Source organism: Pan troglodytes, chromosome 3 (genome assembly GCF_028858775.2).
Source record: "Pan troglodytes isolate AG18354 chromosome 3, NHGRI_mPanTro3-v2.0_pri, whole genome shotgun sequence".
Taxonomy (NCBI): domain Eukaryota; kingdom Metazoa; phylum Chordata; class Mammalia; order Primates; family Hominidae; genus Pan; species Pan troglodytes.
In genome coordinates this window covers 33,645,748-33,934,105 of record NC_072401.2, presented here as the reverse complement: position 1 = coordinate 33,934,105, position 288,358 = coordinate 33,645,748, and the positions used below count along the sequence as shown (strand labels likewise).

General features: G+C 34.4%; 2 long non-coding RNA genes across 2 annotated transcripts; one reads left to right on the top strand and one right to left on the bottom strand.

Annotated features, from left to right (window-relative positions):
• Positions 1 to 98,893: 98,893 nt before the first annotated feature.
• On the bottom strand, positions 98,894 to 111,010 carry LOC134809873 (uncharacterized). The gene is made up of 3 exons (XR_010156521.1): positions 110,695 to 111,010; positions 103,606 to 103,730; positions 98,894 to 100,934 (listed from the first exon to the last, which is right to left on the bottom strand). It is a non-coding gene; the product is annotated as an uncharacterized LOC134809873 (long non-coding RNA).
• On the top strand, positions 110,764 to 215,140 carry LOC134809872 (uncharacterized). Its single transcript, XR_010156520.1, has 6 exons — positions 110,764 to 110,843; positions 151,537 to 151,779; positions 153,092 to 153,191; positions 193,388 to 193,551; positions 213,713 to 213,935; positions 215,069 to 215,140. It is a non-coding gene; the product is annotated as an uncharacterized LOC134809872 (long non-coding RNA).
• Positions 215,141 to 288,358: the final 73,218 nt, after the last annotated feature.

Genomic DNA, 288,358 nt, shown 5'->3' with positions numbered 1-288,358 from the left:
TTTTAAACGATGAGTTATATCACTAAAGCTGGCTAGAAGGACTATCCAATTATTTGGAGAGGACCCTTGCCCTCACCACAGTCTCAGACCTCTGTGTCCCTGTCTTCTCCAGTCTAGTTTTCCCATCCTGATCTCTCATGTTGTTCAGTGCCTCAGATTTGCTGCTAGCTTCGCTGGCACCTTGAATTAGACAGTTTATCTTCTATGTTATGTATCCTTGGTTCCTGAAGTCTGACTCCATAACAAAAATGGAAAACACGCAAAATAAACCAACTCAAAATAAGCAAACCTATTAAAAAAATGGTCCTAAGGGGAAGTATAAGAAAGAAACTTCATTTCCTAAGTTACTGACATGTTTCTCACCTCCTTTTTGTTTTGGGCCAGGATCTCACTCTGTCGCCCAGGCTGGTGTGCAGTGGTGTGATGTCAGCTCACCGCCACCTCTGCCTCCTGAGTACAAGCCATGCTCCCAGCTCAGCCTCCAGAGTAGCTGGGACTACAGACTCATACCACCATGCCTGGCTAATTTTTGTGTTTTGTGTAAAGATGGGGTTTCACCATGTTGCCCAGGCTGGACTCGAGCTCTTGAGTTCAAGCAATCCGCCTGCTTCAGCCTCCTAAAGTGCTGGGATTCCAGGCATGAGCCACTGCACTCATCCTCCTTTCCTTTTCCTAAAAGAGAATATGGAAGATAGGAAACTATCTTATTTTTCCAATGATCACAGTAAAAAAAAAAATACATTCTCACTTTCCTAAGGGATATTCTGATATCGGCATCTGCAAGTAATTGCACAGAACAGCAAAACAATGCAAGAAAGTAAACAGCATGTGCCAAATTGTGATGCAGATTCTAAATTATGTGAATTAATAAGATAAAGAAATTGCCTTCAACGGCAATGGTCAGGGAAGGCTTTACCTTCAGGAAGAGCTTGAGCTAATCAAAAAATTAGACAATATATGATGATTTACTGAAATGGCAAAAACATTTCAAAAAGGAGAAAGATTACAGTTAATGCAAAGGAAATAAAAGACAATAATTTGAGTGTGTATCAATGTTGAAATAACTAGTAAGTCAGTGACACTGACACTTACATAGAAAATAGAATGAAGGGTCCTTAATCTCCAAATGTCAGCTATTCTGAATTCCATCAATAAATATTTTACTGTTCCAAAATTGCCATATTCTGAAATATTTTGTCACTTAATTAAATTTATGACCTGGAGGAAAATTTTTCAGTTACCCAGAATCTTGTTGCAGTAAAATAAGTACATTAATTTCACATCTTTCCTGGATACAAATATAAGTGTTAACTTTATTTCTTAATAAAGGACCTGCTGATACACTGAATACAGAAATGAAAGAAATAATTACAAGTTGGAATAACTTTTCACTCTTTTCGTCTTAATTGCCAATGGAACAAAAGCAATCTGATAGGTTACTTAATACAAAGTAGACAATGAAGCTGGATTGAAGCATTAGGGTTTCCCTCTCCAATGTACACTTTTTAACTAATGTGAAGTACTGGCTCTATTTTATCTGGTTATATTGACTGTATTTCTGTTACAGTGGGTAGCTAGTCTGATATGAACAAGGCAGGAGAGGGCTACCCCCTCCAACCAAAAGTATCTGGTGACCATCAGGTGATAGTCAAACTGTTGTTAACTGTCTCTCTAAAGTAATAATTGATCACAACCGGTGCCAGGGAAAGGCAGGCTCCTAGTTGATAGAGAACACCTGAAACTGATCAGCAGCTTCCCGATATGATCTCAGGAGATGGGTGAGTGGAGAGGTATGCCTACATGTAAAGCCCCAGTCCAAAGTTCAAACTGTGCGCTTATCTTTCAAGTTGCCCACTTGGCCCTCTTCCAAGTGTACTTTCTTTCTTTTCATCTCTGTTTCTGTTTCAAAGCTTTTTAATACATTTTCACTCTTGCTCTAAAATGTGCCTCGGTCTCTCCTTTTGCCTCATGCCCCTCGGTCAAATTCTTTCTTTTGAGGGGAGAAGAATTGAGGTTACTGCAGGTAAGGGTTCATGACCACTAATATTTTTATAACTGAAGAAAATAGATTTGAAATTGACCACGGTAGCCTTAATGTTTCCCTCAACTTGACTAAACTGTGTAGATAGGCTTCTTCCTACCACTAAGTACCTGATCTCAGTTTTATTATTTACTTTAGAATACTTACAATTGTAGATTTTTTTCTCTGCTCCTTTGAAATGTAAATCTTCTATGACCCAGAAATGTCTTTCTTAAGAACCTTGTAGTCAACCCTTTAAAACACAATCATCTAAGGGGATGGTGCTCCTTTCTTCCAGACTCTGTGGGAAGATAGTGGTCTAACTCTACTTACCTACTGTTAGCAAACAGAGATGAACTAACCACATTGACCAACCTCCCTGCAATGTCCTCTAGTACTTTTTTATTAGTTTACTCAATGTTGCCAGTGTTAAAAAAATTATCTCATCTTTATTTTTTGTTCTCTCAAAGTTCTTTAATCTCTCTCTCCTTTTAGTCTGAAGTAATGTCTTTCTTGCCTGTTACACCTATGAAGTAAATTTTTTCTTTGACAAAAGTCTATTAAGCTGGTGGGTAAGAAGCCTGGAAGTCACTGCTCCATTGTAACAAACAGTAAATGGCTGAACAAACTGAAAAATCATCATCTCTTCTTAGGTTTATCAGAGAAGTGAGGTAACAGGGCAAACTGCTATACCCAAAGTTGAAGAGACAAACAGGCACCTACAGAGTATCCCAACTTAGTGGAACAGAAAGTTATGAGCAGAAGCCACCTTGGGTATCATTCCCAGGATAAGAAAACCTAACTTTAGTTGATGAATTGCTGAAGGCTCAGAATGCACAAGTCTGAAAGTTAAAAACTCTAGAGGACCTAGTCGTAGTTTACACTTTTGTGAGTTTCACCTCCAGGATCTTTACCAAGTCTTATGAATGTCAGGGAAAAATCCTTTCATGCTTCCAGCAGTGAAAGGGAAAGGCACCATTTTTAAATACACCACACCATGCTGTTCCTAACAAGACCTGCCTTTGGGAGAAAACATTTTACAAAAGCAATTTTACCAAAGGTGTTTTATTAGATCCTAATCTAGCTAGGGGAAATGAAATACCTGACTCCAGCTCCCTGTAGCACCCCTGTTCCACCTACAGTGGGGCAATAGGGAAATTGAGAAGCATCTTTTAAGCTTATAGTCCAGGGGCACAGAAGACTGTGACCTAATAATATAACTTTAGAGCACTTCCCTTTCCCACACCTTACCTCTTCATTACTAAAGGCTTATTAACCACAGTTTTTTAAACTCAGATTCATCATATCCTCCATTCAGCAAAAATTAGAAGTCATACTAAGACAAAAAATACACATTGTGAAGAGACAGAGTAAGCATAAGAAGGTTAAATGACTCACATAAGGTAAAATGTTGAAATTATCAAATCAGGAATTTCAAAATACATATCTGATAAGTGTGCTATGAGCTTTAATGAAAAAAGTAAGCAATATGCAAGAAAGAAGTATAATGTAAGCAGAGAGATGAAAATTTTGAGAAAAAAATAAAAAGAAATGATACAGATAAAAAACACTGTAACAGAAATGAAGAATGCCTTTGATGGGCTGATACACTGAACATGGCTGAGGGAAGAATCCCTGAACTTCAAGATGTAACAATACAAAATTCCCAAACTGAAATACAAAGAGAAAACAAGACCTAAAAATTAGAACAAAACATCCAGGTACTATGAGACAACTATAATCAGGAACTATGAGACAACTACAAAATGTATAACATATGCATAACAGGATTACCAGAAAGAAAAGAAAAAGTGAAAGGAACAGAATAAATAATTGAAGCAATTATGATTAAGAATTTCTCCAAATTAATGTCACACACCAAACCACAAATCCAAAATCTCAGAGGACAGCAACCGAGATAAATGCCAAACAAACAAACCTACACCTAGTCATATCATATTCAAATTTCAGAAAATCAAAGATGAAGAAAAAATCTTGAAAGAAGCCAGAAGAGAAAGAAAATAAACCTTACATATATGTGAAAAAAACGATGAAAATTACATCTAACTTCTCAGAAATCAGGCAAGCAAGAAGTTAGTGCAGTGAAATATTTAGTTTTGAGACACACACACACACACACACACAAACAAACAAAACAAAACAAAAAGTAAAACAAAAAAACCTAGAATGCTACACCCTACATAATTATCCTTTAAACATGAAGGAGAAATAAAGACTTTCTCAAACAAACAAAAACACAGGGAATCTGCTGTCAATAGATTGCTTTCCTAGAAATGTTAAAAGTTCTTCAGAGAAGGAAAATAGTACAGATAAGAAATGTCCATCTACATAAAGAAAGGAAGAGCATCAGAGAATTAATATGTGAAGGTAAAATTTTTAAATAGCAATGTTTCACAATGAGTTAGAAACAGTCACTCAAAAGAAGATAATTACCATGAATAGTGCTGCAATAAACATTCATGTACATGTGTCTTTATGATAGAATGATTTGTATTCCTCTGGGAATGTATACCCCAGTGATGGGATTGCTGGCAATTTAAGATATTGCCATACTGCTTTCCACGATGGTTAAACTAATTTACACTCCCACTGATAGTGTATAAGTGTTCCCTTTCTCCACAACCTCACCGGCATCTGTTATTTCTTGACTTTTTAATAGCAGCCATTCTGACTTATGTGAGATGGTGTCTCATTGTGGTTTTGATTTGCCTTTCTCTAATGATAAGTGATACTGATCTTTTTTCACATGGCTAAAGACCCATCAGTGCCAGATTGGATAAAGAAAATGTGGTACATATACACCATGAAATAGTACGCAGTCATAAAAAAGAATAAGATCATGTCTTTTGCACAAACACAGATGGAGCTGGAGGTTATATCCTTAGCAAACTAATGCAGCAAAAGAAAACAAAATACTACATATTCTCACTTATAAATGGGAGCTAAATGATAAGAACTTATGAACACAAAGAGGGAAACAACAGACACTGGGTCTACTTGATGGGGGAAGATGTGTGGAGGGAACGGAGCAGAAAAAATAACTATTGGGTACTTGGGTTTAATACCTGGGTGATGAAATAATATGTACCACAAACTACCATGACACGTGTTTACCTATGAAACAAAGTTTCGCATGTGCCTCCAAACCTAAAATAAAAGTTAAAAAAAGAAGATATTTGTTATGACATATCACTATGTCCTTGGGAGAAATATTGTTGCCAGTTAACTCTTCAACTAGTTTGTCTGTGTTTTTTATTTTAGCCATATAAAAGACAAGACAGGTTTTTAGCATTCCAACTGATTTTTATTTTCTCAGTCTCCTCTTGCCCAAATTCTGACTTCATTATTTTGTGAGACAAAGATCTTCATCATTGTCCATTTTGCTTTGATTAGATGGCTGATTGGACAGGTGGACTAAAGTCAATCTTTAGTATTTTTTCATTGTAAGATTAACTGTTGAGTCATTTGATATGACAATGGGTTCACAGTAGTTTTAAAGATTATGCACAACACATATTTGAGTGGAATAACACAGAAAAATACAAAGGAAAATATTTGGAGTTTACATCTTAACAAATATTTGGAGTTTGGATCTTAACAATCACATAGGCTGCCATCTATATAATTCATGTAACAGACAAACAAGATTTGTTGTAATTTTCAATATGGGAATATTCACTTTTAAATATAATTATGTATTCTACGCATAAGTTGGAATGAAAATCTTCATGTGTACTTCACACATTGAAATTCTAAGTTTGAATGTATATTTATTTTCTAAGAATAAAATGCTACAATAATTAATATGATTACATAGGTGTATAAAGCTCACCAGCTTGTACACTGAGATTTAATGTTTTATTTTTGCTACACCTCAATTAAAAATCTTTTTTAGAAGATAAAGTGTCAGTGAAGATAATTTTCTTCCCTGAGGTTATATAGCATTTTGTTACAAGGATAAGATGCAGCAAAAATTATCATGAAACTAATTGTGAAAATACACTTATCTTTGAAAGTTCTTAACTATTTGTTTACATAAAATAATAACAGAGTTAAGAATATTCAAATATAAGTAAATAACAAAATAGGCCAGGCATGGTGGCTCACACCTGTAATCTCAGCACTTTGGGAGGCCCAGGCAGGTGTATCACCTGAGGTCAGGAGTTCAACACCAGCCTGGCCAATATGGTGAAACCCCATCTCTACCAAAAATACAATAATTAGTCAGGTATGGAAGCGCAAGCCTGTAGGTAGTCCCAGCTACTCAGTAGGCTGAGCAGGAGAATCGCTTGAACCTGGGAGGCAGTGGTTGCAGTAAGCTGAGATCGTGTCATTGTACTCCATCCTGGGCAACAGAACAAGACTCCATCTCAAAATAAATAAATAAATAAAATACATTGGCGGTGTATTACAATTTTAAGAGAAAATGTGAAAGATGGCTAAGTAGTTGAGTTATTATTTGTACCCAGGTTGCCTGACTCTACAGCCTACATGTGAAACCACAAAATTCCATTAAATGAATACAATATCTAATTGCCTGCCTGGTAAACTGTGAATATTTTACACACAGTGAACCTTTTGGAAAAATAGACTTTCCAGTGTTATTGGTATAAGATGGTAGCCCAAATTCATTGGTGGGGTGGTGGGGGCAGTGGGCAAGAATCTTACATCCAATGAACAAACTCTGAAAAGAAAGCTTAATGTTTCTCATAGTTTTTATGGTTCTCAAAAAAGAAAAAAAAAGAGATAACTAAGAGGTGTGATGAGCACCTTTAAATACTCGAAGGTTCCCCAAATACTAATTCAGGGAATGTCATACCCAAGCCTGTAGCTGGCAGATGACAAAACACTACTGCTCCTGTGTAGACACATAATTAAATATAAAAACATAACCACACCATCAGTCTTGGAAAATAATACATATGGTTGCCACATATCACTTAATCACCACATTTTCATCTTCCCAGACTAAGAGTTTAGCCTACATTTACTTGGTTATTAACAAATACATGATAGTTTTGTTTAAAATTTCTTATTTAATTATAAGGCATAAATACATCTTGTGATCAATTGTTTTGACAACAAGCACACAAATGAAAACATGTAGAGAAAAACTGATAGAGGCATGAACTGAAGATTTACAATTAGACAGTTAAAAAGAAACAAGCAAAACTCTTATGTTTCCTATGTAGTTTACACTGAAGGAAAATACGTGGAAGGCAGACAGTTTTAGGCTTTGAGAACTTAATAGGGATCCTGTTTACACTTGGCCTTTTCCAGGAAGCCTTCATCGATTTTCAAGTCTAGAATTACAGACACACATATGTATTTTAAGAGTATATCTTTACTCAGGAGGGTTTTTATTATGTTCACTGCAGTGGTCTGGTTTACATTCAAGTCCCAGAATATAGGAGGTGCTGAACCATTATTTGTTGAATGAATGATTAGATATATTATAGAAAAAATGGATGCCTTCAGTTAATAGGCTATGGTAAATTTCAAAGTTGAATTAAGTAAACTCTTCAATATTATATTTTTAAGGAAAAATTCTAAAGCTTTGGTATGTGCTGATGTGTTTCACTGTTCATTTAAGTGCACATTATAAAAATAAAAAACGAAGGGAATTTCTTCCTGTGTCTTTCCTTTTTTAATTCTAAAGGGGTTTCAACTGATATTTTTCTTCATAGGAATAATATAGCAGTAACATTATTTATATACAATTTAATAGTTATATAAAGAATCATGATTGTGAGGATGTGAGTGCTTTACTGTGTATAAAGTCAATCACAAGTAAGCGATATTTTATTGGTGATAGTGCTACATGCTGTTCAACTAAGTAAACGGTGCAACTCATGAAAAGTTTCAGCTGGTATTATGAAAACTGAAATGTCAGTACTACTGCTCATGAATAGCATACCAAGTACTGAATTTTAACTTAAGTATTATACTTTATTGTATTTTTATAAGCATTCTATATTCTTAAGAGAGTACAAAGGTAAAGTGTTATTTTATCGTAAGTTACAGAAATTACAGATTTTAAATTACAATACAATAAAAATCAGCTTCTTATAAACTTTTAGAATGAATCATAACTTTATATATATGACCTACATGTATGTGTATATATCACATATAAAATAATAATTAGAAAAATCAACATACCAGGCACATATTTCTTAGCACATAATAAATTTATTACTTCATGGAATCCTCAAAATATCAATTATGAGGCACAATTTCTATCTTGGTTTTATCTGCAAAAAAACAAAATACGAAGAGGTTGAACCATCTCCCAAGGTCTCACAACTAAAAAAAAACACAAAAAAAGCAGGATTTAGACACCAACTTTCAGACACAAAAATAAGGCCTGAAATAAGGTAATTTTTCTCAAAATGATTTTGAACATTGAAATCTAGCAATTAATACAGGACTTTTTGTCTTGGAAACCAAAGCAAATTTTGTACAGAAGTTATCATCACCACTATTAAGAATAAGTATGTATTGTAGACCGCCTAGTTGGGATTAGGGATGCATTATAGAGATATACAAAATTATTCTGTATTTCAATAGGTTTATGTTTCATTTCTAGTAACTATGAAAATTATTTCTTCCAAGGAAAACATATGTATGCTAAAAATTTATTTAAAACAATAACCTTACAAACTGAATATTGGTAACCTAAAAACTTGATATAAATGAAGAATTTCAAAGATTCCCCATGACAGACTAACTAAATAAGAATGTTTATTTTAACATGATTCTCAGTTGATTCCTTTATGTATTACAGTTTGAGAAGAGATGAAATAGACCTTGCATTGCATTATATTATAGCATATTTCTATTTTTAGTTACATTGCTATTTTCTAAATAATGATATACCATAAAAGCATTTAGTCATAATTTTCTTCTGCCATAATTCCTTCTTTTTCAACCCCAATCATGGCAAAGATGGTAAAAATACTAATTTTCTCCATGAAATAGCATAGAACTATAATAAATAAAATTTCAGGTCTATGCATGCATCTAGTGTGTAACCGAAATGGGATCTTCCAGATTTTTTTTGGCGGGGGGGACAGGGTTTCACTCTTGTTGCCCAGGCTGGAGTGCAATGGCACGATCTCGACTCACTGCAACCTCCACTTCCCAGGTTCAAACAATTCTCCTGCCTCAGCCTCCTGAGTAGCTGGGACTACAGGCATGTGCCACCATGTCCAGCTACTTTTGTTTGTATTTTTAGTAGAGGTGGGGTTTCACCATTGGGCCTATCTATTCTTGAACCCCTGACCTCAAGTGATCCACCTGCCTCAGCCTCCCAAAGTGCTGGGATTACAGGAATGAGCCTCCGTACCTGGCCCTCAAAATTTTTAGTAATTCTTTTATAGGATCATATACAGTGATGAACTACTCTGACAATCCAGAATATAGTCAACAATTGATATTTATATTTTATATTTGACAAAATTAAAAGAATGTCACCGGTTTTATTTTCACATTAACATGTTAACATTGCCATTGAAACATATTCAGGATAACATCATTCTTATCAGGGTTTAAATATAATACAAAATAAACCTAATGCATTTGACTAGCTACTCTAAAATCCAGATGTTTTTCTCCTGTACTTTGAGCTCTCCACTAAATTGGAGTGACCAGATGATCATAGCCAATACTTCTTTCCCAGATTTTTTTTCTCCTTCTCTTTTCCTCTTTCTACTCTTCCTAAGTATAAGGACACTTAGAAGATTCCATATAAGAGTTCTACGTAAAATTCATTAACTCCGTTGTTTAATTACTTTTCTCATGATGAATTGTTGAGGACAGCAGGATCTCACCTCCAGAATCTAGAATAATCTCTCATTCACCAGAATCATGACTACAGTCTCCATTATAATTAATAATAATAATAATGTGCAGAGTCCTAGCACTGGAATAGAATAGTGCAATTTAGAATAATGAAGTGAAATTAAAGAGATAAGTTGCCAAATTATTAACACTCTGAGTGTATTAATCATAAATCATCAAGGTGAATATGGACAAAGGCACTTGATTGTTCCTTAGGCAAATAATTGCTTTTGGCAGAATGACTACTATTTTTGGATTTGGTCGAATTTCATGTGGACTTATTTATTATTTGATGAAATGCACACCACCCAAAGTAAGATAATTTTGAATAATGAAATTTGTGCTAGATTTCCAAAGCTAATGAAATTGTTTCCTAGACATATTCTCTTTTATTTCCACTGCATTTCCTGGCAAATTAGCCTGTCATTCTAATGCCAAATTTATTTGTCTAGATAGACCTAATGGCATTATAATATTTCTCCTGCTCAGAAGCATACAAGACTCTATTCTCTTCTGAAGTAGAGTCTAGCTTCTTAGTTTACCATTCAAGACTCTGAAGTGTTAATTCATCTAATTCATTTTCTACTTTCAGTCATCAAAATGATTATGCCTCAAATATACGATCTTTTTAGCTGTCCAATTCAAGATCTACACATTTGTTATATACTCCCATATAGTTTTATGCCACATTGAGCTACCAGGCCTATGAAATTTGGTAACATTTTGTTGCATTTATCACTGATCTTACGCTATTTGCTTTAATTTGTGTCAGTACTTGACTGCTCCATGTGGTTGTTTCTTCTCTCAAATTGCTTACAATTCTTTCATAAATACGTATTTTTTATTTACATTAGAGTTTAACAGTATACTAAGCACATAATAGATAAATATTTATAAAAATTTATGTTAACGCCATATAGAGCACTTTTTTTTTTTTTTTTTTTTTTTTTTTGAGACGGAGTCTCGCTCTGTCGCCCAGGCTGGAATGCAGTGGCGCGATCTCTGCTCACTGCAAGCTCCGCCTCCCGGGTTCACGCCATTCTCCTGCTTCAGCCTCCCGAGTAGCTGGGACTACAGGCGCCCGCCACCACGCCCGGCTAATTTTTTGTATTTTTAGTAGAGACGGGGTTTCATCGTGTTAGCCAGAATGGTCTCGATCTCCTGACCTCGTGATCCGCCCGCCTCGGCCTCCCAACGTGCTGGGATTACAGGCGTGAGCCACCGCGGCCGGCCAGAGCACTTTAACATAAACTCATAATATTACTTGATTTATGCATATATGTGAAATAAACTTTATTGTATCCTATTTTGTAGGTAACACATAGGCGCAAGGACATTAAAGAATCCCAAGCTAAAAAATTAAAAGGTGGCTTTTCAAAGAATCAAAAAAAAAGCTAGTTAAATTATCAAAGCTAGTAATTTACAGAGCCAATATTCAAACCTAGTGATTCTAATTTTATGTTTGAGTTCAAAGAGTGCTGCAGCTAATTGTAAGCTATTTACAATAAATATGGTGTATTTCAAAAATAAAAAATTCAAGGATTACATTGTCAAGGTGTGTGTGTGTGTGTGTGTGTGTGTGTGGATGAAGAGGAGATGATTAAAAACATAGACATGTTCATAAACTTAAAAGTGTTAACATTGTTTTAATGTGATTTATGTGTCTCACAAACTAAAAACTTCAGCTTTCAAATGGGTATTACTATTTGAGGTTGACAACAAATTTGTGTAATTTTTGCCCCAACATTTCTAAGAAAATATTGTCACTTTATGTATTTAATATATTTTGTTTTAGTCAGAACATTACTAACTTTACCTTTAAAGGGTAATTTATTTTTGCATTATATTACAAATAGAGCTAATTAATTTCCTATTATGTATTTCCCAATATATATGCCTGATATACAAATATTAATTATAAAATGAGATTCACTTAGCAAGTTATTTTCAGTCTCTTACTCATTGAGTGTTAATTCCAAAATGACATTTTAAAAACGCAATTATCATATGTATAAAAACATTTCAAAACCTTCTTGTAATTTTAGGAAAATGTATACTGCTACACTGAGATAAATATCTGTTAGTAGCCATCATGTTTTCTAGTTACCTGAAAAAAAAAATCGTAATTGTGATTCTTTGACACACCATAACTCTTGTAACAGGCTCCAGAAAAATGCTTTTTGAGACAAACCAACCTGAGAAAACAAATCTTAGAAAAGCCCCAGGTTTTGCAAAAACAATACCTGAGGCTTTTTTGAGAAACCTGCAAGCCTTTCCAAGATTGTTATAAGCTGGCTGCTCACCCAGATGGAACTCAGTTACAACTCGGGCATTGCTACACTCTGATGAAATTGTGACAGCTTTCTCCCAAATTTGACTGTAGAAATATGACAATGAAGTTCAGTGATCAATCGATTAATTATGCAAGGTCCTGTTATCAAGTTCTTCTTCCTGGTTCCCTTTGAAAGAAGGAAGGAGAAACACTAGAATGATCACATTTTAAAAAATATGTATGAGGAAATTGATTCTAAAATCCTTTTTTGGAAAATATGCCATGACAGAAAACTCACTAAAGGACTCTTAATCTGCTTCTAATTAATAGGAAATATTGTCCTTTTAACAGGCTATATACTTGATTCAAGTTTATTCTGGTTATCTTTTCCACAAAGAAAAGACATATGTATATTAACATGATAGAATGTCAAGTCTTTTTTTCTTTAAATACTACACATTTCTCTGCAGCAGGATGTCCCCAGATCAAAGGTTAAAGACAAGAATACACAGGAAAGATATTACAGTGTTCCAAAAAAAAAATACAATTAAAAACCAAGTTCTGCTTTCATAAATGCCTTGGGTCTTGATGGCTTCCAATCTTTATATAGAATATATTTTATTATTGAGGCCTCAAAAGAAATTTTCTAGTAAAAAAGCATAAAAATTAGTGAAATAAATATATATTTTTATTATTGTTTCTAATAGTAATTATTTCCCATAGTAATTTGCCGGCTCTTTAAGTAAAACTCCAGAAACAAGCTTTCTTGTTTTGCTGTTCTGCTTTCTCCCTGGTGGGCACCTTGAGAAGTGAAATTATGTCATATTTCTGTCTCTTATCAATGCAGCACTTGCAGGCCCTTTGCTCACACTGAACACTGCATAGCTATATTCAACATTAGATAAAGACGGGGGAGGATATTGTAAAGCTTGTAAACAATGCTAAAAATAAATTTTATAAGCTCCCAAATAACACTACTGGATTTTAATAACTTTCATATGTTTTATGGGTCTTCTTATTTTGAGATTTACAATTCCATCCTTGAAATCAATATGTACTTGACTACCTCATTCCAAAAAGGATTCAAAATTGGAAAAAAAAAAAAAAAAGTCAATTTACCTGCTTTTCTCAAAGGAGACGAGTTGGTTGAAAAGTGAATAAATCAGTTAGTTTTGATATGATTTTTTATGGTAATCTAAAATTAATCTAGTTAAATTATCACACTCAAGACAATCAGATGTTAGATATCATATGTGCATATTTATTTATAATTTAAAAATGTAATCTTTGGATTATATAGACATTAATACATTACATATCCATAATCAATACATCCATTCAAAAATAACACTTGGTTTACTTGTGTGTTTATTTATTTATGAGAAGTACTATATACTTGGTGTTCCCAGTTTAGTAGTTAAAATGGGTACATAAGTTCAAGTTCTGATATTAAATAATTTGGAGTTAGGGAAAAACATGTTTTCAACTCAGAACCTCATGCAGGTGGCAAAACAATTTATGAATATGTATTACTTTAGACACTGATGTGTAAAACAAACCCCAAACCATTTAAGAGATTTTTAGTATCACCTTTTGAATTTTTACCATTTAAACAATTTGAAAATCCTTAACAAATGAAGCTAAGACATTACTTTTCTCCATTTTAATTTCATTTAGTACATTTAACATATATGTACTTTTAGCAATGTTATGACCTATGAACCAATAATCCAAAACAAAAATTAGGACTCCTACAAAAACCTACATCCAGACACATGCTCTATGCATTCCATCTTCTTGCCTTTGTTAAAAGACTTACTGTATCCATGTGTAATCTTGAAAAATACATGAGGTTTTAAATATTATTATATTAATAAAAAGCCATCTTTTGGTGACTTAATTTTTAATTTAATTGTATATGCTCAAGCTTCCTCCATGTTGTCCCATGCTATGTAGTTCATTTGTTTTCTCTGTTATGTAACATTCTATTGTATAAATATATCACAGTGTTCACATTAGAGAACTCTGGTGTGTTCTGTGATCTGGTTCTGTGAACAGCCATTTACACATCTTCTACTAAACATGTGAAAGAGTATTCATACACATATGCCTAGAATTTGAAGTGCTTGGTTATAAGGTATATGAAGGTTCAACTTAAGCGGTTAATGCCAAAGTCTTTTCCAAAGTGTTTGTACCAATTTGTACCCCACGTAATTTGTAAATCCACATCATTTCCAATGCTTATTATTGACATATTTCATTTTTAATTTATAGGTTTTTCTATCAGTTAAATGATTGGAAAATTGAATCTCCGGTTAATTTTAAACATTTTTCTAATTACTAATAAGGCTGAACATCTAACTTCACATATTTCCTTTTCTGTGAAGGTCTAGCCACAGTTTCCAACATAGGAGAGTGCCTCTGAATTTACGTTTTCTCCATTGGATAGTTGTCATGTTTGCACTGATTTCATCATTAAAATATTATTAAACAGTTTGTTTCAGCCTAAGTGTTGCAACGTTACATAGTTATATGGTATATATAACATATATACATGTGTAATGCTTATATCAATAGAACAATCATTTTAATAAAGCAATATTTTATCTAGAAAACGACTTAATATTCAGTCTTCTATGGATGATTCTCAGTATTGGAACGATACACATAGAGTTCTGGACCTCATTTTGATATCAGGTCATTATACCACATTCATATACGTAACTAACCATTGCACTTCAGAATAACATAAATAATCTATTCAGTATTTAGAAAACAAAGCAGTAATTTCTCTTTCTTATTGTATATTACTTATACATATGCATATGAATTAATGGAGCATTTAGAAAAAATAGATTTGTGAACATTCATATGTACTTTGTTGTATAACACTCCACTGTGTGAATATACCACAGTGTACATATCTACTTTTCTGTGGCTGTACATCTGTACTCATATACACATCAACAAATCATGTTATGTTTTTGCTGTTTATGTTTCTTTACACGATTTAGCAACTGGAGTTCTTAATGTTATTGTTTCTGGAAACTTCACTGTGTCATGAAATGATTGCTGTGATACCTAGAATTGATTGCAGTAATTTTACACAGTCTGTACCACGATGATAAATACAAGTATATAATTTACATTACACTTTCCTCATATTACACTTAACATATTTATTTATGTAATTAAGGACATATATATCACTAGACTAAGAGATATTATCTTAAATGTTAAGATTTTTAAAAACAATTTTACACTATTCTCATAGAGCTTGTAGCTTAATGAGCAATATTGTCAAAATATATTTTTAAAGGATACAATTAAGACTCTCATGCAAATAAACAAGAACACAGGTTATAAGATTTTATTCAACTATATAATGAAGGAAATAGCGAGAGCTTAAAACCAACTCAAAAAGCATTTGAGAAGCTTGAGTATAGCAGGATCAGATTGCTGGGTAAGCTACATCAATGATTATAATACAACAACGTAAAAAAAATTATATATCTGGGATTGCATGTTTTGCTTAATCAAAATAATTTGTCTTTATCCTAGCCAAAAATCTATAAATTAAATGCCCTACCTACCAAGTTGTAAAATGGCCTAGCCAAGACAAAATAAAGTCCGGGATTGCACTGAAAACATGCCTAGTAATGTCTTTTGTCTATTTCCAAATTTCAGATAAATTTTCTAGTAGTAATAAGAGAAAAAGTAATTATAGGCAAGAACATTACCATTAATGTGACCATGATGACAGTCTACCTTTAGTAAATTTTTTTAAGTATAAAAGTTAGACTTATGGCTAAGACTAAGTTTGTGATTGGTTATTAAAAGACAAAATGATGTACAATAGATAAAGCAGCTTAGATGTTAAGAGTGAAAGGGTAGGAGGAAAATTCTATTGTCATAGAAGCAAGCAAATGATGCTGATTATAAATCATAATGTAATAAAAAACACCTCAGCAGATCTTTCTACTTTATTAGGTACAAAAATAAAGTTATATGATATTGTTCAGCTGTACTCTAGAGGTCATTTTAGGATTCAATGCCCTGGACTTCTCTTCCTTTATTCTGAAAGCATCATCTCTTTACCTGTCAAATTTAATAGGCACTACGAAAATACAACTGATTTTATTTGACACAGAAAGCTCTATCACTTCCCTAATATGAGTGATATAAACAAATTAATGTATTACAACAATAACATTTTGAGCAGAAGATTTTTTTTTTGACAGCCTTGCGCTGTCGCCCAGGCTGGAGTGCAGTGGCTCGATCTTGGCTCACTGCAAGCTCTGCCTCCTGGGTTCACGCCATTCTCCCGCCTCAGCCTCCTGGGTAGCTGGGACTACAGGTGCCCACCGCCACGCCTGGCTAATTTTTTGTATTTTTAGTAGAGTCTGGGTTTCACCGTGTTAGCCAGGATGGTCTCGATTTCCTGACCTCGTGATCCGCCCGCCTTGGCCTCCCAAAGTGCTGGGATTGCAGGCGTGAACCACAGCACCCGGCCTGAGCTGAAGATTTTACTGCTTATTTCAAATATGAATTCCTCCTTTATATCATAATGTCTGTAGTTGTTTTGAACATTGGTGTTTTTAGCAAAATGTGTGGCAGAAAATACAGCTGTATATATTTTTAAAATAGCAGATCTCTGTCAGGAATACAATACTACATGAATATTTTTCCTTCAAAACTTCTGAAAGTGAAATGCTGACTAAGTATCCTAAGTCTTTTATGCTTGCAACAGAATTCTGGATATTGGAAACATCTGGCTTTGTAATGGCTTCTGAAAAAAAAAATTCAGATGGATGAACAATTTATTACCTGGCAGTTACAAAATTTTCCCAAAACAGAAGGGCAAATATAAGTGCCTTCTGATAAGCTCACCCACCTCCATTCAAAACATTTCCTTAACTATTCTGTTATTATTTAACTCTGGCATTTGTCCAGCTTGCTACAGGTGTATTTGTAAAATCACCTCTGGGTTTGTGTGTTGGTTTGTTTCCAAGACCTTGTAATTGATTATCTTGTCGTTCTATTTAATGTTAAGTATGTCTTGTAGGTGCCACTGACAGAACTGTTCAAAAAGTCATATATGACTTTGGTAACAGATTAAACGTTATCTTTAATTAAGGAATCTGTGAGAAGAAAATAAAATTTAAAGCTGTAAGATCCTTATATCCTAGACACAGGCAACTTGACATTTGCATTAAAATCCCTTCATTTTGTCTTTTACAGAATAATGCCTTCCCATTATCTTTTAAATTAAACAATGTATAATGTTCATTGAAGAAAAAAATCAGATCTCTGTAAAAGATGTATTTTAAAATATGCTGCAGAATTTTAAGTGTAGACAAAGACACTTGTTGAAGTAGAATAAAACCAGTTCAAAAAACTATGTTTTTGGTTCTCATACAAATCTATCAACAATATAACATATTATTTTATTTTCTTTATATTAATTTAATTTAATTTAATTTTATTTATTTTTATTTTTATTTTTTTTTAAGGCAGGGTCTCACTTTGTCACTCAGGCTGTAGTGCAGTGGTGCAATCCTAGGTCACTGCAGTCTTGAACTCCTGGGCTCAAGTGATGGTCCTCCCATCTCACCCTCTAGATTAGGCACGCTTAGCTAATGGTTTTCTTGTTGTTGCTGTTGTTGGTTTGTTTGGTTTTTGGTTTTGTCTGTAGAGACAGGGTCTTACTATGTTGCCCAGGCTAGGTCTCAAACTCCTGGCCTCAAGGGATCCTCCTGTCTTGGCCTCCCAAAGTGCTCGAATTATAGGCATGAGTCACCATGCCTGGCCTTCATATTCAAATAAATGTCTAATTACTACTGTGAATGTCTCTTTAATGCAGACTTTAAAAATGTGTCTTCTAAAAATTTTCTAAGATTATAGGCTTTGAGCTTGGGATTTCTATTGCTGACAACTCAAAGCATTTCAGCTGATTACATTAAATAAAATATTAGAAAATCATGGAGTCAAGAATTCATGGAATCATTAAATAAAATGTCTCATCATTAGCTAATGTTTGGATTAACATATATGAAACATTTTTATGTATAACCTTACTAAATATGTTTAAATTATACACCTATGTTCACATAGCTATATATATGTGTGTGTGTGTGTGTGTTTATATATACACATATAATTGTGTATAGTTACATATAGTTACGTATGTAATGTAAGGAATTTTTATTTCCTTAAAAACAACTATCTTCACATAACTTTTATACCAAAATATTTTAACTTATCTCATTAGTAAGGATATAAAATTTAAAATGGATGATACAAATTTTTTGTTTCCATTTCTGATGTCTAATGCATAATTTGGTAGCATGTTGTTGGCTGGGCAATTTGGAATTAGTGTTTTTAATTAATAACCTAATTTGCTGTTTAACTTGTGGCAAATCTCTGGAGGTTATAGTTTATGGCATAACTGGAGAAATAAATGAGAAATTAACTAGATAAAATAATCATAAATGATTGAAAAGAAGCCTGAAAGATGAGCCGGCCAATGCTCACATTAAAGTTAACTCTTCTGTCTTGAAAGCAGTGATGGTGTAGAGGAGATATTTATGCGGGGTAGGACAAGGTATAGCCAATTACTACTTTGCATGTCCAGTTAAAAAAATTCTGTATGTGTGATAATATGAGACTCTGGTTTGTCAATATTAATCTGCTAATAATATAATAATTCAGAGAATGAAAAGCTCTACAATCTTTATTTTTTATTTTAAATAGCAACTAGACTTTTTAGCTCATTCTGCAAATGAAATATTATGTTCAGTTTAATAATATTTATATGAATTTAATGTAAGTAACATATGGTCATTTCAGAATAATTAGAAAATACAGAAAAAACATAGAAAAATAAAAAAGTAATATAATTTTGACAGGCACAGTAGATTCATTATCAATAATACTCAAGAGTCTTGCTAAATAAAGATTATTGTATTATTCCTGTATAACATGAGTTGACTGAGGCTCCCGATTTGGGGTTAAGTAAATTGACCATGTAGTGGAATTAGAATGTAATGTAAGGTCTAACTGACTTTAGACTTTTTATTTGTATTATACAAGTTGTTTCTAAACTAATGGATTTCAAAGTCTATTCTTATTTGATTATTATGATCATTAATTTTTGCCAAGGAAATCTTACTTATAAGAGACAGGATAGGGTAGTAAACAAGAACACACTCTCTGAAGCCCAGATTTGAATTTTAGCCCTTTCATGTTTTTACTGTGTGACTTTAAACAGGTTAGTTAACTTGTGTCTCCATTTACTCATCTTTAGCAGTACCCACTTCCCAGAATTCTCTGAAAAGTACAGTGTTAATAACGGTGATGATTTCAGAACACTGTCTAGCACACATATTACATACCCAATAAGAGTTAGCTATAAGGATAGTCACTGTCATTAGCATCATCATTATAATGCTAATTATATCATAGTAATTATTATTACCAGATGGAGGCACAAAGTGACAACATTAAAACAAACAAGGAAAGAAAAAGAATCTGCAAAGTTACCAGCATGTATCATTATGAAAAATAAATTTTAAAACCAGAAGGAAAAATAATATGAGAAAAATAGATTATTTCTTCCCACTAGAAGACTTATGATTCACTTTTGTTTTTAAGGTAGCTACAGATTTCCTTAAATGTAGAAATATTATGAAACACAAAGTAACTTTACATTGTAATATTTTATTTGTTTTCTGGGTGACATGCATTTTACAATGTTACTAGAAGTCGATATTGGGTGTACAATCTTCTGGGGTTTCATTTTCAAAAACATTTTCTGTTGAATACACAGTTTTAGTCTTTATTAACAAATCTTCCTCTGTGTATGTGTGTGTGTGTGTGTGTGTGTGCACATGCATGCATTGTTCTGTTCTGCTTTGCCTTTACTGGAAAAGAAACAGTATTGGGGGCAGCCCAGATGACAAAACCTTATTTGTTTAATATTAATGCTTACTTTGCATTCCAGTTAAGTATCATTGAGTAAAGAGAAACAGCAATACAGTTGTTCTTGAAATCTGTCCTTTAAAAAAAATTAAGACAAGTATGTGTATTAACTCATCTTTGCATTTTAAAGGCATTAATAATTGTATTTGCTTTGCCATATATCTAACATTCTCTTGTAAATAAGCCTATTTAAACTAGCTCAGTGGAAAAACTGCAGTAAAGGGTTGTTGATAGAGGGACACCTTTTCAGCTGTTTCTTCGTGGGTCTTCCATATCTTCACTTCACCCACCACCCTCAGCTATGCTATTTATTTCCTAAGTCCTACCATGTAAAGAAAATCAGAAGTACAGTGAAAGGAGAAAATAGATCGTTCTAGAAAGTGAGGGATTCTATTGTGCCTTAAGGGTTCTTCTTTTCCTCTAAGAATAGAAAATTTTAAAGACCAAAACAGCATGGTACTGGTACCAAAACAGATATATAGACCAATGGAACAGAACAGAGGCCTCAGAAATAACATCACACATCTACAACCATCTGATCTTTGACAAACCTGACAAAAACAAGCAATGGGGAAAGGATTCCCTATTTAATAAATGGTGCTGGGAAAACTGGATAGCCATTTGTAGAAAGCTGAAACTGGATCCCTTCCTTACATTATATACAAAAATTAACTCAAGATGGATTAAGACTTAAATGTAAGACCTAATACCATAAAAACCCTAGAAGAAAACCTAGGCAGTACCATTCAGGACATAGGCATGGGCAAAGACTTCATGACTAAAACACCAAAAGCAATGGCAACAAAAGCCAAAATTAACAAATGGGATCTAATTAAACTAAAGAGCTTCTGCACAGCAAAAGAAACTATCATCAGAGTGAACAGGCAACCTACAGAATGGGAGAAAATCTTTTCAATCTACCCATCTGATAAAGGGCTAATAACCCAAATCTACAAAAAACTTAAACAAATTTATGAGAAAAAAAGAAACAACCCCATCAAAAAGTGGGCAAAGGATATGAACAGATACTTCTCAAAAGAAGACATTTATGCAGCCAACAGACATATGAAAAAATGCTCATCATCACTGGTCATTAGAGAAATGCGAATCAAAACCACAATGATATACCATCTCTCTCCAGTTAGAATGGTGATCATTGGAAATCATCATTCTCAGTAAACTATCTCAAGGACAAAAAACCAAACACCGCATGTTCTCACTCATAGGTGGGAATTGAACAATGAGAACACATGGACACAGGAAGGGGAACATCACACTCTGGGGACTGTTGTGGGGTGGGGGGAGGGGGGAGGGTTAGCATTAGGAGATATACCTAATGCTAAATGATGAGTTAATGGGTGCAGCACACCAGCATGGCACATGTATACATATGTAACTAACTTGCACATTGTGCACATGTACCCTAAAACTTAAAGTATAATAAAAAAAAAGTCAGGAAAAAACAGATGCTGGAGAGGATGTGGAGAAAAAGGCATGTTTTTACACTGTTGGTGGGAGTGTAAATTAGTTAACCATCGTGGAAGACAGTGTGGCAATTCCTCAAGGATCTAGAACTAGAAATACCATTTGACCCAATGATCCCATTACTGGGTATATATCCAAAGGATTATAAATCATGCTACTATAAAGACACATGCACACCTATGTTTATTGTGGCACTATTCACAATAGCAAAGACTTGGAACCAATCCATATGTCCATCAGTGATAGACTGGATTAAGAAAATGTGGCACATATACACCATGGAATACTATGCAGTCACAAAAAAGGATCAGTTTATGTCCCTTGGAGGGACATGGATGAAGATGGAAACCATCATTCTAAGCAAACTATCACAAGGACAGAAAACCAAATACCGCATGTTCTCAGTGGGAGCTGAACAATGAGAACACATGGACACAGGGAGGGGAACTTCACACACCGGGGCCTGTTGGGGGGTGGGGGGAGGGGGGAGGGATAGGATTAGGAGAAATACCTAATGTAAATGACGAGTTGATGGGTGCAGCAAACCAACATAGCACATGTATACCTATGTAACAAATCTGCACATTGTGCACATGTACCCTAGAACTTAAAGTATAATAAAAAAAAAAAGAGTATCATTACAGATCAAAGAAAATGAAACAATTCCCAATCCTATCAAAATATAGTTTTTCTTGAAACCAATTCTTACCATCAAGTCAATTTGCATGTATTTACTAGAAATGTATTCTACATATTATATATATGTTAATATATATATATTTAATAGAAATATATTTTTATGTTTAGAAAAAAATGGGAATTTACTCAAAAGGAGGGAGCTGGATATATGTAATTCCTGCTGTTAGTGCTCATAGCTATTATTTCTGATGACTTAGTTCTATTTCGAAGAGACATGATAATAAAAGTAAGATTTAATTTAAAGTTATTTACAAATTATAAGTAAATGGAATCACTTTTGTGAAGATGACAAAATCAAAAGTTTATTTATTGCAACCTTATGAATAAAGTGCTATTTACATTGTTAATATATTTCCTAATCAAATTTCTAGAAGGAAATAATATAGTCTTAAAAGCCTTGTAATTCTCAGCTTTATATGTAATTATTACACATAAATATGGGTACCTACTAATATTTAAATGTAATATCATTATCAAGATGAATATACAATTAACTATTTCAGGTACAATTGATTAGCCTCAGTCTTCTTGTTTCAATGCAATTGTGCTATTGACTGATAATTAACTAGCTACTCAATTCTTTTTATTTACTTGCTAGTATCTAAATAATTGTCAACAGAATGACTGAACTAGTATTATGTGTCTATACTATTATATTTTAGGTTTTCAAATAACAGTAATTATTTACATCACATCAATTTGAATGTGGGAAAGATTGTGATTATTCAGTTATATGCAAATGCTGAAAGGTATCATTTCTTATATTTTTCATTCAACGTATTTTATTTAATGTTGACTACGGTCTAGGCACACTACTAGGTACTATATTTAAAAAGGCTGAGGATTGGTGTGTCTGTTATGAAATAACAAAATGTTCTGTTGACAATGGTTTACACCATTGAGGTTATTTATATTTTATTTGGTAGGAAGCCCAAGGCTAATAATTTTGTGCTGGTGGCTCAACAATTTATTCAAAGATCTCAGAAAATCTCTTCTTCCTTGTATTAGCATAGTTGCTTTTGTCCTCCTGAGTGAGTATCATCCCAGATTTATAACGTGGATGCTTGGTTAGATTTTCGCATGGAGATATGAAATTTTAAACAAATTTGTCTGTGTCTTAGCAAGAATAAGAAAATTGGGTTCCTGTTGGTTTAAATATAGGATCTGTTATATTAGCTAATTTCGTTCTAAACCAGAAGTATCCAGCATCTTGCCTTCATTTGATATCCATCTAATGAATATTAACTATCCATTTTATCATTTGCGAATAGTGCCGAACTAAATGTGAAAAATATAATGCTGATCCAATAGAAATGGCTCTTTTCATAATGGCAAATAGGAAATCATAACACAGTACAAAAGTAGGCATACCACAATCCATAGAAGCATATAGTAAGATGATTAACAGGTACCACACTTATAATGAGCAATTTAAAAATCATTTACAGAAGAAAGGGATGTCTAATCATAAACCTGAAAATAAATAGAGATTAGTTAGGTTAGACTGAGATTTCTACAAAAAATTCCTAGCAATCATGAAGATAAAGAGAAAAAGAAAATAGGACTTCTTCATTGGAAGAACCTCCATAGTCCCAGGGTTGTGTAGTGGGAATGGGGGTAAGAGGAGAGAGAGAGAGAGAGAGATAAAGAGTATGTGTGTGTCATTTGAGCCATGACTATCTGAGTGGAAAATAGAGAGGGAAGCACTGGCTAAACTTATAGGGTAAGATAAATTGTGCAAAGTGATTTAAGCTTTGTTCTAAAAGTGAGGGAGACCATTGCAAAGGTTTAAGCAGACAAACTAAATGTTTAGCTTTCCATTCTGAGAAGATTCCAGAGGTTCCATAAAGAATTTGGCAATGTATAGGGCATAAAAATGAAAGAATGGTTAATCAGCTATTAAAATAATGATGGTGGACACATTTGTTGAAACAGGTGATGAGGAAGAGAAGCATATAACTAGGACCAAAGAAGATAAGCTCAGTGTTACAGAGATTGATATCACCTATATTGGATACACACAAGAAGTTGAATCTATAGAATCTAAATGAGATGGTTTTAGTTTGAGATTTAGAGTTGAGGATAATGTGTGTATAGAATATAATTGAATTCAAGAGAGTAAATGAGAGAGCTCAGAGAGATGTAGACAGTAAAGAGAGAAAAGAGACTAAATTACAACCTAGAGGGTGGACAATATGTAAGAAGCAGAACCAGTAAACTCATTCATCATCCCTGTTGGCTATAACACTACTAAAATATGGGAAAACACTATCTCTTGTCAAAGTGAAATTGAATGAGCAAGATAAAGTGACGTATTATGAGACAAAATGAGAGTGATTAAGTACTGACCATTCACTGAAACACTTGATCCAATTACTTGCTGTATACAGGGTTAGAGTAACGTTTGGTGTGAGACTATCTACAGTACAACAGCCTATTTCCTAGAACTTCACAGAGATGAACGAAAAGTTTCAATACCTAAAGAAAGTAAAACATGATTGCTATCAGGCATAAAATGGCTGCTGACCAGATGACCTGAGATTCCATAATTTTAAAAGTTATATTTTAAATTAATTTAATTATCTCATTCTGATCCATCAGAGATCAGTTGCCTAAATGTGTAAATTATCTACTTGGTCCTCCCTGACTAAGATAAACTACATCTTATTTTTTTGCTTTATCTTCTTTCTTTTTAAAACATTTATTATTTCGGGCATTGTGCTAAGTCCTCAGGATGAATAGATGGATAATTAATATTCTTGATATTCATGCTTACTCTCCAGCTAAAGAGTCATAAATGTGGATCACTAATTTAAAATGCAATATGATAAATTCCATAATACAGGTATGTAAGATTGCTTCATTACAATAAACTCCTTGATACTATGAATCAACCTATTTATTCATAATTGAAACCTTTGCAATAAGAACAATATCTGTATAGGCACTGAATATTAGCAATATTTTTACGTTCCATCTTGTTTGAGTGAACTCCCATTCACAATTGCTACAAAGAGAATAAAATATCTAGGAATACAACTTACAAGGGATGTGAAGGACCTCTTCAAGAAGAACTACAAACCACTGCTCTAGGAAATAAAAGAGGACACAAACAAATGGAAAAACATTCCATGCTCATGGATAGAAATAATTAGTATTGTGGCCAAAGTAATTTATAGATTCAATGCTATCCCCATCAAGCTACCATTGACTTTCTTCACGGAATTAGAAAAAACTACTTTAAATTTCATATGGAACCAAAAAAGAGCCTGTATAGCCAAGACAATCCTAAGCAAAAAGAACAAAGCTGGAGGCATCACATTACCTGGCTTCAAACTATACTACAAGTCCACAGTAACCAAAGCAGCATGATACTGGTACAAAAACAGATATATAGACCAATGAAACAGTACAGAGGCCTCCGAAATAACACCACACATCTACAACCATCTGATCTTTGACAAACCTGACAAAAACAAGCAATAGGGAAAGGATTCCCTGTTTAAAAAATGGTGTTGGGAAAACTGGCTAGCCATAGGGAGAAAACTGAAACTGGACCCCTTCCTTATACCTTATACAAAAATTAACTCAAGATGGATTAAAGACTTAAACATAATACTTAAAACCATAAAAATCCTTGAAGAAAACCTAGGCAATACCATTCAGGACATAGGCATGGGCAAAAACTTCATAACTAAAACACCAAAAGCAAATGCAACAAAGCCAAAATTGACAAATGGGATCTAATTAAACTAAAGAACTTCTGCACAGCAAAAGAAACTATCATCAGAGTGAACAGGCAACGTACAGAATCGGAGAAAATGTTTGCAGTCAATCAATCTGACAAAGGGCTAATATTCAGAATCTACAAGGAACTTAAACAAATTTATAAGAAAAAACAAACCCATCGAAAAGTAGGTGAAGGATATGAATCCACACGTCTCAAAAGAAGACATTCATGCAGCCAACAAACATATGAAAAAAAAACTCCATCATCACTGGTTATTAGAGAAATGCAAATCAAAACCACAGTAAGATACCATCTCATGTCAGTTAGAATGGCGATCATTAAAAAGTCAGGAAACAACAGATGCTGGAGAGGATGTGGAGAAATAGGATCATTTTACACTGTTAGTGGGAGTGTAAATTAGTTAAACCATTGTGGAAGATAGTTGTGGCAATTCCTCAAGGATCTAGAACCAGGAATACCATTTGACCCAGTAATCCCATTACTGGATATTTAACCAAAGAATTATAAATTATTCTACCATAAAGACACATGCACATGTATGTTTATTGCAGCACTATTCACAATAGCAAAGTCTTGGAACCAACCCAAATGCCTACTGATGATAGACTGGATAAAGAGAATGTGGCACATATACACCATGGAATACTATGCAGCCATAAAAAAGGATGAGTTCATGTCCTTTGCTGGACATGGATGAAGCTGGAAACCATCATTTTCAGCAAACTAACACAGAAAGAGAAAACCAAACACCACATGTTCTCACTCATAAGTGGGCACTGATCAATGAGAACACATGGACACAGGGATGGGAACATCACACACTGGGACCTGTTGGGGAATAGGAAGATGGGGGAGGGATAGCATTAATAGAAATACCTAATGTAGATGATGGGTTGATGGGTGCAGCAAATCAGCATGGCACGTGTATACCTATGTTAACAAACCTGCACGTTCTGCACATGTATCCCAGATACATATAATAAAAAATTAAAAATTAAGTATTTAATTATTTAATTAACTTTAGAAGGATACATGTAACAAGATAGCATAAAACCAAAGTGGACCAACAGAAGAGTGGAAAAAGGAGATACAAAATGAGGTAAGAATAAGGCCAGCTTTTAATACTTCAATTACATTTGACTCCATACTTTACTCTCCATATAAACACATTCATTGTTTCCATGTAAGTGGAATCACATAGGAGATTGAGAATACATTTGCAGAAAGACCAGATATTTCTCATGTGGAGTATTGATAAAGGCACATCAGGAACAAGCAGTTCTACTGACTTTCAACTAGTTGTAGGTGAATGCAGTGGGGTGGATCGTCAAAAGGCTAGAATAAAGAGATGCATTAGAACTAGATTGGAAAGGCCAAACATACTTGGGAAAAAACTGGACATTGTTATGGGCTGACTTGTGTCTCTTCATAATTCAGATGTTAAAGTCCTAACCCACAATAATTAAGAGTGTTACTGTATTTGGAGTTAGAAGTTGTCACAAATTTGTTTAATATAGTTGCTGATTCAGCATCCATTTTTAGGTCTGATATCAATTATTTGAAACCCAGTCCCTGTCACATTTGACTTAGTCAAAACTTTCCCTCTGTGTGCGTGTGTTTATTTTTGCAATATATCTGAGGCGTTTTTTTCCTTATCTCACAGAGCCAAAACCCAACACATCCCTTAGCTTCTATGACAAAATCTAATAATTAACTCCAGAGTCATACAAATAATTTTCTCCCTTAGAGAGTGTTTTTTTTAAACTAGACAATTTACAATACATATGGAAAGCCTAGAGGATAATGCCCATGGACTTTAAAAAAGGCATAGATGGCATAGTTCCATAGTTTCTTACTCATTCTCTCTCTCTCTCTCGTTTCTCTCTGTCTCTGTCTCTCTGTCTCTTCCTCCCCAACCTCTGATTGAGCTCTCTGATGCTTCCCATCAGCCCACATGGACACCCTTATTCTCTTTGTGTGTGTAATTAATATGGTACTTCTGTTTTAAGCTTTTTGGTTTTACCTCTACCTGATCAATACAACCAAACCTAACTCCTCCCATCAGGACTCTTATGACCACTTATAGACTGATAGTCACCCTTGACAGAGATACCACAAGACCAAATTAGAGAAAATCACAACAGAGGTAATGAAGGAAAAATCAGGTTATATCAATAAACCCTAATCCAATCTCCTCTTATAAGAAGTGGAGATCAGGACACAGACAACACACAGACCCAAGAATGAACATGTGAGGACGTAGCAAGAAGGCAGTCATCCACAAGCCAAGAAGAGAGATCTCAGAAGCAACCCAACCTAATCTTGTACTTCTAGCCTCCAGAATGATGAGAAAATAGATTTGTGGTGTTTAAGCTACCTAGGGTGTGGTATTTTATTATGCAGCCCTAGCAAACTAATATAATTCCCAAGACAATGAAGCTGCTGTTTTATGAAGATTAATTACAGAGGCAATATGGAATATGGGCTAGAGTTAAGAGAGATGAGTAAATCTCTCAATGGGCTATAGAGAAAAAAGGAAGTCCTAACCTAAATTTATGACAGCAAGAATGGAAAGGAAAAGTAAGATTCCAAAGATATTGTTGAGGTGTAATTGATTGCCTGAAGAGTTTGATGGGGGATGGGTTTCACTAATCCATAGATTTTTCATAGATGCTAAATTGTAATACTAAGTTGAAAGCATTAGCCAAGATCAGAAATAATTGTTTAAATTCTGCATTATTTATTTGAAAATAGGTTTTTTGTTTTTGTTTTTGTTTTTGTTTTGTTTGTGTGTGTGTGTGTAAGGGAAGGTGGTAATGAGTTTGGTTTTAGATAAATTAGCTTCTGGAATCTTTCAGACTTTTTTTTGAATCCTTTCATTTGAATATGCCATCAGGGTCTTGAGCTTGAGACAATTGTCTCAATTAACATTCTGATAAAGAAAATGGCTGATTAAGATGAAAGATGAGTAATCCATAATCCTGGGGCTGACCCTATAGGGTTAATTGAAAAAATCCACAAATCCTTCTGTCCTCAAAAATGTCTGTGTTCTTTGAATTTTCTCAAAGATTGACTTTCTTACTTCATTCTACAGAAATAATAAAAGTCGACGCCATTATCTCCCCAAGGTTTCTGTTAAAATGCATTGGTCTCCTATGGGCAGACTACGACCAGACTGCTAACTCTCTCACAATCATATTTCATGATAAATTCTGTTAATTTGAAGCTAAGAATACAGGAAAGGATCATATAGAACAATGAGGTTCTCAAAGTTTGTGTGTTGAAAAAAAGAAAAACAAAGAAAAAAAATACTTCCAAGAAGATATTGACTGGCTTGTATCAACAGCAACAAGCCATGCTTTGCTTGACATGAAGGAAGCTCTCTCTCAATAAAGACTTGTTAAAATAATGCAATATCCCTTTGACTTAGAACTTTAAGCACTTAGGCAAAAGAAAATAGATAATTATTTGAAAAGACAATTTTCTAAATCTCTGAGAAAGTATTAGATTAGTTATGCAAGCATAATTATTTTCTCTCCTTGGTAGAAATACAACAGGGTTAGGAATGCATTCCTCTTTAATCCCACTTTCAGATGTTAGTGGCCATAATGCAAAGGCTGCCCCAAGGTCCCAAAAAGTATTTGTGGAGAAAACGGTTTCCATGTTCTTTTTTCCTAAAATCTCTGTGTGTTGATGTTAGTCTTAGGAAATAATATCTTAAATTAGAGCATGTCCCTCAAAATGTTTTATTTTTTCCTTTGTGCTGAGAGAGAAAAATTACTCTTTATAATTTAAAATATAAATGGACATTTAAAAAGCACTGCAAATCTCATTGGTGAATATGCAGAGTAAAAAGTGAATAAGGTAGTTTTATTTTGTTATTCTGTCAGGAACAAATGTAACTCAAGAAGTGTTCTGAGAGAGCTAAGAACAGAGAAAAGATCATTAACTCTGGAGATTCAATGAGTAGTAGTAGAACCTATAACATAATTAAGAGTTTTCAAAGTACTTTTTTTTTTTTTTTTAAATATCGATCTTCTTGGCTGGGTGCAGTGGCTCATGCCTGTAATCCCAGCACTTTGTGAGGCAGAGGTGGGCGGATCACGATGTCAAGAGACTGAGACCATCCTGGCCAACATGGTGAAACCCCGTCTCTACTAAAAATACAAAAATTAGCTGGGCATGGTGGTGCACGGCTATAGTCCCAGCTACTCTGGAGGCTGAGGCAGGAGAATCGCTTGGACTGGGGAGGTGGAGGTTGCAGTGAGCCAAGATTGTGCCACTGCACTCCAGCCTGGAGACAGAGCGAGAATCCGTCTCAAAAAAAAAAAAAAAAAAAGACCTTCTGTGATAAGCATGGAAATATTATGGGAAAAAACTTAAATGAGGTAAAGTTCTCCATCTTTGTTTTGCTTTGTTCTTTTGTCAGTATTTATTTATTGAAGAAATTGAAAAAAGTCAGAGTTGAGAAACTGGAGATTATGTAAAGGAATTAACATCTACTAAAAAGCTTCTTTATCTACCTTGAAGATTTGCAAAAGATGAACCATTTAAGCCAGCCATGAAAACACACACTGCACCATGAGCACAGCTCCTAAAAGGAAATCAAAGGAGGGAAGACTAATGAGAGTAAAGCAGCAGGCAAATGAAAAATGTAATATCTTCCCTGTGCACTCCTTTTTGTACAGTCTTTATTTTAATGGGAAACTGTGGAAAAGGACAAACCTATTTATGGGAGAAAAAAACTTCTACTTAAGAAGTCTAACAAAATCAAAGGGAGAGAAGACAGATAAAGATTACTGCAAGGGGCGACATTAGAAAATGCGTTGAAAGCACAGACTTTGGAAGATCAGTGGTTAGGAAAGTAATTTACGAAGTTGAATTACCACATTCATTATGATTACAGTCATATTATGCTTTCGACTTTATTTTTCCTAATTAAACAACTTTATTATTGAACAGTTTAATTTCCCACAAAAATGGCAATAAAGCTTTCTTCAAATAACTGTTTTCATTCACCAACAATGCAAAAACAATGCCAGAAGTATGGCCAAAAATTATGTATTTTAACAATATTTGAAAATATAGATAATCTAATGAAGCTACCAAGCCATATTGCTGTAAACATATGATAGAGCTTTAAAAACTACTTCAAAATATACAGTTTATGTGATAGATTTTAATGAATGCAAAATATACAATTTTAAAAATAATCTGTATGATAAAACTTATGACAATTGGCAGAGCATTTTGTCTAACTTGACAATGATAATTTCCCCAAATTCAAGAAGAGAATGCTGTCATTTAGTAAGCAAGAATTTCAAACTACCATTTACCACTTATTTCATTATTTAACATAAAATGTTCAAGAACTTTACAAAAATGTTTAAGAATGTACATTCACAATAATTACATAGTCATGACTTTAAAATCAGGTTCTTATTTCATAAATATGAGGTTATCCTTATCGTCAGGTCATTCCAGACACCTATTAAAATTTTATTCTGCTTTATACAAGTCAAAAAATATTGACTCTAATGTTAGGACTCTGGGAGAATAGCTAGATCAGAATATAAACATAAATTTTCAGGTTACTCTAGATTTGTACAGGTTACCAAAGTGAAGAGAGGAAAAATAATATGGCTGCACTAAAACAGTTTAGAAATATGGAAAAGATTGTTCAAACTCAGAGTTAGCTTGTAAAAATGCAAACCACATAAGGCATCCAGGGAAAAATAACCTGGCACATTCAAGGGGCAGGTAAAACTTGTGTTCAGTGCCAAAAGAGACCCAGAGGTGATAATAGAAGGCAATTATATACAAGCTTGCAATGCAACGTTGCAATAGAACTGAATAAGCTATTTTGTGATCCCTAGAAGTAGAAATAATATTCAGAAACATGGATGTGATAATTCTTCCTGTATTCACAACTAAAAAAATTAAATTTCAAACATTTCTATTCAAACAATTTCACTGTATTTTTAGTTTAAATTTATAATTATAATTATTTAAAATTATATTAAAATAGATGTGATAAATTCTAATAGGTCCCTGGAAGTTATGATGCGCATTGAAAAAACATTTATCAGGGCAATGTAAAAAAATTATCAGATTTTATTAGAATAGGTTATAATCTTTTGATTTTTGAAACACAATTTTGGGGAAATTAAGTGTCATACAATAAAAAGTAACTTTACATGAAGCAAATCAAGAGAGGCCTAAACATAAAAAAGACAATAAAATAGGTAGAGTCATGCATTACTTAATGATGTAGGTAGGCTCTGAGAAATACATCCCTAAGCAATTTTGTCATTAAGCCAACGCCAGAGTGTACCTGTAAAAACCTGGATGGTATAGCCTACTATACACCTACGCTATATCGTACAGCTTATTGTTCCTAGTCTACAAATCTCTAGAGCATGTTACTGTACTGAATACTGTAGGCATTGTTACATAATGGTGTTTGAGTATTCAAACATAACTAAACATAGAAAAGATACAGTAAAAATAACAGGAGAAAATATAAAAAATGGTACACTTGTCTAGGGCACTGACCATGAACAGAGCACGCAGGATTAGGTGCTCTGGGTGAGTCAGTGAGTGAGTCGTGAATGAATATGAAGGCCTAGGACATTATAGTACACTACTGTTGACTTGATAAATGCTGTACACTTAGGCTACACTAATCCATATTTTTTTCTCTAATAATAAATTAACTTTATGTTACTATAACTTTTGTGCTTAAGAAAATTTTCAATTTTTAAAAACTTTTTGACTTGTCTTAGAAAGTACATTGTACAGCTATACAAAAATATTTTCTTTCTTAATATCCTTATTCTAAAAGCCTTTTTCTATTTTAACTTACAACTTTTAGAATATCCTTATTCTAAAAGGCTTTTTCTATTTTAACTATTTTTTTACTTTTTAAACTTTTAATTGAAAACTAAGACACACACACACATTAGCCTCAGTCCACACAAGGTCGGGATCATCAATATCACTGTCTTCTACCTTCATGTCTTGTCCCACTGGAAAGTCTTCAGGGGCGTAACACATGGAGCTGTCATCTATGATAAGAATAACTTCTAGAATACGTTCTGAAGGACATGACCTAAGCTGTTTTATAGCTCACGTTACTTTTTAATAATAAGGAGGAGCATACTCTAGTGATAAGAAGCACAGTAAACACATAAACCAGCAGCACAGCCATTTTTTAATCATTATCAAGTAATATGTACTGCACAAAATTTTTCATGCTGTAAACTTTTATAGGTCTGGCAGTACAATAGGTGTGTTTACGCCAGCATCACCACAAATACAAAAATAATCATTGCACTAAGACTTTACAATGGCTGTGATGTCACTAAGCAATGGGGAACTTTTCAGCTCTGTTATAATTTTGTTGTACCACCATTGTTATACATGATCCATTATTGACTGAAATGTCATTATGTAGCACATGACTATAATTCAAATTTAGCCAATACCAGAACTGGTTCTCAAAGATGTAGAATAAAGCTTCCATATAATTTTAGAGAAGGTATTTATGACATTTCTACATTTTCACAGAAGAAAAGTCATTTTTTCCCTTAGGTCATTATTAAAGCTGATTTCATAACTCTTATTTTTGAGTCTTACAAGGACAGTAGAATCTAAAATTAAATTAGAGTCATCCAAAAATGGGTTTTGAAGATTAGGTGTTTCCTGTTTCTTTAGAAGATCAGGTAGTAAATCTACTCTTAGTTCTGCTTTATCATATATTTTAATCCTCTACAGTATGGTACACTCCACATTCCTGGAAGTTTTCATGAATTAAGGTCAGTTGTATCAGTAGGAGATGTTTTCTATGTGGAATGACAAAGTATACTGGGCAAAATTAGACACTCCACATAAATTATTCATTTTTTGATTTCAAAAACCTTAACAATATTCAAACTTCTAGAAAGCATAACACTAAATTTTATAAAATAAAGACAAATAGATAAAAAGTTATCACTATGAGTTTCTCTGGGATTACAAAATGAGAGTATGAAAAGGGAAGTAGAATTATTAGCAAACCAAATTTGGGTTTGTTTTCTCATTCACAACAGAAGTCAAACACCAAAGCACTGGGTTTTTGTAGAGAAAAGGGTTTCTATCCCGGCAGCCAAGCAAGGAGACAGGAGTCAGGTTTAAATTTTTCTTCTCCAAGCTGAGGGTGGGGCAGGTTTTATTGTCAGAGAGTAATAAAGCATGATCTGATTGGACCTTGCAGTGAAGTGATGCTGGGAGGTATGATCTGTCTGGATCCTGCCATGAAGAAACTCTAGGGCTTGATCTGATTGGATCCTAAATCCTCCCATGTGATGTCTACTTCTTAATTCAGTACTTGTTCCTCAGTCCAAGCACTTATGTTCTTCCTGTGGTTCCATGCTTGGTTCATCCAGCAATGCTCAACTTATGTGACTTCAATTTGAAGATCCACGCAAAGCAAAAATCACTAACAATTTTGTGACATGAAAGTTAAACCAGGTCTGTGTGGCTACAGAATCACATAACAAATTTGCATACTGCAAACTTCCATCCAAGGACAATTTAGCATCAAAATAAAATATCACTCTAGAGTTATAAACTTCGGGTAGGCCACAAACCAAATTATAGCTTCAGGGTGAGATGACGCAAAAATTACCCAATCTATGAGGATAAACTTTAGGTAGGCCACAAACCAAATTATAGCTTCAGGGTAAGATTACACAAAAATTACCCAACCTATGAGGGAAGTAGCCTGTAAATTACACTGAGACTTATGATTTCTGAAGGACAGTTTAGTTAATTACCATGGCCATTTAGGGCTTTGAGTAAAACATCACATTCAGATTTCTTTGAAGTTTATCTGCTGAAACACCCTCAAGGCCTGTAAGTGCCGATGTTTACAGGAACACTATATGAAACTGAAGAGAGAGGGTAAGCAGCTCCTTCCTCTGGCCTTCATCATTCCTTCATCATCGTCCACATTTTCTTGGCCTATGTAACCTTTCATTTAAAAAAATACAATTTTTAATAAATTTATTTTCGTGGCCTTTTTATCACTTTAAACTATTTTCCAAAAATAAAATTACTTAGTGTAAGGCACCATGATTTTAGAACTATAAAGTTCTATGAATACCAGTCATTTTATTTGATGGTATGAAGCTTAAGAAAATAAATATGTCTCCTTGAAATTACTATGCATTTTTTTTTTTTTTGGTTAATGACAGGAACTATTTCAACTAGATTTTATTTTTAAATTTGAATTCTTAACAATAGTTTTAGAAAGGTATTTTAATTTTGTTCTCGTTGCCTATTTGTTTCTATTTGTATTGTTTTCTTGAAAACTATATAAACCATCATTGTACATAAAAGACCACTGTAGATGATAGAAAAACAAATAGAGCATGTGAATTATACTTGTAAGAAACCAGGAGAACTGTATAAACAGACCTGTAATTTAGCTACTTGTACCTCTGAAGCAAGCTATTGGAATTAGATAGGAACACCGTCAGAATAACCAATTTACTGTAGGGAAGCATTAGGGCAAAGATGATTCTTACTCCTCTCAAGAACTCATTTTGGTAAAAATTATGTTGTCAAGAGCCAATTGTAAGCTCTTTCAGGTCGGGGATTAACTTTTATTCACTTTTTTAATCCCTAACATCAAAAACCAAACCTAATGCCTGATACATGATAGGAACTCAAAATGAATTTAATCAGTTTGGGAAACTGTATTCATTGAAATTGATTAAATGTTTTATTGCAGCTTTTAACTGCATTTTTTTTTTCAACATCAGCCACATATCACTGTCTATTTAAAACAAATCAGACTGATTTTTAAAACTGTTTATTTTGGATTTTGCATCAGAATACACACATTTTCAAATACGTATTCCTTAAGCGACTTGATAGCGATATTGGTCTATGTCAACATTCAAAAACCAATTAAAACGCATTTACATTTTCTTACTTTATTAAGTGAATTTTTAAATCAAGAATATTTATTGAACACTATGGATGCAGAACATCTCCTTGCACATGGGAATTAGTTACAAAATATTTGGAAACAATTATTTTGTAATTGTTAGGCTAAGGATTATGTAATTTGATAGTTGTGAGAAACATTTATTCTGATTTTCTGAAATAATTGACAACAGGTTTGCTTATTTGTATTGTTGGAAGATTTTTAAAATTGACAATAACAAATTACTACATAATTGAAAGTGACCTCCTTTCACCTTTTTACTGCAATCAGATATACCTGGTTTCTTCCTTCATGGCATTTCAATGTGCATTAACATTGAACATACACCAAAATATGAAGGTTTACAAAAGAATAAAATGCTTAGATTAGGAGAGGAATGAGTGGTCTCGGAGCTAATACAATTTGCCGCATTCTACAGTTTTGCAGCTTACAGTCTGTGAAAGGTTAGTGACCTCGCAAATCTACTGTTCTCTCTGTTCTTCTCACTGGGCTCATGTGAAGTTACTTGGTTCAAGAAAAGGTGCATTTTTGTAATTTATACAAAGAAGGGGGTAGGCTGGAATTGGCCTGAGATTCTGGAAACCAGGTTTTTTTTGTTTTTTTTTTGTTTTTAGGCAAAACCAAGTCTTTAGTGAGTGAGGTCTGCTTCTACTCTATTCTCCTTTTCTCCCCATGTAATGATTTTTTTAGAGGAAGTTTTTATCCTAGATTGAATTCCAGTAATATGGTGAAGTTATTATTTCTCTGTCCCATGCTGAATCCTTACAAAGGGAGAAAAATAAGCGTGTTCTACAAATATCTGTCTCACTGATTGTACAGAAGACTTGTTTTATTAAAATAAGATAACTAAGCATAAAACAACTTTTTCTTTGGCCAGTTCGTAATGTATGACTCCGTAATTTCTGTGTGTCTCTGTTGCAGATTTCATAGTAGGGTAAATCAGTAGGCAAACAATGCTCATTTTTAAATGTTCTCTGTAAAATTCTGAATATCGGAAGTAAGTTCTCCTTCCTCCTTTCCTTCTTACACTAAGTATTACTACAGAAGAAAATTATACAGGGAATTTTATGTATTCATTAATTTGTTGCTCTTCTTAGATTCCCTCTTAATTTCTGCCACATTTTCTGTAAATGAGACTGCCCAGTGTTGGACTTAGACTTATAATTACAGATGACAATAGATCACTAATAACTGATATTGTGTTTTTTTCTCTCCATTTTACATTTTGTAGAGAACCAGCTTATTAATCATGGTGTCTCATCATTTTTACATAAAAAGTCAAAACAATATTGTATTGCATTACTCTTCATTCAATTTATTTATAGGAAGTTAAAAAGATTTGTTAAATAAACTTTGCTGCCAACTAAGATGCACAGTGAGATGTACAAGCACTTCGTAGGTAACTGAATACTATGAATAACACATTATACTGAATAATAATTTAGCATGAAGTAGCCAGTTTTAATGCCAAGAAAATGTGTGCTTATTTTGATAGTAAGCTTACCAAAACACAGAATTGCAACAAGGTAGCTAAGAAGACAGTAAAATAGTTGTCACATATATAATGCAGCATATATGGCTTAATTGGCATAAATTGCTACACACTACAAAATGAATATCTTTATTCATACATTCTGAAAGTAGTTTTTTTGTAACTCACATGCTAGAAATATGACAACAGTTGCTATATATAAGGCATCCTTATGGTGTTCATAAAGACATAGTAATCCAACACCATCTCTACTCTAAATACATTTTTTTCCTAGAATACCTATGTGTTTTTTTCTTGTGGTTCACATGTGTGGCACAATTGGCTCTGCATAAAAATATGCTTACAAATAGCATAGGATTTAAAATGTTCTGAATGAAATGCATTCTAGGTAATATGGTCAGATAATATGCTGCACAGTATCTGTTTCTAAAGGTGAAAATCAATCTATGAGCAGTTTTGTGCTATCCTGCCATTTTTTACTAATTTGGGATTGCTCTAAATTTATACTGAAGTATTAGTGTGTCCTTCATTGGGCTCTTGTCTCATTTGATTTCACTGACAGTTAAAGTAACCAAGTGGTCACTTGGATCTAAGGATTGATATTGACTGCTATTATGTTAACCAGGTAGTTGTGAGATATAGGAAAAATGACTTTTTGAGTCAGGGAAACCTGGCATGGAATTCTTGCTTTGTATCTGATACACACTGTGATGCATTAGGAATAAATTAACTCTTATGAGCCTCAGTTTCTTGAGATAAATACTTGTTCTAAGTATAAAACGTGATGACTCAAGAACTTACAGGAATTACATGCAATCATTATTTCGGATGCTTTCCATCTGGTAAAGTCCTTTATTGTTTATTGAGGAACTGGATTCAAAAAGGTGTAAATTAAGAGCAATGCTTAAAACAAACAAATAAACAAATCCTCTTCACTGTCTTATTAATCCACATCAGTTATCATTCCTTGCTTTAATGAATGCTTAGGCTGATTTATAGCTTTTCTGGTCACTTTAAATATCAGCATTCAGATTCGCTTTTAAGATATCAAGTAGTTCATTATAAAATAAATGCAACGTTACTTTCTTTATAAGTTTAACGATACTGTACTTAGGGTCTACCTCCATCCACAACCATAGAAGTCCAAAATCCTTATTGCCATCCTTCTGTCTAGGATAAAAGTCACTTCACCTGCTTCTTTCCTCAATCATTCAACCTTATGCCAGAGAAAATGGAGGCCACATTCATCCCTTGAACTGCCTTCTGACTTTGATCCCTGGGGATCGTAAAAGGAAGTTGCAGAATGTTTTAATCACTTTAGACCATTTCTTCCTCCCTTAGGATAGCAAAACTCATTACCTAGGTCATAAACAGATAAACGTCTTTGCACGATACACTGTAAACATTCCATGACTAGAGTCTCTTAAACTTGGTAGCTTAATTCTATAATTGATATTCCCAATTATTTATAATAGAAAATATTCTAATTCTTATATTTTAATAGTCACCACCAACCTCATATATATATATATATATATATATATATATATATATATAGTAACTGGTATTTCATAGGTACTGATATGATTCAAAGGAACAATACTTTCAATAACAATATTTTGCTAAAAGTTCTTTTTTTTTTTTTTGAGACTGAGTCTTGCTCTGTTTGTCATCCAGGTTGGAGTGCAATGGCGTGATCTCAGCTCACTGCAACCTCTGCCTCCCAAGTTCCAGCGATTTTTGTACCTCAGCCACCTGAGTAGCTGGGATTACAGGCGCACGCCACCAGGCCTGGCTAATTTTTGTATTTTTGGTAGAGATGGGGTTTCACCATGCTGGCCAGGCTGGTCTCGAACTCCTGACCTCAAGTGATCCACCCACCTTGGCCTCCCAAAGTGCTGGGATTACAGGTATGAGCCACCGCGCCTGGCCCAAAAGTTCTTGATATTCCAGAGAAACTCAGAAAATTTCTCTGCCCTCTCTTTCAAAAAAAGAAAACAGATTTTGGAGTGTATCATCTTTTTCTGTTTTATAATTCATTATTGCTTTGCAATTAAAGTACATTATTCCTTTTCCACCAGCAAATCTGGACCTTTTATGTCCTAAAATTCTCTTGATATTCAATTTCAACTTCCATTGACTTCAATTAAATTCATAGCTGTTTGAATGTCAAATGTCATGTACTTGTTATGAAGAGGAATTGTGGTTTCAAATTCCATGAATTAGACTAATTTGGGCATGTTACTTTACTTTTCTGTGCCTCCGTTTTACCGCTTAAACCAGCAAGTTAAATGGGAATGTTGCAAGGATCACCATCCCCCTTTATGGTGGCATTAATCTCTGCAATTTCCATACCATTCTAGAGAACAGACACCACAGAGTTCAAAAAAGCTGTTGTCTGCAACTTCCCTTGTCAATACCTCTTGAGGGTCTTGGAGAAGGGAGAATACTCTGAGCCCTCCTGGGAGTCATGATTAACAGGCGGCTGATTAGGTTGCTCAAAATAAATTAATTCCAGCATTGTCAACTCTTGAGTCTTTAAACTGCTCTTTCTGTAGCGTGCAAAAGAAGTTCCAACACTTTGACTTTATTGACTAGAGGTTAGCACTGAGTCCACATTTCATTTAGTTAACCTAATAAACTATTAACACCACTCCCAGTAGAACAAAGCAACATGAAGTCCCCAAACCCAGATAAGTGCACCCATGTCAATAAACTTTTCTAATAGAATCTTATCTTTCATTTCCCTTTGTATAACTCCCACTCCCTTGCATGTGTTTCAGGATCTTGCTAAGCTTGATTGGAATATTCTGTTAGTTCTAGTGAACTTAATTTAACACTATGAATGATTGATACCAGCGTTTCTCATTTGATAATTTAGGGTATAAGCCATGGTTTCCCTGTACTTCTCTTTCAAGTTTACACAACTCTTGTTACATGACAGGTGATAGAGGTGCTTAATAAGTCCAATTGTTTCACCAATCCAAGTTTCTTATATAAAAGTGGGTGGTTTTTGAAAAGTGGGTGTGTTGTTGCCTTCACAACATGAAGGTATGGTAGGTCATAGGTTTTGGAGGTTAGCTTCTCTCAGACTCATCTACATTTTCTCAAAGACTCCATCCCGTATCTCAGCTTCCCATATCTTCTTCACAAGTTCCACTGCCATGGCACAGGGGTTGACAAACATTTTCTTTAAAGGGTAAGTTAAGAAATATATTTTTTTTGGACTGTGGACACTACTGTCTTTGTTGAAACAACTCAAGTATGTCAGCTCTGCCACTGTAACACAAGAGCAGCCATAAATATTATGTAAACCAATGTTGTGACTATCTTTAAATAACACTTTATTTATTTTTTTAAAAAAGATAGTAGCCTGAGAGTATTAGCCTGCAAACCCCACCATAGCGTAAGAGACTTGGCAGGATTTAGCCTCAAAGTGGAATTGCAATTTTTCTACTCTAAAAATTAGATAACATGTTGGTCTTCAACTGTATCTGCCTGGTGACTATAGGTGAATAGAAATTCCTTTAAAGCTGCTTTGGAGGTCTTCTGGCTCTCCACACAGGTTGCAATTTGTGTCTTCATAACTTTTCAGTTTTCTTTTTTCCGGTATAAGCTCTCTGGGAATGTCAGAAGAAGCCAAGTCTTTGTATTTATCCATGTTACCATGGCACCTAATTGTCACAACAATTTGAATTTTCATCACCTTACCCTCCTCCTGCATTTATTCTATATTATCTCAGAAATGATTTGAATACTTGTGATGCAACTGTATGCCAGAAAGGACATGTGTCACATTTCCCCCAGCAATGAGATTAGCTCTGTGCTGCTTGAATGTATGAGAAAAACAAGCCAGACTCCTATTTTGATAGTTTGTTCCATAGAGCCAGTTATGATACTAATAACTGTATCAGCCAAGGTTATAGCAGATACCGAACAATACAGGGAAATCAAGACAAGTTTAAGAAGGGTTAATAAAGGAAGTATTTTCAAAGGTGTGGACAATGTGTAGGGAAAACATGTGCTCTTTGGCAAATGTCTTAACTGATTTAAGATGTATTGATTTGTACTATTTGAATTTGAGAAGTCAGCCTGTTTTTTTCCTGATACTCTTGAATCCTTTGGAGCTATATTGTGATTGCTTTCTATATAGTAATTATAGACTGTTTAATGTGCTGGTAGAAATAGTTGTCAAGTAAGAAATATTGGTATCACTCTTTCATAGTATTAAATTAAACTTGGCCTAAAGCTGCCTCCTTACATATTTTAAGTTTGGCCTAACAGTTTCTCCACGCATAGTGAATTGTAACCTCCTCTTGCAGCAATCACGGAGGTTCAGCCAATTACATGCAGCCAACTTTTCAAATCCTGCTTGAATATTTAAAGAGGATTTGTTAATCCTCTTTAAATAAGCAAATCCTCTCTAAATAAGCCAACACCCAGCTCTAACCAAACTAGATGTTTCTGTACCTCACTTTTGTTTTCTGTATGTCAGTTAACTTTTTATGTCCGACCATGTTACAGCCCTGGTGTTGAAGTCACTAGAAACATATTCTTGTCCGGAGTCCTCCCCAATTTGCAAAGTATTCTTTGCTCAGTTAACGTCTGTGAATATTTTTTTTTCTCTAGAGACAGGGTCTTGCTCTGTCACACAGGCTGGAGTGCAGTGGTGTGATCATTGCTTACTGCAGCCTCAAACACCTGGGCTCATGCAATCCTCCCACCTCAGTCTCCTGAGTAGCTAGGACTTCAAGTGCATGCCACCGTGCCGGTTACTTTGTTTATTTATTCATTTATTTTGTAGAGACAGAGCCTTACTATGTTGCCCAGGCTGGGCTGGAACTCCTGCTTTAAGTGATTCTCCTCCCTCAGCCTCCCAAATTGCTGGGATTATGGATGTGAGTCAAGTTACCTGACCCTACATTCTTTTAAATTTAATTTGTCTTAAAATTTTCTTTTAACAATGGAATTTATTCCCAAAATCATTATATACAGTTGGAGTAAATTCAGGTAATATTTGTACATGCTAAATTTGCTCAAAACTCTATGGTAATCAACCCTCCTGGTGAGAAGTGTGGGAGAAAGAGGAATATATAGCATAGACAAACCTCTATTTTTCAATAATTAGACTAAGAAAAATTTAATTTATGGAATAACTTGGAAAATGTATATAAATATTCTTACATATATAATGACTTTAGTTATTCTAGTTAAAATATTCTTGTTAAAATAGTAAGAATTGAAAAACGTGGCTAAAGTCACATGCATATTGAGTGGTAGTTTCTATGCTTGAGCACAGACAGCCTAACCCACAGCCCATAGTTTACTTCAGAGTCTTAGGAATCTGCAATAACTAATTAGAATGATTATTATTAACGTGCTGTCCTGGCTTTGCTTATATGAAAGAATGCTTACAAAGTTCTATTAAAATGACTTATTTTCTTAAGTACGGGACCATTCTCCTTGAAATATTTTATTTGGTCTTTGATTACACATTATTTTTTCCACTCACTAGAATTCAGTTTTAACCTTCAAAGTAACTTAATACTATTTTCTTTTTAACAAATCTTAACTGCTAAAACCTAAGAAGGTTTTGATATATATAGTATTTATTTCTCACATCTGGAATTATTTGTCTTATATTGAATCATATATTTTCATGTTATTTCTTTCGGATTGGCCACCAATAGAAATGTCCAAAGGCTATTTTTCTATGTTCATATGTAATTTAACATTGGTAATTTCTAATTCTATGTCCTATTAGTCAAAATGAAAAGAAATAAAAATGCCCCGAAAAGAAATTATTACAGATCAGGTACCACATATTCTATTAAAGTCACTAAGAATGGAAAATAAAGCTGGTAACAACTAAAAGGGAAACCTTTAGACTTAAGGACACACTTTCAATTAGAAAATGCATTTGGTGGAGGATGTGTAAATATAGCAGGTTTTATCAATGGTTTGAGTGTGATTCTTTCTTCATGTGTTCAAATATTAGAACATTACAAGAGATAATAATATAAATACAATTATTTAAATTCTTCTTAAAATTGAGTAGCTTGTAGAAGTATATTTTTTATGGTAATGCCCCCCCTTTTTTTAAGCTTGTAAGAAAATTTTACTATTGTCTTTGCTCACAGTCATCTTTTCTCTCCTTTCACATGTGTGTTTAGTTCATGCTTCAATTTTCTGCTGTGTAAATTTAATAGATGTAAGGCAGGGTCACATTCTTATTCCCTACTACTAAAGTTACTTCTACACATCTCCCATCTTGCTTTTAGAAGCACCCTGCCTTTTACTATATATCTGGTTGCTATATACACCTAGCTCAATGAGTCTCATTCTTAGGGTCAGAACAGATCCTGCATTTTATGGATGGCCATCAGTGGTGGGGTAATAGCTTTCCCTCCAGGAAGATGTAGTATGCAATCACACATAACCAAGCATTTCTCTTTAGCTGGGCTTGAGAAACTAAATAAAGCAATCATATACAATTTTCAATGGCTATAAGCACTTACACTTTGACAAGAGGTTTTTATGTTTTCTATGCATTTTAATTTGGGAAAAGGGCATTAGAGGCTTTTAATTTTACATCATAATTATTGAACAAAAAGCAAAATGAAACACAAAAGAGTGTAGCTCTTATTCTATGCTGAAAAAAGAAAATTATGGTTAAAAACACTGTTTTTTTTTCTTGCAAGCTGTCCTATAAAAACTAGCAAGACTTAAAAGGTCATATATGTAAATAACATTTCCCAGAATTTGCTTAAGTCAATCTGCTTATGGTCTGATAAATCCTAATTATTTTCTTCGCTCAGATGCACGTTAAAGTGAAAAATTCCCTCATTTTATGATTCTCTGGTATCTCATTTATCCTTACATTTATATCATTTCTATAAGGCTTTGATTTTAGCCTAAATGTAGAAGAATATGAAATTCAGTAAAACAAGCAAACAATGATTTTTAAAAAAACTGTATTGTACTTGTGAAACTAAAATTATTTTTATAAAGTATTTACAATGGCAAGTCATAATAACATGGGTATAAATAGAACACTAATCTAGTAAATAAGACTGCAAGTGTCACAGAAAGTTTCTGGACGGAATCCAATTGATTTTAAAGAATAGACAGAATTTTGCTGTGCAAAGACAGAACAAGGCATTCTAGACAGGACATCTTGAATGTCCATGAGACATCATGATATGTTTAGAAAGCAAATCATTTTACGTGTCTTGATAAGAAGTGCTGTGGTAGAAACTCTAGTTGTCTACCAAGTATTAATTTCCTTTCTCTATTTGTTTATCAATGCTTTCTTTCTCTCTTAATCACTAGAATATCCGGTTGTTCTTTGTATTTCCATAAGACCATATAACTAAGATTTGACCAAAGATATGCAGGTTGAGATGAGTTTTCATGCAAATTAAGCATGGGGCACAATTTTCTTTGCCTCTTCCTCAGTCTTGCTGCCTGGGATACAGGTGACTGGATTTTGTATGTATGTATGAGAAATAAACTGATATCTGCTCTAAAAATTAGAAGCTAAACATAATTTTGACTGATACAAACTGCATATAGAAAGTAGTAGAAAGACCTGTTAAGTAAAATCATATGATGAGTTTTCTTATGTGTTCAAAATTTTTAAAAATATTTTCTGAATATTAGGGCATCACTAAGTACTTTTAAACAAAGAGATATTATGGCTAAATTTAAATTTTATAAATATTATATAGTAATAAGTGAAATGCATTACAGTATGATCATACTAGAAATAGGAAAACACATTTAAAAGCTAGTAAAGTAACCTACATATATCCTTAGGTCTTTACTTGATTGGCTAGTATCATTCATCAAGATAAGTAATGAGGAGAAAGGTAAAGATTACAAAACATAATGAGTTCAGCTTTGGGTATTTTGACAGCGACCATCTATGGGATACTCAAGAACAGCTATACAATTCTTCCCAATTCCAAAAGAAAATTCTGTAGAATTAGTAGTCAACAAACTCTGTATGAAAAGATATCAGTAAAGTGACTAAGTATTTGACCTATTTGCTGAAAAGTCAAGCCAAACTTTTCTCCACAAACCAGAGAACTATTGATGATAGATTAAATTTTATAAAACAAAATAAGTTAAATAAACCCCTTCTTATCTCACTAGCAGAGACGCACTAGAGCTAAAGTTCCCACTGCCTCCTTTAACTTACTAATTTTAAAGAATGGATCACTGTAATGTGGACGTGGGAAACATTGAAGATGTTTTCCTACTTAGCCCGTAGTTCTATCCTGTAACTAAACTAACCTGTAAGAAAACAGTGTTCTCTTATGAGATCATTCTTAAACTCTTTATAACCTTCAGAAAGTGTGTGGAGAGTCTGAAAAGAATATTAAATATGAAAGGAATCCTGTGATAGCATAGATTAGTCCAATAATAAACTTTTAAGCTAATGACTCTTAGAGTACAATTTAATAATTTAGTAAATGACTCAATTCCTATTCCTACAGACCTCTGAGATATAAATTTCAATTCAGTATTTCTCTGGCACACTAAAAGTAAAATGCGTATGAAATTCGATGTTAATTTCTTATTCTAAAAGACTTTGCAATAGACCAATTCACTTATCTTCCTCTTCTGTGCCATTTATTTCAATTGAATAAATACAATATATTCTTCCCTGTTTTGATTGAATAAGTGAGACAGAATATGCCTTTGTAATTCTTGCATTCATCATAAGAATGAGTGTTTGTAGAAGAGACAAAAGAGAATCAATGCATTTATTTCTAAATTAACGGGTATATATTCTGGGTTTTTTTAAAAACAAGGATGGGGGCTAATTAGTCATACAATAATTATTCCTAAAGTATAAGTATTATAGCTAATTTAAATTTGTGTTTGTATTTATTTTGAAATGTGAATATGGTCACTGATCATCTACCTCACATTTATAAAAATATCCTGTGCAGAAATTTTAATATATATTATATAAACCCATAAAATAAAATATTATAAAGCCACTAAAATTATTATATAAATGCTAGCATATTTAATATCAGGAAAGCATGTTAACATTTTTTAACATGCATAAAAAACGTATACATAACAATGTCAGCAGAATCAATTGCTTTTCAAAAAATACATACTTAATGCATATATACTTAAATTCAAATGTAAGTGTTTTCTGCACAGTTTTTATTATCTAATTTTTGAGTACCTGTACTTTCTTCTATGAAGATATGTCACTTATGATACAAACTAAATTCACTTAGAAAACTGGACAAGACAAGGATGCCATCTCTCACCACTCATATAGTATTGGAAGTTCTGGCCAGGGTAATCAGGCAAGAGAAAGAAATAAAGAGTATTCAAATAGGAGGAGAGGAAATCAAATTGTCTCTGTTTGCAGATGACAAGATTGTATATTTAGAAACCATCGTTCTCAGCAAACTAACACAGGAACAGAAAACCAAACACCGCATGTTCTCACTCATAAGTGGGAGTTGAACAATGAGAACATATGGACACAGGAAGGGGAGCATCACACACAGGGGCCTGTCGGGGGGGTAGGGGGCCAGGGGAAGGAGAATATTAGGAGAAATGCCTAATGTAGATGATGAGTTGATGGGTACAGTATACCACCATGGCATGTGTATACCTATGTAACAAACCTGCACATTCTGCACATGTATTCCAGAACTTAAAGTATAATAAAAAGAAAGAACAAAGAAAATTAAAACCCATGCAATAGATTTTTAAAACATACACTAGAAAATAAAATAAAACAAAACTGCTGAAAGCTCTGCTTCCAAAATACTTGAAGGAAATTTATTCAGATATAATCTAGTTGATAGGAAACATCAGGGAAAAAGATATAGCTTTTGTTATCCTAGGACAAGCCATAGTAACCTTTGCAGTGATATAACACTTAGACCTACCTATCTACAATGTCAACATAGCTCAATTGATGTCTTAAATATTCAGATGCATTTTCATATAACTCAACACATTTTGACTAAAGTTAATTTCAATAAAATGACAACTTATATCTGCATTGAAGTAATTAATTTTTAGATTAATTGTGAAGTGTCTTTCATGTGAGTCTAACTGTGTCATTCCAGTTTGTTTGTTTGTTTTGGCTTTTTTTTTTTTCTTTCGATGGGGTGTGGAATTGGAAGCTAGAGAAAAGTCGCAGCGGGCTATTAAGCATCTTCTACTTAGAAACCATGTTTTAGTTATCAATTGTTGCATAAGACATTACTCAAGACTTAGTGTCTTAAAACAGCAATGTGTTACTATCATTCATAATTCTCTGGACGGCTGGGTGGACTGTGACTCTGGTCTTAGCTAAGTGGATTTTGCTTGGAGTCTCTCTTCAGCAGTTGTAATTAGTTGTTAGATATGACTGCTGTCATGCGAAGCTTTCACTGTGCGGGAAGGCCAAGGAAACTTACTTACCTGGCTGATGCTGGCTTTCAAATGCCTGCTCAGCTGCGGTTGTCACCTGGAGACCCTGTGCGTAATTTTTCCGTGTGGCTTGAGCTTCTCAGAACATGGTAGTTGTGTTTCTGTTTGTTTCCCAGAACTGGAAATTCCAAGTAATGGAGGCAAGAAGCCACAAGCATTCTATGATCCAACTTCAGTAGTGTTGCATTCTCATCTGCACTGCAATCTCTTTGTTAGATAGGCCAGCTGTTTCAAAGTGAAAAGAGATTACACAAGGGGGAGAAAACCAGGAGTGGATTATTGGTGAAGAAGGCAGGAAGAAAGGTGGCATTTTTGAAGAATACCTTTCACAGTCAGAAAATTCATAAGCCATTGAAATTGTCATTGACCAATGCCACTTTAAAAGGAATACTACTTTTAATAAAAATAAAACTCAATACTAAGAGGAGCTGCAAAGTGAATTGTTTCCTCAAAATGTTTTTAGCCCTGCCTATATTCCTTAGTGCCAATTCTTCCTTACTATTTCTATTTTCTTTTCTGCTTTCTTCCTATATTTATTTTAATTTAATATATGTTTTAATAATCAAATACTATGATGAAAAGTAAAGCATCTAGCATGGTTCCTGAGAGATAAGTTGGGTTTGGTTTGGTTTGATTTGGTTTATGTTTATGTGAAGCAAATACGTCCACTATAGTCACTATCAGTGTAAAACAACCATGTATTGGATGAGTGTTGGGGATGTTTAAGTCCCACATGCAATATATTTCAAATGTCTGCTTTATATTTAAATATTTCTATTTAAGTATTTTCATATTTCTACTTAAATATATAGTAGACATTTGAAAAATATTGCATGTGGGACTTAAGCATTCAAATTTTTCTACCAGAATTTTCTCCTCTTTTCAAGTATAATAATTAGTCATTTTCATGATTTGACAAGATTAATTGTTTCTCTTTCTTGATCCTGCCACTTGCCTTCTGGGATTTATTGCCTTTTTGGTTTGCTTTTGAAAACTCTGGCCACCCATTCCCATTCCAAATATTTGCCCTTCTTATATTCGTTCCTTAAACATAAATATTCTGTGGTTTTTTGTTAGTGACAAATAATAACTGGAGGAAATATTTATGATATAGCAGGACACAAAAGACACCAAGGTAAGTTAGTATAGTAGAAGTAAATTCATCAGTATGTGCAAGAGAAACATATAGTTTAATCAGATTTGAATGAGAGTGACAAAGACACTTTCATGAAGACATAATCAGGAGAAAAGTATGTAGAAACAAGGAATGGATTTTATTATTGAATTAAAAAAAAAGTGAGGACAGCCAAGAACTTAGCAGTGATTATAACGAGTAAACATGCCTTGACAACAGAACCACTGCTTGATGCTAGTAATATTATGGTAATGGAAACCTAGGTAAATGAAGTAAATAGCAAAGAAGAAATGGTTAGTCCTTGCTTGGGGAGTGGTCGTGGAGAAATTTGGAAGGATTTTCTGCTAAAAATCGTGTAGGAAGAATGCGACTACAAAAGAATAAACTTGAGACTGGCTGTGTAGGAAGAATGTGACTACTAAAGAATAAACTTCAGACTAGTTATTACAGAAAGAAAAAGACCTCCTATCCTCCCACCCACTCAAGGACAACTCACCTTTTCATTCTGGGTCAGTGCTAAGTAATACATCATGCACTTGTATTCATCCATGCTGCTGCCTTGGCTTGTTAAACAGGCATCAATACTTGGAAAGAAAGCCTAGATTCCAAAGGCCAAAAATAGGAAAAATATGTATCCTCGTCTCCTGGTGCTCTGTGTTGGAGCTCAGAGTAATGTAGGTTGTTGTTGCTTATGTTGTTCTTCTCTCACTATACTCGCCTTGTAGGACTGTCCTTCTACAGAATGGAATGTAGACAGAGTCTCAAGAATTTGACACAGCAAGCAGGAGAATGTGTGAGCATGTGTCTGTGGGACTCTGGTAAATAGAAGATTTTGCTAAGCTGAAAAATAGCATCCATCATGAACATCTGGGCAGTAGTTTCTAGAAAAACTCACGGATTTCTAAAATTGTAGATCAATTCATGTTTTATTCTTTAATAGAGTTACTTCTAAAAAGTGGAGTGGATAATCTTTTAATGTCTCAAATGATCCTTGGAGGTAGATAATCCAAATGATGAAATGCAAAAAGTTATTTTAGAGGAGGAAAAAAAAGAATAATCCCAGAAGGCTAAAATTCAGGAGAGAAGGCTCCTTATTAAATGTCTGGCTCTAACAATGGCTAGAAGAAAAAGGTAGACACTAACAAGTCAGTATAAGGGGGTCCCTCTGTAAGATTTTGCAAGTGTGAAGACAGAGGGTTGGAACATAAAAACAGGTATGCCAGAAAGGTAAATTTTACCTGTTCTCTAAAGGCAATGTAGAAACCTAAATGTCAGAATCTCTGATAGGTTGTTGAGATCCTGCCTTCTACCTTTGTAGCCAATTATTTTTGACTGAGGAGGCTACAAAAGTCCAGCTGGGGAAATGGTCTATCTCTTTTATGAAGGACTCTGACTTCATGAAAAATAAAGACAGATCTGACAAAAAAAAAAAAAAAAGGAGCCAGCAATAAAGCGACTCCACAAGCTAAAAATAAATAAATGTCAAAAAGGAAGACATGGAAAACATGACAGAGGTGTTTTAAAAATAGCCTATCTTATTATTGACTTTCCTTGAGAAAGCTAAAGAAGAGAATGATTCCAAGGAAGTGTTTTACTGTGAGAATTCTGTTTCAAGATGTGTATATAATAAATACTTTGTGGTATGTGAAAGAGAGTTGACCTTAAGCACTGATTTTTGTAAGAGTAGTACAAATTATTTTGGTTAAAGTTAGTATTGAGACATTAAAGAGTTTTCTTAAACAACAGTGTGGTATTTCCATTGGTTAACGATAATTTCCTTCAAACAATTTGTCTTGAAACAGATGTGTGTCATTACGCCTGGCTTAATGAAACTCTTGTACAATATTGGGACGAGATGTGTGAGAATATAAAAAGTGTGCATTTCTGCATTTCCAGAACCATTCTTAATTTCCGGATACTAGAATTGCAATGGAAACCTAGAATGTAATGTAAAAAAATAATTTTTTTAAAAAAGAAAATGATATTCTTGCCTGTGATATAAGTGGAGGAGGCTGAACAGTTTGGCCCTTAGCTTTCTAAACCTTGCAGATAAACAAACAGTATGCTTATTTATATACAAACACACACATGCACACAAATGTGTCTATTCAACTGTGCATGCATGCATGCATGTATGTTTGGATAATTTTGGTATCTTGGCTATGTCCATAGTGTGTTTGGTTTCTGAGCTGGGATATGAAACAGGTAGGGTGCTGGAGCAGTATTTACAAAATTCTCTTGAGCAAAATGCTAAAGACAGAAAAGCATATTTTCAAGTAGAGACATTAAATAAAAAAACGGCAAAATGAAAATTCATTATATTGAAATGAAAGATATTAAAGCCAAGGTTAGAGGTGTCAGAAGCTTTGGTACAAGACTTGGGAAAGGAGCTGCTCTGGTAAAGATCATAGGGATGTCTGGTTTACAGTCTGGCTTTAAACCCTTGACCTCAGGTGGGTATGACAAGCAGCATGCCGAAATGTAAGAACTAACTGAAAAGATGAGGAAACAAATTAGGCACAACTGAGTGAAATTAAGTTGTCCACACCTCACTCCGAAGCAGAAGCGGGATCCACAGAAGGGACAGGAAGGAGGGAAACTCAGATGAAAAATTTCTCAGAATGCAGATCCTCGGAAAAGGGTAGCAGGCTGAGCTCTACCCAAGAGACTGATGATATGACAGAAGTATCCTGGCATCCTCATTCTGGGAGACTAGTAGAATGGATGATACAATGGCTTGGGGATGAGGATTAGCTAGAAGCTTTTGGTAGGGGTGTTTCCCTTACCTGAAGATAGCTAGCAACATGGGATTGTGTTACCAACCCCAGGGAAGTTAATCTGAAGTAGTTGAATTCTTAGCGATCACTTGGTTGCAGAGGAGACACCTTAAAAAAATGACATGCAGTCAAGAATTCTTTAATTATTCAAGTCTGGGGGGGAAGCCTATTTGGTGAACATGGTAATAGATTAGAAATGACATGCTGAGATATGAAAATCTGAACAGATTCCAAGTGTTGTGTAAATATATTGTTTTTAGTCCAGCTACTAGAATAATAAATACATTCAGATTTCAAGAGCCTACTTTATTTACCTCCTTTCTCTATGTTTTTTTTTCATCAAGAGAATTAAGAGATTAAGTAGACAGTAAGTGTTGGATATGTTTGCAAAAATTATAATAATAATTTGGATTTTTCCAAATGACCCAAAAAGTTTGTGTGACTAATTGGTAACACTATAGAAATTCTAGGCTGAGTATCAGAAACTTCTGGAATGAGAGACCTGATGTAAAAAATTATGATATTTGATTGAAGTCACATTTCAATGTCCTTTTACATTGATATTAGTAGATTGAGTATTGAATAATAGAGTTAATATGAACACTCATGATGATAGGCTCAGAAATGAGGCTATGCTTCAAATGACTAAGATTAAGACGATGAAAAGTAACAATGCTGAAAAGAGAAGAAGAATGCTTCCTAATTGCTGGTATTGAGAATTTTGTGAGAAGGAAACAACAAAAAATTAATCTCAAATAGCAACATATTTATAAAAGAAAATAAAAACATTTAAAAACAAAATATTTCCTTATCCCCATGCCTAAGCATACATTTTGGTCTTAAGTCTGTGCTTAAATATACTAATTTGCAGTTTGAATAGTATGAAGTTTCCATTGTAAGGGGGAATATGTCTTTTTAGGTACATTTCTAAGTTTTATTTTATTATAATCATTACTTAAAATATCTTTACAGAATATTTCAAATGAAGTGATCTATACTACATACCCTAAATACAGGTACAATGGCATGCTAACACAGACACACACACAAATCCCATATGATAATTGCCTGTTGATTCCTTTGGTTGAATCAGGAACAAGATAATTTATAGTTTGCATGGATTCTCCCTTGAATTTTTTTTCAAAAGTTAAGAAATATGAACAGCATGAAAGAAAGATATTCAGAACCCAGTGAGAACTTAGTTGTAGCTGTAAATATTGTAGTGAACTTAGAATGTACTTATAGCATATAAATGCAACCATTTAAAATGTGAGGCAAGGACCGTAAGATATTTAGAAATGCCATTTTATTCATTTTTTGTTTGTTTTGCAACATTACCTTAGAGACAAGTAAGTTTATATAGCTTATTCCATGATGCTGGATTTATAAAAAACAAATTTCCTATGATCTCAATAATAAATACATTTACTGATGCTATGGGAGATATCAGATTGTTCATGTTTAAACAATTGATTATTTTTTGACATACGGAAATAGTTCATAGACCCAGAGCAACTTAACTTTAATAACTCAAATAGCATCCTTTTTCTTGATCATAGAGATTTCTAGAAATAATGACTTTATAGTGAATCAAAATTAAAGCTATATTTTAGTCGAATTATTTTTGCTAGTTTTTAAATGCAGAATAACAACACAAAGAGAAAATCTTGTCAGTTTTTCTGATTTAATGTAAAATGCTATGTGAATCAGAGGTAAAGTACAATGACTATACTCATTAACTTACAACAAACATATAACTTACTGTAATTTATTTAAAAAATATAAAAGCCTCATTTTTCTAAATAATACTCTATTTCAGTGTCATTAGTCATCAAGATTTATTTACCATCTTTTTATTATTTGAATATAAGCAGCCATCCTGAATGTTGCATGCGTTCTGAATTATAAACTATTCATCTAGGGTTTCAGTGTACCTCACTGAAAAAAAGAAAGAAGCATAAACATTTTTTTTCTGGCACATGGAGTAAGTAATGTTATTCACTTTATAAATGAAATGAGCTACTTCTTGATTGAGCATTAAGTTGGTAAATAAAACTGTATAGAAGAGTGATGATTTACAGATGTTATGCAAAGTTTAGAAGTAACGGATGAAGTGAGGGGAATGCAAAATTCCACATCCTATTGTTCTGTATATTGCCAAGAAACAACTATTTAAAAAGTTCTTCCTTGTACATGTTGATCTGCCTTGACTGTGATTAATAGTGATAATAATAATATATAATTATAGAGCATTAACTATGTTAGATATTTACTAAGCATTTTACATATATTAATTCATTTAATCCTGGCAACCACTCCATGTCTTGTTATCTCCAAATTATAGATAAAGAAACTAGATATAGAGAATTAGATAATAGACCGAGTTAGAATGGAGATCATTATTGCAAAAACAAACCAAAACACAAACTGGAACTTTAAATCTTCATAAGTATAAAATAAATATGGTCCTTGGACGAGTTAGAGGAATTCTTCCCTTGTGATCAATAGAAAAAGTTGATGAAGTCATTTTCTAAAATAACATAAATAAGGAAGCTGCAGCAGATTCCCTCTGGGAGAAGTTTGTCTTCATATTTACCACAACCTGCCGAGAACTGTTCTGTTGTAAAGCTTGGGGCAAACTAATTCCACTATGACTTATGTTGCTGCTATTTTGACTCACATCACAATATGTAAGCACTTGAGTTTTTCATCCTCTACTATATTCTAAGTGTTTTACTACTTTGCACTTCCTTTCTCCTAGTCAATCCATCCTCTGTTCCCAACTTTCTCAAAATTTCTACTGTGCAATTCTAGAAGGCCAAAGTATGGCTGAAACATAAATTCTGTTTTGCAAGATACAAAGTAAAAATATTTTGCAACTACTCAGGTATCACATTATCAGATCAAAATTTGCCCAGGACAAAATTGAATAGATAATGAAGACATTATTCAATATTGTTAAAATGGGAGAGAGGGCAGAACTCATTCCAAACTCAACTACACTAAAACAGAAGGAAAGGGTATTTGAACAGTTAGGGTGAGCTAGTGGAAAAGTACTGAAGAACATTAAAAGGGAGGTTGATCAATGAGATGTGTTGAGCATGTTGAGTTACTCCCCAGTATGTAAATGTTTTTCTTTGTAATTAAGTCATCTGTGTTTGCTAATATGCACCCGTGGAAGTTAGGTGCCTACCCTCTCACAGTGACTGAGAAATAGAGGTATTATCTTCTTTGATGGTTACATTTCAAAGGGACAGCTTCCAGGTTCTTGAGAAGGACAATACAAGGTTGTTTAAGTAGTACACAAGGATTTTATGAAGATCTAAATCTCAAAGAGGCAGAAGAATTTATCACTGCAAGTTTTCTGAAGTAGAAGTTCTAATAAAAGGAAGGTAAGACCTATTGGCAGAAAGAAACCTATCTAAAGTTTAATTCAGCCGAGGGAAACACAAAGGCCCTTGGGTCAGCACCCTCTCTCAGCCTGTTATGTCTTAAGTACAATCAGAGTTTTCTGTGAAGACAGGGAATGTACCAGGTTTTCATTGATTTCTTTCTCCATTCCCTGCATCCTGAAAACCTTCTCAAGCCAATCAGTTGGGACAGTCATAGAGATGACCTTAATTTAATTTTTTTTAGTTTTTATTATCTTGCTCCACTTCTTAAGATGATAGTGCTTTATTGTCTGTGAATGTGTATCAACTATTGTTTTTTATATTTTATCCTCTTTGGAGGGAAGTAAGCAGTTTTCTGTTTCACTGTGTTATTATTACTCCCTCTTGACCCAAATCAGAATCCCTCATTTATTTAAATATTTTCTATATTACTGTTACTTTCTACTACCACTGTGCTAAGACATTATAAATAATATAAACATATTTAAAATATTTTTAATTTGATAAAATAAAATATTTTCAATATTGATTTTATTTATTAATGGTACAGATCTTTTTCCTACCTCAAAATGAACATTTAAAAATATTCTAAATTTTTTTTTTAATCTTAGTTTTATTTTAGTTTGGTAAGGACACTACACATGCAATCCACCTTCTTCACAAAATTTTTAAGTGTACAGTTCCATATTATTGACTAGAGGTAAAATGTTGTACAATATATCTCTAGAGCTTATTCATATTTGCTTTTTAATTGCCTTACTGATTATGATGGTTTCACATACTTATTAGCATGAGCGACAGCATTAAGCATAGAGAAAGTAAATCAAATTTTTAGGAAGATATATATGTATTTGTACCTTTATCTTTAGATGATTTTTTTGTTAGATCCAATTATTCAATTGCTTTTAGCCCAAAATATTGCTTCCTATTGGCAGCTTGTACTAATAGTAGATAGACTATCTCCGCCATTTTCTTACAAGTTGATTGTATGTATCACTTCAGTGTTAACTTTATCAGAGCTTCTGAACTTGACTATGCAGTCAGTGAACTCCCCAACTCTAGTAGGTACAATTTTCACAGAGTCTAAACCATATGTAGTGACCTTTGCTTAAAAATCTTAAATGAGTTTAGCATATATTATACATCTATATTTTCCAAGCTCTACCTGCTGAGAGGGTCTAGAAGCAATGACACCATAGTAGCACAACAAATACATCCAACACCACACCCAAGTCTTGGTTTCTAACACTACTCTCAAATAAAGGAGCCTGGGATAATGCCTGATTCGAGGATTGGGGCAGGGAATATGCAAGATGAATCTGGAGCATGTTATGATGTCAGAAAGCAAGCAAGTGTGCTAAAAACAACAACGTTTATTAATGGGGGTATGACAAAGGGGGCAACTATGAAAGTTTCTAATTGTCAAAGCTGGAACAATTTAAACAACAAAACAAAGAAAGAAGGATTGAATTAAAACAGAAGTATGAAGTAAATATTCATGTGTTCATAATGATATAAATTATAAAATACATAAGTAATTGGTAAAAATAGACAACTCTCCCATGAAAAAGAATCTCAAATACTTTATGTAGCTAATTCCCCATTAAGGTGATAGAACATAACTTTCCTTGAAGATAAATCTGCCGTTCAAGCTTCTGGACCAGCAGCAAAGGAACTAAGCAATACCATATAAGGCCCCTTAAAATACTAATTCAGAGGAAGAGCGATTTGCTAAACACAGCAGGATTATATTCTCTCAGATCTGTAGCAGAAATTGTACCCACAGAAAACACCAACAGCTTCACCCTAAGAGACACAAGTGGAAGCTAGAAGCCAGTATATGATAAACCAATGGCATAAAGGCCAGACCCACAGACGAGCCAAGATAACATTATATCTTTTGTATGATGCTTCAAATGGGGCAGATTGAGTGATTTGACATTTGCCATGATTCAGGCTTCATTACCTACCTTGACTTCCTGGGCAGTTAAATGAAAGAAATGTCATGTGGGGACAGATAGTACAGCTACTCTGTTACCAAATTAGTATTTTGACTTGAAATTACAGATACCTATGTAAAGCACTCATACTTAGAATTCTGAAACTCAGTTTTAAGGAAATTTCTGAGGTAGAACACATTTTTATTTACTTGTATAACGCCAATGAGATTGAAAACACAATGGGTAGTAGTAGGTTTTATTATTTTTAAATTCTGTTCAGCTCTAGAGGGCCATAAACAAAGTTGTTCTAGTTCATGTTGACCGGTCCAAAGCTGAAAATTGCCTGAGATTTCTTACAAATACATCAACAATCTATATTCAATACCCAAACTGAATATTTACCAGTGTTACTCTATACACAAAATGAGCTCTAATTTCAAGCAGTGATGTGCAGAATGTAATTATAAAGTCTTGTCCTTTGTGCTCTAACATTGATTCCTTTCTTTGTTTTTTTTTGTTTGTTTGTTTGTTTTTTCTTTTAGGTTTTCAGGGTTTATTTCATATTTATGTAGATGTATGCCTTTCAATTTCTATTTATAGTTTCTATTTATTTTCTATCTTTTGCTGTCCCTTGAATTCCTACACATTTATTATAGAATAAAAACTTTTATCTCTTCTAAAAAAAGAATGAGAAGTGAGGGACAATTGTCAGGTAATTTTTAGGAAAATGCCATCTAATCTTTTCCTAGCCATCTTGTGATATAATCTGAAAGTAGAAATGTTAACAGATGTCGTGACTCATGTCTAGTTTTGAATGTTCACCAACTTGTGAGCTAGATAATTACAATGAAGTTTGAAATGACTGAGGCATATAACATATATTTCAATTTAATGCCAGTTTTTAATGGCAAAAATTTGGTTCCACTGAAACTCCATAATGCTACAGAGAGCTACTACTTTTTCCAGGAAGTAGGTAAACAGCTAAAAGATATTTCTTTCTTTTTTTTTTTTTTTAGTAGAGACAGGGTTTCACCATCTTGGCCAGGCTGGTCTTGAACTCTTGACCTCGTGACCCACCCGCCTCGGTCTCCCAAAGTGCTGGGATTACAGGCATGAGCCACTGCATGCGGCCAGGAAGATATTTCTTAATTGTAATTAAGATGTAGATGCATGCTGAAAAACAGCAAAAAAAAATAATAATAAAGCAACAAAGTTCATATTAGCTAAGAAGACTATATATGTCAGAGAATACTACATTTCAATCTTAATGTTTCTTTGACACTTTGTATTTCTTTTAGCGTGTTCCTTCCAGGTGACTGTAGTTGGCAGGAAGAAGGGAATAGTTTAATCAGTATTTTTCACTACTGTATTAATAAATAATTTTGTTAAAACCCACTCTCTGACTCCATACCCCTACTTCCTGAGCATTACAGTGCTATGAAAACATAAGTGATTGGTTTTTTATTAGAGTGTTTCCAATAGGTTATGGTGTCTCAGCATATGAATGTCTTCCTTAATGAATGAGTCTTTTTATCTAAAGGGAGGATGCTAATTCACACCATATTTCTCTCTAAACCCAAGCGGCATGTATTAGAACTGAAGTGCTTATTGATTTAAATTTCATTGCCTGTTTATTATAAAATATAAAGTAGTCTTGGCATTGTTTTTGAAATATTGATGAAATAGAATAACGTAGGCATGAAAAAACTAACATTATTGAAGTGCTATAATAAAATTTAATGTCACCTTAATGAACAAGATGAATTAGAAAGAGTGACCACATGGCTTTCACACACCTGTGCTCATCAGCATGTGCATATAAGGGGAGCTGCCAATACTTCAAAATAATTATTTTATAGGAAGAAAAAAAGTTAGGTATCCATCTATCAGGGATAATGCTATTGTTTAAAATGTGTGTGCATGTGTGTGTTGCTTTTTTTTTTATTTTAGGAGGGAGAAAATATCTCTTTATAATGGCCTTTTGGGAAAAAATAATTTTAGAATTAGCAATTTTTTTGTAAAAGTCATATGTTATGATAAACTTTAATACCTGATATATAGAATATTTAACAGCTGGACTATCTAAAAGCTTTGTAAATTAAAGTAATTCCATATATGTGAAGTACAAACATGTATTCCAGATTAAGTCCAGATTATATGTCTCACTGAGGTTTTAGTTCACCTCCTAACAACAACATGCACCCTCCATATTATTATTTTCTACTGCCTTTCTTAATTTTCCCCCTCATTTATTTTACCATTTTTAACATTTTATTAATACTATTGTTTTTAATTTAAGACGTTGAAGAGAATCAGTCGTCATTATAATTCAGTGGCTTCGATACACTAAACCTAGTCTCTCATTCCAAGTAACCAGCCAAGTGTGACAGCTCTCCTTTTCAAACCTTGGATAGTCTACGTGAGAGCAATCATATGTGTCAGTTGGAAATCTCACCTCACAGCTATTGAACAGATGGATTTTAAGGGTATAGCTCCTTGAAGCATCTTGACAAGACAATCTAGTTTGGTTGTTAAGAAACCAGTGTCGATGTCTGAGCATGCCTGCATGGTTTTCTTCAAGAACCCAACAAGGCTTTTGAAATTCACTCAAATGTTTAAAGAACCCATACTATTTAAATTCCCTTTTACGTGTTTAGTAGTTTTCTGTTGCTGAGTAACAAATTACCTCATATTTAGCAGTTTAAAGTAACACAAATTTATTATCTCAACTTCTGTGGTTAAGAATTTGGCGCATTTAATTTCAATCTTCGGCTAGGAGTCTCACCAGGGTAAAATCAAGGGGTTGACTGATTATCCTCATCTGGAAGCTAATCTGGAGAAAGGCCTACTTCTAAACTCTTCCAGGTCGCTAGTATAATTCATTTCCTGTGGTCATAAGAGGTCCTGTTGTTTGGCTAGGTGCTGGCCACGGATCATTCTTAGCTCTCAGAGGCTGATCTAAAGTCCTTGTTACTTGATCTTCTCTATCTCAGCAATAGAAAATGTCCTTCTCAAACATGAAATATCTTTGACTTTTCCTTCTGTGACCAGGCCTTTCTGTTTTTAAAAGGTCTGTGTGATTAGGTCATGCCCACCAGCTAAATTCCTTATCTTTAAGCCTACTGTGCCATATTACATAACCATGGGAGCAAAATTCATCATATTCATAGTCATGAGAATTATATAAAGCCTGTATCAGAGGGGTTGAGAATCTTGGGGACATCTTAGAATTCTGCCTTCAATATTTGTAGATCAATGATCTCTATGAAAAGGAGTTCAGTTTTAACTTATTTGTATTACTTTATAGAAGGGACCTAACACACACACACACACACACACACACGAAACACAAATTATGCAACTGATGAAACTGATGAAGAATGTAATCCTGTAACACCAGTGCCATTGAACCAACACTTCACAATATAGGAATGTGTACACACACACAAATACACACATGTGTGCACACAAAAACATACACACACACACCTCAGAGATATTAACAATATTTTTTAATGTCTTGGTGTTCAGGTTTATATCAATGTGAATTCTCAGTATGCATCAGCATAAAAATGAAAAAAAAATAGATTCAACATGTTATCTATACTTTTCATTAAAAAGTTATAATTTAACTACTTTTGTTAAATGAGAATTAACTGTTAACAAGGAAGTATTTCATAGTATAAAATATTTCATCCTTGGATTTCAGATCCAATTCAGTTGAATTCCTCCTATGGCCTAGGCCAAGTTTCTTTCTTTCTTTTTTATGAGACAGTCTCAATCTGTCGCCCAGGCTGGAATACAGTGGTGTGATCTTGGCTCACTGTAACCTCCGCCTTCTGGATTCAAGCCATTCTTCTGTCTCAGCCTCCCAAGTAGCTGCGATTACAGACATGCACCACCACACCCGGCTAATTTTTGCATTTTTAGTAGAGGAGGGGTTTCACCATATTGCCCAGACTGGTCTCGAACTCCTGACCTCAGGTGAACCATCTGCCTCAGCCTCCCAAAGTGCTGGGATTACAGGTGTGAGCCACCGTGGCTGGCTGGCCAAGTTTCATACTCTCTCAAAGACTGGCTTTACTTATGTATAAATCTGGGACAATCAAATTATATTGAGATATCAAAATAATGCATATAAATCATTTAACAGAATGCTTATATGGTAGGCAGAATTTTTAAGATGTCTCCTATCACTTCTGTCCACTCTTGTGTGATTTCCTGCCCTTGAGTGTGGGGGACTTCTTGATGATAGAATACATCTGACTTGATTATGTTAAATTATATAGCAAAGAGATTTCTCAGATGTAATAAAAGTATATCTGGAAAATACTGTTGAGGAAAAGCTGAGTGTTGGGAAAAAAGCTGAGGCAGGGCTTGTATGTCTGAGATAATGTAAAAGAGTCTTGGAACATGTCCAGGGGCCAGGGTCTAAAACCCTTCATGGCCTTTGGAACACCAAGCTCCGTGCCAAAGGGTGGAAGGCTGCCCTGCCACACCACAATCTAAGTCCAGGGCATAAAACCTCTAGCGGCTTGGACGAAATCCAGGGCTCAGGGCATAAAGCCCCTCATGGCCTCTGGAATGTGTCTAGCCTTGCTAGCTCCTTGCTTCTAGCACTCCCAGGCTCATAGATCGATTGTATCTTAAACTAGAAGAACATATTTCTCATTATCTCAAGTAGCAGAACATGTTCCATATGCTTCAAAGAAAATGCTAAACCATCACAGCTGTAGATCATGTGCTTGATACAGCACTTTCTTTCAACCCCCACAGACTCATCACCTGCTTCTTTGTTTGATCACCAATAAATAGTGTGGGCTTCCAGATCTCGGGGCCTTCGCAGCTTCCATACTAGTGTTGGCCCCCTGGTCCCATTTTATGCACTCTTAACTTGTCTTGTCTCATTCCTTTGACTCTACTGGACTTCATAGCCCCCACAGCCTGGTGTTGGGTCTGATCACCCCAACAAAATACCTTGATTCATATACCTGAGTTCATGTACCAAGAATTCAACCCAATCCAATCAGTTAAGTTAATGAAGGTGAAGAATATCTATGTGAGCCTGACCAACTTAGGAGAGGCATTAAAATCACTGCCCTTTCAAGTGTCAGGGATATACAAAGTATAAGAGGGTATAAGGAAGGGGTTATATTTCAAGGACATTTTACTTGCCTCTGGAAGCTGAGAATAAGCTCTGTATCAAAGCCAGCAAGTGAACAGTAACCTCAGCTGTACTATAACTGCAAACCACTGAATTCTGCCAGTAATAATGTCAACTAGAAAAAGGATCACAAGCTCCAGAAAGACACACAATTTGGCTGATATTTGGATTTCACCCTTTTAAGACCTTGAGGATAGGACCAAGTCATAAGTGACTGAACTTTTGACCTTCAGACTGTTAGTTAATACACAGGTATTGTATCAAACTACTCAGTTTGTACTAATGTGTTATAAGGCAATAGAAAGTCAATATTTTTTAGCTCATATCATGCATATGGTAAATTAATGTTATTATTACCAATGTCTTCCAAATTAATAATGCTATTTGAACTGGTTAGAAATTTTTAGAAAACATTGCATTTTTTGTTTTTAAGTCAAAATCATTCTAAAAAATACCTGCCATAAGTTTTGCATTATACTCACAGAGCGGGCAAAGCAACAGAGCAATAATCAACATGTTCATAACGAGCTATGAAATCTATTAACTCATTATGAAAGCTCTTTGATTTTAATTAGCTTCACAGAGTTTTGAGACCTAAAGTACCAGTAATTTTGAGATTATGTTATGAAATTGTTAAAGAAGAAGGAAGAGGAGGAGTAGAGGAGGTGGAGAAGAGGGAGAGGAGGGGGAAAGGCAGGAGAAATGGGAAAATGGAGAAAAAGGAGAAGCTAACAGTCTTGTCACAGCCACAGACACCTCCAGGGAAAGAAGAGGTAAACCAAGAAATAGATTATGTTGAAAAACACAAAGTAATTGAATTGGACTTACATGGCTTGAAAAGTGACTTCATAATATGATCTTTGGAAACTCATAACAAGGTCCTGTTTAAAATCCTTCAATGTTTCCCCATAGAGAACTCCCAGTGTTCCTAACATCTGATTTTGGATGCATTTCTATCTTCAGCTATTAGTTCCTTCCATAAAGGCTCTGTCAAACCAAAAAACTCTTCTTGATTATCTAAAAAGTATATATAACTATACCTCTCTAAAGCCTTTTACTCTTTCTTGAATACACTTTAAACACCTACTTAATAATACAAAAATCTCCAACTCTGCTGTCATCTTTTTTAAGTTCTCTACAGATTCTAAAGCCTGCCTTACTATTACACTATTATTACTATTTGAGTTTTAGGGCTCACCCTAGTGAATCTTAACTATTTGCAACTTTGTCTGTGTCCCCTTGTAAGAATTTGCTTGCACTTTTATTGCTTAGTGTAGTGTTTGCCATGTACATAAAGTCGTTAATAAATCTTCACGGAATTCATAAGGAAGGTTGAGACAATTTACCATGCCTGTGAAATGGCCATGGAATGCCATGCTGTGTAGACTCTACACAGAAACTTTCTCAAAGAAGGTGATAGACAAGCATAACAAAATGCTTCTCTACTTCAAACCTCATTCTCCCCAAAAGATAGACGATATGTTTTGTTTTCTGATATTTTCCTTTGCCCCAGTTTTAATACAATACTAATTCTGTCGTAATAATGGAGACAGGGAAGTTATCTATTTTTACTTTAGATAAAAGGACAAGTTATTTGATTATATTTATTTTTTCATAGTATGAATTTTATCTGAGTTTCAGTTTTTTTCATTTCATAGAAGTCTGCTGCAATTTAAAGTTCACGGAAAGATAAGAAACTGCATCAGGAAAGGCACAGAATGTTATCATACAATAACTAATTGAGGCTCAAGTCTTGTAAAGGCCTTATGCTACCAGTAAAACAGTGAGACTGTGAGAAATAACAAGTACCACAAACTATTAATACCTAACATGTATATAGTACTTTAAAACTTACACATGATGCTGTCATTGTCAAAGAGACTCAGAAATGACAGGAAGAATATCTGATATTTTGTACCAACCCAGCCTCTGTTACTTTGAGTCTCAGCGTTCTGATATGTAAAATGAAAGGAATAGCTACAGGATTTTGACATTTTGCAGCAAGAAAATTACGTGAGTCTAAAACTTTCTACATCTGAACATGTAGACACTGAGAAACTTTATACAAACAGCAAATCCATAATTCAGATGTTTTTCTTCGCTTCCCTTTAGGTCAGTGCTTTCTGGTCCCTCATTCTACCAGGTCTTATTCTTCCTAATTCATCAGTCTTGCTTCTTTAGGTGAAGTCATCACCCCACTCCACCCCTGTGAGGACAGCATTGCCTCTGCTAGTAATATAGCCTCACTTTGGAACAACATTCACACTGTCTTTTCTGAGCACAGGAGTTTATGTTCTGAAAGCCAGTCAGGCAAGAGGTGGTTAAATTGATCAATATAGACAATTCTGTTAGAGCTACCTCTGTTTTCAATTAGAAAGGGTTAAGAATTTTGCTTAGTATATCGTTATATATTTGATGCCTATCTATATATCTTACCAGGTTAACTCTGTCTACTCTACATTTTCAACCAATAGGCTCCTCAAATATCAAAATAGATATGGATATAGAGATGGATAAATAACAAAGCAGTAATTGTCTTTAAAACTTTATAAAATTTGTTCATAGACAATTTCAGCTATTGGAGCCAGTTCTCAGAAATGAGCTCAATTCTTAATTTTGAGTAAGTTAGGGATTACTTAGTGAATGCAATTAGTTGGAACTTATTTTTATATTAACTTGTTCCTCTTAGTGGAATAGTAATAGTTTGTCAGTCTAACTACTTATTTGAGAAAGACTGCTTTGTTTAGTGCTTTACATACAACAGGTGCTTACATAATATATGCTTATAGTTAGTTTATGTCCAAACCACCAAGAAAAGGAACACACCTAGTTAACATACTATGTGCAAGCATTGGCAGCACTGTTTTAAAACCTACTGTTTGAGCAGATGATTGATTTGTGCCTAATTAAAAACAATTTAAGACTAGTTGCTCTGAGCAATTAACTTCACTGAAGCTTATCTTCATGGAGAAAAAATATTTTTCTTTTTTTCCAACAGGGTACATAAAAGGAAGTTTTCTAAAACAGAAACTATGTTTACTGTCTTATGTCATACCACATTATTTTACTAACCCCACAAAGAATATAATGGAATCTGTTTATTCAGAAATTATATAATGCAATGATCTCTCGGGTCAAGCTTTAAGCATTCAATAATAATAATATTTTGTTTTCATGTCTATTCAATCATTTTACCAATTCTTACATTGATCCTTCAAAATCGGTGAGCAAAATAAAAGTTATCTCTATAATTATAAATATTTATTAAAAACACACTAAAAATTGTAAATTTTAAAACTGAAAGGAACTTTAGGAAACCATTAAGAGAGTTATATAGTTTATGCATTTAAGTAGATAGTCATTGCTATGATAAAAAGAGTTGCCAGGGAATTAGTATTGAGAAACAAAATTTTAGTTCTTTTAATACAGTGATTAAGAGCCCAAGGTGAGAGCAACTAGAAGTTTGAAAAATAATTTAATCAATTTAGCAACCTTCACAGGAATCATTTTCTATATTGATTACAATTGTAGTTGAGAACATAGTGTTAAAAGAAAAACTTAATTAAACAGGGCTTCACTGAGCAAAGAAAGCTTTGAGAATTAGGAAGCTCTCAAACCGGAATAGGTTCAGAGTGATTTGGGGGCTGTCACATGGCCGCAAAACATTTATGGACAGAAAAGGGAAGTGAGATACAGAAATAGCTGAATTGGTCACAAGTCAGTTTTTGGCGTCTTTGAATGTGGTTTTAACAGTTGGCTGTCTGCGACTGGCTGAAACTCAGCTGCTGTGATTGGCTGAGATGTGGCTATTTGTAACAAGAGTAGATTACAGTCCGTTTACACATTCAGTTAGGTTAGAGTTCACTATGTATGAGGAAATCTTTAGGCTAAACTTAAAAATATGTAAGGAGTCAGCTTTAGGCTAAAATATTGAGAGTTTGACCAAAACTTTAAGCATTGTTGTCTTTATGTCACCATGATAAATGGACTTACTTGGTCTTAAACTCCACTGGAAAATAGCAGAACAGTGGGTTTTGTAAGGTGGGAACAATGGAAAAAAGGAAACCTGATTGATTACTTCAGGTAACTGTTTTGTAAGGATTAGAGCAGAGGGGATTTCTCTATTACACACTAATCTATTGTTTTCAGGTGAAAAAAAATTAACTGTTTTGGGAGCTATCTGCTTCCTTAAAGTTTCAGTTTACTTATGTAGCATATAGTATTAGTGTCTCATTTTGGCTTGATCTGTGGACCTAGTGCATGAGTTCAATCCAAGAAAATTGCCTCCCATTATTTTGTTTAACAATTCCCAGTTTTGGCACTACTCCCAGTTACCTCATTTTGGGTTTCTGGTCTCCATCATTTTGGGTTTTGGTCTTACTTTGTCGTTTATAGGTTAGAGTGTCCTCATGATTACTTATTTCTTTGAATTTTTGTCATTTCAGTTGAAAAGAGACCATTTGGCATTCTCTGCATGGCTGCATGTGAACATTAAAAACTTTTGAAAGAATAAAGCACAGCAGGGAGACTACTATTATAACTCTCAGGAGGATAATACCAATAGTTGGGAGTTTACTCTATAGCCAGGGTCCCCATGAACCAAACCAACTAAAATAAAGAATTATCATCCAGATGAAGAGTGTATTTGTTTTAACTGAGCAGCCCGTTTGTTAATCCCTTGCCACTGAGTCTCTGTGATACATGATGTATTCATCCACGTGCAAAAGAAGTGTCAGCAACTGCACTGATTACTCCCTATTCAACCAGTAAAACAATTCTATTATCTAGCTCAACTTTAGCAAGAAAACTTAAAGAAGTCTGTTGTGAACGATAATCTTTGCAATAGAATCTGCTACACTGCCTATTACAAGGGATACATTTCTAATCATTGCCTCATTTGCATTTACTCCAAGTCATAAAAAAGGGACCTAATAAATGATGCCCATCCAGAAGGGTAAAGGCCTCCTTGCAACATTCTCTCTATTCTATGATGGAGGTTAAGAGGAGTGAATACATATTCTGTTTCTGACTATGGAGAAACAAAGGTACCATTAAAATTCCTAGCCCACGTTGAACATTTATATTCCATCCATCAAGGCCTAAGGCTTCCCCTGTATAAAATTGTCTGTGAAATCCTCCACAAATAAAAATATACCCCATGGGTACACAAAAGGCCCCCTTTTCAGTTCTATAATTCATAGAATCATAAATAAGAAAGCAAAATTAAGAGAGAGAAGAGTTTCATGATGGCAGAAAAATCTTATCCTCGATCGTAGGAAAGCTGTTCATGTCTAAGACACTGCTTCTGGGGAGAAACTTGTCGATTAGCTTTACTTTAAGGTTTCTAATACATGCACAATTTCAAGAGTCTGAAGGGGCCCTACTGAGTTGTGAGATTACAGGACCAAGGTTTGAGGTTCCAAAATTTTGCTGCATTGTGGTGGCAAGTGCAGTTTTTTCTGATGGTTTACATAAAACCAAATGTCTGGGTTATAGATCCTGAAGGGTTTGATTGTCTTCGGTTGGTGGATCATGAAAGCTTCCTTTACCTAGTGAAAATACACTTTAATGTAATACATTAAAATCTTGCAACATGTAGTCATATCTGAAAGATACGTGAGGTTTTAATATTGGGGATAATTCTAGTGACAATTTTATAAGGGGTAAATTATATTTTCCAGTGGAAGTAAATCTGATTGTAATCAATCTGCAATACTTTTGACTGATGCAATCCAGTTGATTCAGTTACCTTTGTCTAATGTAATTGAATCTATAATACTCTATTTAATTGTTTTGCAATGAGTCTAGTGAAACAAGTACCTCCATCACTAAAGATTTCTTCAGGCATGCTCCATGAAGGAAAGATATTTCCTAATAACCTTTTACCCACTGTAATAGCACCAGACTTTTTGCATAAAAACACTTCTAGACAACCAGAAACCATTGAAATTGGCAGTTAAATAAAATCAAATATTCAAATAGTCCTTCAGGCGTTTAGCTGACCAAACATTGATCATTGGATCGATTGTGGTGACTGTTCTAAATTTATAAAAACGGTTTTTGACCAATGATTGACATTTGTTCATCTACAAATATATGATTGAATTAGGTAATATACTGGATTATTTTATCTCTGTTATGATGAGTCATGGAGCACAGAGATATTTATAATGGGAGCTTTAAAAACAGGATGAAAAAGAAAAGAACACAGGAAGGAGCAGAGCAGGGGGCCATATAGGTTCTCCATGAATTGATGCTTAAAATTAAATATTATCTGTTTAAATACCAATTTGGTTTCTCAAATTCAGGTGCATAGTAGTGTTTATTAAGTGGGTTATCATAGGATCATAGGTAATTTGACTTGGACCACGCAGTTTACACAAATTGCATATCTTAACAATTTTAATACTGGATAATTTAGCACGAAACTCTGGCAAGGTTTTTTCTTGGTATGCAATTAGTTCTTATCCTGCTGGGTTAGCCATTGTATAAACCAGTCCATCTCTACGTTAGAGTTCTGGGAATTCTCACCCAGTCCAAATGATATAATCCAAATTTTGTTAAAAATCTCCTTTCGAGAGTGATTGTCAGGGTCCTATCTATTCTTTTCATGAACATCCTTGAAGACACAAGAGTTTAGGATTATAATTTCTTCCAAAGAGAGAGAGAATGCATCAAAATTAAACAATTAACAGTGTTCAGGACTTAATATGATTATGGTTAAAGATGCAACTGACAAGAACATTTGGATTACAATGATTTAGAATAATAACCATAATTATGACTGATAACATATATCATGATGTATCAAAATTTTAGGACTCTCATATAATTTTGAAACATATAGTAATAACAAATCCATTAAAATATAACTCAAAGAATATTAAATATTATATTATATTTGACAATTCTTCCCATATCATTTAGCATATCATGTAAGACTGTTTATCTCTCTTTTGGATGCTGCAATGGTCCTCTTTAGTCCTCCAAAGTTAAAGTCCTCCTACATTAGTTTGAGGTCAAAAAAGATTTAACCTTGAATTTGAAATTGACTTGGAGAAGCTGGTCAAATATGTCAAAGATTTTAAACACTTAATCAAAATAGGATCACACACAAGTCACTATAAAATAATAACCATTCATTTTGCCAAAGTGATAATTATAAAATTTTAATTTTTAAGACGCCAATATTTTATTTTATAGAGAATAAACTCAGTTTTCCAAACAATCCAAGACCTAATAAAAACAGCATTGGACAGAATTTTTGTCTCATTCACACCTCTGTCAGTCTTTTTTTTTTCTAAAAGTTTGATTTTAATGAAAAGGTGAACAAAAATATTTTAGTATGACTTATGACTACTACATGAAAATTTTGTTTAAAAGAGAAAACCAAATTTTATGTTTGTATTAGTGTATTATCAATACTAAAGCTAATTTTAATAAAACTTTATAAACAAACTTATCCAACCCCAGTTAGCTTTTTATCACACATTATTTCCATAAATCTTTTATAATCTCTTACATTTTTTCCATCCTCTTTTCTCACAAAAATAACTTAGCCTTATTGGTTTTTTTTATTTAATCAATTTGAAATAATCTTTGTATTAGTTCATTTTCACACTGTTATAAAGAAATATCCAAGACTGGGTAATTTATAAAAGAAAAACGTTTAATTGACTCACAGTTCTGCATGGCTAGGGAGGCTTCAGGACACTTACAATGGTGGAAGGGGAAGTAAACGTCCTCCTTCACGTGGCAGCAAGAGAGAGAAGTGCCAAGCAAAGGGGGAAATTCCCTTATAAAACCATCAGATCTCATAAGAACTCATTCACTTTCATGAGAACAGCATGGGGATAACTGCCTCCATGATTCAATTACCTCTCATCAGGTCCCACCCATGATACATGGGGATTATGGAAACTACAATTCAAGATGAGATTTAGGTGGGGACAAAGAGACAAACCATTTATTCCAACTCAGTCCCCTCTCAAGTCTCAAGTCCTCACATTTCAAAATGCATTAATGCCTTTCCAATAGTCCCCCAAAGTCTACCTCATTCCAGCATTAACTCAAAAGCCCATGTCTAAAGTCTCACCTTAGACAAGGTAAGTACCTTCTGCCTATGAGCCTGTAAAATCAAAGGCAGGTTAGTTACCTCCTAGATACAATGAGGGTGCAGGCACTGGGTAAATACACCAGTTCCAAATATAGAAATTAGCCAAAACGAAGAGGCTACAGGCCTCATACAAGTCCAAAATCCAATAGGGCAATAATTAAAACTTAAATTTTCTAAACGATCTCCTTTGACTCCATGTCTCACATCAGGTCATGCTGATGCAAGATGTGGGCACCCACAGCTTTGGACAGCTCCACCCTTTTGCTTTGCAGGGTAGAGCCCCCCTCCCATCTGCTTTCATAGACTGCACTGAGTGTCTGCAGCTTTTCCAGGTGCAGGGCAGAAGCTGTTGGTGGATCTACAATTCTGGGGTCTGGATGATGCTGGCCCTCTTCTCACAGCTCCACTAGGCAGTGCCCTAGTTGGGGGACTCCGTTTGGAGGCTCTAACCTCACATTTCCCTTCTGCATTGCCCTAGCAGAGGTTCTCCATGAGGGCTCTGCCCCTGCAGCAAACTTCTGCCTGAACATCCAGGCATTTCCATACATCCTCTGAAATCTAGGTAGAGTTTCCCACCTATGTACCCACACGCCCAACACCACGTGTAAGTTGTCAAGGATTGGGGCTTGTATCATCTGAAGCAATGATCTGAGCTGTAGGTTGGCCACTTTTAGCCATGGCTGAGACATAGGGCACCAAGTTGCAAGATTGCCCAAAGCAAGGCCCTGAACATGGCCCATGAAACAATTTTACTGTCCTAGGCCTTTAGGCCTGTGGTGGGAGGGGCTGCCACAAAGGTCTCTGACATGCTCTGGAGACATTTTCCCCATTTTCTCAGTGATTAACATTTGACTCCTGTTTACTTATGCAAATTTCTGCAGTGGGCTTGAATTTATCCCTAGAAAATGGGTTTTTCTTTTCTATTATAACATCAGGCTGCAAATTTTCCAAACTTTTATGCTTTGTCATTTCTTGAACACTTTGCTGTTTAGAAATTTCTTCTGCCAGATACCCTATGTCATCTCCCTCAAGTTCAAAGACCACAGATCTCTAGGGAAGGGGCAAAATGCCACCAGTCTCTTTGCTAAAGCATAGCAAATATCACCTTTATTTCAGTTCCCAATAAGTTCCTCATCTCCATCTGAGACCACTTCAGGCTGGACTTTATTATCCATATCACTATCAGCATTTTTGTCAAAGCCATTTAAGAAGTCTCTAGGAAGTTTTAAACTTTCCCACATCTTTCTGTGTTCTTCTGAGTTCTCCAAACTGTTCTAGCCTCAGGCTATTACCCAGTTCCAAAATAGCTTCCATGTTTTGGGGCATCATTGTATCAGCACCCTACTCTCTGTGGCACAAATTTACTATATTAGTTCCTTTTCATGCTGCTGTGAAGGTATACCTGAGACTGGGTAATTTATAAAGGAAAGGTGTTTAATTGACTCACAGTTCTGAATGCCTGGGTGGCCTCAGGACACTTGCAATTATGGCAGAAGGGGAAGCAAACATGTTCTTGTTCACATGGTGGCAGGAGAGAGAAATGCTGAGCAAAAAGTGAAAAGCCCCTTATAAAACCATCAGATCTTGTGAGAACTCACTCACTATCACAAGAACAGCATGGGGATAACCAACCTCATGATTCAATTACCTCCTACTGGGTCCTTCCCACAATACAAGGGGATTATGAAAACTACAATTCAAGATGAGATTTGGTTCAGGACACAGAGCCAAACCATATAAAACTTTAAATAACTTTTATACTACATGAAATTATTTTTTCTCAACAAACACACATTTTCATGCCTTTAAAACTTTCCTTGTCAAAAATATACCTTGCTTTCCTCATACACTCTGTATATAGAATTGTTTCTCTTATATTCACTAGTTTTAATTACTTATATCAACTACAATTTTTACTTTTAATAACCCTAATTATCAGTGAAAAAATCTAGAAAATATATGATTTAAATGGTTTTATATTAATATTTAAGGTTGAAAATTATTTCATATCATTCAGAAATGTTTTCTCAATTTTTTGTTTATTAACAGATATAAATATATGTAGCTTTTTATACTATATAAAATGTCAAAGCATAAAAACTTAAATGTATATCTAATAATGTTTCAGTATCTTAACTTGCTTAGAAATGACTGATATTTTATGATTATTTATTACTTAATTAAATATAATGACTTATTTCATTTTATTTATTTAAAATAACTAAAAATAATTTTTTACAATAACACAACTATCATCTCTACTGTCTTCTTTTATTCTCCAGGGTTCCCAATTGTCCATATGACAGGATAACTCTGAAGGACAGAGCTTGTCTGGATTCAGAATTGACATAGCAGATATAAAGCTTAGGACAGAGGCTAGAGCTGTGAAGATGATGCCTGGAGGATACAAACCTTCCCACCTGGTCAGAAGGTACACTCAGGCTAGGGAAAACAGGACTTTGCCTTGCAGCTGGTGGCACATATGCTGAGGACATGCATGTGCCTCCAGGCCTCACCATGGCCACCTATCTAGAGGCTCAAAACCAAAGACACTAATCTCACAGTAAGGTGTGGGCAAGATGTTAGGGGAACCCAGTAGCCAGCACTTACAACTTTAGCTTACAGACAAATCAAGCATGTATCAAAAATATTACAGGAGCTGCAGTTTTATGACCCCAAAATATGTTTTAGGATAGCATAAACCAGTCTGACCATTAGGCCCAGGCAAAAAATGTCTAAATTATATTTAATACTGGCAATCTTGAAGACATTTCTATTTTATTTTACCTACAATTTTTAAATTAGCTTTATTTACCAAATAATATCTGAAATCACATAGAACTACCATATACACATAACACATAAACATACTGACATACAGACACAGATAGAAATAGATCTTATAGCTTTCAATCAGATTGTGTGTTTTTTGCCAAATTCCAAATAGCTTTTCTTTTCCACATTCAGACTATCAATTTTTAAATTACCTGTTTATTTTCTTAAGCAATTGTTAATTAGTAAATCATAAATTATCACTTCTAAATGGACAACTCTTAGGTGAAACAAGATGGAAAATTTATATGTCAAAAACACACAGCTAGAACTTTGTGCCTAAATAGTATATCAGTTTTACCCAAACAAGGAAAGGAGGTAAAGACCCAGTTAAGACAAGATGTCCTGAAAAAGCACCTTAAACTTAAATAAGACTTGTTATGTAAATTTAAACCAATGATAAGAGTTTCTAAGTGACTCAGTCTTCCCTCTCCTCCAGGTTCATAGAGGCAGACACCCTTACAAAGGGAGATTTCTTTTCTAGATGTAAATTTCTTTTACAAAAGAGTTTCAAAATATCTATCTAAGTCACAAAAATTTACTGAGTTCAGAGTGGAGACCCTTAAGGAAAAGGGCAAAGAAAACATTTTCTATGTCTGGACTCAGCATGAGTAGCTCCGAGAAAGAAGTGAGCCTACTTTACCTGAGGGCCTATCTCTTATAAACACTTTATCCTGCTTTTTTTTAACCTTTAGAGGGGAATGATAACTAAGCCAAAAGTTTAGCAGATTCCATTTTTCTTTGCAACTGGTTGCTTAAGTTTTTTGTTTTCCTTTTATAAAGTCTTTTAAAAGGGAGTTTCAGGCTTTTTAGAAGCTTCAACCAGCATCCCTGGATTAGCCTAATTCAGGAGATCTCATCTTGAAATGCATGTCTTAAAGTGCAACACTGCTCATATGGAATGTCCCACTGTAATTTTAAATTATCTATAGTAAAATTTTGCATTTTTTGTAAGCATTTGCTGCTTCTGGGGCCTAATACTTATACATATAAATGTAGGCATATCTGCAAGGTTGATTACTCAGTTCTTCAGAAATTAAGAATCTCATTTTGACATCAAAACTTGGATTTGGCTCTTAGATCCCTTTGAGCAACTTAGTCAATGATTTTTTCCTACCTAAGTACAGAACAAGAAGCAAAATGGATAAAACACAAAAATTCCCATGAATTTCTGAAAGCAAGAGCTTTCACTCCCTGCAATATTGCCATTTACTGCCATTTTTTTTTTCTGACCCAGTCAGACATTCAAACTTCTAGCTAGACCCAATCCAGTTAACTATTAGATTCAATATGGTCCTGGACCCAGTGTGGTTTCTGTCCTGATTTCTGAATTCACTTCAAAAAATATTTGCTCAAACAATTTCAGATAGCTTAAAACACAAATCTGTGGAGCTTTACATATTTAATTAAGTTAAATATTTTGAGATGAGGAAATTAACCTGAATTATCTGGTTGGCCCTGATTCCAATTACATGTGTCCTCATAAGAAAAAAGCATTTGACAAGATCCATCATGCTTTCATGATTAAAACCCTCAGCAAAATCAGCATACAAGGGACTTACCTCAATGTAATAAAAGTCATCTATGACAAACCCCCAGTCAATATAATACTGAATGGGAAAAAGTTGAAAGAAATCCCCCTGGGAACTAAAACAAGACAAGATGCCAACTCTTGCCACTTCTATTCAACAAAGTACTAGAAGTCCTAGCCAGAAAATTCAGACAAGAGAAATAAATAAAGGGCATCTGAATCAATAAAGAGGAAATCTAACTGTCACTGTTTGCTGATGATATGATTGTATACCCTGATTGAAAACCCTGCAGACTCCTCCAAAATGCTCATAGAACTGATAAATGAATTCAGCAAAATTTCAGAGTACAGTATTAATGTATACACATCAGTAGCTCTCCTATACACCACCAGTGACCAAGCTGAGAATCAAATAAATAACTCCACCCCTTTTACAATAGCTCCAAAAAATAAAATATGTAGGAATATACCTAACCAAGGAGGTGAAAGACCTCTACAAGGAAAACTACAAAATACTGCTGAAAGAAATGTTAGATGGCACAAACAATTGGAAACATATGCCATGCTCATAGATAGGTAGAATCAATATTGTGAAAATGACCATACTGCCAAAAGCAATCTACAAATTCAATGCAAATCCCATCAAAATACCACCATCATTCTTTGGAGAACTAGAAAAACAATCCCAAAATTCATATGGAACCAAAAAAGAGCTGGCATAGCCAAAGCAAGACTAGGCAAAAAGAACAAATCTGGAGACATCACAAAACCTGATTTCAAACTATACTGTAAAGCCATAGTCACCAAAACAGCATGGTACTGGTACAAAAATAGGCATACAAACCAATGGGACAGAATAGAGAACCCACAAATAGAGCCAAATACCAATAGCCAACTAATCTTTGACAAAGCAAGCAAAACCATAAAGTGGGGAAAGGACACACTATTCAACAAATGGTGTTGGGATAATTGACAAGCCACATGTAGGAGAATGAAACTGAATCCTCACCTCTCACGTTATACAAAAATCAACTTAAGATGGATCAAGGTCTTAAATATAAGACCTGAAATTATAAAACTTCTACAAGATAACATCAGAAACACCCTTCTAGACATTGGCTTAGTCAAGGATTTCATGACCAAGAACCCAAAAGCAAACGTGATAAAACCAAAGATAAATAGGTGGGATTTAATTAAACTAAAGAGCTTTTGCATGGCAAAAGGAACAGTTAGCAGAGTAAACAGATAACCCACAGAGTGGGAGAAAATCTTCACAATCTATACATCTGACAAAGGACTAATACTCAGAATCTACAATAAATTCAAATTAGCATGAAAAAAGCAAACAATCCCATCAAAAAATGGGCCAAGGACATGAATAGACAATTCTCAGAAGAAGATACACAAATGGCCAACAAACATTTGAAAAAAATGCTCAACATCACTAATGATCAGGAAAATGCAAATCAAAACCACAATGTAATACCACCTTACTCCTGCAAGAACGGCCATAGACAGAACATCAAATAATAATAAATATTGGTGGGGATGCAGTGAAAAGGGAACACTTCTACACTGCTGGTGGAAATGTGAACTAATACAACCACTATAGACAACAGTGTGGAGACTCCTTAAAAAACTAAAGTAGAACTACTTTTTGATCTAGCAATCCCACTACTGGGTATCTACCCAGAGGAAAAGTAATCACTTTATAAAAAAGATACTTGCACACACATTTATAGCAGCACAATTCACAATTGCAAAAATGTGGAACCAACCCAAATGCCCACCAATCAATGAGTAGACAAAGAAACTGTGGCATATATACATATATATATATACACACACACACACACACACACACGTACATAATGGAAAACTATTCGGCCATATAAAGGAATGAAGTAATGGCGTTTGCAGCAACCTGGATGTGATTGAAGACTATTATTCTAAGTGGGGTAACTCAGGAATGGAAAATCAAACATTGTATGTTCTCATTCATAAATGGGAGCTAAGCTATGAGGATGAAAAGACATAAGAATGACGTAATTGACTTTGGGGATTCGGGCAGAAAGGGTGGGAGAGGGTTGAGGGATAAAAGACTACAAATTTGGTTCAGTGTATACTGCTCAGGTGATGGGTGCACCAAAATCTCACACATCACCACTAAAGAACTTACTCATGTAACCAAATACCATCTGTTCTGCAAAGACTTATGGGAGTAATTTTTTTTAAAATTGATTTTAAAAATAAGAAAAAGCATCAGGCATTTAACCTAACTTTTCTCTACTAACTAGATCTCAAATCGTTGATGATGGAAAGTTTCTCTTTATGAAAGTATTCTAATAACTAAAAAACGAAGGCAATAAAAATATCACCATTTTGCAAACCCCTGATGAAATAACGAATCTAGGCAATGGTTGTCAATAGTCATGAATCCTCCAAAAATAGAGAGACAAACAACATTACCTGACTCAGGTGAGAAATACACTCCACCACCTATGAAGCAGTTTTGTCCCAAAATAGTAATATCTGATTACTATTTGGGACTATTTTTGTCCCAAAATAGTAATGTCTGATTACTATTTACAGGAAATTAAAAAAAGAACACATTAAATCATCCATTAAATAAAAAGCATTACAACAAGTGGTAGCCTGCTTTTTAAAAATTTAATTATGATGACCAAATACTTCTTGATAAATGAACAAAACATTTCTTCGTATTCTCTTTGTGATTATCTTCATCTTAACAAATGAAGAAAGTCAATCATGTATAAGCAAGTTTATGGATGAATTTATTGTGTTAAGAAAGCAAAATGTACAGCTTCATACAGGTCAGGAGTTGCCTGTCTCAGAAATATTTTCTTTCCTAGTGTTATCAAATTTTCGTTCACTTGGAAAACTACAGCACAGCTGAACCAAGAAGTAGCTGGTCACTGCTTCTAAAAAGATAGCTTTAGAAGTTAGTAAGCAAAGGAGAAGCTTGATGCAGTTGAGTGACCTCAGAGGAGACAGATCACTGTGAGGAGCCCACCCTCAACTGAACTGGCAAGCCAGCTGTTCTCAAAGTGCTCCAAGACACATTGGGGGTTCTCAAGCAACTTTCAGGATGTCTATGACATCACAAAAATCATAATAATAATGCAAACAGGTCACTCACAACTTTCATAGGCTGACATTAAGCACTGATGATGATAAAAGCAAGGGTGTTGAAAATTGCTGGCACCTTAGCACAAATCAAGGCACTGGCACCACCGGTATAGGTCATCATTACCACTGTGAACTCACAGTGGAAAAAAAAAAAAAGGATGGTTTCATATAGGAATATCCTTGATGAAACAGTGAACATTAGCAATTGCATGAAAGCTTGACCCCTGAGTTCATGAGTTCACATGAAGGAGTTGTGCAGCATACTGATGTATGATGGTTGCCTCAAGGAAAAGAATCTATGCTAACTGTTTGATCAGCAAGCTGAACTAGCAGCTTCTTTGTTCTCATAGAATATCCTTTTTACATGAAATAACAATTGAAAGACAAAGTATTAGTATTGAAAGTTGGGCATTTGGCAGACATTTTCTCAAAAACAAAATGAACCTGTTATATCAAAAAAAAATCACTGACATATTTGTTGATGGTGATAAAAGTCAAGCCTTCAAGCAAAAATATAGACACTTGGAAAAATTGTATCTGCCACTAAGAGCATGACAGCCTTCCCAATATGCACACAGCTAATAAGAAGGTAGTGTGTACTTAAATTTGTTGAGGGTACATCTTATGTTAAGTGTCCTTAACATACACGAAATAAAAATAAAAATAAAACACAAGGACACAAGGAAACTTTGGAGGTGATGGACGTGTTTATCACCTGGATTGTGGTGGTGGTGGTGGTAACAGGAGTGTATACATTTGTCCAAACTCACCAAATTATATATAATGATTATATGCAGGTTTTTGCATACCAATTATATCTCAATAGAGCTAGAGGGAAAGAAGACTTCTAATGAGATTACTGCTGATTTTAACAACCGTATTTTTTTGATGGTAATATAAAATGTTCTAACATTTAATTCCATGAACCAATATTTTCCATATCATGTATGAGCAGGAAAGATCCAAATGGAAAGCTAGACCAATGAATTTAAATACAATAAAGTGAGAAAAGTTTACTGATATGGTTTCAGATTGCAGAATGCAAACAAACTTTATGAAACTACCACTTGCAGAGATTTGGTGTAGTATCAAAGGGAATATCCACAATTATCTGAAAAGACTGTTAAAACACTCCTCCCTTTTCCGACTGCAAAAAACGGGTAAATTAAAAGGCAACTAGACATAGACAGAGAGGAAAAAACAAAAAAACAAAAAAACAACAGTGGTGTTAAGTTAGAGTAACAAGAGATGTGGCCACAAGCCAAAGGATGCCAATAATGTACAGATGCAGAAAGTCACAGGGAACATAGTCCCCCTAGAGTTTTCAGAGGGAGTGGAGCTGCCCATACCTTGGTTATAGAACTTTGGCCTCCAGAACTGTGAGAGAATAAATTTTATTGTCTTAAGCCACCTAGTTTGTGGTAGTTTGTTACAGCATTATAGGAAACTAATGTGGATTCCTTTTGGCAGACTTTTATTGCTTTTAGGGTAAAGTTTGCAATGATTAACCAACAGCTGTATGGAGCCCTGCTTGATGCGTCCATTACTACCTCCTTCAGTCCCACCTTATCTCACCTTCTGCATTTCAGTCTCTTTCTTGTTAAGTTCTAGCCACATTGGTATTCTCTTGTTTTCCTAAATCTACCAAGCTCCACTATTCTATGGAAATTTTCACTGTTTTCACTTCTTTCTTCCCAATATGATTTTTTCATTTCTTCTCTTCAAGTAGTTTTTTCATGATGGTTTTCATTTCCTTGTCTTACTCTTCATCCCTGTACATATTTCAATGCATTATGTTATGACAATGTAGTAAGGTCAAATGTATTTGATAATAAAGAAGTGAGGAAAACCTAACAACTATTAAATATATTGTCTTTTCTGCATGAAGAAAAAAATGAGGCAGTCAAATATTTGGAAAGGAAAAGGGAAGAGAAAATAGTTGTTTTTTCCGTGTACCTAATTTGTTGCCAGGTGTTCTTATTTCTGAGTAGGCATGAAGTACTAGTATTTAGGGAAAGAGAGTAGAGTTGTTGGTGTGGTGATATAGACATTTTGGGGACAGGTTGCTGGGAAAGAAAGGAGGAGACTAGAAAGAATCCAAACACCGGGAGTCCAAAGCAGATGAAATGGCCCATAAGTAGGGTTTTTGTTGGGGAGAGAAAGAATAAGTAACAATAATGCCAAGATATAGGATGTTTGTTTTTTTTTACAATTGACAAAAAATAACTGTTTATATATATATTTATATACACACACACACACACACACACACACACACACACATACATACATAGAGAGGAAAAAAAAAACAGTGGTGTTAAGTTAGAGTAACGAGAGATGTAGCCACAAGCCACTATATATATACACACACACACGTTACAATGTGATATTGTCAAATATGTATACATTGTAGAAAGATTCAACTAAGCCAATTAACAAATTCAACACTTCACCTACTTACACTTTTTAGTGAGAATGTTTAAAATCTTCTCTTTTTCTAATTTTGAAGTATACATTATTATTAACTAAATTCACCATGCTGGGTGATGAAATAGATAAGTGAATCTTCTATTTCTTTTCTAACTGAAACTTTGTACCCTTTGACAAACATTTACCCTTTCTCCATCAACCTCCCTCAATCCCCAGCCTCTGGTGGCTACCATTCTATTCTCTTTTTCTACGAGATCAACGTTTTTAGATTGCATATATAAATGAAATCACTCAGTATATGTCTTTCTTTGCCTGGATTATTTCACTTAGCATAATGTTCTCAAGTTCATCCATACTGTCACAAACGACAGAATTTTTTAAGGCTGTATAGTATTACATTGTGTATATATAACACAGTTTCTGTGTATATAACGCATTTTCTGTATTCATTCATTCATTGATGGACACTTAGGTTGCTTCCATATCTTGGTTATGGTGAGGATTGCTGTGTATGATGTTGAGTGCTGAAAATTTGAACTAGATCTTACTTCTCCCAAGTGTCCATCTAGGCTTTATGCTAGGGGAAATTTCATATTATCTTAATGCATCAATTAACTATCTTGATTTCATTTTAGCAAGAACTTCGCTCTATTTTACAAGAATCAATGGTGGCACACTACTCATTAAAACTTTTATTTGTCAAAACTACAAGTCTTCCTTCTGCTCTGTGAGGATATCTCCTAGAATGTCCTTCAGAATAAACATGAAATGAAAGAAAACTTCTGGATAATCAAGATAGTTGAGGAAATTATCTGTATCTGTACTTAAATGGCATTGAACTAAAAAAAAAAGAGCAACCTATTTTTTGGCAGTGTTATAGTGTGTTCACACTGTAACCTTGCTATTGTATAATTTTACTGGATATTATTTCTTAAAAATTAGTAAAATGAATTGAAAAAAGTCCTTGTATGACCATGTATCAGTTTTATAGTAAAGGCTATATAAGCCAGTAAATTGCTAGAGCAAATGTTCCAACTATGATATTACAGAGATGAGTGGCTTCAAAAGAAATTTGAAATATAAACTTAATTCTTAATGATGTCAAGCTTAGAAATATTCCAGACTTGTCAATTAACTCACTAAAAGGCAAACAGGTAATAAAAAATTAAATTATATGTATGTAAAGCAAGACATTAACTCAGTTCAACCACAGATGTTTATTTACTATCAACTATATATCAAACATTAGACATTAACAATATTAATGAATAAGGCATGGACTCTGCTCAGGGTTTTATATGGATACAATCAAGGAGGTAGATATTTGGAGGCTTAGTTAGGGGAAGTATCAACTTTAAAGCTTATTCAGGTTGGCCAAATTCATTTTCTTGAGATTTATTACGGAAGGACCTGGATTTTTGCTGGTCTTCAACTGGAGGCCATATTCAGTTGCTTGAGATTGCCCAAAGTCTAGGTAGGACATGTATTTTCTCCATCGACTATTTACAACATGAATGTTTCATTCAATTCCAGAAGGATACTTTCTTTGTTCCCATGGAAGAACTTGGCCAGCTATTTTATTAGATCAGGTTCAACCAGCATAATGTCTCTTTTGATTTAACTCAAAGTCAAACTGTTTAAGGACTGCAATTACATCATCAACTTTTTTTTATGTTTACCATGTAACATAACCCAGTCACAGGAGTGACATCAATCATATGCATACCTGTCTTACATAGACTCAAGAGGATGGGAATATGCAGGATGGGTATACCAGTAGATAGTAATCTTGTGAACCATGTGGGAATTCTGCCTACTGCGACATTTTTGGCAATATTTAAAATAGCTCTGTGAGAGTTCTGGTTTGACAATTCTGTCATTTGTGTGATCTCTGGGTCTGTTTTTATCTAACTTTATATTTTTCAATAATTATATTTTTCTCTTTCTTCAAATATCGCTTAATTCTTTATCATATGCTTACTAATATGGGTGCAATATTGTTGAGTTTCTGGATTTTTCTTTCTTGAAATACTGTTAACTTTTTTCTGGCAATCAGTTAATTTGCTAGATGATACCCTTTATATTTGCCAGGTTTGTTTTAGGACTTTATTACAGTGAGTTTAGAGAAGATCTTAATCTAAAATAAGAGTATTTCTATCCATAAGTTATGATGTTCCTGAGGTTCCAGCTGATTTCCTGTGAGTTTGTTTCCTCTGGCTTATTGCATGGCCAATATTTCTAAGCATTATCCAAAGTCCAGAATCACCACTGGGCTCATAGTCCCTGCTATGGTCTGAATTTTGTGAACCTCCAAAGTCATGTGTTGAAACCTAATTACCAATGTAATGGCATTAGGAGGTGTGGCCCTTGAAAAGTGATTAGATCATATTGGTGGAGCTCTCGTGCATGGAATTTGTGGATCCTTAAGACATATTAGACGTAGGATAAAACATTTAAAGAAGACCAGAGACAAAAAGGATAGAAAAGAATGAAGGGTGGATAACCCAAAATGAAAATTTAGAGAATCTTGGGTAAATAACTTGAATTATATTATGATTAGTTTCTTCCTTTAATACGTACATTCAAAACATGACAAAGGGACCTCATATTCTAGAAAAGCTCATGGATACATTCAGTGTTTTCCAGTGCCTACCATATATTTTTCCAGGTTTTTAAACTTCTTTTATAACAAAGTATGTTGGTCTAATAATAGCTACTCATACATAGATAAACTGGGAAATTCCTGCAACACTACTTTTAACATTTATTTTTCTGTAAATTTAGTAGACTGAATTTTAAGTAAAGATTATTTGTACATTAGAGCAATAAGGACCTAAAGTATAAGAAAGGAGAAATATTAAAATAAATTTTTTTAAATAATAAAGCATGTGAACCATAACAGAATAGAGTAGGTATAGCTATAGTAACATAAAAGAAAAGTCTAGGCAATAGGTATTACTAAAAGTAAAGGAACATAATAAAAAAACTAAAACTCTATCCTATATTATAAATGTAGCACTTTTCTCCATTTTATGGATATAATGCAAATCCAGTCAAAACCACTTGTGCATGTGTGCCCAATTGTGTGCATAAATTGAGAGGCTGATTTTAAAATATACTTGAAAATCAATAACCACAAAGATAATTTTAAGTTAGAAAAAAATTGTTTGATGGTTTACATAACCACACTTCAAGAATTATTATAAAACTACAGTAATCAATGCAGGATGGAAGTGGAGCAAAGGTGGACACATATATGAATAAAGGAGACGATCAAGAAAACTCTTAGTCAAAAAAAAAACCCTCAGGTACATGAGGTCACTTGATTTATAAAAAGGGGTCACTGAAACTTTGAAACAGATTTATTTTAATGGTTCGTTTGCATTTGTGTATTTTTGTTAAAAAGTAAACCTTCACCTTCCCTCATACTATAAATACACAAAATTATATTGCAGATGGATCATAGTAATAAAGATTCCAGAGGGTGTTTCCTTGTACTTTATTAATAAAGACACTATTGAGAGAATTAAAAGCAAGCTACAAGGTAGGATAATCATTTCAATACTTATATCTGACAAATGATTCGTATATGAACCCGAACATACAATAAATAAGTAGGCAATCCGGTGTAATTTGACTGATACCATTCAACAGGCAGCAGTAAGTAAAAGGAGTATCTAATTGCAGTGAGGAGTATCTAATTGCAGTGTGTATATGAAAATGCTGTCACCAGGAAAAACTAAGCTTAAACTTCAGAAAGTTACAAGATTAAACAATTAATCTCCCTAATGACTAAAATGAAAATACTGATAATACCAAGGACTGGCAAGAGAGTGAGGCAGCTGGAACTCTCATATGCTGCTGGTGAGAAAATCACTTTGGAGTCCTCCTTGACATGATTTACTGGAGCTGAACCAATAGTTCAATGACTCAGCATTTTTACTCCTAAGTATATGAGCAGTAGAAATGCACATATATGTTCGTCAAGGTCTCTTCAGTACATATGCAGTGAAAATGAGTGCATATATTTCCCACACGAACAGGAAGTTAATAGAAAGCACATACAAATACTAAAAAACTGGAAAAAACTCAAGTGTATGCCCATCAAAAATAGAAAAAATAAATATAATATGTAGTAGAATATTAACCCACACAGAAAAAAAAAACTACCATTATACACAACGGCATGGATAAGTATTAAGGATAAACTGTTGTGCCAACAGAAGCAGACAAACCATCATACACCTAATAATTCATTTCTACAATGTTCAAAAACAGGTAATGTAATCTACAGAGATAGAAATCGATGTTCATCTTGGGGGATTAATAATTAGGATGGTGCTTAAGAGACTTCTGGATGTTGCTAATGTGCCTCATCTTTGTCTAAGTGGTGATTAAGTTTACGTGCTTACTTTTTAAAAAGTTTTATTTTATTTGTAATAGTCACATAATTATACATATTTAGCATGTATAATTACATAATTATCAAATCAAGGTAATTAGCATATTTTTCACTCTAAACATGTATTTGTAGGGATAAAATTCAAAATCCTCTATTCTAGCTATCTTGAAATATGCATCATCATTAACTATAGTCACCCTACTATGTAATAGAACACCAGAACTTAATCTTCCTAATTCTAACTTTGTACCCATTGACGAAATTCTCCTCATTCTTTCTCCCTTCTACCATCCACTGGCTCTGATAACCACTATTCCAGGGGTCTCCAACCCCCAGGCCACAGACCTATACCAGTCTATGGCCTGTTAGGAATCAGGCTGCACAGCAGGAAGTGAGCAAAGCTGCATCTGCATTTACAGCCACTCCCCATCACTCACATTATTTCCTGAGCTCCAGCTCCTTTCGGATCAGCCATAGCATTAGATTTTCATAGAAGCACAAACCCTATTGTGAGCTGTGCATGCAAGGGGTCTAGGATGCATGATCCTTATGAGAATCTAAAGCCTGATGATCTGTCACTGTCTCCTATCACCCCCATATGGGACAGTCTAGTTGCACGAAAACAAGCATAGGGTTCTAACTGATTCTACCTTGTGATGAGTTGTATAATTATTTCATTATATATTGCAGTGTAATAATAATAGAAATAAATTGCATAATAAATGTAATGTGCTTGAATAATCCCAAAACCATCCCTACTCCACCCTAGTCTGTGGAAAAATTGTCTTCCACAAAACTGGCCCCAGATGCCAAAAAGGTTGGAGACCTCTACAGTATTCTAATTTCTATTTCTATAAGATCAACTTCTTTAGAGTCCACATACAAATGAGATCATGAGGTGTTTGGCATTCTGTCCCTGCCTCATTTCACTTAACATAATGTCCTCTAGGTTCATTCATGTCGCCGCAAATTATAGGATTTTCAGGCTGTCTTCTAATTGAACAGTATTCCATTGTGTGATTTTATGTGTGTGTGTATATCACATTTTAAAAATCCATTCATCCGTAAATAGGTGCTTCAATATACTAGTTTTATTACATATATATATATGTATATATAAAAGAATGAAATTGCTGGCTCATATGTGAGTTTATACCACAGAAACAAAAGGATCATATGAGACTATTATAAACAGCTGCATGACAACAAATGGAAAAACCTAGAAGAAATGTATAAATTCCAGGACACATACAACTTACCAAGATTGAATCATAAAGAAACAGAATACCTAAACAGATCAATAACAAGTAAGAAAATTGAAGTAATAGTTACGTTTTTTCAAGTCTCTCATCAAAGAAAAACCTAGGGCCTGATGGCTTCACCTTTGTTTTCTGCCAAATATTTTAAAAAAATAATACCAATTCTACTCAAACTATTCCAAAAAATTAAAGAGGACAGAATAGTTCCAAAGTTATCCTACAAAGCCTGATACCAAAACCAGACAAGGACACAGCAAAAAGGAAAACTACATGCTAATATCCCTGATGAACATGGAAGCCAAAATTGTCAACAAAATACTCACAAACTGAATTCAATGGCAAATTAAAAAAATTATTCACCATGATCAAGTGAGATTTATCCCAGGGATGGAAGGATGGTACAACACACACACATCAATAAATGTGATATATCAAATTAACAGAATGAAAATGAAAAAGAAAAAGTGTATGATCATTTCAACAGACACCAAAAAAGCATTTGATAAAATTCAATAGACCCTCATGATAAATACTATCAGCAAATTGGGTATATAATAAACATACCTAAACACAATAAAGACCATTTATTCCAAACCCACAGCCTACATCACATTGAAGAGGAAATATTGAAAGCTTTTTCTCTATGATCTGGAACAAGACAAGAATACTCACTTTTTCCACTTTTATTCAACATAGTGCTGGAATTCTAGCCAGAGCAATTAGACAAGAGAAAGAAATAAAGGATGTCCAAATTGGAAAAGAAGGAAGTCAAGTTGTTCCTGTTTGCAGAGAACATGATTTTATATATATATATAGAAAACTCTAAAGACTCCACCAGAAACCTATTAAAAATCAATGTAGTAAAGTTGCAGGATACAAAACCAACACAAAAAAATCAATAACATTTCTATACACCAATAGTAAATTTATATGCTTACTTTTAAAGTATTTGTCCTTAACACAGGTAAATTTTAATGTATATATTCATAAAAATAATTTTATATAACTTAAATATATATTTATATTCATCTAACCAAATATTTTTAAGCATTGTGTAGTACATTGTATCATATAATTTTAAAAAGCATTATGTAGTATACAAAACCAAAAGGAAATTATAATGATAAGAATAGTGAATAAAATTATACAGCTCCCTTCCAAAAATAATAATAAAACATGCCACAATAAAAAACACACTAATGTACACATGCATTTGAATACCATTCTTCCCAGTCCTGAAGACAATATTAATCAAGGTGATGGGGAGTTCCAAAATTTACGATCGGATATGCAGGGCTGTTTTTTTTCTCTAGATCACTGGTTTAAATGTTCCTGATATGCTAATAAAGAAAGTTCATTAACTTCCAATAGCTGTTTGGTGTTTTATGTAAAATGAAATGATGGCCTCAGCTGACACCACTAAAAGCCATGTCTATAATTTACATTACAAGAATAACTTTCCAGCCTACCTCTTCAGAGGCCAAAGATAAAAATAGCATTAAGATAGCAGAACTCTTTGCTTTTAACTGCTCTTCTATACCTGATGTATTATATAATGTAGCAGGATGATGCTATAAAGCTAGTGGTTGTTTAAATAATCATTTATACCTATCTGACCATTTCTATTTCAGGCAGGTAATCTTTTCTTTTTATCAGGTTCATTTTTATTAATATAAACCAATACCGAAGGACGGAAAGCTATGATTCTATATGCCATTATATACCAAATTTTCAGCAGTTGTCAAGGCGTATCAGTTCTCTCTCCTTCTTCATGTCTCCACGTAGAGGGACTTCTTTTAGTGTAACAAGTGGGCTTTGATCTGTTCTGCCTTCCACCCCAGGAAGAAAAGACTAATTTATTAAATTGTAACATACGGCTCAGCAACTTCTGTGCCTATATTTTATGCCCTGGGGCCAGCAGAGAAGATACATCTTTGTTTTGTTGCTCCAAACTGTAGTAAGTTTACATGACAGGCTCTGCCTTTGTGGGAAGATTTGAGGGAGTAATTTAGCTGGAGGGCAAATAAATAAGCCCATCTGGAAGCCCCTAAGCCATATTCTCCATGCACCTTTATCAATAGTAAATATATTTTGATCTCCACCTGCCTGACTCCTGTATGTTTTTCATAACTGTTCCTATTTGTTTGAGTAGAAAAAGTATGTCCTTTTGGAGCCCCTAAATCAAAAATATTATGAAATATTATAATTTAGGGGCCTAATTTTTCTTAGTGCTACTTTTCAATGTATTTGAGGATTTAGCCTCAACACAACTATGCTGATTGAATGGAAGGCATTAAGAACCCAAAGTGTGAGCAAAAATTATGCTTGAAATTTCTCATTGCAACATAAAAGACCACCTGAAAATTGTGCAATTCAGGCCAATCTCTGTACTTTCAGTACATTAAGTAGCCCTAGTTTGAACTACCGTTTCTCTCTTGATGATGGTAAGGACCTTGTGTAGAAGATGCTCGGGCTGAATTTTTCTGACCCTGAAAGTTTACCTCTGTCTGCCTTGCATACCCTGTAGGAGAAATTAGCTTAAGCTTAAATGTATTGTGACCAAGATGAATAGAGTAAAAGAAATCCTTTCATAGGTGCCAAATTGAATAAATTTAATGGAGAATTACAGAATAAATAATATCCAAAAGTGTAATAGGCTGTTATTTTTTATTCCCTTCCAAACTTAGTTTTACCTAATCCTAGGGAAAATGTACGAGTTTTTAAAAAACTCTACGTATCCTGATACAGTTTATTCATAAAATCAAGCACTATTTCAAGAGTGTTTTCACTGCGGAAACGATTATAAAGTAGCCTCTCTTCTAGTATTTTATAAAACTCTCAACTGCTGCTATTCAAATTACCTAGCTAATTAGGTCTTCAATGAAAAGGTGTGTAAACACAGTCATTTTTAACCTTAAAAATAATTTCTAACTCCCCTGGGTGCTGTTAAAAATACAGCTAATAAAAAAATTGCTTAAGCTGTGTGAGGATAATGCAGTTAATCAGAGATCTCTAAAAAAACTTCTAGATAGAAGCACTGAACTGTGCAAGCTAATGTGAAAATATTGTAATCCCAATGCATTTGAACAGGGAATTTAGTTCTTTAACTTAAAAGTAGGTAAGTGGTACTTGTATCATTACATTAGTCACATTAATCATCACATTTTCATACGGAGAAATATAGTTAAGCACAGCAGCTGGTTAAGTTGTTAGGGATAATGACTTGCATAACATTCTAAGAATGTGAAATAGTTTTTCTATTAAAAAATTAAGGTGACTTCTATGTATCAACCATGCTCCTCAGAAAAAGCCTGGAAAACAAAAATTCACAGTGGATTCACCCTGCTTCTCCTTCCCTTCCTCAAGTACATCACCATGCCATTGTAGAAAGACACCAGGTCATCCTTCCCAGGAGCCAATCATTTAAAATAGCCCTGCAGATTGATCCCTTAACTTTAACATATAAGTTACCACTTTGAAAGAAAAATCTACGTGACTGTTACCTTTTGCTCAGGATATTCTGATTGCTGTAGAAATGACTATCTTCACGTTCTAGAATTTTTATATCGGGAATAATTGGAGGTATGGTGAGCATAATATAACAAAATTAACCTATTATACAAAGGTTTTCAAACTTTTGGAGTTTCATAAGTAGTCTTCGTTTCAATAAAAATTAATAATAATAATAGTAAGCTTTGGAGATTTTCTAAATGCTGAAACGAGTTGATGAGTGTTTTAATCTATGTTTTCTAGCTTTAATGTGATCAAAGAATTGGCTGAAAAACACTAGAAATGACCTCAGAAAGGTTCAAGAACCCAGAGAGTCCTGGCATGGAAACCGCAGAAAGGTAGAACACAGCATGTATTTTTAACACCCTGCTGGACTCAGATACTCCTACCAATAGCAGGCAAAGCCAATAGCCCTAGAAAACCTCCTGCTGAAATGACATCTCCACCTCAGTTGAAATCCAAGCACTTCCTGTGAATCAGTATCTTCTTTCAAAAATCGGAGTCTGAGTAGGAGTATGAGATTTGCTGAGCCTTCATCAGAAGCATGCCAATATCCACTCAATATAGGGATCTCCCCAAATAGATGGTCTGCAGGCGCAGATATCAGAAACAAATTCTAAATCAAAGATCATGTATGCATTTTAAATATTAAGATGTTACACCAACTCTTTATGATTAGAACCTCTCTCTGTATATATATATTTGAGATGGAGTCTAGCTCTGTTGCTCATGCTGGAGTTCAGTGGCACAATCTAAGCTCACTGCAACCTCCATCTCCTGGGTTCAAGCAATTCTTCTACTTCAGCCTCCCGAGTAGCTGGGATTATAGGCACCTGCCAACATGCTCAGCTAGTTTTTGCATTTTTAGTAGAGTTAGGGTTTCACCGTGTTGGCTAGGCTGGTCTCGAACTCCTGACCTCAGGCAATCCGCCTGGCTCAGCCTCCCAAAGTGCTGGGATTACAGGTGTGAGCCACAGCACCTGGCCAGAACTTATAATTTGAATCATTTTCATAGGACTTGAGTATCAGAATATATCTGAATAAGCAGAAGAGGAGATGGCCAGTTTAGATGTCAAATAAGTAGGGAGGTTCTAGGAAGGGGAGAAGAGTAAAGTGTCAGTTTCGACTGGGTGTGGTCGCTCATGCTTGTAATCCTAGCACTTTGGGAGGCTGAGGCTCAAGGATTGTTTTAGCGCAGGGGTTCGAGATTAAAGGCTGCACAACATAGGAAGACCCTATCTCTACAAAAAATAAAATAAATTAGCTGGGCATGGTGGCATGTTCTTGTAGTCCCAGCTACTCAGGATGCTGAGGGGGGAGTATCACTTGAGCACCAGAGATCAAGGTTGCCCTAAGCCGTGGTAGCACCACTGAACTCCAATGTGAGCAACAGAGTGAGACCCTACCTCAAAATAATAATAATAATAATAATAATAATAATAATATAATAAATGTGTCCTTTCCTGAGAAGTTAGAAGTATTACAGTGAAAAAAAGCAGCTGAAGCACATTTTCCCTCATTCACATTGATCTTAGATCTTACCACTAGTTTCTCTCTAAACAGGAAAATCTTCCAGGCCAAATCTGCTTTGCTGAGAGATGTACTGTAGCTAACTGCCTAGCTTATTGTGCCTGCTCAGCTAACGAGTTAAATTGAAGGTAGATGCTGGAGTAGCAGGGAAAGTATAAAAGGGAGTTTCTTCCTGTGTTTGATGTAGCTATGATTATGTATGATGTGGTAACTTAATTGTATTAATGCCCTCATTCTTCTCTTATCCCTCTAACATCTTGGAATCTCAAAGCAACTTCATAATCTGGCTTGGCCATGTGACTTTAGCTAATGAGATGCTAACAACCTTAATGAAAAGAGAGACTTGAAAAGGTATTTTTATGTTTTTGTTCATTCTCTTGCTTTTCTGCTGTCACTACTTGCCCAGCCTAGACAACTGGCAAATGAGAGACAACGTGAACCAGTCCCCCACATTACCCCTGGAAACAGTCAGCTGACTACCAGGCCTGTGAGTAAGTCCAACTGACATAAAAAGAACCACCCCCAAGCCCAGCCTATACATCCTCCATTAGACTCTTGGGTTAAAGAAAGACTTATTTTTTTTAAATCATTGAGATTTGGGGATGCTTGTAATACAGCTTTGATATGCAAGAGATAGCTGATACAATGGAATTTAAGCAATAGTGCCAATATGTTTTGTAGCATAAACTAAGAATTATCAATCATTGATGAGTACCAGAATGACCTGGAAAGTATTTTGTTGTTGTTGTTGTTTTATCTATTGATTTAGAGGAAAAGCTTTTAAAAATATACTCAGACCCCTTTCTGACCTCAAATCACTTGTTCTAGAAACGAGGTACATATTTTGTGTAAGTGTCTCAGCTTACCCAAAATATGGAGGCCCACTGATTTAAATATACTCTTGTTTCAACAATTGGAAGGGAATATCTCTAGAATGTTTACACATTTTATCACTATTTTAATCTGCCAAGAAAGAGAGTTACCCCAGGCCATAATTTATTATTCTAATCTGTGGATACTGGTCATGCAGGATGTACCCTGAAAAGTCAGATGATCACAATGGGCTTAAGATACTTTTCTTGGAAAAATGCCACCCAGCAACACACTGAGCAATCATTTCCATCTTCTTGATAAAGATGCAAAGGAAATATGGAGGCATTTAGCCTGGTCCACAAGACTACCACAGGAGTTCCCTTTCTGCACAAACAAGTGAGTAAACCAAAGCCCAAGCAACCTGTCTGCAGGCCAGAAAGTTATCATCTTTACTGCCAATGTTCCTAGTCCTCAAATATGATAATAGCGTTCTACCTCATCTGTTTCTTTTCCTGCTGTTCCACTTGCTGGGGGTGGAGCGGCGGCGGGGGGGAGGTCATCCCATGACTGGTTCCTTTTAATTTTCCTGAACTCACAGTGGCTTCCCTGACATTTCTATGAAGAAATCCCTGCCCCCATTCTCTCTCACCACCACCACTATACATCTCTGTATTCCAAAGTATTTGAAGTAACTTTATTGTTTTTGTTTCCTTCATAGCTATTAGCATTGATATGGTGATTATATTTGTAGTATACCACTTATCATAAAATCAAGCATTTAGCATTTATGGGATACATACGTGTGTGTGTGTGTGTGTGTGTATTGAAATCCTGGAAAAGCCTGTTTTATTTATTATTAGTTAACAAGTTTTATTATCACAAGTCTTTTATTATCAGTCAGATCATCAGAAACTGGAATATCAAAGCCAAGTAGATTTGCCTGAACCCATCAGTGAAATTCGTGTTTCCCTTGTGCCACATATCCTTAATTATTTTTGTATGAACTATGCTTAATTCAATAGAAAAAAAAGTTTTGGGTATCCAGTAAGATGAATCAGGAGTGAAAATGATGAAGATATGCCCAAGAGTCCAAGACATACCACTTAATGGCTCTAGTCATAACTGAATATATTGTGATTTGAAGTACACATTGAAGGCAGAATGTGGTGATGGTCAGTGGCACCATAGTCACTTCCAGAAAACCTAGGTACTCCTTCTGACCCTGATGCTAGCCATCTGTGTATTTATGGAAAAATCATTTAACTTTATTTTCCTCATCTGCAAGATAATAGGAGAACTAGTTGATCTCAAATTAGTTCATATCCTGTTAATGCTTTCTCCAGCATTCGGTCTTGGACCCTTGCAGTTAATTTTTCATTGGTCCTGATAATAGTGCTTTCCTTTAGTGAAAGTGGCAGCAGGAGGTGGCAGAAAGGGCATGGGTTTTAAAGTCAAACAGATTTGTGTTTGAATTCCAGCTTTGCCCTTCCTGGCTGTGGGCTCTTGGCCAATTTTCTTATCCTTGCCAAGTTTTAGTTCACTCAACAGTAAAATGATGATAGTAATGTCTTTCTCATAGAGTTCTGATGATAGATGAAATGACACGGAAAATGCTTGAAAACATTATATTCGGTCCTTGATAAATGCTAATTTCTTTTTCTCTGGCTCTTTTGGTATCTTTCTGAAGTCCCACTCTGTTTCCTTCAGTGCTTTTTCTTTCTCTACCCACTCCTACATACAAATATTTCCCCAGTTCAGTTTTATACTCTTTTCCAGAGATAAGTTCTTCTGAAATCTTCCGCTATTACTGTGCTGAATGCGTTTAAGTAAATATTGCATGGCAAAACTCTCATTTGGACTATAATCACAAAATTTAACTGTGCTCTATTAACAACCATATAGCTATCCTACTCATTCTTTAAATCCATGACAGACAACATGAAACTCCATAAACCTGCTCTTGTTCTTGTCTTTCCTATTTTAGTTTCATGTTGCCACCATCCTGCCCAGAATTGAAACTTCGGAGTAATCATTAACTCTTTTATACTTCTCTTCCCCTATATGTAATAAATTACCATTGACTTTTCTAGGGCCATACTGTTACTTATTTAATCCTCTTCCCTTCCATTTGCAGTACTGATCTCATTCTATTCATTAATCACAACACCTTCAACTATAACTTATGAGGAATCAAACACAAACCAGCTGAAATCCAACTCAAAACAGAAAAAAAAATATTTTTTAATTCCATAAATTAATGTAAAAAATAATTTTAAGTTCTGGATTTTGCTTCAGGTAATCATGAATCTAGAAACCCAAAATGATCACTAAGACTCCCTTTGCATTTCCCTTTTTTGCTTTCCTCTTCCTGATTTAATTCATCAGCAGTGTTTCTCTATATGGTAGCAAAGATCTTAGCAGCAGCACTAGGAACATATGAAATGTATAACGAAGATTCCAAAGAATAAGAGTCACTCAAAATAATTTTAATAAATTCCCCAAAGAGATTCTGATTGCCGTTCTATTTCTCATTTTTGCTTCTATCCTACACAATAAAAAACAATACATTGTGGCAAAAAAAGAAAAAGTCTACTTTACCAGAATCACAAAAGTCTACTCTACCAGAGTCACAAAAAGTATGCCAAAGAAGAGTCTTAATTAGTTCATGTACCTCCAAATTTTTGCCACTCTAATCCATTCTCCCTGTGGAGGAGTGAGTTAGTCCAGGAGTGTTTCTCTATGAGAGGTCCTTCCACATGAAAATGGAAGTATTACAGAGAATGAAACATCCTTCCTCCAAAAAAATGACTTACTAAACCTGATACCATTTCTGAAATTCCTCCCTTGAAAATCATTTGATGGCTCCCAGATTTCAGCTGAAGGAAAATTTTTAAACACGCTTAATTGTGTTCATGTCATCTGCTCAACCAACAAATGTTTTTCAAATGCTCTTGAGTGACAAGCATTGTTTTAGACACTGAGGATAAAGAATGACAAGGTAAATGAAACTGTTGCCCTGATGGAACTCACACTTGATGGACTAATCTGACTTTACCACTTCTTATACTTTTCCATGAAGATTTCTATCAGTCCTCTGATATTGCACTCAATATTTATTCTCTCAATCTGTTTGGGGGCTCTATGTCTTTGATGATATCATTCTTTCAAAATCTCTGTCTCTTACCACATTATCTGTTAAAATATGTCTTTATGTATTTATTTATTTATTTTTGAGATGGAGTTTCACTCTGTTGCCCAGGCTGGAGTACAGTGGCTGAACTCAGCTCACTGCAACCTCCACCTCCCAGGTTCAAGAAATTCTCTTGCCTCAGCCTCCCCAGCAGCTGGAACTACAGGTGCACACCGCCACACCCGGCTATGTTTTTTGTTTTGTTTTGTTTTTGTTTTTTTTTTTTGTTTTGTTTTAGTAGAGATGGGGTTTCACCATATTTGCTGGGCTGGTCTCGAACTCCTGGCCTCAAGCATTTCTCGTGCCTTGGCTTCCCAAAATGCTGAGATTACAGGTGTGAGCCACCATGCCTGGTCAAAATATATATTATCTAGCTTTTATTGTATAACATAAACTTCAAAATCTTGGTGTCTTATTGCAAGAAACATTTATATTTTTTATTCTTGAGTTTGGATGAGTTGTGGTTCAGCTGGATTTTCCACTAGGCTAAAGGTCGGGTTCAGAATTGCCTCACTTGTCTCATATGGTGACTTAATGGGCGTGCTTCTCTCATGGTGATGGCAGAAGTCCAAGGGACCAAACACTGTCATATCTGTTTATATAATGCCTACTGGCATTCCAATGACCACAGAAAAGCATATAACCAAGCTCAATATCATTGGGGCAGGTAAATATACACTATGTGCTCTAGAGGGAGGTACTGCCAAGTCAAATGTTAAAGGATGTGGATATACAATTACATCATAGAGAAGAGAGTGATAAATTGGAAAAAACAATAAACTTCACCATGAAATCCAATACATTCTTCAAGACCTAGCTAAATACAAATTTCCTTTTGCAAATATTTTCAATCCTCCAGTCAGAAAATATCTTCTCTCTCCAAAGCACTTTGAACTTTAATGAGTGCTCTATACTTCTGCAAGGTATTATAATTAATTGCTCACAAGTTGTACCTTGAAGGGCAGAAGTTTATTTATTTTGTACCTACTACAATGCCTAGAAGATTTTTTACCTATAACATGTGCATAACTTTAGCATAGTAGTCAATAAAACTTTGTGATCAAGCGCTCCAGCTATGGAAATCGACTGTCACAATGAAACCAAGATCCACACTTAGGAGTTGAGAATCCTTAAACAAGAAGAGCACCATCTCATCTCCTAGCATGTTAAGAAGACATGTAAAGCATGTAAAGCACTGCCTAGCATATAGGAAAAGCATAAGGACATATACTTATCATTACATTTTTCTGGCCTCACAAATGATTGCCAATTTTCACTCACCTCTAAAATCCTAAATTAGCTGAGCTTCTATTAGTGCAATGAAAAAATTATCTTTCCTCTATGGATTGCTGCTTATTGACATTTTTCATAAAAGCTGATATCAAGTATTATCCGTCAGTGATAAATATTATTACACAACTACATGGAACTTTCAAAAGTGTATCTATTTTTTTATGATTACTTGTTCTTACCTTCAACTATACTTTGCACTCTGAAACAGATAGGGTAGGGTTAAAGTGACCTAAAAAAAGTTCTTGGATAGAGAAACTAGGTCTGAACTGGATCAACAAATGATACATTTGACCTCAAACATTTGTACTGTAAACTCCTAGGAGAAACAGTCTTTTGATTGCCTTATCTTAGATGTAGATGCTTAATCTTTCTTTATGTCAATAACTAGAGGTCAGGTATAAACATTTGGACTTATGAAAAACTATACAAGTGCAAAGTGAACTTATGAATATGCTGAGTTTCTAAACTGATAATAGTTCCCAGCAATATCTATTTGGAAGATTTATATCAGAATGAAATTTTCAAAACTTAAATGCATTCTCTAAAAAAACTGAGAAAAACATTGTTTACTTTATCCAAAGTATTGGTTCAGAATTATCTTAAATGTACCATGTTATTTTTAGGTAAATACTATTATTTTATTTCTGGGAGTACGGTATAAAATTTGCTTTCTTTTTATGAATAAACAGAACTCATTATTTAGTCTGTTTTGAAGTAACACAAATGATTATGAGATGTTGTTCCAGATACAGAACTTGTTTTCCACATTTCCTATAACTAGTCTAAAAATATAATATGTTCCGAAGCCTTCTAAAGTCAATATGCTAAGTGTCTTTCTTTGTTCTTTCATTTAAATTCTAGCTAGAAAGTCTTTTTAGTAAACTTGCTATAACTGCAATTTTAGGTGTAAAATATTCATGCAACTGAAAATGAAACACATATTATTAATAAACCTGCATGTGTAGGCCACATTTGCATAACTTGATTTAAAATAAAGAACTGTCATCTAATTGGTATTCTTAATGAACAATAAAACCAATGCAGGAGTCAAAAAAGGGATGTGTGTGGAGGGTTGGGTGGATATAAAAGCTAGGTAAAAATAGATATGAACCCTTCAGATCCTTTAATAATGCATAATTGCCTTTTTAAAATTGCATATTAAATCTATAGAGATAAGCCATTAGTGATTTTGTGTTTGTGTGTGTGGTTTGTACATGTCACACTCAGCATGTCCAAACCTTTGTTTCCTTTTCTTTTTTTTTTCTTTATTTTTACAATATTGCTCTTTATTTCTGCAGAAGCTTGAGATTTGGGGAATGGTGGTGAACTGATTTGAAAACCTTGGGTGTGGTGACCAGAAAGAAGAGACAATAATAATACAATCTCTGAGAACTGAGTGGGGTTTGATTCACCTCCTTGCCAGAAACCCTAGTAATTGAGATGCAGGGAAGATGAGAAGGTGACAGGTACAGCGGCTGCTTTAACTGCCTGGATAGTCTACTAGGTAATGCTTTCAGATAAGGCAAACCAGAATTCACTCATAGGTGATGGCATTAAAATAAAACAGTTAACACTTCTGAGTTTCCACTGTGTAATTAAACATTGAGTATCCATGCCATATACCATTTAATCACTAAAACAAAACTATTATGGAATATGCTACCCTGCCCAGAAAAATTCACATGTTGGAGCTCTGACCCCCAGTGTGACTTTAGTTGGAGATAAGACCTTTAAGGAGGTAATTGAGGTTAAATTAGGTCATAAAGGTGGGACTCTAACCCAATAGGACTGGGGTCCTCATAAAAAGAGAGACACCAGGAGTGCATGCACACAGAAACAGCTGTGGAAGGATATATTACGTTGGTGTAAACATAATTGTGCTTTTTGCCATTACTTTTAATGGGAAAATATGCAATTATGTTTGCATCAAACTAATAGTAAGAAGGCAGCCACCCGCAAGCCAGGAAGAGAGGCCTCACTAGAAACCAACCCTGCTAGCACCTTGATCGTGGACTTCCAGAATCCAGAGCTTTGAAAAAATAGGTTTTGGTTGCTTGAGCCACCAAGTCTGTGATATTCTACGATGTTATACTGAACTGACTAATAACAGCGTCAACAGAATGCTACTATCACTCACATTTTTCAATCAGGGAAACTGAGCCTCTGAGAAATGAAGTAATTTTGTTCATATTCAGGAGATGACAAGGCATATATAGAACCTAGGTTATTTTAATTTAATGATCATGATTTCATTTGCTTTGGAAGTCTGCCTATTATGGGTAGATATGTGCAGTAGTACACTGTCACTGTTTATCATTTATAACATAAATTGGTTAACTTTATGCTCTTGAAAAAAGGTTTTTGTCATTACATAAAAATCAGACAAATCAGAAAGTAAATCCAACCTTCTTTTTTAACCCTAGATATAGTATGCTTTATTTAGTCACCGATTTAATACTGTCATTTGACATATCAATGAGACTTATAATGAACAAGCTGCTTATTGTTGGTAATGTACTTTTCAAATAGTGGGTCCTGGATTCATAGTTTCTAAGTGGTTATGTGAAACAGCTTCAAAAAGCTCTTAATATTCTGTCAAATATTTATTCAATTGGAAATATTTGAGTTTCAATGAGTAGTAATTTATTCCATTTATATTCTGCATGTGCTCATTTTAAACAAGAGTTAATTAGGTATTTCAGAAGATGTAGGAATATGAGCCCTTGAGAAAACGATGGCAAATGAAAGTGCCTTGCAGCAACTACATCTTTTTTTGCCCAATTCAAGATTAATAAAATGGAGCACTATATCAATGAGGAAATTTATCAATAATGTGAAATCATTAAGTGAGAGGTATGGGCACACATACTAGGAAAGGATTTTGGGATACTTGTTTTCTGTTTTCCAGTGTTCATGTTTTATATAAAACCAGCAGAGTAAATTCAGAAATACCTAGGAATATGTAAGAAACATCCCATTATTTTGCTATCAAGTGCTGTGCACAGAAATTTAATAATACTTCCAATTGGCACAAAATCAGTTATTAATGACATACAGTATCTTCCACACATGTGACATTACAGAGACAAATTTCAGGCAACCCCACATAGGTTCCTTGAAGCTAAAGTCACCATTTCTGTATCCTAGACATTTATAAACTCTCCTTTCTTAAGACCATCGAATTCAGATGTCATCTTTTTCAGATTTTGCATCACTTACTTTACTTTTTTGAGTTTTCTCTTTCATTAAAGTTGGCGGCAGATAGACTACTGTATTTACCCACACTCCTTTTTAGGAGTTCTATATTAAATATAACAGATAATTAGAAAATACAGGCAAAAAATAAACACTGTGAAATTAAAAGAAATTCCTAAACCTTCACAACGTTGTTGAATTAACAAATCCTTATTTTTGTTGCTATCTTACTTCTTAAAATCAGGGGTCCACAGCCCCTGGGCCACAGACCAGTACTAGTCCATGGCCCGTTAGGAACCAAGCCACACAGCAAGCAGTGAACAGTAGGCAAGCCAGTGAAGCTTCATCTGTATTTACAGCCCCTCCTCATCGCTCACATTACTGCCTGAGCTCCAGCTCCCGTCAGATCAACTGCAGCATTGGATTCTCACAGGAGTGCAAACTCTATTGTGAACTGCACATGCGAGGGATCTATGTCATGCACTCCTTATGATAATCTAATACCTGATGATCTGTCACTGTGTCCCATCAACCCCAGATGGGAGCATCTAGTTGCAGGAAAACAAGCTCAGGGTACCCACCGACTCTGAATTATATTCAGTTGTATAATTATAGTAATAATAATAGAAATACAGTGTACAATAAATGTAATGTGCTTGAATCATCCGGAAACCATCTCCCCACACCGGGTCCATGGAAAAATTGTCTTCTATGAAACTGGTCCCTGGTGCCAAAAAGGTTGGGGGCTGCTGCTTTAAATGACAAGGAAGCCCAATGTCTGGTTACTTCCCTTTTTAACGTTTAAAAATATAAGTACTTCATGTCCTTGCATAGACATTTACTTTTCTGTATTATCAAGCAGTAGCATCAAAATCACTATTTCATTTTTCTAAAATGCTATGATTCAAACATGACAGGGTTGATTTTACAATGTATTAAGGTTTTAGGGGCAAAACCAGTTTTCAGAAGCTTGGAAGCAGGCTGGGAGACGATAAGGTGTTACAGCTTTAGTCTATGCTCTGTTCATACATGGAATTCAGACGTGTCTCTATATGTCTGGCAGCCTGATCCAGAAGTCGACTGTAATAAACCCCTGAGGAGCATCCTGGGAGAGGGCTCATCATAACGGAAGAGTCAGGCAGTCAAGCGTGGCTTAGTGAAAAAGCTTTCATTATCAGTCCAGAGAAGCAATTCTGAGTACAGCATGATGTTCATCACTAATATTTGTCTTTGAGGCTAACCACCCATGAACCCTTGTGTCCTATTATGGAAAGAGAAGCACACATGAATAATAAAATAGGCTGTTATTCAATTAGCACTCTGTATGATGCTGTGACATCAGCTACTTTGATACATGTCTGTAAATGGCAGAATAAAAGTTTGTCCCCTATTGTGTGGATAACACAATGTGTATTAAGTGCTGAAAGTACTCAGGAGAACCCTACGACTTCAGACCACCTCACAGACTTTGACCCATCTATAGGAGTAAGATTTAGTGGAAGATAGTATTATTCAGAAGTAGTGTATCCAGAATGTCTCTACAGATGGATACAGCTATAGAATAGACATAGATTATAGAATAATAGAAACAGCTATAGAATAGAAACAGGTCAATCAATGGATGGATAGATAGATGATAGATAGATAGATAGATAGATAGATAGATAGATAGATAGATAAACTGTTGTTTCTGTTTTTTTCAGGAGAATCTTGACTTAAGGCAATTTGTTGGATATGGTAAGCAGGATAATAGCCTACCACAGACATCTACATCCTAAATCCTAGAACCTGTAAATATGACAAAAGGGGCTTTGCAGCTATTAGTAGGTTAAGAATCTTGAGGTGAGCAGATGATTCTGTATGAATCAGATAGGCCCAACGAAATCACAGGGTTTTCTTTTTTTATAATTGAAGAAGGAGGCAGGAGAATTACAGTCGGAGAGGAAGGTGTACCAAAGGGCAGTAGAGGTTGCTGTGATGTAATTGCTGACTGATGGCCATGAACCAAGGAATGTGGATAACCTTTAGGAACTGAAAAAGGCAAAGAAACAGATTCTTAGCTACAGACTCTAGAAAGAATGCAGTCCTGCTGACACCTTGATTTCAGCCCAGTGAATTTCACTTCACTTCTGACCTCCAGAACCATCAAATAATAAATGTTTGCTGTCTTAAGCCACCACATTTTGGTAGTTTGTTAGCTCAGCAAGTGAAAACTAATACACTAGAAATACTGCAGTGGCAGATGAGGACAAGATCTTGCAAAAGGAAATGGAAATAGAAAGAAAGGAGAGAAGGAAAGGAAGGAAGGAGAGAAGAAGAAAGGAAGCAAGGAAGGTAGGAAGAAAGAAGAGAAGGAAGGGTAGGAGGGTAGGAAGGCAGGCAAGCATGTAAATGAGAATGATATGAGGCAAGAAGGATGAGTGAGAAGAGAAGATAGGACAAAAGAAGCCCAAGATAGACACATGACTAGAGATGTTTACCTTAGAGTTGTAGGCTTTGAGCTTCATAGAAGTTGAGCTATTGTCCTATGAGTTCAATGTGCTTATAGCTCTCACTACTTTCTCTGAGCATTATAATCCTGAATCCCCTGGGATACTCAGTGAGAACTAAATATGTTTCATTTTCCACTCTTGCTTCCTAGCCTAAAATATATATTAGAACTTGATTGTGGTGAGTATTTCAAAATGTATACCTACGTTAAAACATGAAATTGTACACCTTAAATATACTATGTATATTTTACTACGTAATTTTTACTATGTAATTTTTACTATGTAATTATACCTCAATAAACCTGAAAAACATTATTACTTTATCTCATTATTCTTCCAGCAGTCAACAAATTTTAAAAGAACAAAAAACAATTCTTTCTTGCTTTAAAGTATACTGCATTATTTGTGTAATAATTTTCTCCTGTAGATAAGTCAGGAATTTCCCCAAATTTAAACAAAATAATAACAGACAGTTTTAATGTTTTAATATGCAAAATCCTACATTTAATAAACAAAATGCATTTTTTCTTTTGTGTTTAATATCTGAGACATTTCATTATGCTACAGATTGTTCAAACTTGCACTGTCTTTGCTACAGTTATTTAGCAATTTTGAAATCTTTTCAACTCTATAAAATGTGTCTGAGGAATAGCTTTTCATCAGTTTAGTAATGATCCCTATATTTTCCAACTCTTCATTTTTATGCTATTTTTTCTGTTTATATATTTAAGACAAAGTGGTTCAATAAATTTCATTACATTGTCATATAAAACTAAGACAAGACCTCTGCTATCTAATGCTCTTGAAAATTGATTTAAGTCAAGGACTGGAATTCAGAATGGTGCCACAGTTTTGAACAATATTTTCAAAGATTTCTTCAAGGTGAGAGGGTGAGAGTGTATGGAAGTACAGTGAGTAGCATGTTGGAGCGAAAGCAAATGAGATTATGTTATCAGAGCTGAATGATAGCAGAATGATATCTATTACAATACTTTTCTTGTGAAGAGCTGACTATTTTGCGGTCTTTACACATTATTCCAGCAAGCAGTTTTAGCCCTGTGGCTCTATGGGCAGAGAAAATAATTGGCAAGGAAGACACCATTTTCTCATTCTTAAAGAAGATATCCTGTTCCCAAACGGAATTGCCTTCTGTTTCTCTTCTTCTATTGACTACTATGAAAACATCACATTGGAAAAAATTGGTGCCATCAGATCTTACGTTTGTAAGATCTGATTACAAATGTAAGGGTTGTCTCTTCCTTCCATGAACATGTAGACTTGCAATTAGTGTTGATCAGTTTCCAGGACATGATAAAATTGTGCTTTCCAACCTTTTTGGAAGCTAAATATGACTGTGTGTCTTGCTGAGGCAAATGAATATGTATGAAAGTAGTTATATTACTTCTAAGAAGAAGCTTTAAGAGCGAGCAAGTGACTTACCATGTCCACCCTTTCTGTATAAGTGATACTGAAGCATGTATCAAGATGGAGGACCACTGGAAACTCATTTTGGACACAGTAACTTAAATGAGGACTCCTTATTACAGCAGCATATATTAGTATATCTGAATAGAAGCATAACATAAATTCAGATAGCATTATGTTTCTCTTTTCAAAATTCAAGATATAATACCGTGGGAGACAATTCTTCATGATGTCTCATGTTTTTGCATGTTTGTGAGCAGAGGCACTGATTTGTCTTTGTTCTAGATTGTCTTTTCAAGGTTATTTGTATAGGATAGCCTTGGAAGACAGAAATAGTTCTCCTTTCGGGCAAAAGGGCAGATCTGCTAAATAACCTACTGCAAAAGAATCAGGTTCTGTAACACTGCAATTAATCAGTTGTGAAGCAAAAACATTGCATGTGCAGTATCAAGTAGACACCTCTGCGTTATTCTCGTGGGACCTGGAGAAAGAGGATGGGACCAAGGCAAACACGATACTCATAAGCTTATGGTGCTCTAATAAAGTTATTGTCTCTGTAAGTTCTGCCTCTTCGTCCAGTAACCATGGCTAACTTGTTAGTGTAGAAGTAATCTAAAATCTCAGATCCTTCAAAGTTTCTTGACATGATACTGGAAGATTTTCAAAAAGTGAGAATATAAACAAAAATCCAATTTCATCATGTTAATGCAAGGATAAAAGATGATAAGAACAAATTTGAAATAGGAGATAGTTTTGTACAAAGAAGTTAGCATATAATCCTCATAAAGCTTAGAAGTTTGCAAGTATACAGCAGAGTGCATTACACATAGCAGGTGTTCAGTGAATATATGGCTTGAATTAAGTGACTCAATTTTATTACTTTAATAATAGAATTTTAGTCTTATTGAGCAATTTATGATTGCATATAATTATTGTTTTGGATTTGTAGAAATGACAGTAAATCACAATGATTATTTGCCTAATGATGGTAAAAGGAAAAGCCTACAGTAAAAAAACAAAAAGTATATACATATTTATATATTTATATCAACTTTACTATACTCATTTATATATCTCTAAATCTTTTAGCACATGACACATTGATAAATTATTAATGATTAAAATTATTACGATTATTAAAACACATGGAAAGCCATCAGAGTGAAAGAATGGTTTCAAGCTAATGTCCAAAAATTTAATGAGTATAAATAGTAATAAAAAATTAATAAATATGATTGCATTAATAAAGGTGGAATTTATAAAGCCCCTTTAAAATTGCATAAATATTCGCATATATTATACAACATATTATTCACATCAAACTTGTGAATTATAATCAGTGCTGTAGTACCTATCAGAAAGTATACAAATAAAGGCTCTGCTACTCAAAAAAAAAATTTATATTTCAGATGCAGTGGTTTATGCCTGTAATCCCAGCACTTTGGGAGGCTGAGGCAGGGGGATTGCTTTGAGCCAAGGAGTTCAAGACCAGCCTGGGCAACAGACAGAAGCCAGATCTCTAACTAAAATTTTCAAAAAGAAAAAAGGTAATAATTAGCACTATACTAATTACTCAGGACTCCCTAAGTCGTAGCCCACCGATCTTTATGCTATACATTAATCTCTGCATATCTATGAGATTTGTCACACAGATGCCTTGTATAATTGCACCACTATCATAAATGAGTCTATGAAATATCACCTTAGATCAAGATGATCCATAATTAAATTCTGAATAATTGAGAAATGTTTTCTTTACCAACGACATTAAAATGTGTTTCCAAACAAATAAAATGCTAAGATATTCAGGAAGAATGTTCAGCATTCAGACACTCAATTATTTTATATTTAATAAATGGAACTTTTGTTCCTGGGGATGGTGGAGAGGACACAAAACAAAATAGAGGATTTCACAATATGCCCAAGATTATTGGTTATTGAAAACGAATGGTTCAAACTGCTCACTTTGTTGGGCAGTTATGATCAACAGAGAAGCTTACTGGAGACAGAAATATGTTTTAGGTTTAATATGAATTGAAAAACTCATATAATTTCAATACTCTTCAAAACACAAGTAACCCACCAAAGGACAAATGTGAAACATATGCAAGTAAAATAGACTATGTGAGTTGCACTAGACAATTTTTTCAACTCTAAACCCAACTTAAATATCATCTTCCTCTTCAAAAAATGAAGGGTAGAAAATGTCCATGCAATATAATGTGTAGTCTCTGCATTATTTCTCAACTCAGTGCACCTAAGCCTCTATATGTGTAACTGGTTTCCAATTTAGTAACATAATGAAATTCATAGAATTTACATCTCATTTATTTTGAAACTTTGCCCATAAATGATTTTGTATACAAAGATGCAAATCCCCCCCCAAGTTTAATGCAGAGATTGAGATTATTGTAAGAATTTTGCTATCAGATATGGTTTTTTCTGTTGTTACTTTGCATGCTAAAACTCAGTCATGTCATGTAGATAAAGCTAGTAACTATTTTCATTTTATTTCAAAGGTTAGAACATTCCAAAGATAATTTATGTGAATTGGCAAATGTTCTGAGGCTTAGTTATCCTGTAGAGTGACTGAGGTGTTATCAAAGACATTTTTGGTTTTTCATTGGCTTTAGCATTTTCCTTCTGTGCTTTCTTGTAGGAAGCAATTTTAACCCTATTTGCTTGTCAGTTTTAGAGGCTATTCATATATCTGTAAGTAAAGATGAAAATCAATACATTTAATAGTACTCTTGGCCTTTACAATTTGAAAATGACAGAACTGCACTGAGATGGAGATTGCAGAGTTGCTGAATTATTAAAGCTAAATTGAACATTCAAGCTAAAAGTATCATTATTCCAAATCATAATAATTAAATTATTTGTAATTGTTTTCAGCCAAACTACAACTTCACAAGAAACCTTCCTTCTTCCTTCCTTCCATTTTACAAGTTAGAATAACATATATTATTAGAGTCTCATGCAAATTTAATATAAATTTTGAAGTTTTATTACTTACACAAATAGTGGTATATTTCAGTGATTTTATCCTTGGAGTTTGAGGAAGAATGGACTTGTAAAACCACAGGGGAATGATATTCTCTTTTGGGGCTTATCTGGAAATGTTGAACACTCAAAGCAATGATAGAGGTAGGAGGCAGAGAAATTCTAGGCAGACAGGGGCGGGTCCCCAGTGAAAGCCCACCTTCAAGCCAAAGTAGCATGAAACCCACAGCCCAAAGTGAGAACTTCCATTCCTGTTTGCCCACTCTCTCCCTCTTGGTTCTTTCTGAAGACCCCAGACTCTGTCAGTACAGAGGAGAGATGGCTTGACTTCAGAGGAGAGATGCCCAGACTTTGGGGAAAAGAGATGGCTTGACTTTGGGGAAGAGATAGCCAGACATAGGGGAGAAGACCACCTGACTTCAGGAAAGACTACCTGCCCTTCCTGTCCCCTTTCCAGCTCCCCTCTCTGCTGAGAGCCATTTCCACTGCTCAGTAAAATTATCTGCCTTCACCATCCTTCAAGTGTCCTTGTGACCTCATTCTCCTTGGATGCCTGACAAGAGCTTGGTACCCACTGAGTGCAGGTACCCAAAAAGGCTGTCACACTACCCCTTTGCCATTGCCAGTGGAGGGCAGTTGCCCCACGTGATGAGGTAAGGAGCCAACTGAGCTGTTAACACATAGCCATCAACAGACAGAGGAGCTAAGAGAGGACTGTAACACTCCCTCTGGGGTTCCAGGGTCACAGGCATCCTCACCTGGCACTGCCATGGGCCCTGCATGGAGCTCGCTCCCACCAGTGTCCAGAGTGGCTGGCTGGATCCCACACTTGCTCACTCACACCTGGTCTGGCCGTGGGCCCCACACATAGCTTGCTCCCACCAGTGCCCGGAGTGGCTGGCTGGGTCCTGCCCTTGCTTGCTCATGTGATCCTTCCTGCAAGGAGCTGAGTGCGGTGGGCTGAGTAAACATTCACCCTTGTCGTGAGTCTGACAAAGGAGCTGAGAAAAATCCTACATTAGCAATATTTGGAAAAAAAAAACTTATAAAGCAAAGAGCTTTTATCTATGCATTTTCCTATATTGTTTTATATGCATTGTGACTTCCTGATGTTCAATTTTACTGATTCCCATTTTTTTTTCAGCCACTGGAAAATTACTCACTATGCCATTGGCTACATTGCCCAAGTGCTTGCTGATATTTACTTACCCCTTTCACTACTACGGGACAGTGACCTGCACATTCTTAAGGATTTGTATCATGCACCATTTCATGTGAAGTTCTGTCCAACTGACATAATTCCTGTATCATTTAAAAGTAATCTATGTCAACAACTAAAAATACATCATTTGGTATTTTTTTTCACATTCTATAGCTCCATATTGACCTGTCCACATATATACATGTAACATATCACAGATAACTCACCCACACTCTCACATATACATTGTCTCTATTAGACTTCTATTCTTTCACACATAATAGAAAGTGCAGGTAATAGTGACTACTCACAGATGTTTTATTTTTTTATCAAATAACAAGACTTTTGGGTATTGGGAGTTCAGAGTGGATGCACAGCTCAAACATATAAATGCCAGGGTTTTCCAGTTTCTCTTGCCATTTTATTCACTGTCAGTCCCAAGATGGCCACTGAGCAAGGTCAGTAAAGCAAAAGCAAAACTTTCTGAGAAATACAGTATTTCTGCTGACATCTCCTTTGTCATAAAATGTGTCATGTGTCATTGCTGAGGATATGGAAAGTTTACCTCTTACAAAAAGTTTCTGATAAAAATTATTCAGGTATGTGGACCATAATAACAAAACAAACAGTTCTTTCTCTCTACCCATCCCCTTTCCAACAAACACAGGAAAAGACAACAAAACAAAAACACCACCATCACAAAACATGATATCTATAAAAGAGAGGTAGGCAAACAGCAGATCTAATCCAAAGACAAGAAATGGCATAGTGACAGCTAATTAGCAGGATCGAGGTGAAGCAGTCTAATTCGGATAAAGAGGAAATGAATTCATTGAAAGATGTCTTTAAGAAAAGTAAAACAAAATGTTTTATTAAATTTTTTTTGAAAAAGAAAAAACTCTATAAGAGAAGAAACAATCTTCTAATTAGACAGAAAGATAGAAAAGGCAATTAAAAATGTAAGGTGAACAACAAGCTGGGAAATTCAGTTAGCGTTAAGCTAAAGCATTATGCAATTTTGTGCAATTCAAAAATGTAACACAAAGATTTTTTTCTAAAAAACAAAGCTAAGCTGAACCTATGCTCTTCAGGACTTAGAGAAAAATAGTAAGAATCAATATATTCCCAAAATATATCTACAGATTATTTTGTCTTATATAATTATTTTAAATGTTTTAACAAATGTTTGTTTATTTATTTTTTCTTTTGCGACAGGGTCTTGCTCTCTCACCCAGTCTGGAGTGTAGTGGCGCTATCATGGCTCACTGCAGCCTCAACCTCCAGGGCTGAAGCAATCCTCCCATCTCAGCCTCCCAAGTATCTGGGACTACAGGTGAGTGCCACCATGCAAGGCTAAATTTTTTTTAATTTTTAGAGAGAGAGGGGTGTCTTGCTACATTGCTACATTGCTATACTCCCCTCTGCCTCCCAAAGTGCTTGAATTACAGAGATGAGCTATGCCTGGCTTGTGTTTTGCATCTGACCACTTTTAGAAAGAAGATATTTTTCTGGAGGCTACTGTTTCTAAAAATAAAATTCCCTTATCTGTGAGTTGAGTTTGGGCAGTCATTTTACAAAACGACTTCGATTATATAAAGTTCCTTTTAAAATTAGCACAAACAGATGTTGCAATTTGGGTTAACTATGTAAGTTAAATGAGCAAATATCCTTTACCCTGATATTTGACATGTTGGTACATACACTAAACAAATTATTGGAAGTATAGAACGGTGCAAAAAGGTCTTTAGAGGATTGCTGTCATAACAAAATATGTAAAACATTTGCACTGACTAGTATTATAATATGGATAAACAACATGCACATTTGTATATCATAATACTACTAAGGCAGTGAAAATCAGTTCACTGACCACTACACTTATCAACATAGATGAATTTTCAAATAATTTAAGCCAAATGGAAGTCACAGAAGAACAGACACAACATATGTCAATATATAAAATCAAGTAAAACTAATAGGCTCTTTCATGACACAGAGTCATGAAAACCGTCACAAAACTGAAGAGAAAAACCAAAATAGAATTCAGCATAGTAATTATATTGGCAGAAAAGAAGAGGATAGAAAATTGTATAGATGATTTTTAGTGTATTGCTTCAAAACAATAGGAAATAGTTCATAATCTTATTTGATTCAGCAGAAAATAAAAAAGAAATCTATTTCTTTTAGGGTGAGGATGGCTCAAATCCCAATTAAGGGATTGTCTTTAGAGCTTGCCCTAATGGTATAATAGTACACACACATACACACACACAAGAACACACACCTCATATTATACACATACACACATATATTACATTTAAATAAAATGTATTTTCAATAAATGATGTGATTCATGGATTTAACATAATTTTATGCAAATAATTCATAAATTATCTTGGAACAACTTATTAAATAACCATATAAAATTATATTTTCCAAATGCTAAACATCATATTTATGGATTATTCAGGGTTATATTAGCATCAGTTTACTTGTTGACTCTATTAGACATTTCATAGTCCCTGAAATATTGCAGCTTTATAATATATTAAAAGCTATGTTTGCAACTATGAATTGCTCTATTATTTTTTTCAATATTTTTAAAGGTTGTCTTGCTTGTTTTTAAAAATAGCCCATTGTTGTTTTCTTGTTATTTGTTGCTGTTGTTGTTGCTTTTGTATTTGTTTTTGGCAGGGATTTAATTCAGCTGAACTTGAGATATAATTTGTCAAGATCAAAAAATATAACCATTTTTTTTTTGGCAAATATTTTCAGTCTTGTGCCAGACATATTAAAATGATGTCAGGCCGCCATATCTAATTCCCCACCCCCACCCCCGCATTAACTGAAGCCCCTCTTACAATATCGTAAATTACTTTTCTTCAAAGAATGATGCTTACCAGTTACATTTGGTATAATGTCATTGTTAGCGCGGGAACGGGAGAAAAAACGGACGGAGGCGGCTCTACAGCAACACAGGTTTACCGAACAAACACCCGCGGAGGGGTACACCAACTAGCGCCAGAGCCCGCCCCCGCTTCCAGACTGGGTAAGTTTAGGTCCGGGTGGGAGAGATCTGGGCTTGTTGTGAAGTGGGGTGGGCAGGGTGGTTAGCTGTTGCTAAGTGAGGAATTTCCTGAGATCAGGCTGTTGGGCTTAGGACTTGCCTGGCAGGATGTTTCTCACAGCCTGAGCCCTAGGGGAATTTTCCACTCTGACCTGGGTTTGCAAAATGGCGGGGGTTTACAAAATGGTGCAGCTTGGGCTAAGAGTCATCATATCCTCAGACCAGATAGTGAAACATCCGTTTAATGCAGCATGAAATAATATGTCCAAATAAAAGCCATTATAATTGTATATGAAAATTCTACATTTATCTATGATATGAAAAGGCGTTCACAAAGAATATTGACCAATAAGGAGAAGAGCTAGGGTGAAATTTATAATAATCATGGTAATAGGAATAACATTTTGTGAATGTATTATCTTCTAGGTCCTTGCAATTTCTTTCACCACTAATTATCCTCGTAACAATTTTATGAATATGAAACTATTACTCTTCCCTTTGATATATGGGAAATATAAAACTTAGACAATATAATTTGTCAAGGTTTTGGGACAATATTTAGAAGAATGGCCCCCATGGTGAATGTTTCGTATCAAGTCCTACTATTCTTTAATTTGGTTCAATAGTCATGTGACTCCAATAGTGTTTTAAATCTCCTGGGGGGCTCACCTTCCTTCTCAATGAAACCGAGTGAATAGAAGTTTCTTCCAAACAGCTTATTGTGGGTCTAAATAGTATAATGTCTGTCGAATTTTAGCTCCATGACTCATATTCAGAAAGCACTTATTAAATGTAAAACTCCATATGGCCTTAAGTATGATAAAATTTTTACTCATGTTTTTCGTTTTTGTCCCTATCTTGTGAACAAGTATGCTCAATGGTTTCTCCTAGTGTAAATGTGATATTTTATCTTACCTCTTTTTACTGATTATATCTTTTGATAGTCTTTTATGAGTTTTAATTCTTATATTCTAACATTAAATCTCCCTTTATTCTTTCTCATTATCTTCTCGTATCTTATTTCATGCAATTCAGATATTAATTCTCAGAAGATTTCAAAGTAAAGGCTTTCCAAAACTTAGTTCCTACAATTGTGGCTTATTTATTTTTAAGTAAGTTCTCTCTTTGCATTTAAATGCCTCTTTCTACTTAATTGAATGATTCCAGTGCAATCCAACACTTGTGTTTCCCAGTAAACAAGATGTTTGTAACACCCTTCACATTCTACAGGAATGCAATTATTAGTCACTTCTCAGTTTTTAAGCTCGATATCTACTTGATCAACCAACTTCCAGCCAATTTTCTGGTATCTAGGTTCAATCAATAATACTTTAATAATATTTACTATAATGTTACCTGTTCATATGTAATTCAAAATGAAATTAAAGTCCACTGTGTGGCATATATTGAATGTGTTAGGAAAAGAGAGATGAGACTAAGCTACTTTATTGTATATGCAAGTTTATTCTCTTTTATATGTTACAAACTTTGTTTGGAAGCATGATATCACTTTTTTAGTTAAGGATGCAGTGCAACTATCAATTACCTTGGACTGTATATAATCTGTGTTTAACATAATGTTATTTTAATCACAATACAAAAAATTAAAAAGAATAAATGCCATTCTAAACAATTCACATTAATTTTTTCAAATATATTTGAATAACCTTGGTCTGGTTTTCTTTCTCTCCATACTTAGTTTCCAGACTGTACTTAACCAAAACCAAATTTTTAAAGATCATAATGAAGGAGATTTATATTTAAAATACAAATGGCTAACATGTATGTGACATGTCGGCATTTTCATGACAAGCCCTCACTTGTTAGAACTGAGCAAATTGTAACCCCTGGGCTCTTGTTTTTTGCATAATATACTTTTATATGTGTATATGTATATATATGTCATTATATATAATGATGTTTTATGTTGAAATATTTATGTAACAATTATTTAGAGCCTACTATGTGATATGAATTGTACAAGGTATTTAGAAAAACAGATGGATAACACATAGCACCTCCAGAAGTCATAGCCTGATACAGAAAACAAATTTGAAAAAATAAACTACAATATAGTAAAGTATGATGTTATAAAAGAAGCACATAGTGCAATAGCATAAAGAAGACAAAAATTAACAACGTTTTGAAAAAGAGAAGGGATTTCACAGGCTACAGAATGTGATATCAAATTATGAGAATAATTTTAAAGTTCAATTGGTGTTTTCTAGTATAAACAACAAGGAGGGGCGAGCTGGTAATTTAATTATTCCTTAGGCAATCAAGAATGGATTCTGATCATTTTCTCCCTGCTTTATTTATTTATTTATTTATTTAACTCGGTTTTGGACTGCTCACATTTGTTGACTAGAAGGTGTAAATTTTGGCTTTTCATTTATGTCTATACAATAATACAATAATAGCTTTTAAAATAAAGAAAACATTTATAGGTAAATCTGATTTTGTTTTCATATGGTTTCAAACAAGTTGCAGAATGGTTTTCACTGAATTAATGAATCATTTTTAAATGTGGATATAGGAACAAATTAAATCCAACAATATGTTTAAAATATTGTTTAATCAGAATACATCTTTTCATTTATTATAAACATGTATAAGATGTTTCAGGATTTGAGGGCTAATCAAGGAAAAAGATAAGACCATGTGTGTGCAGTAGCACACACAAGCTTTATGGGACAGTGCTTTGACAAGCTGATTTGCAGGGGAGTCCCTCACAGCTGGTCTATTCAGAGGCTATGGGGTGGGGGCAAATACTCAGAAGAGGAGTTGAGTGAGCGGACTCCAGGGTGAAGAAGATTAGAGAGGAGGCTTATAGGTTTAAGTGATGTCACTCAGTAGCATGGTGGGGAGTCTCAGGGTCAGAGGGGCAATGACATTGTCAGAAGGGCAATGACAGCTTGGAATCTTTATATAGCCCTGAGCTTATTTATTCCCATCAGATTTTGGTTGAGGTTACATAAGGTATTCAAAACAAGTAGGGTCTAAATGGCTAAAAGTCTTCTTTTTTTGGTCTATTTTTAAAGTGCCTTAATGTATAAAATGTTGAATTTGGCAGTGGTGGGTTTTTAGTTACGGATCTCAGTCTGCAATGAAGAAGTAAGTATCCCAGGGCCACAAAGAGGCAATTTTGACTCACTTATATATCAGAATGCAAAACAAAATAATATTGAAATAACTGGAAATATCAGTTAAAATTGGCACAATAATGGGGCAAATTAAGATCATCCTACTGTTAAATGTAAATCTCAGAGATTAGCAGCTTCTAGTAATAAATTCAACTAACCACAGCTTTGAAAAATCCCATTAAGATAATAAATGTTTAATTAACATTATAATCTTAATATATAGATTAAGTTTCACATCGGCATTCCAGAATATATTTTGTCAAATCTTTGTATTCAGTGAAAACATCTGGTATTAATAGTACAAAAAATGTATATTTGATTTCTGTTATCAACTTATAAATAGGTATAGGTCATATCCATTTTCTTATAGTAGAGCTACTATTATAAAAATATTCATATATTAGATGTAAAAATTATGTTTTGATGACAAATTAAAGTACATAGTCAACCTCTAATGCATCAGAGCCAAGAGAAAATAATTTCTTAATCCATGTATTACATTTTTAAAACATAAATGGAAATCTCCCCATTTTATCTTTTTACACAGACATTTAAATATCTCTAATTTGAACATTTTGACAGTAAATGTTTGTAGCAAATTACTCTCAATGAAATTGAGAAAGTGCTAATTTAAATCATCCCGAACAACTGTCCTTTAAGCAGGAGAAGAAAGATAAAGAATAAGGGAAATGAGTTTCAATCCACCACAATTATTTATCTATTCTTTATTGAGTGAGGGTCCATTTGAAAATAGACCCCCTATATATTCCGCTTCCTATAATAACAAATAATATTCATTAATATGTATCACGTCATTCAATTTTTCAGAGATAAATCTGAATCTGTGTTTCTATTGCTATGAGAAAAATTCTCATTAAAAATTTTTTTCAGGCTGGGCATGGTGGCTTATGCCCATAATCCCAGCACTTTGGGAAGTCGAGGTGGGAGGATTGCTTGAGCCCTGGAGTTCAAGACCAGCCTGGGCAACATAGCAAGAATCCATCTCAATTTAAAACAAAAAGTTCTTTATATGGCTTTATTTCAGATCACTCCTCTGGTTGTCTCAACATCCAGAGACTTTAGATTTCTATACTCTGGAGTCTTACTGTGTTTGAGCTATGTCTATGGTCATCATTAACACATTCTATGCAAGACTGCTTAGATCTCTGGAAACAGGCAGGTGTAGCCAATATGACTGGATATGACTGTCCACTTGATGGTTTACTGAGAAAAACAAAACAGAACAACACAACAGGTCCACCCTCCTGTTAGGAATCACAAACATCTGCCTCCTACCCATTTTTAGCTCCTGAAACTTCAGGCTTTCACATCCTATATCAAAAGACAACCACTGTCCATGATTGCATATATAACAAATTAATCCTACCTGAGTCTTGGGATAAGCAATGTTTATATGCCTGGTCTCTCACTTTCTGCTGCACTAGCCTTCCCCATGGATGGTATAAGGACCAGAATTGAGGTTTGAACAAAGGGACCCAAAGATGGAAGATGCCCCAACTCAATGACACATACTTTCTCTGTTGGAAAGATGAAATAATTTGTACCAGGTCATTACTGTATCATACAGATTAGCCTCTAATTAACTGTGGGTTTTATTTATATTCTTGAATTGAGGACAAATGGGGCCAGAAAAAAGTGTCAGCAAAGAGATGCCATATTAGAACCTCATGAATGAGGAGTACCCCATGTTAAGATGTCAAGTCTTCCTAAAATGATCTACTGATTCACCATGAAACAACTCAAAACCTCAGCAGGGCTCTTAATAGTAACTGACAATGTAATTCTATAATTTATATAGAAATGAAAAGACCAACCGATATAATTTTTTTTAAAAAATAAAATATACGAACTAATACTAATTGATTTTGATACAGAGTAGTCTAGAAATAATCACACATATACAAGGTCAATTAGTTTTTTAAGAAGCAGTAAACAATTTAATGGGAAATAAACGTTTTTTTCAATAAATGATAGTGGCAGCCTGGGAAACATAGTGAGACCCTACCTCTAGAAAAATTAATTTTAAAAAACAGCTGGGTATGGCGATGCATGCCTGAAGTCCCAGCTACTTGGGAGGCTAAAGAGGGAAGATTACTTCAGCCCAGGAATTCTAAGTTCTACTGAGCTATGATCATGCCTCTGCACTTCAGCCTGGGAGTCAGAGAAAGACCTGTCTCATAAATAGATAAATAAATAAATAAATAAATAAATAAATAAATAAATAAATAGTTATGCAACAATCACATATAAAAAATGAAAAGAAAATGCACCTCGATTCTTACCTTACGACAAAAGCAAAAGATCAATTTGAGATGGACCTAACCATAAAATCTCAACTATAAAGCTTCTAAAAAAGGCACTCTTTGTCACTTTAAATTGTCAAATGTATCTCAGAAAAAACACAAAAGTCACTAGGCATAAGCGAAAAAGTTTATTAATCAGACATTATAAAAGTAAAAAAATCTCTTTTTCAAAAGACAGCTTTTAGAATCTGAATATTTTAAAAATTTAGAAATATTTCTTTCACAACTGACAGTGGGAGAAACAGTTCCAAACATTTATAGTTGACAAAGTTATTTCAAATACATATATAAAGAAAGCCTCTAACTCAATAATAAAAAGACAAATGATTTCACCAAAAAAGGGACAAAAGACTTGAAAAGGCACTTCACAATAGAAGATAATATTTGAAAAGTGCTCAATATCAATAGTCATTAAATACATAGATATTAATTTCACTGTGTGATATCACATACCTAGTAGAATTGATCAAATGAAATACTTGAAATCCTGAATATTCCCCAGGATATAGAGCAACCAGGATTCCTACCTTTTGCTTATGGGAATTAATGGTGAAATCATTTTGAAAAATACTCTGGCTATTTCTAATAAATTAAAACATGCCCCACCTTATGACCCAGGAATCCATTTACCCATCCACTATTCATGTATCCTTTGCACTAGACAAAAGTGTCTAGAAAAATTCTTATGCATGATGATTCACAGCGGCACTAGTCATAATAGGTAAAAACAGGAAGCGACACAAATATCTAGCAGTAAATAAATATACAAAATGCAATACAAAAAGGAACATATTACTTATGCACAGAACAAAATGGATGAATCTCAAAAATATATTATGCTGGGTGAAGGAAGCTTGGCATGAGAGGACATATTGCATGATTTCCATGAAGTTCTGGAATGAACAAAATTAATCTATGGTGATAGAAATCAGAATAATGTTCGCTTCTAGTAGACACTATGATTGGCAAAAAAGGGGCATCAAGATAACTTTCTGGGTACACAAAAGTATTCTATAACCTGGTAGGACTACGGATTAAATACGTGTACGTGTTGTTAAAATTCTTCAAACTATCTAATACAGCCCTGTGCCTTTCAACATAATTAGATTATGAAAGGTCCATATTTCAATAACTTTAGTAAATAAAAAGCAAACCACATGCAAAATGATTTTGAATGAATTCCTAAAATACATGCAAAGTGTACAAACATATGCATATATCATATACATTAGCATCAATTCAAAACAATCCATAATATAGAATGAACTTCAATGAATTCACAGTTCAGGAATCCTTTACTACTTAGACATTTTCATATTAGCTGTTATGTTCTGCTTTTAGTGGATATTATTGCTACTTTTTATGGTACACACTGAATACAAGAGACAGATATACTGGTGGACTTTTCTGTTACAATGTTTTCTTCAAATTTTCAATTGCAGATATTATACACATATTTACTGAAAAGTTAATATAGTATTTTTAAAAGTTGGAAATGAATCTGGAATAGAGTTTCATGTCATGTTGAAAGTAGGTTAGTCTACTAATGTTGTCTTCAGTAATTTATTTGTAAGTCTGTGACAAATCTGTCTTTTTTGATAGTCTATGCTATTAGTCTCTTGGGAGTTTCTGAAGCTTGCCCCCTTTCCTGATTTCTCCAAACCGCTTACTTTTTGTGTCAAGCTTTTCATGCATTACACATGCATTAGACTCAGAGTAACTTTTACTTAATTTTTTATTATATATTTCTTCATCAATACAAAGGCAGTTATAAAATTCAAACTAATGCAAATATTAAAATCTTTAAATATATCACTGATGTTTTCACTTAATATTAAGTATAACAATATGGTTTATAGTATGGAGGGCTTAATCTGTGCCAGAAACACTTCCATGTCCTTTACATGTATTATTTTACCAAATATTCTTAGCAAGCACTTGAGGGTGAAACTAATACTATTCCCCTTTAGGACTGGGAAGCCCAAAGAGATTAAAATAATTTGCCCAAGTCACGCAGCTAGAAGTGACAAATTTAAAATGCAGACTCACGCAGTGGGACTCCAGGACCCATCAACTATTCATTTGTATGCCATCATCTCCATAACTGCTTGTGTTATCAAAATATTTACATCAATACAGTATAATATTGTATTTTCAAAGGAAATAAAATTAAAGCACACCTGGCACCTTATCTAGGCATCAGCAATACAAGTAAAGGAAATCAAACCTGTAGTCTAGGTGAAATATTAAACAGTTCAGAATTGGGGGAAACAAATCAAAACATAACAAAACTGTCTTTCTTCTGACATCATGCCCAGGCATAGGCTCCAGAATTCTATCCCAGATTTTATTTGTTAAGCAAATCAAAAATGAGGTTGGGGGCGTAGGCAAAATTCATTTAAACAATTAAGGATAAGATAGTTTCTTGGAAGGATGGCATCTGTGTTATGTTGAGGAGACAAAGACAGATACTGCAATGGCACTGCATTTTCCAAGGCTGGGCAAATATGTGAATTTGGTCCTCAGTAAAAAGTCACCAATTTAAAATCAAAATAAGTTAATGTCCTCCCCCTCTTAGAAAATAGGAATGTTTAATTTCAATATATACATACTTTTTCTTCTTCTTTGTAACTTTTATTTTAGGGTCAGGGACATGCTCAGGTTTGTTATATAGGTAAACTACATGTCACAGGCATTTGGTGTACAGATTATTTTGTCACTAGGGTAATAAGCATAGTACCTGATAGGTACTTTTTTTAATTCTGTTTTTCCTCCAACCCTCTACCCTCCACCCTCAAGTAGGCCCCAGTATCTGTTCTTCCTTTCTTTGTGTCCATCTGTACTCAATGTTTAGTTCTCACTTATAAATGAGTATATGTGGTATTTTTTTTCTGTTCCTGTATTAGTTCCTTAGAATAATGTCCTCAAGCTCCATCAACGTTGTTGCAAAGAACATAATCTTGTTCTTTCTTATGGCTGCATAGTATTCCATGATGTATATGCAACACATACCTGTTTGCATGCTTTGTAAATGGGATAACTTATCCCCATCTAACTCACCTCACTTGATGCTGTACATTTTTAATTGATTTAATAAATCATGTGAGTAGAGCATTTTAACTCGCTCTGCAAACCTTTCAGTTCCATGACTTCTGGGGTCACTCTTCCTCCAAGAGTATACTTGGAGACTACCATTCTATTAAAGTAAATTTCCATGTGACAATTTTATTAATGTTGCTAATTACACATTAAATGCTTTATGAATGAAAAAACAAACTTGTCTTCCTGTGATAATGCTCACTAGGCCATTAAATGTTATAATTTTGAAGGACTAGACTTGGTAATGTTTTACTGACTATTATAATCTTCAGTGGTTAGGATTATTGGACTATGGTTTTCTTTTTTGTTGTAATACTCTTCTCTGGGTTTGGTATGATGGAAATTCTAGCCTCATATGATGATTTAGAAAATTTTTCCTCTTAGTTCTCTCTTCTGAAAGGGCTAGTAACACTGGCATTATATCTTTTTAATATGCTCACATTTTCACTAGTGAAAGATTAGGCCTAACATTTTCTTAGGAAGGTTTTGCATTATTGTTTTAATTTCCTCTTAATGATATAGGTAATTCAGATTTTCCATTTCTTATTGTCTTCAGTTCTGGTAATTGATAACTTTCAAAGGATTTGTTGATTTATCCAAAAACTTTAAGCAAATGGCATAATACTGTTTATAATATACTCCTTTATGCTCTTTTAAAGATATTTTCCCATTTTTAAACACCAATACTATTAATTTAAATTTTTATTTTCTTTTCAAGGGAAAGTCTCACTTTGTCGTCCAGGCTGGAGTGCAGTGGCATAAACACGGCTAACTGCAGCCTCAACCTCCTGATGCTCAAGTGATCCCCCACCTCAGCATCCTCAGTTCCTGTAGCTGGGACTACAGGAACACGCCATCATGCCTGGAAAACTTTGTACTTTTTGTAGAGATGAGGTTTCTTCATGTTGCCCAGGCTGGTCTAATGCTGTCGGTTGCGATGTTGAAATCCCCACTTTTGTTGTGTGGCTGTAAAAGATTTCTTTTTTTTTTTTTTAAACTGCAGCACATGATAATTGTAATTTATTGATGGTGTTAATTATTTTTTACTGTTTTATCATCTTGTATGCATTTTTATTTATTTTTTATTTTTTTATTATTGTACTTTAAGTTCTAGGGTACCTGTGCACAACATGCAGGTTTGTTACATATGTATACATGTGCCATGTTGGTGTGCTGCACCCATTAACTCATCATTTACATTAGGTATATCTCCAGATGCTATCCCTCCCCCCTCCCCTCACCCCATGACAGGCCCTGGTGTGTGATGTTCCCCTTCCTGTGTCCAAGTGTTCTCATTGTTCAGTTCCCACCTATAAGTGAGAACATGTGGTGTTTGGTTTTCTGTCCTTGCGATAGTTTGCTGAGAATGATGGTTTCCAGCTTCATCCATGTCCCTACAAAGGATATGAACTCATCCTTTTTTAATGGCTGCATAGTATTCCATGGTGTATATGTGCCACATTTTCTTAATGCAGTCTATCATTGATGGACATTTGGGTTGGTTCCAAGTCTTTGCTATTGTGAATAGTGCAGCAATGAACATACATGTGCATGTGTCTTTATAGCAGCATGATTTATAATCCTTTGGGTATATACCCAGTAATGGGATGGCTGGGTCAAATGGTATTTCTAGTTCTAGATCCCTGAGGAATCGCCACACTGACTTCCACAATGGTTGAACTAGTTTACAGTCCCACCAACAGTGTCAAAGTGTTCCTATTACTCCACATCCTCTCCAGCACCTGTTGTTTCCTGACTTTTTAATGATTGCCATTCTAATTGGTGTGAGATGGTATCTCATTGTGGTTTTGATTTGCATTTCTCTGATGGCCAGTGATGATGAGCATTTTTTCATGTGTCTGTTGGCTGCATAAATGTCTTCTTTTGAGAAGTGTCTGTTCATATCCTTTGCCCACTTTTTGATGGGGTTGTTTGTTTTTTTCTTGTAAATTTGTTTGAGTTCTTTGTAGATTCTGGATATTAGCCCTTTGTCAGATGAGTAGATTGCAAACATTTTCTCCCATTTTGTAGGTTGCCTGTTCACTCTGATGGTAGTTTCTTTTGCTGTGCAGAAACTCTTTAGTTTAATTAGATCCCATTTGTCAGTTTTGGCTTTTGTTGCCATTGCTTTTGGAGTTTTAGACATGAAGTCCTTGCCCATGCCTATTGCCTAGGTTTTCTTCTAGGGTTTTTATGGTTTTAGGTCTAACATTTAAGTCATTAATCCATCTTGAATTATTTTTTGTATAAGGTGTAAGGAAGGGATCCAGTTTCAGCTTTGACAAACCTGACAAAAACAAGAAATGGGGAAAGGATTCCCTATTTAATAAATGGTGCTGGGAAAAGTGGCTGTAAAAGATTTCATAGGTCTAGAAGTACTTGTTTTATGAATCTGTGTGCTTCAATGTGGGGTGCATGTAGATTTAAGTGAATAAAGTCTTGTTCAATTGAAGCTTTTACCATTATGTAATGCCCTTCTTGTCCCTTTCTGCTGTTGTTTGTTTAGAGTCTGTTTTATCTGATATAAGAATAAACCACTCCTTCTGTTTTGTTTTCTGTTTCTAGGATACATATTTAACCCTTCACTTTGAGCCTATAGATATCATAACATGTGAAATGGGTCTCTTGCAGACAACAGCTGGATGGATCTCAATTTTTTTTTTTGTCCAACTTCCAACTCTGTACTTTTTAAATGAGGCATTTAGACCATTTACATTAAAGGTTAATATTGATATGTGAAGTTTCGAGCCTATCATTATTTTGTTACCTGGTTGCCTTGTAGTTTCTATTTTGTGGTTGCCTCCTAGGGTCTGTTGGCGATTTACTTAAGTGTGTTTTTGTGGTAGTAGGTATCTTTCTTTCATTTCCTTGTTTAGAACTTCCTTAAGAATTTCTGGTAAGGCAGTTCTGGCCGGGTGGGGTGGCTCAAGCCTGTAATCCCAGTAGTTTGGGAGGCCGAGGCGGGCGGATCACGAGGTCAGGAGATTGAGACCATCCTGGCTAACACGGTGAAACCCTGTCTGTACTAAAAATACAAAAAATTAGCTGGGCGTGGTGGCAGGTGCCTGTAGTCCCAGCTACTCAGGAGGCTGAGGCAGGAGAATGGCGTGAAGCTGGGAGGTGGAGCTTGCAGTGAGCCGAGATCGCGCTACTGCACTCCAGCCTGGACAATAGAGCAAGACTGCATCTCAAAAAAAAAAAAAAAAAAATGTCTTGTAAGGCAGTTCTAATGGTAACTAATTCCCTTAGTGCTTGCCTGTCTAGAAAATATTTCATTTCTTCTTTACTCAAGAAGCATAGTTTGGCGGGATATGAAATTCTTGGTTGAATTATTTTTCTATAAGAATGCTGAAACTAGGCCCCCAATCTCTCCTGGCTTATAAGTTTTCTGCTTAGAAATGTGCTATTAGCATGATTAGGGTCCCTTTTTATGTGATCTGACTTTTTTCTCTAGCTGCTTTTAAGGTTTTTTTTTTTTTTTTTTTTTTGCCAGATTCCAGATTCTTGCTCTGTTGCCCAGGATAGAGTGCAGTGATGCGACCTCAGTTCAGTGCAACCTCCACCTCCCGGTTCAAGTAATTCTTGTGTCTCAGCCTCCCAAATAGCTGGGACTACAGGTGCCTGCCACCATGCATGACTAATTTTTGTAGTTTTAGTAGAGATGGTGTTTCACCATGTTGGCCAGGCCGTTATCAAATTCCTGGCCTTGAATGCCTGCCTCGGCCTCCCAAAGTGCTGGGATTACAGATGTGAGCCACCACAGCAGGCCAAGATTTTTTTTTACTGTTGACTTTGGACAGTCTGATGACTATATATCTTGGTGATGTTCGCTTTGCAAAGTATCTCACAGGTGTCCTCTGGATTTCTTGTAACTAACTGGATGTCTACCTCTCTAATGACATTTGGGAAATTTTCTTGAATACTTTACAGGTTGTTGAGTTTTTCTCCTTCTTTTCTAAGAATGCCAGTAATTAATAGGTTGAGTTGCTTTACATATTGCCATATTTCTTGAAGACTTTAGTTTTTATAAATATTTTTATTTATTTTTGTCTGACTAGGTTAGTTTGAAAAACTTGCCTTAAGCTCTCAAATTCTTCTGCTTGAAATAGTATACTGATAAAGTTATTGCAATTTGTTTTGTGTTGTATTTTGTACTTATAATATATTTTGAATTTTCTTAAGTCAGTTTTTCAATTCCAGAAGCTCTGATTTATTTCTTTTAAAGATGCTTATCTCTTTCTTCATTTCTTGGGTTGCTTTACAAATTCCTTTGTGTTGATGTTTAACATTATCTTACATCTTGTCAACTTCCTTGCAGTCCATGCACTGAATTTTTTTAACTGCCATTTCTGAATTTCCATTTTGGTTAGAGACCATTGCTAGAGAGCTAACATGAGCTTTGATCATGTTACTATATTCAGATTATTCATGGTGCCTGAATTCTTGCCCTGGTTTCTTTTCATCCAGAGACAATGACAATTCTAATTTTTGTAATTATTTTCACAGGTAGAATTTTTTTCTTTTTCTTTCTTTACCTATGTTATTACTTTTTTCCTTTGCTTTTCCCTCCTTCCCCCCACCATGTTGTGTAAGACTTTAGAGAATGTTGGGTAGGAACTTTTGGTTTTGTTTCTAATTCCCTATTCACTTCTTTTAGCATATTTCATACTGAGCAGTGCAGTTTGATCAACAAGCTGGTAGATGGTGCTTCTGGGTAAAAAAAAAAAAAAAAAAAAAAAAAGCAGCTGTATCCAAAGTGGCTAGATATATACTAGCTCCTTGTTTACTGGCAAAAGCTCTCTGTTGCCTCAGGAAATGGGTTGATCCACAGAGTGCACAGTGGTCTGAGCTTCCTGCTCAGCCTCTTTGGGTGCCAAGATGGCAAGGATCCGTTTAGGCAGGCCCATCTACATGTTTCCCCATAGGAGGCACAAGCTTCAGCACTGAGGAAGAATTCAGACATGTACTTAGGCATGAAGCTGGGAAACCAACTCAGCCCCAAGTTCTCTGCATGAAGAGGAGGTTGGGCTAAACTACAATTCCAAGTAGGTGGATGCTCCAGATGCCTGGACATATGCCTGGGTATAGGGCAGACAGGGCTCTATTTTACCATGGTCTCCGCACAGGGAGGGTGAGGTAACTTAGGCTGCTGATCCAAGTGAGTAGGTCTTGTGAATTCCTGGAGATTTGCCTAGGTGTGGAGCAGAGAACACCCTGCACTGCAATCTGTGCCCAGGAAGGATGGGTTGGCCCAAGCTTCTGGCCCAGGCAAATGAGTGCTCCTAATGCCTGGAGATATTTCTAGGTGTGGAGAGAGAGGGCTCCACTTCATCATGGTCTCTGCACAAGAAGAGTGGGTGATTCAAGTTTCTGACCCAGGCAAGTGGATGTTCCAAATGCCTGGACATTTACCTGGACACTGAACAGAGAGGGCCCCTCTGCAACCAGATCCCCGCACTGGAAGGGTGGGGCAACTCAGGCTACTAATTTCAGTGAGAGGGACTCCAAATGCCTGGAAAATATGCCACACTACACCATGGTCGGTGTACAAGAAAGGTGGAGTGGTTCAGGCTGCTGATCCAGGTGAGTATGTGCCTGGAAATCTGCCTGAGCATGGAGTGGAGAGGTCTCCAGTTTATATGGTTTGTTTTCTCATTGTCTTGATAGCATCAGAACAAAAGTTTTTAATTTTAATTAAGTTCAGCTTATCAATTATTTTCTTCACGGATCCTGCCTTTGGTGTTGGAGCTAAGAAGTCACTGACAAACTCAAGGTCATCTAGATTTTCTCCTATGTTATCTTCTCACACTTTTATAGCTTTGCATTTTACACTTAGATTTATATTTTATTTTGAGTTAAGTTATGTGAAGGGTGATAAGGTCTATGTCTAGATTTATTTGTGTGTGTGTGAACGTCCAATTTTTCTGGCACCATCTGATGAACAAGCTATCTTTTGTCTATATTATTGCCTTTGCTATTTTGTCAAACATCAATTGACTATATTTGTGTGGTTATATTTCAGGACTCTCTATAGTACTCCATTGAACTATTTGTCTGTTCTTTCACTGATACCACACTGTCTTAATTACCGTAGTTTTATAGTAAGTCTTGACGTCATGTAATGTCAGCATTCTGACTTTGTTCTTCCCTTTCCATATCATGTTGGGCATTCTAGACCCTTTGCCTCCTCAAATAAAATTAAGAATCAGTTTTTCAATATCCATCTTATAGTTTGCAGAGATTTGCATTGGGATTGCCCTGAATCTATACATCAAGTTGGAAAGAACAAACTTCTTGAAATTATTGAGTCTTCCTATCCATAAACATGAAATATTATTTTGTTCTTAGAATTCTTTTATCATGCTGTTTTAGTGCTTTCCATATAGCCATTGTATATATTTTGTTAGGTGTATATGTAAGTATTTTATTTTGGGGGTGGTAATGTAAATGATATTGTGATTATAATTTTGAATTAAACTTGTTTGTTGCTGGCATTAGTTGCTTTCTTTTTGCCCCATTTATTCTTTGTCATAGTCTGCAGTATCACAGTCTTAAATAATACCCCACTGTATCAATCCTTTTTCATGCTGCTGATAAAGACATACCTGAGCCTGGGGGGAAAAAAAGAGGTTTAATTGGACTTACAGTTCCACATGCCTGGGGTGGCCTCAGAAACATGGCAGGAGGCAAAAGACATATCTTACATGATGGCGGCAAGAGAAAATGAGGAAGAAGGAAAAGTGCAAACTCCTGATAAACCCATCAGATCTCATGAGACTTATTCACTATCATGGGAATAGCACAGGAAAGACTGGCCCACATGATTCAATCACCTCCCCCGGCTCCCTCCCACAACAAATGGGAATGCTGGGAGATACAATTCAAATTGAGATTTGAGTGGGGGCACGGCCAAAGCATGTCAACCTCTTAAAATATAGTATATGACATACACCACTTAAAATATACTATATACAATATATATTTTAAAATTCTTTTACATATTCTTTATGTTATTGATGTCATTCATTTTACTTTTATATAATAAACTCAACACTTTATGCTTTATGCTTAGACTCTAAACTTTATGCTTTAGACATAAATGACTTTTAAATTTAACCTAAGTTTTACCATTTCTGATAACTTTTGTTTATATAGACAGAAAGTTTTATCTAGCACTATATTATTCTTTCTGAAGAAATTCTTTTAACATTTCTTGTACTACATGTCTGCTGAAAATAAATTCTGTCAGGTTTGATTCTCTAAGTAAAGTGCTTATTTTACTTTTTTTTTTAAAAAATTTACTGGCTATAAAATCCTTAACTTACAGACTTTTTATTTCAAAACTTTAAAAACATTATTCCATCGTCTTCTGGTTTGTGCCTTTGTTGACAAAAAAAAAATGTACTGTAATTCTTATCTTTGTTCCTTAGGATACGATGTTCCCCCTTCCCTTGGGATGTCTCCAAGTTTCCTTTTTCAGCTATAAAAAGATAATGTCTAGATGTTTTTATTTTTTAGTTGAATGCTTATTGTTACATGTTTCTTTTTATTTGTTTTTCTTTATTCCTCTTGGGCTTGCTGAGCTTCTTGGTTATGTAGTCTGCTGACTTTCATTAATTTTAGAAAAATTACTGGCCATTAAATATTTTTCCTGCATTGTTTTATCATCTTTCTAAATCTAGGATCTCCAATTACACATATAAGAGGACTTCATAAAACTCATGGAAAATGGGGTTACAAGCTAAAAATATAAAATATAAACTTTCTTTCCCAACATAAGCTTCATCAAGTGTAAAACATTTTTCTAAGTGATGATGTGAGTAATTTAGTCCATTCCCAACGAAAAAAAATCCTCTTTAAGGATATTTTAAGATTTAAAGAAATGAAAAGAAGTCAGAAGAAACCAAATTAGAAATATAAGATGAATGCCTAATAATTTCCCATCAAAACTCTTGTAAAATTGCCCTTGTTTGATGAGAGTAATGAGCAGAAGCATTAGCATGGTGAAGGACTCTGGTGACGCTTTCCTAGGCATTTTTCTGCTACAGCTTTGACCAACTTTCTCAAAACACTAAAAATAAATAGATGTTATGTTCTTTTGCTCCCCAGAAAGTTAACTAGCAAAAGGCCTTGAGTATCCCCAAAAATTGTTGCATGAGCTTCGCTCTTGACTCGTCTGCTTTTGCTTTGACTGGACCAGTTCTTCCTCTTAGTAGCCATTGATTTGATTATGCTCTGTCTTCAGGATCATACTAGTAAGGACATGTTTTATCTCTTGTTACAATTCTTTAAATAAATGTTTCAGGATCATGATCCTTCTTGTTTAAAATTTCCATTGAAAGCTCTTCTCTTGTTTGCAGCTGATCTGGGCACCATGGTTTTGGCAACCATTGAGTGGAAATTTCGCTCAACTTTAATTTTTCAGCCAGAATTGTGTCAGCTGAGCCAGTTTAGATTTCCATGATGTTGGTTACTGTTTTTGCTGTTAACTATTTATCCTCTTCAACTAGGACACAAACAATGTGAATTTTTCCTCAAAAATTGATATAGATGGTCTATTGGTATGGGACTCATCTTCAACATTATCTCATATCTTCTTAAAATGAGTTATCCATTTGTAAACTGCTGGTTTCTATGAATTATTTTCCTCATAAAGTCTCTGCAAAGCATCAACAATTTCACTACTCTTTCACCCACACTTCACCATAAATTTGATGTTATGTTTCCTTCAATTTTAGCAGAATTCATGTTGCTCTGGTAGGGCCTCTTTTTAAACTGGTGTCTTATCCTTCTTAATGCCTCAAACTAGATCTTGTTCAGGCATGTTACAACAAATTAGTACAAGCTTGTTTGGTGTAAAATAATATTTAAATCCACACACAGTTTTGTCGTAATACACACTTCCTATACATTTTTGAAGACCCCTTAGATGTTATAGCATTGATTGTTTTATATCTTGTATTATGTACGTATTTTTTCAAAATTTTGTCTTTGTTTCTGTTTTGACAATTTATTTTACCTGTCTTCAAGTTCACAAATTCTACTCTCAACTCTACCTGGTCTGCTTATTTATTTTTTAAGGAATTCTTTTATCTGATATTAGGTTTCTTTATTTTTTAGTATTTCCATTTGGCTCCTTTTTATATATAAATGAGAAGGAAACATATTGGGTACCTCACTGAATCATAGCTACACAGAGTCTGACTCCATAGACAATTGAAACTAGATGCTTTCTGGAAATCTACTTAGCACAAACAAGTGGAGGTTCTTATCAGAGTTATTTTTAGGATGGATCGATTTCTACCCTCTTTACCTTATGTTGTTGTGATTACTATTAAGGTTGCAAGTACATAGACTAAGGTTGGCTTTGCCTGATTCATGTGGTCACTTTTGCTAGTTCCAAGGCCTTACCACATATTTATGGAAAGTTTGACAAAATAGAAAATGAAAAAAGTGTGACTATGTCAATAAAAATTTGAGGTTCTTTATAGGAAGAGATTTCCTGGCAATTTTTTTTTCTCTAATCTCTTCCAGATAAAATCTTTCTTATTCTTTATAGTCTATTTGACTACTGAGTTTTCTATGTAAGTTTCTCTGGCCTATACTATCAAAGTAATTAATTTATTGCCTTCTATTTTCCAAGAAGACCCTCTATATAAGAGTGCTACAGCAAACTTCACATTGTATTATAATTACTTACTTTTTTGTATACTTCAGCATTACTAGATTTTGCAGTTTCAGTATTAAGTCCTCTCCATTTTATTTAGTTAACTTTGAAATACAAAGCCTAAATGAATGAATAACTAATTGAATGAATAACTTAGTGAATGTATTACAGAAAGGACATGAATTTCTCTTGGACCGAGGCAAATGCAGAGCAACACATCTCAGAAGGAAAGTTCCACATTGTGCATACACACATGCTTACCCAGATTACTATGGACATTTCATTTATTGTTTGGAAGATTAAGGCTCTTAAAGAGCCACAAGCAGTATTTAATCTTTAATTTACAGTAAAACACAGGCTTATTCCTCCTGAGTTTTAATTTACACAGTTATTCTAAGATCATACTGTTTATTATCCCTTCAAGATGAAAATAATTGGTCCTGATTTGGAAAATGGCCTATAATAATGAAATCAATGCTAGTTGCAATGTAACTTTCAAGCACTACAGAATGAGAATACCCTAATCTTTAAACAAAAATAAGGCAGTCGTGTGGCTTTGTATTTCAAAGGGAGTGACATGTCTGGCAAATTCACCAACACATATGTGGGTCCAAAATAGATTAAAAAATACTTGTCATGTCTCCTACGTGTATAAAAACTTGTTAATTCCATAAGGAATAAACTTTTATTCAAAACTAAACTGAAATTTTAAAATGAAAACTTTAAAGCTCTCTCTGATTCCAAATGGACTAAGGATGCTAAAGATTAAATTATCATTTCAAAAGCACACAAAACAAAGGATAAGAGCGCTTTAGGACTACAACCCAAGTTGCATAGTAAAAGCATGACCAAAGCAGCTTTTCTGTAGCCTTTCCTTTCAGGGTCCATGGAGACTTCTCTTAATTTCTCTTGTATATTGTGTGGTGTTGCTTCTGTGTCTTTGTCTATGTCTTTGCTTCTCACCTTTCTTTACTTTCTTTGTTTCTTTTTTATATCTATCTATTTATATTTTGAGAGTGAGAGAGAGAGAAAGTCAGGGTCATGAACTTTGTCAGATCCTTGGACATGTTTACCTAATACAATAGAAAAATACTCATGACTTATTTTTTTGTCTTTGTTAAGAGCCTTTAAGTGCTTAAACCTCCTTCATCTTTTCTCTAATGTCTTAAATTCTTGATTTAAAAATAAACATCAAAATGAATTAAAGATGCAACAGAGTGAGATAGAAATCAGCATGATCTTTTCTATAAACATGGTAGTATTTTATCTTTCCAAATAAAGCAGAAGAAATAAATGCAGAGCCAAAAGCTAGATTCATTTTTTTATTCTCTTTAATTAAATTATTAAATTAATTTCCATCAACAATCAATTACTGTGTGTCCCCTTGATATACAAAGTGCTATGCTAGTATTTGGTTTGGGTAATTGAAAAATTCAGGTGTGACTTTAATCACAGAGATAGGCTTAGTTTTGATTTTATTTAATTGCCAGGGGTTGGGGGTAAATGGCAGTGAGAGATTTATTATCAAGGGTTTATTCTACTGCCCCACCTTTAATCTACCTCAAATAATACTAAATTACATTCAGGTTGCTCTTTAGTTCCTAAACTTGAGAGACATATCCAGTTATTTCTACACCATAGCTATCTGGAATTCCCCTTTAGGGAGGAATGGACTTAAAGATTTTGTCCCTAAATTGAGCATTGATTTAAGGGGAAAGTGTGCTGTACACTTTTATTTCCTTTCATGGCAACAGTGATTGGCTGTGGTGAGTTCTGGTTGTAATCTCATTGCCTCATAGAGGTAAAACAAGGTCAATAAGCAGGTTTCTGTCTTTTTCAACTAGTAAATGAAATAAGAAAGGAGTACGATTTTTGTAAAATGATTTCCCAAAAGGCCTTTGTAAATACTGCACATTGTGATTGTTGCAATGATGTGAAATTTATCTTTTTGAGAAAGCTATACCCAGCTGTTTGTTTGATTTAATTGAGAATAATTAAAAATCACAATTTCTTACTTTCCTCTGTGAGCTTTAATATGAGGAAGAATAATGAAATCGTGCTTAATTTTAAGTGTGCTTGAAACTTTTAAAATGGATTTTGATTGGCTCACTAAAAACAGTATTCCGGGAGATATAAGGAATGGTATCTACTCTCAGCAAGCATATCATTTTGTAGGACAGCAGAGATACATACCCAAATATGCCAAACACTGATGTGTTAAGCATGTAAAGAATAGTGCATATAAATTGCTATACAAGTTAAGAGAAGTGACAGATCATGTCATTGTAGTAAGCATGAGCACTTCAGGAGTTGGCTGATTTTACTAGCATCTTGAAAGATAAAACTACTTGTAGTTAATAAAATGCAGTGAGCAAATGGATGGATTTAGAAAAACATAAGGATTTGAAAAAGGTAAATGTTTCAATAAAGCTCACGTATAGTGTTTACCGGACAAATAGTGGGAGATAAGGCTGGGGGAAAAAAAGTTAAAGCCAGACCGTAAGTGTCTTGAATGTCCAATACATAAATTTATTTAACCCTCTTGACAAAGTTAAACCATTGAAATTTTAGTGACACACGTAGCTGATTTCAGAAAAATACTGCAATAAGACTACTTTGTGCAGGACCTAGGAGACCCTGGGCAGGACCCTAGTGACCTAGGAGATGAAATGAGATAATATAAGTTTTGTTCCAATAGGGACAGAAGCAATTTCTCCCTCTCTCTCTCTCTTTAATGTTCACATACTGCTTTATTTCAAGTTGATTTATTGTTCATTTGATACTCAGTTTATCGTATCATAATTGTTTCTGCACATTGGTCTCCAGAATAAACAGAATTTCTAGTGAGCGGAGATTATGCCTCGCACTTCCATATCTTTAGACTAGAGAAATGCTATGCCCAGAGTATGTAGATATCCAATCAAGGAATAACTGTCGGGAAAGGAGAACAAAAAAATTGAAAAGTAGACATGCAGGTTTTGAGTGGCTCTGAAAATAGTGATGTTATTAACAGAGCAAGTGACAATAGAAGAGCCTGGCTTAAGATGGACAGAGGTTGAGCCTGGTTTTAAACACATTATGGTAGAAATATTGATGGAATATTTTTATCAGAAGTGGCCAGAAGGCAAGTGGGAATTATTAACAGTTGGATTATATTCTAGGTAAAAAAGGCGTGAATTGATGTTCCAAGATTAAGCCAAAATAAGAAAAAATAGGGGGTCGATAAGGTTAAGAAGTAATAATGGTAATCCCTGCCTACAATGGTTTCTGCAGATATTTGGAAAGTTGAGTCTTTCAATTCTGTAATAATCTGATGAATATTCTAAGGATAACTTGATAACTAGTAAGCCAGAAACAATTTTCTACATAATGAATAAAACAGTCTTGTGAAAAAAGACAGAACCATAGAAAGGATAGAATCACAGAAACCCAGAGATAATGAAACCAAGAACCATAGAAGTAAAGTTTTTGCCCCAAATTAGCTAAAATGGTACATTTTAAACATAGATTCGGTTTGTTTCCCAGTCCTTTCACTCTTCAGCAGCTGCATTTTTAAACATTTACAGTTTTTTTTCTTTTGGTAATTATATTCATATTTTACAATATCAGTTGCTAATAGAAAATGGATGCAAACCTGATTTACTATTCTTGCTTTATTTTATGTGTTAGTTGTTTTCCATTCCTGTACGGTTTCCAGATTTTCTCTTTGACTTTGAAGTTTGAGAATTTTATGCTTGTTTTGGTATGGACCTTTCTTTAATAACTGGGGAATGCTTAGGATGTTGCCAGACATGCAAATACCTTCTCAACTGAAATGTTTGCCATACACACACACATGCATGCATATGTGTAAGTACATATATGTGTGTGTGTTAATGTGCATATTGTATATACACAGCAAACACTGCAGTTGAGAAGGTGTTTGCATATATACACAAACATGCATATACATATACATTTAAGTAGATTGTATTAATCTGGTAATCAATAAATATTTACTAAACAATTAAAATCAGCTTAATGTGATGGGATAGAGCAATGAATAAACCAGAAAACATGCTTTCCTTTATTTATTTATTTATTTTTGAGACGGGGTCTTGCTCTGTCACCCAGGCTGGAGTGCAGTGGCGCCATCTCAGCTCACTGCAAGCTCCGCCTCCTGGGTTCACGCCATTCTCCTGCCTCAGCCTCCTGAGTAGCTGGGACTACAGGCACCCACCGCCACGCCTGGCTAATTTTTTGTATTTTTAGTAGAGACGGGGTTTCACCGTGTTAGCCAGGATGGTCTCCATCTCCTGACCTCGTGATCCGCCAGCCTCGGCCTCCCAAAGTGCTGGGATTACAGGTGTGAGCCACCGCGCCCGGCGCTTTCCTTTATTAAGCTTACAGTTTCAGGAGAATAGGAAAGGGCAGGAAAAAAAAACAAAATTTATTTGATAGAAAATATATTAAAATGTGTTCGATTCTGTGGAGCAATGTAATTGAAAGTGCTAAGTGGAGAATGCAGAATGAGGAACCTTGTTCACTAAAGAACTCGCTAAGAAATTGATAATGGCAGTGAAAGAGGGAGAGATACTCATGCAGTGAAGTTAAGTAAAAAGTCTGTGTATCAGAAGCATTTGTTTAGAACCCAGAAGATAGGAGGGTTGCTTTGTAGAAAATTTTGTAATAGATATAACCAGAGACTATAATTTGAAGGATATTGTAGCCCACAGCAAGGATATATTGTCTTTTGCTAGACAGGATCAAGGAGCAAATGGAGGGTTTGGAGCAGAGAAACAATGAGCTATGACTTTTTTTAATGTTTTGTATTTTTAATGTTTTATGTTTTTTTAATGTTTTATGATTATTTTGAAAGCAGAAGATGCTGAAATGGTAAACATTTTTACAAGACTATTCAGATTAACATTGAGGATAGGCTGACTCAAGGTCTAAGATTGGTGGAAGCTGAGGGATTAGCTTGGATGCAATTGCAATCCCCGAGGCAATTGACGCTGGTGGCTTGGACTACAGTGTTAATGAAGGAGGTGAAGAGAGATGTTGGGATTTGGGATAAAATAATGTTCGAGAAAAGAGAATTTGATGAGACTGTCTGCATGTGGCAAGGTAAACAGAAGAGTTAAAGAAGACATCAGGGTTTTTGGCCTGACAACTAGAAAGATAGATACAGTTACTGTTAACAGAAGCTTCTTAAGTTCCATTAGCAAAAACCTTTTTTTCATTTAGTGTCTAACTAAAATAAATTTGTCCATATCTCCTATATTCTGATGGTCTCTGTTCATTTCTTGTTTATTATTTTGATCTTATATTCTTTCACTATCATCTGGAGCAGAAATAATTGTATTAACTCATTTTACATTTTTGCTGGAAGGTCCACAAATTGTCTTCAAAATTTAATAAATTCATACATAGATGATAATCTGCCCCTAAAAAAACCAAATAAAAGACATCTCAAATGTATTTACTATTTTTTCAAGTAAGTTAAATATTAAAATCAATACTACCTGTACTACACTAAGAAAGATTAACATATGGCCGCAACAAATGCATTTCTTTCATGTTAGTCATACTTGGATTCAAATCTTGTTTTCTCTCTAATAATTGCAGAACTCTGCAAAGTATAGTATAATTTTACAGCATGTGTTTTCTTATATGTAAAGTGGGAAATATAAATCTATGTCATAGATTGTTTGAAATTTAAAGTAAATATTACAAGGGTAATACTTGGCAAGGCTTGATATCTAGTAAGGGTTCCATAAGTTTTTAATGATGCCATTATTTAGCCATGATTAAGAACTAATGAATTCTAGGGTCAGAAGCTCTAACCTAAGATACTATTTCTCTTTCTTCTCCTTTCAACTAATAGAAGATAAAGCAATTATACTTTTTATTCTGTTTTACATCAATATCTAATGGGGCTCAAACATATAAAGATAGGGAATATTGGTTTGAATGGCTTCATCTCATAATTAATGCTTGGAACTTTTACACTGAAATTTTTGTGAAAGTTTCACCAGGCAGTCACCACACCAATCCTTGAGCATCTATCTGAAATGATGTCTGATGGAGTAAAAATATTTAGTGAACACCACTATGTGACAAATAACTGGTAACACTTAAATTAATATAAGAATTACTTATTAAGTCTTTGTGTCATGATGCATGTAGCTCTTTTTTAATGAAAGATTCATCTAAAGCTCTTCAAAGATTTTCTCTACACATACAGAATAAACTAATAATTGCCACGTTTATACATTGTGTTTAGATGATTTTGAGTATGTGATATGTTCCAGGTTGTGGCTCTTGACATTTACATACATTCAAAACATTTCACAATTAGTACAGCACAGACCTCAGCAAATAAGGAAAGAAAGGATTTGTATACAGCCCGAATCCACAAGATTGTGCAGAAACTGAATATCAGCACTCATAAAACTCTCACCTGATCTTCACACGGGGTAGATATAACCAGCATTTTCCTACTTTACTAATAGGAAAATACAGAGGGCAAGTAACTTACTCAACAGCAGAAAATCAGGAAGTATAAAATCTGAAATTTGAACCCATGTCTATCCAACCATGAGTTGTTTTATTTTGGCCTTCAAACCACTGCCTCTGCAGGTGACTTGCCCTCAAAATTAATTAAAACTTGTTTACCCAATGTAGACTTAAGTCTTTACACTTGAAAAAATACTGCTTAACTGTTGTAAAGTGCAAATAAGAGGATGGGATCTATGGAAACTTCATCTACTAAATGTAAGATGCTGAATATGTTCTCAGCATGATGTGATTATGCTAATCATTTTAATAAGCCTCAGTGCATTCTAACACACACAAGGCAAATAAGAACTTTGTCTTGTTACCAAAGATATGTAATAACTTAGTTAATGAAGGATTAAAAATGAATCAGTAAGAAATTATGACTCTCTAAATCATATTATTAAGAAACAAAATATTTCCCAGCATCAACACAATTCATAAAAAAAATTGCACAAACGTAATGAGGATTTTACCTTTCAGGAAAAGGTAGAAATGGAGAAGGTGACATGATGCAGAATATACTCACTTAAGGCTATAAAATATAAATGCATGATACAAAACTTTAAAGACACATCATTTCTGTCAAAAACATCAGCACTATACTTCAAAATTCCATCACAAAGAACCCAGCTTTTATTGCAAAGCCTGGAAACATATACTGGAGATGTGTGCAATTTGAATTTCTATGTAAGCAGATGAAATTCAAGTTCACAAAGCCCATGTTTTTCATAGAGATAGGCCCTGGGAGCACTATTTCTTTTAGGTTATTCTCCTTGGACAGCGCTAACATTCTGGTAGGAGGTATTGTTTAACATGAAACATTTTGCACTGCTGTTAGTGGTTTCTGGGGTACCCAGTGGCCCCAGTTGGTGCGTAGGCTATATTCGTAGTTTAAATAGTTCTCTTGACTTCTGGTGATTTCTGTCAAACTGGAAATCCCAGCAGGAACAAAAATGACATTGACAGCCATGGGGTGGCCTGAATTGCATTTCACCTTCTAGAATTTTCACTCTTTCAATAAAGTGTACCATCGAGAGGGTTGGGAGGACTGTCAGGTCACAGATACACCACAAATGAAAAATGACATTAGTTTTGCTTTTTATATAACAGGGTCTGATGTGGAGCTTAGTTAAAGTCATTCAGAGTCTTGGATAAAATTTGAGAAATAAAGCAAATTTATTGTTATGTTTCAAAAATCTATTTGCCATACAGTTGAATTTCAGGAGTAAGAGATGCTACACCAACATTTTCCAATAAATCTAATAACATCTTGTGATACAGAGCCTTGTCACCCATAGTGGAACCTGTGAGCTGCCTGGCAGGCTCTCATTTCTAAGAACTGTTCTCTTCACAGATAGAGTTATTGGGCAGCTCCACCAAGCAATTTTCTTGATATATTAATACTGATATATTAATATTCCTTAACATATACTCTTGAGTGGTAGTGGTTAGGTGATTATGACCTAGGAAAGTCCCATCAGTCCCTTTTTCAGGGATTTAGAATTGAGAATAAAAATATTAAATCATTTTCTCTTGAGTGATTGGAACAGCAATATTAAAGCTTGGGAATAGTGGCTTGAAGAAATTCCATCTTGAATTTGGGAAAGAAAGCAATGGAAACATTGATTTAGAAAGAGACAAAGATAAAACAGACATGCAGAAAGGAGCAGAGCGGGAGGTAAAATTTATTGGCTTCTATACCCAGCTTTAATCCATAGTTGAGCCCCATTTTTTTTTCTGAAAAATGTCTCCTTTGTCTCTGTGACAAGGTTTTTTTTTGTTTGTTTTGTTGTTGTTGTTGTTGTTGTTATTCTTTTCTGTTTTCCCTAAGCCAATGCAAGGTGTTGATGGAATCAAAAGAGTTCTCACTAATATTATCTACTCATGGAAATAAAGTGTTTCTAGTCATGCCCTTCAGGCAGAAAGCATACATTAAGCAAATACCTTATGATAATGGAGAATTTGGATATAAAAAGCAACGTATTAAATTTTATGTCAGATAATCAGAGTAGCAGGTTAGAAAGATGTAGGTTTTAAATTCAAAAACATTATTCTGACTTGAATCCTAAAAGTAGTCTTGAGTAAGTTTTTGAGACTTTCTTCATCTTCGCTTCTCATAGGTCCGATTTATGGTTTTGTAGTAACACAGAAGCTCATATTCAGAAGGGGCTCATGCTTGGAGTTTAACATTTGCTTTTGTCTTGAAAATCTTAATAATTTTATCTTTCAATTTATATTATGTAAGTGAAGTTCAAGGGACAATGGAGCATGCACTGAGAGCTTGGAGCCTCAGCTTATATGACCCTGCTTCCTGCTGTCCCCAACCTCCGCAAGATGAGTTCTGGGTATGCCCACTTCCCACCTTCTGGCACCCTTGGCTCCCCTCAGACTTCCTCTCCCCACACGCTCTTTGCAACTGCAGCTTCTTACCACCCAGGGCTGCTAGTGGATTCCATCAATATTACCCCATCACTTTCTGCCCGTGGTGAGAGCCTAGATGCTGGTCAGATGCATGCCTCCTGGACCCTCAAGATGGGGCCAGACAGCTATTCTTATGTTGGAATGAAGCGTCACAGGACAGTATATTTGGCAGGTGTCTGTGGGAGTTTCTTACCCACTCCTGATCCAGGTACTGAGCATGTCGTGGTGCAGAGGTTGTGATTCTTGGGATTCGCCTGTCCACAGTGCACCACAGCAGTGGGCCACTAAAAAGAGAGATTGGCTTCCCTGACATTTTGCTATTTTTATCTGGGCTCCTGCAAATTATGCAGCTAGCCTAGGTATGGCGTAGAATAAGACTCTCATATTGATTCCACACTAGAATTTCGCCTTTTCAGGCTTGTCTGATGGGGAGAATGCTACAGTCTATAAGAGTTAATTTACATGTAGGTATTTTCATGAAAGGAAAACAAAAGTCATAATTGGAAAGAATAAAGAAATATCGAAGAGAAGAAAGCATGCTATCTGTCTCCTCTAGATCACCCTCCATAGCTTCCTAACTGGTTTTCCACCATTTGCATTGCAGGGTAGTGACCAGTTATCCTCAGCAGGGAACAGCCGCCTCTAATTTTGTCCATTGTGCTGTACAGTCATTTTTATTAAATAAAATGTTAAGAAACACCATGAAAATTCAAGAAATGGAGGATTTTATAACTAACTCATATTATGGGAAACTTAAGGTGAATTAAAACTGAATGCACACCATGTCAGCAAATATACTACATAGCAAGTGTTTGGTATGTAGGAGTTATTACTTAAATTTTTTGATATAAAAATGGCAGATGAAAATCAATTGCAGCCAGGCGCAGTGGCTCATGCCTGTAATCCCAGCTACTTGGAAGGTTGAGGCAGGATAATTGCTTGAACTTGGGAGGCGGAGGTTGGAGTGAGCCGAGATCGCACCACTGCACTCCAGCCTGGGGAACAGAACGAGACTCCGTCAAAAAAAAAAAAAAAAGAAAAGAAAAGAAAAGAAAACCAATTGCATGGTGTTATACTTCTGTCCAGACCAGGTAAACATACAGAAGTCCTATCATACATAAGCTGGTTCTTGATTTTCTACAAGAACGGAAGGAATGAGTAACTTGATATAGTTACAAATCACAGATGTTCAAGAATTCATTTTGGTCAATAATTTCAATCCCTTTCTATCAGTTCTTGCTAACATAAAAAGCAACATTGACTGATTTAATTTTTATATCTTCTAATTGTACCTTATCACCTGGGAGTAAAGGTGCTAACAGTGAAATAGCCAAAACAGGAAATAAATAAGATAATTATAGAGTTGACTTCTTATAAACTTGTAATCCACATATTACATAAAACCAACCAGGATCTATACACAGAAATAAAATTTTAAACATTGGGTACATGTAAAATTCTAGTCAGATTTTAAATAAGAGTCTTTGAATTTGGTGTTATTCAGTTGACTTAACACAACCGAATGAATCAAATGTTTTATAGTTGTTTACATTAAATAGGATTTACATGTGAATTAGAGTCTATATGAAGCATTAAAACTTTTCAAACGTCTAATTTTGCAAGTAGATTCCTATTGTAATTATACAGTCATCTCTCTTAACTCTGTAAACCTTGTTATTAATGGCACAACAAATGAAATTGATTTAATAAGTTCAAAGTTAAGGATTTGAAATTCTAATGCAGACCTAACTATAGCCGAATTTTGTAGGGTTACATATGTTTACATGAATGCACAAATGATAGCTTGATGTAGCAAGAAGCCATTGTTGAGTCTGCTGAGTGCCTATCTTTTTATCCAGGAGAAAACCAAGGAGAAAAGACGTCAAGTTACTAGTTCAGAATTTTACAATAAATAATAGAGCCAGGTATAAATAACGAAGATTAACTGGTATCTAAACTGGGCAGCTGCTTCTAAAATCAAACTAACATTTGCTGTTGCTTAGAATTAAAAAGTAAACTAATTTACATGTCTGTAATTTACCTCTTGAACTACTAAATTATATTACCACTTTCCATAAGTCATAGTGTATTAAAATTCAAAAGTTGAAGGAAACGGAGGACCTCATGTAATGAGAGCATGAAAAACTCAATTGTTTGCTTAAAGGCTGGCTAGATATTGAAACTAAACCACTTCCCCACAAAACTAATATTTTATTTCCCTTTGCATTTTGTAAATATGGAAATGCCATTCTGTTAACTTTTAACTGTGAATACAATAAACCATTCCAGTGGTCTTATTAGAACAGAACTATGAGAGAAGCCTAATAGGTATTGGAAACCCCATTTGATGTCATCATTGCAGAGCCAACGTTCTGATTAATATTCATTGGTTTTGTCTGAAATTGAAAGAGTATGATGTTTACCAACATATAATGGTGTTTATTCATTACATTGATATTTATTATGAGTTTTCACAATTTGAAATAATAACCACAAAAACAACCCAAATGGATTTCTGATTGTGCATTGTTTATAGCATCTGTAGAAAATATGTTGGCATGGCACTCACAACTAACATGCTTTATTTAAAATTAAAGGGAAAATAGTGCTAATTATAAACATTGTCTATAATAGAGCTTTGTAGTTTACATAATTACATTTTGTAAAGAAAGGAGGCAAGCTTGGTCTGACTTCATTTTTCCATTAGAAAGGATCTGATGGTCTTCTCCCATGGCACCAGCTGCACAGTTCTTTGCATGAGATCAGTGTGCTTCATATCAATAGCCTGTAGAGAGAGTTTACTTTCTAAGAGCTGCCTCTTGCAAATGTGCCAGGGGAGGATAATTTTGTACTCTCTAATAACATGCAGAGGGCTAGTCTGGTCCAGAAATTTTGCTTCACAAGCTATGCCTCTACCAGCATTGCCACTGGAAATCCCAGTCTCAAATAAAAATGTATTTTTTTTAACCAAACACTTACTAAGAAGCATTTTCCAAACTAAATAAGTATAAATAAGAAGGTGGGAATAATTAAATAAGTTTTTCTATGATTTTTAATCTAATTCTTTCCTCTCATTTTTACATGTAGAAAAAGTATTAAAAGATGAAAATTGATGTACAGTGATACAAAAATTAAAATGACCTAGCTAAACACATTCTATTTAAATTTTCAAGGTTGTCAGTGAGAAAAGCTAAAAGAAGCATTCCAAGTAATGAAAGGATATGTCTTTTTCTCAAATTAATGTAAATCAGCATATTGGAAATAGAATGAATTTTTCAAATGTTTAACAAAAAATTAATACAATAAAGAAAAATTCACCGAGTTTACTTTGGTAACAGAATATGTGTGTAAAGATCTTCTGGTGCTGTTTTGATACCTTAGACTGTGTCTCTTTTTGCAGGCAAATTGACCTGCATGCCTTAGATAATATTCATCTCCATATCTTCAGCAGCTAGAATGGCAGTGTACTGAAAAATATGGACTATTATAATTATGATAATTTTATAGCATATTTTATGAGGCAGACAAATTCTAGGCACCTCTCTGCTATTGAATTAACTGTGCAACCTTGGATAAGGTAATACATATTTTGGATCTTTTGTTTCCACGTCTGTAAACTGAGGAGAGGGCTGGTAATTACCAACAAGTAAATTTGCCATAGTGTAACATAATAGCTAATGAAAACCTCTGATGACATTTTTTACTCAATAACTTTAGTGATTAATTATATATGAAATGCCAATGATAGAAAATAAAGGCAAAGGCAAATAAAGAACATAAAAGCACTTCATGATATATGATATAATTTAGACTTGTTCTATGTATCACTTGTTAAAAAATATGACAAGAATGCAAAAGCAAAATAACATCAGTAGCCTTTAAAGCTTAGAGTAGAAGAATTCTGCAATACCAAGCTATTTAGGAATATAATGTTAATCCTTTCTTCAGGGATTAAAAAACAAAACTAATAAGGTAAATATCTTACTACTCCTTGTTGAAAATTTTAAATTACTTCATAATGTAACCTGCTCCAGCAGACATTTAATTATTATTAAATGCTAGCAGCACATATGTGCTGGTGATATTTTCCTACTGCTAAGAATCTTCATCTTTTTATATGCCTGAAAATATTTTTTGGAGCCAAAATTCCTCTTGGAAGTTTTCCCTGTTTATAATCTTTATTGACTAGTCACAGGCTGAGAAATGAAGCTTGTATAAAGAATGACTGTTCTTATTTTAATATATTTTCTTAAGACAAATGTTGAAGAGCAGAAGAAGATGAGACTTTCACTGAATTAAACTGAAATGTAAATACATCACTGTTTCATATCCTGAAAAATAAGGAAGACTAAGCTGCATTAGGATGATTGATAACAAAGGAAATACTGGAATGTAACATAAATCAAATAATTTGCATTATTCAGGGCTAAGAAATAAATAGCTCAGTATAACTATTATGCCCAGTACCAAATAAAATTTAAACCATTACTACAGAAACAGTTTATATCATCTTAATACTCGATTAAATGTAGTTCTATTTATTGAGCACACATATAAGCTAGGTCCTCTAAATGTCCAGGTTTCAAAGATGAGTAAATCGTGAACCAGAATTTACAGTCTAAGAGAAAACTCATTGCTCATAAGTATCTAATTTCAATGTTACATGATAAAGAATGTATCTATGCTATTGCTCCTCAACAAAGTGCTGTGTCTTCTACAAAATGACTTGTTTCTATCTACTTATAACATCTCATTGGGCTTTGTCATTTTCTTCCACACCCAAGGTTTCTGGATTTAGGGATTTGGGTGGAATCTAATTGAAGATGAGTAAAATATGTTACTTTAGCACATTGAATACTCACCCTAGTCATTAATTCAAGAATGGACCTTTATCCACACTCAGCCAATTGGTATCTCTATGATGACTCTACTGTCTGATGGCAGATGTATGCTTAATTACTATAAGTGTCCATGTTTCCAGCTGTGTAGGAAATGCTATACAGGATAATGTTATTATAATATTTTGTTTTATGGGCTGGAGTGGCAGCCCTTTGGGAGGCCAGCTGGGAGGATCTTTGAGCCAGGAGTTAGAGATCAGCTTAGGCAACATAGTGAGACTCTGTTTTTACAAAAAATTAAAAAAAATTAGCTATGCATTGTGGCATGCATCTGTGGTCGCAGCCACTTGAGATGCTGAGGTGGGAGAATCACTTGAGCTCAGGAGGCAGAAGCTGCAGTGAACTGTGCTTACACCACCGCACTCCAAGCTCAGTGGCAGAGCAAGAACCTGTCTCAAACAAACAAACAAACAAAAAAAGAACCAAAAAAAAATATTTTGTTTTGTGCCTAGTTTTGCCCCTGCCTTTCCCATATTTTAAAATTTGAAATAATAACTATTTTTTTCTTAAGCCAAGCTGAGTTGCATTCTTAACATTTGCTACCAAGATGGTCATTCATACATTTATTTTTCTTCCTTGCATGAATTTCACATATAATTAAAACCTATGTTAAACACACAAGGAAGAAGTTTTCTAAAGGTACTACATAAGTCTGATTCTTCATTTATACTAGAGAGAGAAGAAAACTCTTAGATTATAGAAACAGAAAATTTATTCAAAATAAATATAGAATTTCTTCAGAGATGTTCATTCTTCTTAAAATATTTCACTAAGGAGAGTTAAATCAGGTAATAGGAATTCCTACGTGTTTTAGTTGAACATTTATACCCATTAGTATGATTTTCTAGTAGATTAAGAAAGAATTCAGGCTGGGTGCAGTAGCTCACGCCTGTAATCCCAGGACTTGGGGAGGCCGAGGCGGGAGGATCACAAGGTCAGGAGTTCAAGACCAGCCTGGCCAACATAGTGAAACCCCGTCTCTACTAAAAATACAAAAATTAGCCGGGCATGGTGGTGCGTGCCTGTAGTCCCAGCTACTTGGGAGGCTGAGGCAGAAGAATTGCTTAAACCCAGGAGGTGGAAGCAGTGAGCCGAGATCACGCCACTGCACCCCAGCTTGGGCAACAGGGTGAGACTTTGTCTCAAAAAAAAAGGGGGAGAGAGAATTCATGTTAATGGGGGTTCCCTACAGCAAAGAGCTATCCTAGTGAGTTTTCCAAGATTAGGCATAATGACAACAGCCCCAGTTCTATTTGGAGAAAGAGTTCAGCATCCTCTGTGGTACAACATGATCATACAGACCACTACGGGAGACTGTAAGAAACAAACTCCTGGGATAGACTGACTGCAAGTTCTAGAGCTTAAAGAAGATCCAGAGAGGACACGGGAATTCCATTCCCTCAAAAAGATTTAGTCTTAATTCTAAACTCTGTATGAACAAAATGAACACTTAACAACCTAACTTAAATAACTCATAAAAAGTGCCAGATTTTACACCTGGCAAAAAAAATGAAAGATTGACAAAGCTATTTTTAATGTAAGCAACAGTTGTCTAAAGGAGTTCTATGGATCTTCACTCTGTGTGCTTGTTTTATAAAATCTAGAATTTGTTTCTTAAACCCATCTTAGCGTTTCAAAAGTTCTGTAATGGAAATTAATTTGGGAATTAAATTAAATGTGCTAAAACATTTTGGAGATGAGCTCTTTAACTTTTTCTGCCTGACAATTCTAATTTTATGAATACCTTAGGATCTAATTGATTTTGCCATACCTCTATGTTTGTATATTTTTTAGGGTTATAATGGACTAGGATTAACATAGTTTTACACTGACCTTTACTGAAAAAGTTACTTATGTTTATTTTAAATTAGATTATCATAATTGCAATTTCAAGACAAAAATGGCATACTCAACTTACCAAAATCAGTGTCCACCTGCTACAATTGTAAATTAGTTGGGTGACCCCAGGCAATGGATGCTTTCTGAGCTCTAGAGTCCTCTATGTAAATAGGAAACAAATAGATTTTCTCTATCACAGACTATATGTGAATTAAATATGCCACATAATTATCCTGAGGTCTAGCACATATTAAGCTTCCAAAATATTATTATTTTTGCACTTATTATAATTTTTGTGTTAGTATTTTTAATCAGAATAATATATTCTCATTTTATTTTCTACTCTATACTCAATACATCAAACTTTCATATATTTAAATATAATTTTCAGGTTAAAAATATAAAAATATGATAAAGTAGGTTTAAGAATATCTGAGAAAAAATATGTGATAAATTTTATTATGCTAGTATTAAATATTTGACAAGTCCCGTTAGTATTCAAACATATAGATAAAACAAAAACTAAAGGATACCTTTTGTTTGCACATTCACAGCAAATAAGGAGATGTTGGAAATCACTTGGTTATCACTTGTTAAAAATAAATTTTGCACAATACTTGGTATGGTTATAAGTAGTGCTATTTAAAAAAAAGTTGTGGCTATTACCATATTGTAACATCATTTTAAAACTAATGAAATCTAGTATAAAATAAATGTTTCAGCTCTCAATATAAATTAAAGAGGTTAAAGTTCTCAAACACTTTCAAACAGAATTGAAGTGAGAAACAAAATGGATTTAAGGTACCATTCGAAATTCTCATATTGTACTTTAGCAGAAGGTACATTTTATGTAAAGAAATAATATCTCATAGGTGGGAATTGAACAATGAGAACCCTTGGACACAGGGTGGGGAACACCACACACCGGGGCCTGTCGTCGGGTTGGGGGAGGGGGGATGGATAGCATTAGGAGATATGCCTGATGTAAATGATGAGTTAATGGGTGCAGCACACCAACATGGCACATGTATACATATGTAACAAACCTGCACATTGTGCACATGTACCCTAGAACTTAACGTATAATAATTTTAAAAAAAAGAAATAATATCCAAATGTCCCCAATAAGTCCCTCTTTTAGGGAAAAACTGACTATTATATATTGATATAAAAGAGAAAAATTGGTCACACTGTTAACACTTGAGTCCTGTTTTGGTTTTAAAATTACTCTGGAATTTTGGAAATCATTTGAATTCAGAACATGTACATACAAGCAGAGCATATAAAGACACTAACCATTCAGAACATTAGCCAACTGGAAGCAATGGTTAAGGCCACCAGTACATTCCAGCTGAATATCAGTCCTGCTCATAAGTGAAATATAAACATATTTCTCATGAAAACAATCACAGAAATATTCCTCTTAAATTTTAATTAGCCATGTTCTTAGTTTGCTAATACTTAAACTGTCTGATGTTAATATTTTGGAGGTTTTAATTAACAAGTACAATAGGTTGTGCTTAATGGCATAATGAGGTATAACGTGATTTTATGGTTCTATGTTAATACCCAAATATTAACTGACAGCCATATATTTATATAAAAATTAAATATCTGTTCCAGTCAAATAATACCACATTGATTTCATTAGCATTCATAAGGTTTCACAGCTGGAATGTAAATGGTACTTTTTCCCATTATAACACAAGTTTTTTAGTTGTTATAATTGGATATATTATTTTACCTTCCAATAATATCGATAAATAGGCTTATTTCTAAATAAACACATTTTCAAGAGCAGGTCAAGAGGAAATGATTTTATGTAAAATTGCAAAAAGAAATTAATACTTATTGGTAATTTAATATGGCCCAGGCACTTCACCTGGATTATCTCATTTAATCTTCTCAATTAAAATATATAGTACATATGATTATTATTATTCTTTTACAGAGAGATATATGTGAGTATAGAGAAGTGCCATAGTTAAACAAAGAGAGAGCCAGTATCTGAATCCCAGGAAATCTTTTTCCTAACCCTGTGCTTTTAACTTCTGTGTCTTTCTGCTTTCCAAATAAGTGTTCTTATATTTGGTTTTAATCTGAAATTGAGTGTTACTTCCATCTGATATCCTGTATTGTGCTGTATTTTATCATTGCCCAATAAATGCTGTAATAATTGTGTTTAAATACCAGTCTTAATACGTGATGATCACCCCATAAGTAATGTTTTTTTCTTCTCTCATTTGTAACGTTCTGCTCTACATTGTGATAATTTATGTATGTGTTTTATGTCCTTGGAAAATATTATAATCTCAATTTATGTGTTCATTCATTCACTCAACAAATGTTAATTGAGCATCTACTCTGTGCCTTGCACTGTTCTAGTTGCTGGGGACACAGCAGTGAAACAAAATAAGTCTGTCCCGAAGCAGCTGATACTCTAGTTGGGACAGCAAGACAATACAAAATTAGTATAGACTGTATAAGATGATGATAAGGGCTAGGGAGAAAAATGAAGCCGGTAGGGGGAATTAGATAGTCCGTTTTAGAGAGTGTTGTTTTATTTAGTTTAGTCCAGTCCTGGAGAATCTGTTGATAAGGAACATTTCAGTGAGGAGTTTAAGTTAGGGATGGAGGCCTGCAGACCTCAGGGAAGGGAGAGTTCCAGCCAGGGGGAACAGCAAGCAGAAAGACAAAGAGAGTAAATATATTAGGGTGGTACAAAAGTAATTGCGGTTTTTGCCATTACTTTCAATGGTAAGCACCGCAATAACTTTTGCACCAACTTAGTAGCTTTATCCCTTGTACCTAATCGTGTGTTTCACATAAAGGTATTAGAACTATAAATAAAAGGGATGACAGGACATAAGTGTCCCTTTTCTGGTTCTAGCAGGTTTCTCCTAGCCTTTATCTTACAGGTTTCTATGATCAGAAGTCATCGTAATAGAAAATTCACCATTTTAGGCCTGGAAAATTTAGTCTGTTCTGCAGGCTCTGCGTTATACTAGTTCTGTGGCCTTAAGCAAGTTAATTTAACCTTTCTGAGCTTTTCTCTAAGGAAAGAGGGTGTGGACATCTGTTCCTGCCTTCAGACATTCATACAGATGGACTCCAGGCCATGCTTTTAAATTCGACTGCTTATTTCAATCACTGGGGGAGTGATTTTTTTTTTCTGTAAGCGTCCTAATTACTGTCAGTTTCTAAAATGGGAACTAGGACACCTGAGCAGTTATTGCAAAGCTGGAGACTGAGCATCTTTTTTTCTATCATTGGGTAAGCATGTCCCTGAGTTTGTAAAAGAAGGTTGAGAAAGGTTTCTATGGGACCGTGTGGGATGCTGGAAACATTTAGCCAGACTGAACTGCATTCTAACCAATGTCTCACACATTAGAAGGGTAAGAAGATGGCTGAGACAATAGAAAAGAGAGCTATGGGAAGGAAGTGACTGGGATCACACCAACAATTGGTGTGTGTTTCCTGTGGGCCACTGTGAAATCTGCAGAACAGGGTGTTTTGCTTACTGCATAACATGAAATCGAAACAAATCTTTCTCACTCCCTATTTTCCTATGTGAAGGCAGATCTGCTATCACAATACTCCTTCTTTCTTTCTACCCTTTCATCATTCCAGCCCTGGGAAACAATTTTTACTTAATACGACAATGATTTTGGACTTTAAAGAAAAATGTCTTCTTGGAAATGTGCTGCCTACAGGAAGCACAGATTGTCTTATCCATGCTCTGTGTTTTGTAAGGGCAGGGCCTGCCCCCGAGGAGGCTACATTCATAGCAGAGAGATATGTAAAATAAAATTTAATTTTGTCTTTTACTTGGAATTGACATTTAAATCACTGAAATGAGATTTTTTTTTGACTTGAAGTGACCGGGGAAATCTCAGAGTGCTCAGATAAGTTATGAAAGCTGGTGCATTCAAGCCTGGTTTGGGGTGGGGAGTAGGGTGGGTACTATTTTTCCACCCTCCTTTCAAGTGGTGGAAAAATAGTACTCACCCTTCTCCTCACCCTAAACCAGGCTTGAATGCACAAGGGTAGCAGAGGGTGAAGTTGTTATCTGTTGCATCCTATCGATTTTTCTTTTTAAACACATTAGTTACAGTACATTTTACTATCATATTTCACATGATTAAATGTAAAGAGTAGAAAAGAAGAGAGCCAGAATAGATTTAAATAATGGAAAAATAAAATCAGTGTTAATGGTTCAGTAAAATGTGGACTAAATTGTCTACAGAGACTAAATTGAAATTTAGGGCCTGCATTCATTAGACAGATCATATAGGTATTTTCATTGAACAGAATCAGAGTGACAGCCTCCATTTTGTTTTAGTCTTACAGACAAGTATGCCTTCACAGTTTAATACAAAGTATGCAAGAGGATAAAAGGGGTCACATGTACACCACGCTCTGCATCTACACTCAGGGTGTCATTTGTTAAACAGATACCTTGAATTGCTTCACCTCCATATACATTAGGTTTTTTTAAGTGTAAAATGAGGATAATAATGTCATCTGCTATATATGGTAATTGAGAAAAAATAAGCTCTATAAGAAACTTTGGATGTAAAGTGTTTATTAATACAATTATACTCTTGCTGTGCCTATTAAATTATTGATTGAAAGACACACATTTATACTTCTTTCTACTTAAGCTTATGTTTTCTGTTTTCTACTTCCTTCTACTTAAGCTTATGCTTTGTGGTATAGAGTAAATGATCACTAAACCTCTCACTTCAAATCTTATGATAGTGTTTTTCTATCAGCATGTGTTTATAGTAAATCTGCGTGAAAAATAAAAGCCAATGAATAAAGAGTTTTAAAGATGACCTATCAATAAGCCAATATGTACCAAACAAAATATAAGAATAGGTTATAACAATTATTGTCAGTCTTTAATTCATATGTAAGAGTAAAATGACATTTTAGAATAAAGTTGGGAAAATAGTTGCATGTGATTTGAATTTATGTTTAAAATCTGAAAAAATAAATTGGTGAAATGCTGTAGTTTAAAGACACTCTTATAATAAAAGCAGGTGCTTTTCTAGAAAGGTATATTGAAACAAGTATGTATATATGGTGTGTTTTAAGAATAAATTGTCTAAGGAAAATATTTGATAAAGATGTTTTCAAAGTTGTGATTTGAGATAGAATATAATTAAGATTAAAGCCTTGATAGTTTACAAGATAACAATGTGCCATACCTTATCAAAGGAATTATCAAAGGTTTCTAATATCCTGTGGGAAAAAGGGGAGTCCTATGAAAGAACCACCTAGACCATGAAAAGAAGTTAATGTTGTCCACTATAAATAATTCAGACAAATTTAGCAACCTAAGAGAAACAAAACAAATGTGTATCTTTCTGCTAAGTTAGTTATTGAGTACACGTAGAGCTTTATGGTCTAATAAGAGAAAAATAATAAATTTTCTTTGTTAGTAGAAAGTCAAGAAAATGGAGGGTAGAGAGCCTGAAGGTAGGGGATTTCTACTGGATGAGTGATTAGTTTTTGTTATGATCAGTTCCTGCTCTGCTACAAAGTCAGAGGCAGAATATAATCTACATTTTTGGTTGCCTACTCAACAACCATTTTCCCTTGAGTCTTTCTTAATATCTTGGACAAGCACCCACTGTTCTTCCACTCATCTGTATGCCTTAGGGAAAGCTGACTCCATTCTCTGGCCCCAACCCTAATCCTTATTTTTCCTACATATATTATCTCAACTGTCAAGCCTTATGCTGTGTGTTGGCCCTGTCACTTAGCTGATAATGATGGACCGCAGGCATTCTGAATCTAGAGTCCATGCTCTTTACCACTATGCTATTACTGCCACTATCATAAGAGACCACCCACATATGTACCATATGGCAGTAGGAAAAACTTAGAAGACACTGGAAATATTCACATACCCCCAATTATTATAACATGAGCAAAAAAACCCAACTATTTTTAAATTCATTTTATTAGAAACTACAGCTCAGTGCTTAATAGATAGTAATATTATTTTTGTTATTATTTTGATTAAAGATATATCTATCAGAGGACATTAGCCATTTTTAAAATCCATTTTCAGAGCCAACTCTAAGAAAAACTGTAAAATAGGTGAAGTGGTGTCATTGCTTTTCTTTTTCCTTGCTCTTGTTTCCAAAGTTCATGTCCTCAGCAGCTTACTCTCAATTAACTGGAGCCCACATGCTGCCTTTTACCAGTCAGACTTCTAGAGCTGAAATGCCTCCAAACGGTCATTTTCTAAACTTTCTCTCCACTAAAAGGAATTTTGTGCTTCCTATATCAGAGTGTTATAACCAGCATAATGACAGGAATCACATAGCTCAGCTGTAGTCATTGGTTAACGTTCTGGCCCATTTATTTATTCATTTAATCAGAAAATATTTGTTTAATAATTGCCATATGCCATGGACAGTGAGACAGATATAGAAATTGTGCCATCCCTCAAGAAACTATTTTACTTATTGAGTATATGTAATCACATATGAAAGTAAATAATTTGCACTAACTAACCTTTGGTAAAGGTGTCCCTAAAAAAGTACAGGTAAAATTCTGTGGAATGTCAAAGAAAGAGATTACTTTTTCTGTTAGTTCTTAGACATTTTAACAGGGGTCTTAATAAAACAGAAGGGCAGATCTTTAATTTTCAGTCCTCATGATTGATTGCTTGGGTTTATTTACATTATTTCTTTTTGTTTTGCTTTTCATCACATTTAACAATGCCAGTTAGAAGGCCATCATCTTCATGCAAGACTTGAGGATGAAGGAACCTACTTAAGGCTTTTAAGAGGACAAGAGACAGCACTCTTCTGTCTCCTAACCACTGTCTCTGACAGTTGCCTACCAATGACACACTCCCCTGTGTGGTGATTATGGATGTCAGGCTGAGAATGGAAGCAGAAACTCAAGCCTTCTGCTAATCTAAACTATGTGTAAAAAACACATCTTATTATAAGATCTTGACTTTTCGTAAGTACTTTACTTATTGTCTTTTATAAATATACAGGACCTTAAAAACAACTCTTCCAGATTTAATTGTCTTTGAGACTTTCACCATTTCTGATCTTAATCAGTATCTTCAATAAAATAAATAAAGTGTATCTATACAACATCTTTGAAAGAAGGTTTTCAGCAATAGCAGTCTCATATAAAGGACTACATTCTGAGATGGCTGTGTATACATGTAGTTGTTTTCAAAAAAATGATAGTTTACATCACATTTTTACTTTGTTGTCAATAAAATAAATATCTTAGTTTTATTTTTTATTGCTTACTTAATGAAGAAAAATGCTTGATCTGAAAAACCAACAGGAAGGTTGGCTGGAAAAAGCTTAAAATATTTTCTATGAAACGTATTTGTTCTCAAAAGTATATCAATTTTGACAGGTAGAAGGCAGCCCTCACATTTGGCTTGGAGGTGATTGTGAGTATAAAAAAAGAAAACCAGCCTGCTTTCTGTCTAATGGTCTTAATCAGCAGCTGGCTAAAACCTCTAAACTATACGTTTTCCAAGCAAAGATTACAGAGTAAAGAACCTTAATCCCCTAACCACATCCAGATTCTCATGAATTAATTCATTAGTTCATAAATAAATTACATCCTCAACCCTCAGCCTAAACTAATGTGCAGTCATTTATTTTCATCCCCTTTGGGTGTCTGAGTGTTGGTTCAGATTTCTTTAATTACTAATCAGCTACATCAACAAGAAACACATTATATTATATTCAGAGGAAATAGAAATGAAGGGAACCTCTAAAGGCTAGACAGGTATTTTCTTTGTAAGATGTTCGTCTCTCTCTCTCTCTCTGTCTCTCGCGCTCTCACTCTTTTGATTTCTCTCTTGTTCTCTGTCACTCTCTTTGGACAGGGATTATCTTTGCTATCAGCAGTGGGAACACTTGAGACAGTACAACTATAACTTAAAATATCCATACAATCAACTCCCAAGGACATTTCAGAATTTGTAGCATAAAACTGTTAACCACCCAAAAGGGAGTAAATTCTAAAGGCACTGGGCCACACACTGCTGTCCCAGGGGAATAAAAATGAGATGTCTCATGGTTGGTTTTCTGTTTGGTTCTACTAACCCAAATAATAATTAATTAATTATTGATTATTTTATAGTCATGTTTACTTCTTCAATAGCAACTTATCCAGATGGCACTGCTGTGTTTGAAGAACAATAATAAACTTGCCACATAAGAGATACTTTTAGTTTAGTAAATCAAATTGTTCTACTCCTTTTAACAATACTAGGCTTGCCATTTCCATTATTTTACAGGATTTCTCTTATTCACCATATCTTCAGTGCCCAGCATTATTCCTGGAATATTCAATAAGATCTGTTTGCAGTGAACGATTGTTTGGATGAATCATTGTATGTAAGTACACAAATTGATTACTATATATGTATATATATGCACACACACACACACACATACACACACACACAGAGAGAGAGAGGAGAGAGAGACTTTATTAAGCACCTAATATGTGTCAAAACCCAAGTTAGAAAATTGCATATTTATAGGTCTTGATCTATCCAAGAAACTATCAATTAGTGTTTTTACTGCTATTTTAAAGAATGGAGATATAGGATCTGAAATATGACTTGCTTAAGATGAAATAGCAAATAGGTAGCAGAATTAGGATTTAAACTTAAATTTTCTAAAATTTAAGAAATTCTAAAATAGTATGTTTGTTAAAATTTCAACAGATCAATTAATAAAAGTCAACTTCTAAACTATATTGAAGATATCATTGAATTTATTTTGTCTGTCGATGGCGATTGATATCTTTTTTTTTTTTTTTTTTTTTTTTTGAGACAGAATCTTGCTCTGTTACCCAGGCTGGAGTGTAGTGGCTTGATCATGGCTTACTGGAGCCTTGAACCCCTGGGCTGAAGTAATGCTCCCACCTTAGCCTTCTGCATAGCTGGGACCACTGATTTTAAAGTTACTTTAAAGTTTTTTGTAGAGACAGGGTTTTGCTATGTTTTCCCTGGCTGGTTTCAAACTCCTGGGCTCAAACAATGCTCCTGCCTCGACCTCCCAAAGTGCTGGGATTACTGGCATAAGCCACTGCGTCTGGCCTTGACATCTCTTTAGTTAGATCATGATGTTACTACTATAGGATTGTTTCCATCATATTAACCAGATAAATAGAATTCCCTGTATTTTATTATTAAAAAGAAAACAAATTTATTAATGTATTAGCAGAAAGTAACCAGCCTCGCATAAAAAACCAAACCAAACCTTTGTTCTCTTAATTATAACCAATAATGAAATAATCCTATACTTCATTTAAAGTCACCATTTCCTTTTAAATTTCCTTTTTTTGCATACATACAGGTAATTCAACAGTAAAGATTATAGACTCAAATTAGCTATCTCCAAATAAATTATTTTTATTTTGAGATTAACACATGAAATGGAAAACAGATATTTCCTAGAAATTTTCAGAAATATTCCACCAAAGAAAAGTTAAGAATTTTACCAATTGAACATCTCAGTTATGAGTAAATGGACAGAAATGTGTCAAACTCAAAAGAGTGCAGTGAATGCCACCTGTATATGATTTTTCCAATCAGGGCTACTCAAAAAGATTGGTCTAGAACTGTCTGTTATTGGTACCCGAGGAGATAGAAAATTTGAGCCAGACTGTAAATCAACTTTTGGCAGTAAACACACCTCACTAACTAGTTTCACTGACTTTTTGGAGGGGGGGGGCAGAAAGGGAATAATGTGACTTTCTTGATGAAGAAAGCATTGGTTGATTTATATTTCTGGCACAAGTTTCTTATCTCCTGGTGGACTAGTAACAAACTGTTCACAGACTTGCACCAATGTGTGAACCACACGTTTGAGTAGCTCTCAATGGGTCTAAATTAATTACATACTGAAATAAAATCTTCACAGGGAATCATGTACACTATGTCCCCATGTTGTATTTGGCGTATTTTTTTTTCTCTCTCTCTCCAACTGTTAAATGTAGAAAAGGGGGAACTGGCACATAAGGCAATGTCTTAAAGTTCTCTTCATGTAAAAAGAGAGCAGTTTTACTAGAATACTGACAATACTGTAAGTGGTACATATGTTTATTGTTCCATTTTTAATGTTTAATGTCTCTGGGAGTGTATCATTCAGTTTATATTACTTTAATAAAGTGTTAAGGTGAAAAAATTAAAAATAAAATCATACTAAAATTCGGAAATAAGTGTTTTAGATACTACTTTTAGTATCTAAAGATCATGTTTGGAGGAACAGATACTCAAGTGACATGTATATCATTACCTGACATCACCATTCACCTATGTAGCAAATAGAATGACATACATATGGGCTTAGGGGAGAGGCTCTCAAATTTAATGGGCATAAGTATCACTAAGGGAGACTGTTCTTCACATTTCACTCTAGGGAGATCTGATGGATTCGTTCTGAAATAACAACACTGCTTACTCTGCAATTTTCAAAAAGCTTCCCAAGATACTATCATACAAGTAGTCAGAGGTGAACATTTTGCTGTGTATGTTTTAAAGGAACATGCACTCAACTAGTAAAAAAGTAGTTTCCGCAATGGAACTTATACTTCCTTAAAGAAGCTGGTTTGACTAGAATCACAGAGCATAAAGAACTAGCAGTTTGTGTTCCCCAGGCCAAGTTAAACGCACACACACATAGCTCTCTAACTTAGTTCTGCTAGCAACCATTCTGCCAAATCTTGAATAATAAACTAGAAGCTGACATTGCAGAAACTCGATACGGGCACACATCAGTGGATACAAACGTCCAATGTCAATGTAAGCACTCTGAGTTCTCACAGCAAAACACTTCTCATTCTTTAAAGGGGTCTTTTCCAAGCAATGCCTTAACCGAGCCCCTCCCCACAACCAACTGCAATTTCCATCCAGGACGTGATCTTTTCTATTTCTTTCATAATCTGAAAGTGTCTTGTTCATATATTGTTTCCTTGTTTAATGTCTGTTTCTCCTCACTAGAAAGTTCTGTTCCTAAGGGTAGAGACCACATGGTTCTCATGCAGTGCTACAATCCTAGGGAATAAATCTGCACTGAGTTTCATACACATAATCTGTAGATATATATTATATGTGGAATGAATGAGTGAATGTTTTAAGGAATATTCTATGATGACGAGTCCAGATATTCCACTTAAATACATTTTCCAAAATATTAAAATATTATTTGTGTAAATGAGTTGTGTTTTCAATTTCGATTTTTTTATCGTCTGCTATTTCTATCATCTGCTTAAATCAGAATATCAAAATACTTTCGAAAAACACCATCCACTAGGTTTCAGACATTTTATAACAATTTTACATATCAAAGAAAAGTACCAAATAAACTTTTCTTAGCATAAAGTACCAAATACACTTTTCTTAGCTAATTAAGCCAGGTTTTTTACATTATTTTTGGCAATTTACCTTTTCTTTCCTCTTAAAATCCTTAAAATACTAAAGATGCGTTGTTGTCAAGCATATATTTGAGGAGTTGCTGGCTCAAGTGTTTTTTCTCTATATTCCATGATGTCACTCCTATTATGATTGTGATGGGTAAATTAAATATGTGTGTGTGTGTATATATATATATATATATATATATATGATTTTACATTGTGTTTTATACTCAGTTTTTCTGAATCACTTTTATAACAGGAAATTAGGAGTACTGGTTTATAACTGGACAGCAGCATTTGGTTAGGGGAGGAAGACATTTGCATTCATCTATAGGTTAATGGGCTGACTATTGGTGAACGTGGGTGAGAGGGATTGTTTCTATTTTCTGTAAACAAAAAGAGCATGTATCTATTTTTAAAGATTTACTTTCGTAAAAACAGACTGCATTATTTTCCTATACTTTTGATTATTTTAACAGTTATGTCTTATAATTGAAACCATCAAAACATGACCTCTGGCATTAATGTTCTCATAAAATTACTTCTCTGCTTTAAAGAATCACACTTGTAAAAGTGAGTTATTAAGAGGTGTTCCCGTAATTCAGCAAGAATTTTTGTTGTTATTTTGTAGGAAGACAATGTTGCTTTATGTTAAAGAATTTCTCTTTACACTAGGACATGACAGCAACTGACTAGCTAAAATACTGTGCTTTATATTACTGCAATTGAAAGAGAATTTGTGACAGTACCTTCTTTTTTCTTTCAGTGCTGGTACATAATTGGAAAGAAACAATTGTTCTTTAGTAGTTCTCTATATAATGTAATACATTTGTCATTTCTTATTAGCTCTTCAGATTTCTATTATTTACAATCCCTTTGAGACATAATAAAAAAGTTTTCACACAAAGCTCATTATTTCTAATTAATCCCATAACAAGACTTCAGGATAGCCATGCAATGAGACTCTTTCCTGAAACAATAGTGTTTTATTCTCCATTTCATTTTGTAAATTGTACTTTTGAGGTATTAGTACAATTTGCTTAATACACATTCTCTGTTGCTTTAAATGCAACCAGGCTAGCAAACACAATATATGACAAATTTTTCTCATCTGTAAGAGTATAACATTTTCTTTTAAATTATAAATAATGTAATCAAATTAGTTTGAAAATAAAGCCTTTCAGATATATAAGCAAAACACAAAAAACTTAATTCTTTCTAAAAATTAAATTTATATTGTATGACTACGGATTCCCCTGTAATTACACTGTATTATTACAATAAAAGAAAATATCCTCTTTGACACAAATTATAATTAGTTTAAAAGAAGCCGAGATTATTTGCAGCTCTATCCCCTATTTGTAATAATGTCATTGTTAATTTTTTTAAGAATCTTTTCCTCCTGGCTCTTTTTGAGATCTGCTAAATTTTAGAAATTTAAAGTCAAATAATTAGTAGAAGAGAATACTCAGGGAAAAGCTACTTCATGTAAAATGAGATAAGATTATAATTTAATATCTAGGACCCCGTTTAAAATAGAATTTACAAGGGAAAACTGTCATTTAAATATTTTTAAAACATAGTCAAGATTATATATATCATACAGAATGAATCTGCATGAGTTTCATTTGATTTTTTTTTGTTTTGAGACGGAGTTTTGCTCTTGTCGCTCAGGCTGGAGTGCAGTGTCGCAATCTTGGCTCACTGCAACCTCCACCTCCCAGGTTCAAGTGATTCTCCTGCCTCCACCTCCCGAATAGCTGGGATTACAGGCGCGTGCCACCACACCCAGCTAATTTTTGTATTTTTAGTAGAGACACGGTTTTGCCATGTTGGCCAGGCTAGTCTTAAAACTCCTGACCACAGGCCATCTGCCTCCTTTGGCCTCTCAAAGTGCTGGGATTACAGGCATGAGCCACCATGCCTGGCTGATTTCTTTTTAAAGAAAACAAATTAGCTAACGTTTATATATGTAGTCTATAATAATCACATTAATAGCAATATTTATAGTGTGAGAAAAAAAGGCTGTCAGAAAATTCTGACTGCTTTGACTGAAATCTATTACCCAGTGTATAAAAATTGCATCGTGACCTAATTCACAACATGGTTGTGGAGATTAAATAAAAGGCACTTTATATTTCTAACTTTGTTTTTTCATTCTTTACAAGAAAGACCTTTTGGGTCTCCATTGGAAATTGGTAATTCATTTCCTCTTTTCCACTAAATCATAAAATACTTGCTGAGGTTCTACTAGGATGTAGTGGATGTCTCTTCTGTTTTCTAGAGACAACATTTTGATTCCTTCTAGCATTTCTTGGGACCCCTGGTCTTTGAAAACCCTATCAATCTCTCCTCTTTCCAGAAAAATTTTCCCCTTGACAATATCCTTCTTAAAGAATGCTCAGGAGATCTAGAGACGACATTACAGTTCTTTAGCCTGTCACAGAGCATATGCAGCCGGCTTTGATACAGTTATTGCTGGGTTTAAGTTTTTGTTTAAAACATCGATTGAAAGGATAATGTGACCATGTATAGTTTGTCTTTGTGTAGATGTGTAATATGTAATGATCTTTCCCATCATTATTGTAGAAAGTGTTTTACTAACCATTGCTATCAAAAGCAGGAATGACGTATAATGACAAAGATGCTCTCCTTGACCCAAATTTAGTAAAACTCCTGTAAGACCTCTTCTCTCCCTTAGCCTTCAGTGTCCATCCCTTTTGGGTCTGCGTCTTCTATTTTTAACAGAAATTCTGCTAAGATGGTTTAGAGAGAACCCCCACATACCCATACACCTTCATATCTAAACATGTTTGACATCTGGTCAAATACTTCATCCCTCAGGTGATATAGAAACACCATGGGTTGCCTTCAGTGAGAATCCTGTTAGGTCAGGTTAGCAAGAATTCTCCCTTTTAAGACATCTTAAATGATTAAGATGTCTACTCTTAATCATTTGCCATCCACCAACCCCCATGCCCACCATCTCCTGGTCCTTGGCTATAAAAGCCTACTTGTTCTTGTCATATTTGGAAATAAGCCAAGTTCTATTCTGAGGTCTCTCTTTCCCATATTTCAATAGTTCCTGGGAAAAAAAATCTACTTTTATCACTTTAGCTATTACCTGGCTCTGGTCTTCTTTAATGACAGGAAAAAAAAAAAAAAAAAAGCCTTGCTTAACCAAAATGAAAAAAAAAGTTCTTAGCTTCAGTTCTTTACTGACCCAGGTAAGAGAATATTACCTAATGGTCTCAAATATGGTATAATTTTAATTCTCAGGGTTATTTTTGATTGGATTTTGCCTATGTCAATTTCTGAAAATGTGTTTGTATATTTTCTGAGCCTTGCAAATCAACACAATGATAAAAAATGGAATATTACATCTGTCTTTTAAAAAGTCTGACCCTGTTGAGAAGTTTAAATAATAGTACAATCACAATGACAAAAGGCATAATGGAGTTTGTTGACATCTAATATCCTTATAATATCCAGATAATTTGCTAACTGCCCTAATGTGCTCATGGTTATGCTATGCTAGACAGTTTTAGGACAAAAATTAAATGAACCCTTTCTTTGCACTGAGGAGTTTATGCATTAAAAATACCACTATTATATTGCTAATTAAAGAAAATAGTCAAAGTAGTCATTTATTTGTACTAACACAAACTAAATTCCCTCAAAGCTAAATTATGCCTTGGTATTTGATATTGCATAGCTCCCTGTATTTCTTCTTCTTAGCATTCATCACAGTTTGGAAAAATATATGAATGTATTTCGTTATTTACTTACTCAACAGGCTTTGTTCTCTACCACATAAAGATGTAAACCTGCAAAGGGCAGAGGTGCTGTCATTCATTCTTGATTTTGTAGGCAAACCTCTAACACCTAGCACTGTATCTAGCACACAGTAGGCATTCAATCAATATTTGCTCAATAGATAAATGAATAAATCTACTGGATCTATAAAGATCTCTGTAAGAATAAAAACTTCCTTTAATTTGTTTAATAAGATTTAGAAGTCAAAGGAAATTGTGTTCTTTGACCTTGGAAGCATCACTGAAAAATCAGCTCACAAAGGCATATTGATAAGAGAAAAGGCATCTAGTTTTATCAATGTGCTTGGGGGAGAATCACAGAGTGATTGCCCAATATCCCAATGGGGTCCAAATAGCTATATAGCCTTATTACAGAGGAGAGGGTGGAAATGGGGAATATAGGTAATTCTGTTGATGGGCAATAAATGATTACTAGGCAGACTGAATAGACCATTAGAAAACAGAGATTAATGTGTAAATGGTTTTTTTGGGTGAGAAACTACGTGAGTCGGAGAGATGGACTTTGTCCAGTCTTGGATATGTTTGGGTGTGGTTACATTTTTGGTCTTTTCTGCAGTGAATAATGAGTTATCAGGAATGAGAAGAAAAAACAATTGTTCTCCTTGGTGGCTCCATCTGATCTTCATGTAGGAAGGGGAAAAGTCTCTTCCATCTTTTGTTAACCTGTAAGGTAAAATATTTACTATACCAAGGAGCCACATTTTGGGTTAAAGTTCCCTATGCTCCTTCAAAGGTATGCACAGTAACTGACACTGGATTTGCAACACAGTTTAATTTAAAAAAAAAAGAAAAGAAAAGAAAAAGAAGGAAAGGAAGATGAGTTAAGTAGAGAGAAAACAAAACTGAGGGAAAGAGATAGAAAGGTAAATAGGAAGAAATGAAATAATGAAATAATAAAACTGGAGAAAATCTTAAATGTATATGTTTTCATCAGGTTTTATGGGGAATTATATATAAATCATCTCCAAAATACATAATCTATATATTTCTATGTAACAGAATATGAGGTACTAAAATTTAGCTCTAATTTGATAAAATGAAAATAATGAAAATTACAAAATTATATTTGTAACTGCCAAATATTTACTCTTACAAATAAGCCTATAGCCAAGAAAAATGAGACTAAAAGCAATCGGGTGATATTCCTGGAAGCATTCATTTAGTAAATGGTGAGCTGGGGCTAACAGTCATGTTTCTTAGATAATATGTCTTTCTTTATAACCAACAATATTTATAAGTGGCCTGTTAAATTTTATATTTTATCTTCCATTTGGGAGGGCATAAAATATTATTTGTTAGAGGTAAAATATCTACAAATGAAAGTTTATCATTTTGTTAGTGGTGGCTGGTAATCGAGTTATTGGTGGCAAATACAGATGGGTCTGTAGCAACCTCAATTCTTGCTTATTCAGAAAAAAGAATTTGACTGAGGGGCATAAGGCAGGAGAAGAGACTGAGGCAAGTTTTAGAGCAGGATTGAAAGTTTATTTCAAAGCTTTAGAGCAGAAATGAAAAGAAGGAAAGTACATTTGGAAGAGGCCCGTGTGGTAACTTGAAGAACAAGTGCAGGGTCTTACCTTTTGACTTGGGGTTTTGTATGTTGCTGTACTTCTGGTATCTTGCATGCCTTTTCCCTTGGTCTTCTTATGGATGTGCTGCCCACATGCACAGTGGCCTGCAAGCGCTTGGGTGAGCATGCACAATGTATTTACTGGAGTTGTATGCATGCTCACCTGAGGTGTTCTTCCCTTTACCAGTGGTATGTACCCAGATGGTCATATACCAGTTAAACTTCACAATTTTGCCTCTTAGGGCACATATGTGAGCCCACCCACCCAACTCCTGGAATTTTAGTGGGAAGCTGCTAATCCCCAGTTTCAGGTGTTTCATCTATTGGGAGATTGACTTTCCCTGGGACTGGCTGCAGCTTATTTTTTTTTTAGAGAGACATTAACGACTGCCTGACCATCACCTGATGGTCGTCTGACATTCCTGTTGTGGGGGGTTGGGAGGTGTGAGGGGAACCCTCTCCTGCTCTGCTTATGGCTGACTAGCTTTCTGCTATATCAATTTCTTATGTAAACTTGGAGCTTAACATTTCATAGTAATTAAATAATTATTTTACTAAATATTAATTGAGCATATATTATGTGTTATCAACGTATGTGATATCACCATATATCACTGAATTTAAGAATGTAATGACTATAGGAAATACTATTATTTAGTTTAATTCTAGTAGAGTAAATTTAAAATTAAATTTTAATGTATGCTTTCTTATCAAGTATAATATGCATGCCTATGATGGAACAACATTAAAAAATGTAATTTTGAATCAATAAAATACAGTATTATTGTCATTTATTTTTACACCAATGAAACCGTTATATAAACATACTCCCACCTTACTATTATCACTTAAAGATAGAGTATGCATCTATCTCTGTGGACAGAGGGATGATTTTGAATAGAATGGGAGGCAGATTTACCCTGAGCAGTTTCCAGGGTAAAGGTCCCCAAAATATTTTCCTATCACATTTCTCCCCCTTTTCTTTGTAAAAATTTTTGGAGAAAGCATTTTGGAAAAAAATAAGTCTCTGGTCTCAGGTTTCATCTGATCTCTCATGGCTAGGACAGGTATTCCTAGAAGGATACATCCTGAAAACTCATTTTTAGCAGGTTGTGGAGTCTCATGTCCTATGAAGAGAAAATGGGGGAGTAAGGGAGAAAAACAACAATAAACAAAAGAACAATCTTGGAAAAATCGATATAGGACACATTATTCTGAAGTCCATATGTTAGTAGGCAGGTATGAAAGTGGCTTATATACGTAAATTGGTTGCTGTTATTTTCTTCTGAAGTTTAAGTTGTATGGCTTCAGTTCACAGGGCATTAGGGAAGCACAGCTTAGTTTTAGTCCAATTTAGGAAAAAAAGAAAAAAAAAACCCATTATTTTGAAGGCTGGTAACCAAGAAAAGTTGAAATTCAGTTCAAACTGTAGAAGACAATAAAAATTGAAAACTTCAGGCAAGATTAGAATCTAACAGCAGATGTAGTACAGTTTTGAAACATATTTTTTCTGTCTCCAGTTTCCCATTATTACTAAAGACAAATAATGGTAGGACTGGTTTGGTTTATTATATGTGGTCTAAGTATTTGTATATGTGCAGCAAGAATAATTATTTTTACATAGGCTTTTAAATTGGCTTTGATGGAACTTGTTCCATAGGAGGAATCTCAGATAAGACTTGTTGAAACTGAGCCCAGCTATGAATTTGTGTCATTAAATACCTATGAGTTTGGTGAATTTCCTCTCCTCTTGAAGCTCCAAAATAAATATGAGGAATCTGAGCCTGTCAAAAAAGTGAAATTCTTCACTTACCACAGGTCAGAAACCCTGTATATGGACTATGTACACAAAATATGAGGCCAATTTTTCCAAGGGCTTTATTGGCTCCATAAGTCAAGTTTGGTTCCTTAAAGGAAAGCACACCATTCCAGTCAAAGCCTTGGTAAAATAACCAGTTTCTCCAATGTTGCCCTGTTACAAATAAAAACAAATTCCTATTGCACTTATGCAAATAACTGTATTGCCATAAGTTAAAAATATTCACAAATAGTTTCTAAATTCTGGAGAAATCAGGTAGAGAGAAACAAATATACTCCAAATTTTGTTCATAGGAGTATACTGAATTCTTAAAAATTGTCAATAGCTCAAAAGAAAAGCTTTTAGACTCTGAAAAAGCAAAGCAAAGGATCAGCAAACATTTTAAGCAAAAAATCAAAAAGATTAGTTCAGCTCATGCTGTTAATTCCTGTTCTGCTTGATACTCATGAGCATTTCAACTCTTCATGAGTCCTGAAAGTTTTCCTCTGTTCTTACGTCACAATCACCAAAGTTGTCAGAAGCTTGCATTCAAGAGCACCTGTTAGAGTTTTACCACCTTCTAAAGAGAATCAAAACAAAACAATTGTCCATGAATGACAAAAGTTTTAGGGCAGCCATAGTCAAAGACAAAATTGTCAAGGAAATTTGTCACCTCTATAGCACACAATAAATTTAACATAACAATTATGATTATTACTGATTATGTATACTAAGTTATATCAGAATAACAGGAATTTCCCATAATTTTGGAACACATACCAATAACATATTTACACAAACACAGCCCAAAGAAAACCCAACACCATTTGATATTTGACAATGCTTCCTCTAAAATTTTTGTACCAAATAAGTCATTTCTTTTTATTTTAGGAAACTTAATATCTTAAAGGATTAATTAGGTCAGAAAAAGACATAATTTATAATTTGATTTTGGAAAGTTTATCAAATATCAAAGGTTTTAAACACTTGATATTACAAAATAGGATCACAGGTCATTGTAAAATAAGTCATTCATTTAACCCAAACGATAACTCAAAGATTTCCAAAAAAGGCAAAAATCTTTATTCTTTGAGAGAGGAGACTTAATTTTCCAAATAATAAGTGCTAATAAAAACAACATGAAGCCAATTAAATTTGTTTTTCAAAATTTTATAAAGAATCTATAAAATGTTAATATTGACCATGCCTTTTATAACATTTATAACCTTTATTAAGGAATTAGTTAATACTTTAGGAAAACCTTGTTAATCTAACACAGAGGCCCATATGCTGGCCTTGCATCAGTTTGCCTTTGACATTAATGATTAATTTATAGGGAAATCAAACTTATTTTATCTTTCAAAATTGGCCTTTACCATGTTACACACCCACCTCTTTCACTATAGTCCCTGTGCCTTGAGGAATTGAATAGCTTGAACTTCTTGCCCTGTGTCTCAGAAACAGTTATTATGATTGGCATCTTCTGTGGGGCTTGAAGATGAGTCTTTAATTGATGTCAGTGTTTAAGATTTATCAGGACTTGTTCTCCTTTTTAGATGCAGTAGTTAGAGCCCTGTAACTCAATGTCACAATGACTTTAAAGGCACATACAGGAAGATGCATGGATGTAATAACTTTATTTTTTAATAAAATTACCTGGATTTTTTTCCTAGCCAAACCAAAATCTATTCATAATATGACAACTTGATCATATTAAAGCTTTTGAGTTTTATTTTTAAATATAAATCCTCTCATTGTGACTTACACCAACCACTCATGACATGCTTCGACTTTCTGATTTGTCCTGCACATCCCTCCTTCTTAAACAACCAGTCATTTTATTTTAGGTCTAAATATTTTATGCAAGATTCTTTCCCTATAAAATTATTTCATTTTCAGCTTTCTTATTACTAAAAAAAAACCTCTTTATTTTTGTAACATCCTTTATATCTCTTTATTTTCTGGTTCATTTTACCTGGTTTAGTACATAAGCTTTAAATAAGCTTTGAATTAGACAAAACATGTTCACTTTTTTTTTTAAGAACACACTTTTCTTCTGGCAAGAATTTTTCCCACAATATATTTATTGAAAAATACCCAAATAACGAAATATCTATTATTTAATCTAATATAACTTTATATTCTAAATTATGACCAGTTTGTCTACAAGTATTTGTCCCATTACATTTACCTAATTATTTTATTTTTATTGTTTACTTAGGTTATTTATGAAAAGTGTGGTAGTCTTGATTTAAAATTATGAAACCACCATTGCAAAATTATAACTGAGAAAGTGAAAAATGATTTGACCTAAATGACTCCATCTTGCTCTTAATCTCCAAGCTGTCCTTATTCATTTCTGGGCATAGGCTGAACTAACTTTGGAAGTAACTTACTTTATAGTTTAGTTTGAAGCAACGACTATAACAGTCCTTTCCCAAAACAAACCTCCTTATTGCCTGTGGGCTAAACTGCCTAAGCCACAAGATTACAAGTTATGGTAATCTTACTAAATCTAAGATGAAGCTATTTTCTTTAAACCTATATCAATGTCTTATTTATTATAAATTACACAAGCAAAGATCATTCTGTATTGGGCTGGGTTTATAGTTTTGTAAACACTGTGCCAAATTTTGACACCTTATAGTATTTGGCAGGGATAAGTATAAAATAGTTTGATTAATAAACGCAAACAAAAATGTATGCCAGCAATTCTTAAGACATTTCTAATATTACTTTACCAATAATTTTAAAGGTAGCTTATTTATTAAAGATTTGACTTAAGTTACATAAACTTGAAAAAGCATTGACTAGTCTTTTCTCTTTTAGTATCTGATTTAAGTGCTTTTATCTTTTAAGCCAATTACAGCTGTTTTATATATTTTTAGTAGTGAAATATAGTGTACACAACATACAAATACATAGACGTATTAGGCATGCCAATAGGAGTACATTTTGTAGATTCATAAAAACCTTTTTTAAATTTTCTTATCTTCCACTTTCAGATTCTTGATAATCTGTTTTATAACCCTGGGCAGTTGTTAGCTAAATAGTCTTAAATTTGCATATTATAGGAAGAAACTCAGGTGGAAGTCAAATAGCAAAATTTACATATAAGCTGCAGAGAGAAAAAAATTTGATTATATAAATTATAAAGTCCTTTAAAATATAAACACACACACATACACATACATACACACAAATATCCGACAGCTTTTACTTCAGAACTTTTAGCCATGAGATAAATACAAGTTTACCAGATTGCAAAAAGAACTTGTTGAATCTAAATAGTGGTTTTTATCTTAATAGAAAGATAGCAGCGGATTTAGAGCAGGCAGAACAGAAAAAAATAGAGCAAAAGAGGACTTAGGAACTCTATAGTTTGCAGGTTTAACTTAAGGCTCTTTTTCCTTAATGTAAATGTGCACAAAGACGATATTATTTATATTTTCCATAAATTTTGGCAAGTAGAGGTGCCATTAAACCTATGGAGTGCTCCAAAGGGGGTCATTCTCCTTGTCTTCTCCACATCTTAGATATTTGTTTCTGCTTTTTTTTTTTTTTTTCTTAAAATGAGGAACTGAACTGTGGTCTAGGGTTTTTGTGTGGTGAATCGCTATGTGCTGTTTGTGGGCAGGACTCCACAGTATGTCACCATTGAGTCATTTCCACCCTTTTACTTGCCTCAGTTTTTCTCTCCAGAGGTCTATGACCTCAGAGAGGGCTCAAAACACTGGGTGATTGATCAGACCTTATATGTGTTTCCTGGACAAGCCATTCTTAAATTAATTTTTTGTTGTGGATTTCCCTGCAGGGCTGCTGCATGTTGTGGGGTGTCAACTCGACACACACTCCCACGAGACCCCGGTCACCCAGGGGTGCCTTTTGGCTGATAGAAGCAAAATGACCTTTCTTTTGGGAGCTGAGAAAACCCAGCTTTTCATTAACATATAAAAACAACATTTCAGTTCCTTATTTAAATGCACACAAACAAACCAAATTAAGATTAAATTTGGGATTAAAAGCAATAGAGAAGATCCTTTAGACTGCACCTTTGAACTAGAATTAGGATCATTAAACAACAACTTCAGATGAGAACAAACAACAAAAAAACCCCAACAATATGATCACTGAGCACTCTAATGGTAAGAAGAAATTAAGACCACCTGGTTGTTAATCTTAACTGTAGGCAAGACAAACCCCAATTCAATTACTTACCTAGGGATGCATCTCAAGCTGACGACTGCTCTCTACCATCCTAGAAGCAAAAAACAAACAACAAAAAAAACAAATCTCATTTTCCCTGTTGGAAGAGAGCTCAGACTCCATAAAGGTGTTACCTACCTTCCATCATCATGGAAGCCAGACAAGCTTGGCTTCATTGAGTTGGAAGCAAGTAAAACTCCAAAAAAAAAAAAAAAAAAAAAAAAAAAAAAAAGAGGAGTTATGCAACAAAAAAAGCTTTAAATCTGGACCAAATTTTGGGAGATCAGGGATTCTCTGGAGGGAGTGCTCCCAGACCTCAGCAATTTTTCCTATTGGTTTGAGTGATAAAGTTAGCTCATGTTGGTACCAAGCACCAATAGGAGATTTGTCAAAAGTCAGGAGCATCTCCGCTCAGAATCCCTCCGTGATTACCAAAATGTGAAACCAGAAAATCTGAGACAGGTCTCAGTCAATTTGGAAAGTTTATTTTGCCAAGGCTGAGGACATGCCTGTGACACAGTCTCAGGATATGTGCCCAAGATGGTCGGGGCACAGCTTGGTTTCATACATTTTATAGAGACATGAGACATCAATTAATATATGTAAATAGTACATTAGTTCCATCCAGATAGGCGGGGAAAACTCAAAGCAAGGCTCCCAATCCTGCTCCCCAAGGGGGCTTCCAGGTAAGTGAAATACAAATGAATTGCATTTTTTGAGTTTCTGATATGTCTTTCCAAAAGAGGCAATCACAATATGCATCTATCTCTGCGAGCAGAGGAATGATTTTGAATAGAGTGGGAGGCAGATTTGTCTTAAGTAGGTCCCAGCTTGAAGGGGCCCAAGATATTTTCCTTTCACAATAGAAACTCCAAAATGAAAGAAAACCTAAGAGAATGAAGGCAGAAGAATCGACAAAACCCCACAGTTAAAAACGATAGAGTATAGAGTCAAAATTCTGTTGACTTAAAATTCAACAGGTCATTTTAAAATTAAAAGAGGCAGAATCTTGTAATACACAATGCTTTTGATATCTGTAACACTACTACTAATACAAAACAGTAGGCTATAGTTTGGTAAACTTTTCACTGCTCTATTTCTTGGTGTGAGAGTTCTTCTCATAGAAAGAGCAAATAATGCTGAAATTAACTAATGAGTTTATTAAAGTTTGCATTTTATGTGTACTAGATAACATAGGATATTATATGAAAGGCAGCAAACTACAAAAACTTTCTGTCCCTTGCTTTTTTCAGGTAATATAATTGGGATCAACATAGATCAGTTTTGTTTTCCTTTGTAATGACTGAATAATATACCATTTTATAAATGTCTCATAATCTATAGGAGTTTGACCATATAGGTTATTTCTGGTTTTATGCTCTTTAAAACTTTTCAATGAATACTCTTGTGCATGCATTAGTCCACAAATTTACAAGCAATATATGCATGTATATATACAATTTTTGTTTCTATAAGTATATAAATATATATAATACATATTATATATTTAAATACATCATATGTTTATCACAAATATGTAAATATATTACATAAATAATATATAATAGAGTGATATATACACACACATATATATATATATATTACTAAAAATGGGTGAAAGACTATGTGTATTTTACATTTTAACTGTGTTGTCTTTTCCCAGAGATTGGCCGATTTATACTCCTATTATTCACATATTGAGAATTGTCTGTTTTTTCCTCTCCGTTTCTGGAACACCACTTTCTTCCTCAGCACATACATTTACTCCCAAACTAACTGCTATCTATTCAAGCTTAAAACAACTTTTCTTGGATGCCCTATCAATTCAATCTTTCCTGGTGGATTGCAGAACATCAGGAAGTATTATAATTTCTTATTTATTTCCTGTGCTTATAAATGTGCAATGATTTTTCTATTTAATTTAATTCAAAACTCAAAACCATTACTATGGCCTCTGTCTAGTTCTCTAAAATCTTCTGTCAATCTCCCCACCAATCACTATAATAAAACCACATTTGTTTGCTATCAGTTTCTGTTATATTCTCTCTTTTTTGTAATTTTTTTTACAACTCACTATTTTCTCATAAACTGATTTCTTTAACAGGAATACTTTGCTCCTCATTTCTCAACTTGTAGACTCCTTGCCATCCTTCACATAATTAGGTAAATATCCACCCACCCACTCCCCCTTTTGTTTTCAAATCGACTTGTACTGATTTTGTCTTAGTTTAGGTTTTCTTCCATAGTAGAAATTGAGTCAAGAACCTGGATTCATTTAGTTGATTTTGGATATGATTCCAGAAAACAGAAGCAGAGAAACAGGCAAAGTAAGAGAAAAGAGAAACACAATAAAATACACATTTTATTAATATACATTAACAATCATTCAACCAGAATTCAGTCTATTAGCAAATCTGAGAAACCGTGTGAGATAAATCTTGGATTCATTCCATTAAAGGGCTTGGAGGGTGGAGTATATATTCAATAACTTCCATCCTTCATTGTCGGAGGGAAATTCCATATTTAAGGATTTTATCTGAATGCAACTGTACAAAATAATATGGTGCTGGAAAATACTTCCAGACAGTAAATAAGAGAAACACAGGTCTTGAAAAGGAAAGGAGACAGTGCCAGAAACATACTTAATGTACAGGAATGTTTAAGTACAGCTATAGGTAAACACAGACAAGCATATAAAATATTGGGTGGAGTATGAATAGGATCTGTTACAGTTTACCCCTTGAACTACGCTGAACTAACCACATGTGCTCCACAGGATGTTCATGAAAAAAAAAACCAAACTCTTTAAAATACTTTAAAGGGGTTTAGTTTGAGTCAATATAAATTACCATAGCCCAGGGAAACACACTCAAGGAGTGAGAAAGGGTGCCCAAGGTGGTTAGATTACAATTTGGTTTTATACATTTTAGAGAGGCAGGAGTTATAGGCAAAGGCATAAATCAATGCTTGGAAGATATACACTGGTTCAGCTGGAAAGGGCATGATATCAGGAAGCAGGGGCTGATAGGATATAGGTGAATTCAGAGATTCTTAATTTGCAATTGGTTAAAGGAGTAAGTCCCTATCTACAACTAGGAGTCAGCAGAGAGGAATGTTTCAGTTAAGTATGCAATCTTAGAGTCAGTCAAAACAACCTGTTTAGCAAAATTGATGCCCTGCAGGCATGATGTAATCTTTACTTTGGATAGCCTTAGGTCTTGTTTATAATTTTGTACCTTATTGCAACAAATCGTCTTTTGTCAGTTTTTGTTTTTGTTTTTGTTTTTATTTCTTTTTCTTTGAGACTGAATCTCCCTCCATCGCCCAGGCTGGAGTGCAGTGGCACAATTTCGGCTCATGAAACCTCTGCCTCCTGGGTTCAAGAGATTCTCCTGCCTCAGTCTTCTGAGTATCTGGGATTACAGCTGTGTGCCACCACACTCAGCTAATTTTGTGTGTGTGTGTATTTTTTTTTTTTTTTTTTTTACTAGAGACAGGTTTCATCATTTTGGCCAGGTTGGTCTTGAACTTTTGACCTCAAGGGATCCACTCGCCTCGGCCTCCCAATGTAGTGGGATTACAGGCGTGAGCCACCATGCCCGGCCAATCAGAAACTTTTAAAACTACCTTCAAACTAATTTTTGCAATGTTCAATAGGTAAAAGTTATGATATTCTTATAAGACATCTCCCAGGAAAAAGTAGTACATTAAAAACATAATAGCAAATGGACTGATGCAAAGTTGCAATTAGGAGAGAGAATATAAGGCAAAGCTGTAATGAAATACACATTTCCAAACCTCCCATCCCCTTCTAACAGCATGCAATTTAGGGCAAACTTCTGATTCTTTAGAACCTCCTCCAAATCACCCACCAAAAACTTCAGTACTTTACCAGGTTCTTGCTAACACCCTCTTTTCAGGATACCATATTTCCCCATGTTGTGTGTTCTTTCTTGCTGCCAGAGGTGATACACACAATTTGTTTAACAAGAGGACTGTTCCCGGTAGTCTTTGCCTATTATAACATTGACATTTTAATAGTAGATCCATGTTCTGTGATTAAAAGCTTTCTCAATATTAAGTGAAAACCAGAGAAAAATTTAAGTTAATATTAATCAGTCTTGATGCTTATTATCTTACATGTATTCTCTCATTTATTAACTCATGGAACTTTTTTTTTAATTGAGCCGTTACCGTGTTCCAGGATTTTAAGGAAATTGTGTGTGTGTGTGTGTGTGTGTGTGTGTTGTATATATATTATATAAAAAATATATATATATATGTTTTATGTGTCTCCACTACTAGAACATTAGCACAGTAGCACAATAGTGACCACTTACTTTGCTAGTCATACCACAGGTGGTGTTGGATACCAGTAACTGCAACATCTCGCCAGTCTCAATCTCAAGAGTAGTTTCACATCCTCAGCAACTATTTTTCTGGATGATCTCTTCTAGTATCCTGATTTCTGTAAGTGTCTTCCTTTATCAGGATTTATAATCCATTGATGCCGCTAGTTTTTCAGTCAGTCAGTAGCTTCACTTCACTATCTCACTTCCGTCTTTGCACATCATAAATCTCATCTGTCATTTTCATCTCAAATTCCATTTCCCTATGTCCTTTCATTTTATTCATTTAGGAAAACAACCTCACAGTTACTATTATCCTACTCTCTTTGGCACTAGCTCAATGTGGCTGTAGAGAAAAAGAAAACAAACATGCAGACTGTTTCCAAGTAAATTAGTGACCAATAATTCTAAAGCTCTTAATGTTTCTGTTCATCCTACATTTTGTTGTCTATCACTATCCCCCTCTCTTATAATATTTGTTTGTTTCTAAAATCTAAATCTCTTCTAAAATCTTCAACACTATTTCCACTAACCTTACTCTCAGTAGATGTCTTGCTTCCTAATTCACTGATAAAATAGAAAGAAAAAAAAAGCATGACAACAAATTCCAAAAGCTACCACAACCATATCTAACACTTACTTGATCTCTGTCTGTGTACTTTGACTTCCCTTATTACAATGGATGGACTGTCTGGATTTTGTTCAAAGGTCAAACACTCTACTAGTTCATTAGATGCCATCCATTCTTGCAGTTAAAGAAATTACTCCAGTAGTTTCCCTTTTCATCAACTTTTTCCTTTCACTAAATCAATCCTTTCAACATTTAAGAACTTTTTAAATTTATGCAACCTCAAGAACAAAACCAAACAAAACATTTCCTGACTCCACTTGCAGCTCTCCCTTCCTCTTCATTTCTCTACTGTAAAACTCTCAAAATATTCTTCTACAATGGTTGTCTCTATTTTTGCTGTCTTCCATTCTGTTATGAACACATACCACGCAGAGTCTTCTCTCTGATTGCTTCAATGTATCTTACTTCATTGAGCTTATCATTACTTCTATATTGCTAGATCCAATGGAAATCACTTTGTAAAACACTTTAAAAAAACAGGGCATTCCAGACTTCAAATTTACTGGATTTTCTTGTCTTATTATCTGTTCATTCTGAGTATTTTTTGTGTGTGCATTTCACAAATTCAACTTTGGACGTTAGACTGTTCTATGACTTAGTCTTGGAAACTTTTTCTTATCATCACTCACTCCCATGTTCTACTCACGGCCTTATATTCTTTAAATACCCATAATTTCATATAATTTTATCTCTATGCAGGAAATTTCTTCTTTATGACATACAAAATTACTATTAAGACAATGTATTTTCCTGATTATCTAACAGTTACCTCAAACTTAGTAAGTTATAAATGAATTGCTAACATTACCTCAAAAAAAGTGCAGTCATGTAACTAGCAAAAGAGCTAATATCATAAAAAAGTTACTATCAATTATGGTGGTGGCACGGGCCTGTAATCCCAGCTACTGGGGAGGCTGAGGCAGGAGAATTGCTTGAACCTGGGAGGCGGAGGTTGCAGTGAGCTGAGATCGCACCATTTCATTCCAGCTTGGGAGACTAAGTGAGACTCCGTCTCAAAAAAAAAAGAAGTTTCTAATTCAAAACGTATGCCTTGAAGTAAAGTTTACAGGTTCTTCTCTTATCTGCATGTACGGTGTTAATATGAATATTTATATGTGTGTTGCATGTCAGGTATGTATGCAAGTACATTTTAATTTTTTATTGTGGCATACCTCACTTGTCCAATTAAAATTTATGCCTATTGAATCTGATCAATTTTGTGCCCATGAACTACAGTAAAATTAATCCATTAGCAAATAAATCAGTTTAAATAATTCATATATGAAGCCTTCATCTGATTACTGATTTACTCTGTAATTCACTGGTTTGACCAAATTATATTTGGTTTTATTTAAAAGGCTAAAAATATATCCTCAAATTAATGACTTTTCTGAATATCTCACAATTGTGTTAACTCTTGGTTGTGAAGATATACACTAATTTTCATTTTTAAAGAAAAAACTTATTTCTATCAATATTCACTTGAAATAACTTTCACAATATTGTCTTCCACAGAGTGACTAATACTGTCTCTTGGGTGCAAGGATGTGTATCAAATTGTCTTCCCTTAACTTTCATCATATCTTCTCCTCTGGTTCTTAACAATTATATTACTTTAGCTCCTGTTAATTTTCTTTATCATATATACGTGTGTGTATGTATGTATGTATATTTACATAGCATCTTATATATCTATATGTGTGTGTATTTAAATATATACATACATACACATAAATATATATATAGATGCTATGTAAATTATCTATGGCCTTAGAAAAATTAATGCCTAACTGTAACATATTAATTTTCAATAATAGATTTCAAGAAAAACTACCTGGGGTTTACACTCCTCTCTATGATATTAAGTAATTTATCTCAAATATATATATTTTCACTCACTGGGGGAAGAAGGTTTACAATAGAGTGAAGAATACAAATCAAAAATATAAATGTATAGGTTAGTTCATATTTTTTGTGAAATATGCTGGTATCAGAATTATATTGCTTTCCATATGCCCTCTTTGTCTTCCTCTTTCTCTGCATTAGCCACTACCTCTAGCCATGTAGTGGTTTCTAGCTTGCTGTCATGAACAATATCAAACAATTCGTGGAAAAAAATTACAGCAAGACAAAAACAAATTAATGTAGAATTGTCTTCTCTTCATATAAAGTCTATTTATTTCAGTATAAAATCTTCCATAAAAGAAAGATTCATAACCCATTGGAGAAAGAGAGGAAGAAAGGAAGGAAGGGAGGGAGGGAGGAAGTCAGGGAGGGAAAGGAAAGGAAAGAGATTTATAATCCATTGGATAGAGGGAGGGAGGGAGGGAAGGAAAGAGAGAGGCAGGGAGGGAGGCAGAGAAAAGGAAAGAGAAGACATACCCTTGCTTAGTAACTTGAGAAAATCCACAAACCTAATATTCCTTTAGGTAAAAAAAAGTTATCATTATTAGCAGTTTAATGACAAATGCTATCTGAAAAGTAGCAGAGAAATCAGCATTTGGTACTTGTCTCATTAGCAGAATATCAGTGAATATAAAGTCAAAACATTTTGTTATCCCTAGAAAACGTCTTTAGATTCTCATATTTTGTAGCTTTTGTAACACTGTCAACACTAGAAGAGTTTGTTGATATTTAGTCTTTACTTAGGACTCTGTTATTCTGATGTGGCTAAATAATGTATAGGTAACAAATACATTTACAAACTATATAGTCATAAAAGGTAAATCAAAACTTGTCTTTAAAAAGTTTTGATTTTTTATATATAAAAAGCTTTTTAAATATAAAAAGCTAAATATTTATTTTATGTAATTTCATTTTGTATACATACTATAAGAGGAATACAGTCATTTGTTGCTTAATGACAGGCATAAGGTCTGAGAAATGCATTGTTAGGTGATGTCATTGTCATGTGAACATCATAGAGTACTTAGACAAACTGAGATAGTGTAGCCCGCTACTTACACACCTAGACTATATGGTATTGTCTATTGCTCCTATCTTATAAACCTGTACAGTATGTTCCTGTACTGAATACTGTAGCCAATTATAACACAGTAGTAAATATTTAAATATTTGTGTATCTAAACATAGAAAAGATACAGTAGAATTGTGTGTTATAAACTTATGGGACCACAGTGGTATATGTGATTCATTAGTGACCAAAATGTTACGTGACACACTACTATATATAGTAAAAAAAAAAAAATTGTTGCTAATATTTTAAATTTTAAAATTCTTTGTTTAAAATGAAGATTTATTTCAGATTAAAAAGCTAATCAGTCTTCTGGTCATTATTTAGTGAGTACTTTTATGCACAGATTAATATTTTGTAACATTAATTTTAATTATTATATCTCATTTAGTTTATTTCCCCTCAATCTAACTTTTTATTTTTTCATCATTTTAAAATAATGATTTTAAAATCATTTAAAAATGATTTTAAAGATGAAATTTCTAAAACTTATTAATATTTGTATAGGAAAAACTTCCTTATTAAGATTATTGTGCTTTCTAAATTTTCAGTCATTCTCACTATCTAACACATATTGGGAATTCATTTATGTAGTTTAAAATTTTTGGTCTGAGAATATTTGTTTTGCATTAATATTTGCAAAGTTATCTTTGGTATGTTTGTCCATTTTATTGCCCCCAAATATAGTTTTAAGTCAGTTTATTATTTTTGCATATAGGTATTATATTTCTTATAAAATGTTTCTGCATTTTATTTTTTGTTGTTGTAGGTTTTGATGTAAGTTAGCTCACTTGCCTCTATCATATTTTCTAAATGGTAATTGTATGGACAATTACTAATTTTAATTTTTAATTCTTCTGTGTGTATATATTTATGGGGTACATGAGATATTTTTATATAGGCATATAGTGTATAATAATCACATCAGGGTAATACGTTATGCATCACCTCAAGCATTTATCATTTCTCTGTGTTATGAACTTTCCAATACAGTCGGTTATTTTTAAATGTACCATAAATTATTGTTCACTGTAGTCATCCTGTTGTGCTATCAAATACTAGATCTTATTTATCTAACTGTATTTCTGCACCCATTAACCATCCCCACCTCCTCACCACCACTACTCATCCTAGCCTCTCCTAACCATTAATATACTCCCTATCTCCATGAGTTTAATTGTTTTAATTGTTAGCTTCCACAAATGCATGACAGTATATGAAGTTTGACTTTATGTGCCCGGTTTATTTTACTTAACATAATGTTCTCCAGTTCTATTCATAATGTTGCAAATAACAGGATCTTTTTCTTTTTATGGCTGAGTAGTACTCCATTTTGTATATGTACCACATTTTATTTTTCCATTCACCTGTTAGTGGACACTTACTTTGATTCCAAATCTTGGCTACTGTGAATAATGCTACAATGAACGTGAGAGTGCAGATACTTCTTTGGTAAATTAATTTCCTTTCCTTTGGGTATATACGTAGGGGTGGGATTGCTGAATCATATGGTAGTTCTCTTTTCAGTTTTTTGAGGAACCTCTAAACTGTCCTCCATAGTGGTTGTACTAATTTGAATTCCCACCAACCGTGTAAAAAGTTCCCTTTTTTACACATCCTTGCCAACATTTGTTATTACCTGTCTTTTGGATAAAGCCATTTTGACTGACTTAAGATGACATATCATTGTATTTTTGACTTGGATTTCCCTTATGAACAATGATGTAGAGCACCTTTTTATATGCCTGGATGCCATTTGTATGTTTTCTGTGAGAAATATCTATTCGGATCTTCAGATCTTTTGCTTTTGCTCCTTTTTTTTTTTTTTTTTTTTTTTTGCCGAGCTAGCTGAGGTTTTATTTTGGACAGAAAAAAATAAAAGAAGAAGCAATTGAATTGTTTTGTAGCTGGAGGCCTGGGCAAGGGGGGTCCCCAGGCAGTAATGCCCCGCAGGTGGGCTGAGGGCTAGGGTTGAGCCTCAGGTGGGACTCCTGTTCCCTGTGCTCTCTTGCACAGCGGCCTCCCTCCCGGGGTTTGGGGAAGCTGCAGGAGGGGCAGGCTGGGAGGAACTGCCACAGCTGTTGACTTGGGCAGGACGTCAGGGGACTCGGACACCAGCTTCCTGTCGCGGATCTAGATCTTCTTCACAACCACAGCCCTGGTGGAGCTGGTGCGGCTGAAAGAGCTGGAGCCCATGCTAGAGCCAAAGCTGGAGCCTAGGCCGTACGTAGTTTAATTGGGTTGTTTGATTTATTCCTATAGAGTTATTGGAACTCCTTATATATTCTGGTTATTAATCCCTTGTCAGATCGGTAGTTTACAAATATTTTTACCCATTCTGCGGGTTGTCTCTTCCCCAGAGAATATTTTTCTGTAGATTGTTTCTTTTGCTGTAGAGCAGGAACTTTTAACTTCAAGTAATCCCTTTTGTCCATTTTTGCTTTGGCTGCCTATCCTTTTGGGGTATTACTCAAGAAATCTCTGCCTAGAATGATGTCCTGGAGAGTTTTCCCAATATTTTATTTTAGTAGTTTTATAACTTGAGGTCTTAGATGTAAGTCTTTAATTCATTTTTATTTGATTTTTGGTGAGAGATAGGGATCAAGTTTCATTCTTCTGCATATGGATATCCAGTTTTCCCGGCACCATTTATTGAAGAGACTCTTTTTTCCCCAATGCATGTTCCTTTGCCAAAGATGAATTCACTGTATATATATGGACTTGTTTCTGGGTTCTCCATTCGGTTCCATTGGTCTATTTGTTTTTATGCCAGCACCATGCTGTTTTGGTTACTATAACTCTGTAGTATAATCTGAAGCCAGGTAATGTGATTCCTCCAGTTTCATTCTTTTTGCTGAGGAGGCTTTTGCTAGTCTGGCTCTTCTGTGGTTCCATATAAATTTTAGGATTTGTTTTTCTATTTCTATGAAGAATGTCATTGGTATTTTGATGGAGATTAGAGTGAATATGTAGATTGCTTTGGGTAGCATAGACATTTTAACAATATTGATTCTTCCATTCCATGAATATAGAATATCATTTCATTTTTTGGTGTCTTCCATTTATTTCATCAATGCTTTATACTTTTTATTGAAGAGATCTTCTACTTTCTTAGTTAAGTTTATTCCTAAGTAGTGTATTTTATTTGTAGCTATTGTGAATGAAATTACTTTCTTGATTTCTTTTTCAGATTGTGTGCTATTGGCATACAGAAATGCTACTAATTCTTGTATGTTGATTTTGTATACTGCAACTTTACTGAGTTTATTAGTTCTAATAGTTTTTGGTGGAGTCTTTAGGTTTTTCCCAATATGAGATTATATCTTCTGTAAACTAGGATAATTTGAGTTATTCCTTTCTTATGTGGATGCTCCTTACTTCTTTCTCTTGTTTGATTGCTCTAGCTAGGACTTCAAGTACTATGTTGAATAACAATGTTGAAAGTAGGCATCCTTGTTTTGTTCCACATCTTACAGAACATGCTTTCAGTTTTTTTCCATTCAGTATGATACTAGCTGTGAGTCTGTCATAGTGGCTTTTATTGTGTTGAGCTATGCTTCTTCTATACATGGTTGTTTGAGGGTTATTTTTTATCAAAGAACAATGTTAAATTTTATTAAATGATAGCATATTATTTAATTTCCATATGCTTGTATAGTGTGCAAAATTTATCTTATTATTGGTTTCTAGTTTAATTCCATTGTCATCAGAGAAGATACTTAATATAATTTTATTTTTAAAAAATTATTTCTAAGAATTACTTTGTGGTCTAACATATGGCCTATTCTAAGAATAATCCATGTGCCGAGGAGAAGAACGTGTATTCTGCAGCTATTGGGTAAAATGTTTGGTAAACATCTATTAAGTTCATTTAATCTATAGTACAGCATAAGCCCAATGTTTCTCTCTTGATTTTCTGTCTCAACGATCCACCCAATGCTGAATGTAGGATGTTGAAGTCTCTAGCTATTATTGAATTGGGGTCCGTCTCTCTCTTTCATTCTAATAATATTTGCTTTATATACATGAGTGTTCCAGTTTTGGGCGCATATATGTTTACAATTATTATATCCTCTTGCTGACTTGGCCCCTTTATCATTCTATAAAAATCTTCTTTGTCTCTTTTTATAGTTTTTGTCTTGAAATCTATTTTGTCTAATATAAGTATGGCTACTCTTGCTTTCTTTTAGTTTCCATGGGCAAGGATTATCTTTTTCCATTCTTTTATTTTTAGTCTGTGCGTCTTTATTGATAAAGTGTGTTTTGGAAGGCAACAGGTCAATGGGACTTGTTTTTCACCTTTCAGCCACTCCGTCTTTTGATTAGAGAGTTTAGCCCATTTCCATCCAATGTTAGTGGTAAGGACAAAATTACTACTGTTATTTTGCTATTTGTTTTGTGGTTGTTTGTTCTAATTCCTTGCTTTTTTGTTTTTTTGCATCTCTTTTAGGTTTTTTGATTTGAGGTTACCATAAGTCTTGCAAATAACATCTTAAAACTCATTATTTTAAACTGATGACAACTTGACTCTGATTGCACAAAGAAACAAGCAAAAATAAAGAACTTTACACTTTAAATTCCACACTTTTATATTTTTTATTTCTATTTATATCTTACTATACTGTCTATGTCTTGAAAAGTTATTATTTTTGAGAAATTCGTCTTAGCATTTCTACTCAAGATATGAGTAATTTACCCACCGCAATTAAAGTGTTATAATATTCTGTATTTGTGCCCTTATTATTACCAGTGAGTTTTGTACCTTCAGATGACTTCTTGCTTCTTATTAGCATTCTTTTCTTTCAGATTGAATAACTCTCATTAGCATTTCTTGTAGGACATGTCTGATGTTGGCAAAACCCCTCAGCTTTTGTTTGTCTGAAAAACTCTTTATTTATCCTTCATGTGTGAAGAATATTTACACTGTATATAATATTCTAGCATAAAATCTTTTTCTTTCATCATTTTAAATATGTCATGCCACTCTCCTGGCCAGTAAAGTGTTCACTCAGAAGTCAGCTAACATACTTATTAAAGCTTTGTCTATGTTGGGTTTTTTCTTTTGCTGCTTTTAGGATTCTTTCTTTATCCTTGACCCTTCAGAGTTTGATTATTAAATCCTTGATGTGGTCTTATTAAGTTTAAAGCTGCTTGGTGTTCTGTAACTTCCTTGTATTTGAATATTGATACCTTTCTCCAGGTTTAGAAAGCTCTCTGTTATTAACTTGTTGAATAGATTTTCTATCCTGATCTCCCTCTACTTACTCTTTTAAGACAATATCTCTTAGACTTGCTGTTTGGAAGCTATTTTCTAGATCTTGTAGGCATGCTTTATTCTGTTTTCTTTTGTCTTCTCTGCCCATTTATTTTCAAATAGTCTGTCTTCAGGCTCAGTAATTCTTGCTTTCAGTTGATCTATTCTACTGTTGAGTGACTCTGATGCATTCTTCAGTTTGTCAATTGCACTTTTTTGGCTCCAGAATTTCTGCTTGATTGTTCAAAATTACTTTAATATTCTTATTAAATTTATCTGATAGAATTCTCAATTCCTTTTTGGTTTTATCTTGTATTTCACTGGGCTTCCTCAAAAAAGATAAACTGAATTATCTATCTGAAAGGTCGCATATCTCTGTCACTCTAGGATTGGTCACTGGTGCTTTATTTGGTTTGTTTGGTGAGGTCATGCTTTCATGGATGGTATTGATGCTTGTGGATGTTCATCAATGTCCAGGTATTGAAGAGCTAGATATTTATTCTAATCTTTGCGGTCTGGTCTTATTTGTTCCTGTCCTTCTTGAGAAAGCTTTCCAAGTATTCAAAGGGAATTGAGTGTTATGATCTGTCTTTGGTCACTGCAGCTGTATCTGCATTAGATGGCACCCCAAGACAAATAATGGCATGACTCTTGCAGACTCAGAGAAGTATTGCCTTGGTAATCCTCAGTAAGATCCAGGAGAATTTCCTGGATTAACAGGTGGATTCTGATGTTCTCTTCCTACTTTCAAACAGTCTCTCTCTCCATGCTGATGATGCCTGGAGTTGGGGGAGGAGTGACACAAACACTCCTATGGTCGCCAACACTGGGAATGTGCTAGTTTACACCTAAATCTGGCACAGTACTGTGTCTTGACCAAGTCTTTTAGAAATTATTTCCTGACCCATCTGCTGTTTATTCAAGTCTCAAGGGCTCTTCAGTAGGCAAATGATGAATCCTGCCTGGCCTCTGTCTTTCTCTTCAGGGCAGCAGGTTCCCTTCTGGCCTAGAGTAGGTCTAGAAATGCCATTTGGGAGCCAGGACCTGGAACTGGGGACTTTAGGAGGCTGCTTGTTGCTTTATTTTACTGCAGCTGAGCTGGTGCTAAAGTTGCAAGGCAACTTTTTACTTTTCCCTTTCCTTTCCTCATGCAGAAGTCTCTTCCCATGGCTACCACCATCTCAGGGCCATGAGGACTACTGCCTGGACACTGTTGACTTTTCTTCAAAGCCAAGGGCTCTTTAGTCAGCAGATGATGAATGCTGCCAGGACCGGCTCTTTCCCTTCAGGGCATCAAGTTCTCCTCTGGCCTAAAGTGGGTATAAAAATGTCATGCAAGAGCTAGTGCCTGGAATGGGGGATTCAGGACTCTGCTGGGTGCTTTATTTTATTGTGTCTGAGCTAGTATCCAAATTGCAAGACAAAGTCCTCTTTACTCTCCTTCCTCCTTTCCTCAAGCAGAAGGATTCTCTCCTGGTGCCCTCAGCTGCACTGTCTGGAGTTAGAAGAGGGGTGACAAGCATTCATTTGGCTACCCTAGCTGCTGTTTCACTGGGTTACAGGTACCCAAGTCCACTGGCTCCAAGCCCAGCACAGCACCAGCACTAGTCCTGGAATTGCAGTCCTGTGGTCTAGACAGCTTCTTAAGTTTATTTAGGACTCCAGAGTACTTTAGCCCATGGTGGTAGGGCTAGTCATAACTCAGACTCTCACTACTGATATGGACAATTCTCCTCTGGCTAGGACTGGTCTAAATGCTCCTTCCATTGGTCACCAGCTGAATTGTACCCTGTGTTGCTTCTGACTGTGACAGGGCAGCACTGAGTTCTAAAATGCAAAATTTTCACAATCATTGCACTTTCCCTCCCCTAAACACACAGAAAATGTTCTCCACACCACATGACACTGCTGGGGGATGGGGCAGGGGTGATGCAGGCAATTCAAGACTCTTTCCTACCCCTTCAGTGCCTCTTTCCTTGATATAATGTTAAACCTGGGTACTGTGATTGCTCACCTGATGTTTTGTTCTTTTCAAGGTGCTTCCCTGTGTGGATAGTTGTTCAATTTGGTGTTCTTATGGGGGATTATCACTGGAGGGTTCTATTCAACCATCTGGCTACCTCCCTCCTGACAACCAGTTACTAATTTTTAATATTCAGCATATAACACTTCACTAAATTCTGTTATAAGTACAAATAATTGTTTTGAATCATCTGTACAATACAATATTTGCTTAATAACTGCATTATCAATATGTCCAAAACTTCTAGGACAAGAAAAATAATTTATTTTTAAAAAATTGCTATGAACCAAAAGGTTATTGATGTTTTTACAGTCTCAATTCATAAAAATGACTTAATTATGCAGGAGAATATTAGCAATTTTTTCAGATTTTCAAATTAGCATAGGTTTCAACATATATATATGTTGAAAAGTTATATGTTGAAACTTAATATGGGGTATATTTTAACATTGTATAGTATGTATATGGTGTGTGTATAGCTGTTATACATAGTATATATGTAATGTGTGTATGTGTGTGTGTGTGTATATATAGTGTTAAAATATACCCCATATCTCTTCTATTTTCTTCAGTCCTTTTTTAGTTTCCAGGATATATGCCTTTTCTTTAATATTATTTTAAATTCACATAATTATTTTTATATTTTCTCATGTTCCAGTGTTATTTTTTGATGAAAATCTTATATATTTAAGATGTAAATGCAATAATTTGATATACATGCACATTATGAAATGATTATCACGATAAAGTTAATTAGCATCACCTAACATGGTTAATAACCTTTGTATGTGTGTGTGCTGAGAACACTTAGGATTTACTCTCTTAGGTAATTTCAGGTATCCAATACAGTATTATTAACCATAGTCACCAGGCTCCACATTAAATCCCCTGATCTTAAGTATCCTGAACAACTGAATTTTTGTACCCTTAATAAAAATCTCCCCATTTTCTCTACCCCCAACCACCATTATATTCATTGCTTCTATGAAGCTGACTTTCTATGTTCCATGCATAAGTCAGATTATATAGTATTATAGCATTTTTTTGTATGTCTGACTTACATTACTTAGCATAGAGTTCTCCAGTTGCATCCATGTTGTCTCATATGGCAAAATTATCCTCTTTATGGCGGAATAACTGTAATTACACATACACACACACACACACACACACACACACCCCACACACCCCCCACCCCCCACATTTCCTTTATCTATTCATTGGTTGATGAACACTTAGGTTGTTGTCCTATATTGGCTATTGTGAATAATGCTGCAATAAACATGCAGGTTCAGATGTCTTTTTGAGGTACTGATTTTATTTCCACTGGATATATGCCCAGAAAATAAGATTGTTGGATATGATAGTTTTATTTTAATTGTTTTAGGAAACTTTATACTGTTTTCCGCAATGACTGTTTCAATTTACATTCCCACCAACAGTCTATAAATATTGCCTTTTCTCCATAGCCTTGCCAACACTTGTTATCTCTGAACTTCTTGATTAATAGTCACCCTAACAGGTGTAAGATGTTATCTCATTGTGGTTTTAATTTGCATTTCTTTTATGATTTTTGAGCACTTTTCATATACCTGTTGGCTATTTGTGTGTCTTCCTTGGAAAAATGTCTATTCAGTCCTTTTACCTATTTTTAAGTGAAATATTTTGTGTTGTGTTGTGTTTTTTTTAACTACTGAAATGTAAGTGTTCCTTAAATATTTTAGATATTAACCATTTATCAGAAAATGGTTTGTAAAGATTTTCAACCATTCTATAGGTTGCCTTTTCACTCTCTTGATCGCTTCTTTTGAAGAAGCTCTTTAGTCTGATGTAGTTGCACTTGTCTATTTTTTGTCGTTGTTGTTGTTTGTTCTATTGGTGTTGCCTCCAAGAAAGTATTTTGAAGATGAATGTCATGAAGATTTTGACCTGTGTTTTCTCCTAGGAGTTTCACACTTTCAGGTCTTATGTTTAGGTTATTAATCTGTTTTAAATTGATTTTTGTGCATGGTGTAAAATAGTGTTCAATTTCATCGCTTTGCATATGGATATCTGGCTTTTCCTACATCAATTATGGATAATCTATCTTTTTTCAGTTGTATATTCTTCATTCTTGGCACCATTTAAAAAAAATGGTTGAATATATACGCTTGGGTTTATTTCTGGGCTTTCTATTCTATTCCATTTGTCTATGTGTCTATATTCATGCCAGTATCATACTGTTGTAAATACTATTGCATTATAATATAGTTCAAAATCAGTAAGTTTGATGTCTCTACCTTTGTTCTTTTTTGCTCTTTTTGCTTAATTGCTTGGTTAGTCAGGATCTTTTGTGGTTCCATAGAAATGCTGGGGTTGTTTTTTTCTATTTCTTGAAACATGTCATTAGAATTTTGATAGGAATGGCACTGAATTTGTAAATCACTTTGGGTAGCATGAACATTAGAACAATATTCTTCCAACTCTTAGACATCTGGGTCTGCCTCCAGAAGCATGGACAGACATGTCTCTCATTAGTTTCTTGGTTATTCAGGACTGCTCCCAAACAGCAGCTGAGAGGGTCTGGGGACAGGTAGAGGCCACTTCAGTGTCCACAGTCAGGACCCAAGCTGATGAGTAGATGACCCTGTTACCTGAGACGTGGGTGGGTATGGTTCTTCCCAAGCACCTTGGGAGATGTTGGTGTTGGAACCAAGGCCAAAGGAGCTGTAGTTGAGTTGACAAAAGGAGGAGGCTATTTCTGGATCTGTATTCAGGACCACAGTCATCATGCCTGACACCTGGGCAGGGAACCTATCTTCTCAAAATGGCTCTCATCATTCTTGGGTCAACTGGAGTTTCACAATTTCCTATCTGGATCCCAAAGTTCCACAAAGGCACTTTTGTCCATGGATGGCTACCAGTTATTGATGCTACAGGAGGGATGTGTGGGGGAACTCCTATTTCTTTATTTTGTTGCTGTCACCTCTCCTCTAATCTGTTTTTATTTTTATAGCTAGTTGAAGGGCTTGCTTTTTATTTTTGACTTTTGTTTTCATTACTCCTCCCTTCTTTTTTTATTAATTTCAAAAATAATTTTATAAACTCAAGGATAAATGCTAATTAATAAACTTTCCTTCTTACAAATGAAATATTTCAGGTTATAGATTTTTCTAGTGAGGCACATCTTCGTATTTAGATTTTGTATACATTCCAAATACTGTTTTATTTTACTTAGTTTCTTGCTTGAGCCAATGCATTTAAAAACTTTTTAGAAAATTTTCATGTTTGAGGGTTTCTAATTTAATTTGTATTATTAATTTTTAGGTATATTATATCGGAGTAAAAATATAACATAACAGCCTGGGCAACATGGCAAAGCCCTGGCTCTATGAAAAACACAAAAATTAGCCAGTCATGGTGGTGTGCGTCTGTAGTTCCAGCTACTCAGGGCTGAGGCAGGAGGATCACCTGAGCCTGGGGAAGTCTAGGCTGCAGTGTGCCATGATTGCACCACTGTACTCCAGTCTGGGTGACAGAGCAAGACCCCCCCAACGCTTCTCTATGAACACACACAGACACACACACATACACACACATACACACATGTATATATATATAAAATAAATACATCTTATGATTTTAGACATTCATTAAAATTGTTTCTATATTGTGTTATTTTAATCACTATTAATTAATAGAAGTACAGTATTTGGTACTTTCCTTGGAGATCTGAAAGAAGATATGCATTCCATTTGTAGCTTATAAAATCGGTATTAATATTATATGTCTATATATATAGACATATAATATATATAATATTATATGTCTATATATATATATATATATACATATATATATCTTTTGAAATAGCTAAAGAACTCCAGAGCTTTAAGCTCTAGAAAAATGGAATGGACAGATTAGAGATGAATTTGTATCTGCCAAAGTAGTGATATATTCAGATATCAGCCAAATAAGTGTACAAATTTAAGATACAAGTTTTCTTTTCAAATTTTCCAGTTTAATTTTGTCACTAGTAATTAAATTTGACTTTCACTAGGGTAAAAAACTGTGATTAATTGACATACTTCAAAATTACTACTTGATTCTCTAATTATTTAATAAAAGCATTCTGTCTTAAGAATTCAAATCAAGGATGTAAGAGAAAAACTCACATAAGCCTGTTTTCTGTTGCCGAGTAATATGTGAACTGTAGTCCAAAGCAAAGTAAGATGTATGGAAGAAGGGAGATTGGCAAGTGACATTTTCCTCCATGAATTTTGCATTCTCACTTCACTCTTTGTTACCCCCTGAGCTAGAATCCCAATATGAGGCTTGTCACAATCTGTATCTGTCACCTCAGGTGAATGAACAACTTTCCAATATGTTCCTGACAGCAGGGCTTCAACCACGTGGGAGGATCTGGGAACAGCTCCTTGATTGGCACTTCAAATATCCCTCATCAGCTCCATCATGGCTTGAATTCTGCTGAAGAACGCAGGTGTTCCAAGTTGGAGTATGTTAACTATTTCTGTATTTATTTTAATTTTGAAAAAAAAGTAAGAGAAATAGTTTATTCTAAAGCCTATAATGTAAGTTTGAAATGGATGAAGTATATTTTATTGCAATCCTATTTCATAATTTACTCGTACCCTTCCTATAGATATACTCTGTCTAATATTTACAGGCAAGATATTTAAAGATAAATGACACAAACTTTTAGGCTTATACATGTTTATTAAATAGACCTATATTTGATATAGCTTAAAAAATTAGACTTAGAACACAGAAGATCAGATTGTTTGGGAAGATTTGCTTTATTTTCTTTCTCTTATGGTCCTGAATATTAATATTAAATAGCTATGGCAGTGGGCAACTTTCAGTTACCTAAGCAGTGAATATTTATTTTAAAATACAAATTAAGTTGTATAATATTACACAGGAATTAAAATGCCTTACTCCTGAATCACTTTATTAATTTATGTTGATTCTTTAATATCTGGATTAACATATTTCTTGTAATAAATAATGAATAAACTGAAAAGTGTGTATATACTTAGGTACTATAAGAATTGCAAATGAAATACAATGACAAAGAGTGTTGGTGGGAGTTGAATAACCTTAAAACAGCATTCACACTGTCTTAATATATTTTCTCATTTAAGATTTGTTTAAGGTTGACTTATAAAAGTACCATAAATGATGTACACTGTCTCTAAATTTACCTTCAAGTACATTTTTCAAGAATTTAATATGAAGTTCTCTTCATATTGTACATAAAGACCTGTTTATTTTCAAATCCTTTTAGGAAACCATTGTTCCTAACAATGAATATGTACACATAATTCTGACCTGCTTTGTTTTGATATTTATATAAGATTGTTTAACAGCATAACATTTACGGGAAAAGGAGCATATTTTAATAGGCTAGTCTGCATCCACTTTAGAATTGGAAGGTGGCTACCATTTATGGGAAAAGAAGTATATTTCAATAGGCTATTCTGCATTAGCTTTAGAATTGGAAGGTGGCTACCTTTTGTCATAATAAAACAAAGTTGCTTTGTATTAATAGGTCAGGTTGGAGGCATACCTAAACAACTTAGAAACAAAACGCATACTGAGAACCTTCACATATTTAATCACATAATTATTATTTTAAAGTATTATAGAGCAGGAAAAAAGAGATTTAGCAAGTGCTTGCTTCTTTTATGCTATTTCAAACTTGGTAAATTGAAAGGAGGTTTAGATTCAAGATATTTGTTTTCTTTAATCCTTCAAGGACATTTTTTTCTGTTATTTTTTCTGACATTATTCTTAAGCCAACATAACATTCTGTGTTTAAATTGCTACAACATCATGGATGTTACCTTTAGAATTAAAGAATTAATATTGTTAATACCACAGATGAGCATTCTAACAGGATGTGCCACTTTAAAGAAGGTCCTCAAAAAACTGAGGCTGCACCTTGTATTGTGACTGATCACAATAGTGCTGCCCTCATTTAACGAACAGGGATGTCCCTGGAGTCTTGACAATAGCTTATAGGATGTTTCAAGGTTGCCTGAGATAAGTTCTGCAAACAAGGAGTAATAGGTAATTGGGCAAGTTGTGGACAATGGCAGCTGAAGAGAAGTAAAAGAACTGGCAGCTTTGAACCCATGAGCTGATTTTAGTGGCAAACAACAAAAGGAAAAGGATTTCCTACTGGGACTTAAAAGATGCCAAAATAGTCTACACACATATCAACGGAAAGCACAGTACAGTATCTTCTTGCTTTAAACTGGTGAAATAAAATGAAAGTGAAGTAGATGTTTCAATCTCCTGGACTTCTACTGTATTTTCATTTGGAAAGACTTCAAGTTACATCATAAAAGCAAAAACAAAGAGGATAAATGGAAGGCACTAAAACACTTTCTTTATTGGCCATATTCACTTCATTTTGACATGAGTCTCCTACTCTTTTCTTTGTCGTACTTGGAATAGTATTTTATTTTAACAGCCTAATAATACTGATGTCTGACCTGCTTTATGTTTTTGGCTATACAATTATCTTTTTTTGTGGAAGAGCTGGTAAATAATTTTTTTAAATAATAAGAAAATGTTGATATACATTTCTGAAGTGAGAAAGAAAGGAAAGAGGAAAAGAGACAGAAAGGAAGGAAGCAGAAGAATCTCATTTTTGAAGGAAAAAGAAACAAGTCTCATGTATTTTTGGAGCACTGTATTGGAGATGAGAATTCTGAATATAATCAAGGAAAAATACATATTAAAAAACGCTTATATATATGATGAGAACGGTTAAGATTAGCCCTCTTTCTAACCAATTTTATGTTGGTTTTATAAATATATATATATATATACATATATATATATATATATTTTTTTTTTTTTTTTTTGAGACGGAGTCTCGCTCTGTCACCCAGCCTGGAGTACAGTGGCATGATCTCGGCTTACTGCAAGCTCTGCCTCCCGGGTTCACGCCATTCTCCTGCCTCAGCCTCCCGAGTAGCTGGGACTACAGGCGCCTGCCACCATGCCTGGCTAATTTTTTTGTATTTTTAATAGAAACGGGGTTTCACCATGTTAGCCAGGATGGTCTCGATCTCCTGACCTCCTAATCTGCCCGCCTCGGCCTCCCAAAGTGCTGGGATTACAGGCGTGAGCCACCGCGCCCGGCCTAAAATATTTTTATATATATTTTAATTGCATATATGTGCTATTCTAGTAGTTATAATGATTATAAATTTAAGGATGAGGCAATATATAGTCCATATATCATATTTTATATAATCAAATATACAAATTTGTATAGATCAAATACATACATATTTATCTATAAAGGAAACTAGGAAAAAATTTATCTGCTTTGGGTTCAAAGCTATTTCTTGAGAGAGTGATCACAAATAGTCATAACAAATGTGTTTCTTAACATCTCTATCAAGGGTGATTTTGTGGTCAGCTAGACATCATGGGTCATTTCTTCTGTGATATATAGGAATAAGTCAAATTCAAAGTTGCTTTCTATAAAATATACTAGGTTAGATCGCCAGCCTCCCTTAAAATGAAATGTAGTGTTCAAGAAATAGTATATGAGATTAACCTCCTGCATTGCTAATAGTATAACTTCGACAACATAACCTAGCATCGTGGTGACTGATTTTTAAAATTCGTAATATTATAATAATTTCTACACTATAAGATTATAAAGAGTACGTGTAACAAAATGGGTAATTGCTTTAGAATTAGGAGGTGTTCTGCCAAACTTAATTAGTAGAAGTTATCCAAATGAAGAAAATTGTAAACTGTTTGCTTCTGGGAAAATGGAAAAAAAAAAAAGCAGTTTAACATTTCTGGATTCTCTCAGAAAGACAGAGAATGGAGGAGAATATGACTGGTTAAGCAGGTATTAGTAATGATATAAAGAGTCTTCCATACCATGTTAAAAAGCTCAACATTGCTCTGGGGTGGTGTGTAGGCATTGCATGCTTACAAGGGTGAGGCAACATGGGCAGATTTGTATCTTAGATAATTATTGAGGAGGGAGACACAAATTCTTAGAAAGCTGTTAAAATAATCACATTGAGACCTAATGAGAACCTGCGTTAATGAGGTTCTAGTAGGGATGACAGTGGTGAATAGATTGAAACAATTCTCAAAATACAAACTGGAAAGTACTTGTTAATATTTCAAATATAGAGAGCAAAAATACAGAAATAACATTCAACATTGTTATAGTTATCTTGGATTAGTCAAGGTGTGGAGCCCACTCATGACTTTTAGATAAATGCCTTTTTTTTAAAACATTTTACCACATCTTTTATTATTTCTTATAGACAATTCACCTGGCTTAACGTAAAAGAAAAATTAGTGCCAGGAATTCCAGACCAATTTACTTCTGCATAAATCAGACATTAAATCTATTCTAGCTGGAAAAAACTATAATTTTATGGTGTGTATATTACTAAAAGTTTTCTGTGTTTTCTATGTATTTGTGTATACTTCTTTCCACTTAATTAAACATAAGATGATCTAGGTGGGAAAGAACATGAGCACTTGGGTTTGATACCAGACTCCAAGCAGTGCCACTTAGTGATTAAGTATGACATCTAGAATCAAACAAACATGCTTCTGGAGAGATTAGCATCCATTCTTTAAACCACTGACTTTCTAGCTTTACCTTACAGCCAGGAATGTCAATCACTCATTAGTTTGATTCCATGTCATTTTTATTTTACAGCTTTCTCTTCTATCCATGGATTTGTGAGTAGAGTGACTTGGAACCAGTTAGCGTATTTGAAGATTCTCTTCACCTTGTATTACACTTCCCTAGGTTGTTTATCTTCTAGGCTTCCTTTGTCATTTGCTGTCAAGATTGTAACTTAAGGTTTTAAGGAATGACCTTCTTGGGTGTGGAGCCTACATTTTGTACTCCAAACCATGTTTACCAAGGAACTCTTCAGTGGGATATTGGCAGTGGCAAATAACATGCAATAATATTAAAGAGGTATTCAGGAATCCCATTTATCAGTGACACTTGTGAATACAGCTCCCTCAAAAACCACTTAGAAAGGAAGCATCACTAGTCCAAAGTAGAATTCAGCCTTTTCAGAATAAAATTCCATAAAACTGTATCACCCTTTTAAATATAATATTATGCTTAACAGTAAAGCTCACCAATATCCTTAACAATTCTATTTTAATTAACAGTTATATAATGTTTTACACTTTGTAACTATTTTTGGCCTAAGTTTACCTTATTTTATCATTGAATAGTATTTTAGTTGTCAGATATTGGCTCTACTGTTCAAGTATGTCAGAATTATACTTGCTTCTGCTACTTAGAATACTGGTTGTTTAATGTTGTTAAGCACCAGTTTCCACAACTTTGAAACGAGAACTTGAAAATGCCTAAAAGGGTAAGAATTAAATGAAGCAAGACATGTAAAGAACTTAACACAATATTGCAAATACAGTAAGTACTCAATCAAAAGATGGGTATTACTACTTAAGCAATATAGGTAACCAAGATGGTCATATTCAAGGTATAAAACACGATGCTTTCATATGCACATACATTGTGAAATGATTATTACAATTGAGCTAACATATCCATCACTTCACATAAAACATATCCATCACTTCACATAATAACCTGTGTGTGTGTTGACAGTGCTTAAGATCTATTCTCTTAGCAATTTTTAAGTGTACATTATAATTAATAAACTATAGTCACCATGCTACACATTAGGTCTATAAAATTTATTTATACTGTAAGTGTGTAACCTTTGACCAACATCTTTCCATTTCCCTCACCTCTCGACCTCTGGTCACCACCATTCTACTCTCTGTTTGTATGAGTTCAACTCTTTTAGATTCCACAGACAAGTGCAATGATACAGTATTTGTCTGTCCACATCTGGCTTATTTTACTTAGCATAATGTCTTCCAAGTTAAACCATGTTTTCATAAATAGCAAGATTTCCTTATTTGTGTGTGTGAATAATATTCCACAACACTGATTTTATCTATTGAGTGTTTTTGACACCTTTGCCAAACATTAGTTTACTGTGCATGTGTGGTTTTATTTCTGGATTTTCTATTTTTTCTATTTGCCTATGTGTCTGTTTTCTGCCAATAACATAATGTTTTGATTACTATCATTTTGTAATATAATTTGAAATCAGGAAGTTTGATGCCTCTGATTTGGTTCTTCTGGTTCAACATTGCTTAGATAGTAAAGGTGGTTTTATATGAATTCGGTGTTTTAAAAAAAATTCTATCAAACTGTTATTGGAATTTTGGTAGAGATTGCATTGAATCTGTAGATCACTTTGGGTAGTATAAACATTTGAACAATATCAGTTCTCCCAATCCATGAACACAGGATATTTTTCCATTTATTTATATCTTCTTCAATGGCTTTTACCAATGTCTTACAGTTTTTAGCATACAGATATTTCACCTCCTTGGTGGAATTTATTCCTAAGTATGTTATTCTTTTTAGACTGTAAATGGGATTGATTTCTTTCTTTATTTTTATTGTAGTTTCCTGTTAGTGTATGGAAATACAGCTGATTTTCTATATTGATTTTGTATCCTGATACATTACTTATGCCCACTTTCATCACTCCTATTCAACCTAGAACTGGAAGTGCTTGTCAGAGGAATGAGTGAAGAGAAAAAATGGCATCCAAATTGAGAAAGAGAAGGTAAAATTATACTTATTTGCTGATAATATGCTCTTACATCTAGAAAACCCTAATCAACCTAAGTATGCATCAAGAGAGGACTGGATAAAGAGATATAGTCAATATATACACAGAATGCTACTCAGCCACACACACACACACAAAATAAAATCTTGTCTCTTGCAGCAACATGGATGAAACTAGAGGCCATTATCCTAAGTAAAATAACTCATAAACAGAAAGTCAAATGCTGCATGCTCTCACTTATAAATGGGAGCTAAATAATGAGTACACATTGACATAATATACAGTCAAATAATAGACATTGGAAACTCCAAGAGGTGGAAAGGTCAGAAGGGAATGAGAGTTTAAAAATTACCTATTGTTTACAATGTTCATTATTCAGATGATGGATAAACTAAAAGCCTAGACTTTACCACTATGTGATGTATGCATGTAAGAAGCCTGTGTTTGTACCCCCCAAATATATAAAAATTTTAAAAAAATCGGTGATGATATGCCTCAGTTTTTGTTTATCTGGAGAAATGTTTCTTTCTCCTTGCTTTTCAAAAGTAAGCTTTACCAGGCAAAGTATTGTTGGTTGACAGTTTTTTTATATACTTTTTTCATTAGCACTTTGATTATATCATCCCACTCTCTTCTACCTTCAAAGGTTCTGCTAAGAAATCTACTGATAGATTTTGGAAATTTTCTGCATGTAAAGAACTTATTTTCTTTTGATGCTACAAGTTATTTATTTACCTTCAATATTTGGTGTTTGAGCATAATATATCTTCGTGAAGTCTTCTTTGGGTTAAATCTCATTGAAGATCTATGAGCTTCATGTACCTGGACCTGCATAATTTTTTTCCAGATTTAGGAAGATTTCAGCCATGACTTCTTTGTATAAGCTTTCTTACTCTTTCTTTATTCTCCTGAAAATCCTAAAATACAGATGTTACTGCTCATGATATCATCCAATAAATCCACAGGATTTCTTTATTTTTTTCACTATTTTTATCTTGTTCTTCTCTGACTAAATTTCAAATGAGGCTGGGTGCAGTGGCTCATGCCTGTAATCCCAGCACTTTGGGAGGCTGAGGCAGAAGAATCACTTGAACACAGGAGGAGGAGGCTACAGTGAGCCAAGATTGCACCACTGCACTCCAGCCTGGGCACCAGAGTGAGACCCCATCTCAATAACAATAATAATAATAAATAATAATAATAATAATTTCAAATGATTTGTCTTTGGGTTTGCTTATTCTTTCTTCTGTGTGACCAAGTCTGCTAGTGAGGCCTTCTTTTGCATTTTTTAGTTCAGTCATTGGATTCTTCAGCTCTAAAATTTATTTTGTTCTTTCGTTATTTTTCAATTTTTTGGTTAAAGTTTTAATTTTGTGCTTGTATAGTTGTCCTAATGTCCTTAAATTATGTATCTGTTTTCTTTTATAGTTCACCGAGTTACCTTAGAACAAATATTTTGAGACATTTTTTGGAAAATTTGTGGATCTCCATGTTTTTTATTTGGTAACTGCAAGTTTATTGTTTTTCTTTGGTGGTATCATTTTCCTGATTCTTCATGATCCTTGTCACCTTGCATAAGTGGCTTCACATTTGAAGAAACAGTAATCTCTTCCAGATTATGTGGAATAGCTTTGGTGTGAAAAGACTTTCAACTGTGGGAAGTGGAAGGAAGATAAGGGGATGCTGAAACATGCTATGGCATCGGATACCAAGTACAAGGACATGTGCGGCTTTAGTTCTGCGGTTCACAGCATCTTTTAAACTCGGGAAGCTGGGATCTGCAACACTGGAATCTGGGTAGCCCATGGTTTCAAGAGCTTCAGGAATTCTACAGTGGGTATATGGTCTGTTGGGATCTTCAGCAGTACTTCCAGATTCTGCAGTAAGGGATCAAAATCATTAGCAATGTGGACCTGAGCTAATGATGCGTGTGCTTAGATGTGGGGGCTGGCTGCAGATGCTGTGCTTCTCTATAGGGATTATAGTTGGTACTGTGCCTGTATGTGGCTGAAGGAGCTAGGTGAAAGGACAAGTACAGTGGTTCAGGCCAGCGACAGGATTAGGGGCTGGCTCCCTGTACATGTGCAGCTGCAGATCCCAGGGCTGGCAATGTGCATGTGCACAGCTCTATTGCCTTTTGCAGGTTCCCAAGAAGCAGTGAGGATTGACATTTTAGGTTTGGGTTGGCTGCATGCACACACAGCTGCGGGATCCACCATGGATGCATGTTTTGCAATGGGACCTGGGGCCAATGGCTGAGGCCTGGGCTGTGTTTGGGCATTCAGATACAGTAGCTGCATTGGGTCCCAGGACAGTTCCAGAGATCAGGATGTTAGCGAGGCAGTGGCTCAGGCACCTGTAGTCTGCAAAGGTGAAAAACTATGGCCCTGGAGATAAAGGATACAGGTGTCCTCTGTAGAGCAGGCCACTGGGTACCATGGTGGCTTCTGCCACATGGCTGATACTAATAGTGCCACACTTCTTTGTTTCTTGCTGTTTCCAGATGTGTCAGCTATATCAGTTTCCTTAGTGAGCTGGGTAGGATACCAGCAAAGGAGACCCTCTGGGCAATGACCCTAAGTCTGAAGAAGCTGGTTATTCATCCCGCTTTTCTTTTTCCTATGAAGGAAAACTAGTGAGACAAGGATTTCCGTCTTTTTGTTAGCAATGTCTTCCTGGGGGATGGGATGATACAAGCAAAATGAGTGTGTCTTTTTTCACCATTTTGGTGCAGTTATTCTTTTTTTCCTCTACTATGTGGTTGTACCTTCTTAAATTGACTTCTGAGCTCTACCAGGTTATAGTCACTCAGGGATGTCTGTCCAGTTATTGTGTTTTGGTGGGAAGACAAATGCTGGAATCTTTTGCTTCACAGCCTGGTTGATGATACTCCCCCAATTATTGTTATTATTGCTATTGTTACAATTTTTACAAATTGGTACATAAGTTTACAATTACTAGTCAGAGACTCGACCATACAGGCACATAATATATTTAAATGAATAAATACATGAATTGAAGACATATCAGGTTGTGTTAAACATAGTTATCCCTGAAACACAGCACAATCTAGCATATGCAATTTTTCCTTTGCCTCCTCCAAACATTTACAACCTGGCTAAAAGTCTAGCATCTGCTGTCAGAAAACTGAGTCACAGAACAATCTGCTGCCTTGTTCAAACTTACCAGCATTTTAAGTGTCATGACTGGGATTTAAGCCAGGCTGTCTGCCTTAGGGTACCAGGCATTGGAACACTTACCTGTATTACGTTTCTAAGTATTATGATTAAACTTTATTTATTTAGCATCAAGAAGCAGGGAAAATAAATATAAACTGGATTAGTGGTTACCAGACTAAAAACAGAGTAGATTATAGGCATATAAATAAAGGCTTTTAAACCCTTCTATAAGAAATTGATTACTTTCTACAGAATAAAATGTTTCCTATGCTTCCAGTGTAGCTTAAGTGGGCACTCAGCAAACAGAGGTAAAAATTAGGTGCTTAAAATGAAATTCTTTAAAAAACACATTAATTTGTCACTAAAGTTTTTTCAGATTTATTCTTGGGGTGGGGATAAAAGACATTGAATGCCATGTATTTCATCTCATCCCAATACCTCACCAGGACAAATGCAGGATATTACATTGAAAGATACATGCCTGGAATTTAAACAGGCACTTAATTTGTGCGATAAACGTTGATAAAATGTCCTAGACACTGTGCTGAGGACTGAGGATACTGAGATGAATGAGACCGTGTCCTACCTTTTAAATAATTCACCTTCCAAGGTGGAGAAATGCATGTAAAAAAGCATATCAAAGTATCTTTAAATTTACATCATAAGTGGCAACCTTAGCAGCCTAGGAGAGTTGCGAAGACTTCACAGCGGGAAGTATCTTTGAGTTTTGTTTTAATGAGTGTAAACGATTTCACTATCCAAAAATATGGATGAAAAAAGCATTTTAAGCGTGGGAATAGCATATGTACAGTGACAGAGAAACTGGCACTATCTCAGAGACTATTGTAATTTAGAGAAAATACGGGAAAAAGTTGAAAATATAATGGTAAATAATATAACTTTATATATATATATATTCCAATAAATATGTTTTATAACTATATCAAAGGTGAAGCTTTGATATAATGCAAAGAAATATGAGAGATAATAAGACACTTTTTTCAAACATTATAAACTGCACAGCCATTTTGATTTTCATTAAAAGAGATCTTATAAACCTCCCTCTCTCATTTTTAATGGTAAAGTTTGATTACACTTTTAAATAACCATTTTGATTCCTTATTGTATGTTTATCTGACATATATTTGATCCTTTAGCGAATACTTCCCTAATAAATTGAAATTATATTCCAGGGAAATGTGAATTTTTACCTTTTTCAAGCTCATATAATAGACATTGCTTTCTTGCTAGCATGATTTGAACAGCACAGCTTGGGACCAATTAGTAACTTGAGATTTTGAATCTCTCATTTTGGATTCATACTGCAACCCTGTAATCATGAAAACTCAAAATATAATGAAAATAGCAATGCATTTGATATCAGTTAAACTCAGCTATAGTTATCAGAGTAATCACCATTTTCAACTTAAGAATCTTTACACATTTTAACTTCATAGTTCTAATTACCTCTCAAATCAATATATTACTTTACTTAATGTGTAAGGGTCACAATAACCATGCAGACTGTATTAGGTTCCTATGGCTGTTGTAAGAAAAAAAAATTGCTGTAACAATGTAATGACTTTCAACAACAAAATTTTATTATCTTGCAATTTTAGAGGCCAGAAATCCAGAACCAGTCTTACTAACTAAAATCAAATTATTGGCCTGAATATATCCTTCTAGAGACTCTCAGGGATACTCTACTTCATTGTCTTTTGGATCTTCTGGAAACTTCCTGTATTCCTTGACTTGTGACCCCCTTTTATGTTCAAAGCCAGTGGTGTGTCAAGTCCTTCCCACATTGCCTCACTCTGACCTTATTTGCCTCCCTCTTTTCCTTTTAAGGGTCCTTTTGATAACACTGAATTTGTATCAAATTTATTTTAGTTCCCTGGTGGATTACCCCAGATAATCCCTTTGAGATCAGCTGAATAGCAACCTTAATTACATCTGTAACCTTAATTCTGTCTTGCCATATAAAGTAACATATGCATAATTTCTAGAGAACAGGTCAAGCATTTCGAGGAGGCCATTATTTTACCTACTCCACAGAATAAGAATTTTTAAAAAGTAATTTCAAATCTATGGTTTTAAAAGGGCAAATTATGAGGATCAATGAAGAAAAACAAGCATATTTTAGTAAAAGTGTTTATGTGTTAGTTGCTCCAATATTTTGATGGCCACTTTACACTGCTTTAAGTTTTTTTTACAATTGGAATCGGTAGTTACATTTAATTTAATTTCTCAAATAAAAATTTAAATTAATTTTTTGCAGGTTTCCCTTGAAAATACATTCTTATACATTCTTCAGTTTTAATGGAACATGGTTATTATGCCTCAGGGAAGAAAGGTTTACAAAGTGTTGATTAACAGTCTCAATTGTCAAAACTTCCAATTCAACTCTAAGGAATACAATTTAAAAGAATATCTTCTAATGAGGCGTGCAGTTGGGGAAGGAAGAGAGAAGAGGGGGACGGAGAGTGAAAAGGAAGAGGCACATTTTCCTAAAATTAAGAATTTCATATTTTGCCTGGTGAGTCACTGATTTTAAAAGAAGGAAAAGAAAGACTTATAGAAGAAAAAAAGAAAGGAAGGAATGTAAAGAGGAAAGGAGGTAAGAGGGAAGGAAGAAGATTGACAGTATCAATACTATGCAGTCTCAGTCATCCACTATTTTCAGCCCATTTTTCAGGTAAAGGATGTGTGATCTTTTAAATTTCTCACATTCAGAAGCCACAGATGCCTGTGAAGCTCTTTATTCTTTAATGGCTATCCCGTTTCTCTAGCTCTCTGTTCTATTTTGTTTCGCTGTGTTTTTCATCTGTACTCTGAAGTCCCTGAGGCCTTGGCTATTAGTATGCATTGAATGTATTTCTACTTATATTAGTTTTTCCTGGATGAGTGTGTCACCCAAGATGGTACTCCCTTACCATTATATTCTTGGTATTGCTTTTTTTTCTCTGCTGCTATCTGCCGCCCTTGCCTGTTGTTGCTTTTCACCCCATCTATCATCACTTCTGACTGTTACGGCCACTTCTGCTGTTGCAGCCTCTGCCTGCTATAGCTCCCCTGCCTGATTGCCGTAATCCCAATTTTCTTTCTATATTTATTCTATGTTGGTCCACTTTACACCCAGTCTGGACTGACTAATGTAACCACACTTTCATTTGTTGACTAAACCATCTTTCTGTAATATTTAACTCTTATAAATGCTATTTATTCTTCCATTCATCAAATATTAACAGACTGCTTATACTTCAATATTAAAATCAGTATTATTATTACTTTAGGGCAATGAAAACTAAACAATAGATAATTGCTATGCCCAAGAAGTTTATAATTTAGCTGCAGAGATGACAATAACTAAAATAAAAAGCCAGGCTGGGTGCAGCGGGTCACACCTGTAATCCCAGCACTTTGGGAGGCTGAGGCAGGTGGATTGCCTGAGGTCAGCAGTTCGAGACCAGCCTGGCCAACATGGCGAAACCCCCCCCTCTACTTAAAAAAAAAAAAAAATGAGCCGGGCGCAGCGACTCATGCTTGTAATCCCAGCACTTTGGGAGGCCGAGGCAGGTGGATCACCTGACGTGAGGAGTTCGAGACCTGCCTGGCCGACATAGTGAAACCCCGTTTCTACTGAAAATACAAAAATTAGCCGGACATGGTGGCGGGCACCAAGAATCCTAGCTACTCGGGGGGTTGAGGCAGGAGAATTGCTGGAACCCGGGAGGCGGAGGTTGCAGTGAGCCAAGATTGGGCCATTGCACTCCAGCCTGGCGACAAGAGCAAAACTCCATCTCAAAAAAAAAAAAAAAGCAACAGAGAATGAATATGAGGTGTTATCAAATGCCAAATGGTAGTTTTATGGTAAAGTATTAAGGATTGGTTTGTGGAGGTAATTCTATCCAATATGTCCCTAAGTTGCAAGTATTGGCACTGTTAAAAATTCAAAGTTCTAGGTCTTGGACTGAAAACATATAGTAAGTACAAGAAGTTTTTCATTTTTAGATGACATTTGGTAATAGAAGTCAAAGCTAGACTTAAAAAAATTTAGTCAGACTGTTTAATCCATGTTTATTTATTATCAGCCTTATCTATGCCCTACTTCAAGTATCTTAGAAAGCATCTACACAGCAAGGAACGCCTCAAAGAGTCAGACACATTGGCTTATCAGGGTTTTCTGAATAAGCTCTTGGAAGTCTTCAGTGGACAGACAAAGCTAAATAGATTTAATTTTAAGTAGCATTTTAGGATAGCACTCTAGGATGTGAGACAGATATTTCCTTAAATATATTAGCAAAAAAAACCTTTATTTCTAAGAATTGTTTTTATAACTGTTGTATTAGTATGTTTTCATGCTGCTGATAAAGACATACCCAAGGCTGAGTAATTTATAAAGAAAAAAGATGTTTAATGGACTCAGAGTTCCATGTGGCTGGGGAGGCCTCACAATCATGATGGAAAGTGAATAGCATGTCTTTCATGGCTGCAGGTAAGACAGAATGAGAGCCAAGTGAAAAGGGAAACCTCTTACCAAACCATCAGATCTCGTGAAACTCATTCACTACCAAGAGAACAGTATGGGGGAAACTGCCCCCATGATTCAATTACCTCCCACTAAGTCTCTCCCACAACACATGGGAATTCTGGGAGCTACAATTCAAGATGAAATTTGGGTGGGGACACAACCAAACCATATCAACTGTATAAACACACGCTTTATGCTTGTAAAATTTAGAGCTTACGATAGTAGTCTATGATTAGTAAAATACCCATATGTAGGCAGAAATGTATGACATCTGCATACAAATCAGGTAGATATTCTTTCTGAGACAGTAAACTAACAAAATGAGGCCTGAATCAATGAACTAAAAAAGCTTTGATAGTTCCACACTGAAAATAATTGGATTTTATTTTTCTAGAGCAAGGCACAATTTTAATGAATATGGTTGACCTTCTTCTAATCCAACCGACTTCTTTTTTTTCAGAATGCAGTACATTTCTGAGCTATTGTAAATTTCTACACATGAAAAAAGTAGTTGTTTAAACATAAACTGCAGTCAACAAATGCATTTGGACAACTCATAAATTGTAATTCATAAATTGTTGCATCTTTATAACTATGACAACAAAAGCTAGACTTTTAATGTATTGTAGAATACATGAGAGCAAAATTTTAAAATAAATAGTTGTAATTCCATAAACCAAAAGTTTATACTAGAACTCCTGTCATTTTAGCTGTACCTTATATATTTTGTTTATTTAAAACCCTATGGAAAGCCATTTCTCTTTTTACCCCCCATAAAGCTAAAGATATATTCCATTAAACTATGCCCTTTCACAAGGCTTGTCTTTTTAGTGATAATTTGTAGTATTAATATGCACTTAAATCAAAATATTCAATAGAACTTTACTGTATCAGAGAAATTATCTTTACTGAAAAGAAATAAAACATAAAAAATAAAATTTTTGATTTTTATAAGGTCACAAAATTTCAAGTTGTAAAAGATAAAATTCTCCATTTTTTAAAGTTAGCACTTTAGAGTCATAATGTAAGCTGTATCCATTAAAGGTTAATCAAAATTTTAAATTAAATTAAAAAACATAAATGAGGTATCACCTCATTTCATTCATCTCACCTTGAATGTTAATACCCTTCATTAAATCAGAAAAGTGTTTAGTCAGAAAATTTATTTTATCAGTGGCTTTGCTTCCACACTAAAATTAAATTTCATTTGGTATGGCATTGAAGATGTGATTACCAACTTCATTGATCTACTGGACCAGTTGGGTGTTCGTGGGCTGCTGTAGAATAGATTTGGAAGCTTGTTGCAAAGTCCTTGATGTGAGTCTTCCCGTATAGAATGAACTATTTTAGACAAACACATGAATAGACCTATCAGGGATAGCTGAGCCCAGTCCGTAGGAAAGAATCTGGGCAGAATCCACTCTGTTTCTTGGTGGCATGCACTTCTTCATTAGGGGCAGCACTCATAATTCAAAAGCAAACTTACAGAAATCTCCAGGAAAAAAAAATTAAAAAGTTTGTTCATGAAGAGTGATCTGTGATCTCACAGCTAAATTCTAGATATGACTTGAGTGATCCTAAATATCACATTCTGAATAAGACAAATGTTTTTAGCACACACATCTATGATTATATCTGTTGCAGTTCATAAAGATGCAAGGAAAAGCACCTTCAGCCATAAATGGTTTTATTAAGAAAGGACTCTGCCTTTGCACCTCTGGGGGAGAGTGAGTGGGAGGAACAAGGTAAACTTTCTATTCATGTATTATGTCAAGTGCCCCATTAAGAAATGATCCACTCCTACAGGGAGGAAAGAGGACAAAAGAGTACTGGTCCATTACCTTGCTTTAGCTTGACCCTCATTACACTCAAATAAATATTCATGAATTCCCCGAGATATTAGGTTATAGGTAGAAAAAGGAAGATATCTGGAATAATAAATGGTAGTGCTTAAACTTAGAGAAAAAAAAAAGTCCTGCAAATTTTTCATCTGTATTTATAGTTTGTTATTAGCAAGCATTTCTTACAAGAAAAATTAGAAAATAAACACATTTATTAAAAATATGAATTCATTATTTTAATACAGTTTTTAAAAAGGATACAGGGGTCAGTGATTGCCATTAGGTTCCATTTTAGCATACTGAATATTTAGTAGAAAACAACATATTGGAAGCAGCATTTATTTGTTAACATAGAAAAATAACAAAAATAGGTATCTGATCCGTTTAGTAAATTCAGCTTTAAACCCCACAGTACATAAAACCATCACATTTCAATTCTGTATTGTTAACAGCTTCTTATCAGCTTTGCCACACACCAAAATGAAAATAACATGTGGGGTTTTTTTTCTAGGTATATCTGATGCATTAACAGTTTTTACAAAAAGTAGTATAATTAGACATTTTAATTATAAATATAAATAAATGATATAACAAAAAACTCCATATGCCATTGTAAGTATAAATTTACATATATATTCACATGCATATATTTTCCCTTGGAATTTTGATGATGGAATACATTTATCCAGAAGGTTGACTTTATCTCACCCATAATATTTGAAATAAAAAATAAGAATAAAATAGAGATAATGTAATTTGTATTTATTTCTTCAGTGTTCATCTGCAGGTGGAATAATTCAATCCTATTATTTTAGCAATGTATTTACTCATTCAGTGAACTACATAATTTATTCATTTAGAAAAGCAACACCAAGACATGCAATCCAAAATTTGTAGAATTTTGTTTCAACCAATGGGTTTTTCTGGATGTAGCAGAGGGGAAAAGCCATGTTTTGAGAAAAAGCTAGATGTTTGAGAAAAGAAAAAAAAATACTTCTCATCCTCTGATAATGGTGTTTGTATTCTTGCTATCTTTCTTTTCTTTCTGTTCCCTTTTATGGTAATGTGGAACTTTTTGATTTGGAGAGCAAAAGTATCTAAAATGGAAATGCGCTAGCTTTTTTTTTTTATTTTTACCATAATTGTGATCTTAATGCCACCATAGTTTTCTTAATGATTGAATTGAAAAATAAAACAATGATAAATCCATAAAACACCAAAAAATGGAGTCATCTAGGTGATTCTGTTACACTTGACTGTAAATTATAAATAGTCCTTCAAGAAAAAAAAGTTTAATTTGATATTTGCATGGTAATTTTGCAGGTAAGAAATTAAACTTTCAATGTAAGAGGTTTTATTTTATTTTTTGATAGCTTTCTTTTTTTAATCCAACTTTTATTTTAAGTTCTGGGGTACATGTGCAGGATATGCACGTTTGTTACATAGGTAAACATGTGCCATGGTGGTTTGCTGCACAGATCAACCCATCACCTAGGTATTAAGCAGAGCTTTTATTACCTATTCTTCCTGATGCTCTCCTTCTCCCTTCTCTCCCCCAACAGGCCCCAGTGTGTGTTGTTCCCCACCATGTGTCCATGTGTTCTCATCATTCAGCTCCTACATATAAGTGAGAACATTCAGTGTTTGGTTTCCTGTTCCTGCCTTAGTTTGCTGAGAATAACGGCTTCCACCTCCATCCATGTCCCTACAAAGGACATGATCTCATTCTTTTTTGTGGCTGCATAGTATTCCATGGTGTATATGCACCACATTTTCTTTATTCAGTCTATCATTGATGGGCATTTGGATTGATTCCATGTCTTTGCTATTGTGAATAGTGTTGCAATGAACAGCATACGCGTGCATCTTTGTAATGGAATGATTTATATTCCTTTGGATATATACCCAGTAATGGTGTTGCTGGGTCAAATGGTATTTCTTCTTCAAGATCTTTGAGAAATCACCACTGTCTTCCACAATGCTTGGACTAATTTACACTCCCACCAACAGTGTAAAAGTGTTCCTTTTTCTCTGCAACCACGCCAGCATCTGTTGTTTCTTGACGTTTTAATAATCTCCGTTCTGACTGGTGTGAGATGTATCTCATTGTGTTTTTTATTTGCATTTCTCTAATGATGAGTGATGTTGAGTTTTTTTTTATATGCTTCTTGGCTGCATAAATATTTTCTTTTGAGAACCGTCTGTTTATGTCCTTTGACCACTTTTTAATGGGGTTGTTTGTTTTCTTCTTGTAAATTTGTAGACTTTCTATATTAGACCTTAGTAAGATGAATAAATTGCAAAATTCTTATCCCATTCTATAGGCTGTCTGTTCACTCTGATGATAGGTTCTTTTGCTGTGCAGAAACTCTAGTTTAATTAGATCCCATTTGTCAATTTTGGCTTTTGTTGCAATCGTTTTTGGCATTTTAGTCATGAAGTCTTTGTCCATGCCTATGTCCTAAATGATATTGCCTAGGTTTTCTTCTAGGGTTTTTATGGTTTCGGGTTTTACATTTAATTCTTTGATTCCTTTTTAAGTTAATTTTTGTATAAGGTGTAAGGAAGGTGTCAGGAAGGTGTCCAGTACCAATTTTCTGCATTTAGTAGCCAATTCTCCCAACACCGTTTATTAAATATGAAATAATTTCTCCATTTCTTTTTTTAGGTTTGTTGATCAGATGGTTGTAGGTGTACAGTCTTATTTCTGAGTTCTCTATTATGTTCTATTGGTTTGTCTGTTTTTGTACCAGTACCATGCTGTTTTGATTACTGTAGCCTTGTATAGTTTGAAGTTGCGTAGTGTGATGCCTCCAGTTTTGCTCTTTTTGCTTAGGATTGTGTTGGCTAGTCGGGCCCTTTTTTGGTTCCATAAGAATTTTAAAATAGTTTTTTCTAATTCTGTGAAGAACGTCAATGGTAGTTTAATGGGAATAGCAATGAATCTATAAATTACTTTGAGCAGTATGTCCATTGCCACAGTATTGATTTTTCCTATCCATGAACATGGAATGTTTTTCCATTTGTTTGTGTCCTCTCTGATTTATTGGAGCAGTGGTTTGTAGTTCTCCTTGAAGAGGTCCTTCACTTTCCTTGTTAGCTATATTCCTAGGTATTTTATTATCTTTGTAGCAATTGTGAATGGGAGTTTATTCATGATTTGGCTCTCTGCTTGCTTGTTGGTGATGTGTAGGAATGCTAGTGATTTTTGCACACTAATTTTTTATGCTGAGACTGTTGAAGCTGCTTATCAGCTTAAGGAGCTTTTGGGCTGAGACAATGGGGTTTTATAGGAACATATCATCTGCCAACAAAGATTATTTGACTTCCTCTCTTCCTATTTGAATACCCTTTATTTCTTTTTCTTGCCTGATTGCCATGGATAGAATTTCCAGTACTATGCTGAATAGGAGTGGTGAGAGACGGCATCCTTGTCTTGTGCCGGTTTTCAAAAGGAATGAGTCCAAATTTTTCTCATTTGGTATGATATTGGCTGTGGGTTTGTCATATATGGTTCTTATTATTTTGAGGTATGTTCATTCAATACCTAGTTTATTGTAAGTTTTTAACATAAGGGATTTTAAATTTTGTCCCAGGCCCTTTCAGCATCTATTGAGATAATCATGTTTTTTTTTCAGTAGTTCTGTTTATGTGATAAATTACATTTATTGATTTGCTATGTTGAACCATCCTTGCATCCCAGGGATGAAGCCGACTTGATCATGATGGATAAGCTTTTTGAAGTGCTGCTGGATTTGGTGTGCCAGTATTTTATTGACGATTTTCGCATCGATGTTCATCAGGGATACTGACCTGAAGTTTTCTTTTTTTCTTGTATCTCTGACAGATTTTGGTATCAGGATGATGCTGGCCTCATAAAATGAGTTAGAGAGGAGTTCCTCCTTTTCAATTGTTTGGAATAGTTTCAGTAGAAATGTTACCAACTCCTCTTTGTACTTCTGGTAGAATTTAGCTGTAAATCTGTCTAGTCCTGGGCTTTTTTGGTTGGTAGCTATTTATTACTGCTTCAATTTCAGAACTCATTATTAGCCTATTCAGGGATTCCATTTCCTCCTGATTCAGTCTTGGGTTGCTGTATACCTCCAGGAATGCATCCATTTCTGCTAGATTTTCTAGTTTATGCACACAGGGCTGTTTATAGTATTCTCCAATAGTTGTTTGTATTTCTGTAGGTCAGTGATGATATCCTTCTTATCATTTCCGATTGTGTCTATTTGATTCTTCTCTCTTTTCTTCTTTATTAGTCCAGCTGGTGGTCTATTTTATCAATTATTTAAAAAAACTGCTTCTAAATTTTTTGATTTTTGAAGGGTTTTTCATGTCTCTATCTTCTTCAGTTCTACTGTGATCTAGGCTATTCCTTGTCTTCTGCTAGCTTTGGGGTTTGTTTGCTCTTGATTCTGTAGTTCTTTTAGTTGTAATGTTAGGTTGTTGATTAGAGACCTTTCCAGCTTTTTGATGTGGGCATTTAGTACTATAAATTTCCTTCATTTATAGAATAAGAAATTTTAAAAGGACAATTCAGTAAATGAAAGTAAATATGTAATCTGCTAGATTTCCATTCTGGTAGACAAAATGTAATTTTTCATACTTTAAGGAGAAAGTCAAGATTAGATTATATGGATATATTTTTATTGTATTTATGAATAAAAGAAACATGAACACAATTGATTTAGAATATAATTTGATAAATTGGCCAGATAGAAAATATTCATTCACTTATTCTCTCATTTATTAATTACTTATACAAAATAGTGGAAGTGGTAACACTTTTTACAAGTGTGGGCTTCAAAATCTTCAAATCCAGGCTCTGTGTTTTGGTAGTTTGTGCTGTTGGCAAGTATCTTAACTTCTCTATTTCTGTTTCCATATGTAAAACATTAAAATACTAGAAATTTCCTCATAGATGTTATGTGAATTTAATGAAATATTTTCATAAAGAGTTAGATGTGTGCATTTATATAAATGCTTAACAAACCAATTATTTCAATAAATATTTATGGTATCTTGTATCTTAATCTTGCTTTATTTTTCTTCTTATCAATCAAGATATCAAATCAGGTTTATTATCTTACTGTTTTAGATTTCTTTATTTATATGTTGTGACAGATACATTTATTCATTTGTTTTTGTCCATCTTTTCCAAGATAATACAAATTCTCAAAGGGAAAGAATTTAAAATTTAAATTATTTTATACATGTGTTCAACATTTGCATTTTCAAATACAGGAAACTTCAGTGTCTTTTGCACATTATTAAAATTAGGGTCTTGATGTTTTATGTATTAATAAATAAATTATAAAATTTCATATTTAGAGGTTTTAACTCATTGTACTATAGTGTTGAAAAGGCTTTTCCCTTTTTTCTTTTAACATTATTTTAAGTTTTTAATTAATAGATTTTTAAAATAGTTTTCAGTTTACAAAATAATCGAGTGAGAAGAACAGTTCTAATCACAGTTTTTTAGCATACAAAAGTTTTGCATATTTAGTCTGGCATTAATTTAATACCTTCATTAATTTAATTTAAGAAATTATTCTGTGTCACATAGTGATTTAATCATTGTTGATAGAGCTCTATTCAGAAAGGGCAAGACACTTGGCCTCATAGAGATTACATTCTAGTGTGGGAGTACAAAAAATAAATTAATAGCAAATAGAAAAAAAATGTATGATAGTGTTAGGTGCTATGAAGAATAAACAGCATGAAGTAATAGCCCCTGCAGTATGTATTTGTTGAGGACAGACGTTACTTTACGTAGGGTAATTTATCTTTGAGGACACACTATTTGAAGAACACTGGGAAGAACCAGGCAGAGTAATGCAAAAGCAAAAGATGTTAGCTAAGAATAAGCTTGGCAAGCGCAAGGAATTCAATGGGAGACTGGTGTAATTGAAGACGTGAGTGAGTGGGTGGAGGTCACATAAAATGAGTCAGGAGAAAGGCAGGGAGGCAGCACAACAAGGGCTTTATATGCCATGGAAAGAAGCTGAAGGTTATTCTCTTCAATTCTAGATAAATTTTAGGGCTGCTTTACAGAGGCAGTTCAGTGTGGAAGCGTGTGGGTGTAAATCTTGCCTTGCCACTCTCTGTGTGACTTTGTTAATGAATGCTAAAGTCATAAATTATTCATCTTTTTCAGATTCTTCATTTAAAAATGAGGGAGGGCCATAAGTTAAGATTAATATGAAGATTAATGTATTATTATAGCCAAGAAAACAGAACAGTACATGGCCCATACTATATGCTTAATAATTGTTAGCATATATTATATTTTAAAGTATAATCTTGCTGCTGAAAGATGAATGGGGTAAGCTTTTAGATAACTGAAAATAATTTAGGAGGCTGCTACTGAAGTCCAGGTGTAGACTACTTTTTGCGTGGTGGTAAAAAAGATATAGAGAAATTGCCCGATCAGCAATAGGCTTTAGAGGTAAAATCAATAGGATTTATTAAGAAATGGAAATATGGGGTTAGGAAATTAGACTACCAATGTTGTCCTACATTTTTTCTTTTTTGCATTTTTACTATTTACAGTCTTTTTTTCATCTGGAACCTAAATGAGTAGTTATTTATATTTATTTGTTTGATATTTTATAATGAAATTTATTTTAGATATGTACACAGATATGAACCTGGTTTTTCAGTCACTTGTCAAGCATTGTTTATTAAATATTCTAATATATTTTTCATTTTCTTCATTATGTCTTCAATTATGCATATTCTTGGCTCCTATTTCAAGATATAAATCAGCTCTCTATTCTGGAAACAAGGCCACAATTGGTTAGGTATTGAAATGTTAATATAGGCCTTAATTTCTACTAACGCAAGTTTTAACATAGCCTTTCCACTCCCAAAGTTTGTTAGCTTTTCTTTCTTATTGACCTTTTCATTTAAAATTTTAAAAATAATTTGCATTTGATAATCATTTTATTAAGCATATATGTTTATTTGAAAAGGAAATGATATCTTTATAACATCCAATAGCCAGAGATGATGTAGAATTATCTCCACATTTACTCAGTATATATTTTTTATTTCTCAAGAAAAGTAATATATGTATGTTATTATATACACATTTGTAATATTTCAGATACAACGTAAGTAACATGAAGAATATCCTGCCTGCATATTACTTGGAAAATATCTTTACATTTTTACAGTCTGCAGGAATATGATTTTATTTATTCAGTTAAAAAAATCATAATGTATTGTCATAAATATATTTAAAAAAATTTTTTTAAACAAAAATATTATAGTGTACATCCCCCTTGTTTCCCTCAGCACTCCAAATTTTTAAAAAAATTACATGACCTCAAATAATTATACATTAATATCATAATATTAATATTGAAATTATATATCACATAGGTGTAACCTCTTTGTTGTTGCTCTTGTTAATGCATTGATCAGTCTGTACTGAATAATCTTAAATAGTATCAGTAATATTGTGCATGAGTGTCCACAAAATCAACATTTAATATTCTACTGACAACCAGCTTGAGATAGATAGATTATCTTCAACATATAAAGAAAGTATCTTTCTTTTCTTTCTTTATAATGTCAGGAATTTAAAAGATACTTTTCTGCTACTAAAATAGTACTTATTCCAGACACTAAAATAGCTGTTAACCTCCTCCAAAGTGGTAGATGCGTTGCTAACCAAATGAGGTTTACAGACATAGGATTATAGATGAAGTGAGAAATTGGCCAAGTGTTAATCAACTGAAAGACAAGTGGAGTAATTAAGCAGTAATAGTTTATGAGCATTACAAATGAAAACAGAAATTGTCATTGCTCAAGAATATCGCTGAGAAATTTCCTCATAGTTTCCTTAAAGCCTGATTTAATTTTATTTGTTGTCAAATTGGGTTGGGAATAAAATGTATTTCTGTTCAATATCTATATTACTGTGAATTTTAAATGGTAATTCTGCTTCTTTGTATTCTGAAAAAATTAGGACTATTGTGGACTCAGTTGCTCCCTCCAAACTTCGTATGCTGAAGTCCTAACTTCTAGTATGTCAGAATGTCACTATATTCGAATTTAGGGACTCTAAAGAGGTAATTAAGCTAAAATGAGGTAATTAGAATGGGCCCTAATCCAATCTGACTCATATCATTATATCATGGAAGAGGAGATTAAGGCAGAGAGAGAAACATCAGGAGATGTGCACACACAGAGGAGAGGCCATGTGAGGATACAAGTGAGAAGGCCGCCATCTTTAAGCCAAGGAGAGAGACTTCAGAAGAAACAAAACCTGTCAGCACCATGTTTTTGGACTTCTGGCCTTGAGAATTGTGAGAAAATGAATTTCTGTTTTTTAAGCCATCCAGTCTGTGGCATTTTGTTACAGCATTGCTAGCAAATTAAGAAGAAGGTCTAGAAACGTCAGTTTGTCACAGTGTGGGGAATGTCTTGGATTCAAATCAAGATATATCATAGCCCAATGGCATCAACACAATATACACCTGAGACACTAAAATTAATTTTCTATCATAATGTTAGTTTCTCTTACTTGTGTTTAAAAAATGTGCAATGTTTTCTTTCAAAATATTGACTTGGCATATCTACAATGAAATTATATTGCAACTATTACATGAGTTTTCACTCTGAGAAAATTTGGAAATTCATATTTTTAAGCGAAAATATGACATTTATCTTGGAAACGTTGACCTTTTCAAACCTAAACAAGTTTTTCTCAGTAACAAAACAGATTCTTCCCTGGGGAAAAAAAAAACATGCTTCTTTTGATCTCATGAAATATTCAAAGCGATAATGAAGCATGTTTTGCTTTCCTGTAAACCTGTTAAGATATTATTTCTCTGAGTTTGACAGTGGTGAAAATTTTATCACACTGCATGAAACGTGTTATTTTGATACATCGACACCATTTCAAATCTTATCCTTGCACATTCAAATTTGTGACAAAGAATATTTTTGTATGAATTTCACAGACAATTTCCATGGGATTTTTTTTAAAGTATTAGTTTCAGATGCTGAATGGCTTTTACACTGTTAATTGGTAAGGACACACTGATTAAAGCATTGATGATGGATTAATATCACATTATAATTTAAAGGCAAACCTGTAATGTAATTTCTGACATGGATATCCAGATAAACTGGAAAAGAGATCTTTGGAATTAGAGTAATTAACAATCTTATTTTCCAACTCTATTTACAGAATGCTCACAAAAGTAAATATGGGCTCATGATTTTAATACAAAGAAACAGTGTTTACAAAAATTTATCACCATGAATCAAAGCACCAAGAATGTAATCTTATTGACTTTCTTTTGTTCTCCTTTCATTATCTTGTTTATATATATAGTGATATTTCTACTTCAGAAATGTAAGATTAAGTATGTGGTAGAAATGAGGTGAGAGAAAGACCTCCCCATGCAAAAAATGAAATAGTAACAAATAATAGAATGTCCTTATTTCGAATTTTACCTTTTCTATATTTGTGATCACGCATCTAATCGATTTCCAAGTTTGAGCTTTCTTATCTCATTGTTATTATTGCATACTAATTCCCATTGCCACTATCACAGTTATATCAAATTACCTTTATTTTTCAATAGAATTCAGCAATTACATTCAAACTCATCTTCTAGGTTTCACTTTCACCTCCTTCCATCAAATACACTCTAAAAAATAAAATTATGTCATTGCATATTTTCCTTAAAATATTTTCTTAAAATATTTTAATGTATCCTAATGACCTCATGATAAAATACTTAACATTTGAATTACTCAATGCCTACTCTCGTCATTAAAATTATTCTACCATTCCATCTTTTCCTTGGTTTTTAAATTTTTCTTTGTTTCTGACATATTGAACTTCTCCTCTGCTCTGGTGGTTTGCAAAGAACTGTCGCATGCTTCCCATTACATATGCCTGCTATCAAATATCTTCCTACAAGCTGTTATTTTAATAAATGAAGAAATATTGCTGCCCAATGCCATTAGTATGATTTTTTAACTCGTTTTTAAAGATTTGACTTTAACATTGTTTCTTCATGAAGAATTATTGAATAGTTTATGGCTTCTCAACCAAAATTAACTATTCATTTCTCCGAATTCCTGTAAAATTTTATATCACTAAAGTAATGTATCCTATTCTACCTGCTTTTATACTACATGTGTATATTGGCTCAAAAAGTAACCAACTTAAGAGAATTGTTTTAAGATGTTTGTATAGCTTCTTAGGATTTAGTGTCTTTTATAGTACCACAATGAAAATAATTTTTTAATTGAATTGAATAAATATTAATTCATACAGTAATGTCACAATGTATACATAAATGCAAACATGCACACATACATATTTTTCTTGATCAAAACCTTTTGATAGAGATCAAATGTGGGTGTGTGTGTATATATATGTGTGTGTGTGTATATATATATATATATATTCCCCTTATGTCTGCTATAAAGTATGTGATATTTTATTGCTTTCTTCTTTTTGTTTCATAGTATTTAGATGACTAAAACATAACTGTGTTAAAACAATGTGAATTAATGTGTCAATGTGTGTAGTTATATATTAATCATGCAAAGCCTGTTGTATAATATAGGTACTCTGCTACATTTTACATATCTGCTTTTTGAGGAATAAATACCAGAAAGAAGTGGCCTACATAAATCCAAATGGCTTTAGACATTTCAAGTACTGGAAAACAAGATTATAACTATTTACGAAGAAATGGAACATCCTTGCTGAAATCATCCTGCAACAAGTTGTGCTTTCATTTATAATTGAAAACACCAAACTCTAATGCTTGAAAATAAAATCTAATAGTAAGTTTGAACTTTTACTTTCCAAAGATCTCTCAGTGCTACACAGGTTTTGGTGACAGAAGGAAGACAGATACTTTTAGGCACATCCTCCCTCAGGCCCATTTCTAGCTTTCCTGCTCTTTTATCTTGATAATCTACCTGAGTAATTTTAGCAAAGCCTGATTAAGCAGGGCTTTCCATCAGTTTAATATGGTGTCTGTTAATGAAGGTTGAGAACAATTATGGGGCTGTGATTAACACCCTTTGACCTTTACTGAGAAATAGGGATGTTTAAATCCATGAAGCATATAGGCCTTTTGTACATGAAAATTGCCCCTAAGCAATGCATTTTGGTGACAAGGCAGAAAAATGTGAGCAGAATAAAATCCCTTTGTATTTATTTCTTGTGGAATAGGTGAATTGAAGAATATAAAGCTGTTCTTGAAATGACTGTCAGAAGAAATCCTTGAGTTAAGAACATTTAAGTACCCAAATGATTAACTTGAGTCTCGTTCAAGCATAACCCCCAAACCCAAACAGAATCCTTTTGTTAATATAACTGAATCATAGGAAATTAAATAGGCTCAAGTAGAATTTTAGTGGACTGAATTTATCTAGATTATTTCAAAAATGTGAAGTGTTGGAGAAATTACTTTATAACAATTGGGCACTTGACATCAACCTTAAAAATTACTTTTGGGAGTCCAACTAGTAAATTTTTATCTTCTTTTGTCTTAGGTTGATGGTTATAAGCACTTATTAATACCCTCCAGACACGTTTTGTGCTTACCTGGAAAATTAGTCATATCGCTGTTATGAAATTCTGTATAATAATTTTAATGGATGAAAAAAGATACCTCAAATCTAATTTCACTCATCTCTGGGTATCAGTGGGGGATTTGCTCCAAAGCCCCACACCATTGGATACCAAAGTTCACAGATACTCAAGTATCTTATATAAAATGGTGTAATATTTGCATATAACCTAAATACACCCTCTTGTATATGTAAATCATCTCTAGATTGCTTATAATACCTAATACAATGTAAATGTTATGTAAATTATGGTTGTACCATATTTCTTAGGAAATATTTTTAAGTCTGTATATGTTCAGTACATACAACCATCTATTTTTTTGTTCTGCAAATTTTAGATCTGTAGTGGGTTGAATCCATGGATGAAGAACCCATCAATATGGAGGACTGACTGTAGCTTTCTTGCTGGTAATCTTAAATCATTCTTGATATTAAAATAAATTAACTTTTATATGAAAATTCCCAAGGGAAACATTGTCTGTCATAGGTGTTTTGTACAATATAAGGCATGCATATGGGTTTTTCAAAAATAAGACATGCTGGTTAATTTACTATTTGTGTTAATTAAGAACTACCATTGCTATACTAAGGCAATAACTTTTTAAGTTTTTGACAAATCCTAGGAAACACTGCAGAATTTTGCTATATTTCAGCTTCAGCAACCTAGTTTTTAATATTTTTTAATTTAGTCTAATACTAGAAGTTCAAATGATTTTTTAATGGTGGTTTGAGGTTACTTACAGTTTGGTTACAAATTAATTTCCTGTTAGTATGCAAATTGAGTATATTATACATTACTATTCTGGTGATGGCAACAGAGTTCCCAGAGAAATACAAACATTGTATGTTTTTGGTGGCATACATACAAAACAAAAAGCATAAATTTTCTACTAAGATCTGAAGTACCTTAAATAATGTTCTAATATCTAATTAGCTATGAAGAAGCCATTGAAAACTATTATGTACTAATAGTAAAAAGTATACATTTTTCTCTATGTTTTTTCACTTCTGCGAGCTCTTTCAGATTAGTATAGTGTGAGTGCTATAACATATTTCTAATGCATAATGGTCATTAAATATAAATAATGTATTAATTATCAGGGGTTGATTTAATGTTTTCAAGGTTTTGAAGTTAAGATTCTGCACCTCTCTAAATACATGTATTATATAATAATTTAATTTCTTTTGAGGCTCCTGTCTGGTTTGCTTAACAGGCAATCACATTTTACTGCGTTGTGCATTAACTAGGCCCAACAACTTCATTTACAATGCTTTGTTTCATTTTGTTTTAATGCTTACTTTAGCCCTGCCTACCTTACCCAGGAGCCCCTTCATAATTAGAAAAGCTCATTATCTTTGGGGCACATTTTAAGCTTCAAATTGTTGACTTATGATTGACCACAAATCATAGCAGAATAACTTTTATATAACTTCTCCATTAATGACCCGTGTTTCAATTTTTAAATTCAGTGGTCCATTGAAATGAGAAATCTTAAGGTAATATACAGATAAATTCTATTCTATAGAAAGCTACATGATCTTATTAGAGAAAGAAATGAACTTGATCAAAGATGTGGATTGCAGCTTCAGGTCCTCTACTTGATAAGTACCTTGATAATTCTGGTTATCAGGTTTGTCATCTATGGAAATAGAAATACAAATCCTTAGGATATTATTGGTCACTAGTCCACTTAGCACATGATACATTATCATGTTGACCAGGTCATAGTTTATAAATATTATAAATTAAACTACTTTTCATTTTCTGGAGTGATCTAACTTATACAATTATACAAAGTAGTGTCAACACTATGGACTTAGAAAAAGTCAAAGACAATGTTTTCAAAACATCAAAGTTTAGAGGTAAAATTTAACTGGAAAGTCTTAAGGGGGATATATCATTTACATCTTCATGTACACGAAGGGCTATTTTGTCAGCATTCATGTGATAAATTATTTTAAACAACGGGGTGATAGGACTGCAGTTAAAAGTGAAACTCACTACTAGATTTAAACTCCAACAGAAAGAATTGATAGTAAATATTAAATATTAATAAAGTTATATTTGACAATATAATAAAATGGTTAGTATTCTAAATGGATAAAACAATAAATTACTATTTTGGTTATAAATAATGTATTTTGATTTACAAATATAGTGATTATTACCTTGTCTTTTGAGGTCCTGGCCATTAGTGCTTCTTTCTGACAATTTATTTATCGTTGCTATGTTTCTTGGGCAAATCTTCCTTAGTTTGTCTCCTCTAGTTTAGGTTCCATTTACTTTCTATTCCTGTGAATATGTAGAGAAGCAGATATAATGTCTTCTGATGAAATATTTCAAATCATACTATTATACTATTTGTCCTTGGTAATAATCTAAATTGCTACTCTTCTTGACTCCATTGTCTTAATATACAGTCTTCTTTTAATTTGCACAGTTATACATCAGTCTACACATGCTATGTCTTTTTTTTTTTTGACAGAGTCTCACTCTGTCATCCAGGCTGGAGGGCAGTGGCATGACCTGGGCTCACTGCAAGCTCTGCCTCCCAAGTTGCATGCCATTCTCCTGCCTCAGCCTCCCGAGTAGCTGTGACTACAGGCGCCCACCACCACACCTGGCTAATTTTTTGTTATTTTTTAGTAGAGACAGGGATTCACTGTGTTAGCCAGGATGGTCTTGATCTCCTGACCTCGTGATCCACGCACCTCGGCCTCCCAAATTGCTGGGATTACAGGCGTGAGCCACCGTGCCTGGCCTACACATGCTATGTCTTTAAAAATTTTTGTTGACTCGAATTCACTAAAAACTTACTTTTGGTTAAGCATATTGATATGTTTTTATATTTTATAAGTGCTAAACAAATTTTCATAATTCTTTTAAAATTAAATACTGCAAGATAACTTAATTGAAAGACTATAACTACAATCAAATATGATGATACAAGATCAAGAATATATAGAAACAAAGTCACAAAAATGTGTTTGCTTATTAAATTTAGTTTTCATCATTGAAACACAGCAAGTAGAGAATACATTTCTATAGTTTTTCATCTTAAGGAAATTACCTCTATAAATATTAGAAATAATTGACTGGAAGTTTGGCATAATGAAGAGTAGTCTTCACTTAATATGTATAATTTGGAGGAAAGTCTTCGGTGAAGCCTTTCTTGACAATAAAATTGAACAGGCCATTTACACTTCACATATAAATTTAGTTTAGAAACTTACTTACTGGAATATTTCACAATACTATCAAAACTGCAACATTCATTAAAGTGTGTTTTTTTAAAATTTGTTTTATTTTCATTTTTTTTTTTTGTGAAAGCAAATAAGTGGAGCACTATTCCCTGGTGAAAGTGTACCAGATTTTTACCACCAAGCTATACCTACTGACAACCCTGCAGTCATTAAAGGCTAGGAAAGCTTTCAGTGACTGATCTGTGAAGTATTAGGGTCCCTGCCATTTTTCCATTTCTGTAGTTAGGAATAATCAACTTTGTTTCTGATCTAAAATGTCACTTATTTTCTTTTTAGTATAACCAACTTCGACTTCTGAAACTAATTGATATATCTGTAACAAAGCAAAAATAAAAGTTTTTTTACACCATCATCTATGTTGAAAATTGCTAAGTATGCCATGATGCTATAATATTTTTAAAAATCTGAAACAAAAGTTTAAATATCTTGTCTTGTAGAAATAAATGCATGGTCTTTTATGAAGCTGATTTATGAACCATATTCAAAATATGCCATGCATACCTTCAAATAATAATCAGTTAAATTTTAGCTATTTTCCTTCAATGTACCAGATGAGTGTCAATTTGAAAGTGGGGAGAAAAGCTACTCAGTGATATATGAAAAGGAGTAAATACTAACTGTATTAGATAGCATTTACCAAGAACAAACTACCCTAAAATTTGGTGGGTTTGAATTACAAATACTCTATACTTATTTCTCATTTCTATAGTTAGGCAATTTGGGGCTAGTTTTTAGCTTCAGCTGCTCCTCAAGTTATCATCTAACGAGCCTGACCAACATGGCGAAACCCCACCTCTACTAAAAATACAAAAGATAGCCAGGCATGGTGGCGGGCGCCTGTAATCACAGTTACTCAGGAGGCTGAGGCAGGAGAATCTGTTGATCCCTGGGAGGCAGAAGTTGCAGTGAGCCAAGATCTCGCCATTGCACTGCAGCCTGGGTGACAAGAATGAAACTCCGTGTCAACAACTACAATAACAACAACAAATATATATATATATATAATCTAGTCTCACTAATGCATTTGCCACCAGATAGTAGTCAACAAGATGGTTGGGATGTATGCTGCTCATATGGTGGACTTACCAAGATTTCACTTTATGCTTAATGTAAGATTTCCGAGATTATCAAAATAGTAAGCTCTAATGCACAGGCAGTTTGCAAGCCTCTGCTTACAACATTTGCTAAGGATCTATTGTACAAAGCAAATAAGATGGCCAAGCCCAGATTCACAAATAAATAAATAGACTCGATGGGAGAGCTAGAATACGACATTACAAAGGGGAAGATACCTGGTAGGAAAAAAATTGGTAACATTTTGTATCTATACTAACAAAAATACCAAGATAGCACCACATTAGAAGAGAATATAAAGAATAATATACTCTTCAGGAAAATATGTATTCTGAATTATGGCATACTATATAAAATTGTTAATTCTTTTTGGCTACTCGACATTTGAAATTTCAAACTACCTTGTCTTCATTTATGTCACCTTTTTAAAAGCTAAAAACTTCAATTCGGCCGGGCACAGTGACTCACGCCTGTAATCCCAGCACTTTGGGAGGTCGAGGCGGGCAGATCACGAGGTCAGGAGATCGAGACCATCTTGGCTAACATGGTGAAACCCCGCCTTTAGTAAAAATACAAAAAACTAGCCAGACGTGGTGGCAGGCGCCTGTAATACCAGCTACTCGGGAGGCTGAGGCGGGAGAATTGAGATTGGCGTGAACCCTGGAGGCGGAGCTTGCAGTGAGCCGAGATCGCGCCACTGCACTCCAGCCTGGGCGACAGAGCGAGACTCCATCTCAAAAACAAAACAAAACAAAACAAACACAAACAAAAACAAACAAACAATAACACATCGATTCATTGACTTATTTTCTGAGCTTCCCTTGTAGCAGCTAGACTGTGGACACGTGATCTTGGCTTTACCAGTCAGAAATACCTGCCTTCTCAATTTAAAGCTAGTGATACAAAGCAAAATATACAGACCAGAAGGAAAAACAAAATTACACAGTAGCAAGTGCAGCCACTGCAACCAATTTCAAGGAGAAACATTGATGAGAATTCCAATGGCAGTTCCCTATGCACAGTGTCATCAGCGTGATTGCAGCACTTCACAGATCCAACGAAGTGGTAGGATTTGGATGAAATATTCCAGACTACATAGTTTCTGTGTCAGATTTTCTGGTCTTTCTGAAATGTCTACAATCCATCCAATATCTGTCAATACATTTCTGCTTAAATTACTCAGTCTTGATTGCTTGCAGCTAAAATACTAAACAATACACATGACGGAATACTTACACAAATTAAGCACTAATTGCAAAAAGTCTTTATACAATCATTTTTTAAAACATTTAGGTTTTCATTGAAATATATTCAGATAAATTCTTATTTGAAAATAAAAAGACGCTAAAAATCATGTTTGTATATCATATCAGCTATATATCTACAATGATGTCAGGTCCACATGCTAGCACTGAATAAAAAAGATTGTAAACAGTACACATATTAGATGATCCATTTAAAGATAATTAATTATTGATTCTGTCAATTTAGTTGTTATAAGCAAATATTGAGCAAATCTTAACAAAGGTATCTTCATTTCATAATTTAAGAAACTATAACTCATTGTGTTTAATGAAAATCCTCTCTACATCCAAGAATTTCTTTGTCTAGGTTTTCTTATTATTCAGATTTTCACTCAAATGTTTTCTCCTGGCTGGGTTACAGTGGCTCTTGCCTAAAGTGCTAGCTACTCTGGAGGATCGCTTGAGCTCAGGAGTTCAAGGCTGCAATGAGCTATGGTTGTGTCACTGCACTCCAACCTGGGGAACAGAACAAGACCCTGCCTCTATTAAAAAATTATCAAGTAAAATGCTTTCTCCTCAGAAAGGGCTTTCATAACATTTCTTTGTAAAATAAAAAGTAGATTTGTTTTTCCATCAAATTATTTCTATTCCTTAGCCTGTTACATTATCTACACAGCATTCTACAAGGCAATATAACATAAATTATAGTTTTGTCCACATGAAACAAATTGGAAAACAAAAAATCCATTTAAACAGTGGGGAAAAGGTCTGAGTAGGCACCTCACCAAAGACAATATACAAATAGCAAATAATCATATGAAAAGATGTTCGACATCATATTTTATTAGGCTATTGTAAATTAAACTTATGAGATCCCTTTCAGAATAGCTAAAATACCCCTTGCCCAATATGACAACACCAAACGTTCCAAAAATGTAGAACAACTCTCCTTTATTGCTAGTGGGAATGCAAAATGATAGAACCACTTTACAAGACAGGTTGAAAGCTTCTTATGTAATGAAACATAGTCTACTTATATAATCCAGCAATTGTGCTCCTTGGAGTTTGTCCAAATGTGTTGGTAAAAGCCTACACATGAATGTTTATAGCAGCCTATCCATAATTGACAAAAGCTGGAAGCAATCAACATGCCCTTCAACAGATGAATGGGTAAACAAATGGTGATACATCTGTATAATGAGTTATTATTCAGGGATAAAAAGTGAGCTATCAAGCCATGTAAAGACATGAAGGAACCTTAAATGCACATTATTTGGTGGAAGAAGCCACTCTTTCAAGGCTGCACACTATATGATTCCACCCTTATAACATTCTGGAAAAGGCAAAATTATAGAGGTAGCAGAAAGATCAGTGGTTTCAAGATGGAAGGGAGGAGAAATGAATAGATGGAGCACAGGGAATATTGAGGGTAGAAAAATTATTTTACAATATTTTAATAGTAGATATATGACCTTGTATAATACATTTGTCAAAACACACAAAACTGTAAAATGCAAAGACTGATCTCAAAAGTAATGTATGGTGAACTTTAGTTAATATTCTATAGCTAATAATAATATCTTAATACAGTTTCAATTATGTCGAAAGGGTCACACTAATGCAAGATGTTAATAATAGGGGAAATAGTGAATAAAAAAGAGAGCGAGTATGTAGGAACTATTTGTTCTATATGGTCAATTTTCTGTGAAACTAAATCTAAGCAAATGAAGTCTATTAATTAAAAAAAATAGCCTGCCTTGAACTCCACTATATGTTTATGCCTCAGTTTCCTCATCTGAAAAATATGAATGAAAATATTTCTTACATGACAGTGTAATTGTGAAATCCAACTAGAGTAACAGATGTAAAAAATATAGAAAAATGTCTGTCACATAATAAATGCCTAATACAACTTAGCATTTACTATAGCATCCTCATTGAAAATTCCCTCTCCTATTTTTTTAAACTGCATCCTAGGTAATCTGAAAATCCACTGGTGCAGGAATATTTTCTATCCTGTTCGCAGTCAAAATAAAATGATTTTGAAGAGTGACTGACATATAGTAGGAATCAATAAATATTTGTTAAGTGAATAAAAGACTCAAGTGCAGTGTTATTATTACTTGTTTAATAATGAAAAAGGAGCTACTACTTTGCTAGTGAAATTAGTCTTGAAACTAATTTCTTCTTTTGAATTGAATATAAATTAAAGGTCTTAAAATATTTAACATTGAAATATTACTGTTCGTTTAATACTATAAATTCTGCGTGCTTCCCTAAATTACATTTTAAATGTGCAAATCTCCCCCTCCCTGCCCAATTATAGTGCTCAGCTAATCTATTATTCTGTTACTATGGTTTCATAAACTGTTTTGGGATTAGTTAACCAGGAAGTTTCTGTTCTCACCTTTCTTAGGAATTTTTGTCAAGAAAAGCCATCAACTTTTATTAGTCATGCTGCATGTGAAGAATTATTAAAATGCTTTATAGATAAAAGTCCCTTAATATATAAGAACTTTCTTTGCTAAATTCTGTTTTGCAGCCTGGAATACTGATGTATGGATTTGGAACTTAACTCCAGTACTCGCTGGCTATGAGATCTCAGGCTGCTCCTCAGAATTTTTAGCCATAAAGTAGCGATAGTAATAGTATCAAATTCACAGGATAAAAGTGAAGATTAGGTTATCTAACAGATACATACATCACATAGGACAGGATCTGGTACAGAGTAAACATTCGATTAATGCAAAAAACTATTTAAAAAACACTTTATCTATCTATCTATCTATCCATATATATATATCATACAGTAACAACTTACTCATTCTAGTGTTTGAGAAAAAAACACATTTGAAGATGTAATTATAATTACTTGGCAAAGCGGATATTAACGCCTTTGTTTTCATTCTGAAGCCTTGCTATGGCAGTTCCTTGTTCAATTCTTTGGCCTTTAATTGTTAATTTATCCCCAGCTAGCAATCTCAGATACTTTTTCTATTAATCCTACTTTTATTGTGTAAGAACACATGCAGATGAATAACAATTTATCACAACTGTCAATAGAACCAACATGAGTGCTCACAATTCTGGTAGAGAGCATAGCCCAGGTAAGGTGGCATTATTTATAACAGAGTAAAAGATACATCTAATGGATTGCTTTACAAACAGAAGTCATCAAAGGAGAGCCTTCTGGTGACATTCAGCATAAGAGACACCATGTTCTAGAAAGTTTTTCCTGACACTAATGCAAGGATTTATATCGAAGATATTTCTACATGAGAATCAGACATCAGAAAATGTCAGCTCTACACACAATTGTGCAATTAATGAGCTAAATTAGGGTTGACGTAAACATACCTGTTGTGCTCTGTTGAGAAAAAATAGTATGTGTGGATTCGTTTTTGAGAAATTAAAGTCATAAAGACTTAGAAGGTTACAAATTTGTCCTAAAAATTTCAAACTGAGGTATTGCCTGTTTAGCCTGAAAGTACTATATATTGAAACAAAAGAAAAACCAGAACCAGAAAACTACTCATAAAAATTGAACCAAAATGAACAGAACCTAATTTAGACTAAGAACAAGACAAGACATATAATAACCGTGACATAATTAGCCAATTACTGAGTTGAGTGAATAGAAACTTAATTGCAGAGCCATATTGCATGCTGCTTTCTGGATGTATTCACTTTGAGACCACTTTACTTTCTCTCTGGTCTTCACGTAGAAACACCCTCAAGTATTTCTAAGAAGACATTCCTGAGATAAAATAAAATAAAATAAAGTAAAATAAAATAAAATAACTTCAAACAATATTTGAAGTGGTAAGTTGCAATTCCAATTTGTAAACCACACATTTCTTATTTATGTTTTAATAGCCACACCTCCAAGATGTACTTCTCAAATTATGAATATATGAATTTTGAAAAATTATTAACATATAAAATGCTGTATAAGATAAAGGGAAAAGACTAAAATTAAAAGAACAATTTCTGCTCTAGATTGGTTTTCTCATTGGAGCAATTGAAACCATCATCAGAAATCAGAAATAAAAATAATAATAATCTCCTTGGTATGTTTCTCTTGTTTCTTTCTGCATTATTACTTACCTTGTCTTGGCACTATGAGTGTCAAGAACTGGATTATGGCCCTAAAAATAGCAAAGTAAGTAAAGCTATTTTGCCTTCCAAGTTCAAGACAAACTTGGTTATGTCATAGAAACACACACAAGCAAATGTTCCAAACATAAATTTAGAATTTGGGGGATGTATGTCTATAGAAATAATTCATATTATCTGTTAATATTCATAAGAATCAGCTACATCATATATGAAATCTTGTTATATATTTATTTATTTTTATATTTCTTCCCACACACAATAGTTATGAAATCCGTGAGGTTAGAGATTTACATACAGCTCAACTGCTCAGTATTACTTACTGGAAGAATAAGAAAACGAGCATTAACAGAGCTCGAAAAACTGAAACACTGAGTAACAGATTCATTGGGTAAAACCATGGACTGCATTGATCTCATATTAATATATCTACTGTATTATTCATTGCTCAATAGACTCTCAACTAATAAAATTGTTATATTTTCAATACAGATTATGATAATGAATATAGAAGAATCTGTATTTGATGTCACTGAGTATTTATTTGGCAATCATTATTGCTTAATATATGTCAAGAATTGTTACAAATGATTTATATAATCTCCACAAGAACCTACTAATATAGCCATATTATTATCATTCACATTTTACAGATAAGAAAATGGAGATATCAGAGGTCTAGGAAACATTCCTAATGTCACCAAGCTAAAACGTGTTGAGGTTAGAATCCAAACTCCTGAAGTCTAATTCAAAACTGTACCTTTTCAAACACTCTATGTTGTCCCTGAATCTTTTCACTGCTGAATTATCTTTTTATAATGGTAAATAAACAAAATATTTTGTACTTTGTTATTCTTTCTAAACTCTAAAACAATCTTTCTGTGCATTTGTATTTATTGTAGTTTATAAAGTAAACGATTATTTCAAAATGGAGTGTCTAGTTAAAGAGACAGGATAGATATATGAAAATGAAACAATACAATATCAATAACAATGTATCCTCTTATGTATTAATATTTTCAACTATTCACTCATATCTAACAAATATTTTAATATTTATTGTGTGCTATACTTGTACAAGACATTGGGTGTGCATCAGTGAATGAGAGAGATGTTGTACATGAGTTCCAAAAAGCTCATAGTTTATGAGAAAAAGGCAAACCTGTATAAAATAGTTATGGGAGTGTGATGAAGCTTTAGCATAACATGGATACCATGAAAGCACTGAAAATGTGTCCAGGCTCTTTACATCATAACTTAGAGAAAACTGATTAAGGGGAAATATATACAGTGGAGGGTATTTGCTTTGAAAATGATGACAATATAATGAAACACAATACAAATAAAATTACTTTAGACATCAGTTTTTATTTTATGAATTTTTAAGTTCAACATGTTGCTTCTTAAAGTATGTTCCACAGAGATCACTGGCATCAGAATTGTCTAGAGTATTCATTAATAATGTATATTCATGGTTTGCTCCCTAGAGTTGTTGATTAGTAACACCGGAAGTGGATGTAGGCAATCTGTGTTTTATTAGACTCCACAAATTATTACTTTACAATCTGAAATTTAAGGAACACAGAATTAAACTTTAGCTATGCTTAATACTTAGCATAGCCAAATATTAAGGTGTTTAAAACCTTAATATATTTTAATAATTTGGTGCAGTTTGTAGAGTTTTGTTTAATTATGTTGAAAACAAAATTTTTGAATTACAATATCAATGCATGCATTTTACAAAAGCAAATAATTGATAAAACACAAAAATACAAACACCTATGAAGACCCCTAACATTTTCTCCGTTAGTCATTAATCCTTGCCAAATGATTAGAGAACATCTCTTTCTCTCTCTCTCTCTCTCTCTGTGTGTGTGTGTGTGTGTGTGTGTGTGTGTGTCTCATGGGTGTGTGTGAGAAAGAAAGAGAGAGATAGAATTTATATTTATTTTTTATCATCCCCTGAAGCGTAATAAAAACTGTTCTTCTCCAGTTTTGGTAATTTTTATATGCTTTACCAATTTCACCAATGAAAACATTCATCAAAGAGCTTCAATTTGCTTTTTAAATTAAAATATACTTAAATATATTTTCATGTATTTATTGACCAATTTTATTCTCCTTTTTATTGCCTCATTTTAGTACTTTCTTTACTTTCCTAAGGAATCTCTGCTTTTTTATCAATGTATCATCTATGGTAGTTGGATTTTCAATGTTTGATTTCTTTTTTGTGACTTTTTTATGTGTGTAGATACATTTTTCTTTTAAAAAATATGACTACATTTCCTCTAATTACATGAGCTACACCTTCTACTGTGCAGAGCTGTTGATGAGCAACAGGTGACCAGGCAGAAATTATGTTCTCAGCACACCTTTGAATCAAAGTCAGGGAGGTGGGGATAATGAGTTCAAACATGTAGTGTGAGTAGAATGAATGCGGGTCTTTTTCAGGTCTGCGTATTTAAGAAGCTGGTGGGCCTTTATCACTCTCTGCTGCCTCAACGGCCGGCTGAATACTGAGGACTATGATGACCCAGAAAAGTCTCTAGCCCCAAGAGAATAGGAAGGAGGTTGAGGCTCTGAATCACAGCATGGTAGCCTACCCACCATGCTAGCAATAAACTTTTACTCTGTGAAGCCACTGAATACTTTATGATTGTTATTTACAGAAGCTAGTATTAACCTAACTGATAAAAGGGTTTTAAAGTTTTATTTGCTTCCATTTCATTTATGGCTCCTGGTGGTTTCTATGCCGTTTGTAAAAGTGCCTTTCCTATTCCTGAGTTAGAAACACATTTCTCCTTGTAGTGTTTTAAACTGCCACGTTTTACATTTAAATAGTTAATCCCTCTGGTATCTGTCTATAGGTGTAATTGTTAAAGAAGTAAAATTGGTTTCCTATTTTTTACATTCTTTTTTTTTAATTACTAAACAGCCAATTATAAATGTTACTAAATAAAGGTGAAATAGTTTCCTCACTACCTTGAGATGTCTTCTTTACCATCAGCCAAAATCTTACATACATGACTTTATTTATTTTTGTTATACCCTCCTCATTGATTGGCAAGCCAATTCCTAGGTAAATATACATTTTTAATTATGTGACTTCACAATATTTTAAAATATCTGGTAGCTTGTTACTATTCTTTATTTTCAGAATTTTTATAGCTAACTTCATATTTTTATTTTTCAGATAGATATGAGAATTATATTTTAATTAAAAATTTGTTACATATACAGGTCAAGTTAGAGAAAACAGGTATCTTAAAGATCATCCTCTTCCATCTTTGTTCATCGAATAGTCATCTTTTCATCTGTCAGTATGTTTAGGTAAACATATTTCCAATTATAATGGTTTAGTTATTTTTCATGTTAAAAAGTGTTTGTTCTTCTATATTTTTAAATTAGCCATTATCTTAATATATGATATAAGTTACTTATATATAGAAATATCTACATGAATCGTATGATATTCAACTCTTTGTTTGCAAGTATTAGATGATTTTCCTGAGTCTTAAATAACTTAATAACTACTTACATATAATACATATGTTTCAAAAATATTATTTCATGTAATGTCATGGTTAATTATAATGTGCAAAGATAGACCAATATAAATATAACATGTAATTTACTGTAAACACTCTTGTCTTCATCTTGTTTTTGGTAAGAATGCTTCTAATGCATTCTCATATATCACCATGGAAGCCTGATGTAAATTCTGGCTTCAGAGTCTCCTTGCAAAATAATTTAATAATTTCTGAAAAAATTCAAACTTTAATAAAACTATCGCCTATTATTTATAAAATATTATATAACATAACTACTTTTTAGATGTACTTTAAATGTTATAGGATAATAATAATGTGTTTGATATTCTTGTCTCTTGACAGCTTTCCTGAGTTTATTATAATGTCTTCAATTATAAATTACTTAATAATATATGTTGAAAAGTCTTTAAAAGGCTTAATATGATTTTTGAAATTGTCCCATGGGGGCTATTGCAGTGCAATTGTCCATTAGAAAAAGCAAGTTAGGTGTCAGCTATTGTGTTTTTCTATTGTGTCAGTGAAGAGATTATAGAGGATTTTATATCCTCCAGGCTACCTTACAATAGGCATCTCTTATGGTCAGAGACAGGTTTGTGACTGTAAATAATGATTTTGACAATGATGGTAATACATATCAACCAACATCAGATTTGAGTACATATCTGCTATTTCCTTTGGGCATACATGCAAGATGTTAACTGAAATGAACATATTTACAAGTAAAACACTACAGTACTCTGAACACAATTAAGCACATATACATATGGTTCAGTGTATAAAGAATATTTGTTATGAAAGGAAGAAGGCAACTTGAGGGTTTGAGAGAACTTAATCTCCCCAAGACATGAATTAGGAGTGGCAGATATCTTCAACTCTAGGTTCATAACCTAAGGACAGACAGCTGTTTGGGCATTTGCTCTTGGAACTCCAGCCCTCAGTAAACACATTTGATGTTCATTCATGGTCTTTTGGTTGTGAATACTCAACCATCTGTTAGTATGGCATGGTGCCTGTTTACAAGTTGGTAAGCCTGTTCCGCTAGGAAATGGGTGCCAAGTAAGCGTTTGGTTGGGTAGCTCTGTAAGTCTTGTGCTGCAGTTGCTATAACTAGGCTATCCTCCGTGACAAGTATATCTTATTTGTATGGAAAGGTTTATTTTTGTTTCATTTTGTTTACTCTCAGAAGCCTATTTTGTATGTTAACCTTATCTATTGATTTCTTTAAGATAAAGGATATATATTTAGCATAGCATGGCATGGAAACTTATTTCTTTCTATAGATGCTATTCATGTATTGTAACATTGTAGAGAAACAATAGACTACTATTTTTTAAAAGAACTATTGTCTGTGCATTGAGTAATTTTCCCAGTACAGTTTTGCCGTTTTATACTATTTTAGTTTTATATTGTTATTAATTTATAGACTCCTATCCAATATGTTAGAGCTGCATCTATTCTCTAGCAACATTTTAGAACCACCTTTGACTAAGTACATACGTTTAGGTGTTGATTTAAAGAGAAAAATAAAGTAAAACCATATGTTGGTGTAGAATACAATAAAAATAATAGTGAACTCAGTAGTTTCTGTGCTATACTTGAGAGATGATAATGATATAAACAAAATATATTTAATAATTTTCACTTACTTAATTTTTCCTTGTGGCCTTTCAGTTAATTTAGAAAATAGTTTTCTGTAAGAAATACAATTCTCAGGTTTCTAATGTTATAATAACTATGAGGAAGGCATTTCATAAAATGCAGCTGTAATAGTTTTTGTTTAGTCAAAATACAAATTCACAACAAAGGATGACTATTTAAAAACATCCAGTATGGTATTTAAAGTACATGTTATGATCATAAATGTACCTCCTGATTTAGAAATTCATGGTAAAATTGAAAGGAAAGTGATACTACCACTGGTTGGCACAGACTTCATGAGTCAGAAATTATAAAATGAGTGAAGTAGGATCTATCAGAGGCAGTAGAGCAATGCAATGAGCCCATACTAACGTTTTAGATCCAGATGCCATCTGTTAGCAATATCCCTTTGATGAGAAATAAATGAAAATGGACTATGATCCCAACAGCCCACACATTCTACCAGTTTTCTAGAGTTGCTGAAGATTCCAAATACATGTTTGCCAAATTTCCAGGCAAAAATATTTGTTATGATTAGCAAGATTCTGACATAAAATCTCTACATATTACCTTACTGGGTGAAATGGGATTTGTAAGGCATGAGCATTTCATGTCTCTAGTCTTGAGATAGTCCCAAGCAATCAGCTAGTTTGATGATTTACCTAAGTGTAGCCTAATTTATTTTTACTACTGTTTGATAACTGGGAGGCTTCTCCTGCAAATAATTTTTTACATTTTCCTACAAAGAGCAGCGATCTAAAAAGACATCAAATATGGCTTAAGAAAAATCCAGCACAGAGTAGTCCTATTAAATGCCTCTTTACTTCTTAGAAACTCCTTAGTCTAGTATGTGCAATATGTTTTTTCTTAATAACATTTTCTTTCTGACTCCTTTAAAAACTTTTCCACTTCTTGAAATAAAGTAAAATCAGAATAAAATCTTTAGTTCTTCCTAAAATTAGAGACACAATTAGTGAAATATCCAGAGGGTATTATCCTACAGTTGAAGTCTCTTAGCAAATGAAAACTCATATACACTGAAGAAGGACAATAGAGAGATGTCATCAGTGTGAGGAGACAGAAGTGTCAGGGCATGTGTCACAGAAGTTTACATAGGAAATTGGATATAAATAATTGAAATGGTGGTGATAACTCAGAAAGATATTATTTTCAAAAACATATTCATGCAAAAAGGTCATGCTGACGCAACTGTGAGTAGAGTGGGTTCAGGTACACAAAATTAAAATAGAAATTAGTGTTTATGGCGTTGAAAGAGACTACAGAAATGTAAATGTTTATGTAGGTATTCAGTGGAATGATTCCCAACTCATTTTTCTCTTTTTATATTTTTTGCAATATCTCCAAGAATTTCTTACACCTGTCTTGCAAACTCAAGGCACAGTAATTAATTGGGATTTTTTTCACCTTGTATTATTTATTTGCTGATTCTTTTACTTATTTATCCCTTCCATTGATCTCATGTCTGATTCAAGAAATTGGCTGGAGTTGGAGGAAGGATTTGTACAAAGATCAATGAGACACAAAAGAGATATTTTTAATATGTAGAGGACAACAAACCAGTCAGCTTGCTAGGGCTTCCCTAACAAAATACCACAAACTGGATGGCTTACACAACGTGAATTTATTGTCTCACGATCAGCAAGTCAGAATCAAGATAAAGGTATTGGCAGGGTTGGTTCCTTTTGGGGGCTGTGAGTAAGAAATCTGTCCCATGCTTCTTTTCTACCTTCTTCTTGTTACTTGCTCTACGTCTTTGGTGTTCTTTGTCATATGCTTCAATATCCTAATTTCTTCCTTCATTTTCACATGGTGTTTCTCCTGTGTGCATGTATATGCTCCAATTTCTCTGTTTTATGAGGACACCAGTCTGGATTACGAGTCTGCCCTACTCCAGTGTCACCGCATCTTAGCTAATTAGATCTAGGTAAATCTAATTCATCTTTTTGAAAAAAATAAGTAATCATTGAAATATTTGAAAGGAAGAAGTCAAAATAATCAGAAAGTTTATGCAATACTAGAGGAAAAGGAAAATTGGTATGGTTCCTTTTAGATTGAAAATAAATATAATTTGTAATAATCAGTAATATTTATAGTCATATTCATATTCATGCAGATACTTTTTATTTTGGCATAATGCAAATATCGCCTTGGGTAAGGCAATTCATGTTCATTCTCCAAGTGCCCAAGTAGCATTACTCCTCTTATTGTCCTGGAGTAACTCTGAAAAAGAAAACGGGTGGGACTAGTCTCAGTCACTGGGAAAATTTATTGGCCATATAGTATCTACTACTCTTTGGAAATTAATAGAATTCCAATGCAAATTGTATTACATTAGAGACATTTGCCAAAAATTATATGAGCTCCAGTATTCTACGTTCTTCCTAATTTTGACCCTCACTCATCACCAAGAACAAAGCAAAACATAACTAAAGTGGTAGGCGTACAGCCTTTGATGCTTATTAGATCTGAGGGCTGCACTTTTTTTTTAACATTTTTGGACAGACTCTTTAGCACCGATGCCTACATAAAGGAATATTGTCTGCTTTCTTAACTGAGAAAGATGAGAAACAATGTACATCCTCTAAATAAGGATTTGCAGCAATGAAGAGAGGAAGATGAAAATTCTTAGAGTTAGCTAGTCATGAAGAATGGCATAGGTGCACAATTAAAAGTTTTCTGCACCTCAGAGTTTCCTCAAATTCAGTCTGAATACTAGGTTTTTTTTGGTTTATATTATGACCCAGTAACATCAACCTTCTACAAACGTATGTATCAATTATTATGCGTTCTTATATAGCATATAATCTTTATCATATATATATTTATTGCGTTCACTTCAATTTGATGTTTTCCTTTTGTTTATTTGTATTGCTTTGCTTTTGATAGTTAGGGAAACTTCATATAACAGAGATTTCAAAAGGATATGATAATTAAATTTTAAATACAAAGAAAATAAAAATATAAGCAAAATACTTACAATAGCTAGTATTTGCTAGAGGATAACCAGATATTAGAGAAAAGCCTATAATTGATGAGAACAATGGATATGTCAAACATATAATTGGAAAATAATATCTATAAGAATAATTTCCCCCAAAATAATATTAATTATTTTGTGTATACTTGCAATGTATACATATCAAGTGCTTACTTTATGAAGGAATTTTAACTGCATTCTAGAGATATAGTGATGATGAAAGCAAACAAAACCCTTGCTTTCATGAAACTGTAGGCCTAGCAATAATGACAACCTTAAAAAAATTGCTATATTATTTAAATGCCAACATGACATGAACAATGAAATAAGGTGAGCATCTATAAGAATATTGAACTTAGGTGATACTAGCGAAGTGATTTTAAGTATAAACCTCACTAGGAAGTAGGAAAAGTTGAGTTGATACAGAGGAAGAAATAGGTGCAATGTTTTGGGGACAAAAAATATTTTTAAAAATGTAAGAAATAAAGGACAATACAGCGGAAGACTGAGATAGTGCTAAAAGTGTAAAAACACAAGTCATGAAGAATTTATGTGTGGCAGAATGTATTATTTGCTCAGAGTTCATAATTTCCTCTCTTCCTTTGTTGTTATTCAATGTGAGTGGGGTAAAATTGTTGCCACTAAGCATGGCTGTGTGACTTAGTTTAATCAATCTAATATACACGAGGTGAGAGAGAGAAAGTTCTGATTCCAAGGTTTTGCTTTGTTTTGTTTTTTTGGGACAGAGTTTTGTTCTTGTCGCCTAGGCTGGAATGCAATGGCACAATCTCGTCTCACCGCAATCTCCTCTTCCCAGGTTCAAGCGATTCTCCTCCCTCAGCCTCCCGAGTAGCTGGGATTACAGGTGCCTGCCACCATGCCTGGCTAATTTTTTTTGTATTTTTAGTAGAGACGGGGTTTCACCATGCTGGTCAGGCTAGTCTTGAACTCCTGACCTCAGGTGATCCACTTGCCTCAGCCTCCCAAAGTGCTGGGATTACAGGTGTGAACCACCATGCCTGGCCCTGATTCCAAGTTTTAAGAGGCCCCTGTTGAGCTTCTGATGCCTGTTTGTAATGACAAACACATAGCCATGGCTTCTTCAGCTCAGAGCTAGGGTGAAGACTCCTGGATCTAATGCTGATCAGAGCACAGCCTAGCAGATAAGGACAGCCAAAAGAAACCAAACTACTACCAACCTACAAACCCATGAGAATAAAATTGATGATTATTGTTGGAAGCCACAGAGATTGGTGGTTGTTTACTATGCAACAGTGTAGTTTCTGGCTATTTGTGTTTTATTTTTTATATCTTATAGTCTATTAACATATCTCAGGATTATTAACAAAATCTTTGGATTGTTGAATCATGTTAAACTTAACATGTTTAATTACCTTAAATTCTCTTACCTCTACCTTAAATTCTCTTACCTAAAAATTGCCATCTTTATTATTTTGAGTCTCTCAAACAATCCAAGAATATAGTTGGTCTTTTCATTTATTCAAGTTTCCTTTTGAGCAATTTGGTAGTAATTTATTTATTTTTCATACTGTTATTATTCCTTTTATAAAGTATGTTCCTTAGTATTTAATCTTTAATCATGTTTTTGTTATTGTATTTGGTATTTATATAAAACTCTTTAGTGAAACGTGGATCAAAAGCAGAAAAAAGTTGATTAATACAGATTTGTGTATATGACTTTATTTCTTCTAGCTGTAATTTTATCTTTTTAGAGTTATGAGTAAAGTCTGATTATCTAAATAGTTTGGGGAATTATTTGTACAGCTATGAAGTAGTTGCAGGTTCAAATGAATAAACATGAATAATCTGTTCTCATAATATAAGTGAAAATGTAATTAAACAATGCTATTTAGAAAAGTTTTTGGTGGATTCAGAGATACATTGATTAATTTAATAAAAATGCTGAACGCATTTATGTATTATGTGTACATGTGCAAAATAGTATACATTTTTAAAAAGTAACTCATCAGTTATTATTAAGAGCCAGGCAAATTTTTATACCTCTTACTAGATGTATTACCATATTCAGTTAAACCTCATTTCCCTTTCAGGCTTTTGGCTGCCTGTGGCTACCTCCTCATTTTGTAGCACATTGGATTATCTTGGCTGCCTTACTGTGGGTGCTAAGCCCCTTGCATGACTTCTCTGGGGTCCACTATGATGGAAACCACAGCATAGTCAATGCTCAGTTCCTACTCAACAAGTCTCATTAGGTTGCTGGCTTGCATCATTTCTAAATGCAAATAAAATAGCATCAGAGAATCCTGTATTCTTAGGCTTCTGTCAGAAGGACTAGTTGATATGTACTAGAAATATGAGGAAGTTAACACTTCATGAGATAAACATTGGCCAATGATAAACAGAAAAAGGAAAAAATTTGCAGAAAAAAATTATCTTCTTCCCTCCCTCTGATGGACTATTTCATGGCCCAGTGCTTCCATATGGCCTGTTCAGAATGCCCTATATGATCTAGACACTAGTTATCTTTTCATTTGAAGTAACATATCACCTTGTATTCGCATGCACTTTTACTCTGCATCACATCCAATTTCCCTTACTTGCTGCCTGGGGATTACAAGGTTGATTAAAGCATTGTCGTGTGAGTTATGCAGCAGACTTTTGTTATTTTTCTTAGTGAACCAAGGCTAAAACATCTATGAATTTTCAAATTCTTCTCATTAGTAAAAAGATAGTTTTATGCATAAAAGCTATTCTTTTATCATAACTCGTAGAACAATTAGATAATTAGAGGCATATTAAAAGCCTAACAGTGACAAATATTTTAACTATTTTTTGGTCTATATGTTGAGATTTTTCTCATCATTAAATTTATTATACATAAATTTAGAAATAATGTAATGAGGAAATTAGGTAATGTTAGTGAAACAAGCTAAACAGAGAATTGTTTATACATTGATTTCAAAATGTAAACAAAATTTGGTAGTTATAATTTGGTGAAGATATGCACAAATATTAGATTATTTTCTTATATGAAAGATGTTTATTATTTATATCTTTCTTGCTCTTGTAATCCACACAAAGCAAATTTTATTTGTAATATATTCAGTAATAATTCTCTAATTTATCAGAATCTAAACCAAACTTGCATTTGTCTAGTTATGTCATATGAGAAATATGTATGTGGTAAACACTTTGAAATTATTTTCTGAAAGTTTTGGGTAAAATTCTTAACATTGCATAAAAATGCAAAGTAATACAATGTTATAGAGGCATGAAAACAGCTTTGTTCTATAAACTGGAACAAGCCTTCAAGGCTCAGAAACCAGGCATTTTTACTATGATTAAGAATATGAACCAATTCATAAAATGCAACTAACTCTAAAGTCATAAACATTAATCTTCAAAATGAAAGCCCGAAGTACACCAAAGTAGGAATAAATATGTAAAAATATAAAGTATAAAATTCTAAATAAAGTTTAATTATATTGTATACAGCTGCTTATATATTATTCTATATAATTTTTCATAGAAATATTAGTATTCCTTAATTTTAATGTTAAACAAAATGTAATTTATTAATTATAACATAAATTTCAAAACTTATTAAGTTCAAAAATATAATTCTTATTATAGTAAATGTAATGTCAATACTTAGCACCATATTATTCTACAGCAAAGGTTTCTGATACTCTCTCCTCTGTAATTATTCTGTATATATAATTCCAGATGTTCTGACTGTGTGACATAAATTATATAAAGGAAGCATTGACAAGATGGTTACTTTCAACTCTAAAATATGAATATTATTAAGTGCTTTTCTTAGACACTCCAAACTTTTTTATTAGATCATGCTCCATACTTTTACTGGTAGATTTCTCAGTAGATGATAAACATTGTCATGATTGGTATGCTTAAATGTTCCTGTAGGGATTATGTGCGATCAAAATCTTCACAATGTGTGATTTACTGAAAATAACCTTTTGTTTTGGAGTGGAAACTGTTACTTCCAAGATTTTCTAGGTTTTGTACAGCCGAAGAGTTTTATCGCATGACTTATTTTTCTTTCCTTCACTTGAACAATGACCACTTATAATAAGGATTCCTATTCAACACACTGATGGCCACATCTAAAAACATAGAAGCCAATCAGTCAAAAAATACAAAATTTTAAATTACCAAATATCACATTATCATCTGTGCTTTCCTTTCTCTCTCTGTCTGTCGCTCACTTGCTCTCTCTCTCTGTCTCATAAGCATAAAGACTGAAATCCTCAATTACTCACCTCTGTGCTTCAAGGCAATTGTTGAAGAGCAAATATTCGTCTAGGCGCGGTGGCTCACGCCTGGCCTGTAATCCCAACACTTTGGGAAGCCGAGACGGGCGGATCACGAGGTCAGGAGATCGAGACCATCCTGGCTAACACGGTGAAACCTCGTCTCTAGTAAAAATACAAAAAATTAGCCGGGCGAGGTAGTGGGCGCCTGTAGTCCCAGCTACTCCGGAGGCTGAGGCAGGAGAATAGCGTGAACCCTGGAGGCTGAGTTTGCAGTGAGCCGAGATTGCGCCACTGCACTCCAGCCTGGACGACAGAGCGAGCCTTCTCTTAAAAAAAAAAGGAGCAAATATTCAAACACATGATAGATAGATGGCGGACTAGATACAGGTAGAATATGGTCCTTCACTAAGAGGAACAAGAATAGTAAGTAGGTACTCACATTTCAAACAGATCTGCTAGGATTCACAAGAGAAATGACAGGATGCACCAGAAGTAAGTAAAGAGAGTGTTTGAGGCAGCTTACTTGGCAAGAGACTGGCTGAGACCAGCGAAAGGCTCCTGCATGTGGGACATTAAGAGAGAAACCCTCATGGTTCCACAGTTCAAAATGGACTTTTACGATCAGCTATGGGAGATAATCTCAAACCACCAGGGCCTCTGGCCTGACATACGAAGTTACACTGAGACATTGCTCCAGTAAGGAAACCCACACGGAATCCCACAGGCATCCAAGCCTCAAGCAGTTTCAGCTGGGTGTTATTTTGAAAGCCTAGATACTGGGGATCTACAGACATGGCTGCTGCTGCTGCACTGATCCAAGCAGGGAGAAAAAACACCGGCACACCCATGAAACCCTGGGAGGGTCCCCATCACCCTGCTGCAGGCTGCAGTTGAGACTGAATCATGAGAGGACCACACTCCCCACAGCTTTTTCCCCAGGCTGCTAGCCTGAGAGGATCCCTGCCCTCTCTGTTCTCAGGCCCAAGGCACCATTTTGAGAGTTTAATGCTGGGTTGTGTCCTGCCTCCAGACTGAGTTCTGGCTGATGCAGCTGCAGCTGCTGCTTAGTTGAGGAGGGACAAGGAAAGAAGCCTCTCTGACACGTATCTGGGACAATACCCAACCCCCTGTTATGGGCTGCCATGAGAACAAAACTCAAGTAGACCGCACTAGGCACAGCTTCTTGCTCATGCTCCTAGCCTGAGGCGGTCCTAACCACCTTGGTCACGGCCCACAGCTGGCATCATTTTGAGAATTTAATTCTGGGCTATGCCTCATCCTTGTGCCAAGTTTGAGGTGATGCAAGCTGAAGTCGCCACCCAGATTAGGGACGACCAAGGGAGGGACAAGCTCTTCTAAGCATATTTTGGATAATACCCACCTCCCTTATACAGGAGGTTGTAGGACTGAGGACTAGCTGACCCAACTCATCACAGCTACCAGCAACAGCAACATCTTCACCTTGGACGTGTTGCTCCACCACCGTTAGCGCTTCAGCTCTCTTCAGGGAACCCACCTACATATATGACTCATGAATTTTACTAGTAGCTTCCAAGCAAGCCACCTGGAGGCCCAAGAAACAGCCCTCTTGGATCTACTCATTTGCAAATCAGCATAATCTGCTCTGGGGCCTAACAACAGGCACACTCAGGCCACTGTTGTCACCACTGTGTTCTGAAAACAATCTCAGATGGTGCCCAAGTTCTCAGCAAAATTTAACCACAGCCTAAACTAATAACTGCACCTTAAGCCACCAAGGAAATCACACATACCACTGAACCTGGGTACTGCTGAAGAGGTCATACAAAAGTCACAACTCTGCAGGCAACAAAAATCAAAGCCAAGCTATCTTACTCAAACAACAAAATAGAAGTCTTGTAAGGAAAATATTGTCCTCTACAAAATCATTTTCAAAAAATAAAAATAAGAAACTGCTATACCAGATACACAGGTATCAATGGAAGGACATGGGAATTATAAAAAAGCAGGAAGATATGACACTACCAAAAGACTACAACAATTCCCCAGCAAAAAATCCTAAGAACAAAAATTCCTCTAAATGCCATATAAAGAATTTGAAATACTGGTTTTAAAGAAGCTCAAAGAGATGCAAGAAAAATCTGAAAACCAATATAAAAAAATAAGAAAATCGATTCAAGATATAAACAAGAAATATAGCAAAGATATCTTTAAAAACAAAAACTATGCAGAAATCCTGAAACTAAAAATTTAATGAAGAAAATACAAAATGCGTTCTAAAGCTTTAATAATGATCTAGACCAAGCAGAAGTAAAAAAAAATCTCAGAATTTGAAGACAGGTCTTTTTAATTAATCCAATCAAACAAATATAAGGAAAAAGAAATAAAAAATGAACAAAGATGTTGAGAAGTCTGGAAGTACATAAAGTGACTGAACTTATAAATGATGAATATTCTTGAGGTGGAAGAGATATCGACATTTAGAAATCTTATTTAGGATAATAATCAATAAAAACTTCCCAAGTCTAGCAAGAGAGTTAAGCATTTAGTTATAGGTGGCCCTGCAATCACCAGGAAATGTATTGCAAAAAGGACTTCACTATAGCATATTATATTAAGAATGTCTAAAGTCAAGGTGAAAAGAATAATTTTAAAATTTGCAAGAGGAAAGCATCTTACATTTATAAAGAATATCCCATCAGACTAACAGCAGACATTTCAGCAGAAACCTTACTAGCCAAAAGAGATGGCATTTTCAAAGTCCTAAAATAAAAAATCTTTTAGCCAAGAATTTTAGTCCAAGTCCTGCCAGAATAACCTGCATAAATGAAGAAGAAATAAAGTCTTTCCAAGACAAGCAAATGCAGAGGGAACTTGTCATCACTAGACTGGCACTACAAGAAATGCTCAAAGGAGCCTTAACATAAAAACAAAAGGTTGATATTCACCATTAAAAAAACACACACAAAAATATAAAACTCACAGGCCTTATAATACAATCACACAGAAGAGAAGTAGAAGGGAATCAAATGACAATACAACAGAATTTCATCAAACGACAAAGTCAAAATGACAGAAAAAAGAAACAAAAATTTGCAAAACTACTGAAAACATTAGCCTTATAAAAGGAACAAACCCACACATATCAATATTAGCCTTGAATGTAATTGGATTAAATGCTCCACTAAAAACACAATTGAAATAATAAATTTAAAAAACTTGATTCCACTATACTGCTGCTCGCTTACAAGAAAATCACCTTAACCATAAAGACACATTTAGAGGGAAAGTAAAAGAGTGGAAAAATATATTCCATGCAAATGGAAATTATAAATGAGAATAAATGGCTATATGTATATCACATAAAACAGACTGTACACTAATAACAGCAAAAAAAAGAAGACTAAGGTAATTATATAATGATGAAGGGATCAGTTCATCAAGGAGGTATAACTATCCTAAACATATATTTGCAGTCAACATCAGAGCACACAAATTTACAAAACAAACCATACTAGCAGTAAAGAAATAGCTAGGCTGCAATACAATAATAGTGGTGGACTTCAACTCCCTACTCACAGCACTAGGCAGATCATTGAGAAAGAAAATCAGTAAAGAAACATTTAACAAAAATTGGACTTCAGACTAAATGGACTTAGAAATTTAAAGAACATAATATTCTACAACTAGATACCATATATTCTTTTCAGTAGCACATAGAACATTCTCCAAAATAGACCACATGTTAACCACAAAACAAGTCTTAATATATTTTACAAAATTAAAATCATATCAAGTATCTTCTCAGACCACAGTGGAATAAAACTAGAATTCAATAGCAAGAGGAAATTCAAGAACAACACAAATACATGAAAATTAAACACCATGTTCCTGAATGATCACTGGGTGAATAAAAAAATTAAAATGGAAATTTAATTTTTTTTGAAATGCAGAATAATGAGAAAAACAGCAGAACAAACCCTACATACAGCAAAAGCAAGGTTAAGAGAGAAGTTTATAGTATTTAATACTTACATTAAAAAAAAGATCGTAAATTAACAACCTAGCATCACACCTTGAGAAACTAGAAAAATAACAACAAACCAAACCCAAAGTTAGCAGCAGAAAAGAAGTAACAAATATCAGAATAGAACAAAATGCAATAGAGCCACCCTTCCCCCCAAAAAAAATACAAAAAAAAATGAAACTAAATGTTGATTCTTTGAAAAGATAAACAAAATATATAAACCACTAGCTAGATTGAGCAAGAAAAGAAAAGAGACGATCAAAATAAGCAAAATCAGAAATGGAAAAGTGGTATTACAACTGATACCACAGAAATACAAAAAAAATCAGAAACTATTATGAACTATGTGCTCACAACTAGAAAACTTAGAGGAAATGAACAAATTTCTAGAAAAATAAAACCTCCTGAGATTGAATCAGGAAGAAATCAAACTCCTGAATAGACCAATAATGAGAAGTATAATTGAATCAATAATGAAAATATCTCCCAAGGAAAAAAGTCTCAGGGCTAGATGGATTCACATCCAATTTCTACCAAAATACAAAGAAGGGCTAACACCAATTCTTCTGAAATTATTCCAAAAAAAAAAAAAAATCCGGAGGAAGGAACTCTCTCTACTCTTTCTACCAGGCAAGTATCACCCTGACACCAAAACCTGACAAGGAAACAACAACAAAAAAGAAAACTACAGACCAGTATCCCAGCTGAACATAGATGAAAAAAATACTAAACGAAATATTAGCAAATCAAATCCAACAGTACATCAACAAGATAATACACCATGATCAAGTGGGATCTATCCAAGAGATGCAAGGGTGGTTCAACATACACAAATCAATAACTGTGATACATGACATAATCAGAATTGAGGACAAAATCCATATGATTACCTCAATAGATACAGAAAAAGTGTTCAATAAAATTCAGCACCTCTTCCTGATACAGAATTCTCGACAAACTAGCCATTGAAGGAACATACCTTAACATAATAAAGGCTATATACAGAAATCCACAACCAACATCATACTTAATTGGGAATGCTTGAAAGCATTTCCTCTAAGAGCTGGAATGAAACCAGGGTGTCCACTTTACCACTCTTTAACATAATACTGGAAGTCCTTGCTGCAGCAAATAGGCAAGAGAGGAAAATAAAAGGAATCTAAATTGAAAAAAGAGGATGTCAAATTATTTCGTTCATAGATGATATGACTTTATATCTATAAAGCTCTAAAAACTCTACAAAGAAACCTTCAGATTTGATAAATACATGTTGTAAAGTTTCAGGATGGATGCAAAACTAATGTACAGAAATCAGTGGCATTTCTCTACACCAAGAATTATTTAACCAAAGACCAAATAAAGAAAGTAATCCCATTTACAATAGATACGAAAAATATAAAATACTTAGATACTTAGCCTAGGAAAAGACAAATATCTACAAGGAAAACTAAACAATACTCAAAAAAGAAATTGTAGATGACAAAAACAAATGGAAAAAGCTCCTATGCCTATAGATCAGAATAATTAACATCATTAAAATGAAAATACGGCCCAAAGCAGTTTACAAGTTTAATGCAATCACTATCAAAATACCAACCTCATTTTTCACATCTTAGAAAAAATAATTTTCAAGTTCATATAAAACCAAAAAAGAGCCTGAATACCCAAAGAAATCCTAAGCAAAAAGAAGAAAGCTGGAGACTTCACATTGTCTGACTTCAAATTATACTACAAGGCTATAGTATCCAAAACAACATGATACTTTTATAAAAATAGACACATGGATTAATGCAGAAGAATAGAGAAACTGGAAATAAGACCACATACTTTCAGCCTACTGATCTTTGAGAAAAGTGTGAAGAACATACACTAAGGAAAGACACACTTTTCAATAAATGGTGCTGGGAACATTGGATTGCCATATGCAGAGGAATGAAACTGGACATGTATCTCTCATCATATACAAAAACAACTCAAGAGTGATTAAAGATTTGAATGTAAGACCTAAAATTATAAAAATACTAGAAGCTAACCTAGGAAACCTGTTTTAGACATTGGTCTTGGCAAAGAATTTATGGCTAAGACCTCAAAAGCACATGAAACAAAAATAGATAAATAGAACTTAAACTAAAAAGCTTCTGCACAGCAAAAGAAATAATCACCAGAGTGAATAGTCAACCTGTGAAATGAGAGAAAGTATTTCCACACTATGCATCTGAAAGGGGACTAATATCCAGAATTTATATTTAAAAAATCAAACAACAAAAACCCCCAAATCATTTTATTAAAAAGTGTGTTAACATAAATGGACATTTTCCAAAAGAAGACAAACAACTGACTGAAAAGTATATGAAAAAAATGTTGAACATCACTAATAATCAGAGAAATGTAAATTAAAACCACAATGAGATAGCATCATCACCAATCAAATCGCTACTATTAAAAAAGACAAAAAATAAAGGTTGGAGAGGGTATGGATAAAAAGAAACACTTATACACTATGAAAGGGAAGGTAAATTAATGAAACCTCCTGGAATACAGTATGAAGATTTTGCAAACAAGTAAAAATAGAATTACTGTATGATCCAGCAATCCTAGTAATGAGTATCTACCTAAAGGAAAATAAATCATTATATCAAGATCCCTCATCACGTTTATTGCAGCATTATTCACAATAGCAAAAACATGGAATCAACCTAACTGACCATCAATGGAGGACTGAATTTTTAAAAAATGTGGTATATATACATGTTTATAGCCATAGGAAGAATTTAGCCATAAGACTATTAAGCCATAAAAATAATCAAATCATATCTTTTGCAAAACCTGGCTGAACTGGAGGCCATTGTCTTCAGTGAAACAACTTGGTCACAGAAAAGCAAATACTGCATGGTCTCACTCATAAGTGAAAGCCAAATAACGTGTACACATGGAAGCTGAGTGTGAAATGATGGACAACGGGAACTCTGAAGTGTGGAGGAGTGGGTGTGGTGTGAATGATGGGAGGTTGCTTGGTGACTACAATATGCCTTGCTCCTGTAATGGATATACTAGAGGCCTTGACTTTACAATAGAGCAATTTACCAATGTAGCAAATTTGCTATTGTACCCCATGAATATATACAAATTTTTAAAAAATTAAATCAAATCGATTCTTTAAAATAATATCAACTTAAATTTTATATTCAAGGGGTATATGTGCAGCTTTGTGACATGGGTACATAGTGTGATGTTGAGGTTTGGAGTACAATTAAGATTTTTTTCTTTAGCTTTGACCTTGGACAGTCTGGTGAAGGTGATATTTGTTTTACATAGTAACATGCAAGTATTCTCTGGATTTCTTGTATCTGGATATCTACATTTCTTGCAAGATTAGGATAATTTTCTTAAATTATTCCCTCAAATATATTTTTTAGGTTGTTTACTTTTTCACATTCTGTCTCAGGAATGCCAATAATTCATGTTTGCTCACTTTATAAAATCCCGTATTTTGAAGACTTTCTTCATTCTTTTCTCTTTATTTTTGTCTGACTTTGTTAGTTTGAAAGAGCAATATTCAAGCTTTAAAATTCTTCCTTCAGCTCAGTCAAGTCTACTGATAACTTTTTCAATTGTATTTTGAAATTCATTAAGTAAATGTTTTAAATGCTGAAGGCGTGATTGATTTCTTTTAAAGATGTTTATCTCTTCCTTCATTTCCTGAATTGCTTTAGAAGTTTCTTTGTGTTTATTTTCATCCTTGTCCTGGATTTCACTGACCTTTCTTTCTCCATACTTTGAATTCTTTATCTGTCATTTCTGAGTTTACATTTTTATTAGGGACCATTACTGGAGAGTGTGATTATTTGGTTTGCCACTACTTTCAGATTTTTCAAGGTGCTGAAATACCGCTGGTTCCTTCTCATCTGGAGACTCTGGCACTTCTAATTCTTGTTATATTTCATATGGGAGAATTTTTTTCTTTTTCTTTCTTTCCCTGTAATAATAATCTTATTATTATCATATTTCTTTCCCTTTCTATGTTCCTCCCTCCCTAGGGGGTTTGACTGTAGAGAATAATGGCTAGAGTCTTTGGACTTGGCTTCTCTAGCCTTATGCACTTCTGTCAGCAGGTTTCACATTGGACTGTCTGATTCAATCTATAAACAGGTAGATGGCCCTTATGGGTAAGATCCAGCTGCAGCCAACATGATTAGATATATACTTGATTCTCGTTTACTGGGAAAAGCTCTCATTGCCTCAGGCAATGGACTGATCCACCAAGTGCACAGTGGTCTAAGCTCCCTACTTAGCCCTAGGGGAGTAAGAGGCAAGATGGACAGAGCTGGACATGGGTATGGATGCCTACAGTTCCTCTTATGGCAGGCACATGCACAAGTACCAAGGGAATATCCAGTGGGTGGCCACCAAGCACCCAGCAGTATGCCTATGCATGGATCTGGGAAACTTCTTTGACCCCAAGTTCTCTTCATGGGGAGGTGGAGCAGCCTAAACTCCTAATTCAGGATAGTGTGCGCTCCAGATTCCTGGAGATCTGCCTGGCTGCAGATTGGAGAAGGTCCTGCTCCACTATGACTTCTGCACAGGAAGGGTGGGTCAGTGCAGGCTCTTGATTCAGGAGAATGTATACTCGGAATGCTTGGATATCTGCCTGAGAATTGAGTGATGAAGGCCCAACTGTGCTGTAATCTCTGCATAGGAAGGGTGGGGTAGCCTAGGGTGCTGGTCTAGGCAAGCAGTTTCTCCAAATGCCTGGCGATATGCTTGGTTGTGGAGCAGGGAGGGTACCACTGCACCATGATCTATGCCCTGGAAGGATGGGACAGCTCAGGCTGCTGAACCAGATGAGTGGGTTCCTGGAGATCTGCCTGGGCATGAAATGGAAGAGACCTGCTTGTATCAGGATGTCTGCACAGGAAGGGCAAAGTGACTCAGGCCTCTAGTTCATCCAAGCAGGTGCTCTGAATGGCTCAAGATCTGCTTGTCTTGTAGTCGTAAGGGCTGCAGTCTACCATGATCTATGCACAGGAAGGTTGGGGAAGATCAGGCTCTTCCAGGTGAGGGGATTCTCTGAATGCCTGTAGATTGACCTGGGCATGGAGCCAACAGGGCCCTGCTGTGCCATGATCTCAAGGGTACAGGGAGTAGCTTGAGACACCCAGCAATGACACATACAGACAGCTTTTACGTTGCCCAGCTGGCCTTGGATGCACATCTCACCACTAAGGAGAAACTGCAGCTACCCTCCAGCCTCAGTTCTGAATGGGGAAAAGCACAATTTAAGCACTTACTGCTGAGGTGCCTTCCACCATTCTGGCCAAGAAGGCCCCTATCCTGCTCCAGAACAAGTGGTCCAATCTCTGGCCCAAGCCTGAAATGCCTGCATGCCATGCTGTCAGGTCATCAAAGAATGACTGACTTTGCATGCACCTGAATTGCAAATGGTGTCCTGCTCTTGGTCTCTGGTCTTGGAAAATGCCTGCAGCTTTTCCCTCTTTGTCTTTACCTCTCAGTATCCCTAAGCCTCTCCCCAAGTTAGTGCCAGGGCTTGGGAGAAATAAAATGTTCTTCCTCAGCCTGGATTTTTCAGATCCCAAGTGGAAAGGTAAATCACAGAGAGAGGCTCTCTGCTTCTCTTACATATGAGTCCTTCACTCAGTTTTATTAGCCAGACACAATCAAGGAAGCTGTTTGCCCACATGCTCCACCCTAGGATCAGGGATGTCCGTAATGATTCTGGTGGATTCCCATTTTCCCTCTTGAAATAAAGCTCACAGGTTGATCTTTCTGCAGTATCTTGCTATTTCCAGGTGACTCAGGCACACTCAAAGCCTTTTATCTATCATCTTGGAAAAACTAAGTTTTTAAAAAACAAATATTGAGGAAAAATAACAGTTCTATCTACTATCCCTGCAAGAATTCTATTTCAGTTCTGTAACTGGACCCAAAGCATAAATTAAGGGATTTAAGTTTTCTGCTTCTGTGAAAAGTAATAGCAGTGTTGTGAGGATTTTTTAAGTGACAAGAATAAGAAAAGAATAAAAATGAGTCAACTTAATTGCATTTATTTGTCACATATCAAAATTTTTGACAATCTGGACCTAATAGGCCTGTGCACTAAAACTTTATATATGATTAGTATTATTACCACTTTATAAAGGCCTTAATATTTTCAAAATGCATTCACAGTCATATCCCACCAAATCATATATCGTACATCAATAATCCACAAATTCCTATGGATTACTTTGTGATCTAACACTTCTGAATTAAAGTCATAAAATACCTCTAAGATGACTTACAGTAAAGGTTTCCTGCATACTTTCTTATTTGCTACCTTATACGATACATTCTTTGCGAAGAGAAACTATATTTTGTTTTTGCCTATGTTAGAGCCAGAGCTTTGTTCTTTGTAAATAACCAGTAGTTTGTAACCAGAGAAATGAATGAATTAACCACTTAAAAGACTATGAGTAAATGAGCCAGCAATCAGGTAAATATGATGAAGTGGGAGAAATTCAATGTCCATATTATGGGAGATTGCCTACCAAAGCAAGAAAATCAAATAATGGTAATGTGTAAGATTAAGAAATATAAAGACATCTTTACATATTTTGGATTTTTTAAGGTAAAAAAATGCACAGCAGAGCATGGTTGACCAATAAGCAAATATTATCTTCCTTTCAAATTAGTCTAAAACGAATTCTGCTGAAGATGAATTCAGGATATAAGTGGATGCAATAATAGTAAGTAACTCACATATGTATGAACTTTATCATTTGAAAAATACTTTATCAAATCTTAAATTGAGTATATGCGTATTCTTATCCAAAAGTGTGTCTGGGGCTCCTGGCAGACCTCAAAGGGAAGCCAAGTCAATGAAATTTTTGCCCATGTTCTTAAAGCAAATAAAACAACTCATTATCTAAATCAAATGCTAATTTCAAGTAGAAATTATATAAAGGACGTTGTGCAACAAAACAGACTCTGAAGTTTATTTCTAACATTCACATTAAAGTTGATTTTTCTTATGCTTTCATAGGAACTTTGCGCTTTTTACATTAACTGAAGTAAGATAAAACTATACCTGTTTTGAGAAAAAAACAAAGGCTTGTATTTCCATAGGCATATTAATATTCCAGACTCACAGATATTTTCTTTCTTTACTTGTAAAGAAACAGCCTCTCTCTGTTTTCATTCAAAAACCTCAATTATTATTTTGCCCCCTGTCTCTGAAAGATAGAAAGCCTGTACCTTTCTTTCTTGTCTTCACTACTTCAGACAGTGACTTCTAGTGAGGTTAGGTGACTTACTAGGGATTACAAAAAAGGTCAAAATTAGAGCAAGAATTTCTGGTCACCCATCTTTCACTTTCTCTTTCAGCCTGAACTCTCACCCACATAGAAAAAAAAAAAAAAACAGATGCGGTACAAATTCTATCTGATCCCCAAATTTACTTTATAACAGCAGGAGCTATGGGACAAAAATCATTATGGCGTCCTTAAGGAAACTGAAGGTCTATCATAGAAAGCAGAATTCAGCAGCGAAAAAGATCAACTAAATTAACCATTTTTAACAAAACGCCAGTATATCAATTTGTATTGCATTTCTGTAGATGTCTCCAGGATTCCTTACATTTGGTAATTAACTGTGAGAATATTTGATCAAAATGTACCAAAAGAAGTTAATCTCTTTAGTTATAATTTATCATAGAATTAGATAGTCACCGTGTCTTTTCAGGTTATAATTACCTATGTTTGTTTAATGAGGTTTGTTTTCTTTCAGATGGTGTATTGATTGATATTCAGAATAGGATAATTTGATTCTACTCTCCCACGTTTATGTTCCCATAAGTAAGAAAGTAAATTTAATCTTTTTCAGTTCGCAATTAATATCAGAAATAATAAATAATAAAACATAAATACAGAAAAAAAGTCAAATGCCTAACAACCACAGAATCTTCCTTCTTTAGATTGTAAAATGACTTCTGTAAGAGCTAGTTGCTGCCTTGTTTCTACTTCCAAAAGTTTACTCATATACATCAAACTGAATATTCATGAAATGGCTTCCCAGTTAATTGTACATGTGTGGGATTCCTGGCTTTGGACAATAATATATAGATGATTACAAGAGACAGACTGGTTTCTATGATTGTGGAAACACCTGTCCTTTTTAGCCATCCTTTTCTCAGAATGTTTGTGCTACTTCAGAAAGGGTTAATTTTTAAAATAATTCTACTGATTATATTACTATTACTGCATTATTGACAATCATAAAGGAGTTAAGGTAAGATTTATCAGTCCAAAATAGTTAATTAGTGTAGTTGAGTTACTGATTAAAGTCAATGACTAACCAACAATAAATATATCTTGTCAAATAAATGGGCAATTTCCCCCTCTTACTTATCAACTGCATTTGAAATAACTGACTGCTCTTTCTTTCCCTGAACACAATGTTCTCTGCAATGTCGTAAGAGCCTGACTTATTCCTAGTCACTCTCTATTTCCTGAGTTCCAGAGTAGTATAGCCAATAGTCAATGTATACTATTGAGATGTCTACAAGCATCTCAAGATTTCAGTTGTTGATTCCCCAACCACCACACACACAACTACTTTACCCTCAGATTGGCTTCACTTGATAAAGCCAAGAATCTAAGAGTAACTTTATTTCATTCTTTTCCTTTACATTTCTTATCCAATGTGTAAGTTCTGCTGGCTCAGTGTCCAAAATATATTCTGATTCAGAGCTCTTATTCTCTTCAATGTTACAACCCTATCCAAGTTACCATTAGCTCTCACCTGAACTCTATACTGCAAGTCTCTATACTGAACAACTTGACTCCACTCCTGCCCTACACGATTCAACTTCACAAAATAAAATAAATCCTATGTTCACTGTTCAAATATTTAAAATCCAATGGTTTCATAGCAATTGTGAATAAAATTGAAGTCATCACATCATAGAAGGTCTTTCACTAACTAATCCTCATCCTCTCTAAAGTATGGCTCAATGGGCCTTTTTCTGTCTTTAAAAATGACCAAGCACATTTTTATGTGATAGCCTTTGCAATTTATATTTCTATTTCTTGGAAAGCTTCCACACATCTTCCCATGTCTTTGCACATGTGCATTTTTCTCATTGTTTTCGTCTCAACTCAAATATCAAGAAATCTTTTTCTGATAATCTACCTAGAACAGACTTCAAATATTCTCTGTCATATTGCCGTATTTTACATAATTAAGAAGACTTACCATTTGTAGGTGTTTGGTGAGGGTGGTGGGAAAAATTGTAGAAAGATGCAAATCTTCTTGGAAAGCTTTGGAAAAGGATTTCGTTGAAGGCAGTCAGATTCTCTTATCTGGTGCCTGAAAGCTTAGGTTAGATAACAAAGGGATGTAAAGAAACTAATCTGGATAAGTTAGTTTACTTAGGCCTCGGAACCTGGCCTTTAATCATCCGCACAGAGGACTGATCTCTCCAGGGCGGCGGGGTGGGGGGTGTGGGGGGTGGGTAACTCACAAGTGTGTTGACTTTGTCATTAAATCTGTTCTAAATAAATGCTCACAGCGCCAGCTGGTCAGGGCCATGGCTGCTGATTCTTTACAGCACCATCCTTACGATCTGTAAGCAGCCCGGGCCCCTAGCCCGCTCTTTCACTGGTTACCTGTGTCTGAGTGCATTCCCTCATCTGTCATTCGGCCAGGGTCTGTGGGTTGGACCTGGCAACCATTAATTTTTTTGGATTATATTTAGAGAAGCTGTAGATTTATAGGAAAATTGAGAAGATTCCTTTACATACATAGCCTCCTCCATTATTAACATTCCCCTCTATAGTGGTACATTTGTTACAAATGTTGAACCTACATGGACACATCATAATAACCTAAGGTCCATAGTTTATATTACGGTTCACTCTTGGTGTTATACATTGTATGGGTCTGAATGTATAATGACATGTATCTATCATTATAGTACCATAAAGAATTTCAATTCCCTCAAAAAATCATATTTGTGTCTATGTTTTTGGGTTTTTTTTAAGAATTAAATGTTTCACCACTATTTTCCTAGGTCCTGAAAGAGTATATATAAATATATATTGACTGAATAAATAGAAAAAGTTACTATAAATACATTTTAAAAATTATGTTCCAAGATTACTCCCATAGTCATCTACTGACCTAGCATGCTTCAATGCTGCATTGCTTATTACACTGGAGTAAACAAAAAATTTCTAAGCATCTGTTCCATAAGTCACTCTGTTCTCAGGATAGCAGTTGACCAATAAAAAACAGCTGGAGGAGACACCTTTAGCAGTCCCAAGGCAAATCTGTTTCTATTTCATTAACCCCAAGAGGTTTAAATCAGCCCAAGGACATGCCTAAACACTCAGTTTCAAGAATTTCTGCTCACTCCAAAGTATCAAGTTCTGAAAGAGTAACTGAAGTCACTCAGTATAATCTAGATTTGGATGGAGTATTTTAATTAAAAGAACTTTGATTTCCAGACCCAAAAGTTTCTGGCACAAAGAAAAATAGAATGGTAAGTTTACAATTGTGTTTTTTTTAATTTCATATAATTCTTGAAGAAGGAATATTATTAGTTTACTTGGAGGAGAGTATTTACTTTTGCTTGCTAAACATTACTTAATGAAAAATCACATCGTTACTTTGATGAATATTAAATATTTGAGATATAAAAGACAGAGTTCAGGTAGTTAAAAAAGACTTAGGTCCAAATCACATAAGTAATGTTGAACAATAATTTCACTTAGAGCTCTACACTCATAAATGTCACCATATGTTTTAAATTCATTTTGTTTCTCCCTGATGAGTAACTCATTACCTCCTGAAGAAGTCCAATTCAACCTTTAAACAGCTCTAACCTATAGAATGTTCTCTGGACAATTTTAATATGATGAATTTTAACTAGAAACTGCCTACGTTTTATTTCAGTATAAACATCTGTAAGAGAGGTGTTTTAGTATTTTATTCCTAATTTTATAAAATCATAATTTCATTCAATGTGAAAGGGATTTCTGGCAAAGGAAAAAGAAGAATTTAAAAATATTTATGTAAACAACAAATATCTGGCAAAAAATATCTCCCCGTTTGCTACTTCAGATCATATGGCAGTCTGAAATACTGATTTTAAGGGTTATAAAGGTATAATATAAAGGATGATATAATTTGAACTGTAATATAGTTTAAACAATAGAATTAGGAAAAAAAGTTAAATTACCTCATTTTTTTCTATGAGTTAAAAGAAGTAAACCAAAATATAATAATAATAATGGAGATACAAATCATTTACCTCATTGCCAAGTCTAGTTAGAAGTTTTGCTGAATTCCAGTGCTTATGACATTGGGATGAATAAAATAATTTAAAAATATTTAATTTTAAGCATAAAGAAAAGTCTTTCTTATGTTTCTTCTTGCACATTTAAATCTACATTCCTGACCCCTCTTCCATGATTCAGTCATTGTATTTCAACTCTAGGTTGAAAGTGTTCACTTAGACATACCAAAAGTTGTTTCACCATGGCTGATTTTGCTAGCAATGATATATTCATTATGTATTATTATTTCCATAAAGAAGCTTTATTTTCTATTTCCTCAACAACAGTTGTAGACAAACCCATTATTGACTGAAAAGCCTTTGTCATGGTAGTTCCCTCCACCAATAATGCCCTAAACTAAACCTCTTTTCTCGTATCTATCTGATACATTTTCCCCAGTGGACATTTTGTTACCCCTTTCCTAGTCTTTTTTTTTACTGTTTGAAAAGACTCAGCTTGATCCTCAATTTCTTGGGAGTAAGATTCTTGTTCTCCTTTTCCTCTCAGAGACATAGTGAGTCACCTCTTCTCTTCTCTTCTCTTCTCCTCTTCTCTTCTCCTCTCTTCTCTTCCCTTCTCTTCTCCTCCCCGCCTCTCCTCTCCTCTCCTTTTCTCTTCTCTTCTCTTCTTTGTCTTCCCTTCTCTCCTCCTCTTTTGCTTCAAAACATACTTCTACCCTTTCCATTACTACACCGAAGGGATATTGTGTGAATTTCATGTCTCCCAAAGGGGCATCGTGTCTTCTTAATCATGGTTTCCTACCATTCACCATATTCCTAATACATTATAGGTACTCAGAAAAGATTTTGTGAGGAAATTAATAAATCAATGAGTCAATAAAATGAACAAATAAATAGATTATCAACTAGATTTCTTATCTTCCTGATTTTATCTTCCTGCCCATTCTGCAGATATTTCTGCAAAATTGGAGGACGTTGAGAGCAAGTTTCTCTTCTGTAACAACAACATTTTTAGGGGAATTCTAGTAAGAGAAAGTAGCAAAAGATCTTTACATAACCTTGTTTTGCTATGTAAATTTATCTGGGATCCAGTAATTGTACGAGTTTCTATCCCGTCTCCATTGGTTCTGACTAGATCTTTCTTCCTAAATAGAAGTTTTAAATATGCCACTCCCTTGACTGGAATTTTTTAGTAGTTCCATACTACCTATTACACAAAATCCAAACTGCAGAGCCCAAACATGAGCACACTGAAAAGTCTGTCCACTACCAGTGTTTACAGTTTAATATACCATTACTTTCCCCTTCAGGAACCCTACTTTGTCTCAGTATTAATTACTAGTCTCCCTTACTTCCAGCCTTATTCATAACTAGGTGCATTGATGTGCCATATAACAACATTTTGGTAATCAATGGGCTGTGTATACAACTATGGTTCTATAGCATTATAATGGAGCTGAGAAATCTCTATCTCCTAGTGATTTTGTAGTTATAATGCCCTAGCACAATGCATTACTCATGTGTCTGTGGCAATGCTGTTGTAAACAAACCTGCTGAGCTGTGAGTTGAATAAAAATATAGAGCATACAATTACATATAGTACATAATACTTGATAATAATAGACTAAATTACTCATTTATGTATTTTATTATAATACAATAACAACAATAATAGACTGTATTACTCATTTATGTATATTATATTTTTATTGTTATTTTAGACTCCTTCTACTTACATTTTTTAAAGTTAACTGTTAATCAGTCTCAGGCACATTTTCAGGAGGTATGCTAGAAGAAGGCATTGTCATCATAAAAGATGAAAGCTCCATGTATGTTATTGTCCCTGAAGGTCATCCAGTGGGACAAGATGTGAAGGTGGAAGACAGTGATATTGATGATCCTGGCCCTATGTAGGCCTAGGCTAATGTATGTGCTTGTGCCTTCGTTTTTACCAAAAAGTTTAAAAAGTAAAAAATAAAATAGTTGCATTTGAAAATAGAAACAAGATTATTCAATGAAGACATAAAGAAATAAAAACTTGTTTGTATAGCTGTACAACATATTTGTGCTTTAAGCTGTGTTACTACGAAAGAGTCAAAAACTTAAAATTTAGAAGTTTATAAAGTGAAACAATTACAGTAAGCTAACTTTATTATTAAATAAAGAAAAGCCCCTTCTTTTTAAATGTACTGTAGCCTAAGTTCTACAGTGTTTAAAAGGTCTAGAGAAGTATACAGTAATGTCCTAGGCCTTCTCATTGACTCACCACTCACCCACTGACTCACCAGGAACAATTTCCCATCCTGCAATCTCTATTCATAGTAACTGATGTACCATGTTTCAACTCTTATACTGTATTTTTATTGTACCTTTCTTATGTTTAGATACACAAATACTTACCATTGTCTTACAACTTCTCATAGTATTCAGTACAGTAACATGCTGTATACATTTGTAGCCTAGGAGCAATAGGCTATCACACATGGCCTAGGTGTGTAGTAGGCTATCGTCTATGTTTGTGTGAGAACACTCTATGATGTTCACACAATGACAAAATTGCCCAATGATGCACTTCTCAGACCACAACCCTGTTAAGAACTGCATGTCTGTATTACACCCATAATATTTTTTTATTATGAGCCATCTGCAAACACACTAATCCAACTTTGTACTTCCTTTGTTTATTGTGTTTAGTCTCTCTTAAGCTTAGACTGTAAGCTTCTTAAGGACAAGACTTTCCTTTTGCTTTATTTACTTCTGACTTCCCACTGCATAACAGATTTTCTAGCATACAGTATTGAGTTGTATAAATGAGCAAATATATCAAGGTGTATCTAAAAGTTCTCTTAACATTCCTCACACAGAACTTCAAATGTTACTAAATTATTCATGTACCAAAATTTTAATACCCATTTCTTGCATGATTCATGTTAAATAATTATGCCTATCTTTTTAATTTCTTTGATTATTGTGATTATTGGTATTCAATTTTGCCTTTATATTTACATTACATGTCTTTTTGTCTTTGCTTTTTCCTAAATAAGCAGTAAACTTATTAAGACAAGGATTATGTCTAAAATTTTCATTTCATCACTAACCAATTTAAATAAAATATTTTATAGAAATTTAGAGCTGAACAAGCATTCAGAGATAGTGTAGCCTGATTGGAGATACACAGGTTCTTACAAATACCTAAAATAAACCTAGGCGTAAATAAAAAGTGTTCTATTTCTTGATGAATTACATGTTGTGTGAATTTTTAAAAGACACTTTACCTACTTTTCCCTCTTCTTTCTCTTCCTTATTAGAGAAACTCAGCAGAGGAAATATAGCATGACATACTATCTAATGGATCTGGATCCTTTCGTCCACCTGCCTTCTTGGCTACAGTACTCATGGCAAAGCTCTGCAGGAGACACAAATCATGGCTCAGACAGGACCTAACAGCTTTCTCTGGCTGACTCTATTCAACTTTGGTTCCCACTGACTCAGCCTGCACATTATCTTTGCAGTGCTCCATTCATTCCTGTTGGTCAGTCTTCTCCCAATCTTTGTATATTCCCTAAAAAAATGTACCACATGAAAGGTAATTGCCTGGCAATTCAGCATCCATTCCTGATGAAAACTGAGGAAAACTCAGAGAAAGTAACCTCAGCTCCACAGAATTTTGCCAAGTTATTTTTGCTACATTTAAGCTTCATACAAGGTGACTCAAGAGTTGTCTTAATTCCTGAAAAAAAGGGAAGATATGTTCTTTTCCTTATCATTCCACTTAACTCCATCATGTAATATATCTCCTGCTCACCAAACCGAAGACTTAAAAGAAAAACGTCTACTCATCTCTGATTGATTCACTCTTCCTCCTTGTATCTTTCTTTCTTTCTACTAATTCTCAAGAAAATAAAAAGACATTTGCTTTAAAAAAAACCATGTTACAACTGTGTTCTATAGAGTAACATATCTCCGAAGCCTTAATGTCATGGTTATACAGAGTATTGAGAAGATAAGAAAGTTAAGTAAATTTGGAAAAAAAAGTATTCATCCAACATTATTTAATCCTCACATCTAATGTCTTGTTTCATCAATTTATATATGACAAAACTGAATATTACATTTTTAAAAAATTCCTTCTGTAATAAATCCTAGTCTGCCACATTCTGCAGGAAGATGAATGCCTCTGGCCAATTGGGCCAGAGGACTTGGTCTCTAAATGATAAAATAAAATATTAATCATTAAGAACTATTAGCCTGTTTCCTATAAAATAGTGAATTTGGCTATTCTTGTATCTTATATCTAGATTATACTCAAGGAAAGATTTGGGAAATTACTCTCCCAATAAATCTCATCGGACTGTGGGTCAAGATGGGATTTATACCCAGGATTTGTTATTCTTAATTGCCATTTGGCTATTGCCTTATTTTTTTTTAAACAAACAAAGAGGTGCGAAAAATAAAGTTAACCTAGGATGTTCAGAAATAAAACAAACCTGACAGAAGCAAAAGATAGAGACTGTCTCTGAGCATGACATTTTTACAAATATTTTCTAGAGTTATTATTTCCTAACCACAAATATCCTAGTCATTTGGTATCAAAGACTAAATGTTAATACAGCAAACACAGTTGAAAATTTAGAATTAGGTAGCATATCTTAGAGGATTGAAGTGTATTAATCTATGGTAATTGATTTAATTCTCCAGGCAATGAAATGCTATCTTTATGGTTGCAAAATTTAAATGTGTGCTATGACTGTAAAACAAGAGAAGATTATCCATTCCAATCCAAATGGAGGTACAAGAAAACATAAAAATGAAAAGATTTTTGATATTATTATTTGTTGATTTTTTTGAAACAAAACATTTAAAATGCCACCTAGATTAACCCATTGCCCTTCTGTAAGATTCATATGGTTTTAGAATTTAATAGTATGCATACTTTTTCTCTGTAAACTAATAAATTATTTTTCACGTGGCATACAATAGTATATTTATATCCATGATCAGAAGAATTAGATTTAATGTCTGGTTTCCTTCAGGGTTATATTGGTCTATATAGTTAATTTATGGTAGTCTTACTTCTTCCTCTTCAAACTTAAAGGCAAAGCTGGCATATATGCAAGCTCCTCTTCCAGTTTTAATATCCACTGTTGCTTTCGTTGTATTGTTGTTACTTTATAAGATTGTTTAAGAACATATATTTGACCTGTGGGGATTTAAGCAACCATCTAAAAACACCTATGCAGCATAAAGCTAATGACTGAGGCACAAATGTATATGTATTTTTATATATGTATAAAATGTGTATATATATGTATACAAAAAAAGTACACACATATATATGTTTTATACATATATACATATTTAAACTTCTGAGAAACTCTGAGTTAGGCTATTTTTGTTGTTTTTGGAAAGTCAGTAAGGGCACTCTGTCTCTTTGTATGTTCATTTTTCAACTATAAAATGAGTTTTAAAGCCAGACTTTGAATATTGTGGTAAAGAATAAGCAATAAATTAGATAATACTTTACAAGTATGAAAAGGCTTAACTGAGACCTTTTGTTATCATATTTTTTTTAAAAAAGCCACCTGTAATTCCAGCTACTTGGGAGGCTAAGGCACGTGGATTGTTTGAGCCCGTGGGTTTGAGGCTGCAGTAAGTTGTTATTGCTTCACTGCACTCCAGCCTGGGTGACAGTGTGAGACCTTGTCTGTAAACAAACAAAAAGAGTGGAGGGCAGAAGAAAGAAAGAGAGAAAGAAAGAAGGAGAGAAAGAAAGAGAGAGAGAGAGAGAGAGAAAGAAAGAAAGAAAGAAAAGACAGACTATATAACTCATTTTAGTCCAATTATTAAACAATTATTAGGGAGTTTTGCAACTTTCTCAGATAAAGGTTTTTCCATTTCCAATAAAATCAATTTTAACTTGAATATTTAGTAGAACAAAGAATATTTCCTTTAAGTATAAATATGAATGTGTGTTAGTGTGTTTGTGAGTGTGTCTGTGTGTGTGCAGTATGTGTGTACAGGAGCAGGAGAAGAATGGTGATGAGGAAAAAAAAAAAGATGGAGAGAGGAGAGAAAACAGATTTTCCCAACCAGCTTGCTGCAGTGAATGAACTGGCTTCTCATAGTGCTAGTTTAAGGCTTAGTACTTAAGCCAAAATGTGATAGCCTGTCTTTTTTTCTAATTAGGGTAACATATTGTAACAAAAATGTAACCATATAATTTACCTCATAAAATATTAATTATGGGAAAATAAGCATCACCCTGTGCTAGAGATTAAATTGTAACTGTACAGAGTGTTAAGGGAGCTGAAACTTAAATTTTATATGTACACTTCAATCCAGCAAGTCTGCTTTTAGAAACTTAACTGGAGGAAATTTAAAGAATTTACATAAATCTTTAAGTATGAATGTAATTCATAATAGTAACCAATAGTGAATAAAACCAAAATTATAAGATTTTATATAATACTCAAAATCATATTCACATAATAATATATAGAAAATTATACATGATATAGTATTAAAATTGTTCATCAGCTATTAAATGAAAAACACCAGATTACAAAATCATCACCACATACATATTGTCAGTATGCTATAATGTATAAATGAATATATCATGGCAAAAAGAGCATAGTTTTATACACTAAAATGTTAATCTTATCTCTTAACTGATGGGAATTTGAGATCTTTTTAAAAATTTCTTGCATATTCAAATTTTCCTTCATTGATACACATAAGCACACATATACACACATATATGTATATATGTGTGTATACATACACATGTGTGTATACATACATATGTGTGTGTGTGTGTATATATATGTGTGTGTGTAGAGAGAGAAGGCAGAGAGAGACAGGTAATTACCCCGATATAAAAATCAATTATGTGTCAAATAAATCCCCATAAAAAAATCAATTATGTGTCAAATAAACAATATGAAGACCTATTTTAAAAATTAGAATCCATATTTGGAGAATATGTGATTTTGAAATTTTAGTAGTAACATCGTGAATATAAGACTCCACAAGTGTGTCCTGAAATTTTTAAAACTTAAGCAAATATTGCATCTAATACCTTTATTTTCAGTCTTCAAATAATTTCATCTGCTTTGGCAGACTTTTTTTTGTAAAAATTCTAACTAAGGTCATTATTTCCACACATTGAAACATTCCCTTTTTCTTGCTTAAAAATAATAATCAATACAGGTGATTTCGAAGGAGAAGCTAGGCTATTTGCACATAGTTAATTATTTTTCTTGCATTAAAAGCTCCACTTTTGAGTCTTTGTGTGGTAGCATTGTGTAAAAGAAAGGGAGGCTCCTTTTCTTTCTGTACATTTAGTCTTTCCTATGTATTCCTGCAGGTGCATACATTTTCTTATTTAAATAGCTGTTCACAGAAGGTGGGTTGAAAGAGAAGGTTATAAAATAAAGTTTCAGATACTTGCCTGAGGCACTGTAAGTAACATTTCAAGAACCTCTGCTCTGTGTGAGTGGGCAGACATGGACAGACATGGGTACACTATTGTAATTTGACTTATAAACATTATAAACATAGAAGTTCTTATTGAAAACTAAATAACACAATGTGTGTTAATTGTGATTTTGTGAAATAGAGGACAAAAAGATGGTTTTCCTATTAAAAAGGTAAGGATGAGTCACCATACAAACCTGAACAGTACTCTGAGAGTCGTTTCTGTCATTTAGCAAATCATAATGCTTCTTGAGCTATTTTTGAGTTACAGTTTTAGATTTTACTGTAGGCTTGGATTTAAGGGTGCTTACAACACAAAGCATACATCTTATAAAAAATCATAAATGTATATTCCTGTTGAATCCTCTCTCTAATTCAACTTCAAATACTTTCACATACACACACAATAGTTCCCTAAATTCTTCTGTTAATTCTTCTGATATTTATGAATCTCCCATTTAGAAATATGGTAGAAATAAAAAGTGAACAAAGCTGTATTTATTTAACTTGCCTTTAATTATACCTAAAGGCTGTGTAATTTTTTTTAGTATTTCTGGATTTGTCCAAAGAGTATAATTTAACTTTTTAATTTTTTACCTTTTCCATTAGTCAGTAATACTCATGTTTTTATAAATTCATTATACTTTACTTTTTCCAAAATCAATAATATAAAAATGTAGACTTTCATTTCTCAAAACTTTAATAATTTTCGATATATCTTTATTTCCAGCATACTGTATATATAAGGAGAGAAAACCTATATTTCCAAATAAAATTAGAACATCTTTCTAATTTTAGTTTTAGAGTTTGTAATGATCCTATCTATTATTATATTAGTCCTTTTTCTTTTTAACCCTAGCTGTTCCCAGAGATCAATCTGGAATACTGACAGAATTTTTTCTTGATAGTGATAGCAGCAGAAAACAGACAAATTCCTAGGCAGACAGGGACGAGTCCCCAGTGAAACCCAACTTTCAAGACTGAAGCCTGAAAACTGAGCTGCCAGTTCCAGGTAGAGTCCACAAACAAAGTCAGAACTTCCTGAACGCCTTTTAGCCAATCAAATGGTGCTTTTTCCAGGCATGCCCATGGACCAATCAGCACACCCACCCCCACATTCTGAGACCATAAAATCCCTAGACTCAGCCTCAGAGATGGTTACCCACTTTCAGGCCTCCTCTCACACAGAGGGCTACCCACTCTCAGATCCCCTCTCCACTGAGAGCTTTCCTTCTGTCACTCAATAAAATCCTTCACTGCCCTACTCACTCTCCAGTGTCTATGTACCTTCTTACTCTTGGTCACAGGGCAAAAACCCAGAACTTGCGGAGCTGTGGGCAGCAGGACCAAACAAGCTATACCACACTCTTATTCACCGAGCTATAGGTGGCAGGAACAAACAAACTGTGACACACCCGCATCTGCTGAGCTGAAGGTGGTGGGAACAAGAGAGAGCTGTAACATTTCTTGGGGGGTTGGACCTCAGGACTCCTGAGATGAGAGCTGTAACACCACTTTAGGCTCCATGGTTGCTGGCATCTCTGAGTTTTCAGGCACCACTGCATTCCCCTCGTCTAGATGGTGGCACACAACATGAAAGCTGCTCATGGCACACCAGGTCCCGGCACAGGCTGAGTGCAGATCCTGTGACAGGCAAGGGATCTGGGCCAAGGCATGAACGAAGCACACCCTGCCATGGTGAGTGGGTGGAGTGAGCCTGGCAGGCCTGAGTGAAGCTCCAGGCAGAGGTCAGAGCAGTCACAGAGATTTCTGGCTGGCAAAGTGGCACCAAAGGAATCCTGTAACACTGTAACCCTTCCTCCCACTTGCAAGAAATGTGGAAGAAAAAGTTATTGGGTGCTATTTTCTCCTGCTTGCCAAGGTAAAAAAGCTGCAACAATAGCCTAGTTGCATTTTTATAACTATCATTTAAATAATTTATCTGTGAGCATATTTTTTCTATAAATTAGTTTGCTAGGTGTACTAGTCTCATTTCACACTGCTGATAAACACATACTTGAGTCTGGGTAATTTATAAGGAAAAAGAGGTTTAATTGACTCAAAGTTCCATGTGGCTGGGGAGGTCTCACAATCATGGAAGAAGGGTAAAGGCACACCTTACATTAGCAGCAGGCAAGAGAGAGAATGAGAGCCAAGTGAAAGCACAAACCGCTTATGAAATCATCAGATCTCATGAGACTTACTCACTACCATGAGAAACCACCCCTTGATTCAGTTATCTCCCACCAGTTTCCTTCCACAACACATGGGAATTATAGGAGCTACAATTTATGATGCGATTTGCCCGGGGACATAGTCAAACCATATCATTCTGCCCCTGCCCCTCCCAAATCTCATGTCCTCACATTTCAAAACCAATTATGCCTTTCCAATATTCCCCCAAAGTCTTAACTCATTTCAGCATTAACTCAAAAGTCCACAGTTCAAAGTCTCATCCAAGACAAGGCAAGTCCCTTCTGGCTATGAGCCTGTAAAATCTAAAGCAAGTTAGTTACTTTCTAGATACAATGGAGGTACAGGCATTGGATAAACATACCATTCCAAATGGGACAAATTGAAGAAAACAAAGGGGCTAAAGGCCCCATACAAGTCTGAAATCCAGTGAGGCAGTCAAATCTTAGAGATCCAAAATGATTTATGTTTACTCCATGCCTCACATCTAGGTCACACTAATGCAAGAGGTGGGATCCCATGGTCTTGGGCAGCTCTGCTACTGTGGCTACAACCCCCCTCCCAGCTGCTTTCATGAGCAGGCACTGAGTGTCTGCAGCTTTTCCAGGTGCACTGTGCAAGCCATCGGTGGATGTACCATTCTGGGGTCTAGAGGACAGTGACCCTCTTCTCACAGCTTCACCAGACAGAGCACCAGTGGGGACACTGTGTGGGGGCTCCAACTCCAAATTTCCCTTCCGCACTGCTCTAGCAGAGGTTCTTCACGAGGGCCTGGTGCCTGCAGCAGACTTCTGCCTGGACATCCAAGCATTTCCATACATCCTTTGAGTTCTAGGCAGAGGTTCCCAAACCTCAATTCTTGACTTCTGTGCATTCACAGGCTAAACACCACTGGGAAGCTGTCAAGGATTGGGGCTTACACCCTCTGAAGCCATGGCTCGAGCTGTACCTTGGCCCTTTTTAGTCATGGCTGGAGCAGCTGGGACTATGGGCACCAAGTCTCTAGATTGCACATTGCAGAGGGGCCCTGAGATCCTCCCACAAAACCATTTTTCCTTCCTAGGCCTCCAGGCCTGTGTTGGGAGGGGCTGCCATGAAGACTTCAGACCTGGAGACATTTTCCCCATTATCTTGGGGATTACCATTCTGCTTCTTGTTACTTATGCAAATTTCTACAGCTGGCTTGAATTTCTCCTCAGAAAATGATTTTCCTTTTTTTTCTTTTTTCTATCACATTGTCAGGCAGCAAATTTTCTGAACTTTTATGCTCTGCTTCGCTTACAAAACTGAATGCTTTTAACAGCATCCAAGTCACCTCTTGAATCCTTTGCTGCTTAGAAATTTCTTCCACCAGATACCCTAAATTATCTCCTTTAAGTTCAAAGTTCCACAAATCTTTAGGGAAGGGTCAAAATGCTGCCAGTCTCTTTGTTAAAACATAACAAGAGTCACCTTTGCTCCAGTTCTTAACTAGTTACTCATCTCTATCTCAGCCTGGATTTTACTGTCCATATCATTATCAGCATTTTGGTCAAAGCCATTTGACAAGTTTCTAGGAAGTTCCATTCCTTCCCACATTTTCCTGTCTTCTTCTGAGCCCTCCAAACTGTTCCAAAGTTGCTTCCATATTTTCAGGTATCTTTACAGCAGTGTTCCACTCTACTGGTATCAATTTATTCTTTTAGTCCTTTTTCATGCTACTGATTAAGACATACTCGAGACTGGGTAATTTATAAAGAAAAAGAGGTTTAATGGACTCACAGTTCCATGTGGCTGGGGAGGCCTCACAATCATGATGGAAGATGAAAGGTCCTACACTGGCAGCAGGCAAGAGATAGAATAAGAACCAAGCAAAAGCAGAAACCCTTTATAACACCATCAGATCTCAGGAAACATTCACTACCAGGAGAACAGTATGGAGGAAACAGTCCCCATGATTCAATTATCTCCCATAGGGTCCTTCCCATAACACGTGGGAATTATGGGAACTACAATTCAAAATGACATTTGGGTGGGGCCACAGGCAAACCATATCACTAGGGGAATTATTAGAACCTATATATATGAGTAACTACTTTTAGTTAAGAAGGACAATTCATCCAAATACTCAGTAATATTTTGCATTTGAATATATTATGTCCAATTTACTTAAACATTTTTATTCTAGGCTAATCTACATAGCTTTTTTGTGATGTGTACATATATGTTGTAAGTACATTACATACATAGAACTGTTATTCTAAGATTGTCTTAATTAAATTGGATTTATTCATAATTACGTATTTTTCTGTATTATACTCAATCTGTCAATTTACTTCTTTATCAAGTGATAGTCTTTTCTTAATTTGGTACTTTCTTTGATGAAAAATTGGCTGATTTTCCAACTTCTTGACTATGTATGGTGCATTACAAAATAAGACAGTAAAAATGATTGTTAGGTTAATTAACTACTTAAGTCATTCATTTTTGTCTTACTTTTGGTCTTGTATCATATACACAATGAATGCTATGGGGGAAAATTCAGAGCAGGAGTCAGAGGCTTTAAATTTACAGAAGGATACTTGCATAGGTAGGATTCAGTGAGAATGTAATATTTAAGGAAAGGCTTGGGAGAAGTAGAGGTGGCTAAGAACAGGAGTGATAGTAACGAGAAGGAGTATAGATGGAGAAGAGTTTAGACAAATAAATAGGGACAAATTGCAAAGGGCCCTGAGAGTTCTTTTAAGAATATTTTATTTGAATTAAATGGGGAAGCTTTGAAGAGTCATGAGCAAAAGAGTGATTCAATCTAATATTAGATCTTATAGAATAATTCTTGCCTAGTCCTAACATTATAACCAAAGCCAGAAAAGGTTAAGTAAGTAATGAGTGTATGTCACAAAAATAACCCATGTCAGAGTCTGAAACGAAATAGAATCCACAACTTGTTATTTTCTAAGAGTCAGCAATTCAGCATTACTTACTTGGTGACAAAAGCAAAATAGCCTGTCTTTCAGAGATAATATTTTAAGAAACTCTGATGCTTATTGGGAATCTATAGACTCAGTTCTCCTTGATCTTTTATTAGAGTTACTTAAGAGGAATAGAGAAATTATTTTTAGGAAATGGTCTATGTTCTTCAAAGAATCTTAAAATGCCTTAATATTATCTAAATTACATTCTAAGAAAACTGGTCTGTGTCTGACAAAACTGACTTTTTGAATGTGTTCATGTGGGAGAACTATAATGTGTAAAATCATGTGATTACATTTTTAAATGTTTGAAATATAATTAATTAAATGAGATGACTTCCATAAACAAGAAGAGAAAAAGCATTTAACAAAAATTAAAACCCTTTGAACTCTACTGCAGAACTGACTAGCTGACTTCTGATTTCTATATAACTCCCTTTCCACTGGTTCTTAATAAGATTACCTACAGGATTTACTAGTAAAGGGCAAAGCCTGTTCAATAACATCCAACTGTTCACAGTGAATGTGAAATGGGCCCAGATGGAAACATCTATTTTCATTTCTTGTAAATACTTCTTCAGTGTAACAATGTTTATTCTTGCAGCTTTTAAAAAGGTGGTGCTGAGTTAAAATAGCATAAGTTCTTTGGACAGTACCTGTTATATCTCTCTTCTGCATTGATTTCCCTTAGAAAGCACTACAATATTGAAAATAAAAAAATAAAAAAATAAAAAAATGATACTTTTTTATATTGTATGCTTTTTTTGTCAGGCCTTCCTTTTTTTTTTTTTTGTACTTCCTATAAGGCCCTAAGGGTACACTTAGATTCAAGAAAGTAATTCAAGATGAAAATTAAGGTCTGGAAAACTTTCTAATCTGTTCTTCAGGACTATGTAAATGTTCAGTCAGGCATTGAAATTGCTGTTTTCTGAAATCATCTTTTAATAGTGCCATGCTGTATCATTAGAAATGACTTTCTAAAAACTTAGATTTAAAATATTCCTATTTGGGTAGGATAAATAAAGACATATGTAAATTTTGCCTTCAGGCCACTCATTCATTTCGTAATTTGTGTACTACAGGATCTAAAATAGTTCAAAAGTTTTTAAGAAGTCATATTTTTCAAAGAAAAAGTAAGCTTTAAGTCATGTTTCAAAGGAACAAAATAAAATTATTTCTGTTAAGAAATAGTAAGTATAATAAATATAGCTTGATAATTTAAAGCATCTGTGATACTTGATTGAAACATGAATTTAAAAATGTAGGAAATTTGAATATGCATTCTGGAAATGTGATGTTATTTTATTAGTGTTAAATTCTTTGAGAGGTCAGTATATTATGATTTGGTAGGAGGATGCCTTGTTTCATCCAGACACATGCTGAAGTTTCATATAGAGAGAAGAGAGAGAAGGTGAGAGAGAAAGAAAGAAAGCAAATGTGGCAACATCTTAACAAGTAATAAATTTAGCGAAAGGATACATTTCAACATTTACTTTCATTTTTCTCAAAATAAAGAGTTCACAAAAACAGTATAAATTATATGCCTTAATTCATCCTTCTTTTATTCAAGTAATTATCATTGAGTCAGCCATTCTAGTAGACCCTGAATATAAGGAGGTAAGTTAGATAAGAATGGGTTTTGCCCTCTGGTAGCATACACACTAGTAGGCAAGGTAAACATTAAACAAACACAAATAATTCAGTTGCAGAAAACACAATCAGTAAAGAGTGCTATGAAAATATATATCAAGAGATATTAACCTAGTTACAGAAGGATTGGAAAGCTTCCTTGAGGGAAATACGTGAATGATTCAATATGTAAAATGATGCAATGTGTTTCAGAAAGAAAGATTAGTGTGCAGGTAAGCTTAGAGTGATGAGGAACTATCACTCAAAAGATATCCATGGCTGTTCTGAACTATGTATGATGGCTGATTGTCAGTGTAGGAACTTAACAAAAAACCTTTGGCCGACGTATTTTTCCTGGCCATAGTGAAATCTTTGAGGAAAAGGAGCACAAATTATTTCTTGTTGAGCTAAATATCCCCAATAATGTCTAATACAGTCTCATCCAAAGAGTAAATGTTCCATAAATATTGTTGAATTGAATAAAATTGCCTATTTTTTTTGCTTCATAAAGTATAAGACAATCAGATTTTTCAACAATGGAAATATCTATCAAACATACTACATCAAGTATTATTTCAGTACAATAATCTTGTAATAAGCACCAGCAATATGAAATATATCTAAGTTTTAGCAAATATTAGGTGTCTGATTAACATAATATAATATGAACTCATGCAAACGTATTGGTAACTGAGTAATTGAATAGGGAGAAAAAATATTTTAGAAATATTTGAATTCTAACCTATGTTTCTATAAAATAGTAGTTGTATCCTATTTGAAAGCAAAGCAAGAGAACAGATATATTAGACAAATTAAATTTTTGAATATACTTCTGTAGTGAAAAAAAGAAATCAAGCAAAAATTTTAGTAATTGGTACAAATTAATTACACCCCTACTTCAAAATAAAAATAAACACAAAATAACACAAACAAAAAAGTACGCTTATTCTGTATGATCCTGTTAAATATATTAAGAATATATGTGTCAATAGTTTTGTCATTCCAGACCCAAAAATCCAGTCTTAAAGTATAGCAAGTACGAGAAACATAAATTATAAATACATGAAATTCTCAATCTGCAAAAACCAAAAATTATAAGGCCAGACGATGGAACTAATTATTGTGGTATACACAATTTTTAATGGTTTTTTGATTTTGTAATTTTCATGTAATGTTTGACTGTGAATTGTTTTTCTTCCTTTAGTGATATTGGGCTGGCAAATGAGTTTCGTTTTTACTCCTGTTTCAGGGCCAGCCAAGTCCCTATCCCCAAATCTTCTTCTTTTGTTCTTCTTCCTAGTGAGAGAGGAAAGGAGATGTGAGCCCTCTACCAAATGAAATATTTCCATTTTCCTTCCCAAAACAACAGCAAATTCACTCAAATCCCATTTGACAAACATCGGTCTTCAAATTGGAACTGAAAAATAGAAACTAGCGCTGGGCACCTTGGCTCACGCCTGTAATCCCAGCACTTTGGGAGGCTGAGGCAGGTGGATCACCTGAGGTCTGCAGTTCGAGACCAGACTGACCAACATGGAGAAACCCTGTCTCTACTAAAAATACAAAATTAGCCAGAAATGGTGGCGCATGCCTGTAATCCCAGCTACTCCGGAGGCTGAGGCAGGAGAATTGCTTGAACCCTGTAGGTGGAGGATACTGTGAGCCGAATTGTGCCATTGCACTCCCGCCTAGGCAATGAACGAAACTCCATCTCAAAATAAAAAAAAAAAGAAAAAGAAAAAGAAAAAGAAAGAAAAACGAAACTAAATTGGATAAACAGAAGAGAATGAATATTTAGAAAGGTAGTTGATAGGTCAAGATAGGTAAACATCTTAACTTGTTTAAACGGATTTCACCGCCTTTTATATTGCCACAATTTTACTGTGCAATCTCAGAACTGTTGTCAAAAGGTCGTTAAAATATAATGAAAAAAACAATAATGAATGGAAAATATTATGAGGATACAACATGTGTTTCTAAAAATAAGTAAGTCAAACTAACCTCATTTTAATTTGTAATTATATTATTAGCTAGAAGGTTATGGTAATAGCATAAATATTTAGCTCTGATTTCTGAGAAGGCATTTTGTTTCCATAATGTATGTTTACCTTTGGCAATTTATTTCACAAACTGTCACATTATCCAGGAAATAAACTGAAGAAATAAGGGATGATGAGAACAGAGTTAGATGTATTTCTACCTAGTTGAACAGCCTCATCCAAAGATGGTTGAAATGATATTTTCTTGCAATTTTACATGTATATTATTTGGAAATGGACAGATTTGTTTTCTGTAGCTTAAGAAAGCAGAATAAGACAGTGTTTCAAAGTAAAGGGAGTAAAACCTTTATTTAGTTCAAAATAAAAAACAAAATCCTAACAATTAGAATCATCAAATTATGGGGTGGGGTGCTTTGAAAACTCAAGAGCTCCTAATTATAAAAATAATCATGCAGAGCTTTCAATTAGAGGTTTTTCAAAAGGCTACAGAAAGTTTTGCTCCAAATAAAAATTTTGAACAAGATAATATTAAAATCACTTTTTTTTCTTTTTTTATTATACTTCAAGTTCACAGAACATGCAGGTTTGTTACATAGGTATACATGTGCCATGGTGGTTTGCTGCACCCTTCAACCCGTCATCTACATTAGGTATTTCTCCTAATGCTATCCCTTCCCGAGCCCCGAGCCCCCAGACAGGCCCCAGTGTGTGATGTTCTCCTCCCTGTGTCCATATGTCCTCATTGTTCAACTCCCACTTATGAATGAGAACATGTGGTGTTTGCTTTTCTGGTCTTGTGGTAGTTTGCTGAGAATGATGGTTTCCAGCTTCATCCATGTCCCTGCAAAGGACATGAGCTCATCCTTTTTATGGCTGCATAGTATTCCATGGTGTATATGTGCCACATTTTCTTTACCCAGTCTATCATTGATAGGCATTTGGGTTGGTTCCAAGTTTTTGCTATTGTGAATAGTGCTTCAATAAACAAACATGTACATGTGTTTTTTATAGTAGAATGATTTATAATCATTTGAGCATATACCCAGCCACAGGATTGCTGGGTCAAACGGTATTTCTGGTTCTAGATCTTTGAAGAACTGCCACACTGTCTTCCACAATGGTTGAACTAATCTACACTGCCACCAACAGTGTAAAAATATTCCTATTTCCCCACATCCTCCCCAGCATCTGTTGTTTCCTGACTTTTTAATGATCCCCATTCTAACTGGCGTGAGATGGTATCTCATTGTGGTTTTGATTTGCATTTCTCTCATGACCAGTGATGATGAGCTGTTTTTCATATGTGTGTTGGCCACATAAATGTCTTTATTTCTTTTTTGTTAAGAAGGCAAAGCACACCAATCTAAAAGATAAATCACCTGTTTGTATTTAATATGGATTCTTTACTGGTAATATTGAATATCAACACTCCAAATACATTTATTAAAATTTTAAATAGTAAATTTATGCTAAATAAAAACAACACTTTTTTAGTGCATACTATGAGCCAATCAATTTGCATATTTCATTGCATTTACTTTGCACAAGAAGCAAGTAAATTTGATATTCATGTCATTTGACAGATATGGATATCGAGGTGAAGAATAGCTAAGTAACTCTTCCAAGGTCACACAGTTGAAATGTGGAGTATCTTAAGATGGTGCAATATTAAAATGAATATTGACATTTAAATTTGAGTAAGATATCCCTAAAGATAGTGTTTGTGGTTTTTTAAATGGCATCAAGAAGCCTTATTGATCATCTTAAGTGTCATGGGAGGTAAATAGAACTTTTATACATATAGTATCAATCTGCTTGGGACATAAAATTTGGACTTAAAATTCAAACAAAATAAAATCAAGAGTTATACAAGGCACACAATGGGAATTAAGAAACTGCCAGGGTATGAGGCAGACTGTAATCATTATGGAGATCAGAAAGGGGAAACATTAGGGGAGGTAGGCATTAATCAGAAACCTGCTTGAAGGATCAGGGTTTGAACCATATTATTGATCTTTGATTTTCACTCAGTTACTATAAGCAAATTATTAATTACTGTAATTTTTTTAATTATAAAACTTATTTGAAGTGACCTATTCACTGGTAATTACTTTTCTAGTCAAACACGTCACTATTCAAGAGGGAAGTATAAAAAGTTTTTTATATAGAATGTTTCGTTTGACACATCAGGTAGAGTAATTTCTAATCATTCCTTCTCTTTCATAGTGTTTATGATATGAGAAAAGACAGTTCTGAAAAGAAATATCCCTCACAACACAATATTACCAAATTAAAGTGAAACATATCAAATTATATAAAGTGTTTGAGGTTTTATAGTTTAATAGCCAAGAGATGGCTCTTTGGATTTGTTTTGAAAATGTCCCCTGTTATAGTTTGGCTATTTGACCCTCCAAACCTCATGTGGAAATTTGATCCCCAATATTGGAGGTGGGGTCTAATGGGAAGTATTTGGGTCCTGGGGACTGGTCCCTCGTGGATGGCTTTGTGCTGTTCTAAGGGTCATAAGTGAGTTCTCATTCTATTAGTTTTTATGAGACTTCCCCTGAAATCTGGTTGTTAAAAGAGCTTTGTTCCTTCCCTCTTGCTCTTGCTTCTTCTCTTGCCATGTTCTACATACCAGGTCCCCTTTGCCTTCCACCACCCTTAGTGAAAGCTTCCTGAGACCGTCGTCTGAAGCAGATGCTGGTTTTATGCTTCTTGTACAGCCTGTAGAACGATGAGTCTAATATACCTCTTTTTTTATTTTTTATTGATTTTATTTATTTATTTATTTGAGATGGAGTCACGCTCTGTTGCCCAGGCTGGAGTGCAGTGGTGCCACCTCGGCTCACTGCAACCTCCACCTCCCCGGTTCAAGTGATTCTCCTGCCTTAGCTTCCCGAGTAGCTGGGACTACAGGTGCCAGCCACCACACCCAGCTAATTTTTTGTATTTTTAGTAGAGACGGGGTTTCACCTTGTTAGCCAGGATGGTCTTAATCTCCTGACCTCATGATCTACCCACCTCTGCCTCCCAAAGTGCTGGGATTACAGGCGTGAGCCACCATGCCCAGCCTAATATACATCTTTTTAAAATAAATTACCCAGCCTCAGATATTTTTTCATATTAACACAAATAGAGTAAGACCGTCTCAAACTGTGCCTTTTAATTTATATGCCCTCATTAACTCTGCACATTCATGACTGTGGTGGATTCAAAAAGGATGAGAATGTTCCAGGAAAGGGAAAATGCCAAGTATTTTTAAGGATGCTCTCATTCATGAAATTATATATATACATATTTTCTAACATGAAGACAGCTCTCTTACTTCAGAGCACCTCTTCTTTTCTATGTTGGAACAGTTTAGTTTGATCTCTTCAACTAAATATCTGAATTCTATTTCCTCTACATCAGAGGCAACTTACATTGCTCTGTGCAATAGACCAAGAGCTACCCACTCCCAAAAATGCTGTTAACCAACTTCTTGAGTCACGAATGTTGAGAACTCAGAGGAGTAGGGCATTACAAGGAAAAAAGTAAGTTTTTCATTCTGCGGAGACTCTTTAACTGCAAATAAATAAAGCACAGCTTTAAAAAAACTAGCAGACTTTATAAAAGCAGTAGTAGGATTACAGAAAGATGAGTGGGAAGTACAAGTGAGACAGGAGAGTTCCCTGAACTTCCTCACAGGACATGTGACTTGTCTGTTTGGCCACCATGTGCACTCAAACCCCTGTGGAAGAAAGAGCATGCAGACAGGCCAGTGCAGGAGACAGGCTCCGGCCCCGTAGTAGCATCTAGGGGTGGGTGCCTGGGACTCCTGAAGCCCAAGTGGGCATGTGTTACAACAGTGAGCTCTTTTAGCTTTGCCATCCATGGATGGCTTAAGTGTTAAACAGCTCAGAGGACCCTCTGCCTTTTCACAAGTGCATAGGGCCAGTGTGACAGCTTTCTGTATCCCAAACTCTTGTCCGGCATCCAGGAAAAATCAGATCACACATGGACTTGAAGGACGGTGACTGTGGAGGTTTTATTGAGTGGTGGAGGGAGGTGGTGTTCAGCGGGATGGATGGGGAGCTAGAAAAGAGATGGAGTGGGAAGATGATCTTTCCCTAGAATTTGGCTGTCCAGCGGCTGATCTCTCTGACCATCCCCAGCTAAACTCCTCTCGCAGTTCAGACCCTCCTCCTCTTCTCTCCTTCTCTGCTGCACCGCTCTTTTGCTCTTCTGTTCATCTGCTTTGTCTGCTTATGGAGACTGGGGTTTAGGGTTTATATGGGTATAGGATGGGGGCGTGGCAGGCCAAAAGGCAACTTTTTGGCGTGAAAACAGGAATGCCTGTTCTCATTTAGGGCTATGGGGTTTCCAGGCTTGAGCGTGGGGCCTTTGCCAGGGAACCACCTTCTCTTATCCAGTATTTTCCTGTCTCCTGCTCGTATCACAATGCCCTTTACCCCTATCCCCACGTCTCCGTATTATCATTTTGAATTAGTGTGTTACATTCATTTCCATTGATGAGCCAAAGTTAATACACTATTATTAACTAAAGTTTATATTATACGTTAGGATTCATTCTTGGTGTTGTTTATGGGTTTGGGTAAATGTATAATGACACGTATCCACCATTACAGTATCATACAAAACAGTTTCACTACCCTAAAAATCCCCTTTGCTCCACTTATTCATATTCATCTCTCCCTTTCTTCATCCCCCTGTATCCCTAGAAATGACTGCTTTTTTCACTGTCTTCACATTTTGCTTTTTACAGAATGTCATATATTTGTTTGTTTTTTTGTTTGTTTCTTCCTTTCTTACTCTGACAGTTTCTTTTACCTGGTCTATGTAGACCATTTTGAGTGATTATTGATATAGTTGGATTAATATCACTCATGTTCATTACTATTTTCTATTCATTGCCCTTGTTCTCAGTATCTACTTTTACCTTGCACTCTTTTTCTGCCTTCATTAGTTTTCACTGAGCATTTCATATGATTGTTTTTTTCACTCTTTTAGCATATCATTCATTTTTATTTTTATTTTTTAGTGGTTGCCCTTGACTTTGCAGTATATATTTTCAACTAATCCAAATTCTTTTTCAAATAGATGTTTTCTGACCCATATCATTTTTCTTCCTAAAGAATTTCTTTTAACATTTCTAACAAGGCAAATCTACTAGTGACAAATAATTCTATCAATTTTCATTTGACTGAGAAGTCTCCATTTCTTTTTCACCTTTGAAGGATAGTTTCACTGTATACAGAATTACAGAGTTATTTTTTTCTTCTTTCAACATTTTATATCACTCTACGCTCTTCAAATTTGCGTGGAAGAGAAGTTGTGGTTACTGTTTTCTGTAGCTGTAGGTGTCCAAGGCAAAAATTTTCTCTCATGTCTTTGATTTTCTTTCCTCTATTGTCTTTAGGGTTCCCTATGGACTTCTGCTTAAATAAGGTTCAAACTGTTCAGTTTTTTCAGTTGCAGTCCTCATTGTTATATGGGAATACTATTGATATGTAAGGCAAAAAGTGAGATAAAGAGCTCTATAGTCCTAGGATTAGGTCTTAGTCTGTTAGTGAACCCAGACTATAACCTTCACAAGTGCTTCTCAGATTTGTTTTGTTTTGTATTTTTCACACCGTAGGTAAGACAGAAAGGCTAGGTGGGGCTGGAGTTGGATATTTTCATTCACTAAAGTTGATCACCTAGAGTAAAAACAGAGGTTGGTTAACCACTGGCGAACTAGTTTATCTTGATGCTATTCCTTATTAAGAAGAACAGAATATTCTGGGCTTATTTCAAAATAGCTGCTATTCTCCCCATGCCGGAGCAAAAAAAGTTTTTTCTCTGATTCTCACTGTCAGAGCTGGAAGAACTCCTGGAGATAATACTTACAAAAGTTTTAAGGGCTCCCTAAGTCTGAGTACCCCTGAAGTTTTTCACTCTCAAGCTTGCCCACACTGAGCCTCCAGCAAGTTTTCAATTGCCACTTAGGTTTTCCTGCCTTGATGTGGGTTCCCACAGAGGTTTCTGCTCAAGGGATTCTGTTCAGGTGAGTTGTGATTCTCTGCACACGCTTGCCTATATTTCCAATCGTAGGAGCAGTGGTTTGCCTGTAATCTTAGTTTCCTGACAGGTCTAAGAACTGTTGATTTTTAAGTTTGTTTAGATATTTTCTTATTGTATGTACAGAAGTGATGATTTCCAAGATCTTTATATGCTGTAGCCCAAACAGCAAGCCTAAAACATTTTTCTTACAAGTTTTGGTTAGCTTGTTAACTTCTGTTAAGCCTGCCTTGAATCCTTAGAGAATCTTGTAAATTCCTGCATGTGTGTTTATAGTGGGAAGACAGGACAAACAGAGGAAAAGAGTATAACAAAGAGTAAAAAAGGGTGAGTTGCCAAAGATTGAGACAACGGAGGCAAAATAGAAATTAACTCCACTCACTGGGAGTAGAACATGGTATAATTTCACAGCAGATAGTAGCTATGCATAAATATACATTGAAATACATACACACAAGCATTTTAATGAGAAGTTGTGAAGTAAATGCCAAATAGTGAGAGAAATCTAGAATATGCCATTTAATTTCTACAAATATGAAAAGTTAGACACATTTAATTAGAAAAAAACAAATTTAAGTCCAAATGCTTGCAGTTATGAAAGTATTTTAGAAAACGATGTTTTACTTCAGAATTAAGAATATGCTACTAAATAATACTTTTGGTTATGTGACATTTTGACACTTAAATCTTCTTTATTCCTAAGAATTAAATTTAATACTCTAAAATATTGTGGTAATGAAGTATAATGTTCAAGGGTCATAAAAATGATTCAAATACATAAGACACTCAGAAACTGTTAGGTAAAATACATGCAGCCATTTGCAAATGTATATATAAATAAGTGAAAGCACCTTCAGAAGTTTTCATTACATTGAGATTTAAAATCAGGCTCTATTATTTGCTATTTATAGTTTATGCAATAAATTCTTTTTCAAATCCTTATGTGTTACATATATGTGTGTTAAATACATCACAGATTGTTACACTTTATAATTTTAATGTTTCATGTTGAAGTTTGGAGTTAAGACAAATAACATTTTATAGTTAAGCAAGCATGTACTTAAAAGGAAAATAATGACTTAATGATAACATTTACTTATAATAAAACAAATACTGTAGTAAAAACTAAATGCCAATTTGAATTCTTAGTAGATATAGTAAAAGAGAAATATTATCAGACTGTTAAATGCATAGAGACTAAAGCAATCCACAAGGATTAACTTCAAAGCTCTACAAAATTTTAGCATTTTCATCTAATTTCTCTGGAAGACATAACTGCCTTCAATTTATAAGGGAAATGGCCCCTGTTTTTAATCCAAAGAGATATTGGGAAAATGTCTTGGAAAATAGATTAAAGTATAAGCATGTGTTTCTCCCTTAAATGCTCTGTTCCTTGGCAACATGAAATCATTCTCTCTTTATCAGCTGATGATGCCAATCAGTGATGCAGACGATTTGTCTGAAGTTCAGCCAAAAGCTGATCTTGCTAACCCTGCCTTGCCTGCTTGCAACTAAAGGAGATTTTATCTCATGCTTATGCTGACCACAAAGGCAGGGCTTTTGTGAGTGAGGACCTTACAGTTCAGCTGAAACCACAAATCCACCCATGAAGAAATTGTTGAATTTGCCAAGGTTAAATCAGTGTTTTTGTCGCATCACCATTAGAATACCAACTTCTAGGCTCTATTTTCTCCTTTCTGAGTGACACATACCAGACCATTAACAGATGTACAGTTTTTGGCAAAGAGATGGTTGCGAAGCCACCAGAAGATAAGCTATTTTGCTGATGCATTCCTGCTACCTTGTATCTTTTTATTGAAAAATAGTAAATCTCTTCTTTTTCAAGTAACATGTCATTGCACTTACTGTTGTTTTAAGCAATCTAAGAAAAAAAGAAGAACCTATTTTTACTAAGAAAGGTAGATAATCAAATATTTAGTTGCCAAGCCGAATGCAGTGGCATGCACCTGGTGTCCCAGCTACTTGGGATACTGAGGTGACAGGATTGCATGAGTCCAGGAATTTGAAACTGCAGTGAGCTATGATAGCTCCACTGCACTTCAGAAAGACCCTGTCTGTACTAAAAAAAAAACAAAAAACAAAACAAAACAAAAAACAGCCTGGGCCTTGCGTGATGGCTCATGCCTGTAATCTCAGCACTTTGGGAGGCCAAGGCAGGAGGATTGCTTAAGTCCAGGAGTTCAAGACCAACCTGGAAAACATAGCAAAAACTTAAAAAAAGACCCCATCTCTACAAAAACTTAAAAAAAAAAAAGCTGGACATGGTAGCATGAGCCTGTAGCCCCAGCTCCTCTGGAGGCTGTGGTGGGAGGATCACTTGATTCTGGGAGTTTCAGGCTGCAGGGAGCCATGATCACACCACTGCAGTCATCTTGGGCAAAAGAACAAGACCCTGTCTCAGAAAAAAAAAAGAAAGAAAGAAAAAAAAAAAAGACCAGGCCTGAGATTGGAGGATCCCTTAAGGCCAGGACTTCATGGTTACGGTGAGTTACGAAACTACCAATGTACTCCAGTCTGGGCGACAGAGTGAGACTCTGGTCTCAAAAACCATCAATAAATAAAATAAATACTTAGTAGCCAAAAACAGATAAAGAGAGAAAAATAGTGTGCTTTTTGACTATAACAGCGGGATTTAGCAGAGCTTCTGGCATATAGAAGTAATGTATCTATTGTGTTTAATTCATTCTATTGGGTGATGAATAATTTTACTCCCCAAAATTGCGTTAAAGTACAATTTCTTTAAGAAATTGAAAACTATCTAACTGGTATTTCTGGCTCTCTCAAAGCCACCCTCAAATCATTTCTTGACATAATAGCTACAGTGATCCTCCCAGAGTATAAAACAGATCATATTATCACTGTCCTGCTCCATATTCTCCAATGCTTCCCACCTGATTCAGAGCATGGCCTTTTCTGTGGAGCAATTGGCCAGTGTTTGTGATCTAACATCCTATTATCATTTATCTCTCTAACCTCCCCTAATACCACATACTTCCTTAACTCACTTATCTTCTCTTTGTTCCTTTGTCAGAACTACCAGGTTCCTACCTTAGGGATTTTGCAAAAACTCTTTCCTCCACCTGCACCAGATACTCACATAACTTGCTTTCTGTCTTTTTTTTTTCAGGCCATTACTCAATTGCCAATTGTACAGAGAAACGTTTTCTTACCACCATATTTAGTATTATAAACTCTGTCAGTTCTCCACTCCTTCTCTCCCTTCTCGGCTCTATTTTTCTCCTTGACACTTAGGATCTAATAAAATTTATATTTTAACAGTACTTATTTATCTGATTTTTTGTTTGTCTATACCAGGGGTGGAAAAACTATGGCCCACAGGCCCAATCTGGCCCTCCATCTGTTTTCATAAATTTTTATTGGAACATAGTGCAAACATTTATTTATGAATTATCTCTGGCTGTTTTATGTTCTAGTGGCAGAGATGAGTAATTATGACAGGGGCCACACAGCCTGCAAAGCCTAAAATATTGCTACAGAAATTTGCCAATCCCTGGTCTGAAAAAACAAACAAACAAACAAACAGGAAACAAAAACGCTCCAGAAGAGCAGACATTTGTCTGTATTTTTAACTATGACATTCCTGTTGTTTAATATATTCCAGGCACATGGTAAGTGCTTAGTATATATTTGTTGAATGAAATAAATGAGCCACACTTCTGCCCTAATCTTTAAGAGAGGTAACTTTAGAATCTTAACTATAGCAGTTACTGCTTTTTGATCTTGAACAAGTTACTTACTATGCCTAATTTTGCCTGTCCGCTTGACTGGATTAAGGAATATGCAAATAACTGGTAAAGCATTATTTATGGGTATGTCAATGAGAACATTTCTGGTAGAAATTGCTATTTCAACCAGTGGACTGAATAAGAAAGCTCCACCCTCAACGTGGGCAGGCATCATCCAATTAGTTTAGAGCCCAAAAGAACAAAAAGGCAGAGAAAAGGTAAATTCTCTCTCTCTCTTCTGGAGCTGGGACACCATCCTCCCACCTTTGGATGTCAGAACTCCCGGATCTCCGGCCTTTGGAATCCGGAATTTGCACCAGCTTCCCCCCATCAGGTTCTCAGGCCTTTGGCCTCTGACTGAGAGTTATATCATCAGCTTCTCTGGTTCAGGTGCCTTTGGACTTGGACTGATTCATTCTACAACTTTCCCCGGTCTCCCACTTTCAGATGCGCTATCATGGGACTTCTCAGCCTCCATACTCTTGTGAGGATTATAAGATTTTCCTAATAAATCCTCTTTCCTATATCTATCTATCCTATGGGTTCTGTCTCTCTGCAGAACTTTGACTAATACATTACTTAACGTTTCTTAACTTCCATTACTTCATTTTGACCTGAGAATAACAAAATAACCTGCCACATATAATCTTAATCTGAGAGTTAAATAAATTGATCAATAATGTGCTTAGATGAGTAATTGCCGCAAGATAGTACTCGTGTAGCTATCTTGGTAGGAAACTTTATTGCTTGTAGTAAGGCAGTAATAAAGTGATTTTGTGTCTTTGCATTACTGATTTAAAAACATGTATTTACATATACAGCATGGAATACCATGCAGCCATGAACAATAACAAAAATCTTTTTTTTTTTTTTTGCAGGAACATTGATGCAGCTAGAGGCCACTAATCCTTAACAAAGGCAGGAACAGAAAACCAAATACCACATGTTCTCACTTATAAGTGGGAGCTAAATGATAAGAACACATGAAAATATAGCGGAGAACAACAGACCCAGGGGCCTATTGGAGGGTGGAAGGTGGAAGGAGGGAGATGATCAGGAAAAATAACTAATGAGAACTAGGCTTAATACCTGGGTGAAAAAATAATCTGTATAGCAAACCCTCATGGCAAAGTTTACCTATGTAACAAACCTGCACATGTACCCTTGAACTTCACATAAAAGTTAAATAAGTAAATAAATTGTATATACATATATATATACACACACCCACACATATGTATCTTTGAAGTTTAATACCTTCTTTGTCAAATACCCCTTTATCCTTACAGTTGGCTAACAAATAATTTCTGTTTCGTAAATGCATTAACCATGAAGTAAATACAACAATAACAGAAAATAAAACCAAGAGAATAAAGGAAGAATAATGAAAAAAGCCAGAGAAGCTTTAAATAAAGTGATTACCCAAATAAACAGGAAAAGGAATTATTTGGAAATAATGGTAACTTCCCTTTTTGAGGTATGTAATGTGCTCCAGTCAGAATATATAGCTATATGTGTGTATGTGTCTATGTGTATATATATGCACTTACACATATACATATATGAAATATACTGTGACTGCTATGACAAATTATTGCAAACTGGATGGCTTAACCAAATAGCAATTATTATCTCATAATTCTCAAAGCTAGAAGTCTAAAATCAGCATCACTGAGGCATGAACAAGCTGTAGGTAGGGCCACACTGCTTCAGAAGGTTCCAGGGCAGCTGGAGAATCCACTCCTTCTTTCTTCCAGCTTCTTGGGGCTGGCAACATTCCTTGATTTGTGGCTGCATCACTCTAATCTCTGCCTTCCTAGTCACATTGGCTCCTCTTCTGTATGTTTAGTCTCTCTCTGCGTCTCTCTATATGGACCTTTGTGAATGCATTTAGAATTGCCCTGAATAATCCAAGATCATTTCCTCTCCAGATCCTTAATTTAATCACATCTTCAAAAGCCTTTATTTTCATATTAATTAACATTTATAGTTTTCCAGTTTCCATGGATTAAGACATGACACCTATGTATCTTTGGGTGGCCATTATTCTACCTAATAGATGGTTGTATGTGTGTGCATGTGTGTGTGTGTGTGTGTGTGTGTGTATGTAAGTTACTGCAACCAAGTTGTTACTATCCCCTCCCACCCACTTTTTCAGGTGTATAACCCATTTTAGTTTCAAAATTAACTCGCTTAAAGTAACACAGCTAGTGATTGGGTAGGTTGAGCAAATAGCAATTAATGGCATATACAGGATTGAAATATATGCTGCTTTGTCTATTTCCAAAAATGTTATGCTTGAACATTGTACTTTTGTCTATTCTGGAATGAATATTTATTTTAGTTACATGGTTATAAAGACAGAAAAGGATTCAAGAAACATAAGAATAGTAAGTACAATTTCAATCAGGTAATAATTAACTCCCCGTTGGCTAGCTGAGTTTGAGATATCATTGACACTTTTTCCTTTTAATTGATTTTACACCAAATATGGAGTGTGCACCAAGTATGATTGAGAACAATGCGATTTTATTTTTTCATTCCCTAAATATTAAAAAAATTCATATTTATAGAAGTTCTAAAGCAGACATAATTAGAAATAACAACATAAAGACCTCACATGCAAACACACACACATACACACACAGGCCAGCATATGCTTCAGAGCTTTTGTCTCTTACAGAACTACAATAGATATTCCTACTCCTGCCCTCTGGGTAATTATAACCCAATGTCATGTAAACTCTCTACCATTTTTGTAAGTGTCATCGTTCCTATGCAAAGGCCAATTTCACCTGCTCTGTTAAATCAACTGCAATGTCATATAAATTTATCCTGTCTCAGAGAGATGGCTAATTGTTGATAAATCCTACAATATGATCTGTATATCCCACAGGAATATGAAGTGTTTCAGAGCATATAAAATGTTTTCATCTATTATTCTCGTGCCAATTCAGGAGGAAAAATGTATTTTAAAAGTTGTTTGCATCACAATTACAGTTTCTCCACAGTAATCTCATATTCTCGTATTGCTCTCTAATTACTACTCAGGAAGCAGATTATGTTCCATTGTGTTCTAAAGTAGTTTTAACTTGCTGGATTGCTTATCAGTATAACCAGCTGTTCAATGGTAGATCCAGTGATGACGGAGGTTTTAATTGCTTTTTTTGTTTGGCTAAGTAAGTTCAGATGGTCACTAATTAGTTCTATCATGCAGAGATAGTTTTGTTATGAACAATGCAATCAGTGTTTCATTGAAAAGACAACTGTCTTAAGATCAACACTGCTTAATTATCCCTATGAATCCATCCTCAGTTTCTTTATTTGTTAGAGCTGTCATGAGTAAGGTGACAGGAATTAAACCAAACTGCAGCTTAAAAGTATGCTTCCACCAGTGCATAAAATGATTCTTCATTTTTGTCTGTTTAGAAGCATTCAATTGAAACGAGTTAGAAGGACCTATTCTTTATTAAGGTTTATGCAATGCTTCAAGGCCCCACAAATTATACTAAATTATAAGATATTAAAATTAAATGTTTTGGTTTTACATTGCTTAGTAAGTTTTGCACATGCCTGTTACAGTCCTTGAAGTTAATCCCCTTGGGAAAGTACAGATTCTTCCTAAACTAACAGAATAAGATATTTTAACATGTCTAGCCAGATAATATAAAATAGTGAGATAATGGCACAAAAATAAATCAAATAGCTAGATATATTTTATGTTTTTATATAATGTTTCTTTATTCTTCACAAATTGTTAGTAGAATGCGCTCTCTTGCTACCTAAAAAATACAAGGACACTCGAAAAGGAAAGAGAAAAATCTCAATATACTATATGCCTCAAGATACATTTCTGTGCCTTATTCTCCTCTTATATGCCTTTCTGAGAGTAAAATAAAGACCTAAGTTTCTTATCTGATGCTTTATGTCATTCAACACTTTTTCCCTTACCTTGTCACCGAGCAACTTCAAGAACTTTCAGTACTAGTGACCCAGTTTTTATTACACATATTCTCTTGAGACAAGAAATCTTAGATAGGAGTTAGTCATTAATATAGTAAGAATTTTTTTTCTTTTTTTTTTTGAGACAGAGTCTCGCTCTGTCACCAGGCTGCAGTGCAGTGGCATGATCTCGGCTCACTGCAAGCTCTGCCTCCCAGGTTCACACCATTCTCCTGCCTCAGCCTCCCGAGTAGCTGGGACTAGAGGCGCCCGCCACCACGCCTGGCTAATTTTTTCTATTTTTTTTTTAGTAGAGCTGGGGTTTCACCATGTTGGCCAGGATGGTCTCGATGTCCTGACCTCTTGATACCCCCGCCTCAGCCTCCCAAAGTGCTGGGATTATACGCTTGAGGCAACGCGCGTGGCCGAGAAAGAATTTTTTATACAAAATTTACGTAATGTTATAATACACTTATTCTGAAGTTGAAATAGCATGCTGCATTTCTTCTAGTATTAAAACAATAGCTTTGGATTTGAAAAGCGTTACTAAAATAAAATAAAAATGATGTCAACTTTAGTGATTTTTAAATTTTGACAATCAATGAGCATATATTTTATTATTTTGATCTACTTAATAGATCAAATAGCTCTTTACTTCTAATATGTGCTCCAAAATGTTCTGTTTTATTTCCTGGAACTAAAATTGTGTTGTTAAAAATATTATTATTTTTTCTTTTGTTTTTTTTAACAAATGGAGTTTTATTTTATATGAAATGTAAAGAGCATTGATTAAAAGCTTAAGCCTATTCCTTCAGCAAGACAGCTAAAAAAAATCACATTCTAGGAAAACTTGGATTTTTATGTTACACAGAGTTTTTCCTTTGGTATTGGACATATCTTAATCTTAGCACAAACGAGGCAAGGATCCAGACAGTACAGCAAACAACATTTGCTTTGAGCCTGTCAGATGAACAGAAATTTCAGAGATCACACAATGCTGGCAGATATCTAATCACAGCCAGAAAGAAAAGAAGATTTGTTGAAAATGCTATTTTTTTAGTGACACTTCAGAAAGAAGTTTTACTTGCGGTATAAACCTGGGATTAAAACATAACTCTAGCACTTTGGGATGCTATGGCGGGCAGATCACTTGAGGTCAGGAGTTCGAGACCAGCCTGGCCAACATGGTGAAATCCCGTCTCTACTAAAAATACAAAAAGTTAGCCGGACGTGGTGGCACATGCCTGTAGTTCCACCTACTTGGGAGGCTGAGGCAGGAGAATCGCTTGAACCTGGGAGGCAGAGGTTGCAGTGAGCTGAGAGGGAGGGAGGGAGACTGTGTCTCAGACAAACAAACAAATAAAAAACATAATTTTATGCCCAGATTTAAAGCATCATTCTATAACTATATCTAAAATTAAGGTGGGAATACCTAAAATTGACCCACCTCAATGAAGTCAAAACCAATAATTAACAGGAACAAAATATTAATACTTGAATTTTATTCTAGAGCAAGTCTAATACCTCACAGAAAAAAAAATATATATATATATATATATATATAAAATCCAGTTAATACCACTCTAGTGCTACTCAGTATCCTTTGGATTGTTCATTAGTCATCATAATTTATTAGACATGTGAAAAACCAGGCAGATTTCATTCAAGACATTATTTAAGACAATAAAAATAGCCACTAGAAGCAGATACACAAATGATGCAGATGTTAGAATGAATAGACATCTTCCTACAAATTTTTTTCTACAAATGTTAAAGAATATAGAGGGAAATATGACAAAAATACGAGAATTTCAGCAGAGTATAAACAAGTTTTAAAAGCAAATAACACAGTTCTAAAATTATACTTTCTGAAACAAAACTTTCCTTTGATGGATTTAACAGACTGAATACTGCAGAAGAAATTAGTAAATGTAAGGATAGGTCACTAGTAATAATTTAAACTAAAACATAGAGGAAAAATAAAGAAACAAATGAGGAAAACATTACAGATATGTAAAACAACATAAAATATATAAATTTGTATGCAACTTCTTACTGAATTAGAATAATACTGTATGTGTATAATTAGAATAATATAATACCACAAAGTTAGAAAAAATATGAGAAAATTGTGACCAAATGTGCATAATCACCTTTAACTTTATTTAAATTTGACTGTTGACTGTTCAAAGCAAATATAATAAAAAATTAGTATAGAGTTCAAAAATATGTAAGAGTGAAATATATGCCCACAATAGCACAAAGAGTAGGAGGTGTGTATGGATAATTAAACTACTGAATGATTCTTTTAAGTTCATGAAGTGGTATAATAGATTGAGCTGTAATAAATTCTGAAAGCATATTTAATCTACAATATCCACAAAAATCATATGAGAAATATTGCTGAAAGTCAATAGAAGTAATAATATGAAACATAAATATATTTGAGTAATCCAAAAGAATACAGGAAAGGAACAATAAAGTCTCAAAGTATAAATAACCAACAACATGAATAATTTCACTAAATCTAAGTCAACCATATAAAAAAACTAAGAGATGGAGATTGTTAAATTATAAAATAAAGCATCAATCCAATAAAGTGCTACTTAAAATGATAATTTAAATAAAAGAAAACAGAGGGAATGATAATTTAAATAAAAGAAAACAGAGAGAGTTAAAATAAATGTTTGAAAAAGAGATATACTATGCAAATACTACTACTATTTTAAAATTTCAATTTAGTTATATTATCAGGCAGAGTTTATTTCAAACTGAAGAAATGTAGAATGTTAAAATGATACACAGAAACATTTTTGAAAAGTTTAAAAGGATCAGTTTATTAAAAATATTGACACACTTCTCTTTAGCTAATGGTACAGTTACAAAATATATCAGTTAAAATGTATAGGAAAAGATAAGTTATGCAAATTTCATCAATGTGAAAGATATGCATATACTTCTCTCAATAATTAACAAACGTGTGTACAAACAGAAGTAAAGATACAGAAGAATTGAAAAAGGCTATCCAACAATTGAACACTGAACATTGAATCCAATTGAACTCTGGACAATTACAAACATTAAAATCAATGACATAATGCATTTTTAATTGTTCATAAAAAGTTTATTATAATAGATTATATGGGGACATGAAGCAAATTTTAAAGAAAAGTAAGACAAAAATAATTGGTTTTTAATTCAAACATTGATCATGAGAAAAAAGCATGATAAATTTGTTTGATATATGTAAAGCAGTTCTTGGAGAAAAAACTGTATTAGAAATGAAAATATGTGAAACATTTAAGACACAAGCTTCAACCAAGGGAAAAGGAGAGCAAATTAATCCGAAAGAAGAAGGCAAAAGAAAATAATTCATGTATAAGAAGAAATCAGTGCAAAACAAAATAGTGAAAAGCTAGGTATTTGCAAAGATTAATGAAACTGATAAGCTCACAGCTGAACAAGAAAAAAAAGAGGGAAAAATATTAATATCAAGACTTTAAAAGTTGATATTATACATCCTAAAAACTCCAGAAGAATACATAGGAAGATATGAATAATTTTATGATAATAAATTTAGAGGAAATTAGAAATTATTTGATAATATTTTTTCAAATTAAACACAGGTAGAAATAGAAAATCTGAAGACACTTATATCTGTAAAATTGAATCTGTAATTAAACACATTCCCACTAAAGTAATCCAGTACTACATGGCTTCAATAGGGTAATTCTATCTAATAGTTAGTGGGAAATATCATAAACTTTCATTCAAACTTATGAAAACTCTTTTTAAGAATAAAGAAAGAAATATAATTCTTAACTTGTTTTATGAGTTCAACATACTTTGTTACCAAAAGCTGATGAGGTCAAAACATGAATATACATTTCATTATACCTTATGAAAATAAACACAAAATAATTGTAAATTGTATCCACCAATATATAAAAATAATAATGCATCCAGATTAAGTGGGATTTATGCCAGTACAACAAGGTTGATGTAACATTTGAAATTCCATCAATGTAATTCAGCAGATAAAAGAAAGTATATAATCACCTCGATAGAAGCAGAAAAAAAATGTGGTAAAATTCAACATTTGCACATGATTGACACTCTGAAAATAGGAACAGAAAGCAAATTCTTCAACTGATAAAGCATGTCCACACAAACTTAAAAGCAAATTATTCATCTGATAAAGGTTGTCTACACAAAAAAAGTACACATTATTGTTCAAGGTGAAATATTAAATAATTTCCCCTAAGATTAGAAAAATGATAAAGATATCTACTCACAATTTCACTACATATTATACGGAAGTTTCTAGCCAGTGCAATAAACAAAGAATATGAAATAAAGAAACAATTAGATATAAGAAATTAGTAAGATTGTCAATATCTTTAGGATACATAATTGCCTATGTAAAATACCCAATGAAATCTACAAGTAAACTACTACAAATCAGGGATTACAGCAAGTTGTGAGATTCAACTGTATTTCTATATACAGATAACAAATAGAAATGAAAATATTTTTTAAAAAGTAACATCAAATTACTAAAATATTAGAAATAAATAGATAAACAAGGCCTCTACTCTGAAAATGTTAAAAACAACTAGAGGAATTAAAGACTTAAATAAATTAGGAGCCATAACGTGTTTATGTTAAGATGCCATTTCTCTCTAAATAATTTTTTTTCTTATTTTTTGTGATGAGTTGATTTTAAAATTTATATGGAAACAGCCTAATTCATAGGAGCAGAGAGTAGATTGCCAGTAGAGAGGCTAGAGATGATGGTTAAAGGGCACAAAATTTCAATTAGATATGAGCGATATATATTTTAATTAGATTAATCGCACAGCAGAGTGAATATAATTTATGTTAAAATATTGCACATTTAAAAATTTCTATAAGAGTAAATTTATAATGTTCTCACCACAAAAAAAGTTAAGTGTCTGAGGTAATGGATATGTTAACTAACTTGATGTAATTATTCCATATTGTACTCATAAATTATAACAAAACTTTGCAGCCATAAATTTATATAAAAATTAAGTATCAATTTATAATAAAACTACTAAATACCTAGGACAAACTTTAATAAGAAAATTTATATTTTCTGTTTTCCACACTTACTAAAATGCTGTAACTACTAAACTAAACTGATCAAGAAAGTTCTAAACATAAAGTTCTAAAATTATACTTTAAGGTAAAGCATTTCTTGGAGCAAAAAATCATATTAAAAATGGAAATATGTGAAACATTTAACACACAACCTTCAACCTTTAGAAGACAGGAAAAGAAAGAAAGTGTGGTTTTCATGGAAGGAAAGAGAAATTTATCAATAGACTGAACCAGATATTCCAGAAATAGACCTCCACTTACAGAATAGCTTAATTTTGAGCAAAGTTTCTCGTGTAATTTCAATGGAACAGGAAGTTCTGTCTAAAAAATGGTTATGGAACAAATGGAATTTTGCATTAACAAAATCTTGAACCCTACCTCATACCATGCATAAAAATTAATTTGAGATGGATTTAGATCTAAATGTCAAAGTTGAAACTATAAAAACTTTTAGAAAAAACATGGGACAATACCTAAATAACCTGGGTTAATGAAATCCCTGAAAAGGTGATTAACTCTGGTTAATTAATTCTAATTTTTAAACTTCTTCAAGATTAAAATATGTGGTATTGTCTGTCTTTTATTTTTTCAGGTAGTTGTGTAGAAGTAACTCCCTTGGTTCTAATTTGCATTGCTTTATGACTAATGATATTGAGCACTTTTTTATTTTATTTTTTTAAGAAATTCCATTTGAAAATATTTGCTGCCAGCATACTCTACGATTTTTGTTTGTTTTTCATTTTTTTTTTTATTATTACACTTTAAGTTCTAGGGTACATGTGCACAATGTGCAGGTTTGTTACATATGTATACATGTGCCATGTTGGTGAGCTATACCCATTAACTCATCATTTGCATTAGGTATATCTCCTAATGCTATCCCTCCCCCTCCCCCTACCCCACGACAGGCCCCAGTGTGTGATGTTCCCCTTCCTGTGTCCAAGTGTTCTCATTGTTCAATTCCCACCTATGAGTGAGAACATGCAGTGTTTGTTTTTTTGCCCTTGTGATAGTTTGCTGAGAATGATGGTTTC